At 40.7% G+C, this 288,358-nt stretch overlaps 3 protein-coding genes and 2 pseudogenes across 5 annotated transcripts; 1 reads left to right on the top strand and 4 right to left on the bottom strand.

Moving 5' to 3' along the window:
- Positions 1-50,918: 50,918 nt before the first annotated feature.
- Positions 50,919-123,816, top strand: Cnot6 (CCR4-NOT transcription complex subunit 6). Of its 2 annotated transcripts, none has more exons than XM_047556899.1 (12): positions 50,919-51,176; positions 74,515-74,628; positions 105,232-105,418; positions 107,648-107,733; positions 113,364-113,453; positions 113,552-113,620; positions 114,837-114,994; positions 115,559-115,713; positions 116,293-116,447; positions 117,327-117,557; positions 119,525-119,727; positions 121,782-123,816. In XM_047556899.1, exons 2-12 carry the CDS (start codon positions 74,517-74,519, stop codon positions 121,992-121,994), a joined length of 1,659 nt encoding a protein of 552 aa, XP_047412855.1. In that variant the 5' UTR covers positions 50,919-51,176; positions 74,515-74,516; the 3' UTR covers positions 121,995-123,816. The 2 variants fall into 2 exon arrangements, with proteins under 2 accessions (XP_047412855.1, XP_047412854.1); XM_047556898.1 differs by having other exon boundaries at positions 113,364-113,468.
- A 6,259-nt stretch (positions 123,817-130,075) lies between these two features.
- LOC124986422 (guanine nucleotide-binding protein G(I)/G(S)/G(O) subunit gamma-5-like) lies at positions 130,076-130,316 on the bottom strand (annotated as a pseudogene).
- Positions 130,317-132,600: 2,284 nt separating this feature from the next.
- On the bottom strand, positions 132,601-134,076 carry Scgb3a1 (secretoglobin family 3A member 1). Its single transcript, XM_047554924.1, has 3 exons — positions 134,022-134,076; positions 133,135-133,370; positions 132,601-132,742 (listed from the first exon to the last, which is right to left on the bottom strand). The coding sequence occupies exons 1-3, from the start codon at positions 134,074-134,076 to the stop codon at positions 132,719-132,721; spliced, it is 315 nt and encodes a 104-aa protein (XP_047410880.1). The 3' UTR covers positions 132,601-132,718.
- Positions 134,077-146,739: 12,663 nt separating this feature from the next.
- Positions 146,740-193,388, bottom strand: Flt4 (fms related receptor tyrosine kinase 4). Of its 2 annotated transcripts, XR_007109164.1 has the most exons (31): positions 193,282-193,388; positions 177,671-177,767; positions 176,873-177,117; positions 176,505-176,617; positions 176,215-176,377; positions 175,886-176,025; positions 175,430-175,598; positions 175,018-175,135; positions 171,464-171,618; positions 171,212-171,374; positions 169,157-169,283; positions 167,944-168,052; positions 166,595-166,957; positions 166,109-166,255; positions 165,880-166,011; positions 165,633-165,739; positions 165,205-165,340; positions 164,636-164,740; positions 164,206-164,319; positions 163,868-163,956; positions 163,584-163,734; positions 162,994-163,088; positions 162,483-162,605; positions 161,294-161,405; positions 160,086-160,185; positions 158,936-159,041; positions 157,938-158,086; positions 156,305-156,425; positions 154,567-154,652; positions 147,604-149,846; positions 146,740-147,514 (listed from the first exon to the last, which is right to left on the bottom strand). XR_007109164.1 is itself a non-coding variant. In XM_047556505.1 (30 exons), exons 1-30 carry the CDS (start codon positions 193,337-193,339, stop codon positions 149,648-149,650), a joined length of 4,092 nt encoding a protein of 1,363 aa, XP_047412461.1. In that variant the 5' UTR covers positions 193,340-193,388; the 3' UTR covers positions 146,740-149,647. The 2 variants fall into 2 exon arrangements, 1 of the variants encoding a protein (XP_047412461.1); XM_047556505.1 differs by having other exon boundaries at positions 146,740-149,846.
- A 37,618-nt stretch (positions 193,389-231,006) lies between these two features.
- Positions 231,007-232,650, bottom strand: LOC124986421 (RNA polymerase II elongation factor ELL2-like; annotated as a pseudogene).
- Between the last annotated feature and the right edge of the window lie 55,708 nt (positions 232,651-288,358).

Below are 288,358 nucleotides of genomic sequence, written 5' to 3'. Positions count from 1 at the left end.
GAACCCTGCCAGTTGTGGGGCTCCAGACATAAGCAAGTGAAGAGGCAGGGCACAAACCCCAAGTCAGAAGCATGAAAGCTGTGACTCCACTTTCTGTGCCTTGTGTTGATCTCTGACCTAAGATCGGAATCCTTGTCAAAGCACTCTCAGAGAATTCTACTTATTTCTATGATTTCTCAATCGCTTTCTGGTTGAAAATCAGTTAATTCAAAGGTCTCCCTGCTCTTCTCCCAAGGTGACATCTAAGTTCTAGAGCAGAGGTAAAGGGGAGGGACTTGTTTGGAAGATATCTCCTGCAGTGGGTGGCTCCCCAGAGTTGCTGCCTCCTACAGATGCTGGGATGCCCACACTCTCACCTGACCCAGTCATGTCCCATTGTTCACCTCCACTGTAGGGTGACTAAGGTTTGCTTGTTTCTCTTATTACTACTAGCACCCAAAAACTCTGGATGACCATCCTCCTGGTCAAGCCCATAGTCCAACTGCACTCTGGTCTGTGGTGTTAGGACTGACTTTTCTAGTGGCCTCCTGGCTCCCTAGGTCACCTGGGAATCAAAGCTGAGTATTCTCTCTTCCAGGTTCCTTCTCTAGGTTCCGGCCCTGCTTTGCCCTCTGAGAGTTGAGAGAAGCTGAAAGCAGGGCCTCTCCTCAAAGACTCAAATAAGATGATTTCAATGATGTTTGTCCCCATCCTAAGAAGACTTTGCACCTGGTGAAACTGGCTCTCATCATATACCAACCAAGTATATTAGTATATTTTGTATTGTGATAACAAAAATCTGAGGCTGAGTGTATTGGTCGACTTTCTGTTACTATAACAAAATACCTGACACAGAGTACTAATAATGAAAAACGTTTATTTAGCTCATGGTTCTGGAATTTCCAGTTCAAAATTGGGCAACCTCCTTGCTTTAAACCTCTGGTGAAGGACCAGATGGTTAAGGTGAAGAGCAAATGCATCAGGAACCAAGAAGCAAAGACAGACAATGAAAGACTATAGTCCCACATTCCCTTTTGAGGACATATTCTCAGTGAGATAAGGACCTCCCAAAGTTCTATCACCTCCCAACAGTGCTACACTGGGGGCCAAGCCTTTAACACATAGACTTTTGGGGAATACTATCTCTATTCAAACCATAGCACTGGTTGACTTAAAAAGGTTTACTTGGCTCACGATTCTAGTAGCTGGAGGGTACAAACAGCATGGCACCAGTATCCTGATGAGACCCCCCTGACTGCATTATAACATGGCAGAGAAGTAGAAAGGGAAACATGATTGATATAAGGAAGCAAGGGAGGAACATGATTGATATAAGGAAGCAAGGGAGTGGGAGGGCACCAGGCTTACTCTTTTTTACCTGCTCTCTTGGGAACTAATCCACTCCTATAAGACCTGTCTCACTCTGGTGAGTGAGTATTAATCCATTCATAAGGGTAGAGCACATTAGGACTCTTAAAGTTTCTATCACCTCCACACTCCAAGTTTCTAGTAAATGAATTTCTGGGGGACAAGCCACCTCCAAATCATAGCAGGCTCACATTCTCTACTTTGGAAGTCCATATTCCCCATTTTTTGTACCTAAAAGTCTTTCCTCTAAGATCTATAGACTATGAGTTTCCAAAGTCTCCTAGCAAGCATCTGATTGAGCCCTGTGACTTTTCTAGGTATTTCTCCAGGAATCAGCCTCTTAAAGGCCACAAGGATAGAAAGTTTCCTGAATAGGGAATTGGCAGGGAGCAGGAAATACAGAGAAGGAACTCCCAATTCTTCTTCCCAAATGACTTCGAAGACATTTGGAAATGGGTTTAAATAATATCCTATCTATTTCCTAACCTTATGATCTGGGCAACTTCCTAATCCTCAGCCATTGTTCCCTTAGTCATAAACTGGGAATACAGGCAGAGCTGACTCCAGGGACTGCTGTGAGGAGCCAGAGTCAATGCAATGTGTCAATTGGTGACACACTTAGCACAGGAGTGGCATGAATAGGGCATGTCATGATGGCAGTTTCAAGTGGTAAGGGTTCCAATAGGAGACATACTATAGGGGTCTTAAATGGTTATCAAGTAGTGGGACCCATCATCAGTTCCCCCCAAGCAGTAAGCCTAAGCCTGAGCCTGAGCCTGTCTTCACCTCACACCTTGCAAAATTCACAGCCTAAGAGGACTTGCCTGACCCTTGCTTCTTCCCACCTAGGCAAGCCTGGATCCCAGGATCAAAGGTGCCATGAGGATGGACAATGGAGCATGGTGATTCCCCCAAATAAAATGGAATGTCAAGACCAAAAGCAGGATGAATTAATACTGGGACACCAGTACTTGTGATTATTCCCCCTTTACAGATGCAGTCCAGTAGGCAAGTCTTTGTTGAGCTCCATAGAAACAGACTCTGAGAGAAAGATGTGTGTGAAAGTAGTTAACTAAGTACCAAAAGTAGACTATTTGGGTTCAAGTTCCCAGAAAGCACTCTGAGGCAAGGTTGAAGTCAAATGGAGAAGGAAGGGAAATCAATAAGAGTGTGTAAATGAGAAGGTTACTTTTGGGGCAATGGGTTTAATTCCTTGGGGCCTTTTCAGAGTATTGAAGGTACATGCTTTGGGGCCGCCAAGGGTCAAAACAGCTGTGATACTTATCCACTGCTATGGTTTGAGTGTGGATTTTCCCTGCCAAAACTCAAGCTGAGGTTTAATGCCCCAATGCAACTATATTGAAGTGGTGGAGAATTTAAGGGAGATAATTAGCATCACTCTCACGAGGGATATCTCCAGGAGGTCAGTTAGGTCTTGTGGGACTGGATTGATTACCAAAAGAGTGGGTTGTTATAAAAGAGGAAGCCTGGTCTTCTTTGCTGCTTCTCTCACCTGTGATCTCTTCTACATGTACTGCTCATTGTTCTGCCAAGTTGTTCTGCCTTCATAGTCAGAAGGTCCTCAACAGAGGTTGAACAGGTGGAGCCATCTGAACTTGCACTTTTAGCTTATAAAATCTCTTTTTTTTTTACAAAGTTTTCAGTCTCAGTTATTTTGTTATAGCTCCACAGAATGTAATAAGACACTCATCCATTTGTTCCTGGGGCATCAATTTCCTAGCACTTTGGGCCTGCACTTGAGCAGAGAGATGTATGAGTGTTGTGTGACCTTAGGGTAACATAGGGTAGACCTCTGAATGTGCATGCACCACAGTATCTATACAGTTCCACAACTTGAAGAGGTAGCCTGGGACCAATGCCAGTTTTTTATTTACTTTTTTGTTTGTCAAAAAAAGTCAGTGGACCTGTATTTTATTTGTTTGTTTATATGTGGTACTGAGTATTGAACACAGTGCCTCACACATGCCAGGCAAGCGCTCTACCACTGAGTTACAACCCTAGCACCCCCATGCCAATTTTTGACTTCTTTCCTTTTATGATATCCTCCTCACCTTATGTCAAGTATTTTAGACAGAGCCGTTCCTCAGGGGAGGTTGTGAGGATTCATACATGCCCATGAATCGCTGGCAGGATTTAAGCTTGCTCTCTGCAGGGCAGTTTGACAATGGGCTCCTTTGGCTGTGAGGAACAGGATGCCTACCATTCATGACTCAAACAATAGCAGTGAGTGGAATTAGAATCTCAGTATCAGAGCTGAGGGCCCAGGCTCTCTTTTCTGTTTTTTTTTTTTTTTTTTTTTTTTTTTTTTTTTTTTTTTTTTTTTTTTTTGCGGTGCTGGGGATTGAACCCAGGGCCTTGTGCTTGCAAGGCAAGCACTCTACTGACTGAGCTGTCTCCCCAGCCCTCTTTTCTGTTTTAATTTCCTCTTTGAATCTGCTATCTTGGCCCCAAGATAGCATTCCAGAGACCCCAACCAAAGTCCAGTGTTTCCAGAGCATGATGTAGGAAGAAGAGGCCTCACAGGAACATCTCCTTTATTTTAGGCAGGGAAATCTCTGCTCAGATCTGTCCCCTATGAGTGTCTCTTCCATCCCCTGACCAGATCCAGGTCTGTTTTGACTAACATGATGGTATAAGATTAGATAGCACTTCTCCATCCCCCCACCTCAACCTTGAGGGGGTCTGGAGCTTGGGAAGTGACTATAGACCAGGCCAAGAGGATCATAGACTGCCAGTGGCAACCAATGCCCCACACCACCAGCCCACCAGGGTCACTCTCAGGTTCAAGACAATCTACTTTCTGTCGCTATTAACTGATGCTGGGTACTTTATACAAAAAAAGATATTTATTTAACTCATAGTTTTGGAGTTGCAGAGAGTATGGCACTGTTATCTACTTGGCTCTCCTGAGGGACTTCTCGCTATTCTACAACTGGTGGATGGCATACAAAAGGGAGCTCTTGGTGGGAGTGCATACAAAAGGGAGCTATCTCCACATGGCAAGACAGGAAACCTGAAAGAAAGAGGTGACAATCAAACTCTCTATATAATATAACCCATTCTTGAGAGAACTAAGCCACTCCATGGGCCCAGCCTCAATCCCTTCTGACAGTAGAGTCTCCATGATCCAGTTACCTCACACTAGGTCCTACTTCTCAAGGGTTCCCTCATCTCAACACTGCTACTCTGGGAACCAAGCTTCCAGTACATAAACCTTTGGGGAATCCACACAAACTGCATCCAAACAATAACCATTACTTAGGGTTGGATCTTGAGCACATACTTAGAGTTCAGTTCCTGAGTTTCAGTTTGACACCACCTTGACCAGAGAGAGTGTGTGGCCCCAGCTACTGCACCTGAGGGTCTGTGGCAGGCTTGATCCAGTGCTGGGGTTCATACATTTGTCCTCTCCTGTATTATTCCGTGCCTGCAATAGCTGCAGGCTGAGTCCCAGGCATCTATCCATCCCAGCTTCCCTCTGTGCCCAGAGTGTCCCTGAGTCTTGGCAGCCTCCAGATTGAGATAATGGCAGCTGGCATATCATCTCTGAGCAGTTTTCCATTTATAGCCTTCTCTTGGTAACCATGGGGGAGTGGTTCCAGGACCCCCTAGAGATGCTCAGATCCCTCTTATAAAATGATACAGCCCTCTTATAAAATTATTTTATTTGCATAAACAGTTATGCATATACATTCTCCCATATACATTATCTCTAGATTCATCCTGATAACTAATACAATGTAAATGCTGTATAGTTGTTACATTGTATAGTTTTTTATTTGCACTATTTTTATTGATGTTATTATTCTTTATTGTTTAACCCACATATTTTTAATCTACAGTTGGTTAAGCCTGCTGCTTTAGAACCCACAAATATGAAGGGATGACTGTGTATTGTTAAATTAATTTTAAGTACTTAAGTAATACATAAACATATTTTTCTTATACAAATGAAATTATTTCAATAATGCTAAGAATTCTTTGACTGCTTCCCCCTTCCTAAGTTTCAGAGTCCAAGTAACAATTGTTTGAGTTTGTGGTCTCTCCTTGAAGAACTTTCCTATGCATTTACACCGACTGTAGCATGTATGAAGCATTTCCATGTGTGCATCATAAATAGCATAATCTATCCATATTGTTTTGCAGTTTGATTTTTCTCACCAGACACCTGTCTCATTGCACGAAGTGTATGTCAGCGTGTGGCCCTCTGCCATTCTTTTACTGGCTGTTGTGTTTCCCAGTATGAACAGACAAGCTGGTGTGGTATCTCTCCTATTGGTGAATATTTGGGTTCTGGATGCAATTCTGCTGTAGAGTGAATGTTTGTGTCCCCTCCATATGTTGAAATGGAATTCCCAATGGGATGGTGTTAGGAGGTGGGGCCTTTGCGAAGTGATTAAGGCATGAAGGTGGAACCTTCATGAACAGGATTAGTGCCCTCATAAGAGAAACACCAGAGCACTCCCATTCCCCTTCTGCCATGTGAGGATATAATAAGAAGTCTGCTGTGTGTGAACCAGGAAGAAGACCTCACTAGACACCAGGTCAGCTGGTACTTTGAATTTGACCTTTGCAGTTACCAGAACTGTCAGAAATAAATTTCTGTAGTTTAAAAGCTACTCAGTTTATGGTATTCTGTTTTGGCAACCTGAATGAACTTAGATATCTTCCTTAAGTTAGACGATTTCTCCTCCTTTATTATGGGCAGTCTCAAGAACCCACTGACCCCTCACTCTCTGTAAAGCATGGCTGTTTCTTCCACTTCCTTGCCTCAACTCTTATCTCTATGCCAGTGATTCCACTCCTTCTTCAGTATGACCTTCACCTGGCCACCTCTATTGGATGGCCCTAAAAATGGGCCTTTTTGTTTTACTAGAACAGGGATTGTTGCCAGTATCCATTTGCTGAGTCAAAGACCTTATTAAACATGTTTCTTTCTAGAAGTTTCTTTCTAGAAGGAACTCCACTCCTAAGGGCAGGCCTTAGGTGAGCATGTATATGAACTGGCCCTGTTTCTCTGTTACTATTGTCTACAAAGCAGCCAACACAGGGCTGGTTGTGATCCATCACAACCTCAGCTGAGAGAAGGAAAATGCCAGTGCATTAGTAGGTGCTCAATAAATGCTGCCTTCCTTTCTTTCCATATTTGTCTTCAGCTGGAAAGAATTAATGAATGAGTAAACGACTGAATCACTCTTCCCCGGTAGCACTGAGCTGATGAGTGGATCCTTACTGTCTACCGTCTACAGGAACCAAGCATTTACTGTCAGTTACCACTGACTGAGAAGCATCCGAATGGGATATGATAGGAAGTTCCCTACCCTGCCTGAAAAGGTTTATGCCAAAAATGTTGCTCCTGAATCCACTGAATTGCTTTAGAACTGACTTCCAGTTTTGAAGAGGAAGAGGAGATGAAGAACCTGGTTAAAGGCCACCTCAAGGCAGCCCAGACAAACTGGGACATTTTATAGGACTACTGACTTGGCTCCTGAAACAAGTCTGAGGCAGGAAGGGAAGAGGCAGGGTGTGTGTATGTGTGTGGGGCTGTCGCTCTAGATTAAAAGAGAATTAAAAAAGGAAATACCTAAATATCATGTATGGCTTTTTGGATCCTATCTGAGCAGAATATAACAAAAGATTTTATTTTTTAGATAATGGTAAACTGCGACTATAGATTGGACCATGAGATGAAACCAAAGATTTCTTGGTCATTTAGTGTCATAATGATGATGTGGGAAAATGTCCTTAGGAATTATGTAGGGGTAAAATAGGATTTGCTTTTTGGAGAATGCTATGATGGCAGACTGAAAATTTAGTTATTTCGTGTAAAGTATCTGCTTATCAGTGACCTGTTTATAGTATAAGAATATTTTGACAAGCAATTTTTTTAATTTCTAAAAACAAAAGAGTAAAACTATTTGCAAAAATTTCTGAAAGTTAAGGATAAAAATCAATGCCAGTAACACTGTAGTGAAACCAATATATTCACTTATTGATAGCCAAAGTATATAAGCACATGGGAAAATGATTTGGCAATAAGCATCGCAAACCATAAAAATATTCATATTCTCTAGCTCAAGAATCTGACTGCTGGGAATTTGCTCAGATGCAATAATTTGAAAGAAGGGGAAAACCTCTCACTGCAAGGGTGTGGCTCTGTAAGTTACGTGTTTTGGCTCAATGGTATGAGAAACCAAAGTTCTGAGGACTATGTTGCAACTTGGAAGCCTGAGCGAGAAGCTGGGATGTGGGCTGTGATTACAGCCATGTGAAGGCATGTGTGCCTGGGGCCCTTGCCAGCCAAATCTAGAGATGTGAGGGTAGGTCTTCCAGGAAGCGGGGTTTAGGACGGGGAGAGGGGTAGGTATAGGGGTGTGCTTTCATGCTTTTTGCAAAATTTCAAGCTAGTACCATGCTGCTATGGTCACATGTGCAAACCGAGTGGAAGGGAAGTGAAAACCTGGAAACCCAGCCAGTCTCACACTGGAACAAAATTCAACTTTTAGGGGTCTGGGGAGGTCTTGTCACCCCATTTTTCTTTGCCAATCTTGGGGCCCTGTGCTCACAAGTGGAATCCAGAACATTGAGTATGGAATGACTGCATCGAATTTTGCACATTTTTTTTTTTTTTGGTGTAATACATGTAACATACAGGCTTCTTCCAAGGATGGGATTGTCAGACCCTTTCCTGAAATCTCAGGTGGGGAACAGATGTGGTCATCATGGAAGGGAGGGAGGGAAGGGCTGTGGAAGAGAGAGGGAACAAAATTGAGAAGATTTAGGAGATTTATTTGTACTGGGTCCTTTGCTCACATTATCTTGCTGCCTCAAATGTGGAATGAGGCACAATATAAACTCTTCACTGTTTCTTTTCCATAGTCTATGGTGGATATATTATTATTCCCATTTTACAATTGAGGAAGCTGCAGTTCCAAGGGATTGGAAATTTCATGAAGGTTTGCTTGGCTTTTAAATGTAAAACTGACACTAATCTGGATCAAGTCTCCGGACCAGACTTTTGGGAGCAGGTATGAAGAAAAACAGGAACACAAAGAACCAGTCCTTCACCAGGTTTTCTCTGTTTTCCTTTCTTCCTGATGTCTCTGGACACTTATTGTACAGGATACTGAGGCTGAACACTTACAGGGTTGCACAGGTGACTGAGCTGCCAGCCCCAGGATCTGATTTCAAACCCACCCTCAGAATGCTGGTTTCTTATGTTCCATTGAATTACTTCCCTAAAGGCTGATGGAGCTTTCTCTTTCCAAGCAGGTACCTAGTGCACTCCACCAAATCCCTCAGAGAGAATGCTCAGAAAAAGAGAATAAGAGACAGGCTATGCCCAGGTTTTCCACCAAGAAGTGTAGGAACTACAAGTGGAATCCAGTGCATGGAATATGGAATCATATTCCTGTATCTTATGGTATGATGCTTCCTTTTTTCTTTTTTCTTTTCTTTTGGCTGTGGTGAAATACACATAACAAAGTTTGCCACTTAAAGCATATATTTGAGTGGCACTTAGTACATTCACAGTGTTGTTCAACCATCAACCATTATCTACTTTCAGAACTTTTTCATCATTTTAAATGAAAACCTCATACCTTTTTAGCAGTTCATCCCCATCTTTCTCTCTCCACAACCCCAGGCAACTGCTAATCTGCTTTCCTTCTCTATGCATTTGTCTGTTCTAGATATTTCATATAAATGGAATCATAAAATACAATGCTCTTTGTGTCTGGCTTCTTCTACTTAGAATAGTGTTTTCCAGATTTACCCAAGTGGTAGTATGTGTTAGCATGTTCTTTTTATGGCCAAATCATATTCTACTCTATTTATATACTACCTTTTGTTTATCTACCCATTAATAAACATTTGGATTGTTTGGGCTATTCTGAATAATGCTGTTATGAACATTTGTGTAAAAGTATTTGTTTGCCTATTTTCAATTCTTTTGGGTATACATACCTAGGAGTAAAATTGCTGGGTCATATGATAATTCTATGTTTAACTTATCAAGGAACTGCCAACCTATTTCTCACAGTGGCCTCACCATTTTGCATTCCCACCAGCAATGTGCAAAGGTTCTGATTTCTCCATATCATTATCAACATTTGTTATTTTCCACGACTGCTGCTGCTATTGTTAGTATTGCCACCCTGGTGGGTGTGAAGTAGTATCTCATTGTGGTTTTGATTTGCATTTCCCAAATGATTAAAGACATTTTTTCATGTGTTTGTTGGCCCTTTGTATATCTTCTTTGGAGAAATATATATTCAAGTTCTTTGCTTTTTTTAATTGGGTTGCCTTGTCGTTGGCTTATAATTCTTTTGTTTAGTCCAAATACTAGATCCTTCTCAGTTATATGACTTGCAAATATTTTCTCCCATTCAGCGAATTGTATTTTACTCTTTTGATAATGTCCTTTGATGCAACAAGGGTTTATTTAATCTTGATTAAGTACAATTTATTTTTTCTTTTGTTGCAAATGCTTTTGGTGTCATATCTAAGAATACATTCATAATGTCATAAAGATTTGTCCCAATGTTTTCTTCTAAGAGTTTTATAGTTTTAGCTGTTACATTTAGGTTTGATTAATTTTGAGTTAAATTTTGTATATGGTGTGAGGTAAAGCTCTGAATTCATTCTTTTACACATGAACATCAGTTGTTCTAGCACCATTTGTTAAAAAGTGTTCTCCCATTGAATGATCTTGGTGTCCTTGTTGAAAATCATTGACCAATTGATGTATTGGTTTATTTTAGACCTTCAGTTCTATTCCATTGATCTATATATCCATCTGTATCAGTACCATATTCCCTTGCTCACTGTAGTTTTACAGTAAGTTTTGATATCAAGAAGTGCAAGTAAGTCCTCTGATTTTGTTATACTTTTTCAAGATTGTTTTGGCTTTTTATGGTACCTTGAAATTTCCTATGAACTTTAAGTTGGGTTTCCTTTTATGTGAAAAAAAATTGGGATTTTGATAGGGTTTGCAATAAATCCATAGATCACTTTCAAAAGTATTGCTATCTGAGCAATATTTAGTTTTCCAACCCATGAACATGGATGTCCCTCTGTTTATGTCTCCTTTAATTTCTCTCAGCAATGTTTTATAGTTTTCACTGTACAAGTATTGAACCTCCTTGGTTAAATTTATCCCTAGGTACTTTGTTCTTTTTAATGCTACTGTAAATAAAATTATTTTCTTCATTTTCTTTTCAGATTTTTTATTATTATATAGAAATACAATGAACTTCTGTGTGTTGATCTTTTTTTCTCATACTTTTCTGACTTCTTCCCCCACCCCAACCTTTGAGACAGAGTTCAACTATGTTGCCGAGACTGATCTCAAACTATTGGGCTCAAGGGATCCTCCTATCTCAGTCTGCCAAGTAGCTGGGGCTATAGTCATATACACCATTGTGCCTGGCTTCTGAATTGTTTTTGAGGTCTATGCATTTTTTTTAATGCTTTATGACTTCCTACACTTTTAAAATTGTTTATTCTATTTGGTTCTACGTGACAGCAGAATGCATTTTGATTCACTGTACACAAATGGAGCACAACTTTTCATTTCTCTGATTGTACACAATGCATAGTCACACCATTCATGTAATCATACATGAACATGGATAGGGTAATGATGTCTGTCTTATTCCACCATCTTTCCTACCCCTTGCCCGCTCCCCTCCCCTCATTTCCCTTTTCACAATTCAAAATTCCTCCATTTTTCCCTTACCACCCCCGCACTCCCCATTATGTATCAGCATTCACTTACCAGAGAAAACATTTGACCTTTGGTTTTTTGGGATTGGCTTGTCTCACTTAGCATGATATTCTCCAACTCCATCCATTCACCTGCAAATGCCATAATTTTATTCTTCTTTATAGCTGAGTAATATTCCATTGTGTGTATATACCACAATTTCTTCATCAATTCATCTATTGAATGGCATCTAGGTTGGTTCCACAATCTAGCTATTGTGAATTGAGCTACTATAAACATTGATGTGGCTGCATCACACTGTAGTATGCTAATTTTAAGTCCACTGGGTATAGGCCAAGGAGTAGGATAGCTGGGTCAAAAGGTGGTTCCATTCCAAGTTTTCTAAGTAATCTCCATTCTGCTTTCCAGAGTGGCTGCCCCAATTTGCAATCCCACCAGCAATGTATGAGTATACCCCAACACTATTGTTGCTTGTATTCTTGATAATAACCATTCTAATTGGGGTGAGATGAAATCCTAGGGTAGTTTTGATTTGCATTTCTCTAATTAATAGATACGTTGACCTTGCAAGCACAAGGCCCTGGGTTCAATCCCCAGCACCGCAAAAAAAAAAAAAAAAAAAAAAAAAAAAAAAAAAAAAAAAGATACGTTGAACATTTTTTTCATATATTTGTTGATCAATTGTTTATCTTTTTCTGTGAAGTGTCTGCTAAGTTCCTTGCCCATTTATTGATTGGGTTACTTGTATTTTTAGTGTTAAGTTTTTTGAGTTCTTTATAAATTTTGGAGATTAGTGCTCTATCTGAAGTGTGTGTGGTAAAGATTTTCTCCCACTCTGTGTGCTCCCTCTTCATGTTATTGATTGTTTCCTTTGCTGAGAAAAAGCTTTTTAGTTTGAATCTATCCCATTTATTGATTTTTACTTTTATTTCTTGCACTTTGGGAGTCTTGTTATGGAAGTCTGGTTCTAAGCTGACATAATGAAAATTTGGGTCTACCTTTTCTTCTGTTTGGTGCAGGGTCTCTAGTCTAATTCCTAGGTCCTTGATCCATTTTGAGTTGAGTTTTGTGCAGGGTGAGAGATAGGAGTTTAATTTCATTTCACTACACATTGATTTCCAGTTTTCCCAGCACCATTTGTTGAAGTGGCTATCTTTTCTCCATTTTATGTTTTTGGCACCTTTGAGATGACTATATTTATGTGGGTTTGTTTCTGTGTCTTCTATTCTGTACCATTGATCTACCTGCCTATTTCAGGGCCATTACCACGCCATTTTTTTTACTATTGCTCTGTAGTATAGTTTAAGGTCTAGTATTGTGATTCTTCCTGTTTCACTCTTCCTGATAAGGATTGCTTTGGCTATTCTGGGTCTCTTATTTTTCCAAATGAATTTCATGATTGCTTTCTCTATTTCTATGATTTTAATTGGAATTGCATTGAATCTGTATAGCACTTTTGGTAGTATGGTCATTTTGACAATGTTAATTCTGCCTACCCAAGAACATGGGAGATCTTTCCATCTTCTAAGGTTTTCTTTAATTTCTTTCTTTAGTGTCCTTCAGTTTTCATTGTAGAGGTCTTTCATCTCTTTTGTTAGGTTGATTCCCAAGTTTTTTTTTTTTTTTTTTTTTTTGAGGCTATTGTGAATGGTGTAGTTTTCCTAATTTCTCTCTCAGAGGATTCATCACTTATGAAGAGAAATGCATTAGATTTATGACTATTGATTTTTATATCCTGCTTCTTTGCTGAATTCATAGTTCTAGAAGTTTTCTGATGAAATTTTTTGGGTCCTCTAAATATAGAATCATTTCATCAACAAATAGTGATAGTTTCAGTTCTTCTTTTCCTATTTGTATCCCTTTAATTTGTTTTATTTGTCTAATTGCTCTGGCAGACTATATTGAATAGAAGTGGTGAAAGAGGGCATCCCTGTCTTGTTCCAGGTTTTAGAGGGAATGCTTCAGTTTTGCTCCATTTAGAATGATGTTGGCCTTGGGCTTAGCATAGACAGCCTTTACAATGTTGAGGTATATTCCTACTATTGCTATATTTTCTAGTGTTTTAAGCATGAAGGGGTGCTATATTTTATCAAATGCTTTTTCTGCATCTGTTGAAATGATCACATGATTCTTAACTTTAAGTCTATTGATGTGATGAATTACATTTATTGATTTCCAGATTTGAACCAACCTTGCATCCCTGGGATGAACCCCACTTGATAATGGTGGACTGTCTTTTTAATATGCTTTTGCATGTGATTTGCCAAATTTTTGTTAAGAATTTTTGCATCTATGTTCATCAAGAAGTTTTCTTTCCTTAATGTGTCTTTGTCTGGTTTTGGTATCAGGGTGATACTAGCTTCCTAGAATGAATTGAGAAGGGCTCCCTCCTTTTCTATTTCATGGAATACTTTGAGGAGTATTGGTACTAGTTCTTCTTTGAAGGTCTTATAGAACTTGGCTGAGAATCCATCTGGTCCTGGGTTTTTTGTAGACTTTTGATGACATCTTCTATTTCATTGTTTGAAATTGATATGTTTAAATTGTATATATTCTACTGATTCAGTTTATGTGGATCATATATTTTTAGAAATTTGTTGACATCTTTGAGATTTTCCATTTTGTTGGAGTACAATTTTCAAAATAACGTCTAATTATGTTTTGAATTTTGATAGTGTCCATCATGATATTTCCTTTTTTATCATGAATTTAGTAATTTGAGCTTTTTCTCTCTTTTTCATTAGTGTGGCTAAGGGTTTATCAATTTTGTTATTGTTTCAAAGAACTAACTTTTTGTTTTGTCAATTTTTTCAATTGTTTCTTTTGTTTCAGTTTCATTCATTTCAGCTCTGATTTTAATTATTTTCTGTCTTCTCCTACTTTTGGTGTTGACATGTTCTTTTTCTAGGGCTTTAAGATGTAATGTTAGGTAATTTATTTGTAGACTTTTTATTCTTTTATTGAATGAACTCAATTCAATGAACTTTCCTCTTAGTACTTTCATAGTGTCCCAGAGATTTTGATATATCATATCAGTATTTTGTTTACCTCTAAGAATTTTTTTTATCTCCTCCCTGATGTCTTCTGCTATTCATGCACCATTCAATAGTGTATTATTTAGTCTCTAGGTGTTGGAGTAGTTTCTGGTTTTTATTATATCTTTGATTTCTAATTTCATTCTATTATGATCAGATAGAATGCAAATGGTATCTCTGTGTTTTTGTATTTGCTAAGAGCTGCTTTGTGGCATAACATATGCTCTATTTTAGAGAAGAATCCATGTGCTGCTGAGAAAAAAGTGTATTTGCTCATTGGTGGATGGAATATTCCATATATGTCTGTTAAGTCTAAATTATTGATTGTATTATTGAGTTCTATGGTTTCTTTTTCAGTTTTTGTTTGGAAGATCCATCTAGTGGTAGGAGACGTGTGTTAAAGTCAGCCAGTATTATTGTGTTGTGGTCTATTTGATTCCTGAAATTGAGAAGGGTTTGTTTGATGTACATAGATGCTCCATTGTTTGGGGCATAAATATTTACCATTGTTGTGTCTTGTTGATTTATGGTTCCCTTAAGCAGTATGAAATGTCTTTCTTTATCCCTTCTGACTAACTTTGGCTTGAAGTCCACTTTATCTGATATGAGGATTGAAACCCCTGCTTTTTTATGGAGTCAATGTGCATGGTATGTTTTTTTCCCCATATTTCACCTTCAGTCTATGGATGTCTTTTAATTGAAATGAGTCTCTTGAAGGCAGTATATCGTTGGGTCTTTTTTTTTCCTTCATCCAATCTGCCAGTCTATGTCTTTGATTAATGAGTTTAGGTCATTAACATTCAGAGTTATTATTGAGATATGATTTGTATTTGTGGTCATTTTGGTTTAAATTTTTGGATTTTAACTTGATTTGGTTTCTCCTTTGATTGGCTTTTCCTTTAGTGTAGTTCCTTCCTTCACTGACTTCCACTGTTGTTTTTCATTTCCTCCAGTATATATTGTTCCAGGACCTCCTAGCTTTTAGGGTCTGGATTGAGAAATCTGCTGATATACAAATTGGTTTTCCCCTATATGTAATCTGATACTTTTCTCTTGTGGCCTTTAAAATTCTATCTTCATTTTGTATGCTGGTCATTCTCATTACAATGTGCCTTGATGTGGATCTGTTGTAACTTTGTACATTTTTCATGTTGTTCATGTATCTTCCCCTCTAGCAGTGTGAATCCAAGATATTACAGTTTCTACCCTATAGATTTATAGTGTCCCTGCAGGTTTCTAATACCTCATCTTTAAGGGGAAGATCAGTATTAACAGGACCCAATGCAAACAATATGCAGCCTTAAATCAAATAGCCCCTACTAAGATGTTAACATAATAATAAACAGAGACAATGTGTTTGATTATTATCTATGGCATAAACAATAGGTTTGCAATAAAGTCTACAATTTCCAATGGTGGATAAAGAGAGGATGGGCGAGGGGTGTAGGATGTGATGTTAATGAGGTTAGAAGTGAAAGTGTAGAGGTACTAGATCATAGGAAGAGTGAAAGAGGAATCAAAAGAAGTTGGTTGTTAGCAAGAGAAAAGGGAGAAAGAGACTATGAGGAAACAGATAAATAAGAGGAAAATAAAGACAGTGAGTAAAAGAAAAAGAATCTACAACAAAACTGTAATATACTATTCAAACCTCCCAGTTTTCAGTAGCCTGATGCATGAAAAGTACTTAATTTCAAAGATGATGGGGATGTGAGGGCAGGAAATAAAAAAAGAAAAAAAAAAAGGGAGAAAAAGAGGCTTGAAGGAAAATTGAACAGTTTTTTCTGTTGGATTTCAATATCTTCTCTTCTTCCCTTCTCTTCTGATAGGCGGGGTTGTCTGGAGTTTGCTGGTAACTCCACCCTCAGGATGATGAAAGTTACTAAAGTGGGAGGATTAGACTTGGAGGCGGGACTCCTGGAGGCGGGACTCCTGGAGGCAAGGTATAGCAATTGCCAGTCCCACTGGAAGACTGCACCCCAGGACTCTCCTTTGGGGTCCACTTGTGTGAAGCAGAAGCCTGGCCTTAGCCCCTTCTCTCGCTTGTGAACCCCATAATTCCTGGTCTATAATTTAGTCTCTAAATTGTATCTCTCCTGCACTTGCCCTTTCAAATTCCCAATCAGGGACCTCTGTTCCTGGAGGTCCTAAGGGTGAGCATTGGGACCTGTGCGCCTATCTCAGAAAGCTGTTCTGTATTGGGCAAATCAGGACCAGGCATTGAAAGCTGTGGGTCAGCCATGTAGCTGCAGGTACTGGGCCAGGTTGGTGGCTAAAGGGTGGTTGGGAGACTGGGGGTTGAGAAACCGGAGGGCTCTGTTGATTGCCAACCCAGCAGGACCAGCTGATTGGTAGAGTCATGGACCAGGCTGATGCTGGGTCCCAGCAAGTGCTGTCTGAGTTGTCTCTGGGATCCAGGTGGGTGCCAGGCTGGTTGACTGGATGAGCGGGGATCAAGATGCCCTCTCACCCTTTTACCACCTCCCGACCCTTTGCAAGGCTCTCCTGCCTCTGCATCAAGATGATGGCTGTTAGCACACCTAGCAGGGATACCTCAGATGCAACCAAGCTTGCAGGGCTCTTGGTGATGATCTTTCAGGACCTGGCTATTATCCTGGATGTAAGTGGCCATGTCCCAAGTTGGTAGAGGCCGCAATGACTAACCTGTAGGTACCTTGATAATGAGCTTCTAGTTTCCTGCAGGATTCTCAAGACAGAAGCTGCCCCAACAAAAGATGGTAGCAACAGTGACAGAGATAATCCAAGATGGCAGCTGAGGCGTCCCAGTGCATTGGTAGATGGGGAGCCACAGGCGGCGCTCAAATCGGGCAGGGCAGGCTCTGACTTTCTACACTTAGGATCATGTTATCTGTGAATAGAGATGATTTATCTTATTTTCCTCCTGATGTCTTTCAGGTCTTTTTCTTGCATCATTTCTCTGACCACAACTTCCAGTATAATGTTGACTAGAAGGTACACAAACAAACACTTTATCTTATTTTTTGTTCTTAGGGGAAACACATTTGTTCTTTCACCCATGAGTATGTGGTTAATTTCCATTTGTGATTTTTCATTATATCGAGAAAGTTCCAATCTATTTCTACTATTTTCCCATGGTGTGGTCAGTATTTTTATCATAAAACTGTTACATTTTATTTTTTTCTTTATTTTTATTTTTATTTATTTAAAAATTTTTTTATATATATATTTTTTCATATATGTATATTTTTTTTCAATGTTTGTCTCAATCTACCATCCTTCCCATTCCCACCTGCTCCACTCCTCCCTTCCCCTCATTCCCTTCTGTACAATCCAAAGTTCCTTCATTCTTCCGTACCTATCCCCAACCTTGGATCAGCATCTACTTATTAGAGAAAACATTCAGCCTTTGGTTATATGGGATTGGTGTATTTCACTCAGTATGATCTTCTCCAGTTCCATCCATTTACCTGCAAATGCCATAATTTCATTCTTCTTTAAGGCTAAGTAATATTCCATCATGTGTAAGTACCACATTTTCTTTATCCATTCATCTGTTGAAGGGCATCTAGGTGGTTCCATAGTTTTGCTATTATGAATTGAGCTGCTATAAACATTGATGTGGTGCATCACTGTCATATGCTGATTTTAAGTCTTTTGGGTATAAACCGAGGAGTGAGATAGCTGGGTCAAATGGTGATTCCATTCCAAGTTTTCTTAGGAATCTCCATATTTCTTTCCAAAGTGATTGCACCAATCTGCAGTCCCATCAACAATGAAGTGTACCTTTTCCCCCCATATCCTTGCTAACACTTATTATTGCTTGTATTTTTGATAATTGCCATTCTGACTAAAGTGAGATGAATTCTCAGAGCAGTATTGATTTGCATTTCTTTAATTGTAAGAGATGATAAACATTTTTTCATAAGTTTGTTGATCAATTGCATTTCTTCTTCTGAATTAGTAATTAACAAAACCTCCCAATAATGGAAAGTCCAGGACTAGGGACTTCACTGGTCCTACCAATCATTTAAGGAAGAATTAACATCAATCCCTCTCAAACTTTTTCAAAAACTGTAAGAGGAGATAACACTTCACAACTCATTATATGAGGCTGTCATTACCCTGATACCAAAGTTAGATGAAGACATCACAAGAAAAAAAGTTGTAGACCAACATCTCTTATGAATGTAAAATGCTCAACAAAATACTATCAAACCAAATTAAACAGAATGTTAAAAGGATTATATGTCATAACCTAGAGAATTCTTCAGTGTATGTTCAGTTCCTTAGCTCGTTTATTGATAGGGTTATTTGTTTTTGTGTGTTACATTTTATCAAAACTTTTTCTTCATCAACAGAGATTATCATTTTGTCTTCTATTAATGTGGTATATTACATTGTTTAATTTTTTAATGTTGATCTGTTCATTCATTTCTAGGATAAATTCCACTAGGTTTTGTTAATTACTAATTCAATGTCTTAACGTGTTATAGGTCTATTCAGATTTTTTTATTTCTTAAGACAGTTTTTTGTTTTCTAGGAATTTGTTTTTGGTTTTCTAGGAATTTGTCCAATTTATTGGTATACATACTATTCACTTAGAATCTTTTCAATTTCTGTAATCTCAGTAGTAATATCCTTACTTTCATTTATAATTTTAATTATCTGAATCTTATATTGTTCTTAATCAATTTAGCTAAAGTTTTATCAATTTTGTAAATTTTTTCAAAGAATCAACTGTTGCTTTCATTTTTTAATTTTTTTTTTTCATTCTCTGCTTCATTTATCTTCACTATAATCTGTCTGGACACTCCTTCAGTGCTTAGCTAAGCCATTTACAACTCTGCCTTAGCCTTCACTTTCTGCTTGTATGATGACTAAATGTCAGAAATGGCAAAAGTTCAGGGATTTTTGTGTGTTTGTGCATGTGTGTGTGTGTGTGTGTGTGAGAGAGAGAGAGAGAGAGAGAGAGAGAGAGACAGAGAATTCTTCCCTCAGCATGCATATTTGAGATTATTTTTTATGCCTGGGAGATTTTTAAGTCCTTATTCCCCAAACCATTCCTCCCAAATTATTATCATGGCTATTGTTTGCATCAAATATTATCCTCCTCCTTTCTTCCTCCCTGGTGGCAGCAGTTTGTTCAATTGCCTTCCATCATATTTTAGAAATATTCTCTATTTAGTTGCCTCATGCTGAGAGTACCAAAGGCAAGCCCCTTGCATTGGTTCCTTGCATCCCTTCAGGAAACCCTCAAATGGGTCAAAGCAAACACAAATCCTTGGGAAGAATGTCCAGTTTGGTCCATCCTGAGAATATTGACTGTCGCTTTTGAAACTGCTGCTGGAGTTAACTGACACAAGGCTCTCCTATCATGCTTCAGCAGCCTTTCTTCTGGGTAAACATTTATTAGTTGCTGTAAGTCTTTGACTATCTTCTAGAGTTCTTATAAAGTTGCTTCTGACCATTTATGACAAATTTTTTAAATGTTTATGAGAGAAAAAAGGCCCCTAGAGTTCCCTACTCCACTATTTTCAGTGATACAACATATATTTTACTTTTTTGGAAACTAACAAATTGTTTTTCAAAATTGTACCACTTCACATTTTCTACTGGCAGTGTTGAGTTTCAGTGTCTCCCCATCTTTGTCGAGACTTGGTATGGTTGGTCTTTTTTAAGTTTAGTTATTTGTCATGATTGCCCCCATTCACCCAGTTAGTGAGAATGAGATTCCTAAATAGTGTAAGATGACTGAAAACTCAATATTGGACACTGAGTAGACAAGATTAATAGCAGTTTATTAGCCACAGATACAACCCAGGCGAAGGGTTCACTCTGTGTCCTGTAGGACCACATAAGAGTTGCACTCAAGGAGAAGAATGAAGCAACAGGGTCTATGAGAGGCAAGCTTTACAGCGACAAGAGGGTGAAGTGAACCTTAATTCTGTAGGAGGAAGCTATTGACTTATTTGAATAATTTTGGGAGCTGATAGGGAAATGAAAACCATTAGGACCAGGTGGGATGTAACTGTTCCCCTGATAGAAGAACCATCTTGGTGGGGATCCTACCATTCTGGATAGAGGCATAACTGGCAGGAGAACTCATGGTCTTTGGGGCCCTGTGAGGCTCAAAGATGTCAAGGAACTATATGGAATTCTAGGCCTTACAATACACCATGCCAACAGGTGAGTAGTGGCATCTCATAATGTTCTTTATTTACATTTTCCTTATGACTAATGGTACTGAGCATCTGTTCCTTTGTTTTTTTGCCATCTGTATATTTTAGTGTGATGTCTGTTTAAATGAATCAATGATGCCATCCAGCGGAGTCAATTTGGCGCAGGGGACAAAAGAGTAGCGAGGCTCTTGAATTCAGAACGGTTTATTGATGAATCAGGAAACCCGGGAACTGGAACCTCGAACCTGGAACCTCCAACCTCGAACCTCTAAAAAAAACCTCTGGTGCTTGAGGAGAGCCGGCTTATATCCCCTCCAGGAGGCGAAGGGTAGGGCTGACACCAATTATGCAAAGATTAGGCGAGAGCTAGCTGCCCAATCATGGTAAAGGTCAAAAAAAAAAATGAGCAGGCACAAGCAGGAGCACCTGTGCACACGTTGTGTGCGTGGATTTAATTGGATACGGCCAATGACAAATCACCTGGGTGTGCTTATGCTAATCAACCTCCTCACCGCCTATGTGATCAAAGCAACCTCTGGCTGGCTGCCAAGGGCCATCCCGGCACTGTCCCCACGGCATAGCCCCCAACAGATCAACTTGGGGGAAACTGACATCTTCACATTACTGAATCTTCCTATCCATGAAGAAGGTATATCTTTCCATTTATTAAAATGTCTCTCAGCAATGTATTGTTGTTTACAATGTATAGGTGCTGTGCCTTCCCCTGTGCATCTTATAAGAATTACTGCTTGATCACTTGGTTAGGGTGGTGTCTGCCTCGCTTCTCCATTAGAAAGTTACTACTTTCTCCTTTTTAATTAATAGGAATCTTATGGAGGAATACTTTGAGATTTTAAATTTTTAGTATTCATTAATGGCTCTTACCTGCAACACTTGTTACAGTGGTACTTTCCAAGTAGTGATTTTTTTATTTCCAACATTCTTCCTACAATATGGGCCCAGGGATACTTATTTTATCATATGGTATAGAATCCATTATTTATTTTGTTACTCAAATGTCCCCACATTTGGTCATTCTAGTTGACTCCCTGTCCAAAGACCATCTTTTGATTTATTGTTTTTCTCTACTATTTACGTACTTTGCCATTTTATTGGTTTTTTCCACCAACAATGACTTCATTTCCTTCTGATTTTACTTGTTCTTTCTTCTAATTTTTGTATATAATCCTTAAATTCTTGAATTTCTTGTGGTAGCTGTCTAAGAACCAATTCCAGCATCTTTGTCATTTTTGGGTTGGTTTTTATTTGTTTTCCACTTTATGGACTTTTTCATTATTTTGTATGTCTAATAATGATATGCTAGACATTGTTATGCAACATTATTGTGGGACTAGATTATGTGGTTTCATTTAAAAGTGCTGTGTTTTGTTTTCTTTTATGGTATCTTACCTGAATACTTGGCATTCAGTAATTTTCTAGTTTGTTTGTTTGGAACTGCAGTTTCTTCTGAAACTTTGTGACCTCAGGAATTTCAATTCAGCTCAGTCTCCCAGTAGCTGTTGTCTGATTTGCTTCGTAGAATCTTATCTAAGCATTCCAACCTAACACTTGGCCAAAGACTCAAGGGAACCACTATGCAGATTTCTGTTTCTTCTTTACACTACTCCCTCCTTTATGCTACTGTTCCTCACAAATCCTACCTGTTGCAGCACTCTAAATTGTAATCCCCATTTCTTCCACCCAATAAGACCAATGCATGATATTTCAAACATTTTGTTGTTTGAGAAGTGCTCCCAGGCAGAGAGCTGGAGTAAATGTAGAATTCACCACATGTGTTTCTCTTCTCTGAAAATCATTTCTTTGTAATATTACTGAATATATTTTTCACAGTGTTATTGTTGCCTAAGACAAAAGGGTAAATCCAATAGTTACTTCTCTGTCATGGAAGGATCTAAAAATCCTCATTCTTCTTTTCCCTATTAAATATAAATGAGTAGTCAAGGATTATCATTTATTTGAGGAAAGCTTTTTATATTAAGTCCAGAGACCAAAACTTACAAGCAAGCAAGCCAGCAAGCAAACAAATAACTTAAAGGAGGCAGAAAGCATGCATGGAAAGACAAACTTAAAAAAGAAACCTAGTCCTAATATCCCCAGAGAGAAATCGAATCCTTGATCCAAGAACAGAACTTTATGTTTTAAAAGAATGTGAAACCATTCAGAGAAAAATGACTTTTAGACAATGAAAATATGATTTCAGAAATACAAAGTTTAATAAAGAGATGGAAAATATGAGGGAAACAAAGATTTTTAAATTTATGACCCTGCCCAAGAAGTCTAACATGAAGAGTAGGATTTCAGAGAGAATGGAGAAAACAAAGGAGACAGATATAATAATAACAATGACAACAATAATTCTATAAGTATCCCATAAAAACAAACCTCCATAATGGAAACAATACCCCCTCATGATGAATGGGCTACACAATAGATGAAAATACACTAGCACCAAAGTGCATCAATATAAAACTTCAGCACACCAAATAAAAAGCATGTATTTTATAAGCTCCCAGACAGAAAGAAAACAAACAAAAAAAAAAAAAAAAAAAAAAAGAAAACAAAAACAAGCTCCCTTAAAAATCATCAATGAAAATGCTTCAATACGTCTCAATAGCACCTCTGGAAGGAAACAGACATCTTTAGAATAAGGGGGAAATACACTTCCCATTTAGATATCTATATCCAAGAAAGCCACCAGCCACATATAAAGATAGATTAAAGACATTTTAAGACATACAAGTTCTCAAAATAATTATCTCTCATGTGTCTGATTTCTAGAAACTATTTCAGAATGTGCTTGTAATATAAGGAAGAGAGTCAGGAAAGAGAAATGCTTAGGGTTCAGGAAAAAGAGGGAGAGAACAGCCCCAGGATGATGGTGAAGAGAGGTCCTTAGGTGAAAGCCTTGTATCACAAGGGCCACCCTTCCAGACTGGAATAGATCAGGAAGCTCTGGGAGACAGTTCATGGAGAATTTTAAGCCACAAAGACATCTAATGTGTTCTTACACAATCAAAAGTACATTTATCTAATGGGGAAGGTTTGAGGATAAAATTAGTGATAAGTACATACAGGAATAGATGATAGTCATTACCTCTAGTGCTAACAAAAAGCTGTTCTAGGAGAAGAAAAGTAATTATGATACCACGTGGTTCAGCTGTGAATAGCAGTGACATAGTCCCACTGATATTATTCCTGAATAGCAATGTAACTAAAATGACAATAAAAGTGGAAAAATAAGGGATAAAAAGTGGTTATGGGGGTTGAGGATGGAAGGGGAAGTAAAAAGCTGTATTTTCATCTTGCATTGTGGAAACACAATAAATGAATCTTAAAAGGAAACAATCAAGAAGTAGCAATATAAGCATGCTGTTTAGAGATATGAAAGTTCATGCCAAAAGAATCAACTAGAAGCATTGAACAGGAAATGGAGGGACTGCTGTTCTTGGTATAATTCTTGTAGTTTCTTAAGTCTCTTCATTGTATGCATGCATAGCTTGATGAGTAGTACTAAATTTAAAACCAGTAATACTGGGCAGAGCACTTCTAGGCAGAAAATTTGGGGTTTCTTTACTTTTATTAATTTTATTTTTGGTACTGGGGATTGAACCCAGGGCCTCATGGATTCTAGGCAAGTGCTCTACCACTGAGTTACATTCTCAGCCCTTTAAGAAAAATGGCATTTGCATGAAGAGTAGATTCAAGGAAGTGAGAGCATTGGGCCAATGGTATACCCTTTTTAAAGTTTTTGCCACATTTCAATATGCTTTTCTCTAGAGGGTTGCATCAGTTCCATTCTGTGAGCAATCCTCTCTGATTTGGATCTCCAAAGCACTTCTTGAGTGTTGCACTGTGCTCTAGGGGACACTCAGCATTGAGCACCTCTGCCCCAAAGGCCCTGGGATGATTAAGGCAGAGGAATATTGCTGCCTGAGGTGCACAGGCAGGATAGAGGAGGCAGGGCTCTGATTGGTTAGTGCGCATATCAAAAACATGCTCCTGGCTAAGCCTTTTCTATCTCTTAAGAATGGGCTGGAACCAAGAAAGTCTCTTCCCAACTTCCCCACCCCCTGCCAAAATAAAAATTAAGATGGCAAAACAGTATTAACATATAAAAGATAAAAATGTAAGCAATTCGAAAGCCAATTTGATTTAACTGCAGGACACATGTGAAGGGCAGGGAAGAGACAGCCTTAAGGACAACTGGAATCAGTGACAGGAAGGCCAGCACTCCTCCCTTCACTCTCCATTGCTTTCCAAATATGTGTTGGCTTCATTCACTCAGACACAAGCTACTCCCTTGGGTGGAAAAATGACAGCCTCAGCTCTAGGACCAGAGAGCAAGTGGCTTCTCTCCACAACAACCGAAAAGAGCATCCAGTGCCCTGCTTGAGTGGAATGTCCTTCCACCCCAACAAACCAATCCCCATGACCAGGGGTGTACACTAATTGAGCCAGCAGGTATCAAGGACCTATTTCTCTGCCTGGTGAGTGTTGGCTCATAAGGGAATAGCTGAGCATAGTCCCATTTCAAGGGCCTCTGAATTTGCACTTGGTCTTCCTTCTGCCCTGGAAGGTTCCTCCCCCAGATAGCAGCCTGGTTCCCTTTCTTTCCCCACGTATCTGTTCAAATAGCCCCTTCCTGATGCCTTCTCTGGCCTCCTTATAAAGTTAGACCCTTCACTATTCACTGAGTTATCAGCCTTTTGTTTCTCCCTGGCTGTAACTACCATCTGGCTGCCATATTTTTTCATGTGTTATAAAGACAAGCTTTGGCACATCAAAACTGTAATGAGTTTATCTGAGTGTTTAGCAATTCATGAATTAAGCAGCACCAGACCATAATGGTTCAGCACTGAGGTGGTTTGAGGGGAAAGCTTTGGAAGGGGTTGGCAGAAAAAAGACAGAGAAATTGTTTGATTTGTTAAAAGTAGAAAATCCCTAGATAGAGGTTAGCTTGTGATTTCTAACTGGTAAAGTCTGTAGTTAGGAGTTGTTCAACAGTATCTGATTGGAAGAGTCCCTAGTTAGAGATTAGTTAGGAGTTTCCTGATTAGTCAAAGTTAAGCTTTTGTCTTTTTTCCTTTTTTTTTTTTTTTTTTAGTACCAAGGATGGAACCCAGGGGCACTCAACCACTGAGCCACATCCCTAGGCCTTTTGGTATTTTATTTAGAGACAGGGTCTTGCTGAGTTGTTTAAGGGCCTCACCAAGTTGCTGAGGCTGGCCTCGAACTATCAATCCTCCTGCCCGAGCCTCCCCAGTCTCTGGGATTACAAGTGTGCTCCACCACACCCAGCAAGGTTAAGTTTTATTTTCGTAGGCTATCATTGTTCACTCTGAGTAGATTTATTATTTGATTACATGGGAGGTCAAGGTGCTAGAGCTTCTCAGCTTAAATAACCTCCCAATTAATAAAACATTAACATTTATGTGCTTGTTGATGTATAAGTACAAGTCCTACTCCAGAATATAAGTGCCATGGGGGCAGAGCACTTGTCTGGGTTGGTTACTACTGTATCCTGAGTGTGCCTATATGGATGCCTCGTGCATTGTGTGTGGTTGGTAAACATTCAGATCATGTGAATGAGTAGGAGTGTGGATGAGGCAGTGATTAGGGATGTAGAAGTCATGTTCTTCAAAGTTCTCAAGTGGAGGCAGGCCACTTGTCTGGAATCCTCACAGTTCAGGCTTAGCCATAGCTGGAACATCTGGGCAGAGCCTAGACCAACTATGGCTATTGTCCACAAAGTTCTTTGGTTCCTCAGGCTTCCGGGTTTCCTGGTGTGGAGGCCCTGGTCACTGTCACTGGAGGACTGCAGATCCCAAGAGCTCCTTTTCCCAGGAGGCCAATAATGAATAACAGTTTTGCTGAGGGGTTTTCAAGCTTGAGACCCAGGAAAGGAATGTGGTTGTTCATTAGTATGATCCCCAGATTTACTGAGGGCCTGATCCCTGAACCTGAATAAATGTAAATGCTGCCTTTGTGGCATAAAGGTACTTTGCAGACAAGATTAAACTAAGGATCTTGAGATAGGGAGATTATCCTGGATCATCCAAGTAAACCCTAAATGCAATCACAAGTAACCTTATAAGAAGGGGGACAGAGGAGATTATACATAAGAGAAGGAGGTGATGTGACCACAGAGGTAAAAATTGCAATGATGTGGCCATAATCCAGGGAATACCAACAGGCACAGGTACTTGAAGAGGCCAGGAATTGCTTCTCCCCTCGAGTCTCCAGAAGGGATCAGCCCTGCTGACACCTTAATTTTAGCCTTTTGAAACTAATTTTGGACTTCAACCTCCATAACTGTAAAAGAATAAATGCATGTTGTTTTAAGTCACCAAATTTGTGGTCATTTGTCCCATCACTCTGGGGCATTTCCTCCTGGAAGCTATGACCTAATGTCCTGGCTACTCCATTAGCTGGTTGCAGGGTCAATGAGGTGCCTAAGGAGGAGTTATCTGGGAATTGAACCTGGTGCTAGTAGCTTCACAAACCATCCTTCTCTCCTCCAGTTTGAAGAGATGTCTTTTAAGCATTGTTGTCAGTTTTCTGATAAGCTGGGGCCACTCAAATAAGCTCCAAAGCAGGTGCCTGCATATTGGTAGAGCTGGTTTCCAAGGGCATCTGCAGCCAAATTCCCTTGAGGTCCCCCTTTGTATTCTATCCTGGCTTGAGGAATTACTGATAATCCTAGGCAAGCTTTAGAAGTGAGATAGGGCAACACAAGCCTGCGCTAAGCATTCTGTCCAACTCAAGATGCCTCTGTTGGTATCCCCACAACCAGGCCCATCCTGACATTTTACACTTCAAGGTCTCCAAACCTGTTCCTAGACTGGGTCTCCTTGAGCCAGAGACTCAGTCCTTTCTGTAGGAGAAGAAGTGGAAATCGACTGTCATCATTACCAGCTTCTGCACAGGTTTGATGTATTAGTTCATTTTGTGTTTTTGTGACAAAATACCTGAGGCTTGGTACTTAATAAAGAAAAGAGGCTTATTTAGCTCAGAGTTTGGGAGGTTAGAAAAAAATTCAAGATCAGATGGCCCTATCCATTTGGATTTTGGTGAGGGGTCCTGGCTATGTCACAATATAGCAGAGAAGCAGAAAGGGAAATGGCTGCATGAAGAAGGGACCAATCATGTGGGATGGCCTCACTTTATAACTACATACTCTCTTGAGAACTAACTGACTCTGAGAGCCCAGCATTAATCCCTTCCATGGCAGTGCCCCCATGACCTAATTACCTTCCACTCGCTCCATCTCTTAAAGATTTCATCACCTCTCAACACTGCCACAGTAGGAGCCAAGCTTCCAGCACATGAACCTTTGGGGCACACACTCAAATCATATCCAAATTATAGCTTCTGGGCCTTGGACAGGGCCTTGGAGGCTGTGGGCAAGAACACTTGATGGCTGGTGGGAAGATAAGGGTAAGGGCAGAGCTGGGTCTGATTCAGCTCCTGTACTCTCTATCTCCCAGATGTGGGGGTGAGTATGCATGTTTGTTGTATGGACAATTCCAGAAGTTCCCCCCAAAACTGGTTCACTCAGAAGTACATCAGTGCCATATTCCCAGTCTCTTTGTCCATCCTGACCCCCACTCCATTGCAGCCTTCTCTCCTTCCCACTACCAGCAACAAATCTGGGCATTAGGGGAGAGGTGGAAGCCTGGCTGTCTTGATTCTGTGAAGAATCCCTGGACCTCCTCTACATCCTCTCCTTAGAGCCTCCTAAGTCCCATGGACTAAGTCTCCTTGGTCCCATGAACATCTTCCTTTATATTTTTGACTTGGTTTCCTGAATCTCCCTGCTCTTTTGTCCCATACACACGTATCTCCAAGGCTGTACTTCTGTGCACTTGGCCTCTCTGCATTTATCCTACTCTTTGGATTTGCATGACTGTGCGACATCAGGACATAATGGTCTGACCTCAAACCACTGGGCTCTGAGCCCCAATGGACTCCTCTTGGCAGTGGTAGAAACCCAGTGAAAACTAGATCTAAGAGGAAGGACCTGCATTTCTTGGGTTGGCTAAAACTAGTGAGTGTAGACTCCAGGGGTTGCCAGTCAGGACCCTGTCCTTGTCCCCAGGTCTTTGTATCTCTCTGTTACTCTATTTGTCCCTGGGTTCTGCCATACTCTATGCTTGCTTCACTCTTGGGCAAGTCCCAGCGCTTTGGATTCCCTTGTGCCTGGCTTAATTAACCCACAGAAAATATTCCCTACATAAGTAGCTGAATGGTGTCTTCTCATGCTGGGTTGAACCCCTGCCCACCTCAGAAGCAATAACTCTGGCAGGGAATGGAGTTCTTTGAAGCCTTGGCCTGGTGCCTGGTGTAGGTAATGGGAGGTGTGATCTTTCAGTGGAACTTATCTACTGAGTAGGGCAGGAAAGATCCCTCAGGGAAACCAACCTTAAGAGAGAGTGGATGCTTGGTGGGAGGGTGGTTGGTGGGCAGAAAGAGCAAATGCTTCATCAAAAGATGCCCAAGTCTGCTGAATCTCCTGTGGGTGCCCCAGGCATATCCATATTTCCACTGTCAACAACAGGATGTCCAGACCTGGTTGCAGTGCTGTACCTGGCCACTGAGCATGCTATTTGGACCGCAGGGCCTCCCTGCTCTATTTACCCAGCTTGTCAGTGCCTTGATTCTGTTCTGAGCTGATGTAGGGACCAAACTGAGCCAGCTGGGTCCTGCCATGGAGCCCTCCTCACCTTCCCCAGTGAGAAGGGAAAATGAGAGAGCAGCAGAGTGGGACATGACTGCCATTCAACACCCTGGAGAATTAAGTACAGATGATCCTCAGCTTACACTAAGTTTATAAACCCATCATAAGTTGAGCATGCTTTCAATGCACCTAACTTATACAACGTCATAGCTTAGCAACACTGTGTATGGTAGAGTATCAGTTGTTTCCCCTCATGATCAAGGGGTTGACAGGAGCTGTGGCTTGCAGCTGCTGCCCAGTATCATGAGAGAATTATACTGCATATGGTTAGTCTGGGAAAAGATCCAAATTCAAAACTTCAAGTACGCTTTCTACTGAATGTGCATTGCTTTCATCTCATTGTAAAGTCAAAAAATTCTAAGTGAACCATTGTGAGTCAAGGACCCTCCACAGCAAACTCTCTGACCTCAGTTTTATCATCTGCAAAATGGAGGAGGTAATTACTACTCTTACCTGCTGGGCCAGGGTGATGATAGCTGTTGGAAGATGCTTTGCATGCTAACAGGCACTATTCAAATATGAGCTGGTCCATGGCTCTCCTAGGCAATTCCCTGTAAGTGGCACTGAACTTGGAAGACATGTATTGGACCAAGGTCCTCTGATGTGCAGCTACAGACTGATTCCTTCATGCAGACCAGATGTCCAGATGTTCAGATTTTCAAGAGGCTATACCCTGGTACATGAAAGGCCTCCAGCAGAGAGCACCCTGGAACCAGATGCTGAGGGGAGGAGAGAGAAAATGGCTCCCAGCTTAGGAACAATAGACACCTGCTGAGCACATCAATGCCTCACAGGCTTGTCAAATCCTCCCCCTGGACAACACTTAAGAACCCTAAGTTTGAGTACAAGCCTGGTCAAGGACCCCATTTTTAGAGTCTTCTCAGGAGGGGACAGCATTTTGTAGCAACTATTGTAGTAGATCAACACCCCACTCGGAGCTTTTAGATTCTAAATTTCAGGTCTAATTGACTCCCCAGCGAGCAATACTGGTTCCCAAACCCTTTCCTTAGTCGTACACAAACCAGTATGGTTGCTCTCACCTGTGCTTCATCTCATCCAGAAAACATGAGATCTCTGGGAGGTTGCTCAGAGCTCAATGGGGTTCACCTTCTGTGTGTATAGGGTGCAGGAGAGGTGATCACAGCAACCCCCAAGCACTGGACACTTGGCCAGACAAAAAGGGGAGATCCTACTCCCACAAAGCTTTGGATTCATGAATTAAGTTTGCCTAAGGCTCAATGTTATTCATTCCTGGGGGATAGGATCATTGGGGAGGATCCCCAGAGGAGGAGGCTGGGCCTGGGACTGAGAGGCTGAAGAGCTTCAGAAGGTGTTTGTGGGTGAGGCTCTGGTGGTGCTGGGGAGGCAGGATGAGGCAACTTGGTCTGGAGCCAGTGATGAGTTTGGAATTCCCAAGGGCTTTCCAGAAGCCAGAGGGCCAGGGTGGAGAGGGTTGTCCCTCCTGGCTTGTCCTCTAGTCCCCGTCACAGCTGGGAAGCCCTCGGCAGATGCTCATTGGACAGCTGGTACACTCTGCTTTGCAGAGAACTGAGGTGGGCTGGGAGAACTAATAGGAGGGAGGAAGGTATCCTAGGCCTCAGGGTGAGGCCTTGCACTCGAGATAAGAATTGAGAGAGCTAAGGGGAGAGGGTGACTAAGGGATCCGCCCTGTCCAGCTGTGGTGCAAGGAGAAAGGCATGTCTCGGGTCAAGTTCAGGGTTGGAGGAGACTTTTTTGGTCATGGATCCTCCCTTAGCAGGTCCTCCCTTCCCTACTGGCCTAGAAGGTCTGAAGAGGAGATGGTAGGGAAAGTATTTCCTATGGAAAGAGAGGGAAGGTCCTCACCCCAGTTTAAAGACAAGGAAATTGGGGTTCAGAGAATGACTATAGCATCAGAAGGTCCAAACAGATGGGAGCAGACTGGAGTGGCCAGGATTGCTGACCACAGACTCTGGGCTTGATAAAGAAAGAGACTGATGCGTCCATGTTGGGATGGGCTCAGTTATAATTACTGACTCTGGGAGCAGGAGGTTTGAGAGTCAGGAAGATCATGGGAGTTGAAGCAGTGAAGCTGCTATGGTTTGTGTTGCCCAAAGTTCATGTGTTAGACACTTAATCCCCAAGGCAACAGTGTTGAAAAGTGGAATCTGTAATAGGTGATTAGGTCACAAGAGCGCTGCCCTCCTTAACGGATAATGTCATTATCATGGGAGTAGATTCATGATTTTGAGAGTACTCTTGTTATGAAAGTGAGTTTGGAATCTGTGTGGTGGTGCTGTAATCCCAGTGACTTGGGAGGCTGGGGCAGGAGGATCACAAGTTCAAGGCCACCCTGGGCACAACTTAGTGAGACCTTGTTTCAAAATAAAGTATCAAAAGGACTGGGAATGTAGCTTCATGGTGGAGCAACCCTGAGTTTAATCCCTAGTACAAAAAAAAAAAAAAAAAAAAGACTGTTTTGCTCTCTTTCTCTCTCTTTCTCTCTCTTCTTCTCTCTTCTCTCTCTTCCCTCCCCCCTCCTCTCTCTCTCTCTCTCTCTCTGTCATACAGGCATAGGATCTCTTGCTCTTCTTTCAATTTGCTTTTCTGACTGGTATAACACAGCAAGATGCAAAAAGGCCCCCTACCATCTTGGACTTCCCAGCCTACAGAACTGTGAGTCAAATAAATTTCTGTTCATTACAAATTATTCAGTCTGTGTGTTCTGTTATAGCACCACAAAATGAGACAAAGACAGAAACTGAGTTGAGCTCAGACTAGGGTGGGACACAATATGAGCCACACTGAGGACTGAACCAGAGTGCTAGCATCTGGAACAAGGCATCAGGGCCAGGGTCAGGGTGTCCAAGACTCTGCTTAGAGAACTCTGGGGTTTCTTAGTGCCAGCATCTTTCCTAAGGTGTTTAAGGCTTTTTGTGTTCACATCCGTAGCCCTCTGAAGTCACTCCCATGACCCTCTTTAACCAGGTCAGTCTCTTCCATCTCCTATGAGCACACTTCGGTCTCATCTTTCACACTCAGCCCTGCCTAAAATAGTCTAGACTTACACAAAGCCTGATCCTCCTTCCAGCTTTATCTCAGGAAGTCCTTCAGTAAGCTCTTCCTGACCACTCAATCACACGGACCTGGAATGTCTCTGGATCCTGGAACATGTTGACCAGTCACTCAACACCGACATGAATACAAGTTATGGCACCAGTCATCCTGGATACATTATTATTTACTGTCTTCATTGCATAAAATTGACAGTGATGGGGGAGAGACAGACAATAACCAGGGAGATGAGCAAGAACAGCATTGAGAAGTTTCCTTCCCTTATGAAGGAAATGTGGTCCTTATGATGTTCCTGGGAGATTGGTTCTAGGACCCACCATGGATCCCAAAATCCAAGAATACTCAAGTCCCTTCGACAAAATGGTATATTATTTGTATATAACCTACACACAAATCCCTACATACCTCAAATTATCTCTAGATGACTTATAATACTTGACACAATGTAAATGCTGTGTAAATAGTTGTTATACTGTATTATTAGGGAATAATGACAAGAAAAAAAATCTGTACATGTTCAGTACAGCCACAAATTTTTTAAAAATATTTTTGATCTGGGGTTGGTTGAATCTTGATGCAGAACCTGCAGGTATGGAGGGCCCACTGTACTTAGTGTGCTGAGAAAAAGCAATTCTGGGATTGGGGGCTGGGAAGGAGCCTACCATGGAGGTATGAGGACACACAGAAAATCCCAAGAATGAAAAGAGCTGACTTGGCTGGAATGCAGAAGGAAGGCTGGGGAGGCTGCTGCCAGGAACAGGGGAGTGACCCAGGAGGAGTGGGAGAAGTTGCTGGCCACACATCTCTTATGATGAAGACATGGTGACAGATTTGGGCTTTATTCTAAGAGCAATGGGAAGCTACCACTAGAGTCTTGTACTAGAAGCACGTAGTTACATATTTATATCAGGGGATGTTTCTTCTGACTGCTGTGGTGGACTGAATTAGAGAGGTTAATACTGGATCATGGGACACCACTCTGCAGCCATGACAGTTGTTCAATTCAAGATAATGTCCATGGACAGGAGTAGTGGAAGTGAAATGAGAGTAGACATATCTGGAGAGCGGAATCAACAAGACTTGGGGGATAAAGAAGGGGAATGCCCAGGATTCTGACAGAAGCAACCAGGTACCATATGTAGTCAACTGAGGGGAAAATTTAGCCGCAGACTCAGGGACAATGAGGAGAAGACCATGAGTTCATTTGGGGACTGTCAGCATAAGAGCCAGTGAAGGGCTAGGCAGAGATGTCATAGGGTCCAGCAACTCTAATGAAGAACTGGACAGATGATATAAACCTGAGAGTCCATAGCATGAGGATACTTGTCTGAACCACAGAATAAGTTCTGGCTCTCACCATGGAATCAGAAGATCTAAGTTCAAATCCACTCCACCCATATCATTGGCTCACCTGGGCACCTTCAATGCTAACCACTCCCCCAAAGGGATTTTTATCAAAGGTTTGCTCCCTTCTTGCTATAGTTTGGATGTGCAGTGTCCCCCAAAGGCACATGTGTTAAAGACATGGTCCCAGTCTGTGGCACTAGTGAGAGGTGGTAGAACCTTTAGGAGGTAGGGTCTAGTGAAATAAGTCATTAAGGGGTATTGGGACGCCAATTTTTTCCTTTCTCTCTTTGCTTTCTAGTCACAAGGTAAATAGTCCTCCTCTGCCATGCACTTCCACCATGATGCACTGTGTAACCAGAGGCCCAAAGCAACAGGGCCAAGTGGTCATGAACTGAAACCATAGCCAAAATAATCCTTTTCTCCTTACAAATTGATTCTTTTCAGGTATTTTGTGACAGTGATGGAACGCTAACATACTATTCCCACACCTGCGCCTCCCACCAGATCCCTGCCTATCTCTGAACTTTAGGCCTAACTTCTCCAGACAACACACCTGGGTCTCCTCAGGCACACCAACATTCCAAAGGCCCAAATGGAACTCACATATTCTACCCATCTCCCACCTGCTCTGCTCCTCCTTCTCTATCCTCTAACATGAGTAAGGTCATTGTTATCCACTTTCAATGGTCACAATCCTCGATGGTCACTATAGACCATGACTTTTCAAACTTTAATTTATGCATGGGTTACCTAGAGGTCTTTCTAAAATGCAAATTCTGAATTAGCAGATCCAGGAGGTCCAGGATTCTGCATTTAAAAAAAATATTTAATTGATACATAGTAATTGTATATATTAATGGGGGATATAGTGTGATATTTTGATACCTGTATACCATGTACAATGATCAAATCAGGATAATTAACATATCCATCACTCAAATATTTATCATTTCTTCATGTTGGTAACATTCAAAACCCTCTTTTCTAGCTATTTTGAAATATCTAACAAATTTGTTAACTGTAGTCACCCTACTATTCTATAAAATACCAAAATTTTATTTCTTTTACCTAACTGTAGCATTGTACTTTTAACTAACCACTCTCCATTCTTTCCCTACCATCCCTAGTTTTAGGTAACTTTCATTCTACTCTGTATTTCCATGGTATCAACATTTTTAGCTCCTACATATGAATGATGCTCTGGTTTGAGTGTTTAGCATCCCCCAAAGGTCCATACACAAAGACTTAGTTCCAGGGCAGGAGTATTAGAAAGTGTTGTGGACCTTTAAAAGGTGGAGCCAGTGGGAGGTCTTTAGGTTATTGGGGTTGTGCTCTTGGATGGAGTTGTCCAAGAGTCTGGTCTCACTCTCTTTCTGCTCTTGGTCATTTGCTCCTGATACACACTCCCATGATTACCATCTGCCATGAACAAAGAGGTGATGCAGTCAAGGGTTGACCCTCACTGAGTCTGCACTAAGTCATTTGGACTTCAAACCTCCAAAATTGTGAGAGAGATAAACCTCTCTTAGTTTCATAAATTTCCTATTTCTGGTATTATTGTTATAGTGACAGAAAGTTTACTAATGCACATGAGAACATATGATGTTGTCTTTCTGTGCCTTATTTCTCTTGACATAATGTGTTCCAGGTCCATCCATATTGAGGCAAATGATAGGATTTCCAACATTTCTTTTTTAAAAATATATTTTGCTTTAGTTGCAGGTGGACACAATACCTTTATTTTATTTTTATGTGGTGCTGAGGAATAGAACCCAGGACCTCACGTATGCTAGGTGAGTGCTCTACCACTGAGCCACAACCCCAGCCCAATTTCAGGCATTTCTAATCAATTTCTAGGTGCTGTTGCTTTTACCTTTAGTTCTTAAAGCCCAGTTGAAGTATGATACTTTTCTAGAACCCTCTCTCTGTTACCTCCTCCTCCATAATCCTGAATCTATCCTCTCCTTCCCTCCCACTATACCTGAGTTCAGGTCTCATCATCTCTAACCTGGATTATTTCAATCATATCCTTGACACAACTTCCTTCGGTTAATATTGCTGACAGGTGCTCTCAAGAGAATCAAATGTTCTGTGATGGGTATTACTTATCCAGTTGCCTTTCAACATGGGGAGGGTGACTCTAGACCTTCACCTTATTGCCAAAGGCAGATACTACTAAGGTCAAATTGCTCCTCACCCACAGATGTTGTACATAGGACTGAAGGATGCATTCAGAGGTGGTGCTCTGGAAAGACGGCCAAGATCAAGGCCAGGAGATGTACTCTAACAGAGGTCAACAATGGGCCTGAAGGCCCTGGGCCAAATTGAGGAAAAGGCTAATTGCAAGGCCCTGCACTCCCAAGAAGGAAGAGGGAGGGAGGCCTATAATCCTTTACTTGGTGCTCTTAAATGGTTCTCAGATTTTTATAGAGTAGACTAAAATCACTTGTTAAAGCACACATGCTCTATTGTACAAAATGGTAACTATAATGAACAATAATGCATTTTATATTTCAAAATAGTTAATGGAGTAGATTTTAAATGTTTTCAGCACAAAAGTGATAATTATGTGAGGTGATAGATTTGTTAGTCTGATTTAATCGTTTGGCATTATAAGCGTTACAATGTACTCCATAAATATATGCGATTATAACTCGACGATTTAAAAATGCACATGCTCTAGGCAACACCAAGAATTCTGATTCTGTCTCCTTGGGGAAGCCATAATTCAAAAATTAAACAAAAAATAAAACAACCAAAAAAAAAAAAAAAAAAACGATGAAGGAGCTGCAGATGCCCACATGTTTGAGTGCTGCTGCTCTTCCTCACTGGTGCCAATGCCTCCACCTAGTGGCCTTTTGTGGGAGTTACACCACCTTTTTTTTTAATGTCTTTTTAAAAAAATTGTTTTAATTAGTTATACTTGACAGTAGAATGTGCTTTGATACATCACATATAATGGAGCAAAATTTCTCATTCTTCTGATTATACATGATGTAGAATCCACAAGTGATATAGTTATATATGTACATAGGGTAATAATGTCTGATTCATTCTACTATCCTTCCTATTCCATCCCTCCTCCCCTCCCTTCATTCACCTCTACCTAATCTAAAGTAACTCTATTCTTCACTAGCACCACCCCCATTGTGAATTAGCATTCGCAAATCAGAAAAAACATTCAGCTTTTGGTTTTTTGGAATTGGCTTATTTCACTTAGCATGATAGTCTCTAGCTCCATCCATTTATGGGTAAATGTCAAAATTTCATCATTCTTCTTTAAGACTGAGTAATATATCACATTTTTAAATCCATTCATCTATTGAAGTGTACCTAGTTTGGTTCTATAGTTTATTGTGAGTTGAGCTGCTATAAACATTGATGTGGCAGTGTCACTGTAGTATGCTGATTTTAAGTCCGTGGGTGTAAGCTGAGAAGTGAGATAGCTAGGTCAAATGACGGTTCCATTCCAAGTTTTCTGAGGAATCTCCATACTGCTTTCCATAATAGTTGCAGTCCCACAAGCAGCCTATGAGTGTACCTTTTTCCCCACATCCTCAACAACATTTATTGTTGTTTGTATTCTTAATAATTGCCATTCTGACTAGGGTGAGATGAAATCTTAGAGTAGTTTTTATTTACATTTCTCTAATTGCTAAAGATGTTGAACATTTTTTCATATATTTGCTAATTGGTTGTATTTTTTCTTCTGTGAAGTGTCTGTTCAGTTCCTTAGCCAATTTATTGATTGGGTTATTTGTATTTTTGGTGTTAAGTGTTTTGAGTTCTTTATATATCCTGGAGATTAATGCTCCATCTGAGGTGCATGTAGTAAAGGTTTTCTCTCATTCTGTAGGCTCTCTCTTCATGTTATTGTTTCCTTTGCTGGGAAAAAGCTTTTTAGTTTAAATCCATCCCATTTATTGATTCTTGATTTTACTTCTTGCACTTCAGGAGTCTTGTTAAGGAAGTCATATCCTAAGCCAACATGGCTACTTTTTCTTCTATTAGGTGTAGGGTCTTTGGTCTACTGCCTATATCTTTGATCCTCTTTGATTTGAGTTTTGTGCAGGGTGAGAGATAGGGGTTTACTTTCATTTTGTTACATATGAATTTCCAATTTTCCCAGCACCATTTATTGAATTGGCTATCTTTTCTCCAATGAATGTTTTTGGCACCTTTGTCTAGTATGAGATAACTGTATCTATGTGGGTTTATCTCTGTGTTTTCTATTTTGTACCATTGGTCTCTGCATCTGTTTTGAGTTACACCACCTTTCTAAAGGGAAAGACTAGACCCTTTCCTGAACTGGTGATAATGGTCACTTGCACATAGAATTTCTTCTAATTTTCCCAACAGCTCTGCAGAAGAGAAGCTCATTCCTGTTTCACTGATAGGGAAAATGAGACTGAAAGAGTGGGAGTGACCTTTCTAAAATCACACTGGAGAAGTAGCGGAGAATCTCAACTCCATCCATGTTTTCTGTGTCAGTGGCTTGAAAATCTGACTGGTAGTCAAAATCATCCAGGAAGCCTTCCTGAACTGGAGATGAGACCTCCAAAATCACTTATATGTATTTGGTTCCTTGCCCTCCTAACCAAGGGTGCATTCAAATGCAGGAAGACACTTGTCACCCAGGACAGGGACTGGCCCTACAACTGGAGTGAGCTCTGGAGGTCCTTCCCTACTGGGTTGTTTAAAGTGGGGGATAGGAGGGTTTCAGGGAAGGAACTGGAGCCATGGGGACCCTTGGGGCTCAGGTAAGCTTCTATTTACCAACAACATTCTTGAGCATTTAACAATTAGGATGTGTGCTTACATGGGAGATATGTGTATATATATATACCCAGATTAACACACACACACACACACACACACACACACACACACACACACAGTTTTTTATACAGATGACTCTACATATTTGTAGGTTTTACATCCATGAATTGAATCAACTGTATATTGAAAATATTAGATAAAAAATAGCCCAAACATGTATAGACATTTTCTTGTCATTACTCCCTAAACCATATGTAGGAAAACTGTTTACATGGCATTTACATCATATTAGGAATTATAAGTAATCCAGAGATGATTTAAAGCATATAGGAGGATGTGTATAGGATATGGGAATACCATGCTATTTAGAAAAGGACCTGAGGATCCTTGGGTTTTTGTATCCAAATAGGATCTCCCTCATGAATACAGAAGGACAAAAGTACACACACACACACACACACACACACACACACACACACACCAGCATGGAGAAGAGAGAAGCGGGAACACCAGCAATTCAACTTTTGCAGCTGGAAAACAGAAGACACTTGAGTGGTAACAGACAGCTATATGCACTGGCTGACTAGTTGAGTGATGTTTTCCCAAGACCTTGTGAAGATGAAAGTAAAGGCATGATGGTCCTCTGATTAAAAAGGGGGACATCAGAGCCTGGGGTTGTGGCTCAGTGGTAGAGCACTTGCCTAGCATGTGTGAGGCATGGGGTTCAATCCATAGCACCACATAAAAATTAATTAATTAACTCATTAATAAAGGTATTGTGTTCATCTACAATTAAAAAATATATTTAAAAATAAAAATAAAAAGGGGGACATCAGCAGTTAAAAGTTTCCACAAAGGAATGGGGAGCAGATGAACTGGGTTGTGGCAGTGCCCTCAGACGTCCTCAAGACCCCAGTGAAGGAGTTTGGGCAGCCTTCCTAGCTACTCAGCAAGGCCTAACAGTTTCAAGCTAGGAAAAGGGTGTCTGCAATCTGCAATCTTGGACCCCAGAGACAAAGTCAGCCCCATGATAATGACAGTCAGTCAGGAAGTCCTACCCTCAATATTATGACTGTTTCTTCCACATAAATGTGAATAGAAGGATAAGAGCCGACTGACACTTGAGGAAAAACAGCTTCCTGAAAGTGAAAGACCAAGAAAAAGACACCTAAACTATGACTCCCATGGTCATAGGTCAATTGTGGAAATGGAAAAGAAATCGCAAAGGAACACTGTAGTTAGAATCTTCAGGGAAATTACAGGTGATGTTGCATATTTTATTTTCATCTAAAAGATGTCTGCAACTTGCTATTTTCTCCCAATATTGTTTTTGAGCTTTAGTCATCATAAATAAATCAAGCAGTTAATTTGTTCCACTTTCTCTGTGTGCATGTTCTACAATGTATTGAATGACAGTTGATTCTGGGTTCTCGTTTTTGTTTTATTTATAATTACAAATGATGCTCAACAGCCCTGTGACCTTGGGAAATTACTTTTCACTTCACTGGGCTTCTATGTATAGACACCTATTCTGTTTATAGAAACTTATGTGTAAGATGAGGGTGACAGTAGGAGAGCTTACCACACAGGTTTGTAATGAGGAATAAATGAGTCATAAATGTAAACCCTTAGACTAGTGTGACGGTTCTCAATTGGGGATAATTTTTGTACTCTGAGAACAATTGGAAATGTCTGGAGACTTTTTGGGTGAAAAATTGGTGGGGATACTACTGACATCTGGTAAGTAGTGGTCAGAGTTATTGCTAAATATTCCATAATGCACAGGACATCCTTCACAACAGACTTACCCAGTCCAAAACAGCAACAGTGCCAAGGGGGTAGTGCCTGGTGCAAGATAATAGTCAATAAATATAAGTCCTTTATTTCCAGAACTGCAATGAAATTTATTGTCTACCTACAATCTGAGAGTCTTTCACAGAAATTATCATTCCTTTCAAATAAAAACTCATGAAGCATTTACCAAAATTGTTTTACTCAGCCATAAAGAAATCCAAGTAAGTTCTAAAATGTAGGAATTATACCAAGTTGGTTTTTTGTTGTTTGTTTGTTGGTTGGTTGGTTGGTTGGTTGGTTTGTCTGTCTTTTGGTACTGGGAATTGAACCCAGGGGTGCTTTACTAGTGAGCTATATCCCCAGTCCTTTTTATTCAAGTCTGACCTTGAATTTGTGATCCTCCTGCCTCAGTCCCCCAAGTTGCTGGGATTACAGGCATGTGCCACAATGCTCAGCTCTCTGAGTATTGTCTTATCATGAAATAATAACTGAGAAATTAACTACAAAAAGGAACTGCATCCTGCTTCACCCTTACCCTCCTGCCACTTACCAACAATTCTAAGACCATTTGGAATTTTTTAATTTCGCCAAATAACTATTTGATAAAGAAGAAACAAAACACGAAATATTAATTCATGTAATATTGATGAGAATATTATTCCTTAAAAATTATTAAATACAAAATACAGATAAAAGAAAATGCAGGAAAAGGAGTCTCATGAAATTTTATAAAATAAAGGAAATTGAAAGCAAAGGAACTAAGCATCACTTCTACAAATAAAATGAACCAGACAGTAAATATTCAGAGAGTAAGAGGAGAAAATTAACAAAGATAAAAAATAAATCAATGAAATACTAACCAACTGCAACCTCACCAAATGACCACTTTCTAAAATGCCAATAAAAATAAATAATAAAATGGATAAAACTCCGATTCAAAGTCTGACTTTAAGGGGAGGGAAAACGTAGAAACAGAAATTAGCAATATTAGGAATGATAAAAAGATATATAGGACATTAAAAATTGTAAGAAAGGTCTGGGGGTATGGCTTAATGGTAGAGCATGTGCTTAGCACATGCATGGTCCTGAGTTCAATCTCCAGTACCAAAGAAAAAAATTAGAAGAAAAAACTGCGTAAGATGGAGAGTTAACTATACCCATCTAATTTCAATAATTCCCTGAAACCTATGAATACTATGATAAAAGAATGAAGAAAGGCAAAGAAACCCACAAAATGAAAATGAGGAGAAAAGAGAGCAGGAAACAAAAAAAATAAAATTTTGGAAGCTGAAAAACAGATCCTTGAGTCAGAGCTGACTTAGATTCCCAATATTTAAACTAATCCAGGAGGGAGGAAAGCTGAGAAACAGGATTAAAGCATCAAAATGTGGGCCCTGCCCCACAAACGAGGCTGTATGATCCACCAGCATCGACACAGCTGGGTCACCTCAGCTTCTACTTCACAACCAGGGTCCCAACTCTGGTACTATCCACTCTCAGCAGCAGCAAAGTCTTGGAGTATCCCAAGGATACTGGTGGGCCTGCATTGGCAGCATCAACAGAGCCCTGTGTATCTCTGCCCTCAACACAGTGACATAAGGAGACTCCAGATTCTGTCCCTTCTTCTCCAAAAGGACAACCAGCAACACCAAGCAAACTCAGGAGTGAGGTCCGCTACCACAGAAGATACCAGCAGAAACAGAGTGAAAACCCCAATGGTGCCAGAAGAACAAAGCAGACCAGAATAGGACTGCAAGACCAAGCTACCATCAGAACTAAAGCTCACAAATGTAGACAGAACCTATGTGCTAACCAGGACAATTGCTTGCTGAAATAGAAGGTTTAAGTAGGATTAAGGATCCCCTTGCATAATAACCAAAATATGAAGTGTGCAATGGAAAAATCACTCATCATTTCCAGAACCAGGAAAACCATATTTTGAATGAAGGAAAACAATCAAATGACATCAGTACTAAGATGAATCAAATGTTGAAAAAAGGATTTGAAAGCAGCCATCATAAAAAATGCTTTAATGACCAATTATTCTCCAAATAAGTGAAAAACTAAAAATCTCAGCAAATAAAAAAGAACCAAATGAAAACTATAGGACTGAAAAACATAAGAACCACAATTTAAAAGCTCACTGGACAGACTCAGGAAAGGAGGGCCATGACACAGGATAGAATTGGTGAACTTGAAGAAGGTAGATTGACATAATTTACTCAATCCAAACAACAGAGAAAAAATAGACTGAAAAAAAAAAAAAAGTGAACAAAGACTTAAGGACTGGGGGTAATACATTAGTTGTCCCTTGTCTGCAGTTTCACTTTCCACAGTCTCAGTTAACCAGTCAACTGAAGTCTGAAAATATTAAATGGAAAATTCTAGAAATAAACAATTCATAGATTTTAAATTGCATACTGTTCTAAGTAGCATGATGAAGTCTCATGTCATCCTGTTCTGTTGCAGCCAGGACATGAAACATTCCTTTGTCGTGTATCCATGCTGTATATACTACCTGCCTGTTAGTCACTCAGTAGCCATCTAAATTATCAGATCAACTGTAGTGGTAATTGCAGTGTTTCTGCTTAAGTTACTCTTATTTTTCTTAATAACAACCCAAAATGCAAACATTTATTATAGCGTATTATTATTATAATTGTCCTATAATATTAGTTATTATTTTATTTATCTCTTACTGTGCCTAGTTTATAAATTAAACTTTACCATGCTATGTATGTATAGGAAAAAAATACTATGTATAAAGTTTGGTGCTATCTGCAGTTTTAGCATTTACTGCGAGTCTCAGATTGTTATTTCCTGAGGATGAGGGGGAACTACTGGATAGAAAAGAATAACTATCATTAGAGTTCCTGAAGGAGAGGATAAGAATGTTAATCCAAAAATGTATTCAGAGAAGTAATGGCTGAAAACTCCCCAAACTTGGCAAAGGACATAAACCTAGAGATTCAATAATTAGAGAGCTTCAAGTTCTTGAGAAAGTCCAAAGAAGTTCATACTAAGACACAGAATAGTTAAACTTCTTAAAAACAATTAGATAATCCTTTAAAAAAAACTGAGGAGAAAGGATGCATTACCTATAAAGCAATAACAAATAGATAACAGCAAAATTTTCTCATCTGAAACCTTGGGGCCGGAAGAAGTGATACAATATATTTCAAGTTGCTGAAAGATCTTTCAACTCTAAGGCTCTATAGTCTAGTAAAATTGTCCTTGGGAATGAAGGGGAAAAGAAGAACATCCTCAGGTGAAGGAAAATTACGTGAATTTGTTGCAGCAGACCTACCTTTAAAGAATGGACAAGGGTAACTCTCCAGAAACAAAGAAAATGATAACTGAAGAAAGCTGGGACCTTTCTCTGAAAGGAAAGAACAAGGGATGGGTGAAGATAATTAAATGCAATAGACTACCCTTCACCTCATGAGTTTCATTAATGACATTTTATGGTTGAAGGAAAAGTAGCACTGCCTCACGTGATGCTCAATGTATGTAGAACAATGACTTAAGAAAACTACAATTTTAAAGTGGGTAGGGGCTCTGGGTGTAGCTCAGTGGCAGAGCATTTACTTAGCATATGCCAGGCTCTGAGTTCTATCCCCAATGTTGCAAATAAAAATAAATAAAGTGGGGTAGGTGAAAAGACCAAAATGGTAAAATGATACTAGTAGGTTGCAATGTTACTTATGTATGTGGTAATACCTAGAAAAACGTCTCAGAAAAAAAAAAAAATGATACACTAAAGCAACTCTTTAAATGTACCAAGTGGAGCTGAAAAATATCCCAACAACCAGCAGGAAGGCAAAGAAAAAAAGAAAGAAAGAAAAAAAGAAAAAGGAAGAGAGAAAGAAAGGAAGGAAGGAAGAAAGGGACAAAGGAAGAAAGGAAGAGAGGCACAATAAACAGAGGGAACAAGAAGAAAACAAAACGTAAAGTGGCATTCTTGCCCTAACATATCAACACTTGATTTAAATGTAAATAGTCTGAATACACCAATCAAAAAAGACTACAGCAGTGAATAAGAAATCATGGACCCAATTATGTTTTCTATAAGGAACTGATATCAAACATAATGACGTAGATAACAGAAAGTAAAAGGAAGGAAAAAGATAAAGGATCTACAGACTAAGATAGTTTCATGGAAGTGTATCACCAAATATAAAATCTGTTTCTCAAAATTGAAGAGGGACACTTCCCAAGTCATTTTATGGGCTTGTTTTATTCTGATACCAAAACCAAAGAGAATAAAAATGAAAACTACAACAGACATCCTTCTTAAGTGCAAACATACTCTAGAAAATGTTAGAAAATCGAATCCAAAATGTTCAAAAAAATACACCAAGTGGGATTTATCCCATGAGTGTAAGGCAAATAACAAAAAGAAAAGTCAAAACCCAGGTGTGGTGGTGCACACCAATTATTCTAGTGGCTTGGGAGGCTGAGGCAGGAGGATTACAAGTTTGAGGCCAACCTCAGCAACTTAGTGGGATTCTGATTCCAAATTTTAAAAACTTTTTTAAAAAGGCTCTGAATGTAGCTCAGTAGTAAAGCACCCCTGAGTTCAATCCTAATTTCCCCCCACCATGGCCAAAAAAAAAAAAAAAAAAAAAAAAAAAAATTTTATAAAAGAAGAAAAGTCATACGATTGAATCAATTTAGGCAGGAAAAAAATTTACTAAATGCAACAACCATTTATGATAAAGCATTCATGATAAAATTCTCAGCACAACTGGAAAAAAAGGGGAACTTCCCCAACCTTATAAAGAGCATACAAAAACCTTTAGCTAACAACGTACTTGGTGATGAAGACCAAATGTTTTCCCTCTGAGATTGGTGACAATCTACTCTTCCCACTTTCATTCAACACAGTACTGGAAGTTCTAACAACTGAAAGAAAGCAAGAAAAATCAAAAGAAAGTAGAGATCCCAAAGGAAACTATAAACTTTAAAATACCTTGTGAACTTCACCTCAATAAAAAAAAAAAAAAAAAAGAATAAAAGAAAAAATAACTGGAGAGGAAAAAAAAAGTTCTTCCCAACAATTGTGACAGGATATGAAAATATCCGGTTATGGTTTCCACTGGTGATAGTTAGAGGTACTGCTCATCCTATTGGAATCTGTTGCCTGCCAGTCCCTTTTCTGTTGTTGATAACACAGTACCACAGACTGATTAAGTCACAAAGGAAAGAGGTTTATTTCAGTCTATGATTCTGGTCCAAGTTTGAAGGGTTGCATATAGTAATGGTTATCTTGCTGGCAGAGTACCAACATGGTGTTATAGTTTGGATCTGAAATGTCCCCCAAAGGTTCGTGTATTGAAGGTTTGGTTCCCTATCTATGGAGCTATTGGGAGGTAGTGGATTCTTAGGAAGTGGGACTTAGTGAGAGGAAGTTAGGTCATTAGTGGCATGCCTTTGAAGCAGGTATTGGGACTCCAGCACCTTCTATCTGTTTCTCTGCTTCCCGGCCACCATGAGCTGAACAACTTCATTTACCATATATTCCCACTGATGTACTGCCTTACTGCAAGCACAAAGACAAATGACCAAGTGACCATGAACTGAAACCTTTGAAACTCTCACCTCAAATAAACTTTTTCTCCTTATAATCTGATTATCTCAGCTATTTTGTTATAGTAATGGAAAGCTGACTTACACACAGAGCAAATGATGGGGGTTTATGGGTATGCAAGAGACCTGGCCAAACTGGCTGTTATAGCAGACCTATGCATTTAATCCATTAATCATATGAATGGATTTATTCATCTATGAAGGCAGAGTCCTAATTGCCTCTTAAAGGTTCCATGTGTTCCCACCTCTTTTAACAGGGATTAAATTTCAGTAAGAGTTTCAGAAGGATCAAACTATATTGAAACCATAGCATCATCTATTACTAAAAGTGGCAGGAAATGCTAAATTTCTTCCCATTCTGGTTCACAGAACCATTCCCTGAATTCCTTAGATCTCCTGGTAACACGAACTACAGAATAAGAAGTCCCACCATAGGAGATAACAGGACCATAAATTGGAAGGGACCTAGATCCTTGGATTTTAATTACCTGCTGATTAGGAACACTTCAATGGAGTGTTATCAAGAAATAGTCAGTGTTTTAAGTCACAGAATTTTCACAGGCATTGCTCTGATATCTCATTTAATCTTCAGATGACCGACGACCCTCCTATAGTGATCTCCAGTTTACAAAGGAGGAAACCAAGGCACCATGAAGTTCAGTAGCTTGAGGGGATGTGGATGTTGGGAGTGGAACCAGGATTTGAATCTGTTTATCTGTTCACTGAAGTACCTAGCTTTACTTTGAGCAAATAAATTCCCATTTCTGCTTAAATTACTTTCAGTTAGGTTTCTATTCTAGAAACTGAATGAGTCCTAATAAAATTCAGAGTGTGGTTCATCAGTAAGGTAATTCACGAGGAAACCTCGAATGTCTGTCACCTGGACCTCTGGATAGATGAAGTCCTATGGCACCCACCATCTCTAGTAGGACTACATTCTCTATATTTCTTCATATTTTTGTTTTTAGCTTCTCTTAGGTCCCCTGTGGAAACCCCTCAGAAATTCTGAACCAAACCACTGCCCAAGGAGGCAGGGAATCAGCCCATAGGGCCATCAGTTCACTGTGCAGGAATGCTGCACGGGATCTTTGAAATGAACATCATTTCTCAGCTGCCCTACTATGGCTTCCCAGGGGGCCTGGAAGGTCAGGCTGACAAAGGCCAGCTTTTACAAGCTTAACAGGCTTCATGTTACCTGCCATGAACACAGTCACCTTTTGCTAAACTCTTTTAGGCCAATATCTGTGACAAACATCTTTCAAAATCCCTTCCTAGTTCAGCCTCCTGCTATCACTCCAACACCTCAACACCCCATAGGTGGTAAGGAAACCAAAATGTTTTCCATTCAGGGGAGTATCAGTGATTAATCAGCCCGTAGGCATTGGCATCTTGCAATGTCTGAGTGGGAGGAACTGCCAGGCTTTCACTGGAACTCTGCAATGCCAAAACAGAGTTCCACCCATTGCCTTGAACGTCAGAGCTGACGCCAGCTGCTCAGACTGAATGCCTGAGGGACAAGCTTTACTCTTCTTTGTCTCTCACTCCACACATCCAAACCATCAGAAAACCATGAAAGGGGTAAAATAAATATAAATCAGTATCCAAAACTGTCTGGAGTTTTGTTCTTTCATGTTTTCTCCCCGGATTGGACAATTGGACCCACTGGTTTAAATTTAGAGGTTCATTGATCTGAAATGGTGTTAGTTGAAGAAAAACACATTGTGCATATTATTTGAAATGTTACTGACATACTGTTTAAAAATAAAGTTGTCCTGTTTCTAGATGTTTCAGGTATGTATATTAAGCCTTAGATCAAGCAACATGTAGGGGATTGGCCACTCTCTATTTGGACTTCTAGTCCTGGGAGTAAGTATACTTCCTAGTATTGAGTGATTGAGGTTCATCTTGTTTTGTTTCATTATTTGAGGCCAAAGCATTGTGATCAGTTCAAATGGGGTGTGTGGCTGGTGTGGGGACAGGAATAAAACATTTTCTTCATGCCTTTTTGCTTTTTAAGTTTTATTTTTTAAAACCATTTGTTTTAAATTTGTTTTTGTAACAATGTAAAAGGGAGTTCAATCTCTTAAAAAGCGACATAGACTTAGAAACAGACTGGCAGCCTCTTCCCCTTCAAATCAGTCCTCTCAGGGAGTACAACTGAGTTCTGAATGTAAGTCCTCTCTGTCTCCCACATTCTAGGGCGTCAAGGCATCTTCTCCTGACTCCACATACTGGGAGTAAAACCAGGACAAGCTAGTTACCTGGAAAAGCAGTTGGCAGGGAGTCTGTTCATGTGCAGATGGAGGCTTGAAAGAGTGAACCTCAGACCTGTGCCTTTTTCTGCCTTTCTGTTCCAGTTTCTTCCAACAACGTCCCCAACTTTTCTCTTCCCCTCCCCAACCCTTTGCATATATGCTTCAGGTAAGGTTGAAGACTACTGAGCTCAGGAAGTGGGCATGCAACTTCTTCTTGGTCAGGGTATGACATTCTTCTGAACATGTGTTTGGTTCAGAGTTGGAAATGAAGGTCAGGCCCAGAATGTTTCTTCAGTTGTTGAGGGAAGCCCTGGGCTTGAACCTAGTAGGAGCTGGCATCCATTTTGATTCAATCTGGCACCTGATATTAAAGTCAACATGGAAGTAGGAAGATCTGAGTGGCTTTAGCCCTTAATCAAGCTACAGCTGAAACTGGTATGCTTTTTCTGATCTTTTAAAGCTATTTGAGTCAACTAATTCCTTTTCCTTTTTCTTAAAGTTGTTTGTGTCAGATTTTCAGTCATCTTAAAACTAATACAATAGATCCAAAGAATAGTATGAGAAAGAAAAGGTTAGGAACTGAAAATTTGTCAATTATACTAGGCCTTGTTTGAGGAAAACTGCAGCCTGGAGGCCTTCAGCCCCCAAAAGGGGGAGTAGATAGCCAGAATGTGTCATGCCCTTAGCACTGCATAGGGGTGAGGGATTTTGGTTGTCAGTGCTCGATTTTGGTTATCAGTGCTCGACCTTAGACACTAATCTTCTAGTTCTAAAGAGGTGTCAGACTATCAAAACTGAATACCTCTAAAGAGGTGTCAGACTATTAAAACTAAGTAGCATATTTGAGGCTCATCAGGAAATCTCTGTTTTGGTTTGGTCTTCCGTGTGCTCTTCTACTAGAAAAAGATTCATGAATCTTCAACCACAAGCATTCTGGTCTCATAGAAGTTCAGTTTGTCTAGCAAATCAACCTGGAAACTGCTTCATTTGGCAGTCTCCTGCAAATTTTCATTGTTATAGTCAGTCTGCTCTACAATGCCTGTTTTAGTAAACCCTGGCATTATGTGGAGGCGGTCTACTTAGTGGCTTCAATAAGTCCACCATTTCCTGTATATACATGCAGCTCCTCCCTGACTTATATCCTCTCCTCTTGAATTTAGTCTTGTGATTGCTTTGATGGACAGAATACAGAGGAAGTGACATTCTTCGGAAGGCCTGGAAACTTCCACTTCCTTCCTCTGGGAACCCTGGGTTGCCATGTGAGAAAGGATAGCCAGAAAAGCAAGAGACTGTGGCACTACACAGAAAGAGATGCCTCTTTGGGGGACACTGAGGTGCCAGAAATCCAACATTGAGCCCATTTGAGGCAAAGGCATGAGAGATCACAACTGAGATGAATACAAATGTCCAGCTGAGCATGTGAATCATGAAATATAAAATTGTTGCTTTATGCTGCCAAGATTTTGTTATGCAACTAGGCTTCCCCTCCTCCATTCACATATACCAATCACAAAAAAGGTAGCTCCTTCTGGGCAAACGAATTACAAAAAGGCCCCTCTTTCTCCATGCTGGAGTACAGGTTACCAGGACACAGAACCACAGCTGGATGTCTGTTCCATTGGCCCCTCAGCTATACCTTCTGTATAGCTACACAGCTCCAGTAAGCTGGGGTTAGAAGTTGTGTAGAAGGATGTCTAGGTAGTTAGCCTGCAATTGTTTTTATTAATCCCTTACGTGTGCTGAGCTTTTGCATTGCTTTGCCTTTGATCAGTGTCTTGTGGAACTAGAGGCTTAGGCTGTTACTCCTGTCTTGGCAAATAGCAGGAAATGACCAGCTCAAGCCAATGCTGAGGAGAGACAAGTACAGGACTCTTGCACTAAACAGAACATTTGGATTTTTGAAAAGTTTTTGTCCCTCAATCCTTTTCTCACCCTGCCAACACTCCTCTGTCCCAGGTAATGGCCACTCATTTTGCACATCCTTAAGCTCAAGATAAGACATTTGTGAGGGGTACGTGTGTTCCTATCCTTAGTTCTTGCAACCCAATTTCACTCTCATTTCTTCAGGGTTGATGATGTTCTAGGAAGGAGCCAGTAGTCTATGCTAGATTGCCATGCAAGTGGGTGGCAGTTATATCCTTCAACATAGGTCTCTAATGCATTTTAACAGTCTGCTGGGTGTTACTCTTTTCCCTAGACTTACTCAGAACAGGGTGGGGTCTGATTCATCTCTGTGCCCAGACTACCAATCGAGTAATGTTCACGAATCAGCCTACTCTTCTGCTCACCTTCAAACGCTACAGTTTGTCCTGAACAGAACAGCTTGATCTTTTGAACACGGCTGTGGTCAATTACTCAAGCTAGCGTCACAAAACTGTCCATTAATTTATCGGACTGAACTACCATTAGTGAACCGAAATGGGCCATTAATTTGTTTTCTGCATAATTGAAGCAGGAAGAGTGATTCGACTTGTTAAAGACTGAGTGTTTGGTCTTTAGGCAGATTAAGACACTGGCTAATGTTAAAAGTCTGCAAACTGATCTGTGTGTTCCCATGTGATTGACAGGCGAAGGCCTATGGAATAGGAGAAACCGCGAGAAGCAAGATAAAGGAAAAAAGAGTGAAGAGTTAAAAGTGAACCACCAGAGACAAAAAAAGGAGATGAAACAAGAAGGAGCATTAGGAAGAAGAGAAAAATATAAGCAACGGGGCAGGAAAAGAGCAAGGAGAGCGGGAATAGAGGATCGGAGGGCGGGGCGCGCAAGGCGCCGGGCCGGCTCACTACTCCCCAGCACGGGGAAGAAGGGGCGGGGCTTAGAGCGTTCGGAGAACGACCCCCCGAACCGAACGCGGGATGGTCGCGTCCGTCCTCAGAGACCAATGGGCGGCCGGGATGTTGGAGCGGCGGCGGCGGTCGGGGCGCTAGCTGGCTGGGGGACGGCGGCCGCCGCCATGATGCTTGTTTGCTTTCAATGAAAAAGAGGGGGGTGCGAAGGAGGAGGCGTCGGCGTCGGTGGCGGCGGCGTCGGCGGCGCGGAGGCGAAGGCGGCGGTGGGCGCAGCGAGGAGGGCGAAGCAGGGGGCCGAGAGGGCGGGAGGGCGTAGAGGCGGCCCGTCGGGGCGGCTGAGGCGGGCAGCTGAAGCGGTGGCTCTCGGAGGGGAAACAAAGACCGGCGGCTGAGGCGGCTGAAGAGCGGCGGCGGCGCTGCAGCAGCGGGTGGGACTGGTATGGTGGTTCCACAGGTCAGACCCCGCTGCACTCACAGGGAGGAGGCGGTGGCAGCGGCGGAGGAAGGCGGCGCACCTCGAGAGGTGAGCGAGACGGGCCCGACGCCGACCGGGGCACTGCTCCCCGACTGGCCACGCACGAACCTTTAGTTCGATCGTGCCCCTGGCATCCGGAGCACGCCGGCATCGGTTGCAGGCAACTTTAGTTTTGTGGGTGGCAGTAGCGCTGCTCTGCCAAGCTGGCGACTGTTGCGGGCGCCCCCTGGACGCGACCTCCTCTCCCCGACCGCGCCTCCGTGCCGAGTCCGGGGGGTGCTGATTGACGGCGGTGGAGGCGGCGCGCTTAGGAGCTGGGGCAGGCGTCCTAACTCTGGGACCCGGGCTCCGGTCACTCGCAGCAGACGAGTCGGAGTCCCTGATTCGTGGCCAGGACCGCTGGCAACTTTGGAGAAGTGACTGTGGGAGTGCACGCTGTGGAGTGTGGAACTTCGCACTCCGTAGCCGCAGTTATAGCCAAGCGGGAAACCAACCGCTTCCCCCTCCCCCCGAATGTTTTAAAATTCAGTTTAATTCAGACATTTTTTTGGGGGGAAGAGGTAAATTACATGCTTAAAGAAGCATTTAGCACCAGATGAAGAGATTTATAGTATGTTTTTGCTGAGGCCCCGGAGATAGTACCTGAAGCAATTTTCTTCAGTAACTTAGATTAAATCTTATGTTTTCATTTTTCAGCACCATATTTTCTGGGAACTTTTGTTTTCCTTTGACTCTTACACTGCGCGTTCCCCGAGAGCTTGCTAATAGACACCTGTAACCTTTTTTCTTTAACTGTTAAGCAAAGGATAACATTGTGAATGGTCATCTTGCTCGACCTTGGATTTGCTGTTACTGTGTTAAGCTGACGTTGTTGAAATAATCTGCTTAAATTTGAGTTCTTATATTTACCTGTTTTACAGGTGAATTGTCTCATCATTACTAGTACTGAATATTGCGTACTTGCGCCTGGGAATTTAACTTTGGAGAGGAAGAGAGTGAATATGAATAAAACAAAAGTAAAATGGTGTGTAATAGCACTTTGTATTTTTCACAATATCCTAGAATTTGCCACCACTTCAGAACAGTTTTGAAGACTTTAAGAGCTGATGTGGCCACTGATCAAAAGGTTTTTAAGACTTTTTTTTGGGAATTGTTTTACTTAATGTCTTTAGATCAGGTATCTAGTCCAGTCATCTAGCTGTAAACAAAATATGTGAATGGCTGCGCATGAGAAAACTGAGACCTGGAAAGGTTAAATGGATTTGTCCAAGATATTAACAGTTATATGGAGTGCATGAGAGAGTGATGAGAGAGTGCAATTGCTGAAGATTTGTTCTCTGGGGAGTAGAGGGGGTGTTTTAATGGATAGAAGTTATTTAAGGTAGTTGTGACTGGCTGATTCTCAGTGAACAGGATGCTTACTGAAATGGTCAAAAGAGAGTATTGAAAAGATACTTTTTTTTTTTTGTGAGACTAAAGATTCTCTCTGACAGTCAATCCTTGCATAATTTCAGATGATAAGTGGTGACATAGCTAAAGAAGCCTTCTTTTGAATACCTGTTCAATCTGTAGGCATTTTCATGTTTCATAAATCTTGTTGGCAAAGTTAAACTGCAGTCGTTGGGAAATTTCAGACTTCTTCATTTGAACAGACATGAACTGGGTCCTGACTACAAATAAAGACATTGTAGGAATTTGTAAGTATGTATTTTGATTAATGCTTAGATATTCCACTATATCCCTATTAGTTCTCGTATATTCTTTAATACATACACCTTTTTCCTATGTAATGCAACCGAAAAGGATAATGTATGTAAGGCATATTGGAATAAATGGTTAAGGCATCTCACAGGTGAGGGGTCAGTATCTTCAGCATGTTTATAATACATTCATATGCACGTTCCACTGGTTGGGAAGCTCTGGTTTAAAGCATTTTTCACTTTGAAAAAATCCAGATAGGTTCAGGTAAAAATGTGTGTTTTACTGGAGAAGATACTTTTGTTTGTGGGTATGCTGTTTTCTACAGGTTTGTTGTGTAACTGGAACTTAATATATTATTTAGAAAAGAAAGTTCCTTTAATTTTCGTATCTCCTAGCTTGTACTCAGGATCCTGAGTAAACTAAATTTTAATTATATTATACACTTATGTGCATTAGGGTACAATGGAATGTGCCAGATTTTGGTATTTAAACAAGTAGTTAATGAGGAACAGAAGAATTATTTGAATCCAGGACTAGGGTGGTTTTGGCTGCCTTAACTTTACTGTCTGTGGGCTCTATCTCTCCCTCATCTGTTTATATTTTCTTCATAACTTAAGTAACATGTTAGGGAATAGCATATGCTAGCCACAGTGTTGGACACTGAGAATTGAAAAATGAATATACTCAGTTTTTGCTATTTGTGTAGGCTAAATAGATGTACAGAGTACTGTGGAAGAACAGAAGAATGATTAAACTTATGGAAGGTCTGGAACCAGTTTGAATAGGAGCTTGCCAAACTTGGGAGGGGTCCTTTCAAGCAGTAGGTTTGTACTGAAGCATCAGTGGTAAGGTGTTATTGAAACAATGGGAGTGACTTGAGAGGAACTTGGAAAGGTGGCCTGGATTTTGAAGGACCATGCTTGGTCAAGATAGAAGTGAAGTTTATTCCTTTCTCCTACAGCAAAAGAAGGAGTCAAATATTTTTAGCAGGAGAGCAAAGTGATTTAGAGATCAATTTGGCATCTGTGTGGAGAGTAGAGTGGAGTCAACATAGGTTAAAATCAAGTCACATTTGAGATATGGCTTTATTGACAGTCTCTTTTTCACTTGGATATGTGTCTCTTTTGTCTATGGTCCCTTTTGTAGTGGGCCTGAGGGCTCTGCTCAATTAGTCTATAAGAGAGGGTCATTTAAAATAAAAATGTCAGTATTTTGGAGAGAGGTTAAAAGCAGCCAAAACAATGCCCTAAAATGATACACATGAAAGTTCACGTTTGAGAACTTATTTTCTGATTTAGTCTTAGGCAGACTAGAGAACTTAGCAGGAAAAATTAACCCTGTGCTCTCTGGACTTCAAGGCCACCAAGTTAAGGTTATGAATATCCTGATGATTTGTTAGGCTATGGTCTATAAACATTTTGTGAAAATTTGGGGAAAAGGCAGAGTTTTTGCTTTGTTAAATTAATGAAATTGGAATATTGAAACTGTATAAAGCCAAAGAACTCAAAAAGCTGTTAATATATATAGTCAGTTCTGCTGTAAAGCAATGTATAGATTCCTAAGAGTCACTGTGCTATGCAGAATTGTACAGGTAAAGCCACAGGTCCTATGGGGAAAAAATGAAATTGGGGTATAGCACTCAAAAACTTTGTCAGTGACATATTTAAAAAAAAAAAAAACTAAAAAATTGGTAGCAGCTTTTTATACATGTTAAATAATTAAGAAATAGATACATAACAAATGTGGTAATTTAAGGTGAAAAAGACCTGGTTTGCTTGTGCAAATCAACCTCAGAAGGGTTGTTGCTTATGAATTCTTGGGAATTGGAAGGACAGTTGCTGGAGTCAGATGAAAATTTGTTAACACCATAAAAGAATGGGTGTCACTCAACACCCATTAACTAGTGGGTGTTTAAATGTGTTTTGTGTATTTCTGTTCACCTTTATTCAGTTGAGTGCAGTTTTCTGCTTTCATCTAGTGTTTTTTGCAGACAAAATAGCATATAAGCAAATGGAAATTTGCATTATATTCAAATTGTTCCCTATTATATCAATCATGGTGAAACAAATTCACACTTTCAAACCAAGTGTTACGTAGCTTAACTGATTACACTTGAATATAGCACTTAAAATTAGTACTATAAGCCAGGTGTGGTGATGCAGCCTATAATCCCAACAACTGGGGAGGCAAAGGCAGAAGGATTATAAGTTTGGGATCAGCCTTGGCAACTTAGACCCTGTCTCCAAAAAATATAAAAAAGGGCTCGAGTTGTACCTTAAGGTAAAGCCCCCCCGCTTCAATCCCTAGTACAAGACAAAAAGCAAAACAAACCAATAATAATAGTACTATAACTCAGTTCCAGAAATATGTAATGAGCAACCCATGTGTTGCAGGTACTGTCCTAAGTGGGTTTATAGTGGTGTAAGCAGACAAATGAAAAAACACTTAGATTATATAGTAATTAGGAATACATAAAGTGTTTTGGGCATGCTTAGAAAGGAAAAAATTTTAATTCTTGGGAAACTTGAGGGAGTTATCTCAGATGTCTTTGAGCTGAATCTTGAGGGATGAATAGGGATTTGTCAGGCTGAGTAGGATATTTTAGGGGAAAGGAACAGCATACCCAAAGTCAAATATACAGCTTGGGATATGAAGCATAGGATGCAAAGATGGGGGACAGGAAGTGGTCAGAAACTGCTTATAAGTAGTGTTAGGCTGTTTCTTAAAGCATTGGAACTTCAACCTGTATAGGATGGAAATCCATTGAGAGTTTAGGTAGATTGGATGGGGAAATGGAGTGTGTGACATACATCTTCATGAGGCACATGGTAAAAATGTACAAGTTGGGTTAATGGGATTAAGATACTGGGATTAGAGAGTCATGTAAATGCTGCATGTTAACATTCACATGTAGAGTGATAGTTCATTTAGATCTTTGTAAGAAATCAGAGCCATTAGTATAAGGGTAGAAAAGCATAGAATAACTTTGATACTAGAATTAGAGATAGATAAGCAGTGAGCTATAGAAATAGGCAAAAGGTGAGTATGATTCAGAAATTCTTTATCTTGGGAAACTGTGGTAGGATTTAACTTGGGAAATAGAGGAAGAAGAGCAGATTTGGGCAAGAAAAGTGGTAGAATTTGAACTTTGAGTCTGTAGTTTTTCTTCCCTCTTGGTTATTTAGGTGGGTATGTCTAATAAGTATCCAAACTATGATGGTGGGAGATTTGATAGATTTGGTCTTTATGTCTTTGGCAATGGAAGTTAGGCTTTTGTGGGTGAAAATCCTCAGTTGAGAATCAGTTGGGAATTATGGACACTGCTGGAAGAGTAAGTATGCACATAAACAGCTCTGAAACTTGGTGGTGAACCCCAGGTTAATATAGAACAGGTAGAGGTGAGGGCAGGGGGAACTCTAAGGAGCAGCTAGCATTTAGTTTTGGACAGCATTGAAATGAAGTGCTTAAGGAGGTAGACAGAATAGGAAGTAGCAACATTACAGAGGCCAACATTGGTACAAGTGCTGAGAAAGAGACAATTTTCAGTGGTGTAAATGGTCCCCTGGTTTAGGGTAGGATGAAGTCTGAAAATGGGTGGATAGGATTTGCCAGGTAGGTGAACATAAGCAGAGAAAAATTTTATGAGACCTAGAAAGTGAAAGACAGATTGTGTTGGGCACTGGGAGGTTAAGATGAAGAACGTGATAGACTCCTGTTTGAAAAAAAGAAGAAAAGAGTAAATTCAAAGAGGAGACCAAAGTGGAGAGAAGGTAGACATCTGTGTAAGTTGCCAATTTTTTGTTTCCTTAAGGTCAAAACTTAGGGAATAAATTTCTAATGTATATTATCTATTTTTCAAAGTTTTCCTTGATATATTGACTGGAATAATTGCATTTTATTTGGTTACACACAAAAATCTTTTTTTTTTTTGTGGAATTGATTTTAAAAAGTTCTTCCTCATTGGAGGTGGAGTTTGGTGTAAAATCACAATATTAGAACTTTCATTCTTCAGTTACTAGAAAATTTAAAATTTACTTTTTGTTCCCTTTGATAGGTTTGTAGTGGAGTTCCATAGCCCAAAGTTCATTTGATTTTTTTTTTTTTTTTTTTTTTTTTTTTTTGCGGTACTGGGGATTGAACCCAGGGCTTTGTGCTTGTGAGGCAAGCACTCTACTACCAACTGAGCTACATCCCCAGTCCTCATTTGAATTTTTGATGCAGGTTTTTTTTTTTGCTGGGGGTTGGTTGTGGTTACTGGGGATTGAACCCAAGGGTGCTTTACCACTGAACTACATCTCCAGCCCTTTTTATTGTTTATTTTGAGGTGTGTCTTACACAGTTGCTTAAGGCTTTGCTAAATTGCTGAGGCTGTCCTTGAACCTGTGGTCCTCCTGCCTCAATCTCCCAGGTTACTGGGATTACAGGTGTGTGCCACTAGTTTTACATATAGAATGAGAGCAAATGGTGACTCATTAGATGAATTTTTTTCCCCTAAAGTTACCTGTTACAAACATGGAGGCCTAATAAATTATGCAGTGGCCCTGGTTCAATCTAGGTAAAATCATTGGTTATGTATATTTTTACTAGGTAGATTTTGAGTATGGAGCAATAGCTATATTAGGATGTCCTGCTCTTTAAAGACCAAACAGAAATGAAGATATGACATACTAAAATTAAATTAAAAATGTACTTGTGTTCAGCTTATTGGGAGGTGAAATGTTTTCTTCTGAAGATTGTATATAGTTATAAGTAAATACCACAGTGTCATAAAGCAGTATCTGATGAAGCTAACTGCAGTGTTTCAGACTGATAGTTTCCTTTATTATAATATAAAATTTTTGGAAATGAAAACTCTATTTGGGACATCTAAAGAATTGTCATTTTTTCCCTAGTTTTAGGGAAACTATAGAAACTCCAAAGATTTAGGAGTGTAGTTATAGAAAGAATAAAGGTTTTTGTTGAATGCTAATGATGTGATAGGCACTGTGCAAAAAGTATTATTTAACCCTCTTGCCAAAATTGTGAGATAGATAGCACCATTTTTTAAATGAGGAAATTTAAGCCTTAAATATGAAGGTAAACACATTGCAGAATTAGGGCTGTCAAATAGATCTGTCTGAGGTCATTTGTATTTTTATTGACATTGTGTCGTACCCCTCCCATTTCCTGCTTAACACACTGTCATGATGTGATTTGGAGTAGACCTTTGTTGTAGATTTGATTGTTTAGGGAGACCCACTTGCCCAAATTTATGACTACTTACACTGGTGGCTAGTCATGTTGACATACAGTTAATTGGCAGAATCTTAATACTTTTTGGTTATGGATCAAAAACCTCACTAGAGTCCACATAAGAATACTTGTCTTGTTGGTAAAATATATATACCATATATCTTGTCTGAAAACATTCTGGAAGTGTTTTGCTATTTTGGAAATGTCAGTTCAAAAGCAGTGTGTAGCAGATCTTCACTAAATGCAGGTGTTCTAGGTATTTTTCAAAGTTTTTGAAACCTTGTCAGTGGCCTCTTAAGATTCCAGTGTTATTGATGCTTTGTAAGGTTCATGAAAACTGTTATTTCTTAGTTTTAGGGGGAAAAAAATGACTGGGGAGCAATAGTGATTGCTAGTACATTAAGAACTTCCCAAATGATTATATACTTAAATTAGCAGCTAGAATAAATGTTGAATGCTGGCAGAGGCCAAGATTACTGGTAACTGGAATATTATAATTCATTGTATTAAGAGGGTACCAAGTCTTAGAACCAGTCATCCTGGGACCAGTCACAGTTACCATGTGGTGACTTTTGTATTAGATGCCAGGCCAGATTCCAAGGGTACTAAGATGAATAAGGTGTAGTTTTTGGACCAAGAATGTTAACTAGGATAGATTAGGATAGAGGAGAGTAGAAAAAAGAAGATCTGAAACTATTGATGGAATGGCTCAGATAAGTGCTGTAGGAATTCAGGCAGAATCAGTGAGAGATTTAGGAGTTGAAATGGGATAGAATTGGAGAGACAGTCATCTTCATTTTTGGCTTGGAAAACTGGGCGAGGCATAAGAAGAAGGGCAGGTTTGAAGACCAATGTGATAATTTCATTTTTTGGTACAATCTTTTTAGATACCTTGTTTTTTTCCCCACTATCTTCTTTTTCTGTTCCTCCTAAGGCTCTTTAGATACTTTTGTTTCTGGGACATTATCATGGGTTGTAAGATACCTGCCATGATACCATCAGCTATTTAAAATAGTAATTTCAAAATCCAATTAGGACTTAAGCTTTGCTTTTTACACAACAACTCATCTTTAAGTTGTTATTTTGTAGTTTTGTTTCTGTTTTCCACCAGGGCATTAATGGTACTTATTTTGCCACTAAGGACACTTGGTTAATAAGGTCTGTTATTGTGAAACCTAGCTAGAAGGAGAAAGGAGTATGATGCTTTGAGAGGCAGGATTATCTGGGTTTAAAGTGAGAATAAAAGTACCTTAGCTGAATTGAGGTTATAAAAAAAAAAATGATTGGTACTGTAGTCCAGGGGAGCCAACTGGCTTTATACTAGACTCAAACTCTTATGGTTTAGGTATGTGTTATCCCCCAAAAGCTCATATGTAAGACACTGCAAGAAGATTTAGAGGTGAAATGATTGGGTTATTAGAGCCTTAACCCAATCAGTGAATTAATCCCCGATAGGGATTAACCAAGTGGTAACTGAAAGCAAGAACGGTGTGGCTGGAAGAGATACGTTACTGGGGGCATACTATTGGAGTTTATATTTTATCTGTAAGAACTCTCCCTCTTTCTGCTTTGTGATGTGATGTTCTGAGCCCCTTTCCTCTGCCACAGTCTTCTGCCATGATATTCTGTTTCATCTCAAGCCCTAAGGAATAGAGTCAGCTTTCTGTGGACTGAGACCTCTGAAACTGTGAGCCCCCCAAAAACTTTTCCTTTCTAATGGTTCTTGTGAGGTCTTTTGGTCACAGCAGCAAAAAGCTGACTAAAACACAGACCATATTTTTAATTAAGAATTCATGTTACATACTTGTTAAAACAGAAGGTGAATGTTTTAAAGAATATGGTAGTACTCCGTGCAGTAGTACACCACTGTAATCCCAGGGAGTTGGGAAGCTAAGGCAGAGGATTGCAAGTTGAAGGCCAGCCTCAGCAACTAAGTGAGACCCTGTCTTAAAAAATGAAAAGATCTGGGGGTATAAATCAGTAGTAAAGTACCAATGGATTCAGTCCCTTGTGTCACCCAAAATAAAAGAGGGAAAAGAAAAACGAGTTGTGGGTCTGCCATCTCAGCCATAAATAATATTTATCAGTTTATTGGTTTACATGACATTCCAAATGTCTTACATATCCTGGTGGAAACAGAATACTTACTATATTCTCCTAATGTTTATTATATTCTGTTAGTGTTTGTTGTACCTAAAATATTTGTGTTGTTTTTTAAAAGGGAGTAAATTGGGGATGGTTTTAAAGTAGTGACCTGATGACTTTTTTATTTTTTGGTAATAATGAAAAGTAGGAAGTTGTTTTTATGTTCAACTTCCTTTCTTTAACTATTTCCTTTTCCATATTAATTATATCACTATTTCCCTACTTTTATTTCCATTGAAAGCACAATTTGGAACTCATTTCTGTTCCTGTTTTGAAATTTGTAGACTTTTCATTGAGTTCTCTTCTCACTGTCAGGTATGGAAATAACGGACTGTAATAAATTTGGCGTGGGATTGCTATAGACATGGGTTTTGTATTTTAGTCTACTTTTGAAAGCTAGAATGGTTTTTGAAGGACATTCAACAAAACTGTTACTGTTTTGTCTAATCTTGCTTTGTGGACAGCATTTGAGGTTGCTTTGTTAGGGAAAAACAGCTTGTAAGCCATTTGTGTTCATTTGTAATTGACTATGGGGGCAGTGGTAAAGAGGAGGATATAATATGTGGCTTAATCTTGAAGTACAAATAGAATTTTAATATGCAAATGGTGTATAACTGATGGCTTGAAGATAGGGAAATGTGTAGCATTACTGAAAGATGGCAGTTGGCCTTCTGGTTGCATCAGAAGGTACAGAAGCATATTGGGACAAAGGTCTGGAAAGGTAGGGCATTTTGAATTCAAAACGGTAGTTTGAATTTGTTTTCTCTTAAAGCAGTAGAGATCTTAAAAGGGAGTGGAAGAGATAACAGAATCATAGTTTCAAAGCTTTTATGGGACCAGAAGTCAGTTCAGTTAAACCTTCTATCCTTTGTGGCTCTTTTTACTGAAATTTGCAGTGTAATTAGCCTTAGGAAGAATAATTTGAGAGTGGTATATAGGTTAGCTGTAATTTTAAAAGCATGAGTGACAATTATAAAAGCTTGATTACATTGTTGTAAGATTTTGTTTGTCCCCCAAAGATTAAACCTTATATTCATTCTTTATTTCTAGCTCCTAGCACAGTGCTTAGTAAATAATTTGATGAATGAATAATTTTGTAAGAAAAGCTTCCTTAAGAAAGCATGATTCTGCTACATTGCATTACTTTTGGATTTTCTTCTATGAAAACCTGATTCTGGGTCATGACGGAAAGACTCAATCAGTTCATTGGTGTAATAGGCTAGGCATTACACAAGAAACTGGGAAGTACAAACTTAGGGGGAATAGATGCTATAATAAATGTATGGCATGCACAAAAGGGCATACTGAACTTGTGTCTTTGAGAAGGGCTAGGAAATGTGATAGGAGTTCTTTGAAATATGAGTAGGAGTTGAGGGTGAAGGTTGTCTTTGGTAAAGGAATTAGCGTATGGAAGTTACTGAAGGGTGAGAGGATAGCTAAGTTCAGTGCAAAAGACTTGAAAGATCCAGGTGCAGTGATGCCCACCTATAATCCCAGCTGCTCAGGCAAATTTCAGGCCATTTTGGGTAACTTAGGGAGACCCTGTCTCAAAAATGAAAAAGCTGGGAGGTGTAACTCAGTGGTAGCCTGCTTATCTTGCTAGCTAGTGTGTATGAGGCCCTGGGTTAATGCCAAGTACTGCAAAAAGAGGCAAAAAAACCAAAAACACCAAAAACGAAGAACAAAAAAGACCCTAAAACAAACACAAAAACAACTTTGAAGTTTGTACTTTACTTAGGTAGGCAGGAAGAGCCATTTTAGGTTTTTAATAAGAAGAGTGAGTGCCATGAGCAGGCATGTATCAGGAAGATGTTTTAGTACTCTTAAGAGGGGATTTTTTTAGTAGTTGTGAAGTTGAAAAATAAGATATGTATTAACTTCAATGTGGTGAAAATGGAGAGTACAGATTAAGAGCTCATCTGTAAGTAAAAGTCATTAGGATTTAGGAGAAAACTGGTTAAGACATTGTGAAAAAATAGATTAGAAGAAGTAAATTGGCACTGAGATTAGTGTCATTACCTTTTCAGGTACCATTTCAGCTCTAACTTTTGGTAGCCCTTACAGGAGCCCAAGAGTCAAACAGGGTTTTTCTGAACGTGAGTGTCTTTCTCTTTCTCTCCCCTCCTTTCCCTCCTCTTTTTTCCTCCATGGTTGGAAAAGAAATAAAGAATGGGGAAGGAGAAAATGTAAAAAACATCTAAAAGAAAAGAGAGATTGCAAATTCAGTATTTCTTTATCATATCAATTGAGACAGGCTGTAACTCAGCCTCATTTTCAGCCTCATTTCCTTTGAAGAAAATCTGACCAATTACATTATTTAACATCAGAAAAGCCTTTAACAAAAACACATTTTTGTACCTGGCTAATATAACACATTTATCACATGCTTTCCTAATATTACAAAAGTTAACTAATTAAAAATATTTTTTCTTTGTTCTTTTTAGTTACACGTGACAGTAGAATGTATTTTGACTTACCATACACACATGAAGTATAACTTGCCATTTTTGTGGTTGTACGCAATGTGGAATTACACTGGTTGTGTATTCATATGTAAACAGGAAAGTCATGTTCCATTCATTCTGTCTTTCCTATTCCCGTTCTCCCCCTTTCCTTCATTCCACTTTGTCTAATGCAGAGAACTTCTGTACATTGCCCTGTCCCCTTATTGTGAGTTAGCATCTGCATATCGGAGAGAATATTCTGCCTTTAGTTTTTTGGGATTGGCCTATTTCACTTAGTATGATAGTCTCCAGTTCCATCCGTTTACCAGCAAAGGCCATAATTTCTTTCTTCTTTATGACTGAGTGATATTCCATTGTGTATATATTATCTCATTTTCTTTATCCATTGATCTGTTGCAGGTCACCTAGGTTGGTTCCATAGTTTAGCCATTGTGAATTGAGCTGCTATAACATTGATGTAGCCCCATCATTATACTATGCTGATTTTAAGTCCTTTGGGTATGTGCTGGAAGTGGGAGAACTGGGCCAAATGGTGGTCCATTCCAAGTTTTCTGAGGAATCACTATAATGCTTTCCACACTGGTTGCACCAACACTTATTGTTATTTGTATTCCTGATAATTGCCATTCTGACTGGAGTGAGATGAAATCTCAGTGTAGTTTTAATTTGCATTCAATTTTTAGGGATGTTGAACATTTTTTCATATATCTGTTGACCATTCATTTTTCTTCTTCTGTGAAGTGTCTGTTTCAGTTCCTTTGCCTATTTATTGATTGGGTTATTTGTTTTTTGGTGAGTTCTTTATATATCCTGGAGATTAATGCTTTATCTGAAGTGCATGTGGCAAAGATTTTCTCCCATTCTGTAGGCTCTCTCATCACATTTTTGATTGTTTCCTTTGCTATGAAGAAGTTTTGTAGTTGATACTATCCCATGTATTGATTCTTGATTTTACTCCTTACGCTTTAGGAATCTTGTTGAGGAAGTTGGTTCCTAAGCTGACATGATGGAGAGTTGGGCCGACATTTTCTCCTGGTAGGTGCAGGGTCTGTGGTCTAATGTCTAAGACCTTGATCCACTTTGAGTTACGTTTTGTGCAGGTTGAGAGATAGGGGTCTTAATTTCATTGCGCTACATATGGATTCCCAGTTTTCCCCTTACCAGTTGTTGAAGAGTCTGTCTTTTCTCCAATATATGTTTTTGGCACCTTTGTCTAGTATGAGATAGCTGTACTTATGTGGGTTTGTGTCTGTGTCTTCTATTCTGTACCATTGCTCTACATGTCTGTTTTGGGGCTAATACCATGCTGTTCTTGTTACTAGAACTCTGTGGTATAATTTAAGGTCTGGTATTGTGTAGCCTCTTTACTTTTCTCACTAAGGATTGTGTTGACTATTCTGGGTCTCTATTTTTCCAAATGAATTTCATGATAGCTTTTGCTATTTCTGTGAAGAATGTCAACAGAATTTTAATAGAAATTGCATTAAATCTGTATAGTGCTTTTGGTAATATGGCCATTTTGACAATATTAATTCTGCCTATCCAAGAACATGAGAGATGTTTCCATCTTCTAAGGTCTTCTTTAATTTTTCTTTAGTGTTCTATAGTTTTCATTGTAGAGGTCTTTCACCTGCATTTTAGATTGATTTCCAAATATTTTATTTTCCTTGAGGCTGTTGTGAATGGGATAGTTTTCCTAATTTCTCTTTGGGTTGATACATCACTAATGTATAGGAACACAATTGAAAAATTTTATATCCTGTGACTTTATTGATTTCATTTATGATTCTAGAAGTTTTTGGGTGGAATGTTTTTTGGATCTTAAAAATATAGAATCGTGTCATTGGCAAATAGGGATAGTTTGAGTTCTTTTTTTCCTATTCATTTCCCTTTAATTTTTTCCTTTGTGTGATTGCTCTGGCTAGAGTGTCCAGGCATATGTTGAAGAGAAATGTGAAAGAGGGCATCCTTGTCTTGTTCCAGAGTTTAAAGGGAATGCTTTCAATTTTTCTCCATTTAGAATGCAGCTGGCCTTGGGTTTAGCATATATAGCTTTTACAGTGTTGAGGTATGTTTCTACTATGTCTAATTTTTCTAGTGTTTTGAACATGAATGGATACTGTATTTTATCAAATACTTTTTCTGCATCTATTGAGATAATTATTTGCTTCTTGTCTTTAAGTCTTGATGTAATGAATTACGTTGATTGATTTGCATATTTTGAACCAATCTTGCTTCCCTGGGATGAACCCCACTTGATCATGGTGCACTCTCTTTTTATGTTTTTATATACAGTTTGCCAGAATTTTCTTAAGAATTTTTGCATCTATGTTCGTCAAGAAGTTTTCTTTCCTTAATGTGTCTTTGTCTGGTTTTGGAGTCAGGGTGATACTAACTTCATAGAATGAGTTTGGAAGGGTTCCCTCCTTTTCTGTCTCATGGAATAATTTGAGGAGGATTGGTATTAGTTCTTTGAAGGTCTGGTAGAAATTGACTGAAAATCCATCTGGTACTGGGCTTTTCATTTTGGTAGGTAGGATTTTGATGGTGTCTTCAATTTCATTGCTTGAAATTGATCTCTTTAAATTGTGTATGTCCTTGTGATTCAATTTGAGTAGGTCTAGAAATGTGTCATTGTCTTTAGGGCTTTCCATTAGAGTATAAATTTCCAAAATCGTTTCTAATTATTATCTGTATTTCAGGAGTGTCTTTTCTGCTATTTCCTTTTTCATCACAAATTTTAGTAATTTCAGTTCTCTCTCTTCTCTTCGTTAACTTAGCTAAGGGTTTACCAATTTTATTGATTTTGTTTTCCCCCCAAGAACCAATTTTTTGTTTTGTCAATTTTTTATTTTTGTTTCAATTTCACTGATTTCAGTTCTGCTTTTAATTATTTCTGGTCTTCTGCTGTTGGTGTTAATTTGTTGTTCTTTTCTTGGGCTTTGAGATGTAATGTTAGGGTATTTATTAAGTGACTTTCTAACTTTCTATTCTTTTAATGAATGAGCTCCTTGCAATGAACCTTCCTCTTTGAACTGCCTTCATATTATCCCAGAGATTTTTTTATGTTGTATTGTCTCATTTACCTCTAAATATTTTTTTAATTTCCATCCCCTATTCTGCTATCCAATTATTTAGTCTCCAGGTGTTAGACTAACTTGTATTTTTTATTTTATCCTTGATTTCTAATTTCATTCCATTATGATCCGATAGAATTCAAGGTTATTATCTCTGTTTTTCTGTATTTGCTAAGAGTTGCTTTGTGTTATAGGCTATGGTCAATTTGAGAGAAGGTCTGTGTGCTGCTGAGAAGAAAGTATATTCAGTCATTGAGGGATGAAATAGTCTTTATATGTCTGTTAAGTCTAAATTATTAATTGTATTTTTTAGTTCTGTAGCTTCTTTATGTATTTTTTGTTTGGAGTATCTATCCAGTGGCGAGAGAGGTGTGTTAAAGTCACCCAGTATTATTGTGTTGTGATCTGTTTGATTCTTTAAGTTGAGAAGGGTTTATTTGACATTCATAGATACTCCATTGTTTGGGACATAAATTAAGATTGTTAATAACTTAAGATGTTATGTTGATATATAATTCTCTTAAGCAGTTTGAAATGTCCTCCATCTCTTCTGATTAACTTTGGCTTGAAGTCTACTTTATCTGATATGAGGATAGAAACTCTTGGGTCTTTGTGAGATCCATGTGAATGATGTTTTTTCACATCTTTTTACTTTCAGTGTGTGGGATGTCTTTGCCCATGAGGTGAGTCTCTTGGAAACAGATATTACTGGATTTTGTATTTCAATCCAATCTTCCAGTCTGTGTCTTTGGATTGATGAGTTCAGGCCATTTACCTTCATTGTTACTATTGAAAAATGATTTTTATTCCCTGTCATTTTGATTTATTTCTGTTTTTTAATTGAATTAGTTTCTCCTTTGAGTGACTATTTTTCTAATGTAGTTTCTCCCTTTTCTGGTTTTCATTTTTATATCTTCTTCATGAAATATCTTATTGGGTATGTTTTGTAGTACAATCTTTCTAGTTGTGAATACTTTTAAATTTTGTTTATCATGAAAAGTTTTTATTTCATTGTCAATTCTGAAACTTAATTTTACTGGGTATAGTATTCTTGCCTGGCACCCATTTTCTTTCAGATCTTGTTATATATTATTCCAAGACCACCTTGCTTTGAGGGTCTGGGTTGAGAAATCAGCTGAGATCTGGATTGGTTTCCATCTAAATGTTACCTGTCAATTTTCTCTGGCAGCATTTTAAAATTCTGTCCTTATTCTGAATGTTAGGCATTTTTTTATAATGTGCCTTGGTGTGGCTCTATTATAATTTTGTATATTGGGGATCCTGTAAGCCTCCTGTATTTGAGTTTCCATTTCATTCATTGGGCTTGGGAAATTTCTAATATTATTTCATTGAAAAGATTGTGCATTCCTTTCATTTGTATCTCTAGCCTTCATCTGTCCTGATAAGTCTTAAATTTGGTCTTTCAGGTTATCCCATATTTCTTGGAAGTTCTGTTCATGATCTCTTCACTTCACTTCTCCACAGTCAACTTTATTTTTAAGATTATATATTTTGTCTTCATTGCCAGAATCTGTGTTCCAAGTGATCTAGTTTTTTTATGGTGCTTTCCATTGACTCTTTAATTTGATTTATTAATTCCTTTATTTTGAGAATTTTTTTTTTTTTTTTCAGGATCTCTCTCTTTATTGGAGTGATCTTTTACTTCTGTATTTTCTCTCTGATTTCACTCTTTATTTCATCCTTTGCCTTGCAAATCAGTTTAACTATGTGCATTCCAAACTTGTTCTCTGACATTTCCTCCACTGTGTTGTCAGTGAATTCTGGTTTATTTGGGGTGATCTGTTCCCTTATTTTTTCATGTTGTTTGTGTGTCTATCCATGTAACAGTCTGGGTCTGAGGCAGTAGTTTCTACCCTGTAGACTCAGTGTCTCTAAGGTTTCCAGTACCTCACTATTGAGGGGGAGACAGTTAACAACAACCAATGCGAACATACACAGCATTAAACCAAATAGTTCCTGCTATGATGTCTTACAATGTTAATTGTCACAACAAACAGATACTATAAGTTTTTGCCTGCAATAAAAACAGTAAGCTTGTAAAAGGTGTTATAATTTCAAATGGTGGATAGGGTGAAAACAGAAATGATATAGGATGTGATGATTTTGAGGGAGGAGGAGAGAAGATAGAAGTAAAAGTTAAAGGAAGAGTCAAAGAGAATAATAGAAGTTGACTAAGCAGAAGATGAGAGAAAGAATCAAGGGAAACAGTTGAGAAAAATATATGTAAAGTAAAATTTTTAAATTTAAAAATAAGAATATAAAGCAAAGCAGAAATATACTAATCAGACTTTCTAGTCCTCAAAAAAACTGATTCATGAAAAATAACTGCCTTCAAAAATGCTGGGATTGGGGACTGGGGTTGTAGCTTAGTGGTAAGAGCTCTTGCCTAGCATGTGTGAGGCATTGGGTTTGATTGTCAGCACCGCATATAAATAAAAAACTGTAAAGCTCCATTAACAACTAAAAGAAATTTTAAATAAATGCTAGAAATGAGAAAAAATAAAAATATGAGCATATATAAATGTCCATGAACCATTAATTGGATTAAACAGAAAGGGAAAAAAAAAAAAAAGAGAGAGAGAAACATCTCCATGAAGAGAATTGTTTCTGTTGGAGTTCAAAAGACTCTCATCTTTGTAGATGGGGATGTCTTGAGAATGATGTCCTACTCTCTGGGTGGATTGCTGGAGTGTGAGAGGTAATCTAGTAGGTGGAACTCCTGGAGATGGAGTTTAGGCTTAAGTAGGCTCCAAGCTCTTTGATGAATATCATTTGGTCTGGAGATTTTACATCAGTGCACCTCCAGGGCCCAGCAGTTGCAGGCCCTTTCAAATTCCTTGCCTGGCCTGTCTCCCATCTGGTCCTGCAAGCAACCAGATTGGAGGGGAAGAGCTGGGTGGATTTTCCTGGCCAATATTCCCCTGTATAAAACCTCTCTCCATTTTTATTTTCTCCTGGTCACTTAGGCACATTCTGTGTTGTGCAATGTGGGATTATCAGTCCTATATTATCAGACCAAACTCTGGTTTATCAGGAATTGGCTCCCCCAGCTGCTGACCCCTGCGCCATGGCTGCAAAATGATTTCTTCCTCTGTCTTCTGCATGCAGCCAGGAAATATGGGGCTGCTTTTTTGCACAAGGATATTGTGCAGCATACCTTTTAGTTTAGTGGATTGGTATCTTTGATCTCTAAACTCTTTGTAACCAGACATGCCTCAGGCCTCCTAAAGTACAGGTTTCTTTAATTCCTTTATCCCTCCATTTTGCTTGCAGAAGGACCTTTGACTGGCTCCTCTGGCCACAGTATTGGCTGTAGCACTGGGAATTTCTTCCTTATTTATTATATCTAACCTCCTAGTCCTCGATCTGCTTTCAGTGTCCAGTATTAAAGTCCAGTAAAGTCTTCTTTTTTTGTTTTTGCTGACCCACCTTACTGAGAAGCTGCCTAACTGCTTTCTTGGTTTCATGCCAAGGAGCAGAGCCAGGAAGGCAACCTTCTCAATACTGCCATCTTGAAACCTCAGCTTAACTACTTATTAAATTTTTCTCTGTTTACAAAATATTCTTTAGTTTTGATTTATGAATCCAGTATAGGAACCATGCATTGATCCCTGAATTTTCTTCAAATCTAGAATATTCTTAACACCAACTTGTTGAAGGCAGCATACAGGTTCTGCAAAAAGTCCCACATCCTCATTGTCTTATTGTTCTTTTGGTGTCAGCTGACCAAGTTCCTCTAGTTTTTTAATCAAGGCATAAGCATTGATGACTCAGCATCTGGTTTTCTTACCAGTAGTATTGGTAAGATTAACAAAGTGGGTAATAGTTTATTCCTCCATTGAACATTGTCTACTTTATGATCAGAAAGTAGCCTGTGTAGTGATGTTACTTCAGTCTTATGTCAGTACCAATGATTTATCTAATGTTGAATCCAGTTTGTATTCCTTTCCTGAGTAATGTTCATTAGGAATTACAAATGATTGTACATCATAATGTTGCTTTTTTAAAAATTCTTTCATACTTTCATTTATGAGGTATCTTTCTTTTGTAAAGTTAGACTCCTTCTACTTGGGACTGTTTTGCTTACTCAGAATACAGTTCCCTTCTGAAAAGATAACCACTTAAATCTTTCTCTTTTTGCTAATTTTTAGTTTATTCCCTATTTCATATGGTGGCTAGTTTGCATGCTGTGTGTGCACTTTCTTGCCCTCTTCATCTTGCCTTTATTATTGTAGTAGTTTTTTCTGCTTCTAATTCATCATTTATATCACTTCCAGTTCCTTTTCTACAGCACAGGTAGGATCACGTTATCCCTCCGTTGTTTTAACTTTCTTTTGAGGTACTCATATATTTTCATTAAGTGTGTTTCAGTTCATTATAATTGAGATTCTTTTTGCTCAAATTGTTATAACCTTGAACAGTGAGGAGGACCCCTCCTAGCAGTTGCCATGTTATGTTGACATGATGACCCTATTTTAAGCTTTTGTTTTTGACACTGAGAGATGCCCCAGAGTCATTTCATACATTTCCTGTCCCACACTTATAATTGTCTATTTTACATAGAACTTTGCTTTCTTGGCACAGAAGCTCCCCCCGCACCCCTATCTCACAGTTTCTCTTTCTGAGGCTTCTTTTATCCATGGTCCAAAAATAATAAATGGAAAATTCCATTAAAAAAATAAAGTTTTTAATTTTACTCTGTCCTGAGTAATGCATGATGAAATCTCATGCATCCTGTGCTCAGAATATGAATCATGTTTTTATCCAGTGTATCCACTCTATGTATGCTACCCACCCTTGAGTCAACTTGCCAACTGGAATATCAGATTGCCATAGTACCACAAAGCTAGTGCTCCATTAACTCTTATTTTACTTAATAATGTTCCTGGAGTGTAAGAGTAGTTATGCTGGCAATTTGGAAATGCTAAAGAGGTTGTAAAGTGCTTCCTTTAAGTGAAAGAGAAAAACCAAAATCGAATGCTGAGGCTACTAAGATATAAGGTAAGGGTGAATCTTCTGTACTTGAAATTGTGAAGGAAAAAGAAATTTTTACTATTAAATCTTTAGCTGCGAAAGTTACAGCCACATGTATGATAAGTGCTCACTTAAAATGGAAACAGCATTAAATTATGTTTGGTATTGTCCATGGTTTCAGAAATCTACTGAGGGCCTTTGGAATATATCCCCCACAGATAAGAGGGGTACTACTGTATTAGAGATACCTCTTCACCTGGCTGTTCATCTGTATCTTTACAAAATCCTTTGTAATAAACCAATGTTTATTAAACCAATAAATGTTTTCCTGATTCTGTGAACAATCCTAGCAAATTAATTGAACCCAAAGAGGGAATAGTTCATAGCTGGTTGTTGGTCAGAAGTATGGGTGACAATCTGTTATTTGATTTTGGCATCTGAAGTCGGGGTATTATGGGAATGAGCCCTTAAACTGAGGGGTCTTAACTTTAACTTCAGGTAATGCCAGGATTGGGTTGAATTATAGGACACTAGTGTCCACTGAAGAATTGTTTTGGTATGTGGGGAAAACCTTCATACTCTCAAGTCACAAAAGTGTTGTGTGTGAAGTATAAGAGTAGAGAGAAAAAATGGTTTGTCCTTTCTTTTATGGTGGATTCTTAGGCACCATTTTACCTTAGAGATTCATTTTGAAGGTTGGGCTTTTCTTTTGCTTATAGAGAGAGGGAGAGGCAGGGCTGTGGCACACCTTTTGACTAGGGTCAATTGTGATTGGTGGGTTTCAGCTCTTGTTTTTGTATATGGGGGAAACTCCAATATTTGATTGTACACAATTTTGGTTGAGCATGAGTTTGATTCCTGGTTTAAAAACAAAAACAAAAAAAAACCTAAGACTGTTACTCTTCTTTCTGATATCCCTATATTCAGCAGATATTTCTTTTCAGTTGCCTCCTAACTGGAGGAAATTAAAATACGCAGCACTTAATTTCAGTGCTTTAACGGGGGAACCGTTAATTGATAGGGATCTGTAGGGGGCTGAACTAACAGGGGTGGAACTTTTTACACTTGGCTTTTGTGTCTTCATTCCACTGTTTCTTCCATCCCCACCCCCCCTTTTTTTTTTTGCTTTTAGTCAACTTTTTCTCTGCTGTGACAAAAAGACCTGATAAGAACAATTATAGAGAAGGAAAAGTTTATTTGGGAGCTCACCATTTCAGAGGTCTCAGTCCATAGGCAGCCAGCTCCATTCCTTAAGGCTTACCATCAGGGTGGAAGAGTGTGGTGGAAGGAAGCAGCTCACATGATGATCAGGAAGCAGAGAGAGAGAGAGAGAGAGAGAGAGAGAGAGAGATTCCACTTGCCAGATACAAAATACAAACCCCAAAACCCACATCCCCAATGACCTACCTCCTCCATCCACACCTTACCTGCTTACAGTCACCACTCAGTAAATCCTATCAGGAGGATTAATTTACTGATTGGGTTAAGACCCTCATAACCCAATCATTTCTCCTCTAAACCTCCTTGCATTGTCTCACACACGAGCTTTGGGTGGACACTCACATCCAAACCATAAGGAGAGCCATTCTTAATTTAAATGCCACAGAATAGTCTTTTTAAATCTGTTGTGGTAGGTTTTTAACTGTACTGTGTACCACAGGTTTTTCCCAGAATGGTTTTAGATGCATCTTTAATCTTTCATAAATATTTAGTTATGACAGCTTATCTTTCTAGTAAACATGATATTTAATATCCTTTGTTTCTTTACATGAAATAATTATTCCAAGATTAAAAATATGATACTCTGATGTAACATCCCTAGATCAGGGATGGATTTTATGCTGCCAGGATCCAGTAGTGTTGTCTAGCAATGGATTGGTAGAGTAGGAGATTAAGTAGTAAGGTGCTATGTATCTGCTGACTCTGGCCTACCTATTTTTTGGGGGGGAGTGGGGTAACTGGGGATTTAACTCGGGCACACCACTGAACCACATCCCCAGCCCACTTTTGTATTTTATTTAGAGATAGGATCTCAATGAGTTGCTTAGCGCCTCATTGTTGCTGAGGCTAATTTTGAACTCAAAATCCTCCTGTCTCAGCCTCCCAGGCTACTGGGATTACACGTGTGTGCCACCATGCCCATTCCTGTCTGTTTTTAAAAATATTCTTTGGTAATTCTTCTTGACAGTTTTCAAGTCTTTTTTGAAGTTGGGGGCTTATTATTTTTAGTTTGTAATCTTCAATGACATATTGTGCTTTTTAGAGGGCAAGTTTGTGGATTTCAAAGCCTTGAGGAACAACTTAAATTGTATGTATCCCTTTATTGTTTACCTAGTCTTAATTCTGTACCTTCTTGAACTCCCAGAAAAATGAATAACCTTGTTCAATGGGCACATGTGCTCTTGTTCCTCCTTGCAGGAGCTTAATTGTTCAATGTGCTATAACTTTTTTTATTCTGTTGTGTTTTTTTTTTTTTTTTTTTTAACTCCTTAACCCTCAATTTCAGGGGTTTGAGATATAGAGATGTCCTCGCTGCTTTGGAGTTTAGACTAATGCGTGTGTCAGATTTTCAGATAAACAGTCTTACATTATGAAAAACCAAAAAGGGAATGACTAGCTGCTGTGGCAGGAATTATGACTGATGGAGTGGCCACAGGTCCAGGCCCTGGTTTTCAGATCTTTTTAGTTCAGTAACACTTCTCTGAGGTGTAATCAGATTCTGGGCATTGATTCACACTATACTCATGTAAGATTGGTAATCAGACTTCTGAACTTTCACCGAGAAGTCCTGTGCATAATAGGGCCAAAATATTCAACTGGTTAGAATAAATTTTTACCATTTCTAGATTCTCTTTGGAAAAGCTAATGAGGATCATATGGTTGTTTTGTAAATAGAATCTGATCAGAATAGTGGCTTTTGGTTGTAAACTTAAGGAATGTTGTCCTCAAGCTCTGGTGGCTCTTATGTAGCATTTTATATTTTCTAGGTTATTAGTGGTATATTGATGTCATTCACAAAGGGCCCTTTACCAGATTATTATTAGACGGAATTGTATAGCTTTCTGTGTTGGATTTTTAAGATCAATCTAAAAACTTATTTTATTTCTATACAGAAGAAATTTACATGTAAGAGAACAGTTTTGCTTTATTAGTATATAGCAAAACCATGTATTATTTCTCTGCAGTCTCACCATTTATATTTTTAGTCATTTCAGGCAGTGTTTTGTTTAAAAAATTCTTTTTGTAGTTGTAGATGGACAGAATGCTTTTATTTTGCTTATTTTTATGTGGCACTAAGGATCCAACCCAATGCCTCACATGTGCTAAGGCAAGCACTCTGCCACTGAGCTATAGCCCCAGCCCCTCAGATAGCTTTTTAAAAAGGATTATTTACCTTTCTGTACATTGACTAAACAAAATTCATTGTTGTGCTTGAAATAAATAGTTCTACTTCCTATCAGCAGAGAGACAACATAACATAATTTAAACTTTTAATCAGACACGTTCAAAGCCTGGCTCTGTAACAGTGCAAAAATTGCTTAAACCTTTTTGGACTTCTGTTTTCTGTTGGTAAAATGGAGATAATTACAACTCTGCAGGGAGATCTAGCAACATGCTAAGTCTAGAGAGATGGGAGGGGAAACTAAGAGAAAAGATAACCTCAGAGCCAAATTAAATATTTCTAGGAAGGAGTGATTATGTCAGACACTGATCATAAAACAAGTAAAAACACTGATAAATGACCATTGGTTTCTTTTTATCATTTAATAGGCATGCCCAAAGAAAAATACGACTCTCCTGACCCTCGGAGGATGTACACAATCATGTCCTCTGAGGAAGCAGCAAATGGAAAGAAATCACATTGGGCAGAGCTTGAAATAAGTGGTAAGACATGGAAGCTTGAATTTCTGGTATGGAAATTAAGATATGATAGAATATTGTTTTCTAATGCTAGTATACAAAAGAAGCAATAATTATTATTATTTACATCTACTAATTTCTTTTAGAAACAGGAAAGTTCAGTGGAATGACCGTGGTTTGAGTCAGAGTTCAAACCCCATCTGTTGTTTACTCTCTCACTATCCCCATTTTATAAAATGGGGATAATAATATCAAAGATGAAATGATGATAACCTGTGGAATGTTTAATGCTATTCTGTATAGGTTTGGGGATAGATTTATTTCTCCTTATTCATTTGCATTTCAATCCGAGTCTCTTTGGACACCTTTATTCAAAAACAAATTCTTAATTTGCAGCAGATCTCAAAAGTTTTCATTCAAATCTTTAGTGCAACTTGGATATAGTCAAAGAAATATATGTGTCTATGGACCCACTGAGAATATTCTTTCCCTAGTGTCCCTACTCTTGGGCAAACAGCCTCTTTAAATATTTCAAGGTAGTAAAGGGACATTGTTTCTTCTCAGGGCAAACGCGCTAAAGAAGTTCTGTGTTAATGTTGGCCTAATATGCTTCCCTATATTTTCCTTCCAGTGTGTCCTAATTTTTATTTGCTAAAAAGTACAGAATATTCTCTTCTCTGAACTGACTGCTCTTGTTCATTTTAATTTAATGCAGCAAATATACTGAGCAGATATTGTATAAAAACATTTTATCTGGTACTATGCAGATAAAAAAAAATCCCTGTCCTTGAGAGCTTATGACATATTAAGAAGTGAGAGGAAGGGAGAATATAGACAAAATATAATTACCAAATCTAGATATACTAGTAAGAAAAAGAAAGTAATGATGATAATAATCCTTTGTGAGCTCAGAATTTCTGATGTACCTATTGGGTCAACTTAAATACCCTCATCTGCCATTTTGGAGGTTGATACCCACCAGTGTCTCCTGTTCTCCCTCTTTTGATATCAAAAATGTTGTACCTAATTAACCAAGTTCAGTTTGGTAAAATTGGTGTGATAATGGAGAATTAAATTCCTCTCTTCTTACCTGTCTCCTGTCACATTTGGCTTTCTCTGCCAGGAGAGCCCAGATAAAAGTACGTTCTTATTTAGTAGTTACTCTCAAAGCGTGGGCAGTCACTGTTCCCACCATTCCTATTTAACTTTTACAGGATTGGTATTTAACTGTATTTTTCTCTCCATTTTTTCAGCTTGTATTAGCAGTTTTTAGATTACAAGTCCTTTGCTTGTAGAGAAGTTTCCTTCCTTTTACAACATTAGGATAAGCTAGAAATTGCTCACTCAGGTCACTGAGATTATTATCGTTGTGACTAAGAGGACGCTCCACTCTTCCTACCTCTACCTTATTCTGGGACTTGAAGGCAATTTTAAATGACTGTTATCTGCTTATTCTGGACTTGGGGGAGAAGTTCTGTTTACAAGGTAGTAAGGAAGAGGATCACTCCTCTAAAGTAACATTCTTAGCAGTTATATTTTTACCAACTATTCTCATGGACGATAAGCTATTGGTTGCATAGGTTTAGAGAATGAGACTTTGTAATTAATAAACTAATAGGAAGATCACTTTATTGTCTTAATTTTAACACATAAGTTTCTGTGTATAAAAATGGTCTAGACTCAATTTATTTCATGCTAAGATAATTATTTCATGTAGAAGATTTACCTTCAGTTCTTAAGATCCTATACTAATAGTTCTAGGGATCTGAGGTTATAGAATCCTGGACTGGTGGTTAGCTCCTGTGCTCTTACACTTCTAGAGGGATGCGTGGTGAGTTCTTTTTGCTATTTACAGGTGACCAGATCAGTCAGATAGCTCTTTATGAGACACTTATATTTTTAAAGAAAGCATGTTGTTCAAATGAAACACAAGAAAACTATAGTGTATTAAAGGATTCTTTTTTGAGGGCGGGTGGGTACCGGGAATTGAACATAGGTCTTGCTAATTTGCTTAGGGCCTCTCTTCAATTCCTGAGGCTGCATTAAACTTCGTTCCTCCTACATCAGCCTTCCAATCTTCTAGGATTACAGGTGTTTGCCACAACACTTGGCCAGATGAATTCTTAGGAGACCAAAAAGCCTGTGACCACTACCAAAGTCAAGAATTAGAACTTTCTCACTTTGCACAGAACTCTCACCACATGCCATAGCCAATCACAACCCCCAGGTTGCTCTCTAAAGTAACCATTATCCTGACTTTTTTAGTAATTATTTTCTCCTTTTTTTTCTTGTAGTTTTAATCTCAAATTGTTTACCTAAGCATTATAATTTAAGCCCCCCCAACCTTCTTTTATATGTCTCAATTTATAGGGCCCTCCCACCATCTTTTTCTTTTCTTCACGTTTCCCATGATCTGTGTTTTGCAGATTGCATAATTATAATGTATTTCAGCATGTTCTTCATCTTCAGCATTTGCTACAGATTGGCAGCTAGAATAAGAGACTTGATACGATTCACATTTCAGCTCTTTGATAGGATTTCAGGTGCTCTTTTACAGATGGGGGCCTGTAGGTGGGATTGCTTTTTTCTTTATCACACATGGGATCTAAATGCCTTCTTTTCTATTGCTGTTCTTTGCCCAAAGCTATTAATCCTTTGAGGGTTGCAAATAGTGATATTCTAATTCTAGCATTACTTTAGCTGAGATATTTTATAAAGAGAGACTTAACCCTCATTTACTATTTGATATGCAATTTTTATAGGAAAGAATACTTGGTTTTTTTTTCCCCCTTTTATTTACTAGTCTTCAAGATAAACTGTCATCCTTTGTGTTAGGTTTTTTTTAAGTATTATTATTAACTAGTATATTAAAGCATTGGGTTTCAAACTTATTTAGTTATAACTAAATTGATACCTAAATTGTCCTGTTTTTGGCTAAGGGAGAACCTTTTTAACTGACTTCTGAGTTCATGACACAAGCATAAGTTCTTTGGTAGGTTCCTTTCTGTCTGGTTTGAAGAGATTTTCTTGGGTCATCTTGTGTATTTTTTATCTCAAACCATAAGTCTTTTTTCCAGGACTTTTTATTTTTTTTAAGTTGGAAATGTTATTTCAAGATCATAAGCTAGGATAGGATTCCCTCACCCCCTCTTTTATATATTTACACACACACACACACACAGAGACACATATGTTTGTATACATTTATGAATAAATATGTGATATGTAAGTAACATACATGTTTATATATATGACAAAACATTTTGAGCTAAAGTTATTTTGATATTTAAAGTTAAAATATGAAAGCATACTGATACTTTGGATTCAAATTTAAGATAATAAGGTTTAAAAACTTTTTCTGCAACTATTATTTGTATCTTCTTTCATACCAAGGGTCCTGGTTCTCAGGTATAAGTGATGATAGAATTTGAATATCCCATGTTTACTGACTTTCATTATCTTGTATTACACACACGTCTCAGAATAATGGTTAATAATACCATTACCACACAATAGTCTCAAAAAAAATTTAGGTATTTGGGAATTAATGTAACAAAAGAGGTGAAAGACAGAATTTTTTTTTTTTATTGTAAACAAATGGGATACATGTTTCTTTGTACATGGAGTCAAGGCATACCATTTGTGTAATCATAAATTTACATAGGGTAATGTTGTTTGATTCATTCTGTTATTTTTTCCCCCCTACCCCTCCCACCCCTCTTTTCCCTCTATACAGTCCTTCCTTCCTCCATTCTTGCCCCCCTCCCTGACCCTAACCCTAATCCTAACCCCTCCCACCCCCCCATTATGTGTCATCATCTGTTTATCAGCGAGATCATTTGTCCTTTGGTTTTTTGAGATTGGCTTATCTCACTTAGCATGATATTCTCCAGTTTCATCCATTTGCCTGCAAATGTCATAATTTTATCATTCTTTATGGCTGAGTAATATTCCATTGTATATATATACCACAGTTTCTTTATCCATTCATCAATTGAAGGACATCTAGGTTGGTTCCACAATCTGGCTATTGTGAATTGAGCAGCTATGAACATTGATGTGGCTGTGTCTCTGTAGTATGCTGATTTTAAGTCCTTTGGGTATAGGCCAAGGAGTGGGATAGCTGGGTCAAATAGTGGTTCCATTCCAAGCTTTCTGTGGAATCTCCATACTGCTTTCCAGAGTGGCTGCACTAATTTGCAACCCCACCAGCAATGTATGAGTGTACCTTTTTCCCCACATCCTCTCCAACACCTATTGTTGCTTGTGTTCTTGATAATCGGATAGGCAGAATTAATATTGTCAAAATGGCCATATTACCAAAAGTGTTAAACAGATTTAATGCAATTCCTACTAATATCCCAATGATATTCTTCATAGAAATAGAAAAAACAGTCATGAAGTTCATTTGGAAAAATAAAAGAAACCCAGAGTAGCCAAAGCTGTCTGTAGCAAGGAAAGTGGCCTGGTGTGGTGGCACATGCCTGTAATCCCAGCTGCTAGGGAGGCTGAGGCAGGAGGATCTCAAGTTCAAAGCCAACCTCGACAACTTAGGTGCTAAGCAACTCAGTGAGACCTGTCTCTAAACAAAATGCAAAATAGAACTAGGGATGTGGCTCAGTGGTTGAATGCCCCTAAGTTTAATCCCTGGTACCAAAAGAAAAGAGAGTCATTACAATACCAAACCTTGAGTTATACTACGTATACTACACAGCCATAGTAACAAAATGACATGGTATTGGCCCCAAAACAGATATGTAGACCAGACTAGAAGACACAGAGGCAAACCCACATAAATACAGTTATCTCATACTAGACAAAGGTGCCAGAAAGACTTAGGCACTAGAACAGAGACCCTGTGCCTAATAAAAGAAAAAGTAGGCCCAAAGCTACATCATGTTGGCTTAGGAACTGACTTCCTTAACTGGACTCCTAAAGCACAAGAAGTAAAATAAAATATTAATACATGGGATGGAATCAAGCTAAGAAGCTTCTTCACAGCAAAGGAAACAATTAAGAACATGACGTGAGAGCCTACATAATGGTAGAAAATCTTTATCACATGCACCTCAGATAGAGCATTATTCTCCAGGATACTCAAAATACTCCAATACCAAAAAACCCCAAATAACCCAATCAATAAATGGGCTAAGGAACTGAACAGGCACTTCACAGAAGAAATCCAATTGATCAACAAATAAATGAAACAGTGTTCAACATCTCTAGCAATTAGAGAAATGCAGATTAAAACTACACTGAGATTTCATCTCTCTTCAGTCAGAATGGCAATTATCAAGGATGCAAGCAATAATAAATGTTGGTGAGGCTGTGGGGGGAAAGGTATAGACATACATTTCTGGTGGGACTGCAAATTGGTGCAACCAGTATGGAAAGCATTATGGTGATTCCTCAGAAAACTTGGAATGGAACCACCATTTGGCCCAGTTTTCCCACTTCTCAGTATGTATCCAAAGGACTTTAAATCAGCATAGTATAGTGCTATAGCGACATTAACGTTTATAGAAGCTCAATTCACAATAACTAAGCTATGAAACCAACCTAGGTGCCCCTCAACAGATGAATGGATTAAGAAAAAGTGGTATATATACCCAATGGAATATTTCTCAGCCTTAAAGAAGAATGAAATTATAGCATTTGCTGGTAAATGGGTGGAACTGGAAAATTATGCTAAGTGAAATAAGACAGTCCCATAAAACCAAAGGCCAAATGTTTTCTCTTGATATACGGATGCTAATTCATAGTAAGTGGGAGGGAGAATAGAGGCACTTTGGATTAGACAGAAGGGAGTGAAGGGAGGGGAAGCAGGTATGGAGATAAGAATGAGAGCAGAATGAGTCGGATGTTATTACCTATGTGCATATATAATTACATGATCTGTGTAACTCTACATCATGTACAACCAGAATGGAGTTATACTCCATTTATGTATGATGTGTCAAAATGTATTCTACTGTCACATTTAACTAATTAGAAGAAATTTTTAAAAAGTAAAAAAAAAAAAAAAAAAAAAATACCATCACCAGAATTGCTTACTCAGAGCAGAAAAATCTTTACCTTTTATTCTATTTTTTTAAATAGTTGTGTGGTTTCTGTGTTATCAAAGTCCTCATTCTGTTAGCATTCCCAAATATTTAACCTGCATAACTTCTATTTAGTCTTAGTTTTATATCATACACTACTAAGTGGCCCTAGCAAATCATATGTCTAATCGTTTTGAATGTCAGCTTGTTCTCTAGATTTTTTAGAAAGAGTTCATGGGAGGGCTAGGAATATAGTTCAGTTGGTAAAACATTTGTCTAGCATGTGTGAAGCCCTGGGTTCAATCCCCAGCACCACAAGGAAAAAAAAAAAGGAAGAAAAAGAAAGTGTTCATGGGAATAGTGTTCCTAAATTTCTTACATTAAAGTTTGTGCTCTTTATATTTAAATATCAGTTTTGCTGAATATAAAATCCTTGGCTTATTCATTTCTCCTTAAGTATCTTAAATATGTTTTACTCTTTCTTTTCCTATGGCACAAAGCTTTACTGTAGATTTGCTGGCAGTCTAATTTTCTTTCTCTTGTTGGTTATTGCCTAGAACCCAGAGGATTTTTTTAATCATAAAATCAGTAATTTTACTATATCTTGATGTTGTTGTTTTTATATTGTATTGTCAGGTATATTGTTTGCTTTCAATGTGTAGTTGATTTTTTCTTTAATCAGGAAATTTCCTTGAATTATAATTTTTGGTAGTTGTTCTAATCCCTTGCTTTGGTTTTTGTCAAAGTTCTGTTCCTAATGTATGTTTCTTAAAAAGTCTTTAAATTTTTTTTCTCAATAAAGTATAAATTACATATAATAGAACTCATTGTTATACAGATCTTTTTCAAACATGTATTTAACCACCAGCCACCACCACAGTTATAATATGGAGCAGTGTCATCACTCCCCAAAATTTTCCTGTGTCCCTTTGTTGTCAGACATTTCCTCCCACCCACTCAACTCTGGCAATCACTGTTTTTTTGGGTTTTGTTTTGTTTTGTTTTGTTTTTTGTTTTTTGGTACTGGGGATTGAACTCAGGGGCACTTGACAGTTGAGCCACAACCCCTGCCCTGTTTTCATATTTTATTTAGAGACAGTGTCTCAGAGTTGCTTACCGCCTTGCTTTTGCTGAGGCTGACTTTGAACTTGTGATCCTCCTGCTTTAGCCTCCCAGGCTGCTGGGATTACAGGCGGGCACTACCATACCTGCCCAACCACTGATTTTAATTTTGTGTTTTGTAACGGTTTTACTTTTATAGTAAAATTGAGTGGAAAGTACAGAGTTCCCATAAACTCCTTACCTCTTCACAGTTCTCTCCCACTGTATCTGTACCAGTGATACATTGATTACAACTAATGAACTACACTGACACACCGACATTCAAAAGCCATACTTTTTGTTAGGGTTCACTTTGTGTTCTGCATTTTGTGAGTTCTAATAACTCTATAACAGCATGGATCCACCGTTATGTAGTACACAGTAATTTCTCTGCCCTAAAAATTCTTGTTCCCACTATTCATTTCTCCTGTTCCCCAGCCCCTGGCAAACACTGATGCTTTTACTAATTCCCTGGTTTTTTTCTATTCCAAAATGTGATATAGTTGAAATCATATAGTATGTTACCTTTTCAGATTGGCTTGTTTCAGTTAATTATATGCATTTAAGGTTCCCTTGTGTTTTTCTTTGTCCACTTGCTCATTTCTTTTTAGCACTGAATATTACCCCAATATCTGGGTATACCAGTTTATTGCCTATTTACTTACTGAAAAACCTCATGTTATTTGCAAGTTTTGACAAGTTTTGAGTAAAGCTGCTATCAACATCCATGTGGATGCTTTTGTGTACATAAAAGTTTTTGTAACTCCTTTAGGTAAATACTAAGCAGGCATGATCTTATACTGAGTTTATGTTTAATTTTACCGGAAACTGTTGAGCTTTCTTCTGAAGTGGATATACCATTTTGCATTCCCAACAGTAAAGAATGAGAGTTCTCTTGCTTCACAGTCCCCTGAGGATTTGGTAGTATCAGTGCTTGTTTTTTTTTGCCATCCTGATAGGTGTATAGGATAGCAGGGAGCTGAAACTCCAAACCTTGGTTCTTATGTTACAACAAAGGAAAATTTAAAGTCAGACACCAAAAGTCATGTAAGAGAACTTTATTATAAAAAACAAAGTGAGGCTTAAGTGTAGAGCACTCTTGAGAGAGAGTGGACTGTTCCCGAGCGAAGGATGACAAAGGAGACAACGCTGTCTCCAAGTTAGTTTATTACTGTTTGATGTTTACCAGAACTTGGGGCCACCTTCTGTACTCTTTGTCAATCAGATGTCCAGTTCCTCCTTCATGTTGGGCAGTGGAGTTTTTTACCTTAGTTGGTCCTCTCTGGAACTGTCATGGTGGCCATTCTTTTTAGGGGGTCTTCATCTACAAGTCAATCCCATGTTAATGTGGGCACTGGAATCCATAGCTGGTCAGAAGTTACTTTACCTTACCTGCACTACTAAAGGAATCCTCCTTCCCAGGCAAGTGGGGACACTTAATAGCTATAATTCCTAACTTAACATTCACCATTGTGGACCCTGTCAAGAATTAGTCCCATTAATCCTTTTCTCTTGATATGATTTTCAACTAGCTCCCTTGCCTCTGTTTAGTTTCTTTTTAAAAAACTAATTTATTTATTTTTATTTTTTAAAAATTTTATTTTAGTTGTAGTTGGACACAATACATTTATTTATTTATTTTTATGTGGTGCTAAGGATTGAACCCAGTGCTTCACACGTGGTAGGCAAGTGCTTTACCTCTGAGCCACAGCCCTAGCCCCTTCTGTTTATTTTCTACAAATTAAACTACTACCCTTTGCTTTCTTGTCTACTTTAGAAGTAATTTAAAGAACACGTGTGACCTTGCTTGCATTTTTACTGCTCAATGCTGGCTGGCTACTACATCACAGTGTGGTATTTCATTGTTGTTTTAATTTGTAGTTTACTAATGACATAGGTTGAACATCTTTGCATATGCTAATTTACTATTGATATATCTTCTTTCATGTGGTATCTTTTCAGATCTTTGCCATTTTCATTTTTTATTTGTTGAGTTTTAAGAAATCTCTGTACATTTTGGCTAACAGTGACTGAAATGATCTGACAAGAACAGCTTCAGAGGAGGAAAAGTTTATTTAAGGGCTCACAGTTTCAGAGGTCTCAGTCCACAGAAGGTCAGCTCCATTCCTCAGGGCTCCAGGTGAGGTAGGAACAACCTGGTAGAAGAGTGTGGCAGAGGGAAGCTGCTCACATGGTGATTAGGAAGGAAAGAGTGGTCTCTACTTGCCAGATACAAATGTATACCCAAAGCCACACCCCTAATTCTCACCTTCTCCAACCACACCCTACCACTTCAGTTACCACTCAGATAATTCTATCAGGGGATTAATTCACAGGGCTAAGACTCTCACAACCTAATCATTTCTCCTCTGAACCTTCTTGCATTGTCTCACACATGAGCCTAACATCCAACAGTCCTTTTTCAGATATATCTTTTTATTTTTATTTTTTCCTTTGGTGCTAGGGATTGAACTCTGTAAAGCACTCCCCAGTCCTGATGTTTCCTTTTTGCAAATATTTTCTTCTAGTCTTTGACTGGTCTTCTCATTCTTTTGACAGTGCAGGGGGCAAATTTTTAATTTAAATGGGATTTTGATTAGGAGTTCATTGAATCTATTAAATGTTGGGAAGAACTGACATCTTGACAATATATTTAGTCTTCTTGCACACAAACATGGGCTATCTCTCCATTTAATTCTTTATTTCATCAGATACTAGGACTAGTGTCCTCATTATATATCTTGTAGCTATAGAGTGACAGTTTTTAATCTTTGAGTATTTTAAAGATATTCCTTATGCCTATAATCTCAGCAGCTGGGGAGGCTGAGGCAGGAGGATCGCGAGTTCAAAGCCAGCCTCAGCAAAAGCAAGGTGCTAAGCAACTCAGTGAGATCCTGTCTCTAAATAAAAAAATACAAAATAGGGTTGGGGGTGTGGCTCAGTGGTCCTGTGCCCCTGAATTCAATCCCTGGTACCCACCCCCGTCATATAAAAAGATATTCCTTTGTGCTGTCTTTTTTTTTTTTTTTTTACACTTTTTCTTTATTTTAGATGAGTCATCTTATTGGTATTCAGATGCTAACTCATGAATTGAGAAATAATGATTTTTTAAAAAAATCTTTAAAACTATGCTCTCTTGTGAAATCTATTTTTAATTTTTTTATTTTATGATTCAGTTTTTGATTATACCCCATTTGTGTACAACTTTCATTTCTCTGGTACATGAAGTAGAGTCACACTGTTTGTGTAATCATACATGTATACATGGTAATGATGTTTTCTCATTTCATTATCTTACCTTCCCCCGCCTTCTCCCCACCCCTCATTTCCCTCTACACAATCCATCCTTCCTCCATTCTTCCCTTACCCCTCCCCTCCCCCATTATGTATCATCCACTTATCAGAGAAAAACATTGACTTTTGGTTTTTTGGGATTGGCTTATCTTACTTAGCATGATATTCTCCAACTCCATCCATTTACCTGCAAATGCCATAATTTTATTCCTCTTTATGACTGAATAATATTCCATTGTGTATATATACACCACAGTTTCTTTATCCATTCATCTGTTAAAGGGCATCTAGGTTGGTTCCATAATCTAGCTATTGTGAATTGAGCTGCTATAAACATTGATGTGGTTGTGTCACTGTAGTATGCTGATTTTAAGTCCTTTGGGTATAGGCCAAGGAGTGGGGAGTGGGATAGCTGGGTCAAATGGTGGTTCCATTCCAAGTTTTCTAAGGATTCTCCATACTGCTTTCCAGAGAGGCTGCACCAATTTACAATCCCACCAGCAAAGTATGAATATACCTTTTTCTCCACATCCTCGCCAACACCTGTTATTGCTTATATTCTTCATAATAACCATTCTAATTGGAGTGAGATGAAAATCTTAGGGTACTTTTGATTTGACATTTCTCTTATTACTAGAGATGTTGAACATTTTTTCATGTATCTGTTGATTGCTTGTAGATCTTTTGTGATGTGTCTACTCATTTCCTTAGCCCGTTTATTGATTGGGTTATTTGTATTCTTGGTATAAAGTTTTTTGAATTCTTTATAAATTCTGGAGATTAGTGCTCTATCTGAAGTGTGTGTGGCAAAGATTTTCTCCTACTCTGTAGGCTCTCTTTTCACATTGTTATTTCCTTTGCTGAGAAAAAGTATTTTAGTTTGAATCTACCCCATTTATTGATTCCTGCTTTTATTCCATGTGCTTTTTGGGAATCTTGCTAAGGAAATTTGGTCCTAAATATAGTTATCTCACACTAAGCAAAGGCACCATAAACATACATTGGAGAAAAGATAGTCTCTTCGATAAATGGTGCTAGGAAAACTGGAAATTCATATGCAGCAAAATGAAATTAAACCCCTATCTCTCACTCTGCACAAAATTCAACTCAAAATGGATCAAGAATCTAGGAATTAGACCAGAGACCCTGCACCAAATAGAAGAAAAAGTAGGCCCAAATCTTTGCTCTCTTCTTGTTTACATTGTTTCTGATATGTCAGTAGTCATTCCTATTCTTGTTTCTTTTTATGATTTTCTGATGTTGATCAGTATAATATGCCTTTGGTGTAGGGTTTATTTTTCCTTACTACTTTTTTGGTCCTTGGATCTTGTTGAACTTCTTGGTTTTGTGGATTTATGGTTTAGGCCACTAGTTTTTCAAATAATTCTTTCTGCCTCTTCCCCCCTAGCCCTCTTTTTAGGCTACTTGATTGATTCTCTTATAGCTTACTATGTTTAATTGTTGTCTTTACTTTGTTTTCATTTTGTACTAGTCTCTGTTACTATACCTTCAGTTTCACTAATATTTTTCTTTGTAATGACTAACATGCTGCACTTAGTGCTAGAAGTTAAATGTAGATTTTTTTGAATGTCTTCCATACCTTTACATAACATTTTCCCTGTGTCTTTTTGAGCATATATAATTTAGGCATAGTGACTTTTAATGTCCTTATTTATAATTCTATCATATTTTTCATTTTTGGGTTGGTGTTATATTTATTTCTCTCTTTCTCATTGCATACCTGGTAATTTTTGTTTGGGTATAGTACATTATGAATCTTACCTTCATCAGCACTAATATTTGTATTCCTAGAAATACTCCTGAACTTTGTTCTCAGATACAGTTAAATTATTTGGAAACAGTTTGATTCACTTGAAGCTTACTAGTATCTTCCTGTATACTATGTGAGTCAAAAGGTTTTCCACTCTGGTGGAAATGCAGACTCTTTCTTGTGATCCCCAAGGATTGTTTCCTCTATTCTTTTCAGTTTGTCTCTGCTTCCCTGTCCCTAGCCTCAGGTTATTCCTCCCATGCATTTGCTGATCCTGAGTCTCAGTCAAAGCCTAGGGAAGGAGAAGGGAGGAGTCTTTTTCAGATCTTTCTTTGTCTTTCCTATTCTGCACTCTGTGTTGTAAACTCCAACTACCTTGACCTCTCAAGACTCTCAGTTTCATTCCCTGAATTTATGTGGACCGACCACCAGAGCCTGCATGGGTTCTGTACCTCAGCATACTGTCATGAAACTCTGGACAGTCAACTGAAACAGTGATAAGGGCTTATTTTTTTCCCCATCAGTAACTGATGTTTTGTGCTGCCTAGTGTCTAATGTCTGAAAATGATTTTTTAAATACATTTTGTCCTAATTTTTTAAAGTTGTTTAGGTGGGAGAGTAAATCTGATCCTTTTTCTCTTGGCTGAAAATAAGTTTTATCATAGTTTTTTAGAAGACTGATAACTTCAAAATCCGAGTCTCCTGGAGGTCTTTTTCTGTTGTTTCTCTTTTTCTTCTGGCTTTTAGTCCTTTGGTTTGGTCACTTTATTGAATGCTGGATATGGTAAAATAATTTGATGGCATTCTTTTCCTTAGGAGTAAATTTACTTATGTGTTTTCCAGGTAGTTGTGGTAGGGATGGATGACCTTAGTCTAATCAGGATTTATCTGATTTTTTTGCGGGGGTGGGTGGGCGGGGGGTGTGTGCAGATACCGGGTATTGAACTCAGGGGCACTTGATCACTAAGCCACATCCCCAGCCCTGTTTTGTATTTTATTTAGAGACAGGGTCTCACTGAGTTGCTTAGTGCCTCACTTTTGCGATGTTGGCTTTGAACTCTGTATCCTTCTGCCTCAGCCTCCTCAGCCTCTGGGATTACAGGTGTGTGCCACTGTGCCCAGCAGATTTATCTGATTTGCACCAGGGTGTTCAGTGGTTGTGAGCACTGGCTTATTGATGGACCATCCCTGTATTATAGCTGCCAACTGAAATCTTGGTGTTTAACAGTGTCTCCTTCCCCATCCTGTCTTTCCAGGTTATGTATGACAGCTTAAAGTTCTGTTCTCTTAGCCCCTACTTTCAACTCATTTCCTTACTTTTAGCTGCTGCTTAATGATTCTACATCTTTTAGAAGTAAAGTGCTGGGGAGTATCCTTACTTAATACCACCTCTGTATTTCCCTTCTCTACAGGTTCTTCATTTATCATGTCTTTATTGTCTTCGTAATTCTTCAGTGCTTTCAAACTTGTGTTTTTGTGGTTTTTTAATATAGTTTTTCTTTCTCCCAGTGAGATGGTTGGTCAGCAACAAACAATTCTTGTTTTGGGAATCTGAAACAGATGTGTACACTTTAAAATTCTGCCTGAAGATCTGAAGATACCAAATAACTCTTATGTTCTCTTTCTTTTGTTTAATTGTGTGGGGGCCGCACTGTGGTTGCCCTCAAGGGCTGTACTTGTTCCAGGCCTTTTCAGTGGCAGCATATTGCAGGGAAAAATGTACTAACACAGGAAGCTTCAAGAAACTGGGTCTAAACATCTTGGTAGTCACAAAAAGATATTTGGGGTTTTGTGTTTGTTTTCTTTTCCTTTTTTTTTTTTTTTTTTTTTTTTTTGTTCTTTGCAGTACAGGAGATTGAACTCTGGGGGTGCTCTACTGCTAAGCTATGCCTATAAGATTTTTGAACCAGATGCCTATGCTGTATGCCATACATTATCCTTTGTACTTCATGACCTGCTCCGGCAGTTTGAAGACTTGAATTTACTGAGAAAGTTAGTTCTCTTTAGACTTATTTTTCTCTGGAGATTGGTAGACCATGTCTCTCAAATTCTGGATCAAAGTTTTTCTGATTTTTTTTTTTTCTTTTAATCATTCTTTTAGTTGTCAGGGAACCTTTATTTTACTTATTTACATGTGATGCTGAGACTTGAGCCCAGTGCCTCACACATGCTAGGCAAGCACTCTACCACTGAGCTACAACCCCCGCCCATAATTTTTTTTTTTTAAAGAAAATATTAGCCAGGCATGGTGGTACACACTTGTAATTCCAGTAAATCAGCAGGATCACAAGTGTGAGACCAGTCTGGACAACTTGGCAAGACTATCTCAAAATAAAATTAAGAAGGTTTAGGGATATAGCTCAGTGGCAAATCACTCCTGGATTCAACCCTAGTACTGCTAAAAAAAAAAAAAAAAAAAAAGATAGATTGATTATATGGCCAGGCATGGTAGCACACACCTGTAAATCCTAGTGACTTAGGACTGAAGCAGGAGGATCTCAAGTTCAAGTCCAGAGTTCGCAACTTAGCAAGACTCTCGCTCAGATTTTAAAAGAGCAGGGGCTGTAACTCAGTGGTAAAGTGCTCCTGAGTTCATTCCCTTGTATCATAAATTAAAAAGAAAATACTGTGTGTAGCTCTTTTTGATAATTAAGATAAGTGTAACTTAAAAATCAGGTAGCTTTCATGATGTTACCAGCTTGTGCAGCTGCCTTTCTGTACTCTGCATAATATCTGATTTATGGAAATTCAAATTGGGAATAGGTCATTGGGAAAGGAAGTAAACCCACGTACGGGCAGCAGATGCTGAATGAGAGTTCGGAAGCCTTCAGTTACTCATTCATTTGTTTATTCTGAAATTGCTGATGCAGTAAGTGATAAAACAGATTTCAAGAATCTCACAGGTTATAGGAGGAGACTCCCATGCAGAGGTATTTATAAAACTATGACAAATACAGAGCAGGAATGTTTGAACTATTACCTTTTTCTTAGGAGTGTCTTAACCAGCATGGTAGGATCAGGGAAAGTACCCTAGAATAGCTCACTACTGAGATAAGTAGCCAAGTGAAACTTGGGTTAAGGGCATTTCAGGATAGGGATACATGAAAATATAAAAAGAACATACCTCTCAGCATACATGTTCATGTGTATATGCACACATGTAATTTTTAAGTTTTTTTGCATCCCTTCAGAGTCCCTGTGTGCAAGCACGAATGCAAATGTAGATTCCACACCTCTCATTTTTAGTATTAAAATAGTGTATTTTTATATTTGTATACTGAATTTTTTCACTTAGCATGTATTTTAGATTAATTTCATTGATTTTTGATTGTCAGCTGACAATCTGTTCTGCAGTAGATTATCTGTATCTTTCCTTTTGGTCAAAGGAGGTATAATTTTGGCATGTTATATACTTGGCTGGTTTTTATTTATAGTGAAATTCAGAATTTCTTAACATTATGGTCATGTTAGTTTATAAACTAAGATGATTCTTTTGTCTCTTTTTTTCTTTTTTAGAAAGCCCTCAATCTGTTTATTACATTTAATTATATTTATCCCTAGCAATTTTACCTTTGTGTTGTTCATATTTTAAATAGGGTCTTAACTTTTTTTTTCCCCCCTCTTTTTTCCTTTTAGTACTGGGTGTTAAGCCTATTTTCTTAACACATGGTAGGCAGACACTCTGTTACTTAACTATATCCCCAGCCTTCTTATTTTTTTTTTTTGTTTTGGTACAGGGCCTCCTAAGTTGTTCATGCTGGCCTCGAACTTGGGATCCTCTTGCCTTTTCCTCCCTAAAAGCTAGGACTACATTCAGGAACCACCACATCTTACTGTTTGTTCATTTACTTTGAACTTAATATTTTCTTTCCTTTCCCTTTGTCTTTTTCCTAATACTTTTAGTCTGTTTTGTGTTGCTGTAACAAAACAAAACACCTGAGAACTGTGTAATTTATAAAGAAAAGAAGTTTATTTGGCTTATGGTTCTGTAGGTTGGGTAGTCCAAGAGTGTGGTGTCAGCATCTGCTTGGCTTCTGGTCAGGGCCTATTTGCTGTATCATATCATGACATAAGCCATCATATGGGGAAACATATGAAGCCCAGTCCTATCATGGTGGCCCCACCCTAATGACTATAATTGTAATTACTTCCCAAAGACCCCACCTCCAAATAACATCAATGTATGAGTTTGAGGTTTAAGTTTCCACATGTGAAATTTGGGGACACAGAAAACATAGCACTTTAATGTTTCCATTCTCATGTTCTAAGCTTATTTTTAGTTCTAAACTTTCCTTACTTAAATCAGATGAGTTCATTTTGGAAAATCTGTACCTTTCCATTGATGTTAGAATAGTTCCTTCTCACCTTAATTTAGTGATGTTGCCTTTACAATGTGTTTGCCTTTAGGGATTGAAACTTCCATTTATTAACTCATATGCTTTGGTGCATTCATTAAGTATATTTCCTTCTTCATTGACTTTACTATTTTTAAGTTAAGCATTATTGTGGTATGTAGTCTGTCAATGCCCTGTGTGCAATTTAATCTGGTCTTTTTTATTCCTCTTGATCCAGTTTGCAACTCTCATGAGAGTCTTCCTTTCATGAGGTTGCAGTTTCCCTAAGTCACTCCTTGTGACTTAGGAGAAGTTCAAATTACCATCTTTCCCAGTTATGGTCTATTCATATAGACCATATTTTTTTGCAAGTAGTTATGTTACATAAAGTTACTGTGAATACTTACTTAGTGAAAAATGAACCATTACTCCCAGTGAAAATACAGGGTTTAAGTTCCTGTGAGTCACTGGTCATATTCTCATTGACTGATCAATACTATTCTTGTTTTTATTTATTTCTGTTTATAGGCCCCTTTTTTTATAACTATTAATAGATTCATTAGTGGCCGACAGCAGTATAATTCATGTCTGAATAAAGTTTATTTAACACTTGTGTTTCCTCAGTAAGGTACCTCACAACCCTCTCAATGCTTTTGAAACTTAGCAGTTCACCACTGTACTTGGGGGTATTTTAAGTAGCAAAATTACCAACAAAAAATGCAAAATGCAAAAAAAAAAAGTACAGTATAGGACTTGAAATGAGGAACTGTCAACTGGTTAAACCTCATCTGGGAATATGTACATTGGACAACTCTTTTTTTTTTTTTTTTTTTTTGCCACTTTTCATATATCTCAGAATGACTGATTTTGGAGTTATAAATAAATTTGAAGTAGTAGTATGGTTTTCAAGTACAGAATTGGCACATAATGAAGATAAGCTGTGATTCTTCTGTTTCTCCCAAAATGTCAGTGCTTTAGATGTGTAGATATTTTTTCATTCTTATTTTTTCCTAAATCTGTAAATGTATATGTAGTTTACTGTGATTTCTTGTTAGGCACATTAATTAAACCTAGTCTTTTTGCGCTTGCTAGTCACCTTCTGGTTTCAGGAAACACTAATTAAATTCTTCCTGTTTCTTGGTGTTTTAACAGTAAAGGATTCTGGGAACTTTAGAATGAAATCACTTATTAAATAGGGCTCTTAACATGGGCCAGGATAATCCTAGTCTTTCTCAAATCTCTAAGCTGCTTAAAAGTGAATGCAAATTTTTGGGTGCTTAGGAATACAGTTAAACACTCATTAAGGACATTTTGGTCAACAGTGGACTGCAAGTATGATAGAGGCTCCATAAGACTGTATTGCCTAGTGACATTGTAGCCCTCTTAGTTTGTGTACAATCTGTGATGTTTGCACAAAGACAAAACCACATAACCATAAATTTCTCAATATTTCCCATAGTTAAACAATGCATGACTGTACGTTCACTTTTATGGGGAAGACATAAATGGATAGCATCAGATTATAAAAAGACTTCTCATCCTTTCCCAGGAAATTAAGAAACTTAATTTCTTGGTTCTGTCAGTAGAGATTTAGCTTTATCTAATGTTACATTCTTTGTCTTTTCTAACTTGATCTTTTAAATTATGGTATCTTTCTGCTAGAGAGTACTGTTTTAAAATTTGCTTTTGATTTTATTGTGAACCTCTTTTCACATTGATGTACCATAACTATGTCATTCTAAAAGATAATGACCACAGAATATCATATAAATGAATCAAAAATAGGTCTTATTAATGATCATTTATATAATTTCTAATTTTCCCCTCTGCCAGCAGCATATATTTTAACATACTTGAGTAAGTATTTTTTAATAAATCACTGATTGTGATGGGACAGAAGATACTTAGGTTTAAGATTTTAGTGGATATTACCAGATTGGCTTCAGAATATGTAGTTACATTTTTTCCATTATGAATGTGTCTGTTTCTTTCTTAGCCTTTTCATTATTATACATGTCTTTTTATCTTGCTGTTTGCATAAGTAGAAATGAATACAGTCAGACTTCTATGTCCTGGGGTTCAGCATCGTAGATTGAACCAACAGAAGATCATAAATTTGGGGGGGAGGGTCATGCAGAATTGCACCTACTCAACATGTACAGACTTTTTTCTTTGTAATTTTCCCTTAAACATACAATGTAACAGTCATTTACATTTTATTATGTATTATAAGTAATCTAGAGATAATTTAAATCAGAGGGGAGGATGTTCCTTGGTTATATGAAAATACTGTGCTATTTTATATAAGGAACTTACGTATCAAAGGATTTCTGTACCTGCAGGAGTGTCTGGAAACAGTCTTCCAAGGACACTGAGGGATGGCTTTTACTGTTTGAATTCATGTTTTTTTCATTTCCAAAAATGCATATTTTTTTCATATGCCTAGCCCTGTGTTTGCCTTCTTGCCTTCCCATAATGAATGTGTCTGTTTCTTCCTTAGTCTTTTGTCATTTTTACTTACGGGTCTTTTTATTTTTCTATTTGCATCTGTAGAAATGAATACAGTCAGCCCTCTACATCCTGAGTATTTTTGTTGTTGTTGTTGTTGTGGTGGTTTTTCTGTTACTGAATTTAGAATGCCTTCTTTTATCTTATGCTAGGGATTGAACTCATGGTCTCACACCTGCAGGGCAGATAGTCTGTCACTGAGCTACATCTCTCCAACCCACCCTTTCTTTTTACTTAAGTTGCTTACCTGCTATTATCTGTTGTTCCTCTTCCAACTGTTGCCTTTTTTAATTTTCTCTTATCCTTCATGATAGAACTCACATAAAAAATCATGAGGGCAGGGATATTGTTACCATTCTGTCCCAACACCAGTATGGTAAATACTGAAAGTTGATTGAATTAATGAATGCTATCTTTTTGTCTCCCGTAAATGTTGGTGTGTCTCTCATATAGAAATTTTAAATTTTAATAAATTCAAACTGACAATTATTTTCATGTTGGATCTTGAGATTTGAGTTACACTTAGAAATATTCTCCTCCACTACTTGATCTGGTTTTGGTGTTTAGAACCTTATTACAGATTTTTCCCCCAGAGTATGTTAGGGATCTGAGTCCTCCCTTGCTTCTTTCTTCTAACTCATGTATAATATATTTAGTTACACATATGAAACCTTACACTTTTGTTTGTCGTATTCCGCCCCCCCCCCCCCCCCATCTTTGTAGTACCTTACTGGTTACCTTCTTCCTTTTTTGTGGAGGTGTCATTTTGTCCTTCTAGCAGATAGAATTGTTCTGTGTAGGAAAACAGTATACAAATTTGTATGTTTTAAAAATGAGCCTCCATAAGTCCGTACAAGTTGTGTTTCCATGTAGAGCCTCTGTTTTACTTCTGAAGTTATATTCTTGACCTCTCTTAAGTGTAAAGGACTAAAACACACACAAAACATGGAAGGTACTTAATAAATCATTTGTTAAAATATTAAATGCTTTCTTCATGTAAAATATTAATTTACCTCCAGTTATATGAACTGAAAATTAAGTGAATAAATTTGTTTTATAAATGCTACTATGCTGTAGATTACACTCTATTACACTCTATTAGGTATTGGGAGAAGATATATTTTTGCGCCAAGACTGATTTTACTATACAGTTTCATTGAGACAGAGCTGACATGCAAAAATCAGGATATATGTAAATGAATAATGTGATATATTTTGATCTGTGAAACCATCATCACAATCAAGAGTAAACATATTTGTCATTCCTGAAAGTTTGTGGTGCTTCTCTCATTTCTCCCATTTGTCCAATCTCCTTCCCCATTCCTAGACAACCATTGTTTTGCTTTATATAGCAGATTTGTTTGCACTTTGTAGAATTTTAACATAAATGACATTATACAATGAGGACTGACTTGGTATTTAGTGTGCTTTTATTCTCTATACTTACTTTGAAGTCATCTATGTTATTGGTTTTCAGTAGTTCATTCTTTTTATTACTGAGTAATGTTGCACTGTATGGATATGCCAACATTTGTTTATCCATTCACCGGTTAAATGCATTTGGGTTACTCACTGTATTTGATTATAAATAAATAAAACTACTCTGAAGGTTCTTTGTATGAGTACATCTTTTATTTCTTGGGTAAATATCTAAGAATGGAGTTGGCCATATGATAAGTATATGTTTAACTTTTTAAAAAGCACTGTGAGTGTGGAGATTCCTTAGAAAACTTGGAATGGAACCACCATTTGACCCAGCTGTCCCACTCCTTGGCCTATACCCAAAGGACTTAAAATCAGCATATTACAGAGATACAGTCACATCAATGTTCATAGCTGCTCAGTTCACAATAGCCAGATTGTGGAACCAACCTAGATGTCCTTCAATTGATGAATGGATAAAGAAACTGTGGTATATATACAATGGAATATTACTCAGCCATAAAGAATGATAAAATTATGGCATTTGCAGGCAAATGGATGAAATTGGAGAATATCATGCTAAGTGAGATAAGCCAATCTCAAAAAACCAAAGGACAAATGATACCGCTAATAAGCGGATGATGGTACAGAATGGGGTGTGGGAGGAGTTAGTGTTAGGGTTAGAGTTAGGGTTAGGGAGGGGGGCAAGAATGGAGGAAGGAAGGACTGTATAGAGGGAAAAGAGGGGTGGGAGGGGTGGGGGGGAAGGGAAAAAAATAACAGAATGAATCAAACAGCATTACCCTATGTAAATTTATGATTACACAAATGGTATGCCTTTACGCCATGGACAAACAGAGAAACAACATGTATCCCATTTGTTTACAATAAAAAAAAAAAAAAAGCACTGTGAAACTTTTGCAAAGAGTTCTGTTTTACATTCCTGCTAGATATCTTTGTGCTATATCCTCACCAACTCCTGGCATGGTGAATCTTTTCAATTTGACCACTCTACTGGGTATAATGCTATCTTACTGTGATTTTAATATGAATCTCCATAATGACCTAGAATGTTGACCATCTTTTCATGTGATTATTTGCCATTCATATGTCTTCTTTGAAGTGTCTGTTCAAATTTATCTATTTTGGAAGTTGGGGTTTTTCTGTTAGTAAATTTTGAGAGTTATTTTTTTAGTTCTTTTTATGTTGCTTTAACAGAATAACACAGAATGGATAATTAAAAAAAAAAATTATTTGGCTCATGGTTCTGGAGACTGGTAAGTCCAAAATTGAGGAACTTATACCTGGTCTGAGGACCTTCTTCTGTACTTAACATGGTGAAACACATCACATAGCAAGAGGGAATGTGCTCTTGAGAGAGGACAAGAGGGGACCAAACTCCCTTTTGTAAATCCACTCCCACATTCACAACATAAATTCACTCTGACCTAACATTTTCCATTAGGCCCCTCATCTCAACACTATTGCCTTGGAGACTAAATTTAAAAACATATGAACTCTGGGGGACACATCCAAACCATAGTGTTTATAATAGTAAATCCTGAAACCATGTAGTATTAGCCCTCTAGTTTTCTTCTTTTTTAAAGTTGTTTGGTGTTTCTAAGTCTTTTCATTTTCATATGATTGTGTGGGTGTGTTTGTGTTCCTGGGTTTGAACTCAGGGCTTCCCTCATGAGTAATGTGCATTTTACCACTGAACTGTATCCCTAGCCATTCCATATGAATTTTATAATCAGCTTATCAATTTCAAAACTGCTAGCAGTTTGATTGTGATTGTGTTGACATTGTAAATCATTTGTGGAAATGTAACATCTTAGCAATATTGAGTTTTCTAATCTGTGATTACTACACAGTGCTTTACTTAATATAGGACTTGAATTTTTGTCAGCATTGTTTTATAGTTTTCAGTGTGCAGGCCAGATTTATCCCTGTCTCATACTTTTGATGATCTCATAGATGATATCATTTGAAATTTCAATTTCTTGATCATTGCTAATATTCAGAAATACAACACATTTTTTTCATATTGATCTTGCATTCTACATGAAATCTTGCAAAATTCACTTATTGGTGGCATTTTTATATATACCATAGAATTTTTACACAAATAATTACAGGATTGGCAGTTTTACTTCCAAGTCATTTATTTTTCTTGCCTTATTTAACTGACTAGAACCTCCAAAATAATGTTGGATGGGAGTGGAGAGAGTGAACATTCTTGCTTTGCTCTTGAGCTTAGGGGAAACCATTAATTCCTTTACCACTGAACATTTTGTAAATGTTCTTTATCAAGGTAAGGAAGTTTTTGTTCTTTTTTTTAAAATTTATTTTTATTGTAAACAAATGGGATATATCTTGTTTCTCTGTACATGAAGTAGAGGGCGTACCATTTGTGTAATCATACATTTACCTAGGGTAATAATTTTTGATTCAGTTATTCCACCCCCCTTTTCCCTCTATACAGTCCCTCCTTCCTCCATTCTTGCCCCCTCCCACCCCCCATTATGTGTCATCATCCGCTTATCAGTGAGATCATTCGTCCTTTGGTTTTTTGAGATTGGCTTATCTCACTTAGCATGATATTCTCCAATTTCATCCGTTTGCCTGCAAATGCCATAATTTTATTATTCTTTATGGCTGAGTAATATTCCATTGTATATATATACCACAGTTTCTTTATCCATTCATCAATTGAAGGGCATCTAGGTTGGTTCCACAATCTGGCTATTGTAAATTGAGCAGCTATGAACATTGATGTGTCTGGGAAGTTTTGTTCTTAATTTAGTGAGTTTTTTTTTGTTGTTGTTGTTTTGTTTTGTTTTTTTTAATGAAGAGTGGATGTCGCAGTTTGTAAAATGCTTTTTAAATTGCAGCTATCAAATGATCATAAGATTTTCTTTTTTAGCCTTGTAAAAATTATGAATTTACATTGATTTTGGAATATTCAACAAATCTGGAATTTCTAGCATAAACCTTACTTGTTCATTATTTTTTTTAATTGTTGGATTTGATTTGCTAAAATTTTGTTAAGGATTTTTGCATTTATGTTCATGAGCAATTTTTTTTATAGTTTTCTTGTACTATTTTTGTCAGGGTGTTTGTTGGCCTCAGAATGGTTTGGATAGTATCCTCTTGTTTTCAGTTTTCTGGATTAATTTAAGTAGAACTGGCATTATTTCATCCTTAAATGTTTGGTAGTATTCACCAGTGAATCCATCTGGTTTCTAAAATTTTCTTTGTGTTAAGCATAAGTGTAAATTCAATTTCTGTAATATGTATTAGTCTATTAAAGCCATTGTTTTCTGAATGTGCTTTGGTACTGTGTGTCTTTATGCTAAATTGTCTGTTTCATCTAGTTTGTCTAATTGATTGGCATAACATTGGTCAGCATATTCCTTTTCTTTTTATATTTTATTAAGTTATAAGTTACCTACAGTAAATTTCACCTTTTGTATTAAGTGTGTAGTTATATGTGTTTTGACAAATGTACACTGTAGCTATCACTAAATTCAGGATACAGGATAGTTTTGTTATCCACCCAAAATCCCAGTGTCTAGTCAACCCTCCACTTATTGTCTCTGGTAGCCACTGATAATTTTTTCTGTTTTTGCAAGTATATCAAATACTCTCATCCTTCAATATGGCAGTAGTTCTTCCTAGGGATACCAAAACCTGCAGATGCTCAAGTTTCATGTATAAAAAGGCATAATATTTGCATATATAACTTACAGACAAAACTTTCTGTGTACTTTAAGCCATCTCTAATTACTTTTAATACCTGATATTATGTAAATGTTAGGTAATAACTGTTATACTCTTGTTTTAGAATAATGACAAGAAAAAGGTTATACATGTTCTGTACACATGTAATTTTTTCCCAAATATTTTCAATCTGCTGTTGGTTGAATTTATGAATTCCAAACCCACAGCTGCAGAGGACCAATTGTGTGTAGAATAATAAAGTATGTAGCTTTTTGTGTTTCATACAGGTTGTGTGAATGAGATTTCACTATGCAGTAGAATTCCAGTATCTGTGCATGTGTATTTTCCTAGTTGAAGAACATTTGTGTTGTTTTTCTATTTGGGGAAATTTTTGAATAAAGCCACTGTAAACATGAAGAGATAGTTTATGATCCATATCTTTTTAATACTTATAGAATATATAGTAATTTTTACATTTAATTCCAGATAGTAGTAATTTGTGTCTTTTTCTCTTTTTCCTATCAGTCTGGCTAGAGGTTTATGTGTTTTTCTGTTTCTCAAAGAACCAGCTTTTGGTTCATTGCTTTAGTCTGTTTTTCCCTGTTAACATTTCCTTAACTTTTGCTCTTATGTTTGTTTCCTTTTTTCTGCTTTTTTTGGATTTTTTGTTTCTTAGTTACTACAGTAAAGGCCAAATACACTTATTGATTTGAAACTTTATTTCCTTTCTTATATGTGGGATAGTACTAGAAACTTTTTTCTATGCACTGCTTTAGCTACATCCCACAAAGGTTGATATGTTAGGTTTTCATTTTCATTCAGTATAAGATGACCTCTTGATTGCTTCTGACCAGTGAATTAGCATTCAGTATTTGGGGATTTTTTCAAATAACTTTATTGATTTCTAACTTAATTCCAACATAATTTTGTCAAAAAGCATACTTTTATTTTAATCCTTTTTAATTTATTGAGGTTTGTTTTATGTCCTAGCACAGAATTTGTCTTGGTAAGTATTCCTTTTGCTCTTGAATGTGAATTCTGCTGTTACTGAGTAGAATATTCTATAAATACTAATTAGGTCAAGTTTGTTGATAGTATTGTTCACATCATTTATATTCTCTCACATTTCTTGTTAATTTAGAGAAAGTTTCTGAAATCTTTTATGGATTTGTCTCCTCTACTATTCTGTCAAGCTTTGCTCAAGAATTTTGTTATTTGATGCTTTGGTATTTGTTGCATAAACATCTATCAAAATCTACCTTGTCTAATATTGACATAACCACACCAGCTTTGTTTTTATTAATATTACCGTTAATATTTGTATTATACTATACTTTTTCCTTATCTTTATTCCATCTGCTTTTATATTTAAAATGTATTTCTTATATGCAGCATATGTAAGTTGGGCTTCCTTTTTTAAAATGCAAATCAACTATTCTTTTCAGGACATTTAAGACATTTAAGTTTAATATGACTCATCTTGGGGCTAGATTTTAAATGTCTTGATAACTTTTTTTGATTCATCCCATTTGTTCTGGGTATTCTTCCCCCCCCCCCCCCCCGCTTTCTTTTGAAATAATTAGGTTTTTAAAAGTATCTAACATCAGTTTACCTTTTAATAATACTATACCACTGAATTGCAGCAATATACTTTTATTTCCCCTCCCATTTTTTGTGCTTTGTTGTTAATTCTGCTTTAAGTAATCAATTATCTTTTAAAGATATTTAAAATATTTTAAAAATGTTATATTTATCTGCATATTCATTGCAGGTTGAGCATCCATAATCTGAAAATCTGAAAACCAGAATTCTCTGAATTCCAAAACTTGCTGAGTGCTCACATTGAAAAAGTTTCTGATCGTCAGATTATGGATGCTTAGCTGGTAAAGTCTATTTACAAATATTCAAAAATCAAAAACCTCTGAAATCTGAAACGCTTCTGGTTCCAAGTATTTGGGATAAGGAATACTCAACCTTTATTTCTCTGTGCTCCCCATTCCTGTGTGTTAATGCAGACTTTGATTTGATATTGTATTTCTGCTGCCTAGAGAATTTTCTTTTTTTTTCTATTGTGTGTGACACCAGCAGTTAACTCTTTTAGCTTTTCTATATCAGAGAAAGTAGTAAACTTTTAAAAGATACTTGAACTGGGTTGGTGGAATTTTTTTTCTTTCAGTACATTAAAGATTTTGCTCCACTATTATTATGGTTTGGATATGAGGTGACCCCCAAAACTTGTGTTAATGCAGGAATATTCAGAGGTGAAATGATTCGATCTCGAGAACTGTAACCTAGTCAGCCCATCCTAGTTGGAATGGACTGACTGGATTGTAACTGTAGGCAGCGGGGGATCTTGGCTGGAGTGGGTAAGTCATTGGAAGTGCCCTGGCCAGCTGCCTCTGCCCTGCACCCCACTCCACCTTTCTGACTTTTCCATGAGCTGAGCAGCTTTTCTCCTCTGGACCCTTCCTCCATGATGTGCTGTTTTCACCCTGGTCTTAGAGCAGTGGAGTCAGTCTTTGACCCTATGAAACTGTGAGCCCTAAATAAACTTTTTCTCTTCTAAGTTGTTCTTGTCAGGTGTTTTGGTCACAGCAGTACAAAAGCTGACTAAAATAACTACCTTCTCTCTTGTTTGATTTATAGCTAGAATTCTTGTTAGCACAAAAAGACCAGGCAGGATGCAAACCTCATGCGTCATCTCATCTCTTTATTCAGGGGAATGAAATGGTGCCCATGGACCCACTCTCCTGGTTGAAAATGAGCCACTGAACAAAGAAAAGCACTGGGTTTATATAGATTATTTTGAGGGGTGATCTAGTGAACATATGTCAGTTTTGCTTAGTCAGGAATGTGAGCCTTTCGGTCAAGGTCTGTGGACAGTGCCTAAAAAGGATTTTGCTTAGGAGGAGATAACAGCCTCCTAGAGACTGTTTTCTTTTGAGGATGATAAAACATCCTCTCTGCTTGCAACCAACATCTGGAAAACATTCATCTTGGGAGATGAAAGCTGTCAGTGCATGACCTTCATTTTTACTCCTTTTTCTTTTTCTCAGGCCTCATTATTTTGAGAATTTCTTTCTCTATATCCATTAATTGTCCTGACATTTTATCTTGATTCCTCTGTATAAAATATACTTTTATTTTTTCCTTTCTGGGTACTTTTAGATTTTCTCTTTATTGTTATTTTTTTAAGCCATCCGATAAGATGCACTTTCATGTTGTTGTCTTTGTGAAATTTTCAGTCTTATTTTTTTCCCAGTGATGGGAATTGACCCTAGGGCTTCACACATGCAGGGCAAGTGCTTCACCACTTAGTTAGACCTTAGCCCCCTTTTTATGGAATTTTCATAAGCATCTTGTAACAACTTGAAATACAGTTCACCCATTTAAAGTGCACTTTCAGTGAATTTATTTTTATAGAGTTGTATAACATTTACTGCAATTAATTGAGAACACTTTCATCATCCCCCAAAGGAGCCTGTGCTGTTAGCAGACATTCATTCCCCTCAATATCCTAGAACTCAACAACTACTAATCTCCTGTCTTGGTGGTTTTTGAATATCCCAGACATTTTGTAGTAAATGGTATCATATAATACCTGGTCTTTTATGACTACCTTCTTTCATTTATGAATGTTTTTGAGGTGTATCCATGTTGTAGCATGCATTAGTACTTCATGAATATTGTTATGTGGAAATACCATATTTGTTTACCCATTCATCGACTGATGGACATGTGGATTGTTTTCCAGTTTGGGCTCGTCAAACAATGTTTCTATGAACTTTTATGTGGACGTGTGTTTTCATTTCTCTTGGGTATATACATAGGAGTGAACTGCTAATCCATATGGTAACTCTGTATTTTACTTTTTAAGGAACTGCCATACTATTTTCCAAAGTGTCAGCATCACTTTTTATTTCCACTAGCAGCTTTACAAGGGTTCTAGTTTCTCTGCTCATTGCCAATACTTATGTGTCTTTTTGTTATGTACATTCAAACTCGAAGTAATATATCATTGTGGTTTGGGTTGTATTTCCGTTGTGCCTAATTGAGCATCTTTTCATGTATTTCTTAGCCATTTGTGTATATTCTTTGGAGAAATTCAGATTTTTTTGACCATTTTAAATTGAATTTTCTTTTTTTTTTCTGAATAATAAGAATTTTATTTTTAGTATACTAGATGGAAGTGTTTTGTTGGATTTATGACTTGCAAATATTGTTTCTCATTCTGTGAGTTCTCTTTTCTCTTGATATTCTATGAAGCACCAAAGATTTTAAATTTTGAATGTAGTTTATCTAATTTTTCTATTATTGCTTGTGCTGTTAGTGTCACATCTAATCATTGTCTATTCCAAGGACACAAAGAGTTACGCATATTTTCTTCCAAGAGGTTTTGAGTTTTGTATATGTTGTGAGGTAAGGTCCATCTTCATTGTTTTGTATTTGAATATTTTCTTGTCTTTATATCTTAGGTTTCTCTTGCTATGTCTTTTAACTAATTTTCTGCAGTGTCTAATCTGTTAATCCCATCCTGTCTGTTTTCATTTTATATCTTGGATGCAACTTTAAAAGTTCATTTTGGGTGTCTTGTCGACCTGTCATTTCTATCTCTACTTAACATAGGTGTCTAACTTTTTGACCATATGGAATATAACTGTTTAATATAACTGTTTTATTATATTTTGACTGGTTTTGATTGATTGATTTTTTTTTTTCTTCATTTTGGATTTTATTTTCCTGTTTGTTTACCTGCTTAGTGGTTTTTTTAAATTAAGTACTAGATATTGTGAACAAAAGTTGGATGATACATATTTTTGTATTCCTATTACTAATCTTGGGCATCATTATAGGGTGCAGCCAAGTTACTTAAAAACAGTTTGATTTTTCAGTCTTCATCCTAAACTTTCCTAAGTGAGACCAGAGCAGCCATTAGTCTAATGCTAATTTTGTACCACTAATAAGGCCCAGTGCTTTGTGAGTTAAGAGATTTCTCCCTCTAACCTTTGGGAACACAGTCTAGTTTTGGTTCTGTGTGAACCTGATTGTTGCCACACAATCCTTTTAAGTGCTGTTTTCTTTTCTGGCTCTGGCAGTTTCTCTCATTCATGTGATAATCAGTGCCTGAAGGGAGCCTTCTTGAAAACTTGTGGGAGGAGGCTTCTTCAGACCAACAGGCTTGTTCATTTCTCTTTAGTACACTCCCTTCTTGAATTCTATTCACCTTGGTTTCCCTGGACCTTTTCTCCAGAACTGGGGAAATCACTGCTCCATTTGGAATCCCCCTCCCTGCTGTGCTTTTTCCTGTTACAACAAAAAGTTAACTGAGACTGCTATAGGGCCTACCTCGTTTGTTTCCTGCCTTGGAGGGATAAAACTGTTGCACCAGTAGGTGTCTAATGTAGAGTTTGCAGGTGGGATGGTATATGTAGTCCCTGTTATTCTACCTTGATTAGAAGTAAAAGTCTCAGAGTTGCTTTTTAAGCCATCAGAGGATTAATCAGTTCTCAAAAGCTCTATTTCTATTACATCTGTTTGTTTCATTCTGTCTTACATTAGATTTTGAACCATTAAGGAGATTATAAAGTTAGACAAGTCACACAAACTATTGACTTCTTAATCAAGAAATGCCAAAATTCAGATTAATATTGTGTCAAAAAATGCTGTCATTCTGTTCTTAGCTACTGACTCCTGTGTCTCCTAGATTCTGAGGTTATAACTTAGTATCTGAAGTATTTCTGGACAAGTATTTTTATTTGTACTTACACAGTACAAATTTTATTTACTTACAGGATTCTTGAAATAATTATTGCTTGGGTACTCTGATTTTAAACTCAACTAGACAGAATATCTTTTCCTTTTTGTTTTGAGGCAAATTATTTTCTGAAGGACAGATAAGAACAGCTTCTGAGATACTAGAATTTGTTTTTTTCATAAATCTAAGTCAATCATGATCAAATGTTGGATTTATCATATTTGTATATTTCACTCATCTGAGATCATTTTAAAGGCAAATTCTTTCCCATTGTATTTTTTAAATATACAGTTTAGCTGGGTGGCACAAGCCTGTAATCCCAGCAGTTTGTGAGGCTGAGGCAAGGGGGAATGCAAATTCAAAGCCAACCTCAACAATTTAGCGAGACCCTAAGCAACTTAGGGAGACCTTGTCTCCAAAAAAAAAAAAAAAATTCAATCCCTGGTACCAAAAAATATAATATAAAATAAAATAAATAAATATATGTGTATACACATACAGTCTACGTATTGATACTCAGCTAAATAGAGTTTATAACTTGATAGCAGTGAATTGTTCTAGAATATATAAGATTTCCTTTTAACCCCTTCCCACAATTTGATCAAAACATGTATTTAATATACCGATCAAACTATAGAGACCACTGAATAATCTTTGACATTTTTTTCTCTCTTACAGGAAAAGTAAGAAGCTTAAGCTCATCTTTGTGGTCACTAACTCACTTGACAGCTTTGCATCTAAGTGACAATTCCCTGTTCCGCATTCCTTCAGACATTGCCAAGCTTCACAATCTGGTATATCTGGACCTGTCCTCTAATAAAATCCGTAGTTTACCTGCAGAACTCGGAAACATGGTATCACTCAGGTATGCAGACCAAACTTGGTACATATTAACTATATACCTCCTAAAACAAATATAACAATTATTTTCTTAGGAAATAAGACTGTCCGTTTGATGGCATTGGAATAAAAGTAAACACAACTTTATCCTTTATTAAAAGTTTTTTGGGAAAATTAAATGTTGACTATAATTCAGTAGATCCATTGCTTGAAATTTTTTATTTGAGTTAATGTGCTTCATTTTGTAACCAAAACTTTTTTTGACAAAGTGAAGTTAGTAGCCATAAGGCACTGGTATTATCTCATATTTTCACCTGTGACAGACACCATATATACTTAATGGGTCCAGGAAACATTGCCAAGTAGACCTTTTTTGCCACTCCAGGGCTTTTATGTAAAGTCTAGACATAAAAGAAGCTAGAATTAGTTACTAAGTTTGGAGTCCTGTAGTATGGTGGATAGGATTTGGAGTCAGAATTCAGGTTGGAATTTTGACTTTGCCATTTACAAGCAAGCTTCTTAAACTGAGAAGAGGGTTATCTGAGATAAAGAGTTAAAAAGCTCCTAGCACCCTGACTGGCACATAGTTTAACACATGGTAATTGCTGTTTTTCATTACCTTTTTTTATAAGGTACATCAGACCTACCCAAGTTAAACATACAACCACATTCCAACTATTATGATAATCCCTATTTACCTGCCCTTTTACCCTGGCTTTTCTGCTGCTTTCTAGTAAAGAGGAATGAGGACTTTGTGGAAGTTTCTTTGCCTCTAAATTGCTCCTAGTCCAGAGTGTTGACATTTTTCTCAGCTTAATTATTGAATTATATGCTGTAACAAATTAACTTACAGGAACTCTTTTCCCATGTAATGTATTTGGAAATAGACAGAAATCAATTACTCAGAACTAGTTTTTCTTGTTGAATTTATGGCTTCACAGACCTCTGGTTTGCTAGTATGTAACCAAGGTTCATTTAAATTTCAGCAAGGATTATAGAAGTAGTTTTCTTCACACAAGGGAGGGGAAGGGGTATGGGTATAGGAATGAAAGTAGAGTGAAACAGACTTTATTACCTCATGTACCTATATAACTGTAAGACCGATGTAATCCTGCAGTATGTATAATCAGAGACATGAGTGATTATACTCTATGTATGATCTATCAAAATGTATGTACAACTAATTAGAACAAATAAAATAAATTTTCAAAAATGTGACAAAACTAAATATAGGGGACTGGGGTTGTGGCTCAGTAGTACAACACTTGCCTCACATGTGTGAGGCACTGGGTTGCTTCTCAGCACTACATATAAATAAATGAATAAAATAAAGGCACATCAACAACTAAAAAAAAATAAAAATAAAAAAAAACTCCATATAGGAAAACATCAGTATCTCAGCATTGGGTCTCATTGTTTTCTTCCCTTTTAAAGATTTCTCTGATATTTATATTGTGGTTTTCTATGTAAAAACCAATCATTAAAATAGTCACTAGTGGTTAACACAGCTACACTTATTTTTAAAGTGAAACTTTAGTAAATTAAAAAAAATAAGCCAGGTGCAGCAGCACATATCTTGTAATCCCAGCTTCTCAGGAAGCTGAGACAGGAGAATGGTGAGTTCAAAGCCGGCCTTAGCAATGGCAAGGTGCAAAGCCAATTCAGTGAGACTCTGTCTCTAAATAAAATACAAAATAGAGCTGGGGATGTGGCTCAGTGGTTGAGTACCACTGAGTTCAATTCCTGGTACCCTTCCCCTCAAGAAAAGAAAAGAAAAAAAAAATAGTAGGCATAAACTTAATTACTAGTCTCATTTGAATTGGCATTCCATGACTGTTTTAATTCTCTTTTAACGGTACACATGTTAGGCTTAATTATTTCCACTGTCTTAAACATCCATAGTAGTAGACCACATATTCACTGTAGTCTGTAGACTTGGGAGTGTCTGTAAGCTGTGTTTCCAGTCTGCAGTGAGAGAAATACTGTGATTGAAAGGAATTTTTTGTATGTCTGCCCTTTTTTCTTAATTTTTCTAGTAATTCATTGTTTCCTGTATTTTACAAAAATTTGTTTGTATTAGTTTTTTGCTTTTAACCTCATACAGCTCGAGAAGCCCAATGCTAGATACTTGGAATGTAATATAAAACTTTTGTCCTTCTTAAGTACTTAGATTCCTAGAAATTACATTGTTAATCTTGACTGTTGGTTAAAGGTTAATATGTTTTCTAACTTCCTGGAATTTTTTCATCAACAGGGAGCTCCATTTAAATAACAACCTGTTACGAGTTCTACCTTTTGAGCTGGGAAAACTGTTTCAGTTGCAGACGTTAGGCCTCAAAGGTATGACTTCCATATTTGTACTTCTTATAGTTTTATGTGTGTCTTTGAATCTAGAGAAGCCATAAGAGAATCCTTTTACCAGGGGATTTTTTTTTTTTTCCAGGCATACTTTTTCTCAAATATCATAAGTTTCTTAGATGCATCCCAGTGACTTTCTCACTTGCTGTAGATTGTCTACTAGTTTTTGTCTTCATTTTTGCTCCTAGCCCAAACTAGTTTGCTCTTCTAGCCTGTTTTAATCAACTTTGTCCTGGTGATACATTTTGAGTTCATATTTTTTTTCATTCCATCATGTCATAAACAACTTTTTAAAGTTGTATTCAAATCTCAAAAACTGGAGACTCTGATAAAGCACTACAGAAAACAATAAGTAGAAAATTTTGACCCATTGGGACCTGCTAATGAAGATGAGAATATGAGGAATTTTTTTGAACTTCATTTATAAGGACTTGATTAATACATTAGAAACTGGGGACATAATTGATCCAATAAGAACTATTATGAAGTTTTTTCTTTAAGCCACCAAGATTAAAAGTCAAATTTTAATAATATGTCAAGAACTTAAAAATTTTTTTTTGTAACCACATTGTGATTTTTTTTTACCACTCTTGGGTAAGTGTGGCAAACCTACTGTATACAATTGCTTGCTAAAACAAAAGTCACTAGATAAAGTATTAAGTGAAAAAAAATACAAATATATATTTGCAGTATATATGAAATCATATTCATTTAACATCAACTTTGTAAATGGTTCTTTGGGAAATTTTGTGTGTGGGGGGGAGGCTGGATTGGCTAAGGCTTCTTAAAATTAAAAAAAGTGAAATATAAGCTGAAGGTTACTTTTTCTGTTCTATTTTCCAGCCTAACTTTTTCTTCACATTCTGTTTTTAAATTTGTAGAGCAGAAAAGTGTAGTATAGTGTATCAGCATACCGACCCAATATGAACCATTAATATATTCTCACTTTTGTGCTGATAATTACTTTTGTTTTTGGTATTAGGAATTGAGCCCAGTAGGGTCTAACTACTGAGTCTGATTTTGAGACAGGTTCTTGTGTAATTGCTTACAGCCTCACTAAGTTGCTAGGTCTGGCCTCAAACTTAGAATCCTTCTGCCTCAGCCTCCCAAGTCACTGGGATTATAAGCATGTGCCACCGTACCCAGTTTGTGCTAATTTTTTAATGTTAAAAAAAAAAAAAAAAAAAAGGAACATTAGAGAATGTTGAAGCCTTCTCTGTTCCTCTTCAACTTTTTTGTATGTCCTTCTAGTTTAGGAGTTTATTACCTCACAGTATCTGGTTTAAAAACTGTACTACACATTTATTAAGAATTTCCAAACTTTATTTAAAGGTCTGGTTATCAGTCACCAATTAATGTGTATAAAAACTCCTGAAAGTAAACTCTGGGAAGGACAATGCACTCTTTTATGCAGCTTTGTTTTTGATGATCTCTTGCTCTTCCATTCCAAAAAGATCTTTTACTGATTTGGTTTTGCATCCTTGCTTTGGTTTCTTCCTTGGAGATAACAGTGTTAAGTGGCCTTTTATTTTTAATTTCAGATATTCTTTTGGGTTGTGCTACATGTCTGTCTGAGTTTCAGTCATCTTTCCACATATTTCTCCTTTTTTGCACAATTCCTGTTATTTTTCTGAGCTTTTCCAGTTTACCCTTTAATTCTGACATTGTGCCAGCTACATCTTAAAGTAGTTATGTCATCCTTATTTCTCTGAAACTTCTATCATTGATTCACAGGTCTCCTGTAATTTGGAAGAGATTAAATGTTGTATCCTAGCTCAGAGTCATGTCTATTTCCTCTATAATACGTATCATTCTTCCAAAGCCAAAGTATTTCTGCTTCATGAATCAGTTTGTACCATTGTCTTTAAATTTGATCAGGTAGCATGCTTTACTTTTTTAAACTCCCTCACATTTTTCCATGTTCTTCAAAACTGTACAACAATAAAAGAGGACTGTGACCTTAGGTGCCCATTCACCTTTTTTTAAAATTTAAACTTTTTATTTTGAGATATTTGTAGATTTGCATGCACTTGTAAGAAGTAATGCAGAATAATCTTTGTACCCTTTACATGTTTCCTCCTAATAGTAGCATATTTTTAAACTATCGTGCAGAATCACAAGCAGAAGAGAAAATTTCATGAAATAAGAGAGGCACAAAGGACCAAATAATTTACATATGAATCTAAAAATTGTTGAACTCATAGAAACAGCAGAATGGTGGTTACCAGAGGCTGGGCAACTGAGGAGGGTTGTGTTCAGATACACAGGAAGAGAAGGTTCTGGTGATATACCGAACAGTATGGTAACTGTAGTTGTTAATGTATTTCAAAATAGCTAAAAGAATGCATTTTTTATTTTCTCACCACATAGAAATAATTGTTTGAGGGGGTAGATATGTTAATCAGCCTGATTTGATCATCCCACAATATATACTTGTATTGAAACATCACATTGTATCCCATAATTATATAATTAAAATATAGAACCTTTCCATCAAGAGAGTCCTCGTGTTTCTCTTTTATAGCCATGCTCACTTTCTTTTCACCCCAACTCCTTTACTTCTAACAACCAGTAACATGATCTCCATTTCAGAAATTTTGCTTCAAGAATGTTATAAATGAAATCCTACTGCATGTAATCTTTTGAGGTTGACTTGTTTTTACTCAGGTTATTTCTTTAGGTACTCATCAGGTTTTCATCCATATAATAGTTTGTTCTTTTATATTGGTCAGTAGTATTTCATGGTATGAATGTCTCATGGTTTAACCACTGACGCATTGAAATTGTTCATTTACATTTTCTACCAGCAGCATATAGGTAATCCAGGTTCTCAGCATCCTCATCAGCATTTGATATTTTTTTATTATTATTTTAGTCATTCTGATTGTTTATGTCATCGTATCTTGTGGGTTTAATTTGCATTTCCATGGTGGCTAAAGATATTGAACATCATCTGGGCACACTGGTACACATCTGTTATCCCAGCAGCTCATGAGTCTGAAACAGGAAGATCACAAATTCGAGACCAGCCTATGCAATTTAGTGAAATCCTGTCTCAATAAAATGTAAAAAAGGACCCAGTGGTAGAGCACCAGTACTTCCCACTCCTCTGCACATAGACATAGATATTAAACATCTTTGCCTGTTCTTGTCATCTGTAGTTTTTCCTCTGAAATATCTCTTCATGTGCTCATGTTCTAATTGGATTGGGTTTTTTTTTTTTTTTTTTTTCTATTTCCTAGATAAGTGTCCTTTGTTGAATATGTGGTTTGTACATATTTTTTCTCATGCAGCTTGTCATTTGGTATTAGGATAATATTAGTTTCATGTAATGAATTAGAAAGTGTTCCGTTATCCTCTGTTTTCTGGAAGAGATTCTGTGAAATCAATGTTAATTCTTATGTTTTATAAAATATCTCTGTGAAAACATCTGGGACTGAAGAACTCTTCTTTAATAGTTTTTAAATACAAATACATTTTCTTAGTAACTGTAAATCTATTCATATTGTTTTTTTCATGATGGTTGAGTTTTGACAGTTTGTGTTTTTCAAGGAAGTGGTCCATTTCACCTGTGTTGTTAAATTTATGTGCGTAGAGTTGTTTGTAGAATTCTCTTATCCTTTTGATGTGTCTCCAGGGTCTGTAGTGATATTCCATTTCATTTGTGATATTGGTAATTTCCATCTTTTTCCTTGCCAGTCTTGCTAGTAGTTTGTCAGTTTTATTGATCTTTTCAAATTAATAGCTCTTTAAAAGGCTCCTTCCTTCATTGAGTTGATTTTGCTCTTTGTCTCTAGGGTTTTTTTTGGGGGGGGGCATATATTGTTGAAATGAGTTTTTGTCTACTTATATCAATTGTTGAGAGAGGGACGTTCAAGTCTCCTACTATAATTGTAGATTTATTCATTTTTCTTTCAGTTTCTGTCATTGTGTCATTCTTTAGGTCCCGAGATGTATAGTCATTCTATCTTCTCTCCAAGTTTCAGAGTCTTATATTTGTTCCACATATAATGTGTATTGTTTTTAGTTGTACTTTGCAGGAGGAATAGGGGGAAAAATATGTATTCCATTCACCCTGAAGCAACTTCTCTCATTTATGTTTATTCCTTATTTCTGAGGAGGCAGTATCATGTGTTAATTGCAGAACTTTGGTGGTGCTGTTATCTTTACCATGTGAATATTATTTTCTTATCCCAACCAGTAAAGAGCAAATTAATGTCAAATTTAAAGGAATTTTAAAATGAGGCAGGTACAGTGATACACACCTGTAATCCAAGTGTCTCAGGAGATCGAGGCAGAAGAATTGCAAGTTCAGTGCTAGTTTACAATTTAGCAAGACCCTCTCTCAAAATAAAATTTTTTAAAAAGACTGGAGATACAGCTTGGTGTGTGAATACCTGAGTTCAGTCCCCACTACTGCAAAAAGGAATCCCGAAAAGCACATACACTGGTGGGAAAGATACCACTGGGTTTCACTTGTATTTATTAGAATCATATATAGATGTTTGTGTTAGTCACAAAAGAGTAGGGGAAAAGCCACTTTTTCCTGTGGGCTGTGATAATTCTGATATAACTGTCCTTTCATATTTCTTTGATTGATGTAGTTAAGATCTTTCATAATTTTTTCTGCTGTGTTCAGTTTAGACTTTTTCTAGTCTGTGTTAAGTGAGCTATGGCTTCAAGAATAACACATACCGCTTATATAGCCTGAACAGGAACTTGGCTGGTTCAAACACTGCACTGTGCTGTATTTCTCATTTGTACATAAGAAGTTACTCTGAGAGGATTTGAGACTCTTGAAGTTGTTTTTAAGTCTTTTTGTTTGTTTGGTTTTGATTTTGGCATTTGCATAACAGTTGTTGAATTTACAAATGGCTCATGGCCCCAGATATTTTCCCATTCCTTAGTAAGTTAACTTTTAAAGCAAGTGTACCCTATCTTGTTACTTAATTCAGTAGAATTTAAAAAAAATCTTTGTACAGTACTTGTATTTGTCATTAAGATGTTTTTTGAAACCAACAATTTATGGCATTCTTGAGTTTTGTATCCTTTGATTTGTGATAGAGGTTGTCATCTTTCCCTTCTCTGATTCCTCTTCCCAACCTATACCATTCACTTTAAGTCATTGTAACAATCTCTGGTACTGAAAGTGTTGGTGAGGTAGGGTCAGGTACAGAGCATTATTAAAACAATTCTATTTATTTTTATTTTTAAAGTTTTGGTAATAGGGATTGAACTCAGGGGTGCTTTACTACTAAACTACACCCTCAGCCTCTTTTTATTTTTTGAAAGGGGGTCTCACTAAGTCATTGAGACTGGCCTCAAACTTAGGATTCTCCTTCTTTAGCCTCCTGAGGGATTACAGGTGTAGGCCACTGGGCCCATCTTTGAGCAATTTTAGATTAACATCAAATCATTAATAATCATTTTTTTAGTACCTGTGCAGAACATAGTATAAATTTTTATTTTCCCATCAGAATCTGAAAAAATAATGTTTCCTATAGTTTGGTAAGTTATTAGAATAATATCAGATAATTTTGATATATTTTTCAATTTTGAAATATTTTTATACTTATCTTGGTTTCATTTACATATTTTAAAAATATTTTCAGGAAATCCACTTACCCAAGATATATTGAACCTCTATCAGGAACCAGATGGAACAAGAAGGCTACTGAATTATTTGCTTGATAATTTGTCAGGTACTGCAAAAAGAAGTAAGTGGTCACTTGTTTAAACCTTTTTATTAGGAAGACATGTAAGAATATTCCTTCATTTTATATTTTTTATATTCAACTAGTTTCAGCAGAACAACCACCTCCAAGATCTTGGATTATGTTGCAAGAACCAGATAGAACAAGGCCAACTGGTTGGTATCCTTATTTTTTTAACTCTCCTTTTTATTTGTCTCTATAAGCCTAACAATATTTGGGGCATGCTTTAGATTATGGACAGCATTAAATCAGAACTTCTTTTGATTTAGTTTGGGGGGGATAATAATAAAGACTAAACATCCAAGATAATAGCCAAGATAAACACTTAATTCTTATTTACCTGGCTTCTGTGTATGCCAGGGCATAGAAAGTAGTGGTGCACAGTCCAGTCCCTCACAACACAGACTATTCACCCATGATTTTGTAGTACTACTGTTAAGATATAAGGTATCAATTCAATTAATTATAATAACTACACAAAAACATTTCTATATTAGAAGTTTCCAAATCCTAATATGTTCCAAATATATGTGACATTATAATACTGTAAGATAAGAAAATCCTTAAAGAGTTGAGTAGCTCCCATGGCATGTCTAATAGCATTTGGTTTATGATACTCTTTCTGTTTTACATAAACTAATAGTGGCATATCTCATTTCATTGCACTTTGTTTTATTGTGCCTCACAGATAACACGTCATTTTTTTTTTTTTTAACAAATTAAAGGTTGTGGCAACCCCTTGTCAAGTCTATCATTGCCATTTTTCCAGTAACTTAGATATTTATCAGCATTTTTTAGCAGTAAAATATTTCTTTATTATGTACAATGTTATTTTTACACATAATGCTATTGCAATCTTAATAGGCTATAGAGTAAACATAACTTTTATGTGCACTGGTAAGCCAGTGACTCACTTTATTATAATACTCATTTTAGTGGTCTGAAGTCAAACTTGAAATTTCTCTGAGGTGGGCTACAGTTCGTGTTGGGAAGAAAATTAGACATTTCTGTTAAAGAAACTGCTTGCCAAGTTTTTACTTCGTACATTAAAATTAATTGGTGGTGTGGAAGGAGTATAAAATTAAGGAATCTTAGTTTAGAGGTGTAAGGGCTCAAGATCTTAGTCTTTTAGTTTCCAAACTTGCTGTGTATACCTCTGTAGAAAATAATACACATTGTATTCAAAATTGTTTGCATATCCTTTCATTGTCCATACTTCTTTATACCACCCATATCATTACAGTTTTTTAGTGAATATAGATTGAATAAAATCAAACTTAACATTTAAGTGTAAACTATTACTGAAATTAATTCTGTTTTTTTTTTTTTTTCTGCCACGTGTGTAAATAAGTAAAGTTATCTTTCCTACAGCCTTGTTTTCTGTCATGTGCTATAATGTTCTTTGTGATAAATATGCGACCCGGCAGTTATACGGCTACTGTCCATCTTGGGCACTAAATTGGGACTACAGGAAAAAGGCCATTATTCAAGAAATCTTGAGCTGCAATGCTGATATTATAAGTCTTCAGGTAAGTCATACAGAAGAGTGTTTAAATCTCATGACTCCTCCTGCATTGACAACCCAAGAAGCAATTGCAGTTGAATAAATTACATTGACACATTTGAAATTCTAGCCTTAGTGGTTTTAAAAAAAACACTGCCTTTTATCTCCTGTATTAGTAGAGTAATTCTGGCCTAATGGGAAAAGGATTGGTTCTTACGTATGCTTAACTTTGACTTCTTAATCCAGCCCTTATAGTAATACAATCTTGGCAAGTTACTTGAGTCTTATGAGTCTGAAATTAGGATCTGTGAAGTTCCTCCTATTTCTCTGATTCTTGTTCATATGCATAGGAGTATGCATCTTCCTATTCATTACTCCTAAACAACAAAGAATTGACCTTGGCAGTTGGTACCTATAAAATGTGTTCTGGTTGATTTCAGGTAAATTACATTGGAAAGATGTTTTATTCTTGAATCTGCATCTCAGTCCTTTGAAAAAATTACTTCAGGCTTTCAAACTGTACATGCAGAGCTAATATGTAGAACTAATTTTGTCTTATGAAGTAACTTTGCTATTTACACTTTTTTAGGAGGTTGAAACAGAACAGTATTACAGTTTTTTTCTGGTAGAACTGAAAGAACGTGGTTATAATGGATTCTTTAGTCCTAAGTCTCGAGCTAGGACAATGTCAGAACAAGAAAGAAAACATGTTGATGGCTGTGCAATATTCTTCAAGACTGAAAAGTAAGTCCATTTTTTTTTTTTTTTAAGGGAAATACTTGGAGGGTGGAAACTAACGGTGTGGAAATTAATTGACAAATGAAAGATTGAGACACACTATTATTACTCAGAGAACAATATTGACTTGGGGGTTTTGTTTTTAATCAGAATTAATCTTGTTTTGGAAACATGTTTAAAATGCTGTTGTTTCTTCAGGTGTTTATTAGAGCTTTAACTCCAATTGTTAATTGAAGCACCATATAGTTAACATTCCCACTAGGATATGAGAGGGATTATTAAACCCATACTTTGCAAAACAATTATAAAAATTAAAAACTAGAATATTCCAACCTGAAACTTAAACAAAAGTTGACTACATGTGGTTGAAGGTATCTCAAGGTATTTTATGTATGAGTAGCAGACTGAAAAACAACTTTAAATGGATGTGGGAATCTTGGTGCTAAATGTGGAGGATTTTCCATCATGTGATTTAAATGCTTTCATTTCTCTTGAGGAAGTTTGGGATAACTACATTTCCCACAAAGCTAATATCTTGATATTCCCAATTCTATGTTTGTGTGTGTGTTTTTGTTTTTGTTTTAGATTTACTTTGGTTCAGAAACACACTGTTGAATTTAATCAGCTAGCAATGGCAAATTCAGAAGGGTCTGAAGCTATGCTGAACAGAGTCATGACAAAAGATAACATTGGAGTTGCAGTACTGCTAGAACTTCGAAAGGAATTGATTGAAATGTCATGTGAGTGACCTTTTCACTTCCTGTAAAATTGACCTCCAAAATTTAATAGATCTGATTAAACATCTTCAAAAGAAATTATAGCAGAAAACTCATTATGTATTAATGGTCTTGTCTAACACCTGAAGAAACTCAGTGAGAATTTGTCTTTTCTAAATACTTTATATCTTTGCCACAAAGATGAGGATGAAAAATCATTGCCCAGAAAAGTATTACAAACCTTGGAAAAGACATATATTTTTTGTTCTCAAGAATTTTTCATATAAAATAAATAACTGCTCAGGGATAAGAACTTCATAGACTCAACAAGGAAGTTCTGTCTCTTCCTGACCTAATAATAATTATGTTAAAGGTCTTGAGTTCTGGGAAATGGACCACTTACTTCAAATTAAATGAATATTTAGAGTAACTGTCATGCTGAAAACTAAAACTTCTGTCACTTGAACAGTTATCACTTGAACAGTAAGAACTGGGAACATTTAATGGGAAGGATAACAAATATGAAAGAATTTAATGACTGTCTTAAACATACCCAAGAAAGAGCATTTACATTTAATTTTGAGAGACTTGATTTAGGACATCCTAAAACCAAAAATTTCAAGGAGAAAAACTATTTAAAAATCAAGCTATTCCTAGCTTATCTGCATACAGATAATGAATGCCCTCTGTGTTGGAAGCATCAACCTGAGGATTAGATAATTTATTTTTCAGGTTTGTTGAACAGCACAGTCACTGATCAGGTGGGAAATTATTAGGCGTATTTGAGGGTCCTTTTCTATTCAGAGACTCTGAGATATATCACTTGCTTTCATACTCTATAAGAATCTATGGGCTGATGGGAGGGTTTTGTCTGTTTCTTTGTTTTCTTTTTATCTAATATAGCTGGAAAGCCACATCTTGGAACAGAAAAACAACTTATTCTTGTGGCTAATGCTCATATGCATTGGGACCCTGAATACTCTGATGTAAAGTTGGTACAAACTATGATGTTCCTCTCAGAAGTGAAGAACATTATTGATAAAGCCTCTCGAAGCCTCAAATCCACTGCATTGGGAGAATTTGGAACTATTCCACTTGTGTTATGTGCAGATCTTAATTCTTTGCCCGACTCTGGTAAGAATGTTACTTTATGTAGAATGAATGTTTTTTGACTTAAAATGTTTTTGTAATGTATAGTTTCTAATAATTCCAAGTTAAGTCCAAATGATATTTCAGTTTGTGGTGGCATCCATGAGTAGGTTTTAAATTTTATGTGTGTGTGTGTGTGCGAAGTGGGAAAATCATTTTGGGGGAGGGGGAGGTAGTATTTTGGGAATCTAAAGAGGGAGGACATTAATTATCTTTGATGAACAAGTGATACAGTTTGAGCATCCCTCATCCAAAAGTATGAAATGCCACAAAATCCAAAAGTTTTGAGTTCTGACATGATGCCACAAGGGGAAAATTCCACACCATGAAACCTTGTTTCAGGCACAAAATTGTTTATAATATTACACAGTGACCTTCAGGCTGTGTGTATGAGGTGTATATGAAATAGAAGTGAATTCTATTTTAGATTTGGGTCCTATCCTCAGGATCATTATGTATATTGCAAATATTCCAAAATCTTAAATTCAAAACACTTCTAGTTCCAAGCATTTTGGGTTATTTTGAAATAACACTAACTCAGGTGTAAATTGAAATCCTTTATTTACAGTCAAGTAATCTTAATTAAAAAGAGCAACAATCTTTATCCTAAAGTAGAGAGTACAGAAAGCCTGATTTTGAGTAAATAGATTATCTGTAGATAGTACACAGATAAACCAAAGCCCTTGGAATAGCAAACTACATTGTTCTTCCTCTTTGCACTTTGTATTTCAGCTCCTTGTTCATACTGTCATACAATATACATGTTTACATAGGTAAGTTTGTTAGCACATTATTGCCATCACAAAAGATAAGAGCCATGAAGAAGAAACTATTTTAAAATTTGTTGTTTAAGATCTGTAATTCTTTAGTCCATCTCATCAGACTCTCTTGGGATACTGCTACTGAAGCAGTTCGGGATTGTTTTCTGGCAGTTTCTCTTCCTTTTTCTACCTTCTGTATAGCTACACAATATCTGAGGAGCAAGGAAAGAAAAGTACAGTGTTTTAATAGCAAAGATGTGGGAAAATTCCAGTCTTGCTAACTAATTTAATGAAAATTAAAATGTATTTGCTAAGTGCACTTTATTGGGAAAATAGTATCCAGGAATGGTGCTCAGCCTAACTGATGGCATTCTTTTTCATAGTTGGCAGTCTTATAAAATGACAAAAAATTCCAAGATTAGAATTGAATATCTTGGAAGTAGTTTAACATAAGCAAAACCTATGCAATAATATGTTAATCTTGGTGTTATCTTTAATTTTAAAATAGTGGCAATAACCTGGATTTTGAAAAATAAGGAACTAGTTTACACTCCAGACCAATTGTTTTATACAGCCTTTAAGGTAATTAGGAGGCACATCTGTTTGTGAGATAGTTTTAAATGAATAAAACAAAGTGTAAAATATTGGTACTATGATTACAACTACATAAAAATGGATTAGGACAAGTTATGGCAAATTTTTAAAATGAAACATTTTAGAAAGTAGGAATGTGAGTGGTTTTTTAAAATTATTTACTATTGCATTTTTTTATTCATTATAGTTATACATAATATCGGGGTTCATTTTGACATAATTATATAAGCATGGAATATAATTTGCTTCAGTTCTGCCCCAGTACTTCCACTTTCCCTCTCCACATTCTTCCCTCTGTTCCCTTTCCTCTACTCTAGATCTTTTTTTTTATTTATAGTTTTTTTTTAAATTGGTGCATTATGGACATATATAAAGTTGTGAAATTCATTGTGGCATATTCATATATGTACATAGGAAAGTTTGATGAAATTCATTCATTTCACCATTCTTCCCTTTTCCCATCCCTCCTCTCTTCCCCTCAATTCCTTTACTCTGCTGCACTCATCTCTCTTCTATTTTCTGCATGATCTTTTAAAATTATATTTGTCCACTCTATGTTATACTTGATAATAATGAAACTGTTTCTCTTCATTTTAGGTGTTGTAGAATATTTGAGCACTGGTGGAGTAGAAACAAATCATAAAGACTTTAAGGAACTGAGATATAATGAAAGTCTTACAAACTTCAGCTGCAATGGGAAGAATGGAATGACCAATGGAAGGATCACTCATGGTTTCAAGTTAAAGAGTGCCTATGAGAGTGGCCTGATGCCTTACACAAATTACACATTTGATTTCAAGGTGTGTCTTAACATTCATGTTTTTAAAACCCTCACTTTTACCGGCAAGTTTTATAATTTCAGTAAGTCTTTAAAATGTGGGTATATGTTCAGACTGGAATTAAGCAACCTCAAGTTCTTTGAAAGCAATATACTTTTAATTGCTTTTCTATAGAATTCCGTGTGATTAATGTCATATCTTTACTTTCTCAATAATCTGTTAGAATATTTCCCAGCACGAGAAGTCACATGAAATAATGATAGTAAATCAATTCCTGGGTTATCTTTTACCTTTTGGGGGCAGAATGTCTCTTACATGTTCATTACTAATAGCCGATATGCAGTGCTGTAATACTAATTGCATATCAGGTGAGATGAGGCAACCTTTTACAGTCTATTTTAAATGAAACTGTAATTCATTGAGTGCTAGAATATGATTTACATTAGCTATTTTTAAGTGTTTATGAAATATATTTGTGTGTCTTCTTACACAATTAACAGCTTTTAGTGTGGTGTGTCTCTTATTTTGAGATCAGTGGTTGTTTAGAACTATGTGACTTTGTTCAGTTGCTCTTTTTAGTTATTTTCTGCATTTCTGTTTTCCTACACCCCAGTTTCTATTTTTGTCTGTTAGAATATAAACGAGTTTAGTTAGAGTCTCAGGAGCTCTTGTACCTTAAAACGTAGAAATTATGACCTCTGTTTGTCCTTAAGAGCTCCTTCCTTTTAGATTCATAGCAGACTGAAGAGAGGCAAGAGTAATAATCAAAGGGTGGGAGAAATTACAGGTTGGTTGGTTGGTTTCCCCCCCTCCTTCCCTCCCTTCCTCTCATTTCTGTTCCTGATACAGAGAGAGGAAGAAGGAATTTGTGTGCTTCAGTGCCTTTGGCCAAGAGCAGGTAGAGGAGGAGTTGAAGTTACAGGAGGAGAGGGGCAAAACCAGCAGACCCATAACTATGTGCTAGAAGCTATAGAGACAGGTAACTTCCTGTTACTATAAGAAAATACCTGAGATAATTAACTTATAAAGTTTTATTTTGGGTCACAGTTTTGGAGGATCTAGTACATGATTGAGTAGCCCCATGACTTTCAGATCTCTGGCAAGGCAGCATATCATGGTGGGAGGACATGGTAGAGCAAACTGCTCACCTAATTAACCAAGAAGCAAAGTCAGAAAAAAAGAAAATGGAGGGGCAGTGATCACATAATTCCTTTAAGACATGCCTTCAGTGACCTATGGACCTCTCATAAAACCCTACCTTTTACAGGTCTATAGGATCACCCCCAATAGAATGCCACTCTAGGGACCACGCCTTTAAATACATGGACCTTTGGAGAACAGTCAGCATCAAATCTGTAGTAGATTTCATTTGTTTGTTATTTCCAGAAGCCCAGAGTGCTGGGGACTCGAACCCGGGCCTCCAGCATGAGAGGCTGGCACTCTAGGAGCTGTGCTATACGGCCTACCCTTGTAGTAGATTTCAATCACACATAAGAAAATGTAATTACTCCTTGGGGTGGACATTAGCAAGAGAAGAAAATCGGGGGTTAGAAGTATTAAATGGGTGGGAGCAGGATTTAGGAAGATCTGTGGAAAATGAACCTGACATTTGAAGGATAAGAATAACTGGTTGACAAATAAATAGAAGGAAGTATTTTGGGCAGAAGAGACAGCATGTGTGTAAACCCTGGGGCAGGAAAAAGCTTAGCATCTACAAAATGCCTTCTTCCCCCACCCACCCAAAAGGCTTCTATGGTAGTAGAGTAGTGAGCAAGAAGTTAAGAAAGAGAAGCAGAGGAAGTATCATGAAGGGTCTTTTAGGTTTCTTAGCATTATTTGGTAAAGATCCAGATAGGAAGAATACTTCCTTGGGCTAAGTTTGACATTCGTGTGACCATTTGGTTTCTATAGTACTACACCTCTTCCTATAAGCTAGTAAATTTCTTTTGTTTTGTTTACCAAACATGAATGTAAGAGTATGTCCCAAACATTCAGTATTTCAGTGTTATCTTATGTGGGGCCTTGTCTTTTTTCTTTTTCTTTTTTTTTTTTTTTCCTTTTTTCTTGTTTTTCAGGGTATAATTGACTACATCTTCTATTCTAAACCTCAGCTGAACACTTTAGGCATCCTGGGACCTCTGGACCACCATTGGCTAGTTGAGAATAATATCAGTGGCTGCCCACACCCACTTATCCCCTCCGACCACTTCTCACTTTTTGCACAACTGGAGCTCTTACTGCCTTTCCTGCCCCAAGTTAATGGCATTCACCTTCCTGGCAGGAGGTAGTCAAGTACCTACAGAGGATAACCTCAGTTTTATTTGTAAACTTGTGAAAATCTGAATATAGCGGAGTGAGGTTTGCCACTAGGGATTTTTCTTAATGATGATTTGAATTTTCAATCTGATTATTTGAAACAAGGATAAAGTATGAAAGCCAGGTGCTAGCAACTACAAATTCTGAGCCCAATATGCTTTATATACTGCTAGACAGGGATTGGTGTGTTTGCACCTATCTTTAATTTGTTACAAGTAATTTTCCTGTTTCTTCTATCCAATATAATATTTTCATGCCTTGAAATAGGAAAATGTTTGAACAGCATATTCTCTTTGCACAGAAATCTGTAGCACTACTTTTTTGAGGCCAGTAGTAACATCCAGAGACCATTCTTCCAGACTTTACTTCCTCCTTTTTCAGACTTGTTTGTAAAATATAGAATTTGAATTTAGCCTTGATGATTGTATATGATCCACAGAAGACCTGATTATGACATTTTGTACTTAAAAAAATCAGATTTGAAAATGATTGTATTGTAAACTAAGGCTAAATTTTTTTTTTAACCTGTTTCCTGTGTTCTGAAGGCCAGCTTGTAAAAGAGTTGCAACAGACTTTCTCTGCAATGATTTGCACTGTTAGGGTTTTGTTAGCCCTTTTGTACTACTTTATTTTTAAATTGAGAACATTTGTTCTTTAAATCTAAGTCTGCTTAAACCTTAGGATGTGTTCTTGGACCAGAAGCAACTTATTCATGAATTTCTGAATTTTTACAAAAACTCTCTCTCTACCAGGACAGATAAGCTGAACAATGATCTGTAGGCATTTATGGACTGAACGTGATAGGTAATTATATGTACATTCTGATATTTTTAAACTTTTGACTGTTTTTAAGTTTAAAACTTATAGCTGCTTAGGTACAGCTTCTTAACTCCTCTTTGAGACATTTCCTGTCCTATTTCCACTGTGCCTGCCTAAATTTGTTCTCACCAAGCACTGCCTGTGCATGCAGAGAAAATCTGTGCATCCTCTTTTATATTTTTTAAATACTGTTTAACATTTGTGAGAATTTTATGAAAATGCTTTTGTATGAGCTGTGGCTTTTTTCTCATTGTGAAGCATTGAATATCATATTTTGGAACATGTTCATAGGGTGGGTCCCTGGGTCTTTGTATACCAGACCCAAGCACTGCTTCTAGGTGTCATTGCACAGTGCTATTTGTCACCCAGAATACTACTATCATGTGAATTCTTTTTGGTTATGTGTTTTTTTAATCATTCCTTTTTTAAGAAAAAGTAATTTTCCGTTTATGAAGCAGTATGAATTAGATGTATTTTCAAAACAGGTCCCTAAGGCATTCTTCAGATCATTTTTAAAGTGACTAAGTCATTTTAATGTCAACCAAGATAAAAGTTATGTGTATCCTGTGTTTTGCCCATAGTGCCATTAGTAGATTTGAGATTAAAGCCAGCTTTAACTGTGCAAAGTTAAATTGTATATGTTCTGTTCTTGTTCATTCTTCTCTCAAAAATCAAATGAATTTAGAGGGAGCTAACTGCTTTTGTTTCAACTGCAGGCAGGGGAGCAAAAGGACACCATGTGAGCATTAAGAAAAAAAATTGTTGAGTGTTAGTAACAATTTTTATACAGAGAATGAGTCATTTTGGATAATGACTTAAAATTTTATGAAAAAGATTCAGCACTTAAATGTGCTTATTCTGTTTTTAAGAGAAAATAAAATTATATACTGTTTAAATAATGATTTTTTTCTTTTTCTTTTTTCTTTTTTTTCCCTGAAGAAATTCTTCAAAAGGTTTTGATCTTGAATCTTTGTCTTGGACCTGGTTTTTCTTTTAAGATTTTGTTTTGTTTTAATTTTTAAAAAAATTTTTTAAAGATTTTGTTGTTGTGATGATTTTTCTTTTATTTTTTTTTATTTTCTTTTTAAGTCATGATGACACCAAACATATCCAGTTTATAATCAGTTTATTGGAAAACTGGTATTGATGTAGAACCAGTACATAACTTTTTATGGTATGTTAGTTTTGGTTTGGTTTGGTTTCTTTTCTTCTTCTTCTTCTTTTTTTTTTTTTTTTCCTTTTCTTTTCTTTCTTTCTTTTTTTTTTTTAAGTGTGAATAAAGGTGTGTTTACTTGTTTTTCCTAAACACTGTGTCGGTAATGTGCATCATGAGAATTTCCAGTGATGTTGAGCTGGAGCTGGTTGGACTGATGAGACCAAGGAAGCCACTTTTTCTATGACCTGCATTGTGTAATCATGGGTCCGGAGAGCTTTGTGGAAAGGAAGTGGAGGAGCACTTAACTCATTTTGTATGTGTTAATGGAAGATGTATTCTTTTCATAGATGCTGGAGCTAGAGTGCACTTGTTAGATGCTAAAGGTTTGAGCTTTACACATGATGTTTTCATCTGTATTTGTTATTGTCTACAATAATAGAATTTAAAATTTTGAATTTGGAGGCAGCATATTAAGATATAATGGCCTGTTATGTCTTGAAAATACTTGGTTTTGCCTCTTTCAGGCATACCACATTCTGTGGGTCAGCTTGAACAGCCTCTCCATCTTATGTAGATAGTGATAATTGAACCAAGAGTGTAGATTTACAACTGTAACCTTCAAAAGAGAAAGAAAATATTTTGAGTCTATAGAGAATAAACAGTCACACCAAAATAGATTATACTTTGTTAAGAAAGGTCTTATGTTTTAAGTATTTTCTTGGTGTCCTGAATAATTTCCAGTAATCTATATTCACTGAAATGCAATAAAACTAGTCCATTTCACAGTGTAGATTATTTTTCAGAAATTCTGTGATGAACATATTTAATGTTTTGCCATAATGTAATTTCAGTGTTCTTGCAGGAGAAATCCAAATTAGGAAAGTTTTACAGAAAATTTGGGGTGTGTTTTCTGTTTTAAAGATGATAAATCTGGAGGCACACAATTGCTTGTTGTAAATCTCTTGAAGTACAGTTTACCATATTAGTGGTAACTTATTTATGCCTTGAGAATTAAAAATAATGTTCATCAAGATTAATTTATGGTATAATTTACTAAAGTTGTAGAAATAAATTGTTGATTGCAACTTTAATAGTCCCAGAAGTTAAGCAAAGAACATCTCCAAGAAATGTGTTTTTGTTTGTATTTTTATTTGATTAGTAACAACCAGTAAAACATTTTTAGGGTTAGCACTTTTGAAACCTAAGGACATCATTAAATTTGGTAGTGTGCACTTCTGAATATTGAAATTGTAATTTCAAAGCTCTTCTAAGATTCAGTTTTTCAAAAATAACATTCAGTTTTTAGAGTTTCACTTTTTTACTATTTAAACTTATGGAATTAGTTTCCATCATGATTTCAGGGTTGGGGGCCATGTCATATAAGGACAAAAGCCAACCTACGCAAAACAATCATAGCACTTTGGTCTTTTAATGAATCATCCAGAATATTCAGTATATATATTGCAGATCACTCATAGAACACCTTAAGCAAGTATTTCTCCCCCACTCAAAAGCAGTATTTTAAGATGTTTGTTTTTCTTTTCTTTTTGGTTACATACATTTTAAAAACTGGCATGTTGATGTGGTGTCTAAAATAGAGTATCTAGTCTTTTTATTCACAGTACATTATATTGTGTAATGCACTGGACTGTCTCTTGTTTACCATTCATATAACAAAACCCAGCACATTATCTGCACTAAGCTCTAAGAATGTCACATTTGCCTAGGCAGCTCTTTGATAAGGGTAATGGGAAACTGAATTTATACCATATGGACTGGTGGTAACAAGGGCTTATACTGTTCTTTTCAGTGGAACCTTCTTGGTCAAATTGTAACTAGCTAGTATTATATTTATATACAGGGTCTCTTTTCTTTACCGATGTATTTTCCTACTCATAGCCAACCAATAAATTCAATATCTGTTTCAAATATTTTTAAAGTGTAATTTGTATAGTTATAGTACTTAGGTTTGAGGAAAATAAATGTTAATCAGCAGACCACATATTTAAAATTCTGAGTCATCTGGGACAGGGTTATAACTCACCCTTTCAAAGGGAAGAGTGAATGGGGACAGGGCCACAATATGGGGAAATGGTGTAAAAATATGTATTTCCTTATTGGCTGTCTTATTCTGTATAACACTCATATCTTTGCCAAAGTTCAATTTTATATTTAGGCACCTAATGATTTATTTGCATTTCGGATTTTTGTTGTTGCCATATACCTCAAAATATAAGAAATGGGCTGATGTGTCTTACGTCTTTTGGAAGGAGGTGGACATATTTTAAATAAATGCTTTTAAATACAGTAGCAAACATTGTGTTGGAATTATACTAATTTATTGTATGTTTTACATGTTACATGTTTATTTTGTTGTATATGTAATCTTTAAAACTGTGTGACTTTCCAAGTCTTCAGATGTGGGCATAATTATAGTTGAGAGAAAAACATTGATTTGCTTTTTAGAAACTAGTTCTATAACAATAAATGTAAATTTCATGTAGGTGCTGGATAAATAATCGTTTAAAATCAGAAGACAATTTAGAGAAATGTTTGCTGAGGTGTCCCGTTCTTATAATAATCTTGCTCCTCCTCGTAATCCAAAAATAAGTATATAAAAGGTAATGAAAGTATGGGTGCCATGTTATTTCATAAATTCTAACCAGTGTTTCTTTTAGAGGAATAAGTACCTAAAGAAACATGAGTTGATATATATTTAGAATAACATCAGGTTTTAAGTAACAGTGTTACTTTATGTTAAAAGGGTTCCTTTTCGGCTAATATTTACATATTCAAATTTAGGTCAGTTTTAAAATAAGTTTTCACAAATACTACAAAGACAGTTTTAACAGGATATATATTGAAAGAATCTTGCAAAAGATGGCTTTTAGGAGAATCCTAGGATGACATGAGAAATATTTTATAAGTAAATTTGTCCTTATTAATACCCGGAAGTCAGAATATTAAGTTCTTTAAGTGAGTCTATCAGTCTATAGCTAGGAATTAGAAAAGTGCTGGATTTTTCAGGGTAGATTAAAAACCAGTTTCAATGATTTCCTTAGCACATGTAACGTTTCCACATAAATATTATTTTGATTTGTTTTAGCTGCAAACTTCAAATCTCTTTACTCTGTCCAAATGCTATTAAATTATTTTGAATCTAAAGAAACTTTTGCTTACTCTATGAATGTGACCTGATATGGGCTTCAGGAACTCCTGTTGCCTGATACTTTCCAACTTAATTAGCAAAGTAAATCTAAGCCACTGGGCACAGATTCAGTGGGTGAAAGGACTACATATCATCAGTCCAACGGTGAAACATGATGTGTTATGTCAAAACACTTTTCTTGGTCATATACTGATCAGTATTCATTTATAATTGAGACATTTAGAATTGTAGATGTTCTGCTTAGTTTGAAAGTAGATATTTACAGGTACAATCCTTGTGCTTCGTTGATCATTATAATCAAATGCAATAAGTGCTAAAGATATACCATGCATGCAGGCAGCAACTGTCTTCAAGGGTCTGTAAAATCTCAGAGATAACCTCTGAGCAGTGTTCTGAGGGACTAAGAAATTCTTTCCAGGGTAAGTAATAGGAACTCTAATAAAGGCCTTTGTGGAATATCTTTAACTATAAATGGAATGGATTTTGAACATAACATGTGCCCTGGGTGTAGAGTGCACCTGTGAAGTGACTGAACTGGAACATGATGAGCAAAGTCAGTGCCTTTAGAACCTGACCCACATGCCAAAAGTTTGAACTTCATTCAGTAGGTGATGTAAAGAGCCACACAAGATTTTACATGGGAGTAGCATTACTAGATTTTTGTTCTAGAAAGATATCACCCAGCAGTATATGTTGAATGAATGAAAAAAATAAGACTAATTGGTGTCAGACTAAACTGACTTCTGGTGTAGTTCAGTTGACATAGGTTAAACTGAGGAGAGCTTGCAGAGAAGAAAAAGAAGGGAAATTTGAAAAGTTTGGGAAATAGAATAAATGAGAACCTCAATTTCTGCTTCACTGGGTGAAGAGACAGGTGAATGAGTTTTGTCTAGACTCATTGGTTTCCTTAGAGTAAACCCTGATTTGACCTGTGCTATGTCTTGGCCCTCCACTTTTCTTTATTGATTTGACAAAGGTATTTAATCAAAGAATTTTCTCATTTGTTATACCATTTCCTATTACCTTTAATTCAGATTTTAGACTGAATTAAATTCAGATTTTGCCTTTACTAAACAACTAATTAAAGAAAATAGTTTTTAAAGCTTGTTTTTTAAGGCTTTTTATATTACTGAAAATGGTTTTAAGTGAACAAGACTGCCTTCCAGATAGATTACTGGTAAGGCTAAGCATTAGAACATACATAAATAAAATAAATAGAACAATACTTAACAGATCAAAGGGATCCAAGAATTCCCGTTTTCTCTTGTGCAAAGGTTTAGCTCTGTTCATTAGCAGCCTTTAACTACGAGTGATTTTTGAGCACTTGAACTGTGACTATTATCTGAATATTTTATGCAGACAGCAGGAGTTGCTATACCTATGTATATCATAATTCATACCTAAATTGAGGGTTGAAATCATGCAAAGTATATTCTCTAGTCATTGAAGTAAAGTTAGATATGAAGTTGGGAAGTTCAGAATTATGTGGAATAACAGGTTAAAGAAAAAGGCAATTGGAAAATTCTCTGAAATAAGTGAAAAGATAACATACTAAAAACATGGTATGCATCAAAAATGATGCTTAAAGGGAAAATTATAGTTGTAAAGAATATGTTAAAGACAAAAAGACCTCAAATGAATAACCTTTCATCATAGAACTGTAGAAAACAAACAGCCAACCAAACCTAAAACGAGTGTTAAGGAAATAATAAGGATTAGAGCCGAGATTCATGGGATAAAAAAGAATAACATGGAAAATCAAAACCTGAAAGTTAGTTTTTTGGAAGAATCAGCGAAATTTGTAAGTCTTTAAACTGAAAAGGAAAAAATCCCCACAACTGTGCACAATAAAATCAGGCATGAAGGTTACTATTACCCTTACAGAGTAAGGATTATTATGGAATACTACAGTCAATTGTATGCCACTGGATTAGGTAAAGAAGATAAAATGAAAAAATTCTTGGAAAGATACTACCAAAATTGACTCAAGAAGAAACAACATCTGAATAGCTCTATGTTTCTTATTACTTTTCTGGTTTAAGAAAAGTATTGACAAAATTTAAATCAGTTCTGACACAAAAGATTGAATTAGTTATGGAACAACAAAAATCTTAGGGAAAGAAAAGCCCATCCAGATGACTTCTCTGGTAAATTCTACCAAATATAAAAAGAATTGATAAAAGTTTTGTTTCTTATGTTTAATTTTATAGACATCAATTTAAAATTCTTAAAAAAATAGAAGGAAAACTTAACCCCTCCTTAATCCACTATTATTACCCCGATATCACCTGATGTCAAAACTGGACAACTCTTAAGACTAACTGCTTCAAAGGTGTTATATACTTTCATTAGGTGTATGTCGTCTAATTGTCTTTTTGTGGTATTAGCAATCTTGATCAACATTAACTTTATAGAATTTGCAAAATGATAACCTGTATTATTCCTTTGCTTACATTTTGTAAAACAAAAAAATCATCAAATGTTGGTGACCCGTGGCACAGATTTTATCAAAGGCAGAGTACATTCCTGATTAATCCAACAATTTCTGGTTCCTAAAGTGGGAAGTAATATCTAGAGACCAAAATCTAGATGCAAGAATTCTGTCTTACTGCTGTTGGATGAGACAATTTCTAGGTTGTTTTAGGGAACAGAGATGAGAACCCCACCACCACCACCAAAGATAAAATGGGTCGAGCACTTACACATCAATTCTGATCTTGAACCCTACTTTTAAAATATGAAGTACTTGTTTGTGCTGCCAGTGTATATAAAATAATTATCCTGTGAAGTAGAAATTAATGAAATTCAGGTAGATGTTAAGGCTGACAAAAGTAGAAGTTTATATTATGGTACATGTATTATAGTGAAACTTTTGTACAGGCTTCTGATTTAGCTCTCTTGAATATTGACTAACTGATAAGCAGTGATTTGGGAAACCTCTGAAAGATTGATTTGATTGAACAGACTTTCTGGGGATCTGAAGGGGATTGTCCTTGAAGATACTTTAGTCTACAGGGGATCATGCTGAGCATTCTGCAGATGGCATTGTTGCAAGTCTGCAGCTTCCTGGGAAACTGTGCTTGTTGAGCATGGCCTCCAGCCAGAGATGCTGAACCACTTTATATCTGTAACACTGGAGGAGCCAGACATGGAGCACTCGTCTCTAGGGTTTTTACTTAACCTTAATGATATTAAATCAGTATCCTCTTTTAACTTTGCCAGAAATCTTAGGTTTTAGTGGCATTCGCATAGTCCATTTGATTCATCACAGAAAATGCAGAGAATGGCCTTACGATAGAACCACCAAGAAAAGTTAGATTATTTTGGCAGTTCTTATCCTTGGGGTTTAACTCCTCCCACCCCCAGGATGTAAAGTACTATATTTTCACATTACTTGAAATAGTTGCTCTATAGTGATTCTGACATTAAAAGAAACTTAAGTTTTATTTCAACTTTAGATATTGCCTTTAAAAGCATTTTGGGGAAAAAAAAACATTTTGGTCTTTTGTAGCAATGTAGAATATTTACATGGTTATAATGTCAAAGTGGCAAAATATTTTTAAAAAATCTACTCCACTGAATTCCCTCTCTCAACATGTAACCATTTTTAAACATTTTATCCTGTCATTGTGTATGTAACTGGAGATTACACTTGGGAGCACTCCACTGCTTAGCTACATTGCTAGTCCTTTTTATTCTGAGGCAGGGTCTCTTGCTAAGTTGCTCAACCTAACCTGAACACTTGTTCCTCCTGCATCAACTTCCTGAGCAGCTGGACTTATGGGCATGCACCTGATTTTGGAATAGCCTTTTGAAGATGTAAGTTAGGTGTCAACTTGGAGACTGTACCCTGTAAACTATGGAACAGGTCAGTGTACACTGTAGTCTTAAATGGTAAAGTGGAGTTGATACTGGGCAAAGGGGAAGTTGAATAGTAACAGACATAAAGGCCTCGTAAGATTCCATGAGGTACCAAGGTGCGGTGAGGACCCTTCATATTTATCCCAGCTTACATTAACCAATTGTTGAATGCAGACTGCCTCAGGTGTAGGGGAATAACCTTTGAAGAGATGAATTTCTTTGAGGGCAGTGCCCAGAAAGCAACTCAACTGGTTGCTATCAGTTACCAGAGCCCCAAGAGCAATGGAAATGAACAGAAAATCTGGGCAGCATGCTACAGCATTTACTACAGTTCAAGTTTAAATGCACTGTTCATTTATACTTTTTTTTTTTTTTTCCTTCATTTAAGAGGTTTGGGGACCAGCTTCAGGATTATGTTGGTCTCTTTCCTCTGAGCACTTTTATTTTCTCTCCATTATTTTCCTGGGTAGATTCCACAGGTGGAGGGAGGATACTAGGGTCTTCTTAGGTACGGGTTCTTTGTCTAATACCACCTACCATCAGTTCCAATAGGTGGCATACAATGTCCCCCTGTTGGTTTACTTGAACATTTAATCCTGTTCATTAATTAAGGAATTGTTACTAGGCAACCTACAAAGAGATTGGATTCATAATATTCAGAGGTTGACATGAAGTCATGTCAAGGTTTGTCCCAACCACCTTCCTCACCAGAGATGCATAACAGTTCTTCTCATTAGGGTTTATAATCAGCCAGACCAACCTTCCACAAAGATCCTTGACAATCTGTGGATTAAAGGGTTGATAATGATCTAAATTTCATGTGCATCCAGGTGGCCTCTTTCCTGTTTGTTTGTGAACTCATCAAAAGACCCCCCAAAAAGAGAAAAATTTAAATCTCTGGATATTCTTGTCAAAATAGGAATGGAAAAAGGTCAGTACTGTTTTAATATAACAGATGAAAATGGATTTGGTTTTTTACAATGAATGGATGGTCAAAGATGGAAACCCTTCACAGAAAGCACAATGCAGAATTAATTATGCCTTTAACAAAGTTTACTGGGTCGCTTTCCCTGAAATGGACATCAGGGTCCCAGTTCTGTGGGCAGCTGTCCACCAACATTAGGCTTCAGTCCAGAAATGTTGGTTCCTCTATTAGAACAGGAGGAATCAAAGCCACTGTGTTATTTGAATGAAATCACATGGAAAGCAAGCAGATTTCCTGTATCCCTCAGTGTTACTCCATTCCAAGGAAGAAATGTATAAGTCAAGAGGATTCAAAACCTTTAAGTATTAGCAACAAATGGGTTTATTTGGTGTGGTCTCACCAATCTTCAAGGATTAGATAATTTTCATGCTTCATAAACACTTTTACAGAACGTAAATCTAATTGAATCCCAGTCACCTTTAATTTCTGACTGGTTCTCTTCCCCTTTCTCTTCCCCTCTTCCCAGGGTTTTATTTGCTCCCTCCTTACCTCCCTCTCACACCTTATCTAATCTGGAGTATGACATTCTTGGTCCCCTATGGAGATTTTTTCAGGGAATAAAAAAATCCAAGTGCAAAATTACTCTTAGCCAAGTTTATTAAGAAAGGTAGAGGAAGGATGTGACCATTCAGGACCAGCAGCAGGATTTCTTGCCCTTCTAGGTGGACAGCTTCTTGTCCTCAGGCAGGGTTACTCCTGCCTTGGCTCAACCAAAGAAAGTCAGGGCCCCCTGGAAAAGAGAAATCAAGTTTGAGTGTGCCCCTTCACTGCCACCAGAGAACTGACAAGAGGCCCTGGGCACCTGCGACCACTCAAGTCGGGAAGGCAAGCACATCTGATGGCCCTAGCTAGGGTTCTCAGGTGGCAAATGGGAAGTGAGCACCAGGACAAAGTATCACAGGCCACTGGCAGCCTCCCTGTGACAAATGCATCCTGTACCGTGCCCCACTTGGACCCCCATGGTTCACACCCAAGATCAGAGCTTCTCCCAGGGGTATGGCTTGCTGGAGCAGGACAAGAAGCAGGATCTCCCTGACAGTGGGCTGGATGCCTCATACGATTTTGAGGATAGCCAGGAAGGGACAACAACACAGGAAGGGGCTCCCAAGATGCCTTTGTTACCAGCAGTGTCTTCACAGCCCCCACGGCCTCGGGGCCCAGCTCAGTGACACACTTCCTGGAACCTTCAATGAGGTGCTCCACTGGGATGCCCAGGCTGGCCAGCATGATCTTCAGGGGGTTGAAGTAGGTGAGAGGGGGTTTGGGCACAGCCCCAGCCACAGCTTCCACAGCAGGGGCTAAGGCAGCTACAGGTTGGGCTATAGGCTTGACCACCGAGTCCACAAAGAAGGTGTCACCTGCCAACACATAGGAAGAATCTCACACCTGCACCCAGTGGGTTCTGAGGAGCCTAGCTGAGGATTCGTCTGAGAGGACACCCAAAACCTATCCAGACCATCCCCCTACTCCCAGACCAAGCCCAGAGATAAGGAAAAGTGACCATGTAAATAGGAGATGGCTGCAGAGAGAGCTATGGGAAATGACCTGGAGGTGGAGGAAGAAGAGGTGATCTCAGCGCAGGCTGGAGGGCAGGCTTCCCAAAGGAGGGCACATTCATGCTGTGCCTTAAGGAATGAGGAGACATTCACCAGACAGAGAACAGGTGGGTGTTCCTAAATCAGTGCTGATGCTTGCACTAGTCCAAGACTGGAGAGGGCCTGATGTAGGTGGGTGAGGAGGCATAACCTAGGCAGGCAGTATGGTGAGAGGAAGAATGACTGACCCTGGAAGGTTTCTAAGGCCAGAGGAAGGAAAAAGGGAACCCTGGAAGAGTAAGCAGAGGGGCAGAACTATCCTTCTGGAGCACCAGAGGCAAAGCTGGACAAACCAACATGAGTAGCCTGTTGCACTACAAAGGCAGCAGTGTCAGGACTGTCTGGAGTGGGGGCCAGGGGAGAGCAGATGTCTGTGGCAGGTCTTTCCTATGCCAAGGTTCCAAGGCCACTCACCATAGTTGCTGAGCAGGGACAGGTAGAGCACCAGGAAGGTGATGATGAGCTTCATGGCAGAGTAGGACTTTGTGGATACCCCTGGGAACATAAACAAGAGCCTGGCCCTGAGGGCTTCATATACCCAGAGCTGGGGCCTCACCCCCTCTTCCTGAGAGATGCATTGTTTGCTCAGCTAATAGGCAGAGTTGCAGCCAACTTCCTGCTCTGGCTGGTGGGTCCTGAGAAGCTCATGCCCCCTCCACCCCTGACTCCCTCTCATTTGGGTCTTAGGGATTTCCTCTTGGCATGATCTCCTAGGTCACAGTACTGGGCTCTCCTGAGAAGAACTGAGGCTGTGGGTTTTGTCTCCACAAGGCCTACTCAGACTGGCACTCTTACTTTGTGGTCTGACCCCACCTTGCCTTCACCACAGTATAGACACTGGGGCACAGGCCCAGGTGCAGAACAGGCTTCTCACACAAGCAAGAGGCTGGGAGATGTGCATAGGTCCCAGGGCTGGGAGCTTGCAGAGCACACTGAATCACCAAATCTTCCCTCAGTTAAGGCAGGGTCCCTGATCCTATACCATGGGTATGTTACGTGCTGGGGCTCCTCATGACTCCTTCCAGTCCTGGGGAAGCCAGGATGGTTGAGGAAACTTCAGGTAGCCTCCCCAGATGATCAAGCCTCACTCCTGGCCTCTTCTTTGGTTGGGTACAGGCACTGATGCAAAGGACCTAGGACAGTTTTCTTTGAAATCAGCTTTGAAGCCTGTAGATTTCTCTGAAATATTCCTTAATCATCTGTCACCTGCAGAAATGACAAATGGAGGGAAAACACTGATACCCCTGAAACAATCAATGGGAGGAGCTAACTTTTTAGGGAGTATCTTGGAATGCCCCTACCATGGCATAGAAGCATGCCTTGGCTTTTGTGACTGGCATGGGTCTCCAGCCACCCTTGTGCTGCCATGACCATAAGTCCCACACTCGCACCTGCAGATAGCTTGTGGCTTCTTAATAACTGACCAGTGTGTGCATATATACACACTGTTTCTGCTTGTTTCTAACATTTCATTGACACTTTTGTCTGGGAAATTTTTGCATTATTAGCTAGGATGTGTATGTTTTGTTGGTCATTGGGAAAATAATTTCAATGGAAAATACATTTTTGAAGGTGGTGATGATTCATTACCTTCCAAGAGGTTTTCTGGAAGGAATACAGCTCATGAGACAGGAGCAAAACCACCTTTGTAACTAGGAACATAGTGGTCTCCACACTCAGAGTGCCCTGAGCCTTGTTCTCTGAAGGGGGCATTTGCCAAATGACCTCTCTCTACTCATGGGCCACCCGCCCTCCTGAAAAGCCAGGACTTAGTCCCACCTTATCCATGACTTCGCTCTCTGTGGTCAACTTTGGTTTAAAAATATTAAATGGAAAATATCAGAAATAGATCATAATTTTAAATTGCATGCCAATCTCAGTAGTGTGATAAAATCTGGTGCTTTCCCACTCCATCCCTCCCAGGTTGTAAATCACCCATTTGTTTAGTACATCCACAATGTATGAGCTACCCACCTGTCAGTAATTTAGCTGTCTGTGTGATTGACGTGCAATATTGCAGTGCTTGTATTCAAATAATATAATTCAAATAATACTTGTTTTACTTAATAATGGTCCCAAACTACAAGACTAGTAATGAAAAGGAGGCACTAGGACCTCAAATATGGAAGATAACTCTGGCACTCTGTGGCAACAATGTAGGGCATATTGAGGGAAACATAATACACAGAGAGTTTGGTATTATTTAAGGTTTCATGCATCCACGGGAAGTCTTGGAGCCTATCCCCCTCAGATAAGGGGAGACTGTTATACCACCTGCCACTGGTCAGGGTAAGTGCCTTGCCCACAAGCAGAGGGCTCTAGAAAGAGCAATGCCAGGGGATGCTTCTCCATGACCATGTGGAAGCCTGTGGGCCTTCCAGAGTGGAGGCTGGTTTCCTTGTGAATCAGACAGCAACAAAAGATGGAGAAGAAAAACATGGACATACTTGAGAGATTTCTTCCAGTTTGAAACCAACGAGATGTATTGAAAGAAATACAGTAAGCCATCTACATTTGTAGGTTCTGTATCCATAGATTCAACCAACTACAAATCAAAAATATTTGGGAGAAAACACTGCATCTGCAGCAAACATGTACAGATATTTTCTTCTTATCATTATATTAAGCGATATAACAATATAACAACTACTTCCATAGCATTTGCTTTGCATTAGAGATCATGTCACCTAGAGTTGATTTAAAGTATATGGGAGGAAGTGTGTATGTTATATGCAAATACTACAGTGTTTTATGGAAGGGACTGAACATCCACAGATTTTGATATCTGAAGAAGGTCCCCCATGCATACTGAAGGATGACTATTCTATATGAGCTCATTTATATGTAGAATCTAAAAAAAGGTGAACTCATAGAAAAGGAGAGTAGAATGGTGGTTACCAGAGGCTGGGGGCAGGAGGTATAATCTTTCAATTACATTGGAAGAATGTAGTTTGTTTTGTACTTGAGATTGAACCCAGGGTTGCTTAACCACTGAGCCACATTCCCAGCCCTTTTAATATTTTATTTTGGGACAAGGTCTCTAAGTTGCTTATGGCCTTGCTAAGTACTGAGGCTGGCTTTGAACTCACAATCCTCCTGCCTCAGTCTCCCAAGCTGCTGGGATTACAGGCTTGCACCGCTGCACCCAGTTTATTTTCATTTTTAAAGTTTATTTATTTATTTGGTACTGGGGATTGAACTCAGGGGCTTTTAACCACAGAACTACATCCCCAGCCCTTTTTATTTCTCACTAAGTTGCTTAGGGCCTCACTAAGTCATTGAGACTGGTTTTGAATTTGCAATCCTCCTGCCTCATTCTCTCAAACCGTTGGAATTATAGGTGTGTGCCACTGTGTCTGGCTTAAAGTTTATTTTTTTAATCAACAAAGAATATATATATTTATGGTTACAGCATGATGTTTTGAAATTGTGTACTAGCCAAATTCAACCAATTAACATATTCAATCCGCCATTTACTTATCTTGTGCTTTGTGTGTGTGTGTATTGAGAACACTTAAAATCTGCTCTTCATTATTTTTAAGCATAAAATACATGGTTTAACTGTAGCCATCACATTGAACAGTAGATCTCCTGAACTTATTTCTCTTGTCTAACTGAAACTGTGTCTGCTGATCACCATTTCTCCAATCATTTTTTTGAGATCTATTGTATAACTACAGTTAATAATTACATATTGAATATAGTATTTCAAAATTGCTCATTACAAAAAATAGGTGATGGTTAATTAGCCTGATTTGAGCATTCTAAAATATATATCAAAATATGTTATAGTCCATAACTATATGCAAGGTAGATTCTTTCCGCTTGTGTACTCTGCTCCCCCATGTTTGCAAGGGTCTGAAATTTCTTTGAAAGAGCATTTATTTATTTATTTATTGTAAAGCTGGGGATTGAACCCAGAGCCTCACACATACTAAGTAGGCACTACTACCAACTGAGCTACATCCTAGTTAGATTTGAAGTTTCTTCAGGTGGATATTGCCTGCACTGTTCCCTTCCGGGAGCATCACCTATGCTTGAGATGATGGCAGGTGCTTTGATGAAAAACTGCTGTGCAACTGAGAATAGTCTAGGAAAATTTTCTGTTTTCTCTTTCTCCGCGTGTGTGTGTGTGTTTGTGTGTGTGTGTTGGTGCTGGAATGGTCTTACATGTCCTTCTGTTTCTTTGTTGTTAAAGACAAGTGTTGCTATAGTTTGGGTCTTGCATGTCCTCAAAGTCCCATGTGTTAAAGGCTTGGTCCCCAGCCAGGGTGTTATTTGGAGGTTGTAGAACATTTAGGAGGTGTGGCCCAGTAGGAAAAATTAGGTCATTGGGGGTGTGCCCTTGAAGGGGATATTAAAACCTCAGAGAGCACTCGCTCCCTCCTAGCTCACCTCTTCTTCCTAGCCACCCTGAGGTAAATAGGCCTCCTCCACCATGTACTCCATTTGTGCCATACCGTGTCATCATAGGTCCAAGGCAACAGAACCAAGTGACCATGAACTGAAAATTCTGAAACTATGAGTCAAAATTAAACTTTCCTTCTTATAAGTTGACTATGTCAGGGTATTTTTCTACAGTGATGAAAAGCTGACTAATGTAGATCTCATAAGAGCGGGGCTTAGTTCATTCAAGTTTTGAGGTGGGGAGAAGTTAGCCAATATCAGGGTCAGCAGCTCAGATCTAGTGACTGTTGAAGGACCACAACAACTCAATGCTTAGGAGTACTGGGTAGGGGGCGGATTCTCTTTCTTTAGATGAGGTGGAGCCAAGTAAGACAGAGGAGGATTGAAGATTTAGATTACAATTCTTTGTGGGAACTTATTTTATTATTTTAAAAATTGTAGAGATTTTTGATGAGACTGCATTCTTCACCCTATATTTTTATTGCTCAAATATAGTGTGTTGGATTCATCCAGACTCCATTATCATCTTGTGGTCAAAGAGCAGTCCTATATGCAGAGTGTGGACAACATGACTAAGTTAGAACTGGAACAAAGCAAGATTCTTGATGAGTGTTTCCTGAGAGTCCACTTTATTACTGACCCATTTCATGGTTCTTAGAAGCATTCCTCAGGGACTGTCTCTGGATATGAAAGAACATAGCCATGTCATGACAGCAGAGGTCAGGAGCAGTGACATGGCCTGTGCCTAGTTTACTACACCCTTAACTGTTAGACAGAGTGGGATTATAGAAGGAAGAAAAAGATGGAAGCAAGTTACCCTAAAGGAAAGAAATTTCAGGTCTCTGCTTCCTTTCCACCAATCCACTGCCTCCCCCAGCTGGATAACTCTTGCCCACTAGCCTTGGGCTATTAATGGGTGGGTCTTGCTCACTGACAGGTCCACCTGCTCTTCCCCTTTTGTCCAAGTAATGGTTATGACTTGTTCAACTCGACCCAGTACTGGCCTCTGTCCCCTTGACTTTATTTTTGTCATTTTTTGTACTGAGAATTGAACCCAGGGGTGTTCTGCTAACCGGGTTACTTCCCCATCCCTTTTAATTTTTTATTTCGAGACAGGATTCACTAAGTTGTCCAGGCTGGCCTTGGACTTGTGATTCTCCTGCCTCAGCTTCCCAAGTTGCTGGATTGACGTGTACCACTGCCTCTAGCACCTTGACTCTTTTTTTCTCTCCCTCAAGTACTGGGTCAGAGAAGTAGCTCCTCAGGGTAATAAGGCTCTGAGCTCATGTGCAATGTATTAACCCTCAGTGGGTTCAGGGCACAAAATATAAGTTTGCTTTTTGTGCCATTGCTCCTTTGAGGGTCCCAAAGGGATGACTGAATTTAAGCAGGATTCCTTGGGTACCTCTGGGTTCTTGGCCAAAATCTAATGACAGGCATCTGAATCTCAATATCAACTTTAATGTGTAAAGATGCTTTTCTTAGTGCTTTATCTGATTTTCTTAGGACTTTTTTATACATAAAATAAAGGCCAGAGACCAACCAGAGGAGATGGTCAAAAGAGTTGATCTGGAATTTGAGAGCCAAGCAGAGCACATAGAGATCTGACTTCTTCACCAAAACAGCCAAGCTACCATCACTGTGTTCCCAGTTGACTCTTGCCTTGCCTCTGATGCTCAGGCCCAGCACCACTATACATATTGGGTCCATTTGAGAAAAAAAGGGGGACTATAAGAAATACATAATGAGGTTAAAATTATTTTCTTGTTTGTAAACCAATATTTTTTCCAATGCTAAACACAAGTGCTTTGTACTTACCTTTGCTAAGCCGTATCTGCTGCTCTTTGCTGATTTTTCCTAAACTAGACCAGAATGCTTCCCTAGGGTCCTATACCAATTGTAGAATTTTAAGGAGACACCCCTATCAAGTCCCTGGTGAGAGGATCCTAGGGCCTTCCCTCAGCTAGGAATTCCATTTGCTTCCTTCCAAGTTGTGTTTGTCCCCATTTTCTCAGAGTACCAGACTCCAGTCAGCATGGGGGAAGGTGAACATTTGGCTGTATAGGATGAGGAGGGGACCTGGGCCTTCAACTACCCCCCTGTAGAATCGAAAATGGGTCAGGTGTTTTCCAGCTCTCACCTTGCAAAGGGTCTGCAATATATTTTTTGGTTTTGCCTGTCAGCATAATTAGTCCTCCTAGTCTTTCTCCCACACCCCAAAATGATTGGACTTTCTTGGTTGTTGCTATTTGTTTATATAATGAAGTTTTAAAATTTATTGTTGATGCCAGGCACAGTGGTACACAGCTGTAATCTCAGCTACTTGGGAGTCCTAAGCAGGAGGATGGCAAGTTTGTGGCTCAGGAATAAAATGTCTTTAGTTCAACCCTAAGTACTGCCAAAAAAAAAAAAAAAAATATATATATATATATATATATACATATTTTATATATCCATTTATACATTTATGCATGTTTTATATAAAGTACATATTATATAAAATATTTCATATACATTTTATATAGATTTTTATTTGAAATTAATCCAACATAAAATTAGCCATTTCAAAGCAAACAATTCCATGGCCTTTAGTAGATTGGCAGTGTTGTACAACCACCATCTCTAGTTCTAAAACATTTTCATCACCCCAAAAGGAAACCTCATATACATCAGTCTGTACCTCCCAATTCCTGCCTCCCCGTGAAGATCCTGGCAACCATCAATCTGCGTTCTGTCTCTTACATATTTGGCTATTCTGAATATGTCATATAAATGGGATTATATATGTTACCTTCTGGGCCTGGCTTTTTTCACTTTATGTAATGTTTTCATGTTGTAGCCAGCATCAATATTTTCTTCTTATAGTTGAGTAATATTCTGTTGCAAATGCATGCCACATCTTATTATATAAGTATATACCACAATTTGTTTATATGTTTATCCACTGATGGGCATTTACTCACTTCATCTTTTGGCTGTAGTAACATGTGAGTGCTTGTATGTGAGCACCTGTTTTCCCCTCCTTTGAGTATAAAACCTGGAGTGAAAATACTAGGTCATATGAGAATTCTGTGTTTTACTTATTGAGGAACCACAAAACTGTTTTTCACCGTGTCTGTGCCATTTTGACATTCACACTAGCAATGTTCCAGCCAGGCAAGGTGGCACATGCTTGTGATCCCAGTAGTTCCAGAGGCTGAAGGAGGAGGATCACAAGTTCAAAGCCAGACTCAGCAACTTAGCAAGGCAATTTAGTGAGACCCTTTTTAAATTCTCTAAATTTAAAAAATAATTAAAAGGACTGGGAATGTAGCTCAGTGGTGAAGTGCCACTGGGTTTAATCCCCGGTACCAAAAAAAAAAGAAAAAGAAAAAAAGTTCTAATCAACTTTTTCAGCTCTTGTTATTTTGTTTTATTATTTTTCTTATTACTGCCATCCTGGAAGGTATGAAGTGGTACCTTATTGTGGTTTTTATTTGCACTTACCTAATGACTAATGATATTCATCATCTTTTCATATGCTTTTTGTTTTTATTCTTTGGAGAAATATTTGTGCAGTCCTTTACCATTTTTTAATTGGGTTGTTAGTCTTTTTTATTCTGTGTTGTAAGAGTTCTAGATATGTTTTGGATACAACACATATTTAGATACTACACATATTCTCTGTTGTAAGAGTTCTAGATATGTTTTGGATACTACTTTGGATACATACTTATAAAATATGCATCTCCTTCCTGGCATTCTTTGTCTAAAACAACCTTCCTCGGGCTCAGGGTATATAGCTCAGTGGTGGAGCATTTGCCTTGCATGAGTGAGGAGTCTCTATGTTTGATCCTCAGCACTGCAACAAACAAACCTCAACTGCCTCCACACTTCTGGTTCATAGTGGTTTCGAGTGGATCTGTTCCTTGATTCCCATGAGCCTACGGTATGACCACAGACCTCTTTTTCATGCATCCAAAATTTCCGATTCCTCCAGTCACCCTGCAAAGTATGCCATCTTGTCACTGTTTCACCACTGAGGAAGCTGCCCCCATCTCCCAAGTTGTAAAGGTCAAGACCAGGACTTGTCCCAAGCTGGTACAACCCTTTACCCCACACTGGGTCCCTTAGGAAACCATCCATGGCAGTGGACAGTGGGGACCACTGAGTTCTGTCTCTGTGGTGGGGCCAGGGGAGAACTCCAAATTAGTTGCCTAATTAACTGCTATAACCAATCACTGCATACCTATTGGCTAAAGAACACACATTTATTTGCTCACATTTCTGGCGACTAGAAGTCCCATCTCACTGGGGCGCAAGCAAGGTGTTGACAGGACTATGTTCCCTCCAGAAGTCTATGGGCAAATGCATTCCTGGCCTATTCCAGCTTCTGGTGGTTGCCAGCATTCCTTGATTCATGGTTGCATCACCGCCTCCTCGTGTATGTGTGAAATCTCTCTGCTTCCCTCTTATAGGGTTACATGTGATTGCATTTGGCTTTCTGGAATAATCCAGAAGAATCGCCTCATCTCAAAATAATCACACTGCCATATAAAGTAATATCAAAAGGCTCTGGGAATTAGGCCTGGGTACATTTTCAGGCATGCCCCACCCTCTAATTTCCACATTGTTTCCTTGCAGGCCAGGCCAGTTGAGGGTCTCCAGCATGGCTGCCAGAGTCCACCTGGGAGGATGAGGAGAGAGAGGGTACAGGGTTGGGCTATGGTTGTCAGCATCCAGGCTGGGTCTTCCCCACTGCTTCTGAATGCCTGTCTCCTGCTGGCAGAGGGCTGGCTGGGACACAAAAAATACTTGGCACCTTTTGCTGATGACATGGTCAGCCTGTCCCAGGCAATGTTTGCAGGACATCCTTTGGGCCAAAATAAACATTTGCACCTCGTCTTATCCTCTGGGAATCAGGAAGTGCTGGAGGTAAATGACTTCAGCAGCCCTGGATATGGGCCAAACATCAAATTTGGGACTATGGAAGGACCATGAGGGCCTCAAAGCCTGGTGCTCAACCAATGGGATACTCTAGCCCAGGGAACCACAAGTGCTACAACTCAGGCAGCAAAGCAAGCAAGTGCTCAGGACACAGCCTCAGCCAACCATAGTGGACTTGTCTATTCCTTTGAGAACCACCAAACAGCCTCCCTATTTGCAAAGACACCTCCATCCTTGTCTGACCATGCACCCCATGCTTGGATTCCTATTCCAGGGTCCAGCTCCCAGCCTGGTTGAGGGCCAGCGTGGCCTAGCCCAAGGTCCCTCCACCCATGTATAACCACCCTGGACCTAAAATGTGGCTGCCATGGGTGTGTGGAGATGGAGCTCAGATATGCAGAGTGGGCCACCCTGCCAAAGCTCCCTAACACCATAAGGGTCTCTGAAGGCTCCAGGCCCCTTACTCTTCTCTTTCCCTTTTTGTCAAACCAGTATCTCAGTTTCTGAGATTTGTCACCTGGGAGCCTTCTGTGATACCCAAGCTACATAAATGGTTAAGCAAACTGGAGCAGATTGTGGACCCCAGTTCCATCTCTCAGGCGTGCAGTAGCTCTGGGCAGCCTCCTGGACCTTGAAACCAAGCATCTTGGTTACTATGCATGGGAGTTGTCTGGAGGCATTCCTCCATGCCAGTCTTCTGCTTCTTTTATCATAAGTCACTGTCCTGTAGTCTTGCTGTGGCCAGTTAGCTTGGGTAATAGTTAAGTCAGTCCTTCGTGGTTCAATAATTTTGTACTGTAGGATGTGTCTGTGATGCTGTTTGTGTATAAAATGTGTCTTTCTCTAAATCCAATGCATGCACAAGAACGAAAGGGGCCTTCCTTGTTCTTCTCAGCTCCTTTCTCACTGGGATGTTGAATGAATGGACAGCCCTGGGGGAATTCTGCGGGTACCCGGCTCCCTCCCAAGATCCCTTAGGGGCCCACGGAGGCTCATGGCTATAGCCTGCTCTTGGAAACCCCTGGCCAATACTGCCACCCTGTTCCTTCCTAGGGAAATCCTCCAGAGCCAGGACCACAGCACTGACCAATGGACGGACCCCTCCCTCTTTTCTGCCCTCAGTAGTCACCCCAAAGACAGGTGGGCACATATGGAACTCTGCTGGAAGCTGAGATGAGGCTATCCTCTCGGGCACTCAGTGGCTTGAAGAAGACAAGCCAGGTTTCACCAGACCATGGGCAGGGCCAGAGCAGAGAGGGCTGCTTGCTCTCCCAGACTCCCTAAGTGACCTGCTAGGCCCACAGATGCATGGTGTTCTGCTCAAGGGTCACCATGAATCTCTACAAGCTAGTGTTCCCTCCTTAGCCTCCTTCCTCCTTCCTCATAGCTTAGCCATCTGGGCTGTGGGACTCTGGCAAGTGTCACCAGTACATACTGTTCCTACTTCTGTGGATGCCTTCATCTTTGTCAATATTGATCTGGTTCTCTCAAGCACTTCCTTTTGCCCCTTCCTTTTCCAGAGCCCTCCTCCCTGCGGGACCCTGTAGTAGAAAGGGTGAAAAGACAAGATCAGCATGGTTCTTGCTGTGAAGGTTCAGCATCAGTGAAAGGGGCAGAAAAGCTGGTGTGTCTTAAGAAAGACTGAAATTCCAAGGATGTTCTCTCTTCAGGCAAAATTTGATTCAGGCTCAAAATGATGTCACCAGGACCTTGCTTTTCTGTGCTACCTCCCGGCTCACATTTTTTAGATAGTTGTCCTCTCTGGGGTGAAAAGTTGGCAGCCAACAGTTCCAAACTTTAGATGCTGATTCAGGTACAGGGAAATGAGCCCTGCTGCTGTCCCAGGGTCCTCCCATAAGGTTTCAGTGAGTCCCCACTGCTCTAAGAGTCTGTGCTGACCACAGCAATGGTGGTGTCCAAAGAAACATGGTATATAATTAGGTTCAGCTTACCTGCTTCTGCCTGGGTTAGGGTGGAGCCCTATCGAACTTTATGACCAAAGGGACCCAATAGTATTTCCCTGAATGGAATGGTACTGGGAGTGGGGAGGGGTGGGTCATATTAATTCATAACTCATCTCAGAGAACAAACATGACTTGCCTGAGGCCTCCTGAACAGGTCCTGAATAGTGCTCAGCTCATTCCAGGCCCACTGCCCCCATGGGACTGGCAGCTCCCCCAATGACCAGTGCCCTGTGATACCTCCATGCATCAGGACTGGGAGCAACTGCTTGCCAGGTGAGAGATGTGACTCAGTGGATCAGACCTCTGGGAAGTCCCAGCCCAGACCCCAGACCAGGGTCCCACTCATACCAGAGGCACTTGCTGCTATCCCGAAGCACCTGTTCATTCTGCTGGGGATAACTGGAAGAGAGGAGGCTGATTTATTTGGGTTTGCTATTAACAAATGACTCTAGACTTGGCTTAAACGACACATATATTTTTCACAGTCTGGAAGCTGAGAAATCCAAGATCAAGACCACAGTAGATCCAGTGTCTGATGTGGGCTCATTTCCTGGTTTGTGGACAGCTGACTTGTCATTCTTTTTAAGGTGGAACAGGGTGAAGGGGTTTGCTGGCTGCTTCTTATAAGAGCATTAATTGCATTCATGAGGGCTCCACCACTATGGCTTTATTACCTCGCCAAAGCCCCACCTCCTAATACATCGTCTGGCATTAGGGGCTCAACAAATGAATGTTGGAGGTACACAGACATTCAGCTCTTTGCAGATGATATCTGGGGGAAAGGTAGGAGCATGGTTAATTAGGACATGATGATATAATGGCAGGGGGAGGTCAAATGTCACTGGACATGACTTGGTGGGGGCAGGAGCTTCCTTCATGGTGTAGACACTTCCAGTACCCCTGAGAGCTTTAAAACTGTTATCACCAAAGCTTTGCTAGGTGACACATCCTAGAGGAGAAACAGGTTCTGAGGGACAGGGTCATGTCCAGGGTCACTGGCCTCAGGGCACCATATCTGATCACCCATTCTCTACTCTCAGTCCTGAGCAGTTCTCTGTCCAATGGCTGAGGAGACCCAGGACCCCTCTCAGTGAAGCTGTGATCTGTTCTTCTTGTTCTTTGAATCTGTATATGAAGATTTGTAGGGGTGGCCCCAGTGACATGGGTATAGGTCATCACTTGGGACACTTTGTGTTCAATTATCTGGGCTGAATGTCCAGCTTTACAAGTGATCTGGGGATGTTGGGGAGTGACCTGCAAGTGTGGGCACCAGAGGGAAGAGGATGAAACCAGGTTTGTGCCAGAATCTGCCTCCTGGGTTTGCCTCCTTCTACATATTGTGAGCATTGAGGACTGGAAACCTGTCCCAGGGTGCTAAAGACCCTTATTTCTTACTTTCTGCTTCTTGGGTGGAGGGCGTCCCTCACAGGCTGGAGTCTGAGAGGAGATGAGAGGGGTCAAGAGAGCTTTGAGGTAGGAGCACACTGCTGTGTAATGTGACTTCCATCATTTCATTCACATCACACCTTGCTGGTCAAGTTCCCATGCATGAAGCTTGGAGTCTGCGGTACTCCAGGGAGTGAAAGCAGGGGTGGGACTGGGGGGACACCAGAGTTCAGCACTGAAAGCCCAGCCCAGACAGGACCACAGGAGTCCAGAAATACAGCCTGGGAAGGCTGTACAGTGGAGGATGCCACTTCCTACCATATGTGGGGGGTCCTTGGGCTTCGTGACCTGGGTACCTGGGGACAAACGGTTGTCTCAACTTAGCCAAATTCTATCAATTACAGTACAAAATTAAAACGTCCAAACACACACAAATGTTCAGTGTGGAACATTCTACTTTTAGATTTATTCTACAGAAGCAAAAACAATGAACAAAGACAACAAAACAAAACAACCCACCACTAACAGTTGCTTCTTCCCACCAGAGCTGAAAAGGCTGGGGACATCAGGTATCACTGCTACAGACAGGAAGCAGGCAACAGAGAAGGGGGAGAGACCAGGATTCCTACCCTTTGCTGGGTCCTTTCTGCTTTCTTAAGTGAGGAGCCCCATTGGACCATGCAGATAGCTGTGCCCGACTCTTATCTGCCTGGGTCCAGCTCACAGGGCTGCTGCCTCCCGGTGGACATCACTGGCTTTCCCGCCAGAGTCTCTGGGCCAGCTGCCTGGCCAACCTCTTTTAGAAAACTTGCTGAGGTTGCGTCCAGATGACTAGTGCCATGCCCCAATCTGCTGCTACTTCCTATGATGGCCACTCACTGCTGACAGTCCCACAGACATTGCACACATGTTCCTGGAGGCCCAAGCCGCACTGAAGCCTAAGCGCTCTGCACTCTCCTGATTGGGACTCATCTACCTGGGTCAGTGGTGAGCCCGGGGTCCAGCTCAGACTTCCCTACCTCAGAGTCCAGGCAAGCATTAAACAAAGAAGTGATCTCAGGCGCGTACTGCACCCCTCTGGAAATGTTTCCTTGGGTGTGTTGGGGGCGGTCCCTTGCGCAGTGGCGGCCATTCCGAAGGGGATGCCAATGGCTGACACAGGATTCATCCTAGACTGAGCTCCCCAGGTCCATGGACCACCGATGCTCAGGGGGCAGCATGTGGCTGTAGTAGGAGGCGACAAGCTGCTGTGTTACTTTGTAAATAAAGTAGGCTTTGGAGCAGCGCATTTGTAGTGCAGGCTGGGCGCTCACCTCTCATCTCTGCGGCTGGGAACCAGCATCCTTCTGCCTCCCTGCGCCATCTGCTGGCAGACTTAGGGAATGGGAGCCGACTTGGGGAGAGATGAGGACTGAACTCAGCCGCTCACTCCAGGGAAACCACGCCTCCTTGCTGCGTTTCCTTTAAGTAGCCTGTTCAGAGGCTTTTTTGGGCTGGATGGAAAGTTAAGATCAAAATTTCACAGACAGCTGGAGTTTCACTTAGAATCCATTCATTGTAACTTAAAGACTGGCATCAAATTTATTATTATCATTTGTTAAATATTTTAGATCTTTTCAGAGAATCTACAAGGGCATGGTAGGTTTTCTTCCCCAGTGCATTTTGTGTGGGCAGTTATATGACAGGAGGGGAGGTGACACAAACAGGTGGTACACACATGGGGAGGGTTGCACCTGCATTGCAGGCTTTGGATCCCTGAGAAAGAACAGTATCTGAACTTCCACTGGGTAAGCCAGAGGAACCCAAGACCCACAGTCAGGTAACATGCAGAGGAAGAAGGAAGGAGATCCATGGGGACAATGAGGACTACAATCATACATGCATTCAACAAACCTATCATAAAGTAAAAATACACTCTGTAGGGAGGGTCTGCCGAGCAAGCCCCTGCTTGCTGCATGGCCGCCTGTCCTGCAAGCGTCTTGTTGGGATGGTGCTGGGGGAAGTAGTTGGGAGGGTTGATTTCCACAGCACTAACCAAGATGAGGGTCTTTTTCCTGGTAGGGGTGGAGTGGGCCTGGGCCTTGTAAGCTGGAACAGGGGTCTGGGCAGGATGGCTCCAGCCTTCTGGGGGGTCTCTCGGCTGCTCCCCTATAAGGGCAAAGGTTTGACCTGCCAAGGTGTCAGGCAAAGGGAAGGTAGATGGCAGGGTCCTCCCAGGACCACAAGAACATCCACTGATTGTTGTGTGGCCCAGGACAATGCTGTTCTGTGTGCCAGCCCCAAAGCTTTCCTTGGTGGAACCCATGGTGCTCGTCTCTCATGAGGACGTTCACATCTTGGGAAACACCTGGGATAGGAATATCCAGGACACAGAGGGAAGAACCAAACAAAGCAGCTCTGGAACAGCAGTTAGTTTTTCAGATTCGGAGCTCGGTGGTAGGGGGCTGGGACCTTCTTGAGAGAGACAGGTGGTGACTGCAGCATCTGCTATGATAGCCCCTGACTTGGTTGGGGTTCCAGGCCAGAATTATCTAGATTCAGTAAGACCATCCCTGGGCTCCCTCTGACTGAGGTTTTGCAAAGCAAATTCTTCACAGCAGTTATAATAGTCTCTGAAGTTCTAATGAAAAAAATATGTTTGGTTGAATGGTTCTTCTCAACACTTGGGGTTGGGCATCCTGCTTCACTCTTTGTAATTGGGTCATCATGTAGAGATGGATGTCCCATAACTAGTTAGCTGTTGGTAGGGCTCAGGATAGAACACCCCATCCCCCCACCCCACAACTTTTCTCCTTTGTCACTTTGCAATGAAAACATGGTACTCTCTCTTCAATCTTTGAGAGACAGGTGAAGAAAGTTCTTCTTGATGGGAATAGAAGGCTACACATGGATGTGACAGTGTTTTAAGTGGGGACTTGGAGATGCTGGCTTAAGGCTAGCTCTACCTCAATCTCTGTGTGACCCTCAGATATATCTGTTCTTTATCAGAAAATGGTGATACACACCCACTTTACGAAAGGAGGTAATCAAGAGCCAGTCTCCATGGGAGTGCCTAGCTTAAGCATCAGCACCGGTGGACATTGAGCTAAATTGTATTTGAATCTGAGGGAGACAAGGGTGCCTGATAGGTGACCTGGGACAGGCAGTGGTGACAGAGTTCAGAGGAGACTTTGAGCCTGGAATCTTGCTCTTCTGAGCTAGGTAGGCTGTAGAGAAGGAAGAGGAAACTCCTTCAGGGCTGGAACTAGAGAAGACGAATCCTCAGTCTGGGCTTCCAGCTCTCTGCTTGCCCAGCCAGGGATGCTCTCTGCCCCAGTTGTTGAAGCCTAGGGTCAGAGAGCTTTGCCAGGTGTGGCCTTAGTAGCTGTCATCTGTGAAGAAGGGCCCACTGGCAGACGGGGAGCAGTCACCCTCCTTGCATGGCTGCGAAAGCTCCCCATACTCGCTGTTGTAAAACACCCGACCTCCTTGTGTCCCCCGGTTGGGCCGGCGCCGCCTCCCCTGGGGGTCAGAGTGTGCTCTGGACATGTCCACATCCTGGCTGGGTCCTTTACAGCTGCCAAGACAGGGAGGATGTCGTTAGTAAAAAGAGAGGAGATTGGATGCTGGTCAGGTTCTGATTGGAATCGTCAAAGATGCAGTCTTTGAAGCACGTTCAGAGACTTTGGGAAACACCTGTCTTTGACTTAAACAGCAAACAGGACTAATCTGATTTGACAAACACTCCTGAGAACTTTCTCTGTCCCAAACTTGGACACAGGTCCACCGAGAATGTGATTGCATGTCCCCAAACCTGCTTCTCTGTGATACACCTGCCTAGTGCAGATGCCTCTGATGCATCTGTTCATGGTTCATCAGATGTGTTTCCAGCCATGCAAGGAACAACACCCTCTGTTACCACTTATAGTGAGCTGCAGTTGTCTCTAATGAACAAATCCCTCGTGTACCTGTCTTCTTCTGAATTCTGGATTCCATCCTGCTTCATTAGGACCCTATTTTCTAGAACGTTCTTTTCCCCTTACCACCAACCATTTGAGGTGCAGTATGTCCCTCCTGCTCACTGCCCATTTGGAAATAGTGTCCTTCCAAGATGGTTGCCCCTGTCCTGCCCATGTCAGTAAATGGCAACAAGATTCACTCAACCCCTCAGCCACGTATCTGGCTCTGGTCCTTGCTTTCCTTCATCTCTCACATCAAATGCATCCAGATGTCCTGTCCAGTCTACCTCCATAATACCTCTATGCACATCTCTCCAACCCTACATCCCTACTCATGAGTGAGTTTGCAGGCTCTGTAATACTCTCCTGGCAGATCTCTGTTTTCACTCCTGCCTCCCTGTACTCCCGCCTCCCTGTACTCCCATCATCAGAGAGATCCTTAAAGTTAGCGATGACATCAGGACACACCCTCCAATGGCTTATCATTGCTCTTGGAATGAAATTCAAGTTTCTCATCATGGCCTGGGAGGCCCCCTGCAGGTTCCAGCCCACGAAGGCTTCTCTGACCACTCTACCATGCTTCCTTCTTAGCTATCATTTCCTTTGAGTTTTTGGAAAATGCTGGTTTATTATTATTTTGCTCTGCACGTGCTATTGAGAAAATCCTGATATATCAATTGTTTCCTTTATAAGTAACTAGGGATATTTTTTTTGCCTGAATTCCCAAAATGTTTATCTTTGAAGTCAAATAATTCTACTAGAATTTACTATTGTGGGCCAGTTTTCCCAGGTACCCTTCTAATATTCATGCCTTCATTTGTTTATTTAAGAATGTTATCTTTAATTATAAGTTTAAAATATTAGTTTTATCCTCTGCATTTTCTTCCTCAAGGACTTCAATTTTACATATAGTGTGTGTCTTCTACTCATCTTCTATTCTGTCTTTCTGATCCTTTTACCTCAGTTTTATTTTCTTGACTCTTTTCACGTCTATTCTCTATAATCTCCACTATAAGTCTGGTCATATATATTGTCCCTCTGGCTTATCTCAAATTTATTTCAATTTCCTTCTTAAAGTTCATCATTTTATATCTTCATATTGTTTGTGAAATAAGTTACCATTTAATATCTCCATCCTGTCCATTTATATTCTGAATTTTTAAATGTCTGATTTACAGTGTAGCTTCAAGTTTCATTATATATTTAATTCATGTTGTGTTAGAGTTTTCCTCTATTTAAGAAAACTCTACTGTGAATTTTAATTCTAATTTCCTGTTTTAGTCTTACAGTAACTGTGGATGAATACAGTTTAATTTTTTGCTCATGATTATTCATGTTGGAATTTCCTACACCAAAAATAATAGATTATTTTGTGGAAGGGGCTGAGGATATACATGGTGCTATGGTCTGAATGCATCCTCCAAAGTTCAGCTGTTAGAAGCTCAGTCCCCAGTGCAAGTGTTGAGAGGTGGGACCTTTAAGAGTTGTGTATATCACCTAGTGGATTAATGTTGTTATCATAGGTGTGGGTTCGTTATAAAGGCAGTTGGGTCCTTTCTTAATCTTTTTCTCACTTTCTGCCTCGGGATGAAGTGACAAGAAGAACCTTGCCAGATGGTGGTGCCAAACTCTTGGATATCCCAAGTTTGAGACCCAAAGCCAAATCAATTTCTGCTCTATAATGTTACCCATTCTCAGGTATTCTGTTATAGAAGTGTAAGATGAACTAAGATAGGGGGATTCTTGGGTTTCCTCATTTGAAACTGCTGTATCAGACCCACATCTTTGGTATCACCTCAAATTCCTTTGACTACTTCCTTCTTGCCCAAGGCTCCACTCATGTCCTGTGTCATACTTCCACCAAGGGTTAACCAGTTCTCAGTAGTAGTGTGATGGGCAGTGTTAGACCCTCTCACTGGCTGCTGCCATGCAGTCCTGCTGACCAACCACAGCCCAGATTTTCTAGATCTTTCCCTACAGACTTGGATGAAACATTACACTGCAGGGCAAGGGATCTGGCATCCATAATGGCCACTGAAAAGATGATGCGACCTGGGAGCGAGGAAGAGTTGACTCCCCAGGGATTAACAGAAGACAGGAAGGAACTGGGCAGGTAAACTGCCTCCATCTTCTCCCCACAGATACCTCCAAGACACATTCTATCTTTGCACCTGTTTGAAGAATGTTCTTTATGCCAAGTGAATGCACCTGTCCAATGATATGCTGCACCTTTCCGTGGTTCATCAGGATGTTTCCAAGGGAACCTGTGCAAAGAATAATGCCCTCTTTCCCCGCCATAGTGAGGTGCAGTTTCTGTAATGAACAAATACCTTGTGTGAGTCTTCTTCTGAATTTTGGATACTATCTTGCTTCTGTAGGACCATTCTCTTCTGGAACTTTCTTTTTTCATCATCACCAAGCACTCCCTTCTAGCTTACTACGCTTTCAGTGCTCTCCAAGACCACTGACCCTGGGGCCTCAAACTTGGATTTTGCTTTCTTCTCTGAGGCTCAGCCTCTTCCATTCTCTCCCCAGTGGGATTGGTCACTGTTCCAAGGACATTTTTTTTGTGTGTGTGTATGCTGGGGATTGAATCCAGAGGCACTCTACCACTTAGCTACATCTCTAGCACTTTTTGTATTTTATTTTGAGATACAGTCTCCCTAAGTTACGAAGGCTGGATTCAAAATTTGTGACCTTCCCAGCCTCAGCCTCCTGAATCCCTGGGATTAGAGGTGCGTGCCAGTGCACCAGGCTTGTCCCGAGGACTTTGCCACATGCTTCTATCATGGGATAGTCTTCATGTGACTCTTCTTCTGCTATTCTGCCATGGCTTTGGCTTGGCTCTACTGGTCTTAGGTGTGGGCGCACGTGCACACACACACACACACACACACACACACACACACAGTCTCCTGGGTATGTCGTAGACATAGGCTGAGTGAACTTATTTCATCTTCTTGAAAAGCTGTGATGTTTTTAGCAAGATGTTTGGAGACTTGAATTTAAATAGCAATTGTCCTCTGGTTTACCTTCTCTTTCTTTCTCTTTCTCTCTTTCTCTCTCTCTCTTTCTCTCTCTCTTTCTCTCTCTCTCTCTCCTTTCTTTTAGTGGGACTCAAACCCAAGGCTTCACAAATGCTAGGCAAACACTACCACTGAGCTATATTATATCCCCAGCCCTACCCTTTTACTTAATTATTTTTTAAGTGATAAGATGCCAAAAACTACTTCAGGAAATATCACTACCAATAATTTCCCAAAACCAGGTTACTAATAGAAGTTGCTTGAACCATCAAGGTGTCATTATTTTTAAAGGCCCACAATCTTTCCGTGTTAACAGTGTTGCAAAACGTCTTTTGTAGGTTGGTAGGGGAAATACCCAGGTACTGGTTAAGTATTCCTAATCTGAAAATTTGAAATTTAGTATTTTAATAATGAACATGTGGCAAAATATCCAGTTTCCTGACTAATTACATGAAAAGTTAAATATACCTGCCAAGTCCCTCTTAGGCTTGTGAAATCCAAATTCCTCTGAAAACTAAAATTTTGAGACATTTTCAAATTTCGGATTTGTGAATTAGAAATACTCAACTGGTAAAGTCTATGCAAAATATTCTAAAATCCAAAACACTATGGAATCTGAAACACCTCTGGTCCCAAGTATCGTGGATAAGGGACACTCAACCTGCAACTGGCAAGCTGTAAATCATTAAGATATCTGCAACAAAGGTGAAAAATGACATCAACTATTTTGTTGTTATAAAATAAATAGGTGTGATTTAGAGTAAAATATTCAATGATAACATCATATATTGACTCCAGAGCAGCACAGGCAGAAGCCAAGGATTTGTTTTGGAAAGCTATGACAGATGACCCAAAAAGGGACTCTTGACAAAAACAGTGAGGTCAAGGGGGTGGTCTGGATAAGTGACCATGGGCTATTTGGGGTTTGGGAACAAAAGTGGTCTCCCCTTGGCTGGTGTGTGTGTGTGTGCGTGTGCGTGTGTGCGCGCACATGCACGTGTCCTGGGCATGGTGGATCACACAGGGTTTCATAAAATGTAACATCTGGACATCCATCAAATGATAAGAAGGTGTTGGGACCAGCACCCAGGTGCTATAGAAAGGGGGACTCCTTTGGTGATGGGGACAAAAGTCCTTGAGACTCAGAGCAGCTTGCCTTGAACGTACAAAAAGGCAACAGGCAGCCACTGAAGGTTCTAGGTAAGAGTGGCAGTGCACACCAAGCCCCAGCCTCCCTCACCAGGCCTCTGCTCAGGGCCCTCCTAGGGAGGGCAACGCCCACCTTTGCAGCCGAGGCCTCCCAAGCCCTTACCTGAATCCACTGTCTTGTCTATGCCTGCTCTCTATCCGCTCAAACTCCTCTGAGGCCAGCACCATCCCACTGTCTGTCTGGTTATCCTGTGTGGAGAGAACCAGCGAGGCTGTGGGCCAGGCGTGAGCTCCAGCCAAGAAGGGACTTCTGTGCACCTTCATTTTGCTGACCTAACACCTGTCCCTGTGGGAACTGTCGGGCTGGGGGTGGCCATTCTGTCACCTCCAGAGCATGCAGGTAAGGATCACATGTCCCCCCCCCCCCCCCCCATAGAGGGAGAAACGGGTCTGGCAGGAGCCATGCCTGGTTTATGGAACACACCATGCTGGAGGGCCTACAAGGTAACCAAGCATGTGCTCAGAGCACAGGTAGAACAGGAGCAATAGGAGAAATAGGGGGAGCATGTGAAAGAATTTTCTGGCAGCTCATAGTTCTTTTCTTTTATTTTTAAAAGATCCTCCTGGAGACACACATCTCGGTTTAGTGGGTCTTTGTTCCCTCTCAATTGTGACTTGGCGTGGTTTTCACTTTGAATTCCACTGGAGGGGAACTGCAATCTTCTCAGAGCTTGGGACCCTCCAAGGTCTTCGTTTGGCCCTGGAAACGCGAACCTGAGTCTGTGTGGTTTGGTGGAGGGCTCCCACTGTTGACCTGGCCGTCCAAGTGCCTTGGGCCAGTGCTCACTGACCAGGCCCAGAACCCACAGCCCCATCTGGATGGGAACTGGCACTGGAGTCCCGGCATGGCTCCTGACTGTGCACCACTGCAGCTTAGGTCTGAGGGCTCAGTGTCCTCGTCTACAAATGCACATACGGTCCAGCCTCACAGAGCTGTCTAAGCTTGACTATGCTTGACTTGCATCTGCGGACACAGGTGTCACTATCTGAGTGGGCATGGCGAGTTCTCCTGTTTCCTATATCCATTTTCCTCTTGTAGTGATACTGTCCTCTACTCTCCTGGTGGCACTAATTGCCGACCAGCACAGTCGGGGGTGAGGTTGTGACTTAGGCTGATGCAACAAGAACTATCTGAGGGGAAGATGTTTTTCTCCCGGGGGAAGAAGAGAGCATGGGGCTGCCAGGGAGGACAGCCTTGTGTGGGAGTGACGAGAACACAGGGGAAAGCAACTGAGAGGTGGTGGCTTTGTATGAGACCTGAAAGTACCTAAGATGCTCTATGGACTTGACATTTCAAGTGATTTTGCCAAGGATATACCTGCACCCCCATGTTACTGTGGCACTAGTGATAATAGGTAAGATGTGGAATTAGTCCAGGAGCTAATAGATGGATAAATGGATAAAGAAAATGTGATAAATGGAGTATTATTCAGCCCTAAAGAAGAATGAAATCTTGTCAATGCAGCAAAATGGAAGACATGATGTCAAGTGAAACTACCCAGACAGAAAGACAAATACAACATATTCTCTCTCATAGGTGGAAACTAAAAATAAAAAAATTACCTGAAAGTAGAATAGTGATTAATAGAGGCTGGGAAAGTGGGAAAGGGTGGATAAAGGAGGCTGGATTTGATTAGTGCATGCTATGTGCATGTATTAAAATATCACACTGAACCCCATTTATATGTACAATTTATACATGTTAATCAATAATAAAATAACATTTTAAAAAGTAGTTGACTTCTGTCACTTGCTTCAGGAATCTCTAATGCTTACCTCCCCTTGAGGTACCCTGGCCCTGATCTGAGGTGCACAGATCCCTCCCCGCACCCTTCCCTTACCACAGAGGCTTTGTACGTTGTTGGGGTCATAGGGAATTCTTCAAATGTCTTCATCTTGGAGGCACCCTGGATCTGAGTCCCTTGGGTCAGGTACCCGGGAAAGGACACACAATTATAATACCTGTGGGGAGAACACAGAAGGTGCTGGAGCGGCACAAGCCAGCTACCCTCCTAAAAGTTCCCTCTCACCTCTCTGTCTGCCTTCCTCTCCCTCGGGAGTCTGAGGCCTGGACACATCCCTGGTCCTACCTTAGATGTCCATCATTCAGCCCCATCCGAGGGACTCTGGGCACATCCCTCCCCTTCCCTGAGCTGCATTTCCTCACCTGCACAAGAGGGATAAAATATCCAAAGTCCACTAGTGGGGTGCACAGTAGCAGGAAAGTGGGGCCCACCAAGCCTGGGTGCAGCATGCAGCTGATGAGTGGTGAGTGTGGCTGGGCTGGGACATTGGGGCAAGGCTGCTGGTCCTGCTGCTAGGCCTGCCTGTGCACGCATGCATGTGTATGTAAGTGTGTGCACGTATGAGCACGCGCATGTGTGTTTTGGGCGGGTGTTGATGTGAAAGAGCTGGCAAGAACGAGCTTGCTGTTCTTGTCCCCTCAGCCTGGCCCTGCTCTAGGCTGGAGCAGACCTGGCAAGATTCTCAGTCCCATGTCTCAGCCAGGCTGGTGGGAATGTGGGTGGCGCAACCTCCTAAGGCTAAAATCCTAGGAACTTAGGCTAAGTCCTCACTTCTGAGTACTGGCTAGTGAGTGGCTGACTCTGCTTCCATGGTCTCTGCCAGTGAGTGATCACATCCTGGGAGGAGTCTGGGCCCCAAATCCGGCCCACTGGACATGGTCTTCCTGCAAGAAAATGTGACTGGAATGGGTGCTGCCTTAATCTGTGGTTTAGGGTGAGGTCGCCTTTTAGGGGAGGGGATTGGAAGTACAGAGAATTGAAGGTCAGTTGCCTTATTGTTTGGATAAGGGCTTGAGTGTGTCCCCAGAGGTACATGTGATGGAAGCTTGGTCCCCTGTGTGGCAGTGTTGAGGTGGTGGAAACTTTAAGAGGTTGGGCCTAGTACAAGGTCATTAAGTTATGGGGGCACTACCCTTGGAAGGTATTAATGTAGTTCTCTCCAGACCCTGGTTAGTTCCTAAGAAAATGAGTTGTTAAAACAAAGAGCCATCTTGGCCCCAGAATCCCTCTGGCCTCCTGTGCTACCATATACTCTCTTCTGTACATGCTCCTGCTATCATGATGGCCTCTGCCATGTGACTCCCCAGGGCTAAGAAGATACCAGCATCATGCTCTTGAACCTCCAGAGCTGTATGCTAAACAAACATCTTTTCAGTATAAAGTACCCAGTACTCAGTATTTTGTTATAACAATGGAAATGGACTAAGACACTGATGGGCAAACAGCAGGACTGAGGAGGCTCAGAGGAAAGCACAGCTGTAAGGCCACATGGCTCTGGAGGGCATTCATGACCCTACTTGTTGTTATTTAAATCATTCTGACATCCAAGTCATCTCTCAAGTCACTGTAAATTGCTTTCTTTGATGACGTGTGAGGATAAAATATACTGTCTCCAAACTGCTCCTCCCACTTCCCCAGCATCATTCCCAGACCCAGGGAAGGGACAGACCTTGCAGCCAGGCTGTGGCGGTGCATGCTGGGAGGGCTGTCCTCTGTGTCCTCAGCAGCCACATGCAGGGCTGTGGTGGATGCCTGCAGGAAGCTGCCATCTTCTGAACTCTGAGAGCTGCATGGGGCCATGCAGTCCTCCTCTTCCTCCTGGCAGGAATGTGGGAGGTGACCAGGGTCAGAGACTGTACCTCAGTCCCTACCCTGCACTCAGGACTGCTGGAGTCCTGATCTCTCCAATGGGATCAAGAGGGGCTGTGTGTGTAAGCCTGTGCTCTGAGGATTAAATAAGCTCTTGCCAGAACCCCAGCACACTTCAGCAGTGTTCAAGGCAGCACAGGGCAAGGTTGCTGAAGGTTTGCTGGGCCAACCTCGTTCAGCTCTCCCAACAGTCCTCTCAGGTCCCCCTTTGCAGACAAAGCAGGTAGGGTGGACTGGGCCTCAGCAGAGCATCCTCACTTCAGTCTTCGGGCAACCAGCGTAAGCATTTTACCTTTTCTTTGGGGCAGAACCAGACCCAAACTACCCTTTTCCAATCCCTGAGGCTCAGCTTGCTACCTGGTCACTCCTCCAGGTCCCAGAGCATGAGTACCACCAGGGAGGGAGGGATGCAGGATACACAAGTCCAGGACCTGGGTACTTGGTGGGTACAAGGAGGTGAAGGAATGCATCACCATTATGCCAAGAAGACAGGGGCTACCTTCAGGCTTGGGAAGGGCCAGCCTGGAGCTCCTCATGGGCAAGAAGGATCTCTGACCATCTGCATGGCACCAGGGGTTGTGCACACAAGAGAAAGATGCTCGGGTCTTCCCTTTGAGTGACTGGGTGTGAGAGATATGGGCTGTGGGGACTAAAAGGACAAGTTCAGGGTCCTGGGACCTGGATATGCATGACCTTTGCCTGGTAGCTGAGAGGTGGGCAGGGCTTAGAGGGGTAACCAGAGCAAGACTAAGGTCAGGGTCAGAGGTTGTAGTGGGACAAGGCAGAGATGGGGCTCACCTGCTGGCCCCCACTCTGAAGCAGGTCCCCCAGGATTTCCACCAGCTCTGAGAAAGCAGGCCTTGCTTTGGGGTCTCCTGACCAACAGCTCAGCATGATGCGGCGTCTGCAGGGGAAAGCTGGCTGCTGGCCTGTGATCTGAGCATGCCCTGACCCTTCCACCTGCCCACCCTAGCCCTCCTTTTCCTGCTGGATCCCTAAAATAGTTTTGGATGTGGTTTGAATGTGTTCCCCAAAGGTTCATGTACTGGTCCCCAGTGTGGTGGTGTTGAGGTGGTGGAACCTTTAAGAGGCAGGGCCTAGTGGAAGGTGATTACATCATGGGGGGGGGTCCACCCTCATGAATGGATTAAAGTTGGTCTTGTGGAGTGGGTTGGATCTCACAAGAATAAGTCCTTCTCAAGAGAGGAGTTTGTTATAAAAGGAGCCTAACCCCTCCCCAGTCTCTTGCTTCCTGTCTTGCCAGGCAATCTCTCTCTTTCTCTCTCTCTCTCTCTCTCACTTCCTCCCACCATATAATGATACAGCCAGAAAGTCCTCTACCAGAACCAAACAGATGCTGGTGCCCTGTTCTTGAACTTCCAAAACCATGAGCTAAATACACATTTTTTCTGGATAAAAATACACAGTATTTTTTGGTTTTGTTTTGCTATAGGAATAAAAAACAGACAAAGCTTGCCTCTTGCACTTCCTCTGCCTCCCTACTCCTGTCCATCACAGTTATGGTTACTTGACTGCCTGTGTGTCTGCCAGGGCCAGGGCCAGTCCAGCTCTATTGGTTCTAGCCTTCTTGGAAATGGCACAGATCAGGAGGGGAGTTGTCAATTGGTCAGTGGTGGAGTGAGGACCTGTCTGTACAGACCCCAGAACCATCCTGGCCTGCCCGTTTCCTGCTGCTGCCAGCATGTTCTACTTCCTGTGTCTGAATGCCATCCCTTGCCCCCATGTTTACAAGCCCCCCTCAGCACCCCCATAGCTGTGTGTCCTCTCTCTCTGCCTGTCCCCAGACCCTCCTCCATTTGTGCACACCCTCTTCCTGCCTACATGCCTCCACTGCCATCCCCCCTCCCCACCTGCTGCATCTGTACTCTTCTCCCCTGTGTCCATGCCCCCTGCCCCCCAGCACCTGCACATCCAGCCAGAGACTCACATGGCAGGAGTGGCCAGCTCTGGAGCCCTCATCCGGGTGCCATCTTTCAGTCGCTGGCAGAACTCCTCGTTGATCTGCACCCCAGGGTATGGGGAGGCCCCTGAGGGCAGGAAGGGACTAAAGTGGGTGGGGAGCAGGCTGCCCACTGCTCAGCCCAGCCTCCCAACTGCCCCTGTTCTATTCCATCCTCCCTTTCTCTTCCTCCTAGTAGCAGGGTGAAGATGGGGTTCACTCTGCTGTACCCACCCTGGGGCCCAGACAAGCTGTTGCCCTATCCTGCTCCACTCTGGTTGTTTATCTGGCTAAAGAAGGATGAGGCCACCCATTTGTTAAGGGACCATGATGTCCACATATTCAACATGGATTACTGAATTCACAGTTACCAGGATCCTTACAGGGGGTGGAACTTCACAGAACCAGTTTTGACAAAGCTACTCCTCCCTCTTGCTGCATCACCCAATGGCCTGCTGTGCCCACATCCTGGGATCTCCAACACATGGGAACCAAGCACCATGGGCCAGGCTGTGCTCGATTGCTGAATTGCTGTCCTCTCAGGCCTATCTACCCCACCTCCTTTGTTTATTATTATTATTATCATTATTACTTTGCAGAGGTGGGGCTTGAACTCAGGGCCCAGTGTGTGCTAAACATACCCTCTGCTACTGACCTACATCCCTAGCCTCTACTTCCTTTCATATACCCTGGACCCTTCCCAGCACCTCTTGTTCACACAACAGTTCCCAAGCTCCTAGATTCTTCCTGTTCTTTTATTTTCAGTAACAGCATTTATCATTGTTGCCATTGGTGATACTTTCTTGTTCGTTGCCTCCCTCCACCCTAGAATGGGGACTTTATCGTGTTCCTATGAGGGACTTGTGTAAGTAAGTGTGTTCACTGAATGAGCACCAAGCTCCCTCAGGGACCCAGGGAGAGGTAGAGGCTGTCATGTGGAACAAGGCTTTGCCCTACAACAGGATCCAGGTGATGCTAGGATGGAGGCGAAGTTCTCTAGGAGCTGGGCCAAGATGGGGAGAGGCAGGGGGCTTTTGGTGGCACATGAAAAACACCTGCCTCAGAATGATCCAATAGCTTGCTCCAGGTGCACACTTCCAGATGCCCAGCCCTTGGCACCAGAAGGGCTGATGATACAACCTGGAGCTGGTGATCCCTCTCCCTACCCCAAGTTGAACACCTCATCCTGCACTCACCCAGGGAGAAGATCTCCCACAGCAGCACCCCGAAGGACCAGACATCGCTCTGTGTGGTGTACACCTTGTCAAAGATGCTCTCAGGGGCCATCCACTTCAGGGGCAGCCGGGCCTGGGGGCGATGGAGGGAGGTGTGTTCCATGGGAGGTAGGGAACAGAAGACTGAGGTCAGACACTGGAACAATCTTTCCTTAGTTCCTTCTGCTCGGATCGAAGCCTTGCTCTTGCAACTATTTATCTCTGTCCAGGTCTCCTTCATTCTGAGCTTTCTTGTGGGGGGTCTTGTATCCCTTCTCCAGTTCCAGATTCTCACTCTTTCCCCCAACACATATGATCCATCCACTCACTTTGTCACCACACTAGAGGCAGAGTGGCAGTTCCTGACCCCTCCTCCTGGGCTCCTGATATCTCTTCCTCACTATCTGTCTCTTCCTCTCATGACTTCTACCTTGGAGCCCGTGAGGGCTTCTGCTTCCAGCCCAGCACCCCCACCCCCTCTCTTCACAGTTTACAGAGAATGCCTTCTGTAAATGTACACCTGACCACTTCCTTCACCTGCTGTCACACACCTGTGAATTAGAATGAAGGACAAAAGCCTTCTGTAAGGGACCATGCTGGGCAGGGTAGCTTTCACCACACATTCTGAACTCATTCTGCTCATTTCCTTCCTCCAGTCTTCTTCCCACCTCTCCCTGGAGCAAACCCCTAATCAGCTGTGGCTGTTCATTTAGACACCTGCCTCTGAGCTTCACCAACAGGACACATGCTGCCACCTGAGCATGGATGAACTTTTCTGTGATGGCCCTTGCACCAGGCCTGCCCATCTCCAGACAGACCACCTGGGCTCCTCTACACACCCAGGGCAGGCATGGAGTTGGTGTCCACCAAACAGACCAAGGCACTGGGCAAAACAAGTTCTGATTGGGGCATTGTAGTCCCTGCTTGTCACTTCCTGTTTTTACTTTCCTACCCCAGGTTGCCTTCGTGGGCAGGGTCACTAGGGTCCTCTGTAGGTTCAGTGGGGGCACCGGGAGCAGTGAGTCCCCCAGCATCTGGGCAGGTGGCCTGGCAGACCAAGGAGTCCATGTCACCCTAAAACAGCACTACCCCTCCTGCTCCTGGACAGGAGGTTTGTGGTCTCATTCTCCCCATCTTCCCAGATCCCCATCGTCCCTCCTCCTGCACTCACGCTGCCCTTGCGGACGTAGTCGGGGTCTTTGTAGATGTCCCGGGCAAGGCCAAAGTCGCAGATCTTCACTATGTCGCTTTCTGACAGCAAGATGTTTCGAGCAGCCAGGTCTCTGTGGATGCACTAGGGTGCAGGGAGGTGGGAGTCACTCAGCTCAGACCCTGGGTGACAGCCATGCCTGGAGCTCCAGAATGCCCCAGGGGGTGCCCTTTTAGATTCCTGCTCCTTTGAGGAAAGATTTCTGTGCAGCCCCAGGACTCATGGAATTGTAGGGACAGCAGAGAAAGTCAGGGAGACTGATTTCATATCCAGCTCTGCCACTGACTAACCAGGGGACTTGGAAAGTGAATTCTCACTTTGCTCTCAGTTTCTTCTTCTGTAAAATGGGAGAGACAGTAACTAATTCTAGGGCCATTTTGGGGTGAAGTGAGGACCAAGCACACATATGCATCCTATTGGTTTTGCACTTGTCTCCCCTCCACAGGGCCTGATGGGGGTTTGGGACATTCACCTTGCGGGAGGCCAGGAATTCCATTCCCCGGGCCACCTGGAAGCTGTAGCAGACAAGGTCTTCCATGGTCAGTGGGCTCAGCCACAGGTCTTCCACTGCTCAAAGGAGGGAGGTGGGCTCAGGGTAGTCTCCTCCATAACTTCCATCTTCCACCCAGCCCAAAGAGAACATTTATTCACCTACCCTGACTACATACCTCCTGGTCAGGTCCCTGAGGCCTCAGGTACTAGCTAACAACCATATAAACCCATCTTCTGACCTTCACCTCCGCTCTTTCTAGGATACACACTACTCCCAGAGCAGTAAATACTGTTGTACCACTGGGCCTCTGTACCTGCTACATGACCCTCAACTGCTACCCCACCTTGTTTTCAATGCAAACTCCTATTCATCCTGTGATGCCCAAATCAAATATCAAAAAGCTCTGTGAAAATAACCGCTGAAGTGTCTTCCCTTCCTAAGGCAGAGTCCATTACATGCTTTATTATAGAAGCACTGCCACCAGGTCCCCAGGATGTTATTCTAGTCTGCCTGATCATGAGGTATTACTGTGCCAACCAGATTTTGGGCAAGGGGAAGCTGGCGCTTACCTTCTTGTACAGGAGGAGCCCGCCCCGCCCCTCCCTTGCCCATCAGGAACCGTGTGAACAGGGCTCTGTCGCTGCTCCCCGACCTTCTCCGATCGGCCTTAGCGCCCTCAACCATCGCGTGGAAGCGCCTTCGCTGCTCGGGAGACTTCTCCTGCAGATGCATAAAGTTGGTCTGAGGGGGCCCACCTACCCCCTATGGAGGTGCATCCCATTTCCACCCTCAGCCCTTGGCGCCCACCAGCTCTCCAGCGAAACTCCGGCTGCTGGTTGGGGTGGTTGCTTACCGCGTAGGGGTTGAAGGCCTCTCGCTTGGCGCGCAAGAAGTTGGAGAGGTTGCCGTACTTGCAGAACTCCACAATCACCATGAGGGGCCCTGGGGTAGGGTGAAGCAGAGTAAGGCACTTGGTGACTGAGGGCAAGCTAGAGGGACAGAAGCGTAGCAAAGTCCAGCCCTGACACTTCCACTGCCCACTATCCCTCCTGCACCCCACCCCACTCCAATCTTGCCAATCCCAAGCCCAATGGGCTCCTTCCATCCATAGCGCTAATGAGCCCACTCGTATGGTGAACATCCCCTTCCCCCAATTGCCCGATCCTTCCCCCAAAGAACCCCGTTCAGTACCGTTGGGTTTGGTACACGCCCCCAGAAGGTTGACCACGTTGAGGTGGTTACCGATGTGGATTAGGATCTTGAGCTCCGACATCAGGGCACGATGTTCACTAGCCGTGGCGCCCTCTGGAGGGGATACAGGGGCCTAGCATGGCGTGGGACCTGCCCTGGCCTCTTTCCCAGTCGCTGGCCATCTCCTCCCACGCCACTAAGGCACGGTCAGTGCTAGGGGGCAATGGGGATGGGGTGGCGGCTCCAGGTACCTAGCACATCCTCCTGGTCACATTGAGGCCTTGCTCTGATTCCCACTGCCTCCCTGCAGATTCTTGGGTGATATTCTGTCTCTCAACATCAGTTTCCCTTCCTGCATCCAGTGCCTCTAAAGAGCTGCTGCTCTTCCTCACCCAGTTGGGCAGCCCCTTCTACCCACTTGACCCCACACCTTTCAGCATTTTCACAGCCACAGTGTCACAGCTGCTGCCTTTGTTGATGCCAAAAGCTGAGGCTTCCACCACCTTCCCAAAAGCTCCATGGCCCAGGACTCTCCCTGTGGAGGCAAGGAGCAGGTTGCAGGTGAGCTGTACAGGGCTGAGAGAGGAGAAAGGTGGGTAGCAGGGGTGACCTGTCCTAGGGCCAGACACAGGCAGGACATGGGGTGCCTCTTTTGACAAACAGGAAGAGTGTATGGAGAGGGAGCCTTGGAGAGAGGGAGAGGAGAGGCAGACAGGAAGGACTCGGTATCCTCTCCAGGCAGGTGTGATACATCCATCCTGCTCAGAGCAAGGAAATGACCTAGGGGCCTGGGAACTGGGGGTGCTGGCCAGGGGTTCTGGAGGATGAAGGCCCAGATGGAACAGGTCAGGCCAGGTGGGGATCAGGCAGTCCTTCCTGGCAGGAGTTCTGAGAAGGGAGGGATTTCTGGCACTCTAATGGGGCCCATCCTGGAGCAGCTGATGCTGCCTCTGCCAGGCAGGGCATGGTAGCTTGGGGTAGGCTGGATGGTGGCCTCACCAAGGTGCAGACGTTCCCGGGGAAACTCCCACTGGCTGGCATCATAGGACAGGTATTCACATTGTTCCTCCAGAGGCACCTCCCCTGGGTCCATGATGATGGACAGGTAGCCAGTCTTGATGTCTGCATGTGCAGGCTGAGGGTGGGAACAGCTCATTGATTTGGTCAAAACCACTGTGGCTTGGGCAAAACTTTGCCTGCTATAGATAACACTGTTTGGGGCTCAATGAAGGAGGGTCTGACCAACAGATAATCTTTGCTCTTGCTGGGTGGGGAGGTTTCCAGGGAGAGAGACTGCCAGACAAACCCAGATGAGGAACTTACTTTTATACTTAAGGGCTAGCCAGGGTGGGAACAGGGTGGGGATACATGCAAGAAAGACCTCATTAGTCGCTGGGAAGAGGCTCAGCAGGGGGAAACACCCTCACCCTTCGCATGTTACAGAAGATGAGGAGGAGGAGGATCCAGAAAAAGACGGCAATGACCCCAGTGCCAACGAGGATCACGATTTCCATGCTGCCTTTGTCCTCGGAGCCTGAATGGGAAAAAATATATGTGAGGGAGGAAAGGCTATACCTTACCTCTTCTGATAGGCATGACTTGCATGGGATGGGACAAAAGAAGGCTCCAGTTAGGGGCCTGGGGTGACTCTAGGGAGCAAAGCATAGGCCGGACCTTCCACTGCCACGCTGGCGGAAGAGTTCACGCAGCCCTTGGCATTGCACACGCTGCACAAGTAGCGACCAGCGTCCTCTTCGCGCACGCGCTGGATGCTCAGTTTCTGGTTCGAGTCAGCCAGGTCGATTCCTGGCGGGTGGGATGGAGATTCCAGCTCAGGTGGATCTAGGGGCATCGGCTTTAAAGACCTCCCGACTCCATTGTCTCCAGGGGTCACTCTCCTTACCAGACTCTTTCTCCAGCACCCTTTCATCTTTGTACCACACAATACTGGGCATGTGCGCCCCGGCCACTGGGCACCTCATCTCCAGGGAATCACTCACGTTCACCAGGAGATCTGTCAAGTTCTGCGTGAGCCGAGGAGCTTCCAGGGCTGGGCGTGGGGGTGGAGAGAGAGTTAAGTGAAGGCACAGAAAGCAAAGGTCACCTTGGACCCCAGCACTCCAGGCAGGACTGGGAGCAGGGGTGTGGGAGATGGAGGTGCAAGGGTGAGATGGGTTGCACAACACTGAAGGAAGGGTCAGGGATTGTGCATGCAAGCGAGGGTTGCGCACCTCAACGGCGGGACGGGGCTGGGCAGGGGGCTGCTCCTGCAGTCCCAGGCTTGCACATGGACTACCCAGTTGCATGCTGGGCTGGGTGCAAAGGCAGAACAGCGGGAGCTAGATAAGAAGCGTGGCCCTCCCTTGAGCACCAGCTGGGCCCACCTCACCCTGCACTGACAGGTACTTCTTGTGGCAGTGTTTGTCGTGGCTGCGACGATCCTGCACCTCGCACACGTAGTCGCCCTCGTGCTCGGGTGTTACTTGAGGGATGCTCAGGCTGAGAGTGGCATGGCGCTCTCCCGGTGCCGCTTCCTCCAGATTGGCCTCCAGTGGTGTGGCGAATAGATGCACGTTCTTGCAGTCAAGCAGTAGTGGGTTCCCTTGTGCATCGTGCAGCGTGGACAGGTTGAGGCGGTACCAACGTAGATGCTCATAAGTGTAGTTGTCGGCCCGGCAGCTGAGGCGCACAGACTGGCCTTCTAAAGGCTCCTCAGAAGGCTCAGATTCTATACTAAAGCCGTCGGGGATGGCTGGGAAGTGGGAAGGAACCCCTGTGACACTGCCCAGATATTTGCTCACCTATCCACCTGCCCATTGTGCCCTCTTCCCTTTCCCAGTTGACCTTCAAATTCACTTAGTTTCCAATGAAGGGGGTGCAGCATGTGCATCTGGGTGATCATACCACCCTAGAGTCCACTTCTTTCTTTTTTCTTCCCCTCATTAACCAATGGAGCCAGCTCTCTGAAGTTAGCCCCACCCACTGGGTCTCCTTCTGACTTCCTGCCTCTCTTTGTTCTGAACAAGCTCCTACCAGGTTGCTGCTCTCACCTGTCCTAGGAGGCCAAGTCATCAAGTTCCTTGAGTCCCCTAGACTCAGCGGGCCCTGATTCTTCATTCTCTCTTGCTACAGACTATACCCCACTATTCTCCTCTCCATGAAACAATTTCTTCATTAACTTTTGCCAGTACCACACTCTTGGTTTCCGTCTCTTGGTTCTGGTCATTTCTTGTCAGGCTTTTATGGGCTTCTCCCTGCCCCCAACTGTTCTCTCTGGTTCCATCTCTCTGGGGGTGCCCTCATTGACATCCCTGGGTCTAGTGACTGTCCACTCCTAGGCTTCTTAGCTCTCCTGATGTCACTATTTGAAAATCTGAATAAACTATAGGCCTTCTGTCCAGGGAAAAATGTGCACACAAACCACAGGGCTCTAGGATTTTAGAAGGGTGGTAGGAGGAAGTGGAGCTGCAGGGAGCCAGAGGATCCCCCCACTTGAGGGAGATGCCTCAGGGCTGAGGGCCGAGGGTACTATCCCAGTGCACCAACACTCAGTCCATGTGCTAATAATCTCTAAATTTATCCTTCTCATTCAGTTCCAGGGCCCTATGGGTATTATATATCTCTCCTGGGTGCCCCATGGTCACCAGAAATATAATAAGTCCAAACCTGGCTCTTGACCTTGCATCCAGGCCTGACCAGGGGAAGAGACCCTCTCTGGAAGGCAGTCTGGTTACTCACTGGTTACATAGAAGTAGATGAGTCGCTCGTCCTGGCCCACCTTGTTGAAGACCACACACTTGTACATGGCAGACACGTTGGCATCCTGGATCACCAGCTTGCTCACCGTCTGGGCACAAGGATTCATTTCCAGTCTGAGTTCCCCAACCTAGACCCTCCCCTGCTGCAAGGAGGCCACTGTGCCTACCAGGAATGGGGAAACCAAAGCATTGGGCTGTTGATGAACGAAGCCCAGAGACAGAACCAGGAATGGTGAGGCAGGCAAGAGAAGGCAAGGCCCTCACACAGCAGAATTAGGAGGCTCCCTAGAAGAGTCGAGGAACAGTGTATGGACAGTTGTTTTTCCCGTGGCTGAGGTCAGAGGGCAGTGTTTGGCAGGAGCAGAGAGACTTCAGTCTGTGACTGGGCTTATCCTATGGTCATGTTGGAGGGTCAGAAGTCAGTGTGGCAACTGGGTCAGTACATACCAGGCTTAAAATTCAGATGGTGGTCACATCAAGGCACCAGTTACTCCTGAACTGGGGTAAGATTTGGCCCAAGGTCAATAGTTGGTCATTGTGTGAGGTCACATTGATTCCAGGGCACTTCTTTCTAGTGTCCAGGATAGTCTCAGGAGGTAGGAAGGGGGTGTCCCAGGCTCCCAGAAAAATATCTGGCCTCAGGGAGTAGGAAGCTTGAGAAGTAGGGGAGGAGAGAGGTCCATAGGCCCTGCCTACCATCCAAAGACCCCCACCCCCACTCCAAGCCGGGCACTTCCTGGCCAGCCTTGGAACAGGAAGAGGCTCTGGAGGTGTGTAGGAAAACAGGAAGTGACTGTAGGAAGTGGGTGCCTTTGTTCATTCCCCCTCCCCCTCCTGGTCTCTTCTTAGCATTGCCCCCAGGCTGGTCCAGCATCTCAGCAGCCTACTGTGGAGACCTGGTCAGCCTCCAGCCCCATCTTCTCCAAGCCTAGGTGTTTGTGGGCACAGGGGCCTATGGCCTGGCCAGGAGATTTTGGATCTCCTCTTCCTTTTCTGGGACAAAGCAGAAACCCTGACTCCCATCTGCGTGTAGGAAGGGAAGCTAAGACCCAGAAATTAAGGAAGGTCACCTGGCTCCCAGTGACCTTTCCGAAGCTCTTCAGGTCAGGTGGAAATGGAGAGAAGGAAGAAGAGAGCCCTCCCAACCACCTTTCTTCCCCTTCTCTCCTGGCCTCTTGGTGGCTGGACTGCACCTTATTCTTCCCCTCCACAAACTCGGTCCAGGTGTCCAGGCTCTCAATGGGGTTCACTGGGTCCTGTGTGGTCACCTCCCTCCAGTCACGGCACTGAGGCATACGATCCCGCTGCTGCCGACGTCGGCTATCACAAACCAGAAGGCAGATCAGAGACACAACCAGGGACAGCCCATAGGGGTCTGTCATCTTCAAAGTCATCTTCTTACATCTTAATGGGTAAGGTCAGCTATTAGGTCAAGCAAGAGGGCTGGGGAGTTTTGTTCTGCAGTGTTGCTCAGGGCCTTGCAATCCATCCTGTACCTGGGCACCACTATATCCCACTTCCGCCATGCTGCTTCCTGTAGAATTCACCTTGGTTCTGCTCACCTAGCTTGCCCCAGGGCAGCATGTCATCACTGCCTCAGGAGGTCCACTCCACTAATTTCTCCCTTTCTCCCCCTAGGTCAGGTGTGCATACCCAGCATATTTGGCATCTGGTTGGAGGTAGGGGGCAAGAGAGGCTCTTGTTTGTCCTTAGTGGAGGAGCAGGATGGGGCCCCTGGCTCTTTCAGGTGGCATGAAGCATAATGGTGGATTATCAGAGGAAGCAAATTTGGAGGTACCAGATGTAGGCCCTGTGGTCTAGAAGAATCCCTTATAAACCTTGGATATTTCAGGCTGCTTCAGATCCATACCACTTCTACTGAGCCTCCCCCACCGACTATGCTGGAGCCATAGCCTTTTGGCTGCTGGTGGGGCTTCCTTTACCTCTTGCCTAGGTTTCTGGCTTCCATCCCTCCCCAGCTTGTGACACAGGCTCTCTTGCTCAGTGGCAAATCTGATCTGTAACTCCCATGCTCAATGCTCTTTACTGGCTCCCTAGTGCCTTCAAGACCACTGTCCACCTCAGCATCCTCCACTCCTCTCCCCTGCATTGTCTAAGTTGTCTCTGCCATAAATATTCTCCCTGGTCCATCTGTCCTATTGATGTCCAGCTTAGTTTTAAGGGGGCATTGCTCAGCAGTGGGATAGGCTCTGTTGCTTAACTGTGACTTTGAGAAAGTTGCCCTTCTTCTTTAATCCTATTGTAGCTTTATCTATATGGGTGTGATTGTGAGCTACATAGATGAGCTAAGGTGTGCAAACATGCTTGGTGTGTTCTGGGGCCCAGGACAAGTTTTATAACACTATACCAAGTCTTCCCACTTCATGGGAGGGCCATCCTTTGTGCCCAGATGTACCTCCTTTGGTCCTCCCTAAATGATGCAATTATGTATCTGGGAGGCTTGCTCTTGAGACAGCTGGTTGGGGGTTAGCCCCATCTCCAGAGTCCAGCTTGACCTGCTGGCATAGGACTGAATCAGGAATTTAATATTGTTAAAATGCTTATACTGTCCAACATGATCTACAGATTCAATGCATTTCCTATCAAATTGCCAATGACATTAATCACAGAAATAGAAAAATAATTTTAAAATTCAGATAGAACCACAAAGACTCTTGACAGCAAAAGCAACCTTGAATGAAAAGAACAAAACTGGAGGCTTCACACTACCAGACTTCAAAATATACTACAAAGATACAGTAGCATGGTACTGACGTAAAAACAGGGACTTAGTCCAATGGAACAGATTAGAGAGCCCAGAAATAAACACATATATTTATAGCTGATTTACACTAAAGGTGCCCAGAACACACGTTGGGGAAACAAAAGTCACTTTAATATATAGTGGTAAGAAAACTATCTATTCACATGCAGAAGAATGAAACTAGACTCTTATATCTCACAAGTTATAAAATCAGTTTGAAATTGATTAAAAAATATAAAACTTAAAGATATAACATTACTAGAAGAAAAATAGAGAAAATGCTTCATGACATTGGTTTGGGAAAGGGTTTTTATGACCAGCATAGGCAACAAAAGCAAAGATAGGGTTTGAGTTCAGAATAGGGATTCTGGGAAGGGTACAGGTAAGGCTTGGGTGGCAAGAGGAGCTGAAAACTGGGTTCACCATGGTTGAGGTTGGGGACAGGGAGGTTAAATAAAGGAGAATGGGGTTGGAGCATACTTACAGGCTGCGCTGGGCAAATGTCTTGCAGGGTGTCCAGGGCCGCCAGTGCCACTGGATGCTGAGAGGTGGGGGCACCCCATAGGCTGTGCAGGTGAGGGCCTGGCGACTGTGGCGGGAGTAGATGCTAGGGGAGGAGGCTTCCTTCTCGTGGATGTGGGGGGGTACTAGAGGAACAGACATCAGTTGGTCAGGTGGCCCCCATCACCACATCTACCCAACCACCTGTCCCCTCTCCCATCCTCCCTGCCTGTACCATTCACCACCAGCTCCAGGCTGATGTTGCACCTCAGGCCAGCTGCAGAGTTCCATAGGGCGAGTGTGTAGATGCCTGCACTTGCTTCAGTCACCTCTTTGAGCACCAGGGCATGTGGACTGTGGCGTCCAGTCACTGCCTTTCTGTCCTTGTACCTGTCCCAGGAAGGGAGTTCAGGGGCTGTGTGGACCCTGCCTCATGCTGACACTTCCACCCCATCCAGCCAGAAGGGTTCCAGGACCCCCATTGGATATGAAAATTCCTGAATGCTCTAATCTCTTCTATAAAATGGTATAGTATTTGCATATAACCCATGCACATCCCTCCATCTCTAGATTATTTACAATGCTTAATAAAATATAAATACTTTGTAAATGCAATGTAAATGCTGCATTATACCAGAGTATTTAGGGAATGATGACAGGAACAAAGCCTGTACATGTTTTTTTTTTTTTTTCAAATATTTTCATCCACAGTTGTAAAAATCCACATGCAGAACACACAGATACAGAGGGCCCATGTATACTGCTGGAAATGGGAAAAAAAGACCAAGCGGCTTTTCTGATGGGTCAGGTCAGAGCAAGTAGCCCCTCCTGGATCAGGCCAGAAAGGGCCAGCAGCAGTGTGGGTGGGTTGGGCAGCAATCTCTGGTCTGGGGAACAGATGATCAAAGGCTCTGGGCTTTATCAGTCAGGTCTCACTACTCCATCAGGTGGCCAGCTCAGGAACATCCCCAAGAGCTTGCAGCAGCAACTCTGGCCTTTGTTCCTAAAGCCTCTGAGATCTTTCCCCAAGTAATGAAGAGACTGTTTCTGCTCAGTGCAGCCACCTTCACTCTGCCTTGCCTGTGGCCTTGGTTTGCCTTCAGCAACCAGGTTTACCAAGTTCAGTCCAGGAAGTTTCTGCCCATCTCCCCAGTTTTCCCTGGTTGGCTCTTCCATACCAGTTGGACTGTGGCACCAGGGACCAATTACAGGGCTCTCAGTGGGCTCTGTCTTCTTTTTCACAGTCCAAATCCAGGAGTGAAGGTGCAGTCCCCAAGGAGCACAGTTGGACTTCTTACCATGCAGGGTGATCCCTGACTGGCTTTCTGATCCCCAATTCTACCCTTTCATAAGTTCTGCAGACACATGGCCTCCTCAGGACCTTGGCATTTATTGCTGCTCTTGCTTGGATGCTCTTTCCTGTAGGTGACAGTCTGTGGGGTTCTTTTCTTTCTTCTTCGGGGTTGGGGTATTCATTAGAGAATACCAGCTGATCAGAGAAGCCTTCCTCTTCTGTCTCATTAAGTGAGTGGTACTTGTACTTGGCTCTATGAATCCTGTCCCTATCTTACTGATCATCAGCCCATTGGTTTTCTTTCTTTGTGTTTTGTTTTGGTGCTGCGGATTGAACCCAGGGCCTCACACTTGGTCCTTGCTCTACCACAAGCTACATCTCCAGCCAGCCTACTGATTTTCGGATATGTGTCTGTTGATTGTCCATACCCCCACTGAGCTGTGAACTCCGTGAGGACAGGAACTGTCTCTTCCCTGTTGTACACCCTACATGTAGAGTTGTGCCAGACACATGTAGGTGCTCCATAGACACTTGCTGCACACGAGAGGAAACAGATGCCTCCCACCCCAGATTGGCTCCTCCCTAGTCATGAACTGGAATTTCTGTAGGCAGTTTTGCCTCTGCCATCTGAGTTCTGGACTCTGTTTGGAGATAGTCCTTCCTCTTCAGGGGCTTCCCCTCTGGGTACCAAGTGTGCTAAGCCAGAGAGATGCTATAGTGTAGCCTGGGAGAGGCACATCTCTTGGGCAGAGAACTATGGTGATGGGGACACGGAGGTCTCTCAACTCTGACAGCAGTCATGACTCAGAGAGAGTGATCCGACTTGCCCAGGGTCACAGGCAGGACAGGACAGGGCAGGGGCAAAATCAAGCCTGTGCTATCTGCCTGGCTTTGGTGCAGAGGGCTATTAGAATCCCGAGTCTGCCACTTGCTGGGACTGTTACCCTAGACAGATTCCCTCTCTGCCACACGTCTCAGATTCCTCATCTGAAAACGGGGGAAATGTACCTTGCAGCAGGTGTGAGGGCAAAGACATTGTCAGCACCTTGCTGGGCACACTGGGAACCTTGGGAGCCTAGTTCCAGCTTCTCTGTTTATGTTCACTAGACCTTCCATCAGTCACTGACTCAGAGTTTTCCCATGATAATACCACCTGAATAGTGGGCTCTGGTGACTAAAGTGCCCTGAGTCAGCTGAGAACTTCTTGGAGGCAGATGTTAGCCAAGCAGCAGAAGGTCCTGATGTGGCACTAATGTTTCAGTGCAAAAACCGCTGCCTGGGGATCATGTTGGACCCTGGTTGCAGCAGAGTTGGTCACCTACCTTGGGCAGGCTCAGTCCTTCTGGCCTTGAAGGGCAGGGGATAGGCCCTGGGTGTCTCTAGGAACTGCTCTTTTGTAAGTGAGGCTTCTGGCTACATTAGTGCTCTCAAGACTCTGCCTCAAAGGCTCTGATACTATGCCAGGTGGACCCCTAAGCCTGTGCCAGGAGGACTCCCAAGCCGATGGCCTTACTAGGCTCAGGGCCAGGGCATTATAGGCCCTCCCAAGAGAAGCCTTCTTTCAGTCTATGGTAGTGCAAGGGGCTCCTGGCTGAGGATGCCTGGAACATCTGCTTGCCCAGCATCAGAAAAATTGCCAGGTGCACGAGGAGCTCAGGCTGAGGAGGGCAAGACTTCTCTAGCTAGATAGGAAAGGACAGAGCACGGCCCATTCCCACGCTCAAGTGGGAATCCCTCCCATCTTCTGACATGTTTCCTCACCTGTATAATGGCAGCTCAGGTCAGCATGATCTATCGTGGATGAGCCGTGCGGATGCTCAGAGGGCTGAGGAAGTATTGGGAGAGGTGCCGTGCCCCCTTGAGCTCCGTTGGAAGCATTCAGCAAGGGCAGAGCCACTACTGAGGGGTCCTCTCACTGCCCTGGACACACCCCACAGGGAAGCCTCAATCTCTCAGCTCACAGACTGGAGCCTGGGCTCTAGCATCCTGCAGACCTCCTGGAAGCTATCTAGCTCATTGCCCAGGGCCAGGTTCCATAACATTTGGTTCAAACCCTATTGTATCTCCAAATTTCTGGAAAGGAGGGTCCTGGTTCTTGAAAGGCAACCTAGTTGAAAGGCCTAAGGAACTGAGGTTGTTGATGTGTGACTGGCCTTATGTTTACTCAGCATGTAAATGAGTCCAGCTTGCAGGCCTTTAGAGATGCTGAGGGGTTGCAGGAAATAGTTAGATAAAGTACCCCCTCTGTGCAACCACACCACACATAGAAGCAGGCTAGTATTTAAACCTTTCATGGTTTCACAGCATCCTGGGCCAACCTTCCTTCTAGTTGTATTATATGTGTTTGCTTTGTAGGGGGTATACTCATGGAAGGTCCCCACCTGGGTCTCAGGGTACAGGCCCTGATGGGGAAGGACACTGCCCTTCTCGTCCCTCAGTCCATTCTTGTGCGGGGCCTGGCAGGGTAGCAAAGGGAAGGGACCCAGGGCTGTTACCATTGGAATTCCGGCGGGGGATACGCTGCCAGCTTCACAGGCAGCTTCACCAGCTCGTCACCTGCTGTGGCCTCCAGGACAGGTCCTTTGAGCCACTCGACACTGATGAAGGGCTTTTCTGCCAGACAGGAGGCATCAGTGTAAATCTGGGGCTGACCCATCAAGGACCAGGGATTTCCAGCCTCTGCCCCTTCAGCCCCAGTCGCCAGCCACCTGAAGATGAGCTTCTTGTGCCACCTAGCACGTGGGAGCCAGGCAGGTTTTCTGCTCATAGCCCTCCCCTTCCTCTGGCTGGTGCACCGTGACCTCTGACCCCCAAGTACACTGCACAAAGACCCTTGTTCCTCAGGCTTCATGATACTGGACCCACCCCAGGCCATGCTGGGCATGATGATCCAACTCTAGGCCATACCGTGCACAATGACTTCGGTGCTCTCCCGGAATTTCTGGATGCCATTGTTGACCTCGCAAACATATGGGCCCAGGTCATGCTGGCTGACGTTGTAGATAGTCAGGATGCTGGAGAGTTCTGTGTGAGTCTGCTGGGAGCGCCGCTCAGGTACCCACTTACCCCGCTCTGCCTGCCCACACCCAGGGGAAGCCCAGAGTCAGCAGGTGGGCTCTGGCAGAGTGGACCTACCAAAGGCACATACCCCTGCCCAGCCAGTGCTGGCTCTGGAAGCCTTGACCCAGTTTTCTGTGGGGTGGAAAACTTTCCCATCAGACTGGGTTTCATGGGGTTGGTTAGGCCTGTGCCTCCTCCACACAGAGGCCCAGTGTGTGCCAGGTACAGGTGGGCATGGGCAGTGATGGGAACAGGACAGCTGTGGGCAGGAGGAAGGCACCCTGGCAGGGCTGCCAACCTCACCTGCTTCCCTGGATAGTCCCAGTCAAAGGTGACGCCTGAGTTGAACTCAGCCCACACTGTGCAGTTCAGGACCAGCTTCTCCCCGACCAGCAGCTCCAGTGACTTCTTGGGAAAGAGCTGGATGTCATAAAGTTGATTGCCTGGTGAAACATGCACAGTGACTCCTGTGACCCCCACAGGATATACACATAGGGACACCCATCACTGGATGCTCATCAACATCAACTGTGTCACTAACAGCCCTATTGCTGGGAATGGGGGTTCCTGCCATATTCCTCTTGGGGACATAGGGAATGGTAACTCAGTGAGGCACCAGGAGCAGACCTTACCTGTGATGTGCACAATGAAGGGATTGGAAAGGAAGTCCCGGCCCTCCCAGGTGGTCTCGCACTGAAGGTACAGAGCATCCCGCAGCAGTGACGTGGGCACCCGCATGCCCCGGCGGTCATCCCACACCACTTCCTGCCCGTCGGGCTGCAGCACCGAGCTTTGCTGGAGGGATACACTGACTGTCAGTGCCTAGCTACCCCTTTCCTTCAGACCAGACCAGCAGCCACCTTTCCCAGGGATGGGGTAGTAGGGCTGGATCCTGGGGTGGGGATGGGGATAGGGATTGTACCGATCGCAATGTGACGTTGAGGCCAGGGATGGACACCAAGCAGGGCACCCACATGGAGTCCTTCCTGTTGACCAGGAGTGTGTCGGGTTGGTTGATGAATGGCTGCTCAAAGTCTAAGGAGAGGGAGTAGGAGTTGAGGAAGGATGGAGCTCGGGCAGTCTCTGGCCAGGGCTGGGCAGTGGTGGCAGGGCAGCCCAGGGGAGCTGGGTGGTGCTGATTCAGCTGCCCACTGCCATCCGGTGCAGGGCAAGAGCTCCCTGTCCCCTCCTGCCACCCTAGGGTCAGCATGCTGGAGGTGGGGATGTGCCAACCAGTCCCTCCAGGACCCTGCCCACACCTGACCTGCTCACTTGTCTTGGTGACCTCACCTCTTACGAACACGTAGGTGCTGGCAGCTGTGGTGCCCTCAATGCGGGCCTTGATGTACTTGTAGTAGCAGAGGTAGCTGCCTGTGTTGTTGGCATGGGCCTCGCCCAGCAGCAGCACCTTGCAGTAGGGCTTGGCGTCTGTGCCCTCACAGTCTCGCACAACCCCTGTGTCCTCACTGTCCTTCTCCCCTGTGGTTGGTGTCTCCTGAGCTCCTGGCCAGGCCCACTCAAGGGGGTGTTGTCCCCTGGAAGAGGATGGGAGAGGTCAGGAGGCCCCCTGACCTCAGCTGCAGCTCAGGAGGACAATTCCTGAGGAGCCTCCCTCAAGGGCCAAGAGCCTCACCCACAGCTTGTCTCAGAGATGGGACAGTTCAGGGTTTGGGCATGTACCATAAACACTGCCTGGGCCAGGGAACTCTCTAAGACTCCAGGCCTTCTGCCTGGCTCCAGAGCTGTGAGTGGCAGGCTGGCCTGCAGAGAAGCCCAGGCCTTGTATCACAGCTGGGGCTACAGGGAGGTCTTGGGAGCAGAGTAGGAGGGCTTGGGGCCAGTGAAGGGAGGCTGGGGGTCCATGCAGGTTATCTAGGGCCCATGCAGGGTATTGGGAGGGTGGGTATGGGTAAGGTTGATGAGTTCAGGGTGCTTGTGTCTGCAGAGCCTCCAAATATCCTGGGAGCCCCACTCAGTCTCAAGGCCTCTCTGGCCTGGGGAGGAGCTGCCTTCTGGGTCCTCAGCCATCACCTCCCACGTTGGCCTTCTACAGCCTCCTTGGACTGCCAGGTGGGAAGGGCTCAGTACCTGCAGGAGATGGATAGGCTCTCACTGGTGTCAATGATGTGTGCCTCCTCCGTGATGTTCAGGGTTGGGGGGGTCATGGAGTAACCACTTGTCAGGCCTGGCATGGAAGATAGGGTTAATGTGGTGCTGGGTCATGAGTCATGTGACAACTTTGATCAAGGTACTGTTGGGCCTTCCAGGACCCCTCTCCAGGACAGCCTGGTTGGCACAGTCTGGTCTCTCCCTGTGCACTCTGAGTAGCATCAAACCCAAGACCCCAAGACAACCAATAACCTCCACCAAAGCTGACTGCTGCCGTGGCTCATGGCCATCTCTCCTGGTAGATCTCTGCCCCTGCCTGCAGGCCCAGCTCAGTCCTAAGTGACCCCTGACTGCCCTGGATCCCAGCCTCTGGTCACAAAGAGCTGAGTGTCCAGTATGAGGAAGAAGGAGGCGACTGCAGGGCTCATTCTGCACTGAAGGAGGCTTGGAGCATGTGATCCCCACAGCTCCATCTGAAGCCCACACCTACACCCACTGCTTATGAGGGGGTTCTGCACATTCCAGACCTTCCCCAAACATACCCAGGCCTCGGCCTACCCACCCAGTCTGTGCCCATGTCCTTGTCCTCTCCAGGGTCCCAGGGAATCCATCTCATGACTGTTCTTTGGCTTAACCAGCTTTTTTCAACCTGCACAGGCCCTCTCTGCCCAGCCTCTGGGGGCTCTCCCTGCCCAGGCCTCCACCTAACATCCTCAGGTCTTTCCACAGGATGGTTCCTTAGATACACAAATAAACCTGCTTTACCTGGTAGAATACCCTTCCTCAGACCTCAATGACTGCAGGCCCTTCTGTCCCCTGGAATTCCAGCCCTCCTCCCCTCCAGTTCCACATAGACCATTCTCCTCCCGGTGGGGTGGTGGGTTGTTGTTGTTGTTGTTGTTGTGTGTGTGTGTTTTGCATGCATGTGTTACCAGCTGTGGGTCTTCTCCATGTCACATGCCTGGGCATATGAATCTGTCTTTGGGTGGTATATGTGACTTTGTGTGTGTGCGCAAATGTGTATCTTTGTGTATCTTCAGTATGTTTTGAAATGAGATTTTGGTGTGTGGAGTGTGCTGTCCTGATATCACTTGGTTGTGTGGCTTGGGGTCAGGGTGTGTGAAACTGTCTGTGGTTCATGTTCTTGCATACACGCATATGTGTGTGTGGGAGAGTGGGATGGTGGGGGTGGGAGCAGGCCCTGGGGGAGGTCTGGGCCTGGAACTCTGGCAGATGCATCCTGCTGGGACCATCCTGAGACAACAGGAAGGGAGGACTGTATGGCTAGAGGCCCAGGGCTGTGTCCTGTCCCTCCCCCAAGTCCCTGTCCTCCTGTGGGGAGCACAGCCCATTCTCCTGTCCCCAAGCCCTTCTAGTCCCACAGATGCCCCAAGATTGCAGCCAAAGTCCAAATCCTTTGCTCTCCAGCCAACTACTGAGGCCCTAGGATCCTGCTGTACTAATGGGGTGGGGTGGAACCTGGGAGGCCCCAACGTAGACGGTTTTACATGCCCTGACCCCAAACCATACAACCAAGTGGTACCAGGACATCACACTCCACACACCAAGATCTCATTTCAGCATCATGCAGACAACAGCCACCAGCCAGCACTCGCTGGTCTCTCCCTTCTTTCACCCCTCCCCACCCCCACTCCTGGTCAAGCCCTTCTAGGCACCACTGCACCACGAGTCAGAATAGAAAAGCCCTTATCAAGCATCTAGTTTCACTGTACAGTCTGTGAATCTGAGACTCTCCAGCTGGACTGAGCTGCCCTTCAAAAAGTCACCCCTTGCCTGACCAGCTGCTGGGACTATGCTTCCTTCTCATGCTCAGGTCAACAGCCCTGGAACTGGCCCCCCCCATGACCTGGGGTTCTGAGGGGAGAGATGGTCCTGGGTCCTCCAGTCTCCTTCCCATGCAGGGTCCTTTGAGGCATGTGAGCAGGGCCTGGGCACTCAGCAGCCCCTTACTTGTACTCCCTGGGGCTCCTGGGGAGAGAGCTGTCACCAGGGGAGGGGGGACCCCCAGACAGAAGTAACCCTCTCAGGGAAGTGAGGAGCCAGGAAGGACTCCCCAGGGGAGCACCTTGGACTGGGCTTCCAAGGCAAAGTAGAATTTCCCAGTCAATGAAAAGTAAACAAAGCTATGCCAGGCAGGCAGGAAGGCAAATATGTGGGCAACCAAGTGAAAGGTGGTCTGCCCTCTGAGCTACATAAGAGGGGAGCGATGATGGGCATGGGTTTGGATCTGTAGGGGTGAAAGAACTGTTGCCCTCCCAGTTAGACCTAGTTGGAGGTCAGGCCTGAGGCCGGCACGTGAGCACAAGAGGAGTGCTGCCTCAGCCAGCAGCCACCTTCCCAGCTCCATGTGTGTCCTCCCTGCAGGCGAGAGGACACCCTCACAGTGAGGTCTGGGGCACCGTACTGGGGCCCTGGGGAGGCCATGGCTCCCCTTCCCTGAAGTGCACATCAATGCAAGGCCCTGGTAATCTCCAGCTGTAGGTCTGTGGAAATTGTCAACCAGGTTTTCTTTGGTGGCTCCCCTTAGCTTCTAAGACAAAGCAGATGAGGAGTGATGTTCTGACCTCTCCCTTTCTCTCCAGCTTCAACTCCTGAGAGGTTCAGGACTTCTCACTACACTTTCAAAATACCAGGTTTTTCATATCTTGAAGCCTTTGCTTTACTCATTCATTTTTTTGCTTGGGACATTCCTGCTTCTTTTCCTCCTGTGGATCTCCCTCCTTAGGGTTCACGTCACACGTCCCTTTCCTAAGAGAGCAGTCATCATCATTTGGGCAGCTTCTGCCTCATCCTTCTTGGGGCTCCCAAACACTGATCAGACTGAATTATGGTTTTCATCTTCATAAGTCCAAAACAGGAGATGTGCAACAGAGACCCAGGGGATGGATGCAAGGGTGATTTGATGGATGATGGACGTGAAAGGGATAGATGAATGATGGATCATCAGATGAATAAATGGATGGGTGGGTGGGTGGAGAAATGGATGGGAGTGAGTGTTGGCTGGATGGGAGAGGGTGAGGGAATTGATGAGGGGAAGAAAGCTTGTAGAAACGTCCTCCCACCAGCACCATACCAGCAAGGAAGCAACAGCATCTCTGTGCTAAATGGGATGATCTGTACTGTTCCCTCCTGTCTTACTGTGAAACCTGGTTTCCTGAGAACACCATTGCCATGGGGAGACTCCTGTCCTGCATGCCACATGCTTCATAGAGAATTCCTTGTGGCCAGCTTTCCTCCCACAGCAACTGCTTTGAGGCTTATGCTTTTGATGGCACCACCCTCTACCCACTAAAGCTGTCATCAGCTTCTCTCCTGGTCACTTCCCCTCATTCTCTGCTGACTGTAGCTCCTGGCTCACCAACCCCCTTCCCACCCCAATTCCCACCATTCTCCATTACTTCAACATCCACGTGGTGACTCACCAGCATCCTTGCCTTTTGAGTCCTCCCGTTCTCTCCCCTTCGGCCACTGGCTTTCAGGGGCACGCCCTGGACGTGGCCATCACCAGAAATTGTGCCATCATTGAATGCCTGACTTCCTCTGTTTCCTTCTCTTCTCCTTCCTCCTCTTCTTTTTGCTCAGGTGTCCTGTTCTACTGCTGCTGAACCCTTTATATGTAGCAAAGGCCCCCCTGCTTCCTCCTTACTCATGAACATCCCCCTGGTATGACCTCTGTCCTGGTGCAGAGGCCCTCCATGGCCCATCACTCTGATTGTCCTATCATCCTCTCTTTCAACCCTGTGACACTACCATGTTCCCAAGTGGCTCAATACTGGAGCACAAAGCTCTCATGCTGGCTGCTTCCCCTTGATTTTCCTGTTTTCATACTTCAAACAGGCCCTCATTAATGGAGTTCAGGGTGTTCCCTCTGCCACTCTCCATCATGTTCAGAATTCCAACAAATAATTCCTTTCTCTTCTGATCACCATTGTTTCTCTACAGAGTCATCTCCCATCTTCAAAACAAAACAAAGCAAAACAATACAATTTCTTGGTCTCGGACTCCCTTCTAACTATTGCCCTTTTCTTATTTCCCATCATAGCCAAAGCTCTGTTATTCTCCTCCTCCCCACATTCATTTGTGCATTCACGTGGTACATACCCCATCTTCAGGGACTTGCTGGTCAAAGCCTCAAGTGACCTCCATGTCACAGATCCAGGGAGCACTCCAGGGCAGGGAGCAGAGCTGTCTCCTGTGACCTCATCTCCTCTCAACTTTCTCTTTCCCTCTGCCCAACACTAATTCCTGTTGCTTCTCATTTTCTCTTCCCAACTACCCTCTCCCAAGGGTCCAGATACCTTCAAATCTTCTAGCTCCAACCCAGACCACTGATCTCAACTCTGTATTCAGTTGCCCTGTTGACTTGGATATTCAACAGATACCCTGACTTCCATGAATCTGATCCTAAACTTCAGACTTAGACTTGCTCCACCTTGCCAAAAGTTCTTCCTTGATAGCTCCCATCTCTCCAAATGGAAATCACTATGGGTCACTGCTTCTCCCTCCCCAGCCTATCCATTCAGCATGAAGCCTGGGAGGCCAGATGCATTCCAGAGCTGGCTCCTGCTCTCCCACTGGATGCCTGCACAGCTGCGTTAGCCCTAAAGTCACCTCCTGGTTCTGTGAATGCCCTCCTACAGTTCTTAACCATGCAGTCATTGGTGATATTTAAGAGAAAAAACAAAGGGGCCATATCACACTCATGCTTAATCCTGTATATGACTTCCCACTGCATTTCCAGGAAAATCTAAACTCCTAACCAAGTCCTGGCCTCTGTCCAGCTCCTCACATCCTTGTGGTCCTTTATCACTTCATGTTCACATCCTCCAGCCACCTTGGTCTCCACAATATTCTGGAACATCCCCTGTTCCTTCATACTCCAGGGGTTTTGCACACACTGATCCTCTTGATATGCTTCCTTGCCTATGCCCTGCACAGCTGGACTCTTCTCACTTTCAGGCTTCCTCGCCCTTACAAAAATGTTAAGTTCCCTCTTTAGACTTCATTTCAGCCTCCTGGCTTCTTGTTCTATTCTTCTGGTCACAATTTGTAATATCTTATTTTGTTATTTGTTTAAGTTATGTTTGTCTATGTCTCCCATTAAGTTTTGGTGGGGTAAGGACCAAGGTAGTTCTATTTTCTACCCAACCTGATGCCTAGTCTAGCACCTGGCACAGGATAAAGGTTCCATAAATACTCACTGAATGACTAAATGGATGAATGGTTGGGAGGAAGGATCAATGGGCAGAAAGATGGATGGATGAATGGATTAGTAGATGGATGGAAGGACAGATAAATGGATGGGTGGGTGGGTGGGTAGATAGATGAATGAATGAAGATATAGGTAGATGAAAGAATGGATAAATGAAAAGACTGGTGGATGGAGGAAGGATAGATGGTTGAGTGGGTGGATGGATACAGAGTTGGATGAATGGGTGTAAAGATGGAAAGATGGATGGGTGGGGATCGACAGATGGATTAATGGACAGATGGACAGATTGATGAATGGATTGCTAAACAGACTTCTGAGATCTTTCTTCCCATTGAAACTGTATCAGACTCTGTTATTCCTTTGAAAAAGATGCTTGCAGTTTTAAAGAACAGATTTCTGATGACAATGTGAACCCCAAGCAGCTCAGCAGCCAGGACAGATACAGACCAGAGGCCCACCATATCCAGAGGCTCCATGCCTTCCCAGCCCCCACCTGCAGCCCTAAAGAAGGCGCATCCTTCCTGCCTGGCTGTTGTCTGTCTCCACTGTCCTTCCCTTCCCGCAGCAGGAAGTGCTGTCATCCTGGCCTCTGCTGCACTCCCCCTGCCTTCCTGTTTCTGGCCCAGGAACTGACTTCTTCCTTCCCCTGGCCAGCAGAGCCTTGGCCCCCAAGCCTGCAGTAGAGCAGTCAGGGCAGGCGCCAGGCTGAGGTCAGTGAGGCCAGAGTGCACACCTCCTTTTCTCTGTGCTGTCAGCAGCTCTGGAAGCCCTCTGCCCTTGGGCCACAGGGTCCCAGGCGTCAGTCCCAGGCACAAAAGACTGTGTAAGCAGCATGCAGGGGTCCTGCAACCTCTCCTGGGGCACACCAGTATCCCTTGATGAGTGGCAGGCAGGGTGTGAAGGGAAATCCCATGGTGGGTTAGGTGCTGGACATGAGCCAGGCAGTGGGCAGCTAGCCTGGCCACCACTGTCTCTTTTGGTCCTCATGACAGCTTGGGAGAGAGGAAGGGATCATAAACCCAGTCAATGAACGAGGAAATTGAGACTTCAGGCCTTACAGCCATCGGTTCTAGCAGCTGTAGAGTAGCCCAGGTCCACCTGAGTCCAGGGCCATCTCTGCTCCAGGGCAATGCTGCTTTCCAAAGGCAAAGAGCAGAGAAGTCCTTCAAATGAAAGCCTCAGAGACCCCACCATATCCAATAAGCAGGAAAGTCCACACAGGAAGCCAAACAGGTGCCTGGGCCTCTGAGCCCACAGTTGCCCCCATCACACTCCCATTATGGGTTCTGATCCTCTATGTAGATCCATGACCTGGCTGGCTGTAAGTAGTCCTTTAAACAATCAATACTATATTTCAAAGGAGCTTTCCTGAGGAATTGAGGAAAAAAACACAACCAAATGCATGAATACTGCTAAGAGAGGGCAAGACTTTACTTTCATCCCACAGATGTCCCAGTATGGCCCTGGGGCACATTCATAAAGGACGTTCCGATCCCCTCCCTCAGTACCAAACTTGTTAGTCCCATGTCCCTTGCTTGTATAGAATTCACATTTCCCTAGCAAATCCTTTCTGTGCCCACCTGGACAGACTTTGGAGACATGCTCCAATGTAACAGAGTCTTGGTCCTGTTTCCAGTGCAAGAGGATAGGGCCTGGGCTTGAGTGGTTTCTAGGGAGCTCCCCTGATCACAAAGTCAACAGGGAAAGGCCAGGTCCAGGTTCCATAGCAGTGGGGGAAAGGGAGCTGGTAGGGCAAAGGGTCAACAGGTACATCTTTGCAGCTCCTCCCTGCCCTGACCCTAACATCCCTCTGTCCCCTTCTGTCCTGCTGTTAGGTTGGGCATTGACTTCCCTGCCTCCCTACCCCCAGAAACCTCCTTCCTGGCTTCCAACCCACCCCTCAGGCAGCATGGCTTCAGGGCCCCTTCCCTGGTTCCTCCTGGCCATTTGGAGTTGTGCATACATTCAGCCTGGACTCCAGGAGGTTAAGGGTCCCAAGAATCTCCCACATTCCTGGCTGGTTTCATCTCTCAATGCTTCTGCCACACCTAGAATCTACCTGCTGAGCCTACCAGACCTTGCCCACTTTTCATTTCAGGGCTCAGGCTGTGTCCTCTGTCCTCCCTTGCTGTCTGTGCTGGATGAACTGTTGCTACTGCCCCCAGACCCATGCACACTGCCCTGACACCTGAAGCTGAGAGCACTGACCGACCCCATACTGGCTCTGACTTGCAGCACAGGGAGGATTTGTGTCATCTAGTAACTCCTTGGGGCTGTGATGTCATCAGCACATGGTTTATTCCCCAGGCCCATCATGGGTGGTATGAGGATGACATCAGGTCCATTTGGGAACTGGAGGGTCTCTTCCACTTCCAGCAGGGAGCAAGACCCTGTTGTGGCTGCCCTGGGCCTGGCTCCTCTTCAACTTCTCTCTGAATGACTTGAAAGACAGGGGGCCTATGCCAGTCCTGCCAGTATGATACACACTCTCCTAGCTCTGCCTAGGAAGATGAAGGCAGCCAGGGGCCAGGCAGCAGCTGCAGACTAGAGGTAAGTTATGATGGGGGTGATGGGGGACAGCTGGCTGGGTGGAGGTCAGGGTCACTGTGCATTGGTCTTGGGACTGGGCAGAATGGAAGAGACCTGAGCCATAGTCCTTTTACTTCACTCCTGGGGCCAGGCCTGTGCAGATAGCTGGCAAGGAGGAAGTGTTTTGTCCTAAAGTCCTCCAGACCTGGTTGTCAGCTCTGTGCCTCTAGAGCTCAAATGTGAGAGTCAAGGGTCCATCAGTTCCTCACCTCCCAATCTGTAGGACGGAGTCAGCAGGGATAGGAGGGACTATTCCCAGTGTGTGCTCAGAGCTCTGTGAACCCAGCTGGGCACCCTACAATGCCACTCTCTAGTTATATGGCCTTAAACAATTCATTTCCTCTCTCCAATTTTCCCCACTTGTGAAATGTAGATCATTCCTAGGATTACTGGGAGCCACAAAGATCACAAATAGCATAATAGCACATTAAGAACTACTGTAAGAGCCAGGTGCAGTCGCTCATGCCAGTAATCCCAGTGACTTGGGGGGGCTGAGGCAGGAGGATCACAAATTCAAGGCCAGCCTGGGCAACTTAGTGAGACCTTGTCTCAAAATAAAAACTAAAAAGGAAGGACTGGGGATGCAGCTCAGTGGTAAAATGTCCCTAGGTTCAAGCCCCATTACTGCAAAACAACAAAACAACAACACACCACAAGAGTAAACTGTCTTTGGCTGACATACACTGAATATTTACTATCACCTGCCTGCTTAATTCTTAGATTATCATAGCTGCCACATCTCACTGTGACCCTGTGCTGTGGTCAGAGAATGTAGATAGGGCATCAGGGAAAACCTTGCTGGTTGTGGGGCAGGGAGCATATTCATGTGAGCTGATCTGGGCTTCACATACCAAATACAGGCTTGCTGGCCCAGGAGGGGAGTACATAGATTAGAGGGATGTGTACAAAGGCCAGAGTGTGGGTGAATTTGATAATCAGGTAGTTGGAACAGATGGAACATGAGTGTGGGGTGATGAGGCCACATAAAAAAGCCCAGGATCACAGGCTTAGCTTAGGGACCCCATCCTGTTCACTAGACTCATTCTCTCCTCTTTACAAGGGCTCGTCCTTGGAATTCAACTTCACACTGTGCTCTCCACAGCCTCCCTGACAGCTCTCCTGCATTCCATTCTTGGTGGACCCTTAGGGATCCCAGACTTCAAATCCAGATCACTGGGAGGACAGCTGGACCCATGGAGCACACAACTGTTCACTCACCAGATGAGCTAGTATTTAAAAAAACAATACTTCCCAGTGTTGGCAAGGATGTGGAGAAACAGGCACTCACATGGTAAAATGTTCATACACTTTGACCCCAAAATTCTGCTTAGACCGATACATCCTGTATAACAGTAAGAACAACTGCAAATTTAGCACTTTCTATTTGCCAGAACAGTCCTACACACTTGTACATCCTACACTGCTTTAATACCCATCCTGAGGTGGGTGCTATTATTGCCATTGTACAAATGAGAAAACTAAGTCATTCAGAAGTCAACTTACCCCAAAGTACATTATGTCATAGATTATCTTTGGGGGACAGGATTACAGAAAGCTATTATTTACTTTTATGAATGTTGGCATAATTTGCATTTCTGTAGTTTATGAGATGAAAAGGCCTTTAGCAGATCAAAACATCTTTCTTCCATAAACCCTGGAAATACTGCTCTCCATTCCCCTTGGAAGGTCATCTGAGCGAAGGTCATCCCACCAGGCATTCCTAACCCTACTCCTCCCCGAGAACCAACTGGTCACATATCACATCCATTCTCAGAGCTGAAATGGGTTTTACAGACTGAGTACAAGGTTGCTGGCTCAGGAAGAGGGTACCAAGGGCAGGGTGGCTAGGAGTGCCAAGATGCTGCTCCTTTCCTCTCTATGCCAAGCTGGCAGAGCACTTTGCACTCATAGTGTTCAGAGACCTTGCAATGGACACCTTCTGGACAGACAGCTCCACTAGACATTCTGGGGCTGACCCCTTTCCATTCTCCCTCCTTTCCACCCTGCTGTCTGGCCAGCTTCAGTGTATCTCTCCTGGATTATCATACTGATGTCTCTGCACTGGTCTAGTCTTAACCAGGAGATGAAATGATATTTCTATGACACAAGTTCCTCTCCTGCCTAAAACCATTCCCTGCTTCCCTGTTGCTTGAGTGAAATTTGAGTGCTCTGTTGGCTTCCCTATCACCCACCCAGTGCTCTCTTCAGCCTCAGAGACTTTGCCTTCCATGTGCCATCTATTTGGGACAGTCCCTTCCTCCACTCTGATATTTCAGCCCCAATGCCACCTCCCCAGGATCATACATTGAGGTCCCTCCACAGGATCCTGAACTTTTCTGTAGGTCCTTGTAGAGGTTGGTTTATTACATTTGACAACTCCTTCATTCAAGGTCAGGACTTTTGTTTGTCTTTTCGTTGAGGCATTCCCAGCATGGACTTGGCTGGTGATTGACCTGTGACTGGCTCTGGGAATCCAAGAAACAAAAAGGACTATAGATAAAGTGGGGTAGGTGTGGAGGTGAGGGAAGAAGCACTCAGAAAGGTGGGGATGCCATGCACTGAGATAATCATACCAGGTGAGAAGTAGACCTGGGGGAAGATGTAATTGTTTGGGGCATGCCAGGGACATCCAGGTAACGATGTCTGAGAAGTGTTCACAAATTTAGGATCCCACCTGCCCACCTCTCTAGGGTCTTCCTTGGGGCATGTGGACAACTACCTGCTGTTTGCCCGTTGGTCCCCATACCATCTGGGACCAGACATCCATCACCTCCTTTAAATAAGCCAATTCACCAGTATCACCTAGCGTCAAGTGAGCCATTTCACCCCTCTGCCCTTAATTTTCTAATCTTCAAAATGGGCACAATGGGAGATCAGGATGAAGCTCAGCTCTATGGCACTTGACTATCAGGAGGTCTTGGGTTTGATTCCTCGGGACTGCAAAACGACTGGCAGCAACAAAAAGGGGGAATGCATAATGAAGCTTTTGTCACAAGGCTAAAACCTGCACACACCTTAGTGTGAAGCAATTTGATGAACCATTAGTGAGATGTGGCTCACTCACACTCCAAGTTTGTGAGTGTGTGTGTGTCTCACACTGATTCACCCCTCCTCCCTGGGAGTGTGGGCTGCCTGAGTACCTGGTGGAGAGGTTTAAGGAATAGAGGCAACCCTAGCAGATGCTAGCAGCTGGCGCAGGGCTGCCGTGGTGCAGCCAGCTGTGCCAGGCCATTGCCCTGGCCTCTCTGGGGTCAGGGCTTCGTTCACTCGCCGACAGGACGAGCTGTGTTATCAGACAGCCCAGCTGGTTTAGAGGTGGCCCCGCAGTGCTGCTAAATCGGGGCCACCAGCTCCTGCTGCAGGAAGAGGGAAACGCAGGCAGGATGTCCTCTTCAGTGACCGACAAGTCCTTTCCCATGAACCCCTGCTGACCTTGCCGGCCACGTGGCGGGGGGCTCCCCCACTTGCCACCCGAACCTGCCCCTGCCTAGGCCCAGCAGTGTTCGGAGGTGGCGTGGGCAGAGGAGAAGCTGCGTGGGTGGGGGGCGTGCCTGCTGTGTGCTCCGCCCCGCAGGGGCAGGGCAGGCGACCTGATCCTCCTCCAGCACGGAATGCCCGTACCTTCCTGCTCCCAGACTTGTCCCCTCCGCGTAACCGGAAAACCCAGATCCCAGAGGAAGCCAGTGTCTGAAAAGGAACGAAAGTCAGGAATCCCTGGCTCCAGCTGGGATATGTCGCTGCTTCTCTAAACGCTGGTCGGTCTAGAGTGTGAGAGGTTCTTTGAATGCCTCTTCTGGCCCACACTCCCCGCGGGTCCAGTCCCTACTCAGCCTCATCGCCACTTCTAACATCTTTCTGAAATTTGCCTTCCTGCTTGCTCCCAAGAGACTGCTCTAAAACACAGATCTAAACCCCCATCAGTCTCCCCAGATAAGCACCAAGTTTTTGGATAGTGGAGCAAGCCTTCCTTCTGGAGTCCAAGGTTGGCCCCATTCGTACCAGGTGCATCTCAGAGGGCTGATTAGCACAGGGTAAGCCCTTGTGGAGAGACACCTGTCCTGTGGAGGAAAACACCCAAAGGACAGCAGGAAAGATGTGAGATAGACACAGAGAGGAAGTTCTCTGTCGTGCTAAAACTTCACTTAATTTCCTTGAGCCCTCTCATTCCCTTCTGCCCCATGACACCCAAGTGCTCCCAAATTTCCTCCTTCCTTATCTGGCCTAGTTGTGGACAACTGGGGTCTCCTGGGAAGTCCCCAGTGGATGCCTCCCCACGAAGGTCACGCTTCTTCACATATGCTCCTCTTTCCAGGATCCCCATCTGATAGTCTTGGGATCCACCCTATTTGCTTAAGCCAGGGATCTGTTACTGTTTCTGTTGTTTCCGCTATCCTGTTACTAACAATATTTCCTGGATTTATCCACTTGCAGTTCCCTGCCTCTGCCTCACCTAGTTTCCATCACCCTGTCCTGCCTGGTCCCCCAGCCTTCTGCCCCATCCCAGGCTCTAGCCTCATTTGACCACTCACTTGTCCCCATGAACAGTCTGCACTTTCCTGTCTTTGAGGGATTCTTTGCCCTGCTTGGAATTCCCTTTCCTGGAGTTCTGCAGACCCCTTCAGGAAGTCCCTAACTGGAAGTGACACTGCCTTCCTGTGCAATCCACAACCACCAGCTGGGTCTCACTGGGTTCTGAGCACTTTCATCCCTGGATTACAGACATATGATACCATATCTGTGTCCTGGCCAGTCTGGCACATAGGTGACCCCTAAAAGTCAGTGCTATGTCCAAACCCTTCCAGGACTACTCTGAGCAGGCACATAGCTTGTGTCTGGTATAGAACTGCAGCCTCCTTCCCTGGCAACTGGGGAGTTCACCAGACAGTGCACTTGTCTGGGGCCTGTTGGACACTGCTCTGGAGAGGGAGCAGGGCCTCTTTAGCCAAATTGACTTGGTTGCCTCAGGCATGGTAGGCAAATAGGTAGCACCTGCATTTGAGTCCCCAGAGCACTGAACTAGGGCCAGAAGATTTGCAGGCACTAAGTAAAGTGGGCCCAGACCCCGAATCCTGCTTGCACTGACTTGCATCCCTGCCCCACTCCCATACCCTGGGTCTGGATTAGGACCAAAGAACACGTATAACTAAGAGTGGGATGGCCATGTGTGACTCAGACCATGGCAAGGAGGTAGTATTCTCAGACCAGACCCATCTAGCTGCTCAACAGTCTCCTGATTCCCCTGCATGTCCCAGAGCTGGCTGCCCACTGTTCAGAGGTATAAACAACTTTTCTTCTAGACTAAGCTGAGGAAGACAAAGCATCTTGGGGCTGCTGTCTGCCATCTGCCCTCCCCCATACAGACATTGCTGGGGCCAGACTGTGGAACTGGACCAGGATCCTAAGCCTTACAATCCAGCCTAAGCACATATAGCCCCTCAATGTTTGCCAGCCGGCCCACGGCTGTGCATGAGGAAACTCAGATACAGGGTGGGAAAAGGAGGGGCTCAGGCCACACAGTAAGAACTTAGGGATAGAGTCAGGATAAAAGTCTGGTTCAGCCACCTTTGGGGGAATCAAAAAACGTCTCCCAACTGCCTCCCAATCTGGCTTCCCTGATTCTTTACTCTAAGTGATTTTTCTGCTGTCTGGGGGTAATGAGGATTGAACCCAGGACCTCCTGCATGCTAGGCAAGCACTCTACCATTGAGCTCCATCCCAAGCCCATGCACTTGGGAGTTCATGTTCCTGCTGTAGCACCCCAGCAGCCTGAGGTCCTCCTCAGCCCACGGAGAAAGTTGGAGCAAGATGCAGGGCTCCGGAGGAATGGTCTTTGTCTCTGTTGGTGTCTCCCCACCAGTCACACCCAGTTCTAGCCTGGGATATCCCCCTTCAGCTAATACCCTCTCTTCCCCTTCACAGCATGATTTGTTGAGAGTCATTTATCACTTACTGTAGGGAATGGCATCATTTCCCTCTGCTCTTCTACCTCCCACTCATGCTGGCCTCTCCTGGTTCTCCTATACTTGCAGAATATTCCCATCTCTCTGGAAGACCCCCTCCTTCCAGGTTTCCTTCCTCGGAGTTCCCTACTGGACTCTTTACCCTGTTTTCACTTCAGCTACCAGCCCATTCTCCCTTCTGAGCTTCTGGTATAGTTGATTGCTGCCTGAGGGATACCTCTTCAAGATATGTGTGTGTGTGTGTGTGTGTGTGTGTGTGCGGTCTCCCATTCCTCATCCTGCCCTCCAACAGGGACCCCATTCAATCCTAGACCCCACAGTCACTCAGTCACTCAACAAACACACACTGAGCATCTGTGAGGTCCTGGCCCTGGGCTGGATACAGGGTACCAAGAAATGGCCCAGGGTCAGCCTCCTGACGAGGCCGACAAAGGCTCAAACAGAAGTCTTCCTCCCTTTCCCCCCAAATTTAGCCATACCATCCTCACCTCTGCTGTTCTTAGTCCCTCAGCCTATGAAGATAGAGATGGTGAGCAGAGAACAGAGTTCTGGTATCCCAAAAACCCAGATGAACTACTTCTCTTCCTACAGATCTTCTGAGGACATTGAGAATTTACATTATGTCCTTGGCTTAAGTTTTTCCACGTATAAATGGGTCTGATACTGACTGTGATAATTAAGAGACAAAGTATATAAAGCCAATATTAAATTTCTGTTGCTTGCAAACATATTGACGTTTCCATATCGCCCTTCAGGCCACCTAGCACTTCTCCCTCAAACAAAAGGGGATCCAAGACACTCCCTCCATCCTTCGCTTTCTAGAGACACCAGATCTTGTGTGGACTCCCAGCTCATTCTCTCCTTACCCCTCATGCTTTCCTCCAGGCATCTCCATCCAGTCCCTCTGCTCCCTTCCTTGTCCCTCACACTTCCTTCTCTCCACCCCACAGTCTTGGGTCTGGTCTCTCCGCATATACTCAACACAAACCTAAACCCTCCGGTCCTTTCCTTAAGACCCTTTGGTGGCGACCTCCGCCTTAACATTCAGTCTCCCTAGTTGGTCTTCAAGACTGCCTTCTTCTCAAATCCAAGGAATCCCGGTCTCGCACCATTTCTGTGAGCTGATTGCTTACAGACTCCAGATTAGTCTTAATTTTGCACCCGCATCCTCACCCCAGGCGGTGCTCGCCTCGGGTGCCTGTTGGTTCCCGTGCACTTGCCCCTGCCGCTGCAGTCCCAGCCCTGGAGAAGGTGGACGCCCGTCCGGTGCGCCCTCTGCGGGACCTCCCGGGATGGACTTCCAGCGTTGACCCGACGCGTCGGGAAGTGCGCACCCAAGTCTGGGGTCGGGCGGGGATTCCAGCCTCGACTGGCGCCCAGGGAATAATCCCCGGTGCATGAGAACCGATTGTTAACGTGCGGCGCTGCACCAGGGCTCCGCAGGGAGAGCGAGTAAGGAAATGAAGGATCCAGGTTAAGGATGCAGCCCAAAAGGGCCAGCCTACAGGGAAGCTAAGCCACCAAGGGTACAGCGAAGTCTGGGATCCGAAGGATTATCCCAGCGCCTACGCACAGACTGGTCGCTCTGTCCCTGACCCGGCTGCAGTCCCGGCCCGCTCTTTCCTCCTCCCGGCGGGCCCTAGCCCCAACTCGCCGTGCTCCATCCGGTGTCCGCACCCCCAGGCTCCTGGGCTGTCCTGTCCCCAGTCCGGACCCCACCAGTGCGATCTAACTACTTGCCCCCGGCGCGCAGCTCCCTTTAGCCATCAGCCCAACCCTGGCGCAAGCAGCTGGCTCGCGGCGCTCACCGTCGAGGAGTCCGAGGCAGAGCCACAGGCGCAGGCACAGCGCGGCGCCCGGCTGCATCTCCGGCCGCTGCGGCGCGGGTAGGACCTGCGCGGCCACCGCAGCTCTGGGCTGGGAGTGTGAGCGCGCCGCGCGAGCGCGGGCGGGGCCCCCACAGGCCGCGGGCCGGGGGCGGGGTCGGGGCGGGGCTCTCGGGGAGGGCGGGTCACCGTGGCCTTGGACCATCCTTCGCACCTAAGTCCTTCCCAGACCAGCAAGAGTGCATCCAGCCTAGATGGGAAGAGATCCTGCTTTGCACAGTCCAGGTCGAGGGTAACGGCTCTTTCAAGTCAACTACCGCCCTTCGGCCTCTTCAGGGCCACTCCGGGCGACGCTGTCCGTACTGCAAAGGTCGGTGGTGCGCTGAAGGCACCCGAGAGCGCCAGACAAGGACTAACAGAATATGTCATTGCGTGTTTTTCTGTAATCTCCTTCTATCATAAACACTACGTTTAGAGTAAGAAAGAAAAAAAAAAAAGCAATAAATTCGACTTGAAAAGAGTAGTTAGTTAAATCTTTGAAAACATTCAGCAGATTTCGCCTTACTACCTCCATGGTGTCAATAGAAGTCGTACCCTTGAGCCCAGCACCAATATAATTGACCACTCCTCCTCACCCTGAAGGTCTGGCTTCAACTTTAGATCTCTCCGAAATATTTTTGCTCTGAGCTCATTCATAAGTCCTTTTATCAGGTGACACTTTACTTTCTGACTTGGCAAACCCTACCACAGACTTCTTTTCTCTTTTTGGTTCTGTTGCTAGAATTTTCTTGTTTTGGATGACTATTTCAACCTCTCTCTTGCTTTTATTTACTCCTTTCACTCTTTTTCCATGCTCTCCCCCTAGTCCTTTGATCCTTGCCAGAAACCAAGACCAAATTGGTTGATAATAACTGTTACCAATTCTCTCAAGTACAGCTAAGAATTGAATATAATATTAAGTTGGCATCACAAAGTAGTGAGGAGAATTTAAATAATCTAATAAACATTGTTGGGGGAAATTAGGTAACTGAATAACAAATGAAGTCAGATTCCTCTTTTCAAACTTGAATAATATCAACAAAGTTATTGTAAGATGTGGTATACTTATGGAAAGAGTTTAAGATACCAGTGTATTGTAAGTATGATATAAATGTTTCCAACAAGGGATTTAGAATGGCACTAACAATCCAGAAACTTCTTACATTTCCCATCACAAACCTCTTACCATACTAAGCCCCCAAGTTTCTAGTATCCTGACTTTATCTTCCCTTTCTTTTCTTTAATTTTGTCACCAAAATATATGCTTTGCTAGTGTTTTAATCTTATTTAAATGAATTCATACCACATATATTCTTTTACTCATAATCAGTGATGAGATTTATCTATATATTGCTATATTAAACTATATCTTGCTTATTTTCATAGCTGCATAGTATTCCACTGTTTGATACATCATAATTTGTCCTTCTACTCTTGATTCAAGTTTGAGTTGATACTGGTTTCCAAGTTCTGCTGCTGTGAACACCCTTGTATATATCTTCTGGTGAACATATGCCTTACTTTTTCCCTCTCATTTGCTAGGTATGTGGGTTTTCAACTTTAATAGACAGCGCCAACTATTTTTTTCAAGTTATTTGTACCATTTAGCATTCCTATGGAAGGGTAAGTGGTCTGCAGGGCTCCACATCTTCACTCACATAATATCGTTAGTTTTGATTTTTAAGATTTATCCGTTTTAGTTGTTCTGTAGTGGCATCTCATTATGGTTTTATTTAGCTTTTCCCTAATTACCACTGAGGTTGAGCACATTTTTATAATTGGTCATGTAGATTTCAAGTCTTTTGCTCTCTTATTTCTGCTCATTACCAGTCTTTTTCTTTTGATTTGTAGGAGTTCTTAATATATTCTAGACATAATTCCTATGTCAGTTCTGGTTGTTATTGTTATATGACAGATTACTCCAAAATGTTGTGGTGAAAAGCAAAGACTATATTATTTTGCTCATGTTTTTTAGGGTCAGAATTTTAGAAGGACTTGACTGTGTGATTCTTGGTTGGGATCTTGCATGTTTGGTTGCTGTCAGCTATCTGAAGTCTTGCCTGGGTTGGATGTCATCTGGGTGCTCACCTGGGGTTGTGGCCTGGTGTACCCTTTCATGGCCTTTCCAGTACAACAATCTCAAAGTAGTTGGACTTTGTGTGCAGGACATGGCTTCTCCAGATGAGTAACCCAAGAAAACCGGGTGGATGCTATATGCTCTCAAAGTAGTCAGAACCTACCCAGAGGCCATACTTGCTAACTCTTGATGGAAAGGAAGGGTATGCTGAAGAAAAGGGGAGATGCTATCAAGGGCATCTTTGAAAACATGCTTGACCGCAATGTGCTACAAATTCCCCTCTCACTCACTGTCTTAATTTTCATTCTTTTAATGGAATATGTATTTTGGGAGGTGGTGAAAGGGACAGAAGATCTTATTTCCATTTATTTTCCTTCTGGTTGGTGGCATTTGTATTCCTTTTTTTTATTTTAAGATGTTATGGACCTTTATTTTATTCATTTATTTTATGTGGTGCTGAGACTCGAACCCAGTGCCTCACATATACTAGGCAAGTGCTCTACCACTGAGCCACAACCCCAGCCCCGGCATTTGTATTCTTTTAAAGGAATCTTTTATTTCGTCTAAGGTCATGAAGATATTTACCATTTTTAAAATCACTTACAAATTTTAATTTTTTCTTTTAGAGCTATGGGCACCTCTAATGGCTTTTTCTGTAGTGTGAAGTGGAGGAGAGTCAGGTTTATTTCTTTTTTTTCCCCCCATAAGGATCTAATTGTTCCATGATTGGTTATGAGATCGTCCTTTTTATACTGTTCTCTAGTTTTACCCTGGTTCTAAGTGAAGAGTCTCCTTCAAGTGGGTCATTTTCTAGGTGTTGTCTTGACACCACCATGTCTTTACCTTAGCTTTAGAAAAGCCTTCATATCTGGTACTGTAAGTCTTTACACCTTGTTTTGCAAAAGTGACAGATTACTCCACATAATCTGTGGAGTAATCTGTCACATAACAATAACAACCAGAACTGACAAAGGAATTATGTCTAGAATATATTAAGAACTCCTACAAATCAAAAGAAAAAGACTGGTAATGGGCAGAAATAAGAGAGCAAAAGACTTGAAATCCACATGACCAATTATAAAAATGTGCTCAACCTCAGTGGTAATTAGGGAAAAGCTAAATAAAACCATAATGAGATGCCACTACAGAACAACTAAAATGGATAAATCTTAAAAATGAAAACTAACAATATTATGTGTTAATATTAAAACTAACAATATTATGTGTTAATAGTTAAGAAGTTTACAGTCTAATTTAAATTTTAGAATCATTTTGTCAGATTCTAGACACATGTCATATGTTGGGACTTTGATTATAATTACTGTGACTAGTTTGGGGAACACTGGCTTTCTTACAATCCATAAGCACAGATTATCTTTCCATTTTTAGATATTATTTTATTCTACAGAAAGTTATCCTTTTTGTGCAGAGCTCTTGAGCATTATTGTTAGATTTATGCCTACAAATTTTAATATTCTTATGGTGTTGTACAGAAAATCATGTTGGTGTTTCACTTTCTAATGATTCTTTTAATAAAAATGCAATGGAGTTTTAAAAATCAGGCAATTCCTTTTCTTATTAGTGATTTTTTAAGGACTCTTTATATATATTCTAAACACAAGTCCTTTATCAGTCCTTTATCATAATTTGCAAATATTTTCTCTTCATCTGTGGCTTATCTTTCCATTCTCTTAATACCTTTTGAATAGCAGAAGTTTTAATTATGATGAAGTCCAATTTATTAATTTTTTTCTGTTGTGGATTATACTTTGTCTGACATAACAGTACAGCATGGCATATCTTTTTATAACTTTAACTTTTAGCCAGTTTGTGCTTTTATATTTCAAATGTGTAAATTCTTATAGTCTACATGTGGTTGAATCTTGTTTTTTATTCTGCGTTTTTAATTGGGTGATTAGACCTTTTGGATTTAAAGTTGTTATTTCAACATACTTAGTTTTAAATTTGTCATCATGATAACTGTTTCCTATTTGTCTCATCTGTTCTTTGTTCCCTCTTTCCTCTTTCTCTTCCTTTGTTTTTGGATCATTTTCTATGATTCCATTTTATTTTCTTTGATGGCTTATTAACTATTCTCTGTTTTCTAATGGAAAAAGTTGCTTTAATGTTTACAGTGTACACCTTAAACTCATCATAGTCTACCTTCAAGTGGTAACAAATTCAGGTGTAATTTGAGAACCTTATAAGAGTTTACCTCCGTTTTTCTCCTCCCAGCTCTTATGCTATTATCCTTAATTTTACTCATGCATATCACAATCCCTGCAATGCATTGCTATTATTTTTGTTTAAATAGTAACATCTTTTATGGACATTTGAATTTAAAATCTTATTTATTCATCATTTATTATACTATATTTTCATCAGGTATCATTTTCCTTCTGCCTGAAGAACTTCAACATTTCTAGTATGCTAATGGTGAATTTTTTTCAACTTTTGTATGCATATCTGGAAAAGTCTTTATTCTTCTTTCTTCTGGCACTCCTGTGAAAAGTATGCTGGTCGACTCCATATTGCCTTATAGTTTCCCGAGACTTCCTTCATTATTATTATTTTTTGGGGGAGGGTACAGGGATTGAACTGAGGGGCACTCAACCACTGAGCCACATCCCCACCCCCCTTTTTGTATTTTATTTAGAGACAGGGTCTCACTGAGTTGCTTGGCCCCTTGCTTTTGCTGAGGCTGGCTTTGAACTTTCCATCCTCCTGCCTCAACCTCCCGAGCCACAGGGATTACAGGTGTGTGCCATTGCGCCCGATTCTTCATTATTCAACATAAAACTTACCTCTTAATCATTTTTTTAAGTGAACAGTTCAGTGGCATTGAGTACTTGCTGTGCTACCTACCATCACCACCACTGAGCTCCAGAAATCTTTTCGTTTTGCAAAATTGAAACTCTGTAACCACTAAACAATATCTTCTCATTGCACCCTGCCTTTAGCTCCTAGTAACCAACATTTTACCTTCTGTCTCTGAATTTGATTACTCTAAGTAACTCATATATGTGGAATCATAGTATTTGTGCTTTTTTGATTTATTTTAATGCTTCTTGCATTTAACATATTGATCTCAGAGTTTATCTCTGATACAGCATGTGTCAGAATTTTTGAATAATATTCCATTCTCTCTCTCTCTCTCTCTCTCTCTCTCTCTCTCTCTCACACACACACACACACACACACACACACACACCAATGCTTTTTCATCTGTCAATGGCACTTGTATTGCTTCTACTTTTTGACTATTGCAAATAATGCTACTATAAACATGGGTGAACAAATATTTCTAAGTCTTTGATGTCACTTCTTTTGAATTTGTGCCCAGAAGTGGATTTGTGGCTCTTATAGTAATTCTATTTTTATTTTTTCAAGGAACTGCCATATTGTTTTCCATAGTGGTGACACCATTTTATATCCTCACTAACAATGTACAAGTTTCTAATTTCTCCACATCTTAAGCAACACTTATTATTTTTGGTTGTTTTGATAGTGGCCATCCTAATAGATGTGAGATGTGACATGGTATCTCGTGGTTTTGGTCTTAATATTCCTTATGATTAGTGATACTGAACATTTTTTCATGTGGCTCTCTGGGGAAGTATTAAAGTTTTTACTCACTTTAAGTTTTTTGTCTGTATTTTTTCCTAGTGGTTTCCATGGATAGTTTTTATTGTTATGTCTTCAAATTCCCTGGTTCTTTTCTTTTACAGTGTCTAATCTGTTAAGCCCTTCACTGAAATTTTAATTTCAGATATTATTATTATTTTAGCTATAGGATTTTATTTGACTCTTTTATACATCTTCCATTTCTAGATTTATTATGTTTATTTGTTTTCCTTTTAAGTTCTTCAACATATTCATAATCTTTTAAAAGCTATCATCTTCTAATCCATCATCTCTCTCATGGATGGGATTTATTTCTCTTGGCTATTTGTTATTGTGTTTTGAGGTCCCTTTCTCTTTGACTGTCTAGTAATTTTTGTTTGAATGCTAGATATTTTGAATATTATAATGTTGAATGTCTGGATTTGTTATGTTTTGTAAAAGGGTAATATGATTTATTATGAAAGATATATTACATGTAAATCAGCTTGATTCTTTTGACAGTTATTTTTCAACTTTGCTGTTAAAGTGTGATATCCTCCTACTAAGGCTTTATGCTCTTGGGTTTCTACTGAGTTTCTTAAATGTTCAACAAAATCCTTTCATAATGGCTGTTGTTTCTGGTCTTTTCTGAGTTATGGAAATTGCACAGCCTGTAATCCTCTGCCCAGTCTCTTGGAGTTTGTCTTGTGCAAAGGCAAATGAAACTTACCAGTCAGCAAAAGACTTAAGGTGAGCTATTTTGCAGATTTCTGGAGCAATATTTTTACCTAATTTGCTTCTGCCCTGTATCCTGTAACATAAATTCCAGTTGCTTCCTCTTCCCTAATTCTAAGTTCTGTTTACTCAGTTGAGCAGGTCTGTCATACTTTTAATTTGGGTTTCTTCCCAATACCATGATCCGGAAAGGATCACTAGCCAGAAAGTTGAGATATTTGCAGGATTTGCCTGATTTATTATCCAATGTATGAAAGAATCATTTCATATATTTTGCCTAGTTTTTGAGTTGTTTATGGTAGAAGGGAAATATATCATGATGAAAGTGGTAAATCTTCTCATTTTGGTTTAATTTACATTTAATGTATTGTGGTTATTTGGATATACTCTGTTTTGAAGTACCTTTTCAATTATTTTGTCTATTTTCTATTGTATTATCTTTTCATTATTAATCTGTGAATTTTTTTAATCCATTCATGTGTCACTTTAACAATGGGGACACATTCTGAGAAATGCACGGTTAGGTGAGTTCTTCTTGTGTTACCACCATAGAGTGTATGTACACAAACCTAGATGGTATAGCTTACTACACACTTAAGTTTCATGGTATAGATACAACAGCCCTTTGCTCCGGAGGTTGTGGTGAACAAAACAACACAAGATTAAATCAACCACAAGAAAATTATGCAATCAAGAGTTGCAGTGCATACAAGATGGATGAGGAGTTGCTGGTGTAATATGGCACACTGTTTTGCAGTAAACTTTGTTTCATAGGTAGGAGTATACTCCAAAATAATAATAAAAGTATAGTACAGTAAGTAAATACATTAGCATCACAGTTCTTTATTATCACTATCAGGTACTAGATATTGTATATAATTGCATATGGTATGCTTTTATGTAACTGAGAGCCCAGTAGGTTTGTTTTCTCTAGGCATTCCTGGTGACTTTCTAATTTTCCCTATATATGCAATTGCTTTTGAATGTCCTGGTTCCCAAATTGAAAAAAATAGAAAAAATGAAGGGAGTTAAAAAGGCACTGGCTTTTAAATTCCCTAGAACCTAGAAACAACTTCAGCCGGAGGGGAAGGTGCTTCAAACAATGGGAGGAGGTGCAATGATGACTGCCACCTCTGCCTGCGCCTCTCTGATGGAAAGTGGCAAACAGCAGTCAGAGCACAGATCCCCAATACTTAGAGCACAAGGTCCTTCACGCCCACCCTGGCTCTTGCACACTGTTTGCAGGCTACCTCAGGAACTTGTACACAGCTGCTTCCAGTGGCTGAGAGATGGGGGACCGGTTACAGCTACTGTGCTAAGAACTGAAGTTGACCCAAATTTATCATCCTGGCCTTTCCTGGAAGTTGCAATAGACTTCAGAGTTCTAAAATAGTTAAATCAGACAGATTCTATAGTGCAGTTGTCTAGGTGGGGAGACAGATTCCTGGGGCTTCTGGCTCCTACATCTTCCTAGAATCTTCTCAATCAATTTATGTTTTGACAAGTCTCCTGGGGAAGAAATAGCCTTTTCAGCAAATGGAACTGGTACCAGTGGATAACTACATGTGATTAAATAAGACTTTTATTTCACACAATATAAAAATTAACTCAACCGGGCTGGGGAGTTAGCTCAGCTGGTAGAGTGCTTGCCTTGCAAGCACAAGGCCCTGAGTTCGATCCCCAGTACCGCAAAAAAAAAAAAAAAAAAAAAAAAAAAAAAAAAAAATTAACTCAAAACGAATTAAGGCCTAAGTATAAAAGCAAAACTATAAATCTCTTTGGAGAAAACAAACTGTGTTAATCTTCATGATCTTGTGTTTCCCCATGAATTCTTAGATATGATATTAAAAGCACAAACAAGAAGAAAGAAAACAGATAAAATGGACATCAGTAAAATTAAGACATTTTTGTGCATCGGAGAACGCTATATATGAAAAATCAACCTATGGAATAGGAGAGATATTTTCAAATCATATGACTGATGAGGGGCTTTATCTAGAATCTATCCAGAACTTATAATTTAATAATAAAGTGAAAAATGTACAAATAGCCAATAAGCACATGAAAAGATGCTCACTCAATATCATAATCCAGTAGTGATATGCAAGTCTAAACCATAATCAAATACCACTTCACTCCTACTAAGATCCATAATGAAAATGATGGAAAAGAAAAATTGTTGGATGTGGAGAAATGAGAATCCTCCTACTGTTGGTGGGAATGTTAAAGGGCACAGCCACTTTGGAAACATTCTAGCAGTTCCTCAGAAAGCTAAACCAAGAGCTATTTTATGATCTGGCAATTGCACTTCTACAGACATATCCATGAAAAGTGAAAAATGTATGGTCAAATGTATATACAAATGTTATTGGTAGAATTGTTCAGAATAGTCCCAAGATCGAAACACCTCAAATGACCATCAACTAATGAATGGGTAAATAAAACATGATATGTCTACACAATGGGATATTATTATGGCAGAAAAAGAAATGAAATATAACATAAATGAACCTTGAAAACATAAAAAGCGAAAGAGGGTCAGTCACAAAAATACGTAAGATTCATTTATGTGCAAAATACACAGAAGGAAAATAAGTGAAAACAGAGTAGAATAGTGATTGCATAGGGCAGGGAATGGGGAATGAGAGCATAAGGAGTGATTCCTAAGTTCTTTTTAAAGTGGTAGAAATGTTCTAAAATTGTGGTGATGGTTGTAAAACCCTGAATATATTCAATGCCCCTTTAAATGGGTGAATTATTTAGTATATGAATTATATCTCATTAAAACTTTTACCAAAAAGTTGGTAGCACAATTTTATGCAGATTAAATAGTTAAGAAGTTCAGGGCTGGGGATATAGCTCAGTTGGTAGAGTGCTTGCCTTGCAAGCACAAGGCCCTGGGTTCAATCCCCAGCACTGCAAAAAAAAAAAGAAAAAAAAAAGTTCATAACCACTGAAATAAATATGGTGTTTTACCTTCAACAAAATTTCAAGATTTTTTGTTGAAGCGGTTGATGGAGGGATTATAGCTTATGAGTCATTGTGAAGTGGTGGAAGGGAGGTTATATGAAATTAGATGGAATGGAAAGCCATCACACCAAATGTGGATGGATGTGGCTCATAACACACACTGTGAAGTCAAGGGGTGGTAGGTGTTGGCAGTGTGTGCACCTGTGCTCTCTGGGCCCTTCTATATGGTACAAAGCAGCCATTAGACTGGGTGCTATTTTGTGCATTTTCACTTTGTGTTTCTTTCAAATGAAATCAGGTATGAACATGAGCACATTAGGCTCAAATTTTTTATATAAATTGCAATGGATAAAATTCAAATATTCAAAACAAACATTATAGTAGAATGGACTATAGCTCTATCCTATGTGTCTCTCGTAAACAGCCGATAGTTAGTTGGCTTAAAAAGCCGACCAACAATCTTTGACGTTATACCATGGGAAAGCATGCTAGTTAGGGCCTCTCTTTTTTCTTTGTAAAAAGTCACCAATGTCATCATGGGGCCCCCACCTTTGTGACCTTATTTAATTCTAACTACCTCCCTAAGGCCCCTTTTCCAAATTCTATCAACATATGGCAACATATGAATTTGGGGAGAAGTTCCCAATACATCAACTTTGGGGGCCACATTCAAATCATAGCAGGGTTGGGGGGGGATGGGGAAGGGGAGATGGGCAGGTGGGCAGGAATCTAGACACCTGCCAGTTGTTCTGTCTGCTTCCTGGTCAGGGTGGCTGCTGCCCCAGGTCTCAGGGAACACATTAGGTGGAGCCCCCTCAGTCGCAGCAACCCTAACCCACCTTCACCAGGCCACTTTGCCAGCTCACCGTATTCTCTCCTCACAGCACAGGACATACCTGTGATTTCATTTGCCCTGAAAACTGACCAACATGGGGACTGTCCCACATTCTCGAATATCTAATGGTCTGTTGGGGAGCAGGATTTTATTCCTTTCTCCTGCTCTAAGAGACAGATTTGTCAGTAATGCCTCAACTTTTCAAAGTGGTTCCATTTTATTGCAAATAATGTGCTTTTGAAGATCATATATAATCAAAATACATCTGCCAAGACTAATTTTCCCTCTAGATGTGTGTGTTTGTGTTTGTGTGTGTGTTTTTCTTGGTGCCCATTTATTTACAGTCTTTGTTGCATATTTCTGCCTTAATAGTGTCTCACATCTCCATGACCTTTTTGTCTTCTCTCACAGACTCAAACACTGATTCTTGTTGATGCTTCTCAGCTCTGGCACTAACACGACACCTAGTGGATACTTATCTTACATCATGATAAGAATTTTTAAACAGCACATTCCTGGAAACCAACTGCAGAGGTTGAGATGCTGGGATCTAGCTGCCTGGGTCTCAAGACTGAGGAATGATGGTGATAATTTGGTGACTACCTAAATGGCACCACCATGTGGCCATATTGTGTTTTGTGGCCACATGCCCAAGAGGGATCATTTTAAAAATCACTCCTACAATTCACTTCTGAAAAAATTTGGAGCGAGGAGTTAGGGGTGTAGTTCAATGACAAAATGCTTGACTAGCATGCATGAAGCCCTGGGTTCTATGTGCCCCACAAGTATGTGTGTGCGCATGCACACACACATACACACAATCCTGAAATTGGAGCGATTCAAATTATCTTCAAAAATTATGTACCAAGTAATACTTTACGAATGGTTTTCAGCATGTGATTTCAGATTCACATAATTTGGGCCTATATAAAATAAGAGTGCACCAGGAGAGAATAGAGCTAATTACTTAGAGGAAAAAACTGTGCAGACCTCTGGTAGACTAGAGAATGAGACTAGCTTTTCCACCTGTGCTGAGATGCTTGTACCCAGAGAAGAAAACTCCTGTTTAGAACAGTTACCAGGCCCAGTAATGGTGATTACATTTATCAGATGCTTCCAGAGTACCAGCCTCTGGGCTAACACTCTATGCATATACTTGAATTATACATTAAACTACTATTTAAATTAATATAGTAAATTACTAAACTGCTAATATGTAGTAGGCACTACTTCAGTTCTACTTTGGATGTCTTTTCTTTTTCTGGAATAATTGCTCTGGCTAGACTTCTAGTACTATGTAAAAATCTCCAACTATTATTTTAGAACTGTCTATTTCTCCCTTTAATTCTATTAGTTTTGCTTCAAGAATTTTTGGGTTCTGTTTGTAGGGGCATATTTTTGTAATTGTTATATCTTATTGATTACTCTTTTATCAACATCCTTTTTTGACTCTTGTGACAATGTTTATTTTGTCTGACATAACTATACCAGCTTTCTTTTCTGAATATTGTTTGCATAGAATATCCTTTTCCAAACATATACTTTCAAAACATTTGTGTCTTTGGATTTAAGGTTAATTTGTTTAAGATAGCACGTATCTATATCATTTTTCCTTTTAAATGCCTGATGACAATCTCTGGATTTTAACTGGAGAGTTTAATCAATTGTAATTTAAAGTAGTTTTCCAAAAGGAAGGGTTTACTTCTGTTATTTATGTGATTTTTTCCATACATCTTACATATTTTTGTTCTTTAATTCTTCCCTTATTTCCTTTTGTGATTAATTTTTTTTTTCTTGTGTACCATTGATTCCCTTGTCATTTCCTTTTCTGCCTACTGGTTACAATGGGGATTAGCATCAACATTCAATTTATAACAACCTAGTTTGAATTAATGCCAACTTATTTTTAACAGTGTACAAAAACTTTGTTTCTACACGTCATTCCTTTTTTGTTATTGTCGCAAATTATATCTGTATACATTCTATGTTATTAACATAGATTTATAATTATTGTTCTATAAATCATATAGAAAAATAATTACAAACTAAAATATAGTAATAATGACTTTTTATATTTACTTATGCCATTATATTTACTGATGGTCTTTATTTCTTCATATAGATTTGATTTACTGTCTAGAGTCTTTTCATTTCCTCCTGAAGGGCTCCTTTTAATATTTCTTTTAGGGAGACTCTAATAGCAACAAAACTCCCTCAGCTTTTATCTGAGAATGTCTTAATTTCTACTTCATTTTTGAAGGACAGTTTTAATGGACATACGTTTGTTTGTTGACAGTTTGATTTTTTCAACAGTTTAAGTCACTTTCATGATTTCTGATGAGGAACAGCTTCTAATCTTATTGAGGATCTTTTGTTTGCACTGGGTCATTTCTCTCTTTGCTGTCTTTTGCTTTCAGCAATCTGATTATCTATCTCAGTGTGAATCTCTGATTTTACCATAATTGAGGTTTATTGAAATTTTTGAAAGTGTAGATTCATGTCCTTCATGAAATTTGGGAAGTTTTGGGTGTTATTTCTTCAGATAGTCTAACTCTTTCTTTGTCTTCTTCCCCTTCTGGGATTCCTGTGGGGCATATATTGGTATGCTGTTGGTGTCCCACAGTTTCTAATAATCTGTTCATTTTTCCTTGTTCTTTTTTTCTTTCTGTTTCTTAGACTGGATAATCTCAGGTGATCTGCAGTTCTTTCCTTTGTTCATTATATTTTACTGTTGGGAGTGGTAGTAAATTTTTCATTTAAGTTTTGTACTTTTTAGACACATCATTTCTATTGATTTCTTTTTTATAATCTGTTTATTCATTGATATCATCTACTTGTTCAGATATCATTATATTTCTTTTTTTGTCAATTCTAATAGTCCTTTTCAAACCTATAGGACTACAACTCATTTTTGTTCATTGATTTTGTATGGTGAAACCTTGCTAAACTCAGTTATGCTAGTAGTTATTTTATATTCCATTGAAATTTCTATATAGAAGATCATATAGCTTGTGAATCTAAAATGGATACTTTCGATTTATTTTCTTGACTTGTCACACAGGCCAGAATGTCTAGTACCATGCTGAATATAAATTTTATGAGCAGACATTTTTGCTTTGTTCCTGATCCCAGGGTGTTTCATGTTGCCATTCATTTTAATAATAATAATAATAATAATAATAATAATAACTTTTTTTGCAGTATTGGGGTTGAACTTAGGGACAATTTACTACTGAGCTTTATCCCTACCCATTTTTTATTTTGATATAGGGTCTCACTAGGCTGAAGCTGGCCTTGAACTTTTGATCTTCCTGCCTCAGCCTCCCAAATTGCTGGGATTACAGGCTGTGCCGCTGTGCCTGGCTTCTTTCATTATTAAGTGTGTTGAAAGGTGATGTCAGAGGCTACACATTATAGTGGAAACAAACTTTATAAGCCATCACAAAACAAATAACAAAGGGCAAAACAACAAGCCCTGGGGAATCAAAACTTGGACTTGCTAAAATATATTATCTAAAAATGGCCATTATTCAGTCAAAAACTATGAGAAATGCAGAGAGATAGGAATGTGTGACTTACACATTGAAAAAAAAAAAAAAAAAAAAAAGAGAGGCAGTCAAATAGAAACTGCCTTTAGAAGGCCCAGAAGTTGGATTTAGTAGACTTCAAAGCAGGCAGTGTAATTATGTTCAAAGAAGTAAAGAATCATATTTAAACAATTAAAGAAAATTAGGATGACAAAGACTCATTAAAGAGACAGTATCAATAAAGAAGTGGAAATTATGTTTTAAAAAGGCACCAAATGGAAATTCTGAAGTTGACTAAAATAACAAATATGAAAATTTATAGAGAAGATCAGCATTACAGATGAACAGGCAGAAAAAAGAATTGCACTTCAAGATAGATCAATGAAGACTATCCAATCTGAAAACAGAAAAGGAAAACGCTGAAGAAAAACGAATAGGGTCTCTGAGTCTTGTGGGACACAATTAAGCATACCAACACATTAGAAGAAAAATAAGGGGCAGAAAATTTTTTGAAGGGATATTGGTTAAAAACTTCCTGAATATGATATAAAACATTAATCTACATATCCAGGAAGGTCAATAAACTTTAAGATATGTTCCATCATCCATACACCCATCACAGTAAAACCATTCAAGGTCAAAGACTCATCAGAATGTTTTGAAATCAGTGAGATAAAATCAACTGATCATTTACAGGGTAACAACAATATGAATAACAGTTACTTCTTATCAGAAGCATTGAAGGATACATATGTGCAATAACTTACTCTGTGAGCTGAAAGAAAAAGCAATAAAATCTCTCATCCTAGAGTTTTATATTCAACAAAACTTACAAAAATGAAAGTAAAATGAAGGCATTTCTAGATAAATAAAGGCTGACATAATTTACTGGAAGCAATCTTGCATCATAAGAAATACTAAAGCAAGTATTTTTTTCAGTCTTCAAAGGGGTGACATTTCATTTGGGTCAGAGAAAGAACAATGATAAGTGCAATTATATAGGTAATTAAAATATAATTCCAGTTTTATTTGTTCTCTTACCTTATTTAAAAACAATTGCATAAGAAGATTTTTAGTTTGATTCCATCCCATTTATTGATTCTTGAGTTTACTTTTTGTACTTTAGGAGTCTGGTTAAGGAAGTCAGTTCCTAAGTTGGCATGATGTAGATTTGGGCCTACTTTTTGTTCTATTAGGTGCAGGGTCTCTGTGCTAATGCCTAAGTCCTTGATACACTTTGAGTTGATTGTTGGGCAGGGTGAGAGATAGGGGTTTAATTTCATTTTGCTACATATGGATTTCCAGTTTCCCAGCACCATTTGTTGAAGAGGCTATCTTTTCTCCAATGTATGTTTATGGCGCCTTTGTCCAGTATGAAATAACTGTATTTATGTGGGTTTGTCTCTGTGTCTGCTATTCTGTATCATTGGTCTACGTGTCTGCTTTGGTGCCAATACCTTGCCCTTTCTGTTACTATAGCTCTGTAGTATAATTTCAGTTTTGGTATTGTGATGCCTACTACTTCACTTTTCTTACTAAGGATTTCTTTGGTTATTCTAGGTTTCATTTCTCCAAATGAATTTAATGACTGCTTTTTCTATTTCTAAGAAGAATGTCATTGGGATTTCAATAGGAATTGCATTAAATCTGTATAGTGCTTTTGGTAGTATGACCATTTTGACAATGTTAATTCTGCCTATCCAAGAACATGGGAGATCTTTCCATCTTCTATGGTCTTCTGCAATTTCTTTCTTTAGTGTTCTCTAGTTTTCATTGTAGAGGTCTTTCACCTCTTTTGTTAGATTGATTCCCAAGTATTTTATTTTTTTTGAGGCTATTGTGAATGGGATAGTTTTCCTAAATTCTCTTTCAGTAGATTTATCAATGATGTATAGGAATGCAATTGATTTATGGATGTTAATGTTATATTACACTACTTTGCTGAATTCACATTAAGAGAGAGCCTACAGAATGGGAGAAAATCTTCGCCACCTGCATGTCAGATAAAGCATTCATCTCTAGGATACACAAAGAACTCAAAAAACTTAACACCAAAAAAACAAATAACCCAGTCAATAAATGGGCTAAAGAACTGAACAGACACTTCACAAAAGAAATATGATGTCAACAAATATATATATTTTATATATATTTATATATAAATATAATTTTGTATATTTATTTATATTTTACTTTAATGTGTCCTTAAGAAAGATTTAAGTTTAGTTGACTATTATTTGCTCAATTAATAAATTTAACATTTTAATTAACATTTAGAAATTTTAATGAAATTTCATGTAACAATTTTTTTTGAATTTTCTTTAAATACCTAGGATAATTCGATTTCATATTATGGTGACATATCCACTTATATAGTACATCCATTTTTTTAAAAAAATTTCATTTTAGAACGGACTTTGAAGCTGATAAAAATTTGGGAGATCTAGAAGTCACTATTATTAAAATCGTTTAAAGTTAAACTCCTGAATTGTATGAACGTTTTGAATATTTCCAGAATGTATAAACCTTTAGATGTTGGTTACATGAAGTCCCTGGGAAGGGTTGAAGATTGGGGGCAACCCCCTCAAACTTCTTACAGTCCTCCTATTCTGCCTAGATGATCCAAAGCTGCCGAGGGGGCGCCCCCACTCGCCCGGGGCTCTATCGTCTGGGCAGGTCTGCGAGGCAAAGATGAGATGAGGTTTTTGAGCCGCTCTTCCCTCTAGCATTCCAGGGAAAGGACAGTCAGATGGAAAGGCGCAGACCCCGAGCGGGCGCTGCTGAGCCTGGAGCCTGGCACCCCTGCGGTTCCCCGTTCTCTGGCACGGGAACCACAGTCCCGCACCGACCCCAGTACGGAACCGGGGCCTGACAGCGGGAAGGATGGCTACGCCTCCCAAGGAGCTGGTTTCCTGGACGCCACCCTCTTTGACCAGCAGCAGGGGGTCCCGAAGCTCCCTGCGTGCGCGCACTCTTCCCTTGCGCCCGCTTCGCACGCGCCCTTTCTTCGCTCACGCGTTCCAACGCGGCGTCACAGGCGACACACCCCACAGTGCGCGCTTTGCTTTGGGCTCCTTCGGCAGCTAACGGAAACTTCTCTGAGCCATTGACTACATTTGAAGTACCCGACCTTGCAGAAGTGCCCCTCATGGGCAGTTACCTGAGCCGGGCTAACCCTGGCCTGCCGTCCCCCACTCTGAGCGACTGGGACCTTCCTTCAAGACCCGGTCGCCTCGGGCCCTCGCTGTTCCCCCGCCGTGTTCCCTTAGCTTTCCGGGTGCACTCAGTGGCTCCGTCCCTGAACGTGACTCGCAGGCTATCCTATGAGGATCTTGTGGCTTCACCTCGTCGTCAGCACCGTCGGCAGCTTGTGGTCCACCATAGACAGCGATACCCAAGCCAGCAGGCTCGGTGTTTATTTTTGAGGATTTTCCCCTCTGCATCTTCTGAAGAGAATAAACCATTGCTGTCTGTTTCCAGCTCCAGAATGTCCTGCCCCTCAGGGATAATGAAATTGGCGTCTGCTAAGGGTAAACTCACCCTCCGTTTGGCTTTGCAGCAGTCAGTCTTGACTATATGGTCCTCACTGGTTGGCCACTTCTCAATCCCCTATGCAAAGAAGTCCTCCATGAGACCTCTAGAAGAAAGCAGTCAAGTAAAAGCCAAGGAAGAGAAAGACCTGACCACCCTGGGAGGGGAAAGAATTGGAAAGGAGGAGGACCACCACACAGTCCCGGAAAGGCAGGATGTTCAGAAAAAGGGCTCTGAAACCAGTGAGGCTGTACAGTCAGCATTTAGGTGTCTGCTGGTCAACGGAGCGTTCTCTTCCTTTGTGCCCAGGCCTGGGCCTCTGAAGAGAGATTTTTGTTACAAGAGCTCAGCAAACAGCCTGATTAGAAAATCCAAGACCTCCATAATGTCATGCAACAAACGCAATGCTATCACCAGTTCCTACAGTTCCACCCAGGGTTTCCAATTGCCGCGGGAGAGAAATGGTGCAAGCACAGCTGGATTCCCCCGTTCAGCCTCATCCCATTTCCAAGCACCTGCAAATAAAGCCAGTGAGGAAGGCCATCAGGTTAGTCCTTTAGCCTCAGTGGTACCACAAAAGCAAATCAAGCATGAAAAGTCTGTAGAGGTTCCTTTGGACAAGCAGCAAAATCTGAGGATTCGCTCACCCTCATGTGATCTTTCTGGGCCCAAGAAACGCAAAATCCCTCTTCTGCTGCCTTATAGGAAAAATGAACCACTGATCCTGCCCCCGCCCCTGGAGCTAGGTTATCCAGTTACCGCTGAAGTCCTTGACTTAGAAAAGAGAGCTGCGATCCAGTGGATCAACAAGGTCTTGAAGGGTAAGTGGAGGCCATTTAGGTTGCAGTGCTGTTCAGCTTTCCTGTTCTTCCACTCCTCCTGCTGCAAGAACTTTCTCCACTAATTCTCTCTCCATTCCCCAGCACTCATTTACAGTGGAAAAGTTTCTGGAAGACACAGAACCCCAGGCCTGCTGCCTTCTCATAATCTGCTGGAGTAGTGCTTCTGTGGGATGTTTGCTTTGGTTCTCCTTAAATTTTGCCTTGCTTGGTCTGGTTGTGAAGAAATCAGTTCCATTTCCCTGGCACACCAAGGGTCTGTTGCTGCATGACCCTTGTTGGTTACTTGGAGGGACGATGTAGAAGGCAATTATGAGTCCTTGCTCTTGAGGAAACCCAGGGGACTCACTTATCCCAGGAGAGCTCCTCTGGACTCACCATGATGTCAACTCTCCCCAGAGAGATAATATTCTCATACACCTTTCTGCTAAAAGTGTCCCAGAAAGTTGGGTAATTGGAGGTTGTCAGGCTGGATGACCCTAGTAGTCAGGATCCTTGCAACAAGTAGAGGGAGACCTTGGACCAGATTTCCCTCTAGGTGGGAACTGGCACCTAGTAGTGCAGTGCTACTGTAGTCGCCTCTTCCTGCCTCTCACATTTGTTTGATTGGGCCCTTGTCCATCTTTCTTAGACAAATGAAAACACACACACAGAATCATATGTTGAGCAATGACAAAGACATGTTTCTGAGAATGCATCGCCTGGTGATTTCATTGTCATCACAGTGCACTTACACAAATGTAGATGCTCTAGGTCAGTCACTCCATGTGGCCTCTTGATGCAATCAAGAGGCTCAGTAGACACCAGATAAATGTTACGCTACCAGCATAACAGCATATTGTTTTACAAGAATCTTTTTTCATATGTAGAACTACACTCTAAAATAATGATTAATAATATAGTATAATAAACACATAAACCAAGAACAGTTGCTTATTATCATTATCAAGAATATGCACAGTATATAATTGTATGTGTGCTAAGTTGTCACTGGGTGAAAGGAATTTTTCAGCTCCATTATTATCTTATGGGGCCATCATCATATGTGCGTCTGCTGTTGACCAAAATGTCATTATGTGGGGGCATAATTCTATGACTTTTTATTTACAAAATGTTAGTCTGACTTTGATTTTTGAATCAACAGTGGAGAAGGAATTGACTTGCATGGGTGGTAATACATTGAGTTGGTCTGAACTGTGTCAGGTTTTCTGTAGCCCAGCTAATGGGAAAGTAGTACCTCTTTATGGCTTTCAGTGCTGACTACTGATTTTTGTGTTTTGAGTGGATGGGATGCAACTCGTTTACTGATTGGTTTCTTTCTTCTGCTTCTCACTGCCCACCTGACCCTAGTATGGACTGGAAAATGCCTATTGTGTATTAGGAAAAATGGGTCAACTCTAAAGTTTTTTAAAAAAATATTTAAATTTTTGATGTAATTTTAGACTCATGGAAGAGTTGTAAAGATAGTGTGGAGAATTTCTGTGTAGTTTTTACTAAGTTTCTCCTTTTGTTATCTTATGGAACAATCATTGAAACCAAGAAATTAACATCAATATAATGCTATTCACTAAACTTCAGGCTTTAATCAGATTACTCCAGTTTTTCCAGTGAAGTTTTCTTTCTGTTTCAGCATTAATTCAAAATCCTGCATTGCTTTTAGTTGTTTTGTCTCCTTAGTATCTTCCAATCTGTGGCAGTTTCTCCATCTTAATATCTCATGTGTTTGTCTGTAGTTTCAGGAGGCTGTGGCAGGAGATTCACTTGGGCCCAGGAGTTTGAGTCCATTTGCATTTATAACCCTCTTTATTCCTTTTTACAAATCATATTATTATTGTCTTTTACAGATGATGAAGCTAAGACCCAGAGCAATTAAATGACTTGAGGTCGGCCGCATGACTCACCTGCATAGGAGCTGACCTGTGAACCTGAGTACCCATCCTGAACATGTAGTGCAATATCACTTTCAATGTAGGGTCATTTTGATACTTAAATAAACACAAACATCTAAAGTAATATCTGTAGTGTCTGATTAATGTTTGTGTGTTCAGTATTATTTCTTCTTATATATCTATATCCTCCCTCTGTTGGACCCAGCTGTAGCCTACTTAGCCTTCTAGAGGATCTTCCAGCCTCCCTTGCCCAGCAAGAGAACATCCATGTGTTACTGGGGTTGCTGACTCAGGATGCTCCTCGATCATTAATTCTTCAGAACAGCACACTAACACCTATTTGCATTTAGAGCTAGGGGAAGCTGCCTCCCTGCCCCCAGAACTGCTCTTTGTGTCATGCTACTGTTTTTATAGCTGCTCAATTTACAATAGCTAAGCTATGGAACCAGGCCCCCTTCAACAGTTGAATGGATAAAGAAACTGTGATACACACACACATACACAAACACACAATGGAATATTACACAATCTTAAAGAAGAATAAAATTATGGCATTTTGCAGGTAAATGGATAGAATGGAGAATATCATGCTAAGTGATAAGCCAATCCCCAAAAACCAAAGGCCAAATGTTTTCTCTGATAAGTGGGTGTTGATTCATAATGGGGGAGGCAAGGGAAGATTGGAGGAACTTTGGATTGAGCAGAGGGGAGTGAGGGGAGGGGAGGGGTATGCGGGTGGGAAAGATTTTGAAATGATATATATGTATATACATGTATGATTGCATGAATAGTGTGACTCTACGTCACGTACAACCAGAGAAATGAAAAGTTGTGCTCCATTTATGTACAATGAATCGAAATGAATTCTGCTGTCATGTATAACTAAATAGAACAAATATAAAATTATTTTAAAAAGGTATGTTAGCACTTTGCCACAGCTTTAGCGACTTCTGTTTAGTCTCAGATATGCACATTATTTAAAGGAGAAGTTGAAATGAGATTTTTTTTTGGTAGTGTAGTTTTACTTTTTATCACAATGAAGTTAGTTTTTTGATTGTTTATTTGGTTGTAAAATTAATATATGCTTCTTTGAAAAATGTGAACACTGAATATATATATATATGTAAAGGAGATATATTAATATATATATTAGGAGATATATTAATATATTATTATATATAATATATAATATATATATTATATATTATATTATATATATTGGAGAAATCCAAGCTCTTTAGAAGTGACCTCACAGACTTTTTTTTTTTGTAAACAAATGGGATACATGTTGTTTCTCTATTTGTATATGGAGTCAAGGCATACCATTTGTGTAATCATAAATTTACATAGGGTAATGTTGTTTGATTCATTCTGTTATTTTTTCCCTTCCCCCCACCCCTCCCACCCCTCTTTTCCTTCTATACAGTCCTTCTTTCCTCCATTCTTACCCACCCTCCTTATCCCTAACCCTAAACCAAACCCTAACCCTAACGCTAACCCCTCCCACCCCCCATTATATGTCCTCATCCACTTATCAGCGAGATCATTCGTCCTTTAGTTTTTTGAGATTGGCTTATCTCACTTAGCATGATATTCTCCAATTTCATCCATTTGCCTGCAAATGCCATAATTTTATCATTCTTCATGGCGGAGTAATATTCCATTGTATATATATGCCACAGTTTCTTTAACCATTCATCAACTGAAGGGCATCTAGTTTGGTTTCACAATCTGGCTATGGTGAATTGAGCAGCAAGGAACATTGATGTGGCTGTATCTCTGTAGTATGCTGATTTTAAGTCCTTTGGGTATAGGCCAAGGAGTGGGATAGCTGGATCAAATGGTGGTTCCATTCCAAGCTTTCTGAGGAATCTCCATACTGCTTTCCAGAGTGGCTGCACTAATTTGCGGCCCCACCAGCAATGTATGAGTGTACCTTTTTCCCCACATCCTCGCCAACACCTATTATTGCTTGTGTTCTTGATAATCACCATTCTAATTGGGATGAGATGGAATCTTAGGGTAGTTTTGATTTGCATTTCTCTTATTACTAGAGATGTTGAACATTTTTTCATATATCTGTTGATTGCTTATACATCTTCTTCTGTGAAGTGTCTGTTCATATCCTTAGCCCAATTGTTGAATGGATTATTTGTATTCTTGGTGTAGAGTTTTTTGAGTTCTTTATAGATTCTGGAAATTAGCGCTGTATCTGAAGTATGAGTGGCAAAGATATTCTCCCACTCTGTAGGCTCTCTCTTTACATTGTTGATAGTTTCCTTTGCTGAGAGAAAGCTTTTTAGTTTGAATCTATCCCAGTTGTTGATTCTTGCTTTTATTTCTTGTGCTATGGGAGTCCTGTTAAGGAAGTCTGATCCTAAGCCAACAAGTTGAAGATTTGGACCTACTTTTTCTTCTATGAGATGCAGGGTCTCTGGTCTGATTCTGAGGTCCTTGATCCATTTTGAGTTGAGTTTTGTGCAGGGTGAGAGATAGGGGTTTAATTTCACTCTGTTGCATATGGTTTTCCAGTTTTCCCAGCACCACTTGTTGAAGAGGCTATCTTTTCTTCATTGCATATTTTTGGCCCCTTTGTTTATCCCAGGCATGCAAAGTTGGTTGAACATCCGGAAATGGTTAGTTCAACATCCGGAAATCAATAAATGTCATTCACCATATCAACAGACTTAAAGTTAAGAATCACATGATTATTTTGATAGATGCAGAAAAAGCATTCAATAAAATACAGCATCCCTTCATGCTCAAAACACTATAAAAAATTGGGGTAGTGGGAACATTCCTTAACATTGTAAAGGCCATCTACGCTAAGCCCATGGCCAATATCATTCTAAATGGTGAAAAACTGAAAGCATTCCCCTAAAAACTGGAACAAGGCAGGGATGCCCTCTTTCACCACTTCTATTCAACATCGTCCTTGAAACTCTAGCCAGAGCAATTAGACAAACCAAAGAAATTAAAGATATGAATTGGAAAAGAAGAACTCAAACTATCCCTGTTTGCTGATGACATGATTATATATTTAGAGGAACCTGGAAATTCCACCAGAAAACTTTTAGAACTCATAAGTGAATTCAGTAAAGTAGCAGGTTACAAGATCAATGCTCGTAAATCCAATGCATTTTTATACATAAGTGATGAATCTTCAGAAAGAGAAATTAGGAAAACTACCCCATTCACAATAGCATCGAAAAAAATAAAATACTTGTGAATCAACCTCACAAAAGAGGTGAAAGACCTCTACAATGAGAACGACAGAACACTAAAGAAAGAAATTAAAGAAAACCTTAGAAGATGGAAAGATCTCCCATGTTCTTGGATAGGCAGAATTAATATTGTCAAAATGGCCATACTACCAAAAGTGCTATACAGATTCAATGCAATTCCAATTAAAATTCCAATGATGTACCTTACAGAAATAGAGCAAGCAATTATGAAATTCATCTGGAAGAATAAAAATCCCAGAATAGCTAAAGCAATCCTTAGCAGGAAGAGTGAAGCAGGGGGGTATCACAATACCAAATCTTCAACTCTACTACAAAGCAATAGTAACAAAACGGCATGGTATTGGTACCAAAATAGACAGGTAGATCAATGGTACAGAATAGAGGACACAGACACAAACCCAAATAAATACAATTTTCTCATACTAGACAAAGGGGTCAAAAATATGCAATGGAGAAAAGATAGCCTCTTCAACAAATGGTGCTGGGAAAACTGGAAAACCATATGCAACAGAGTGAAATTAAACCCCTATCTCTCACCCCGCACAAAACTCAACTCACAGACATTTTGATGACCTCTGCACACAGGAACACACACCCATGTTGGCACACATGCACATATGACATATTTTGACACGCATGGAGCTTGAGTATTCAGGTCGGATCCTTCTGTAGTTCCTTTGTTCGTTTGTTCCTTCTTTCCTCCCCTTTCTTCCTTTCTCTCTTTTTCCTTCTCTATTAATGATCTCCCCGTATTTTGGTGAAACACTTATTTGCTCTCTTTTCCTCCTCTTCCACTCAGCGTTTGTATGTATCTAAACATTGTGTGCAACGTTAGATGTATAAGTATTGTTCATGTTTTTAAAAAGGTGTTTAGATTTTTTTTCTATATCTCCTTTCTCTTACTCAACAGCATGGAATCTTTCCTATCTGCTGCCAGAATGGTAATATATTCTTTTGTTTACTTTGAAATATTATTTCTAATTGGCAAGTCATAGTTGTATTACATTTATGGAATACCATGTGATGTTTTCATATGTATATGAAGTGGAGTGATTAAATCAAGTCATTTAACATACCCATCACCTCACCTTTTTGGTGGTGATACTTTTGAAATTTACAGTTATTTTGAAATTTATAATACATCTTTATTGATTACTGCTGCTTTCCTTTTCGATTCCATATTATTCCACTGTGTAAATAAGCAAGTCATTTGACCATTTCCTACTCATGAGGACTCTCAGGTTTGTTGGCCATTCTTTTGTCTATCAGTGGTAAAATATTGAAGAAATGGTTTTGAACATATATCCTTATTTATAACTGCTGTGGATTGGATTCCTGGAGTGAGATGCCAGAGTCCATGTTTATCTACGTTTTAAATGTTAATTGTTATGTCCAGTTTGCTTTTTCTCTAAAGATATAATACTTTGCATTTGTACCTTCATTGCAGAAGGAACAATTTCCTCGGTATCATCACTGAGCTATGGGCTTAATTTTTTCATTTTATATCAGTTTGATAGGTCAAGTAGGGTGATGTCTCTTCATTTTATCATAATTTCAACTTGTATTTCCCAAATGTTAGGAAAGTCCTTTTCAAGTGTGTTTGCTGTTTGGTTTAGTTCTTTGAATTTGCGAACTAAACGAGTATTAATATACTCATATGTGTTGTCCATTTAAAAAAAATCACTTTAAACCTAGGAAATTACTATTGATTACTATTGATCCCTATGTCGCATACTATTGATCTTACCCATTTATCTGACATATCAATTTTTCACAGTCTATCTTCCATTTCTATATTGTTTATCTTATCTTTTGCATTTTATGTTTTTCATGTGTTTAAAATTTAAATGATTTTATAGTTAACAAATGGTTTTTCAAGTTTTGGTTTAGAATTCTCAATTCTTAGGTGTCAACGTAAATAATGAACAGATTATTTTTGAAGTTTAATAAGCTAATTTGGGAATAAACATTGCAATGGGAATGTGTGTGCATAATAAATGATATGCATATTCAAGGGGATTGAGGCAAGGGGAAGTTTCTAAAGGCAGAATGAGGAGGATTACATAATTTGTATTGAAATGATAATCCTTGACTACAAGAGTAGTATCAGTCCAGGGTTGCCCAGGCCATTGTTTGACAGACATCCTTGCAGAAGTATTTTCTGTAGAATTTTGCAATGGTCTTTGTGCAATTTGGCAGAGTCTTTTGTGATAGTTCTTGTTACCAGGCATATATACATGAGATCCCTTACTTCATAACCTTCCAATTTTAATTAATTAAATTGGACCTGACATAATCGACTCCATTTTGATTTTGAGAACTTCCACATAGGTTATTCATGTAGCCTTGGCAGTAAGCAGAATAATGACCCCCTAAATATGTCAGGTTCTGTTTCCCAGAGTTTGATATGTTACGTGGTGAGAGGGAACTGAAATTGCTTATTGGCTGACCTTGAGATTGGACAATGATTCCAGATTATCTAGGTGGGCTCAATGTAATCACAAGAGTCCTGTTTAGTGAATGAGGGAAGCAGGAGGGTCAACATAAAAGTCAGAGATGGAGCTATGACAATGGAAGCAGATGGATGGGATGCAATTTCTGACTTTGAAGATGCAAAGAGCCATGAGTTGATTAATGCAGGAAGTCTCTAGACATTGGAAGAAGCAAAAGAGTGAATTCCCCTCTGGAGCCTCCAGAAGGGGCACAACCTTCCTCATTCTTGGTTTTAGTTCAATGAGACCCATGGTAGAATTCTGACCTACAGAACTCTATGATAATAAATTCATAAAGTTACTAAGTTTGTGATAACTTGTTACAGCAGCAATAGAAAACTAATGTGGCACCCCAAACATTCTGCCAAGGATTTGTTTGTTCTTTCCATGTTTTCTATCCACCAAGGTTATAAATTCAGCAGTATTTTCCTTCAGACAGGTACTACAGCATCTTTAGTAGTTGATCTAGTCTTCTGTCACTGAAATAAAAAGTGTTTATAAAATTATTTATAAATAGTACATACTTGAATCTTGCTTCTGGCTCTGTATTGTATTATTTCCATTTGTTTATCCTATCTCTTATTAATGTCAAACTGTTTATTATAGTAGCTTTGTAGTGTTTTCTAATAACCAATACTAATAATGAAAATTGTCATCATTGATTTTCTTATTTTAAAATTTATCTACAATTACCAGTCATATGATCTCTCACATAAATATTGAAGGTGATTTTATTCTATCTTCATAGAAGCCCTAGTGGGATTTTGATTGGAATTCTATCATCTAGAGGCCAGAACTGAGTCTCTGTAAGACTATCAGGCAATGTAGTCTTGAGGTAATGGGCCAGTTGGAATGTTGGCTTGGAGGAGGTTAAAACAGAAAAGACTTCCTCATGGTTGACATTTCATATTAAACAATACTTCAAACAATTGACATGAAGATCTCTCTCCCCAAATTTGTGGGGGATAAAAGAGAGTCTATGAGTCTATTGGGATAAGGAGTTGGATTTAAGTAGCTTTTCACTAGGTTTCTTTTCTTTTTTTCTTGTTCTTTTCTTTCTTTCTTTCTTTCTTTCTTTCTTTTTTTTTTTTTTTGGTACCTGGGATTGAACCTAGGGATGCTTTACCACTGAGCTACATCCCCAGCCCTTTTTATGTTTTTATTTTGAGACAGAGTATTATTAAGTTACTTAGGGCCTTGCTGAGTTGCTGAGGCTGTCCTCAAGCTTGCAATCCTCCTGTCTCAGTCTCTTGAGTCACTGGGATTACAGACTTGTGACACTGTGCCTGGCATCCTTTTTATCCTTTTTACTTTTGACAGTTGTCTTATGAGGGTCCCTGTTTTAGTGTTCTTCCAGATTTTTTCATGGGCATAGATAGGTGATGCTTTTTTCTAAAAATGTATCAAAGTGTGATTATATTAGTACATGTCCTGTTTTTATAACAACATACTCGAGTCTGGGAAAACAAAGATAAGAGGTCTGTTTAACTCACAGGCTTAGAGCTGAAAGTGCAAACAGCATGGTACCAGCTCTGGTGGGGACCCCTTGGCTGTGTCACATCATGAAGGATGGTATCATGGTGGAAGCACCTTTTAATATCACCACATTGAGGACTAAGAACCCTTGGGGGCTACACTCAAATCCTATCCAAACTGTAACAGTAATGCATGTAGAGATGCATGGCCTAGATTCCCCCAACCTTTTTTATTTTTATTTTTTGGTACCAGGGATTGAACCCAGGCACACTTAACCACTGAGCCACATCCCCAGCCCTTTTTATTTTTTAAATTGAGACAGGGTCTTCTTAAGTTGTTTAGGACCTTGATAAGTTGCTGGGGCTGGCTTTGAACTCCTGATTCTCCTGCCCCAGCCTCCCAAGCCGCTGGGATTATAGTGTGTGCCACCACACCTGGCCCAAGATCCCTCTTCAAAAGAGAAATTGTCATTCAGCTATAGGGAATTTGCTCAGCAGAAAGCTTTTGACTGTCAGTTTCAGGGTCTGCCTCAGCTCTAGAGAGATGTCTCTCAATGTTAGATCCTTCCCTAGGCAGCCCCTTGAAGTGTCTGAGAGATGTGGGATTAAAGGTCTTGAGCCAGTCAGCTCTGGTAGGTGATGCTTGTTCTGGAGTCCTGTCAATTTGACTGAGGTTTTGTTGAGCCTGCTTCACAGCTTGACTTCTTCTTCTGCCCAATCTTATTTCAGCTTTCTTATTTCATAGACATACTGCATGCTTTTACTTTTTTCTAGTTATTTAAAAATACATCTTAAATTATTGTAGACTATAGTTACTCTACTATGTTATTGTGAACAATAGAATTAATAGAATTAATTCTTCCTATTTTGGTGCCTGTTATCTAATCTCTGTATTTCCCTTTCCCCTCTCTTCTAGTCACTATCATTTTACTCTCTTCATCTCTGAAATAACTTTTTTAGCTTCCACAAATGAATGAGAACATTCAGTATTAGTTTTTTTGTACTTGACTTATTTCAGTAAACATGGTATCTTCCTCTTCCATCCACATTGCTGCAAATGACAGGATTTTACTCTTTTTATGGCTGAATAATATTCCATTGTGTACACAGATCACATTTTCTTTATCCATTCATCTGTTAATGGACACCCTGGTTGATTACATATCTTGGCTATTGTGAATAGTGGAAATGCAGGTATTTCTTTGATATAATGACTTCATTTGCTTTGCATATATACCCAGAAGTGGGATTTCTGGATAATATGGTAGTTCTATGTTTAGTTTTTTTCCTAGGAAACTCCATACCCTTTCATAATGGCTGTACTATTATTAGTGGGCTGTTATATTCCCACTAATAGGATATGAGATTTCCCCCTTCTCCACAGCCTTGCCAGTTTTTCTTATTTTTTTGTGTTTTTCATAATAAGTAATCTAACTAGAGTGAGATGATATCTCATTGTGGTTTTGATTTGAATTTCCTGATGATTAGTGATATTGAGCCTTTTCATATACTTGTTGGCCATTTGTATGACTTTTTTTCAGAAATACCTATTAAGATCATTTGCCCATTAACAAAACTGGATTACTGCTATCTTTTTTTGCTCTTGAGTTCCTTATATATTTTCATTGGATGAATACTTTCCACATATTTTTCCAATTCCACAGATTGTCTGTCCTTCACTGTGTCCATTGTTTCCTTTGTTTCTTAGTTTCATATGATCCCACCTGTCCATTTTTTCGTGGAGTGCCTGTGCTTTGGGGGTCTTAATCAAACATTTTGCCTACACCAATGTCTTGTAGTGTTTCTGCTGTGTTTGTGATATTGTACCCACAGTACCATTTACTAGTCCTTTATTTGGAGAGTGAATCATTTTTCTATTCCCGTTTCTCAGGCTATGAAAGTGCTGGTTTCTGTGCAACACTAGGTGTTTTTTGTTTCTATAGCATTTCCCAGAACAATATTCTATTGCTCTGATTTTCCTGTAAGCTCTCCACACCCCAGCAAGCCCACTGGTCTTTATCCCTCAGTCACCAGCCTGTTTTTCCGCCATTGGAGCTACCAACATTGACCACAAGGGAGCGCTGTTCCCCTGTCAATATCTCGAGGTCTCGCGCTCTCCAGGACAGTCCACTGCTTTTGACTCCAGTCTGCAAGGGTCCACACAGGTTTTTACAGAGATTCAGTGAAGGGTCCTCCTGGAGCGGGAATTCAGGTTTCTAAGTCCTTTTTCATGCCTCCACCTGTTTTTCAACTAGCGTCATTAGAGCGCGGGAGGGGACCCACAGGCGGCAGAGGTGGCTACTTGTCGCCTCTTACCTGAGGAGGTTGGGGGTTCGGCCTCTCGGAGCGTCTCAGAGGAGTCTTGCGGAAAGATCTCAGCCTCGCCTGCCTGATCTAGGGGAGACCCATGAATTCGAGACAGGACAGCACTCCAGGAGCCTCTGTGTGGTCTCTGCTCGGGATGGAAAGGGGTCGTCCCACCCAGGAGATCACCGTCATTCCTTCCCTTCCTCCCCGGGGCTGCTCCACCCGGCTCCGCTGCCTGGGGCCCTGCGCCCGGCGCTCCGATGACCCCAGCCCTTCTGCCGGGAGGAGCACAGTAGCCAGGCGCCCGGGCCCGCGTGGGTGCGAGCCCGGAAAGGTCTCCTCTGGAGTCCGCCTGTGACAGGAGCCCCAGGTTGCAAGCAGCTTTAGCCGAGCTGGGGCGCCCCAGAGGGTCTGCGGAGGAGATGGGTGGGGTGGTCCTGAGAACCCGGGGTTCCACCAGGTGGACCCCGCGTTGGTAGCTAGCAGGCTGGTGCAGCTTAGGGTCTGACCCGGCCTGGTCTTGTTTCCCCCCGGTCTTCATTCTTCCCACAGTGCCCAGGCTTTCTGCATCCACACTTTTCCTCGCCACGCCTTCTGTGGTGTTGGTCCAGGAGTCCCAAGTTCACCCCACACTCTCTCCTTCCTAGCCCCGTGATTCCAATCCTGCACAGAACTGTCAAGAGGAAGGGGAACCCAGCCGGGACCAGGTGCTATCCTGACCCACCATCTCCTGCTCTTCACATACTACCGATGAGAAAACTGAGGTTCTGGGATTAATTAACTTCCTTGGGTTGATAAAGATTCCCCCGTTGATCAAACTCTGAATCCTATTCTCACCTCAACTTTGACCTATAGCACTAACAACATTAATAGTTTTCAAAGGCTGAGGCCCCATGATCTTAGCCCCCTTTAAAATACCTGAGAAAATGCTAGGTTGCTGGAAGAAGTGACCATTGTGGCCAGTACTTGAAGATAGGGCCTCTGTCTCTCAGTCTCTGTGGGAGCATGGAGTCTTGTTTCTTCAATTGCCAGCTAGCTGGCCTAATGGCATTTATACCAACCTTTGTAAGTTTTCACTTCTTTTAGCATCTTTCAACCCCTTCCCTCTTCCTTCATTCTCCATTCTGAACTGGAAGTCTCTTCAGTACAAATCAGAGATCAGTTTAGTTCACTCTGGACTCTTAATTTAACTAGAGTTGGACTTTGTTTTTCTATGACTGCGTTCACATAGTAAATGCAAAGTCAGGATTCAAGCCTACTTCTGTCTGACCAACTCCCCTTTCTCTTTTTTCAGACCATCATTCAGCTCCTTTAGATAAGCCTTCATGGCCAACTGGTATTTCTGTTTTATTTGATTAAGATAGCAACAGTTTATTTGGGAAAATTTTTTCTTTCTTTTTTTTTTTTTCTTGGTATCAGGGATTGAACTCTGGCGTGCTGTATCACTGAGTCTCATCCCCAGTCCTTTTTATTTTGAGACAGTCAAGGTCTTGCTACATTCCTGAGGCTGGCCTAGAACTTGTGATTCTCCTGCCTACGCTGCCTGAGTAGCTGGGATTATGGGCATTTGGCACCATGCCTGGGTCCTGCTATGTTTTGACAAGGCTGTTTGCTTATCCTCTGATCCTCTGTTGAAACACACACACACACACACACACACACACACACACACACACACATGAGTTTACTAATGCATATTATTTTTTGAGCAGTTTTAGGTTTGTGGAAAAACTGAGCAGAAGGGATAGGGTTTCCACATATCATTCCTCCTCTCACAGTTTCTCTTATTATTAACATCTTGCATGAATATGGGACATATTATAATTAGTGAGTCAATAGTGAGGCATTATTTACATTAAGGTTCACCTTTTGAGTTGTATCTTTTATGAATTCTGACAAAAGCATAATGACATTTATCCAACAGTACAGAGTCCTACAGAATATTTCACTGCCCTCGAACATTCCTTGTGCTACAAGTATTCATTCATTTCTCTAGTTTCCCCATACTCCAACTCTGGCTGCCCATGAACTTTTTATTAGAATGTCATATATTTGGAATCATACCATATGTAGACATTTAAATTAACTTCTTTCCCTTAATAAGGTGCAATTAAGTTTCCTGTATGTCTTTTAATTTTTTTTTATTTGTTCTTTTTAGTTGTATATGACAGTAGAATGTATTTTGAAATACATGCATGGAGTGTAACTTCCCTTTCTTGGAGTTGTACATGATGTGGAATTTCACTGGTCATGTATTCATTATGCGAACATAGGAAAGTTATGTCCAATTCATTCTACTGTCTTTCCCATTCCTATTTCCCTTCCCTTCCCTTCATTCCCCCTTGTCTAATCCAGTGAACTTCTATTCTTCTCTCCCCTCTTCCTTTATGGTGTGTTACCATCTGCATATCAGAGAGAACAGTTGACTTTTGGTTTTTTGGGATTAACTTATTTCACTTAGCATGATAATCTCTAGCTCCATCCATTTACCTGCAAATGCCATAATTTCATTCTTCTTTATGACTAATATTCCATTGTGTATATATACCACATTTTCTTTATCTGTTCATCTGTTGAAGGGCACCCAGGTTGGTTCTATAGCTTAGATATTATGAATTGAGCTGCTATAAACATTGATGTGACTGATTTTAAGTCCTTTGGGTATAAACTGAGGAGTGGAATATCTGGGTCAAATGGTGGTTCCATTCCAAGATTTCTAAGGAATCTCCATACTGCTCTTCATAGTGGTTGCACCAATTAGCAGTTCTACCACCAACGTATGAGTGTACCTTTTTCCCCCACATTGTCGCCAACACTTATTGTTGCTTATATTCTTGATAATTGCCATTCTGACTAAGATGAAAACTCAGTGTAGTTTCTTTGAAAAAAATTTTTTTAGTTGTAGATGGACACAATACCTTCATTTTATTTATTTATTTTTTTATGTGGTGCTGAGGATCAGACCTAGTGCCTCACATGTGCTAGGTAAGTGCTCTACCACTGAGCTACACTCCCAGCTCCCCTCAATGTAGTGTTAATTTGCATTTCTCTTAATTTCTAGAGATGTTGAACTTTTAAAATATATTTGTTGATGGATCATATTTCTTCTGTGAAGTGCCTATTTATTTCCTTTGCCCTTTTATTGATTGGGGTTTTTTTTTTATATTAAATTTTTTTGAGTTCTTTATCTATCCTGGAGATTAATACTCTGTCTGCGGTGCAGATGGCAAAGATTTTCTCTCATTCTGTAGACTCTCTATCATGTTTTTATTTGTTTCCTTTACTGTGAAGAAGCTTTTTAGTTTGATACCATCCCATTTATTCTCCATGTTACTTCTTGCACTTTTGGAGTCTTATCGAGGACTTCAGTTCCTAAGCTGACATGATGGAGAGTCGGGCCTACTTTTGGTTCTAGTAGGTGCAGGGTCTAATGATTCACTTTGAGTAGATTTTTGTGCAGGGTGAGAGATAGGGGTCTAATTTCATTTTCCTACATATGAATTTCCAGTTTTCCCAGCACCATTTCTCCAACATATGTTTATGGCGCCTTTGTCTAGTATGAGATAAGTGTATTTATGTGGGTTTGTCTCTGTGTCTTCTCTTCTGTATCATTGGTCTACGTGTCTGCTTTGGTGCCAATACCATGCCCTTTCTGTTACTATAGTTCTGTAGTATAGCTTAAGGTCTAGTATTGTGATGCCTCCTGCTTCACTTTTCTTGCTGAGGATTCCTTTGGTTTTCTGGGTCTCATATTTTTCCAAATGAATTTAATGACTGCTTTTTCTATTTCTATGAAGAATGTCATTGGAATTTTAAAAGGAATTGCATTAAATCTGTATAGTGTTTTTGGTAGTATGGCCATTTTGACAATGTTAATTCTGCCTATCCAAGAACGTGGGAGATCTTTCCATTGTCTATAGTCTTCTGCAATTTCTTTCTTTAGTGTTCTGTAGTTTTCATTGTAGAGGTCTTTCACCTTTTTTGTTAGATTGATTCCCAAGTATTTTATTTTATTTTTTGAGGCTATTGTGAATGGGATAGTTTTCCTAATTTCTCTTTCAGTTGGCTCATCACTGATGTATAGAAATGCAATTGATTTGTGTGTGTTAATTTTATATCCTGCTACTTTGCTGAATTCATTTTTGAGTTCTACAAGTCTTCTGGTGGAGTTTTTTGAGTCTTTTAAATACAGAACCATGTTGTTGGTAAATGGGACTAGTTGGAGTTCTTCTTTCCTATTTTTATCCCTTTAATTTCTTTCTTCTAATTGTTCTGGTTAGAGTTTTAAGGGAAGTGTTGAATAGAAGTGTTGAAAAAGGGCACCTTGTCTTGTTCTAGTTTTCAGAGGGAACACTTTCAATTTTTCTCCATTTAGAATGATGTTGACCTTGAGTTTAGCATATATAGCTTTTACGAATGTTGAGGTATATTCCTGCTATCCCTAGTTTTTCCAATGTTTTGAGCATGAATGGATGCTGGATTTTGTCAAATGTTTTTTTCTGCGTCTATTGAGATTATCGTGTGATTCTTGTCTTTAAGTCTATTGATGTGAGGAATTATGTTTATTGATTTCTGTATGTTGAACCAAACTTGCATCCCTGGGATGAACCCCATTTGATTATGGTGTATTATCTTCTTAATGTGTTTTTGTATGTGATTTGTTAGTATTTTATTAAGAATTTTTGTGTCTATTTTTCATTAGGGATATTGGTCTGAAGTTTTCTTTACTTTTGTGTTTGTCTGGTTTTGGTATCAGGGTGATACTAGCATCATAGATTGAGTTTGGAAGGATTCCCTCCTTTTCTATTTCATGGAATAACTTGAGGAGTATTCTTTTTATTTTTTGTATTTTAACAATGGAATATTACCCAGTCATAAAGAAGAATGAAATTATGGCATTTGCCAGTAAGTTCTTTGAAGCTCTGGTGGAACTTGACTGAGAATCCATCTTGTCCTGGGCTTTTCTTTGTTGGTAGGCATTTGATGACATCTTCAATCTCATTGCTTGAAATTGATCTGTTTAAATTTTCTATGTCCTCCTAATTCAATTTTGGTAGGTCACACGTCTCTAGAAATTCATTGATGTCTTCAAGATTTTCTATTTTATTCAAGTATCAATTTTCAAAATAGTTTCTGATTATCATAAGTATTTCAGTAGTTTCTATCATGATGTTTCCTTTTTCATCACAAATTTTAGTAATTTGAGTTTTCTCTCTCTCTTCATTAGCTTGGCTAAGGGTTTATCAATAAAGAACCAACTTTTTGTTTTGTTGATTTTTTTGGATTTTTTTGGCTTTCATTTCACTGATTTCAACTTTGATTTTAATTATTTCCTGTCTTCTAATGCTTTTGGTGTTGATTTGTTCATCTTTTTCTAGGGCTTTGAGATGTAGTTAGGTATTTATTTGGTCACTTTCTGTTCTTTTAATGAATGAGTTCAATGCAATGAACTTTCCTCTTAGAACCATCTTCATAGTGTCTCAGAGATTTTGATATGTTTTATCATTGTTCTTATTTACATTCCAGTATTTTTTAAATTTCATCCCTGATTTCTTCTGTTATCCATTGTTCATTCAATAGCATATTATTTAGTCTGAAGCATACTATTTGTTCTCTATTTTTATTTTATCATTGATTTCTATTTTATCATGGATTTCATTCCATTATGATCTGATAGAATACAAAGTATTATCTGTATTTTTTTTGTATTTGCTAAGAGTTGCTTTGTGGCATAACATATGGTCTATTTTAGAGAAGGAAGCTTGTGCTCCTGAGAAGAAGGTATATTAAATCACTGATGGATGAAATATTCTATATATGTCTGTTAAGTCTAGATTATAATTTTTTAGATGTTTACAGACCTTTATTTTATTCATTTATTTATATATGGTGCTGAGAATCAAACCCAGTGCCTCACACATGCTAGGCAAGCGCTCTACCACTGAGCGTCAACCCAAACCCCAAGTCTAAATTATTAATTGTACTTTTTAGTTCTCTAGCTTCTTTGTTTAGTTTATGATTTGAAGACCTATTTAGTGGTGAGAGAGGTGTGTTTAAGTCACCGAGTATTATTGTGGTCTATGTGATTCTTCTTGTGATTGAGAAGGGTTTGTTTAATGTATGTAGTTGCTCCATTGTTTGTGGCATAAATATTTAAGACTGTTATATCTTATCAATATATAATTCCCTAAAGCAGTATTAAATGTCCTTCTTTGTCCTTCTAATTAACTTTGACTTGAAGTCTACTTTATTTGATATAAGGATAGAAACCCCTGCTTGTTCACAAGATCCATGTGAATGATACATTTTTTCCCATCCCTTTACCTTCATTCTGTGGATGTCTTTGCCTATGAGGTGAATCTGTTGGAGATGGCATATTGTTGGATCTTGTTTTTAAATACTATCTGCCAATCTATGTCTTTTGATTGATGAGTTCAGACCATTTACATTCAATGTCATTATTGAGAAATGATTTTTATTCCCTTCCATTTTGATTTATTTCTGGTTTTTTACTTTGAATTAGTTTCTGCTTTAATGGATTATTCTAGTGTTGTTCCTCCCTCTGCTGATTTTCATTTTTATTTTTCATTTCTTCTTCATGAACTATCTTAGTGAGTATGTTTTGTAGTGCAGGCTTACTATTTGTGAATTCTTTTAATTTTTGTTTATCATGGAAGATTTTTATTTCATCTTTTTTTTTTTTTTTTGCTGGAGACAAACATCTTTATTAAAGATACTATCAAAAATTTTGGCAAACATTTCAAAACAGATTTGTAAACTTAATACTTAAACTGGCAGCACTTTGAAAAGATAATACGATAAGACAACACAACCTGAATCAACATAAGTTCAAAATTCTTATATTTTTGACCACATAACTTACGGTTCCCACATGATAAAACAAGTGATAGTTTAAATCAAAGTTAATAGATAAACTCGATGAAATGAAAGTTTGTGCTGTTTGATGAATCACAGTATGTTATGGTTAAATATATCTGTTTTTTTTTTTATATTCCTGGCATCCAGGATGAAAAAATCTTTAAATATACATCTCATGTAGGTAATAGCTTCTTTGCATATCTCTCTTCAAAAAATACTTTATAGCAGTATATAGTTTACCTACACATTTAATTTTATCATTTTGCCCCAAAACTATAGATCTGTTTCATTTTTATAACATATCAATTTTTGCCCAACATTAATAAAGCTGACAAACTGTTGAAATGGAAATGCTTTTGTCTTCAACAATAGAAGTAGCAATTTGACAGGAGAAAACAAAAAAACAAAAAAACAAAAAACCCTACAGTAACCCTCATCAGTTGTTTAACCTGAGCATTTGGCCTACTGAGAGTAGGAGCTTTTTTCCTTCATGCACGCTCACATCCACATCACCTCTGCACACATACAGGTTGGGCACATGCTTCCAAACGCTGGTAGGCCACAGTGTGCTTACCATTGCTCTAATCAGTGGGAAGCAGTGTAGCTAATGATTAACCACACTAGGTACACAACTAGCAAACACCTTAAGGAAACTATTGTAATGGGGGGTTAACTAACAGGGTGGATTTAATATTTCAGATCAAGTCAGCCTGTATACCTGTGTATAAAATTATGCACATAAACATATTCATACAACTTTGTTTTTAACCCTCCAAAACAATGTTTTCATTTTTTTTGTATTTTGCGCAAATTTCTAAATATTCTACCATTTAAGGCAAAGAGTTTGCATTAAGAAAGATCAGAAAATAGTCTTATGTTTATCCAAAAGCATTTCACCTTGCACATTACTGTTGTTTTGTCTTTTAAACACACACACAACTTTTTAGGTGTGGACATTGGAGCCACAATATCTACTAAAAATCATTTCTAATGACAAACACAAGTTTTCAAGGAAAAAAACTGATTTGAAGTATAGACACTGGATCCCCAAAATCTAAAAAATTATTTCTATTAACAAACACAAGTCTTGAAATGGGGGAAAAAAGGACCAGAAAAAGCAGCTTCAAAATGCAGGGAAGCAAAGTAAAATGGGGAAAAAAAAAAAAAAAGTAATTCAAGTTTACTGAAACTTTCAACAGGCAAACTTTCATCTTTTCAGAATCTAGAGCAACTCATTTGGAATTTTAAATAAATAAGTTTAAGTTTATTCACATCTTCCGGTCCAAGCAGAGTTATAGTGCCATGACTCTGCTTGCTGTTGGTCAAATTCACCTATTATCTTTTGATGTGAGCCAGCTTGTTATGAAGATACTCGCATTTGTATTTTTCTTCATGGTAATTGGGACTTCTGATATTCTTGTAAGACTTCTTCATGAACATTCTGATATTTTTTTGAGCCTGGAGAAAGGCGTTTTCGTTGCGCATCCAGTTTGATAAATCTTCTAGCTACTGTCTCCATCCTGGCATGCAAAGTCCTGTATTCATCGTACTCAGCATTGAAGTCATCCTTGTAATTCTGGCGTTGCTCATAGGAGACAATAGCAATATATTTTCTGGTTCTTTGTACTCTGTACTCCTGTCATGAAATGCAAAATTCCCTTGACAATTGGACAAAAAAATTGAGGTTTTCAGGCAGGTGGTAGGAGCTTTGGGTTGCACCCTGGGGGTTCACATTTATTTTTCACTGTGTAATATCTTGGAGTTCAATTCTCTCCACATGGTTTTATATAACCTTAGTAATTTTATTTAAATTGCTCTATCACAGATGCCTAGATCAAATAATCTGGGAGTTCAATTGTTGAAGAAGGCTCCATGGAGGCAGTGCAACCCGCTCTAACTCCTTCATTGGAATTTGAACTGGAGTTACTCAGCTTGACAGTTTTTTCTCTTTGAACATCTTCCTCCTTTTCCTCAATAGTTTCAATGTTGTGCTTTTTTATTTGGTCCTTTTCCTTGTGTTTCTTAGACTTCTTTTTGGACTTTTTGTGAGACATCGAATGGTTTTCTTCCATAGGCTTTGGACACTTTAGTAGAACTGAACCAGGGGGTAAGGTTTCCAGAGAAGTCCTAGAGGTATATTTGTCTTGCTGGTCCTCATAGATACTACCATTTTGACTAAAACTGTGAACAGGTAGGTCTTGAGTCCCCTGGCCTTCTGGAGTGCTAGGGGAATTGGAGTTGGAATTTACAGCCCGAGGAGGATTTGAGACAGGCAGGTGAGTTGAAGGCAGCGGTGGAGGGGTGGGGATGGCAGCAGCTGCAGGGGGTGGCAGGAGGCCTGCAGCAGATTTGTCACCAGTGGGATTCAAATGACCACTTAATGTTGGCTGTACTCTATTTGTCAGGTGAGATATTTGAGCTTTTTTATTCACTAAAGGATTGATCGGCATCCAAAGGCCGTTTCTGAGGAGAGGATGCAACATCTCTGCTAGAACATATAGGAGATTCTGAATGACTGGGGCCAGCAGAATTCTGAGATGGATTTAGTTTTCTAGAGAGCACCAACTCCAATAACCATCTGTCTGTTTCATTGTATCCTGGTCAGTCTTTGCTGCAGCTCCTTAAACTCATAATCCTTTAAAGTGTAGGAGAGGTCTTTTGGATTCAGATTGGTTACCTGTTGCAGAATTGCTCCCAGGGAGTTCTTGTCCTTTTGATTGACTCCATCTTTCTGTAGTCGAGCCAGGAACTCAGCTTTCTTGTAGGTCTTTAGTGCCAGTAAGTGAATCACCCTGTCTCTTTATGGCCACTGAGAAACACTGCTGCCGCCATGAGTCTTTCGAATTGTATTTGCCTCATCATTATTTTTGAAGCTCAGTTTTGCTGGGCATAGTTTTCTTGCTGGCATCCATTTTCTTTCAGAGCTTGGTATATATTATTCCAAGATCTACTAGATTTGAGGGTTTGGGTTGAGAAATCAAATGTGCCTTGGTGTGGGTCTATTGTAATTTATCTTTGAGTCTTCATCTATCCTGATAATGGTCTTTTCAGGTTATCCCATAGTTCTTGGAAGTTCTGTTCATGGTTTCTTAACATATTTTTCCATGGTCAATATTATTTTCAAGATCGTATATTTTAATTGTCTGACACTCTGCCTTCCAAGTGGTGCAGTCTCTTGTTGATTGAACTTTTAATTTGGTTTATCCATTCCTTCATTTTGAGAATTTCTGCTTGACGTTTTTTCAGAATCTCTATCTCTTTATTGAAATGATCTTTCACTTTTTGTATTTTCTCCCTGATTTCATTTCTTTTATCATCTTTTACCTCATTGATCAGTTTATGTACATTCTAAACTCCTCCTTTGACACTTCCTCCCCTCTGTTGCCAGTGGGTTCTGTTATTGAAGTATCTTGGTTTGTTTGAGGTGATTTGTTACCTTGATTTTTCATGTTGTTTGTGTGTCTGTCCATCTGAATCTATGGATTTGAGGCAGTAGGGATTCTACCCTAGACTTATAGTGTCCTTGAAGGTTTCCACTACTTCATCATTTAGAGGGAGACAAATAATAACAACCAATGCAACAACATACAATATTAAACCAAATCGTTTCTGCTATGACCTCTACAATGTTGTCATAATAAACAAAAATGATATCATCAGTTTTTGCCTACAATGAAAACAGCAAGTTTGCAAAAGGGCTTATAATTTCAAATGGTGGACACAGAGAGAACAGAAGTGATATGGAATGTGATGATTATCCACATATGGAATTCCTGTCCAGTCCTGTCTAGCCAGTCCTGTAAGATTGGAGGGGTTTGGGGAAAGCTGAGTGTGTTTCCACAATCAGTTGTCCCCTGTGTAAACCTCTCTCCACTTTTGACTTTCTCCTGGTCACTTAGGCACATTGTATGTCATGCAGTGTGAGTTTGTCAGGCCTGTATTTCGGGCCACAATTTGGGTTGCCAGGGAGAAAGAGAGAAGATAGAAGTAAAAAATTAAAGGAAGAGTGAAAGAGAGAACAAGAGAGATTGACTGTTGGTGTAAAAAAAGAGAATCAAGAGAAACAGTTAAGAGAAAAGAATATATATGAAGTAAAAATTAAAAAATAAAAGAATTCAAAACAAAAATGAATATACTAACCAAACATCTTAGTCCTCAAAAAACTGATCTGTGAAAAATAACTGGCTTTAAAAATGCTAGAAATGAGGAAAAAAATACCAATATGTATAAATGCCCATGAACCATTTAGGTCACATTTAAACCTAGAAAACAGAAACAGAAAAAGAAGTAGAGCTCAATGAAATTTTAAAGAATCATTTTCACTGGTGTTCAGAAGATTCTCAGTTTCCTTTGTCAGCAGTGTTAGTTGGGGACGTCTGGAGTGTGTTGCTTGCTGCATCCTCAGGATTGTGTTGCTATAGCGAGAGAAGTAATCCCATAGGCGGAACTTCTGGAGGTGCGATTTAGGCATAGGTAGGTTTCAAGGCTCTTTGCTGAATGCCAATTGGTCTGGAGGTTCTAAATCAGTGCACCTCCAAGGCCCAGCAATTGCCAGTCCACACTAAAAGACTCACCCTGGGTTCCATTCAGTGGTGGAGATCCACTATGTCACCTGTGGATCCCACATTTCCTGAACTTGGGTTCTTTCTCCAAACTCAGTCTCTCCCACTCCTGCTCTTTTGAATTCCTGTCCACAGTCCTGTCTAGCCAGTCGTGTAAGGTTGGAGGGGGTCGGGGAAAGCTGAGTGTGTTTTCACAACCAGTTGTCCCCTGTGTAAACCTCTCTCCACTTTTGACTTTCTCCTGGTCACTTAGGCACATTGTATGTCATGCAGTGTGGGTTTGTCAGGCCTGTATTTCGGGTCACAATTTGGGTTGCCAGGAATTGGTTCCCTCAGCTGCTGGCTCTCACCCAACACAGCTGCAAAATGTTTCCTTCCTTTGTCCTCCACATGCTGCTGGGAGAGATGGGACATTTTTCCCCACACTTTTGCAGTGTGCCTTTCAGTTTAGTTGGTCAATATCTTTGACCTCTGCACTCTCCATACCCAGAAATGCCACAGGAGTCCTAAACATGCGGGTTCCTTTAATTACCTTATCCCTCAGCTTTACTTGGGGAGGGATTTTTCTTTGGCTGGTGCCTCTGGCCAAAGCAGCGGCTGTGGCACTAGGGATTTCTTCTGAATTATAGCCAATCTCCTGAGTCTCTGGTCTGCTTTGAATGTCCAGTGTTAAATTCCAGTAAAGCCCCCCTGCCCCTTTTTATTGCTCACTCACCTTGCTGAGAAGCTATCTTCTTTCTTGGTTTCACACCACAGAGCAGACAGGAAAGTGACCTGTACTCTTCTGCCATCTTGAAAACTCCTCCTGTATTCTTTATATGACTTGATAGTCTATTTTTGGTGCTTAATAATATTTCATTCCACCATCGTGCACAACCATAGAAACGAAAAGTTGTACCCCATTTGTGTACAATGAATCAAAATGCAGTCTGTAAAAATAAAAAATATTAAATAAATAAAGGAAAGGAACTAAGGGTGGGAGGTGAGGAGGGAGGAGAGAAGTGCTAGGGAGTGATATTGGCCAAATACTGTTATATTGTGTGCATGTATGAATATATAACAACAAATCCCACCATTATGTATGATTCTAATGCACCAATAAAAAATGTGGAAAAAAAATTTCACTGTCTGCATGTAGTACTACTTATTTTTATGCTCACCCAAGGATATATTTTTTCTTCCAATTATGAATTATGAAAAAACTGCTATAAACATGTGCATGCAGGTTTTTGTGTAAATATGTTTTCAATTCATTTGGTTAAATACCAAGCAGTATGGTTGTGGATTGTATTGTTAGAGTACATTTAGTATTGTCAGAAACTCTCAGTTGTTTTCCAAAGTGACTGATCATTTCGAATTACCACCAGCAATGAATTTTAGACATTCCAATAAATGTATAATTGTATCTCATTATTGCTTTAATTTGTAATTCTCTAATGAACAGCATGTTGAACATGTTTTCATATGCTTACATGCCATCTATTTATCTTTGGTTAGGTCTCTGTTCAGATTGTTTATTTATTTTTAAATTGGATTATTTTTCCTCATCTTTGAATTTTAAGAATTCTTAGTGTATATTGGGTACAAGTCATTTATTAGATATATGTTTTATAATTTTTTCCCCATTTCCTGTTTTGTCTTTTTATTTCCTTAACAGTGTCCTTCATAGAGTGGAAGTTTTGCTTCCAAGAAACCCAACTTACCAATTTTTTTTCAAGAGACTTTACTTTTGAAAAAGTTATTGCTAACCCCCAGATTTCTCCCTTGTTATCTCTAGAAGTTTTGTATTTTACATTTAGGTCTATGCTCCATCTCGAGTTAATTTTTTGAAGGATATAATATCGGTGTTTAGATTTCCTTTTTTTGCATGTGATATCCCATTGTTCTGGCAGCATTGGTTAAAAAATCTACCTTTTTTCTTTTGTATTGCCTTTGCTCCTTTGTAAAACGTTACTTGACTGCATTTGTGTTGGTTTATTTCTGGTCTCTCTATTCTGTTCCCTTGGCCTATTTGTTTATTCTTTCACTAAACCCACATAGTCTTAATTACTCTAGCTTTATAGAAAGTCAGGTAGCATCAGCTTTGTTCTTCTCCTTCAATATTGAGTTGACTTTTCTGGGTCTTACTTCTCTATATAAATCTTAGAATTAGGTTGTCAACTTCCACAAAATAACATACTGAGATTTAGATTTGGATTGTGTTGAATCTTTAGATCAAATTGAGAATAACTGATATATTGATGATATTGAAGTTTCCAGTTCATGAACATGGAATATCCATCTTTTAGGTTTGTTTTTGGTATATTTCATCAGAGTTTTATGGTTTTCTGCATAAAATCTTTTACATATTTTTTGTATTTATACTTAAGTGTTTCAATTAGGTATAAATGGTAATGCATTTTTAATTTCAAATTCCACTTGTTCATCGCTGGTATTCATGAAAGCATTTTTTTGTATATTGATCTTGTATTTTGCAACATTGTTTTAATTGCTTATTAGTTACAGGATTTTTTTTTCATTGATTTTGGGTTTCTACATTGATGATAATATTATCTGAAAATAAAGACTTTTATTTCCTCTTTGCCAATTTGCATATCTTTTATTTCCTTTTCTTGTCTTATTGCATTAGCTAGGACTTTCAGTATCATGATGAACAGCAATGGCCTTATTCCTTGAGGCCTTGGTCACTCTTTAATTACTCTGTGTGTGTGTTTGTGTGTGCATGCACACACATGCTCAACTTGTAACTTTAAAGATAGAGTTACTACTGCTAAGAAGTAACAATTAGTTAATTAAAAGATAGAGTTACTACTGCTAAGAAGTAACATTTAGTTAGTTAAAATATGGTATTTTTCCATATATCTCTTCTTAAAGAGTTTGCTATTTGGAAAATTCCTAGGTATAAATTGACTAGACATGAATTTTTAAAAAACATTATCTGTAAAGATTTTTAAAAAGAATATTAGTGTGCCAGGCACAGTGGCACACATCTGTAATCCCAGTTTTTCAGGAGACTAATGCAAGAGATCATGTTTGAGGCCAGCCTAGGCATCTTAGTTCAAAATAAAAAAATAAAAAGGGCTGGGGAGATAGCTCAGTGGTAAAGAGTCCCTGGATTCAATCCCCAGTACTGGAGAAAAAAAGAGTATTTGTTGCTAAGTGAGCACAGTATCAAGTAATACTATTAGTGCGAAGAAGTCTAATCCCCTTAGTAAATAAGATACTGTCATCATTACAGATTAAAATTCTTTTAGATTCAAAAAGTGCATTGTCATTTTTTAGTCATCTTTCAGCTGCTGTGACAAAACCTGAGAATAACAACTTAAGAGGAGGAAAGATTTATTGTGGCTCACAGTTTCAGAAGTTTGTCTATGATCAGGGGCTCCATTGCTTTTTGGCTGATGGAGAGACAGAAACATCATTGGGAGAGGGTATGGTGGAGGGAAAGTGCACAACTTATGGAAGCCAGGAAGCACAGAAAGAGAGAGGAATGGTTTGGAGACAAGATACAACCCCCAAGGGTACCTTCTGGACCCACTTTCTCCAAATAGGTCCCACCTCCTACAGTTTTTACCACCTTCTAATAATACCATCAAATTATTAATCCATAAATGGTTTAATCTGTTAATAAGGTTACAACCCTCAGGACACAATCACTTCCTCAAAGACCCATGTCTGAACATTGCTGCCTGGGGACCAAGGCCCTCAAAACACGAGTTTTGGGGGACATTCCAGATCCAAACTATAACATCATTCCAAATTAATCAGAAACCGACACTAACTAATCCCAAATCAGTGACTATGTAAAGGAAATAATCATATTTGGATTTTTTTTTTTTTTTTTTTGGCGGAGACTGAACCCAGGGGCACTCAACACTGAGCCACATTCCCCAACCCCTTTTTGTATTTTATTTAGAGACAGGGTCTTGCTGAGTTGCTTAGGGCCTTGCTAAATTGCTGAGGCTGGTTTTGAGCCACTGGGATTATAGGCTGCCTATGTCTGGCACCTTATTTGGAATTTTATGCTACTAAGATTTTTTCTTTTTATTTTTTGGCGTGGTGCTGGGGATGAACCCAGAACCTCCTCACTCATGCTAGGCAAGTGCTGTGCCACTGAACTACATCTCCAGCTCTCCGAAGACTTTTTTAAAGAAACAACTTCCTGTACAATTTGGAAAAAATAAACTTACTAAAATACAAAGACTATTACTATAAAGACCAATGAGAATTTCTAAAAACTAAGCAAATGTTTTTTATTTTACTTTAAGAAAATTTTATTTTATAATAATTATGGACTCCAAAGAAATTGCAAAAATAGTACAGAAGGGTCCTCTGCGTTCTTCCCCTGCTTTCCAGTGGTGATATCTTCCATAACTGAAATATCAAAACAATATTAAAAGCAGGAAATTGACATTGATACATTACCATTACTGAACTACAGATTTTATTAAATTTCCATCTCATTCTATTTAGATCTTGCTAAATTGGCCAAGCTGGCTTTGAATTAACAATCCCCTTGCCTCAGTCTCCCAAGTAGCTGGTATTATAGTCACATGTCACTGTGCTGAGCTAAATTTTCACCATTTAAAAAATCTGCACTCATCTCTCTCTGTGGGTATAATTCTAAATATGCATAGATTTCCAATCATGGTATAGAACTAGTTCATCATTGCCAAAGAACACCTGGTTCTACCTCTTTGCATTTATAAACTCCCCTCTTCCCTGACATCTGTCTTACCTCCCATCCCCCAGCCCCTGGAAACTACTAATCTTTTTTTCTCTTTTAAGTATTGGGGTTTGGACCTGGGGTGTTCAACCACTGAGTCACATCCCCAGCCTTTTTATATATTTTATTTAGAGACAGGGTCTTGCTAAGTTACTTAGGGCCTCTTTAAGTTGCTGAGGCTTGTTTTGAACTTAATTCCCTCTGTCTCAAGCTGCTGGGATTATAGTCATGTGCCACTCTGGCCTGGAGGGAAAACATTCTAATTTATTATCTCTATAGTTCTGTCATTTTGCAAGGGCTATATAAATATAATCATACAGTATATAATCTTTTCACTTTTTTTTTCTTTTTTTTTTATTGTAAACAAATGGGATACATGTTTTTTCTCTGTCTGTACATGGCATAAAGGCATACCATTTGTGTAATCATAAATTTACATAGGGTAATGTTGTTTGATTCATTCTGCCATTTTTTCCCTTCCCCCCCTCCCCTCCCACCCTTCCCCTCTATCTATACAGTCCTTCCTTCCTCCATTCCTGCCCCCCTGCCTAAACCCAACTCCAACCCCAACACTAACCCTTCCCACCCCCCATTATGTGTCATCATCCACTTATTAGCGATATCATTCTTCCTTTGGTTTTTTGAGATTGGCTTATCTCACTTAGCATGATATTCTCCAGTTTCCTCCATTTGCCTGCAAATGCCATAATTTTATCGTTCTTTATGGCTGAGTAATATTCCATTGTATATATATACCACATTTTCTTTATCCATTCATCAATTGAAGGACATCTAGGTTGGTTCCACAATCTGGCTATTGTGAACTGAGCAGCTATGAACATTGATGTGGCTGTATCTCTGTAATATGCTGATTTTAAGTCCTTTGGGTATAGGCCAAGGAGTGGGATAGCTGGGTCAAATGGTGGTTCCATTCCAAGGTTTCTAAGGAATCTCCACACTGCTTTCCAGAGTGGCTGCACTAATTTGCAGCCCCACCAGCAATGTAAGAGTGTACCTTTCTCCCCACATCCTCGCCAACACCTGTTGTTGCTTGTATTCTTGATAATTGCCATTCTAATTGGGGTGAGATGGAATCTTAGGGTGGTTTTGATTTGCATTTCTCTTATTACTAGAGATGTTGAACATTTTTCCATATGTTTGTTGATTGCTTGTATATCTTCTTCTGTGAAGTGTCTATTCATTTCCTTAGCCCATTTGTCAGTTGGATTACTTGCATTCTTGGTGTAGAGTTTTTTGAGTTCTTTATAGATTCTGGAGATTAGCGCTCTATCTGAACTATGATTGGCAAAGATTTTCTCCCACTCTGTAGGCTCTTTCTTTGCATTGCTGATAGTTTCCTTTGCTGAGAGAAAGCTTTTTAGTTTGAATCTATCCCAGTTATTAATTCTTGCTTTTATTTCTTGTGCTATGGGAGTCCTGTTGAGGAAGTCTGGTCCTAAGCCGACATGTTGAAGCTCTGGACCTACTTTTTCTTCTATAAGATGCAAGGTCTCTGGTCTGATTCCGAGATCCTTAATCCATTTTGAGTTTAGTTTCGTGCATGGTGAGAGGTATGGGTTTAGTTTCATTCTGTTGCATATGGATTTCCAATTCTCCCAGCACCATTTGTTGAAGAGGCTATCTTTTCTCCATTGCATATTTTTGGCCCCTTTGTCTAATATGAGAAAACTGTATTTATTTGGATTTGTGTCCGTGTCCTCTATTCTTTACCATTGATCCACCTTTCTATTTTGGTACCAATACCATGCCGTTTTTGTTACTATTGCTTTGTAGTAGAGTTGAAGATCTGGTATTGCGATACCCCCTGCTTCACTCTTTCTGCCAAGGATTGCTTTAGCTATTCTGGGTTTTTTATTCTTCCAGATGAATTTCATAATTTCTTGCTCTATTTCTGTAAGGTACATCATTGGGATTTTAATTGGAATTGCATTGAATCTGTATAGCACTTTTGGTAGTATGGCCATTTTGACAATATTAATTCTGCCTATCCAAGAACATGGGAGATCTTTCCATCTTCTAAGGTTTTCTTGAATTTCTTTCTTTAGTGTTCTGTAGTTCTCATTGTAGAGGTCTTTCACCTCTTTTGTGAGATTGATTCCCAAATACTTTATTTTTTTCGAAGCTATTGTGAATGGGGTAGTTTTCCTAATTTCTCTTTCTGAAGATTCATCGCTTATATATAAAAATGCCTTAGATTTATGTGCATTGATCTTATATCCCGCTACTTTACTGAATTCACTTATGAGATCTAAAAGTTTTCTGGTGGAATTTCCTGGTTCCTCTAAGTATACCATCATATCATCAGCAAATAGGGATAGTTTGAGTTCTTCTTTTCCTATTCGTATCCCTTTAATTTCTTTGGTCTGTCTAATTGCTCTGGCTAGAGTTTCAAGGACAATATTGAATAGAAATGGTGAAAGAGGGCATCCCTGCCTTGTTCCAGTTTTTAGAGGGAATGCTTTCAGTTTTTCACCATTTAGAATGATATTAGCCATGGGTTTAGCGTAGATGGCCTTTACAATGTTAAGGAATGTTCCCACTATCCCTATTTTTTCTAGTGTTTTGAGCATGAAGGGGTGCTGTATTTTATCAAATGCTTTTTCTGCATCTATCGAAATAATCATGTGATTCTTGACTTTAAGTCTATTGATATGGTGAATGACATTTATTGATTTCCTGATGTTGAACCAACCTTGCATCCCTGGGATGAAACCCACTTGATCATGGTGCACAATCTTTTTAATATGTTTTTGTATGTGATTTGCTAAAATTTTGTTTAGAATTTTTGTGTCGATGTTCATTAAGGATATTGGTCTGAAATTTTCTTTCCTCGATGTGTCTCTGTCTGGTTTAGGAATCAGGGTAATATTGGCTTCATAGAATGAGTTTGGGAGAGTTCCCTCCTCTTCTATTTTCTGGAATACTTTGAGAAGTATTGGAATGAGTTCTTCTTTAAAAGTTTTGTAGAACTCGGCTGAGAACCCATGTGGTCCTGGACTTTTCTTTGTTGGAAGGCTTTTGATGACTTCTTCTATTTCATTACTTGAAATTGGTCTATTTAAATTGTGTATGTCCTCCTCGTTCAGTTTAGGCAATTCATATGTCTCTAGAAACCTGCTGATGTCTTCGAAATTTTCTATTTTGTTGGAGTATAGATTTTCAAAATAGCTTCTAATTATGTTTTGTATTTCAGTCGTGTCTGTTGTGATATTTCCTTGTTCATTCCGAATTTTAGTGATTTGGGTTTTCTCTCGTCTTCTCTTTGTTAGTGTGGCTAAAGGTTTATCAATTTTGTTTACTTTTTCGAAGAACCAACTATTTATTTTGTCAATTTTTTGTATTGTTTCTTTCGTTTCAATTTCGTTGATTTCAGCTCTCAGTTTAACTATTTCCTGTCTTCTACTACTTTTGGTGTTGGTCTGTTCTTCTTTTTCTAGGGCTTTGAGCTGTAGTGTTAGGTCATTTATTTTTTGAGTTTTACTTCTTTTATTAAATGCGCTCCATGAAATAAATCTTCCTCTAAGTACCGCTTTCATAGTGTCCCAGAGATTTTGATATGATGTTTCTTTGTTCTCGTTTACCTCTAAGAATTTTTTAATTTCCTTCCTAATGTCTTCTGTTATCCATTCATCATATAGTAGCATATTGTTTAATCTCCAGGTGTTGGAGTAGTTTCTGTTTTTTACTCTTTCATTAATTTGTAACTTCAATTCATTATGATCTGATAGAATACAAGGTAGTGTCTCTATCTTCTTGTATTTGCTGACATTAGCTTTGTGGCATAATATATGGTCTATTTTAGAGAAGGATCCATGTGCTGCTGAGAAGAAAGTGTATTCGCTCTTGGTTGGATGGTATATTCTATAAATGTCTGTTAAGTCTAAATTATTGATTGTGTTATTGAGATCTATGGTTTCTTTGTTCAATTTTTGTTTGGAAGATCTGTCCAGTGGTGAGAGAGGCGTGTTAAAATCACCTAGTATTATTGTGTTATGGTCTATTTGGTTTCTAAAATTGAGAAGGATTTGTTTCACATACATGGATGAGCCACTGTTTGGGGCATAGATGTTTATGATTGTTATATCTTGCTGATTTATGCTTCCCTTAAGCAGTATGAAATGTCCTTCTTTATCCCTTCTAACTAACATTGGCTTGAAGTCCACATTATCTGAAATGAGGATGGATACTCCAGCCTTTTTGCTGAGCCCATGTGCATGGTATGTTTTTCCCCATCCTTTCACCTTTAGTCTATGGGTATCTCTTTCTATGAGGTGAGTCTCTTGCAGGCAACATATTGTTGGATCTTTCTTTTTAATCCATTCTGCCAGTCTATGTCTTTTGATTGATGAATTCAGGCCATTAACATTCAGGGTTATTATTGAGATATGATTTGTATTCCCAGTCATTTGGTTCATAATTAAAATTTTTGACACATCTTGGTTCCTCCTTTATTTGACAGTTCCTTTAGGATAATTCCTCCCTTTGCTGATTTGCTTCTTTGTTTTTTATCTCTTCCTCATGAAATATTTTGCTGAGAATGTTCTGTAATGCTGGCTTTCTTTTTGTAAATTCTTTTAGCTTTTGTTTATCATGGAATGATCTTATTTCATCGTCAAATTTGAAGGTAAGTTTTGCTGGGTATAAGATTCTTGGTTGGCATCCATTTTCTTTCAGAGCTTGAAAAATGTTGTTCCAGGCCCTTCTAGCTTTTAGGGTCTGGATTGAAAAATCTGCTGATATCCGTATTGGCTTCCCCCTGAATGTAATTTGGTTCTTTTCTCTCACAGCCTTTAAAATTCTGTCTTTATTTTGTATGTTAGGTATTTTCATTATAATGTGCCTTGGTGTGGGTCTGTTGTAATTTTGTGTATTTGGAGTCCTATAAGCCTCTTGGACTTGATTTTCCATTTCATTCTTCAGATTTGGGAAATTTTCTGATATTATTTCATTGAATAGATTCTTCATTCCTTTGGTTTGTTTCTCTAAGCCTTCCTCAATCCCAATAATTCTCAAATTTGGCCTTTTCATGATATCCCATATTTCTTGGAGATTCTGTTCATGATTTCTCACCATCTTCTCTGTTTGTTCAACTTTGTTTTCGAGGTTAAATATTTTGTCTTCAATATCTGAAGTTCTGTCTTCCAGCTGTTCTATCCTATTGGTTATGCTTTCTATGGAGTTTTTAATTTGGTTTATTGTTTCCTTCATTTCAAGGATTTCTGTTTGGTTTTTTTTCAATATCTCTAACTCTTTATTGAAATGATCTTTTGCTTCCTGAATTTGCTCTGTTAACTGTCGATTGGTGCGATCATTCAATGCCTGCATTTGCTCTTTCATCTCATCGTTTGCTTCCCTAATCATTTTAATTATGTACATTCTGAACTCCCTTTCTGTCATTTCTTCTGCCATGCTGTCGTTGGATTTTATTGATGTAACATCTAGATTTGTTTGGGGCATTTTCTTCCCTTGTTTTCTCATATTGTTCAGGGATCAGTGGGTCATTAAGATGTTGCAGATTTCCTCTATCAACTTACAATGTCCCTGAAGATTGCTAGTATATCCCCTTATCCTTCAGTAGCCTGAAGTCTTGGAGGAGGTTGATAATGCAGAGCTCCACGAAGAAGCTGCCTCTCTAGGTGTGGTAACCCTCAGGTAGCGTATATTCCCTGCTAGTGGGCAGAGGTGCCTCCACTTGTTGACCAATGGTCATCCAATGGGGAACTAGACTATGGGCTGAGGCAAGGCCTGTTTGTGTCTATGTCTCTGGCTTTACCGTCCCTGTGGGAAAACCTCCCCCGGCCGGGAAGAGTCACTCGGTGGGGACGTCTCGCTGGTCAGTTGCCCTCCTAGAGGTTCCCCTCAATCTACAACTACCACCTGGGCTGGGCTGTCTTCCTCTGCAACGATCCCAGGGGCCCGGACCTACGTCCTGGGCCTGGGAGCCTCACCCTTCACAGGCGAGTCTCCTTAGGCTGCCTCTCCCAGAGAATCTGCCCGCCGCCCTGGAAACTTCGCTCCGCCCCTAGGCGTGTCTCTGTGAGGCTCTTCCAGCAAGAAGCCACCTAGCTCCTGGGACCCTGCTCTGCACCAATCGCCTGGCTATGCAGCCCCTCCCCTGAGCCACCACCTGGAGCCCCGTACAATAGCTCCGAGTCCCAGAGACCCGCCACACACCTCCTCCTCCGGACAGCCGCCCGGTTTCCGACGCAGTCACTAGGAGTCCAAACAACTCACTTCAGGTCTCCTCCTCCCGCCAGCCACCCGTAGCCCTAGGCAGTCACTCCAAGTCCAAGTGACCCGCCCTGTTCCTCCTCCTCCTCCTTGGGGTAGCCCCCCGGGTGTTCAGGATCGGTGGCTCCGATACCAGGTGACTCACCACGCTCCTCCTCCAGGCAGGCCACCGGTGTTCAGGAGCGGTCGCTTTTAGTCCAATCAACTCACCACTCGCCTCCTCCTCTGGCAACCGCCTGTGGTTCTGATGCAGTCACTCCCAGACTAAGCGTCCCACCGCTCTCCTCCTCCAGGCAGGCCACCAGTGTTCTGGAGCAGCTGCTCCAAGTTCAAACAGCTCGTCACGCAGCTCCTCCTCCGGCAACCGCCCGCGGCTCTGATGCAGTCACTCCCAGGTCAAGCTACACGCCGCACTCCTCCTCCTCCTCCGGGCAACCTCCCGGCACTCAGGAGCGCTGGCTCTGAGTTCAAACAGTTCACCACGCAGCTCCTCCTCTGGCAACCACCTGTGGTTCTGATGCAGTCACTCCCAGACCAAGCGTCCCGCCGCGTTCCTCCTCTTCCTCCGGGCAGTCCCCCGGCGCTCAGGAGCGCCCACTCTGAGTTCAAACAGCTCACCATGCAGCTCCTCCTCTGGCAACCGCCCGTGGCTCTGATGCAGTCACTCCTAGACCAAGCGTCCCGCTGCGCTCCTCCTTTTCCTCCGGACAACCCCCCGGTGTTCAGAAGCAGTTGTTCTGGGTCCAAACAGCTCGCCAAGCAGCTCCTCCCCAGGCAGCCGCCCGGAGCCCCAGCAGCTGCTCGAGTCCAAGCGCTATGCTGAGCCGCCTCCTCTACGATGATCCCAGTTGTCCGTGTTTACCGCTCCAGTGGGGGGAGGGGCGTCTCGCCGAGCAACTCCACTTCACAAATTCCCTGCATTCCGGGGCTACCGCCCCATCCGGGACGCCTCCCCAACAGGAGAGACTCACCCGGCAGTTTTGAGTTTGTCCCAAGTCTCTCACTATCTCCTCTTTTGAATCTTGCGTCCTGGAGCAGCGTGAAATGCAGCCGCCCTCTAGTCCGCCATCTTGGCCCGCCCCTAATCTTTTCACTTTGACTTCTTTTACTAAACATACTGCCTGAGGTCTATTCAGATTGTTGTATGTGTGAAAGACAAAATGTAATGGACAATTAGAGACATTATTTTATTCAAGCTATTGAAATAGGGATATGATTCATTATTAAGGAATATTTCAAGGAAAAGGATGATGGCTAGGGGCTGAGTTTTATAGAAACAGGTAAATAAAGGTGTCATTTGTGAGTTTTGTGGGATTTAATGAGGAAGGATAAAAAACAGGTCTAATTCGAGAATATGCAAAAGTTGGGTGATATTTTAAGGGTCGAGGGGTTTTCAAACTCAGGAAAAGTTCAACACCATCAAACTTCATTTCATTTTAATAGTGATGTTATCTACCATGAGGCCTTTACCAGATGTCAATTCTGTGGCAATGCTCTTGGCTCTACAGAACTGTGAGTCAAATAAGCCTCTTTTAAATTTATAAAGTATCCAGCATCAGGCATTTTGTAATAGCAACACAAAATGGACTGAGACATTTGCCAATAGTTTTTTTTTTTTTTTTTTCTTTCAGAATGTCCTATAAATGGATTCATGTAGTTTGTGGCCTTTTGAGTCTGTCTTCTTTCACTTGACTTAATGATATTTTTGAAATGCATCTATTTTGTTGAATGGTTCAGTAATTCTGTCCTTCTAGTTGTAGAGTAGTATTTTACTATAAGAATGTATCACAATTTTTTACCCTTCCACAACTTATTCACCAGCAGATGACCATTTGGATTGTTTTCACTTTTTGGCACTTATGAATAAGCACTCACAAAAGGATTTTTCTATACCTGTGTTTTCATTTTTCTTGGGTAAATACCTAGGGGTGGCTATACTGGTCCATACAGCAAGTGTATATAAAACTTTGTAAGTGTGCAAATAAATGAAGACCACCCAAGTGAGGATAATCAAAGGCTATGTAGTCAGATGTTAGAATAGCCAAAAATTAGCCACTGACACTTGCACTGAGCAGAAACCCAAAGGTAGTCACAAGAGTGGGAAAACTTTATATGGGGAAAAATGGGAAGGCTTCAGGTGTGCCCTAATCTGAAGCTCTTGACAAAAGGAAGTTGGAGGCAAGTGAACTAAAACATTCTGCATGATTATTTTGGGAAGAATATTTTGCTTTCTCTTGTTAATTCTATTTTGAAAGGGGTGGGGGTGGGGGCAATAACTAGTGAATATTTGTTTTAGATGAAATCTGTTTTGGATTGCTTGCTTCAGAGATTATGGTTTACAGTTTCCTGTACTGGTTCTTGCAGATCTAGGGTCAGAGTTTTATTTTTATACATGATTTGGATATTTGTGTACTGTCTTTCAAAAGGAACCACCAGTTTTCCAAAGCAATCATACCAGTTTATATTCCTACCAGCAATGTATGAAAGTTCCAGTTGCTTTGCATCATCACATTAAAAAAAAATTAGTGTAAGGGTCGTAAGAGGTACAATTCCTGAGAAGGCTCTCAGAGAAGGTAAAAATGTATGGATTCTGAATGACTGGTTTGAGTCTGATAAAAACGTATCAGGGTAGGAGAAGGAATTCACAGGAAACACTTTTCAATGGCCATGCAATGGTTTTCTTTAACGTGAGTCTAATTATTCAAATAAATTAGTTTTTATTATTAGAAATAAGAAATATTTGGATAAGCCATATTTAAAATCCTGACTCTGGCTGGATATGGTGTTATATGCCTATAATCCTAGCCGCTTGGGAGGCTGAGGTGGGAAGAGGATTGCTAGTTCCATACCAAATTGGGCAACAGAGTGAGACCCCTTCAAAAGATAAAAATTAAATTCAAAATAAAACCCAGGCTCTGTAAAAATAAAATAACTGTCACAAAAGTATACACTATTTATTTGTCTTTAAGGAAATTTGGAATAGGCAAAAATGATTACTGGGTTTTCCAATGGAAAAACTTCATTGTGTAGCTGGTAGATTTTTTTTTGTCAGTAAATATAGTTTTAGTGGAACATGGCTATACCCATTTGTTTACATCCTATCTCTGTCTGCTTCCCTAAAACTGCAGAACTGAGTAGTTGCAAGGCAGATAGTGCCCACAAAATCTAAAATATTTACTATATGATCCTTTAAGAAAACATTAACATTGGTCTTTCTAGCACCTTTCCAGGTGATCTGCTTCTAGCCTTTCATTACTTTTGAGTTACTTTATAACTTTGTAAATTGTAGCTGATAGTAATGCAAAATAATTCTTGTTTGTAGACATGTAAATAAATTCTACTCTGGTGTAGGGACTACTCTCTCCTGCAGTTTTGTGTTCCTTCCCAACTTAAACATTTCTGGATCGATTACTCTGCCCTTTGGATTCTCCTTTGAACTTTAACAACTTGCTTTTCCTCATTAATTCTGTGTCAAATACGATTTTTTTTAACACAAGTTCATATTATATATTCTTTAATATAGTTTACTTGGAATTTGTTTTATTTTGCTGTACTGGGGATTGAACCCATAGCCTAACACATGCTAGGCAAGTACTCTGCCTCTTGGCTACACTCTTAGCCCTTTATAAAATTTTATTTTGAGATGGAGTCTCTCTAAGTTTCCCAGACTGGCCTTGAATTTGCCATCCTCTTGCCTCAGCCTCCCACATAGCTGGGATTACAGGCTTACATCACCATGCCCAGTTATTTGGAATTTATTTATGTTTACAAACAATTCTAACAAGCTTGGTTTCTTGTGATTTAAGTCCCAGCACAGATTTTGTACAGACATGAGAAATTTAACTACGCTAAGTGTTAAGAGAAGGTATTTTGAGAACAGTAAAAATATCAAGAATGTCTGTAAATAAGATAAATGATAAAATATGCAAAACTTAAGGATATCAGCAAAATTATACTAACCTGACTTCAGGGAGGGGGAAGGTTCAGAATAACTGGGCTTCACTTAGGACTCCCTGTAACAAGGGTCCATTTCATGCTTTAAATATAACCCTTGTTGCTCTTATCTGCAGCTTATTTTTAAAATGACAATCCCCCCACATGTTTCTTCTTCTCCTTCTTCCCTCCCTAATCCCTCCTAGGCCAATTTTTCTATCTTTTGGTCACAGACCCCAGGAGTGAAGGACTCAAGGACAACAATGAAAGAATCCAGATTTTGGCTCTAGTACCTATGAATCTAAGAAACTGACTATCTCCACTCACTTTCTGTCTCAAGGACACAAATGAATTAGGACTCCCCATGTGGCCTCTGTATTCCCTCTTTAAATACCCACGGTTCCCTTGGCAGTTAGAAGCACAGCCTCTGAGACAAGGGTTCACCGTGTTTCTCCTTGATTAGCAAAGCAATAAAACTCCCCTCCCCACCCCTTTTTCTCAAAACCTTGTCCTCTTTTGGGTGGGCATCAGGGACGAGGACAGAGCTTTCAGTATCACTCCTACCCATCCTGGCCTGTCTACCCTTGCACATGTTTGTAGTGGAGACCACCAACTCTGGCAAATCAGCAGTTGCTGTTCATGCTACTTGGTCTTGCATTTTGATGAGGCGCCCACCGCCCCGTAGTGAAACTGCAGGTAGTGATGCACTTCCAGGCCCTGGAAGGATTCTGGGAACTGTAGTCCTGGTGCCCCTACATGCATATCCAAGGCTGCAGGCTGCTCCCACCCACCTTCCTTCAACAGTGCTCAGTAAGTAAGGTTTGTGAATAAGAGAGTCCAGCGAAGCTGGGTTAAGGGGTGGCTGTCAGGGCTTAGGGTAGCCATTCCAAATTGTTCTCTTTTTGGCTGGGCTCTGTGTGTGTGTGTGTGTGTGCGCGTAGGAATGAATTACTGGTGTGAGGGGTTCAGCAGCAAATTACGAGATGGAGCAAGACTTGATTTTTGGAATTGCAGAAGACTCCTTGGCTTTGCCTTCTAGGCTGGGTAAGGCAGGAACCTCAGGACTGGTCTGAGTCTGTTTTTTTTTTTTTTTTTTTTAAGAGGTGGCACTGGACTGTTTTGGATCACCGTGATGCAAGTTGTTGCGTGCCCTCAGTTTTCTGTACCTGTAGTGTGTGTAGCTTAATTGAAAAGAAGTTCATGTTAGAAGGAAGCCCTTAGTTTTTTTAAGGTGGTTGTTGCGGTTTCTGTTTAGGGACAAATGCCTCTGATGGTGGCAAGAGGCGTTGTTTGACCTCAAATCTTTAGTGATTTTATGAGAGGAAGGAGTGAGAGGCCTGGACTGAAGGGTGATGTACCAGTTCTGATCTGACCTTGGGCAGCGGAGGCTCCCTGGGCTTGGGACCAACAACCCTTAATGGTGGGGAAGAGATGCCACTTGGGCCTTGTGTCCTCGAATTTTGGAGGCCGGGACAGAGTTTGGCTTGGAGAAAACAGCTAAACATCCCCAGGTTGGAAGGTAGGTTTGGCAAGCGGGCAGGGCGTGGGGTGGGGTGGTGGTTCCATAAGTTCCTAGGGCTTTAGTTAAGAAGGTCATATGTTTTCAGATCTTGCTGTCATATTGTTTGTTTCAGGTGGGGTGTCTTGGGTTGGTTCAGATATCTTTGAGTTTGGGAACTTCTGTAGGTATTTGGACTTGTGTGGTTTTCCTTCAGGTGGTGGACCCTAGCTGGCTGGTTGGGTGGAGATATAAGATGGGAGCCACTAGAACCTGTGACTTTGTCCACCTCTGGTGGCTGTGAGCTGATTCACAATTTAGACATTGCTGGTAATACCCAGGCTGTGGGATTTCTATTTTTAACTTTTTATTGTTGAGAAAATTTTACACATTCCTTGTGGTACAGAAACAAGTTCAAGGTACCTTCATGAACCCATCTAGTAGGTCCCCACACTTATTAACTCATAGTCTGTCTTGTGGCATCCAAACCTTCAAATGCACTTGAGGATACCCTATGAGAATCAATGCACCCTTCCAGTCAGACTGGCTAAATACATGGCCTTTCACAACCAGAATTCACAACTAGCCTAAGGAACTTTGTTGCTGAGCTAACTTGGGCAAGATGCCTAAGCCTATGATGCCTTGACTTCTTTATCTTTAAAAAATGGATGATAAACAGGGACATTAGGAGGCCCAAATGAGGTGACACTCATACAGTAACTGAAAAGTCTTTGGAGTACACCAAGTGCTCAGTGAATACGAACTTTCTTTATTAATCATAAAGCTTGAGGTCCTGGAAGCCACAAAGAGAATGGATTTCATGCTTTGTAGCTTATCAGGGAAGGCTTTATTCTGTGCCCAGTCCAAACTCTTTCTCCTAGAAGCTTCAAAGGGCTCTTACCTTCTGTTATTGGTTTTCAGGCACCCCCACCAAACTGAGGCTGGTAGCTTTCCAACCTGGACCACCAATCCAGGGACTACCTTTTTCTTTCTGAGATCAGCCTTTTCAGTCACCTGCCTTTCTGCAGAGAGCTGCTGACTGGGAGGAAGTATCCCCTAGCCAGCTCTCAGGTAGGTCACTTGTCTTTTGAGTTCCTGCTGTGTCTTTCCCACTCCAAATGGCAGGTGGATCCGCTTTTATACCCTGCAATGCTCCACCAGGGCTTAGAGCCCTAGTTGATCCCTAGGAAAAAAGACCAGTTCCAGGGCCGAGGCCTTCACAGGAAATGATCCCCCAAACCTCATGTCCCTGCTCAGGGTCCTCCATTACTCTAGCTGCTGCATTCCCAGGCCCAGGAGCACTATGCGAAAACCAAGATCTAAGTTAGGCGCTGAACTTGTAGTCACCATTGTCTCTCAATGAATTCTTAAGACCTGAATCAAAATCTCCTTTTTTTATGAGGAGGAAATGGCTTATTTATGAGCAAGTTAAGAAACTTTCCTTGTATTATATCGTATGTAACAGCCTGGTTCAGGTAGAACTAAGATTTGGAGCTAGCTGCCTTTTTATCCCCAAAGTGTTAATGTAATTTGAAAAATGTTGCCATGTACATTTAACACCAATGAAAATAAACCATTTTATTTTTCTGGTCAGATTCCTGTGACATTAACTCCTATAGACAATCAGTAGGTGGGAACCAGACCACCCACTGTTTTAAGTTTTTCCTTTGAAAATGTAGAGATGAGACTAAAAAAACTTTTCCTCTTTGAGGGTAGGGACGGTTATTTGATCACTTAAAATGATTTATTATGGAAAATATTCAAGTTACCCTGAAAGTGGAAAAGATAGTATAATAAAGCCTATAAGCCTTATAATCAACTTCAACACTTACCAAGGTGCTATTCTTTTTTATTTGTTCTATTTGTTCTTCTGTGTTTAATTTTTTTTTTGGTGCATTATAGTTATACATAGTAGTGGGGTTCATTCTGACACACTCATAAATGCATATAACATAGTTTTGTCTATTTCTATTATTAACTGAGATTCTTCCCAGGCATTTTTGTTGGTTCTTTTTAGTTATGCATAAAATTAGGATTTGTTTTGACATAATTATAAAAGCAGGGAATACAGTTTACTCTAATTCAGTCCCTAGTACTTCCCCTTTCCCTTCCTGCCTTCCTCTGTATGTTTCCTTCCCCCTACTCTACTGATCTTTCTGCTATTTACTTGTAATTTTTTTACAATTAGTGTCTTAAAGATATATATATAATAGTGAGATTCACTGTGCTACGATTCTTATACGTACATAGGAAAGTTAGGTCAGATTCATTACACTGTTCTTTCTTTATCCTGCCCCTCCTCGCTCCCCCTCATTCCCTTGCCCTTTAGTCCACCAGTTGTTCTTCTATTTTGATGGGACTCTGCCCGCCACCACCTTTTAAACTCATGCCTTATTTTGGACTAGCTTCTGCATATCAGAAAAAAAAAATCAAACTTGAATCTGCTTCTTTCACTTAGCATGATAGTCTCCAGTTCCATCCATCCATTTATCATAATTTCATTCTTCTTTATGGCTGAATTATACTCCATTATATATATAAAACTTTTTTATTCATTCCTCTGTTGAAGAGCACCTAGGTTGATTCCATTAGTTGGCTATTGTGAATTGTGCTGCTGTAATTGATATGGCTGTGTCATTGTAGTATGCTGATTTTAGATCTTTTGTATACACACTGAGGAGTGGGAGAGCTGGATCATGTGATGGTTCCATTCCTATTTTTTTTGAGGAATCTTCATACTGCTTTCCAGAGTAGTTGCACTAATGTGCAGTCCCACCAACAGAATAAGAGTGTACCTTTTTCCCGATGGACTTGCCAACACTTACTTGTTGCCACTCTGACTGAAGTGAGATGAAATCTCTGTGTAGTTTTTTTTTTTTTTTCTTTTCTTTTCTTTTTTTTTTTTATTATAAAATTGTAAACAAATGGGATACATGTTGTTTCTCTGTCTGTACATGGCGTAAAGGCATACCATTTGTGTAATCATAAATCTACATAGGGTAATGTTGTTTGATTCATTCTGCCATTTTTTCCCTTCCCCCCCTCCCCTCCCACCCTTCCCCTCCATCTATACAGTCCTTCCTTCCTCCATTCCTGCCCCCCTCCCTAAACCCAAGTCCAACCCCAACACTAACCCTTCCCACCCCCCATTATGTGTCATCATCCACTTATTAGCGATATCATTCTTCCTTTGGTTTTTTGAGATTGGCTTATCTCACTTAGCATGATATTCTCCAGTTTCATCCATTTGCCTGCAAATGCCATAATTTTATCGTTCTTTATGGCTGAGTAATATTCCATTGTATATATATACCACATTTCCTTTATCCATTCATCAATTGAAGGACATCTAGGTTGGTTCCACAATCTGGCTATTGTGAACTGAGCAGCTATGAACATTGATGTGGCTGTATCTCTGTAATATGCTGATTTTAAGTCCTTTGGGTATAGGCCAAGGAGTGGGATAGCTGGGTCAAATGGTGGTTCCATTCCAAGGTTTCTAAGGAATCTCCACACTGCTTTCCAGAGTGGCTGCACTAATTTGCAGCCCCACCAGCAATGTAAGAGTGTACCTTTCTCCCCACATCCTCGCCAACACCTGTTGTTGCTTGTATTCTTGATAATTGCCATTCTAATTGGGGTGAGATGGAATCTTAGGGTGGTTTTGATTTGCATTTCTCTTATTACTAGAGATGTTGAACATTTTTCCATATGTTTGTTGATTGCTTGTATATCTTCTTCTGTGAAGTGTCTATTCATTTCCTTAGCCCATTTGTCAGTTGGATTACTTGCATTCTTGGTGTAGAGTTTTTTGAGTTCTTTATAGATTCTGGAGATTAGCGCTCTATCTGAACTATGATTGGCAAAGATTTTCTCCCACTCTGTAGGCTCTTTCTTTGCATTGCTGATAGTTTCCTTTGCTGAGAGAAAGCTTTTTAGTTTGAATCTATCCCAGTTATTAATTCTTGCTTTTATTTCTTGTGCTATGGGAGTCCTGTTGAGGAAGTCTGGTCCTAAGCCGACATGTTGAAGCTCTGGACCTACTTTTTCTTCTATAAGATGCAAGGTCTCTGGTCTGATTCCGAGATCCTTAATCCATTTTGAGTTTAGTTTCGTGCATGGTGAGAGGTATGGGTTTAGTTTCATTCTGTTGCATATGGATTTCCAATTCTCCCAGCACCATTTGTTGAAGAGGCTATCTTTTCTCCATTGCATATTTTTGGCCCCTTTGTCTAGTATGAGAAAATTGTATTTATTTGGGTTTGTGTCCGTGTCCTCTATTCTGTACCATTGATCCACCTTTCTATTTTGGTACCAATACCATGCCGTTTTTGTTACTATTGCTTTGTAGTAGAGTTGAAGATCTGGTATTGCGATACCCCCTGCTTCACTCTTTCTGCCAAGGATTGCTTTAGCAATTCTAGGTTTTTTATTCTTCCAGATGAATTTCATAATTGCTTGCTCTATTTCTGTAAGGTACATCATTGGGATTTTAATTGGAATTGCATTGAATCTGTATAGCACTTTTGGTAGTATGGCCATTTTGACAATATTAATTCTGCCTATCCAAGAACATGGGAGATCTTTCCATCTTCTAAGGTTTTCTTGAATTTCTTTCTTTAGTGTTCTGTAGTTCTCATTGTAGAGGTCTTTCACCTCTTTTGTGAGATTGATTCCCAAATACTTTATTTTTTTCGAAGCTATTGTGAATGGGGTAGTTTTCCTAATTTCTCTTTCTGAAGATTCATCGCTTATATATAACAATGCCTTAGATTTATGTGCATTGATCTTATATCCCGCTAATTTACTGAATTCACTTATGAGATCTAAAAGTTTTCTGGTGGAATTTCCTGGTTCCTCTAAGTATACCATCATATCATCAGCAAATAGGGATAGTTTGAGTTCTTCTTTTCCTATTCGTATCCCTTTAATTTCTTTGGTCTGTCTAATTGCTCTGGCTAGAGTTTCAAGGACGATATTGAATAGAAGTGGTGAGAGAGGGCATCCCTGCCTTGTTCCAGTTTTTAGAGGGAATGCTTTCCGTTTTTTCACCATTTAGAATGATATTAGCCATGGGTTTAGCGTAGATGGCCTTTACAATGTTAAGGAATGTTCCCACTATCCCTATTTTTTCTAGTGTTTTGAGCATGAAGGGGTGCTGTATTTTATCAAATGCTTTTTCTGCATCTATCAAAATAATCATGTGATTCTTGACTTTAAGTCTATTGATATGGTGAATGACATTTATTGATTTCCTGATGTTGAACCAACCTTGCATCCCTGGGATGAAACCCACTTGATCATGGTGCACGATCTTTTTAATATGTTTTTGTATGCGATTTGCTAAAATTTTGTTGAGAATTTTTGCGTCGATGTTCATTAAGGATATTGGTCTGAAATTTTCTTTCCTCGATGTGTCTCTGTCTGGTTTAGGAATCAGGGTAATATTGGCTTCATAGAATGAGTTTGGGAGAGTTCCCTCCTCTTCTATTTTCTGGAATACTTTGAGAAGTATTGGAATGAGTTCTTCTTTAAAAGTTTTGTAGAACTCGGCTGAGAACCCATGTGGTCCTAGACTTTTCTTTGTTGGAAGGCTTTTGATGACTTCTTCTATTTCATTACTTGAAATTGGTCTATTTAAATTGTGTATGTCCTCCTCGTTCAGTTTAGGCAATTCATATGTCTCTAGAAACCTGTTGATGTCTTCGAAATTTTCTATTTTGTTGGAGTATAGATTTTCAAAATAGCTTCTAATTATGTTTTGTATTTCGGTCGTGTCTGTTGTGATATTTCCTTGTTCATTCCGAATTTTAGCGATTTGGGTTTTCTCTCGTCTTCTCTTTGTTAGTGTGGCTAAAGGTTTATCAATTTTGTTTATTTTTTCGAAGAACCAACTATTTACTTTGTCAATTTTTTGTATTGTTTCTTTCGTTTCAATTTCGTTGATTTCAGCTCTCAGTTTAACTATTTCCTGTCTTCTACTACTTTTGGTGTTGGTCTGTTCTTCTTTTTCTAGGGCTTTGAGCTCTAGTGTTAGGTCGTTTATTTTTTGAGTTTTACTTCTTTTATTAAATGCGCTCCATGAAATAAATCTTCCTCTAAGTACCGCTTTCATAGTGTCCCAGAGATTTTGATATGTTGTTTCTTTGTTCTCGTTTACCTCTAAGAATTTTTTAATTTCCTTCCTAATGTCTTCTGTTATCCATTCATCATATAGTAGCATATTGTTTAATCTCCAGGTGTTGGAGTAGTTTCTGTTTTTTACTCTTTCATTTATTTCTAATTTCAATCCATTATGATCTGATAGAATACAAGGTAGTGTCTCTATCTTCTTGTATTTGCTGACATTAGCTTTGTGGCATAATATATGGTCTATTTTAGAGAAGGATCCATGTGCTGCTGAGAAGAAAGTGTATTCGCTCTTGGTTGGATGGTATATTCTATAAATGCCTGTTAAGTCTAAATTATTGATTGTGTTATTGAGATCTATGGTTTCTTTGTTCAATTTTTGTTTGGAAGATCTGTCCAGTGGTGAGAGAGGCGTGTTAAAATCACCTAGTATTATTGTGTTATGGTCTATTTGGTTTCTAAAATTGAGAAGGATTTGTTTCACATACATGGATGAGCCACTGTTTGGGGCATAGATGTTTATGATTGTTATATCTTGCTGATTTATGCTTCCCTTAAGCAGTATGAAATGTCCTTCTTTATCCCTTCTAACTAACATTGGCTTGAAGTCCACATTATCTGAAATGAGGATGGATACTCCAGCCTTTTTGCTGAGCCCATGTGCATGGTATGTTTTTCCCCATCCTTTCACCTTTAGTCTATGGGTATCTCTTTCTATGAGGTGAGTCTCTTGCAGGCAACATATTGTTGGATCTTTCTTTTTAATCCATTCTGCCAGTCTATGTCTTTTGATTGATGAATTCAGGCCATTAACATTCAGGGTTATTATTGAGATATGATTTGTATTCCCAGTCATTTGGTTCATAATTAAAATTTTTGACACATCTTGGTTCCTCCTTTATTTGACAGTTCCTTTAGGATAATTCCTCCCTTTGCTGATTTGCTTCTTTGTTTTTTATCTCTTCCTCATGAAATATTTTGCTGAGAATGTTCTGTAATGCTGGCTTTCTTTTTGTAAATTCTTTTAGCTTTTGTTTATCATGGAATGATCTTATTTCATCGTCAAATTTGAAGGTAAGTTTTGCTGGGTATAAGATTCTTGGTTGGCATCCATTTTCTTTCAGAGCTTGAAAAATGTTGTTCCAGGCCCTTCTAGCTTTTAGGGTCTGGATTGAAAAATCTGCTGATATCCGTATTGGCTTCCCCCTGAATGTAATTTGGTTCTTTTCTCTCACAGCCTTTAAAATTCTGTCTTTATTTTGTATGTTAGGTATTTTCATTATAATGTGCCTTGGTGTGGGTCTGTTGTAATTTTGTGTATTTGGAGTCCTATAAGCCTCTTGGACTTGATTTTCCATTTCATTCTTCAGATTTGGGAAATTTTCTGATATTATTTCATTGAATAGATTCTTCATTCCTTTGGTTTGTTTCTCTAAGCCTTCCTCAATCCCAATAATTCTCAAATTTGGCCTTTTCATGATATCCCATATTTCTTGGAGATTCTGTTCATGATTTCTCACCATCTTCTCTGTTTGTTCAACTTTGTTTTCAAGGTTAAATATTTTGTCTTCAATATCTGAAGTTCTGTCTTCCAGCTGTTCTATCCTATTGGTTATGCTTTCTATGGAGTTCTTAATTTGGTTTATTGTTTCCTTCATTTCAAGGATTTCTGTTTGGTTTTTTTTCAATATCTCTAACTCTTTATTGAAATGATCTTTTGCTTCCTGAATTTGCTCTGTTAACTGTCGATTGGTGCGATCGTTCAATGCCTGCATTTGCTCTTTCATCTCATCGTTTGCTTCCCTAATCATTTTAATTATGTACATTCTGAACTCCCTTTCTGTCATTTCTTCTGCCATGCTGTCGTTGGATTTTATTGATGTAACATCTAGATTTGTTTGGGGCATTTTCTTCCCTTGTTTTCTCATATTGTTCAGGGATCAGTGGGTCATTAAGATGTTGCAGATTTCCTCTATCAACTTATAATGTCCCTGAAGATTGCTAGTATATCCCCTCTTATCCTTCAGTAGCCTGAAGTCTTGGAGGAGGTTGATAATGCAGAGCTCCACGAAGAAGCTGCCTCTCTAGGTGTGGTAACCCTCAGGTGGCGTATATTCCCTGCTAGTGGGCGGAGGTGCCTCCACTTGTTGACCAATGGTCATCCAATGGGGAAGTAGACTGTGGGCTGAGGCAAGGCCTGTTTGTGCCTATGTCTCTGGCTTTACCGTCCCTGTGGGAAAACCTCCCCCGGCCGGGAAGAGTCACTCGGTGGGGACGTCTCGCTGGTCAGTTGCCCTCCTAGAGGTTCCCCTCAATCTACAACTACCACCTGGGCTGGGCTGTCTTCTTCTGCAACGATCCCAGGGGCCCGGACCTACGTCCTGGGCCTGGGAGCCTCACCCTTCACAGGCGAGTCTCCTTAGGCTGCCTCTCCCAGAGAATCTGCCCGCCGCCCTGGAAACTTCGCTCCGCCCCTAGGTGTGTCTCTGTGCGGCTCTTCCAGCAAGAAGCCACCTAGCTCCTGGGACCCTGCTCTGCACCAATCGCCTGGCTATGCAGCCCCTCCCCTGAGCCACCACCTGGAGCCCCGTACAATAGCTCCGAGTCCCAGAGACCCGCCACACACCTCCTCCTCCGGACAGCCGCCCGGTTTCCGACGCAGTCACTAGGAATCCAAACAACTCACTTCGGGTCTCCTCCTCCCGCCAACCACCCGTAGCCCTAGGCAGTCACTCCAAGTCCAAGTGACCCGCCCTGTTCCTCCTCCTCCTCCTTGGGGTAGCCCCCCAGGTGTTCAGGAACGGTGGCTCCGAGACCAGGTGACTCACCACGCTCCTCCTCCAGGCAGGCCACCGGTGTTCAGGATCGGTTGCTTTTAGTCCAATCAACTCACCACTCGCCTCCTCCTCTGGCAACCGCCTGTGGTTCTGATGCAGTCACTCCCAGACTAAGCGTCCCACCGCTCTCCTCCTCCAGGCAGGCCACCAGTGTTCTGGAGCAGCTGCTCCGAGTTCAAACAGCTCGTCACGCAGCTCCTCCTTTGGCAACCGCCCGCAGCTCTGATGCAGTCACTCCCAGGTCAAGCAACACGCCGCACTCCTCCTCCTCCTCCGGGCAACCTCCCGGCACTCAGGAGCGCTCGCTCTGAGTTCAAACAGCTCACCACGCAGCTCCTCCTCTGGCAACCGCCCGTGGCTCTGATGCAGTCACTCCTAGACCCAAGCGACCCGCCGGGCCTCTCCTCCTCCTCCGGGCAACCCCCCGGTGTTCGGAAGCCGTCACTCTGGGTCTAAACAGCTCGCCACGCAGCTCCTCCCCAGGCAGCCACCCGGAGCCCCAGTGGCTGCTCGAGTCCAAGCGCTATGCTGAGCTGCCTCCTCTACGATGATCCCAGTTGTCCGTGTTTACCGCTCCAGCGGGGGGAGGGGCGTCTCGCCGAGCAACTCCACTTCACAAATTCCCTGCGTTCCGGGGCTACCGCCCCATCCGGGACGCCTCCCCAACAGGAGAGACTCACCCGGCGGCTCTCTGTGTAGTTTTGATTTGCATTTTCCTAATTGCTAAAGATGTTGAACATTTTTTTCAAATATTTCTTGACCATTTGTATTTCTTCTTTTGAGAAGAGTCTGTTTAGATCTTTTGCCCATTTATTTATTGGGTTATTTGGTTTTTTGGTGTTAAGTTGTTTGGGTTCTTTATATACTCTAGATAATAATGCCCTATCTGAGGTGGCAAAGGTCTTTTCACATTCTGTAGACTCTCTCTTTATGCTCTTAATTGTTTCCTTTGCTGTGCAGAAACTTTTTAGTTTATGATATCACACTTATTGATTTTCAGTTTTATTTCTTGTGCTCTAGGAGCCTTGTTAAAGAAGTTGATTCCTATACCAACATATTTGAGTCTTGGGCATGCATTTTCTTCTCCAAGCTGCTCTTCTTCTTCTATCCAGTCCTCTTATTCCCCCCACCTCCCGGAACACTTTGGACAAATCCAGGCATTGTGTCATTTCATTTGTACATGGGTATGCACTTCTAATAAGTAGACACTTAAAACATTTAAAAAATTTTAAATATAACTACAATACCATGATCACATCTATCAAAATTAGCAATAATTCCTTAATATCATCTATTACCCAGTCTGTGTTTCTTCTCCCTCAAAAAAATGTCCTTTTTCAGTTTAGACTATATGCTTTTAACTGAGAAAATATCTGGAGTGCAGCCTGCAGAATTTTCCTTTTCCTCCATTTCTCTCCTGCTGTTTTCTTGGGTTTGTTGATCTTGTTCAGTGACTGGAAAATCTGAACTTGATTCAGACTGGAACTTTTGAGAGCCCCTGACTTCCTGGCTCTTGTTAATTTTCCCAACTGAATGACTGAGTCCAGTTAATTCTACCTTTGTTATACCTCTGTTTTTCCCCCTACTCTAACATTTCTTTCCACATTCTCTTTCATTCTCTCCTGCCTGTTGCATTATGCTTCTGAGCAGCAAATAATAATCATGGCACTTACCTGTTATGAAGGGAACCTTCATTATTGCCTCCCTGATTGTGTTCACATTCTATAATGGAAAGATAGACTGCCTGGGATTAATCTCAGCTTCACTGTAGGCTGACTGTGTGATCTTGAGTGTGTTTCTTTATACAACTCTAAATTTACTTTCTAGTGGACAACTCAGCAGTTCCCTTTGGATGCAGAGTTTGGTAACTCAAACCAAACTTCTCTTCTTGCCCCCAATTTGCTCTATATCTTACATCTCTCATTCCAGCAAATGGCCACTGCATCCTTTCAGTTGCTCAGGACCAAACCTTGCCTTTGTCTTTGACTCCTCCCTAGCTCTCACATGCTACTTCCAATAAGCTCATGCAGAATCTGGCCACCTGTACTGTTCCCAACTTGGTCCAAGTCACCATCATCTCTCAATTGGATTATTGCTGTATCCTACCCTATTCCCCAAATTAGTCATTAGTGCATACACAAACAGGTAAAATAAATTACAAAACAATACAATTTATGGGAATGAAAGTCACCTATGTATATTGAAATACAAATCTGAAAATGAACATGGATAGACAAAGACCTTAATTTGAGTAAACTCATTGAAAGACACTATCAGATATTCAAGAATGGAGTAAGATGAGGGCAGGGTTCCAAAGAACTCAACTTTAATCTCTGAATTTTCATGATGCTTTCCAACATTAAGGTAGTTATTATGTTATTGAAATAAAGAAATCTAATAATCTAAATAAATTTCTTTAAAAATGTCCTTTCACCCAAAAAAGAGTTAACAAAGAGTTAACAAAGCAGACCCAATTGCTATTTTTTGAAAGCCCTGCTTACACAGATGGCCCTTGACTGATATGTGGGAATGTGGATTTGGTGAGGAATCCCACTATTTCCTGATAATAATGAACTTGGTCACTGTGCCTTGTTTGTACAAATAGTGTGATTTATGTTGAATACCTGTCTTCCTTCTGTTGGTTTGGAATTTTGGTACGGACATGTACCTGTGTGCTTTCAGGGTCAGGCCCCAGTAATACCCTGGGCATTGAGTTTTAAATGAGCTTCTTTGGTTGACAGTTTATCACATGCATTTTCATAGCTCATTGCTGGGGAGATTAAGTGCATCCTGTGACTTCACAGACAAGAGACTCTTGGAAGGTCTCTGGTTTCCCCTGGGCTTTTTCCTTTGTTGATGTTGCTTTGTGTCATTTTGCTGAAATAAATCATGACTGTGAGTACCACTATATGCTGAGTCCTAGCATATCATGGAAACTGATCTCTGACTTGTTATTATGGAACATTGGCAGTTTTATTCTTTTTTTTTTGACTACTTCTTCACTTCACAGTTACCTTAGAATAACCTGGTAGTTCAGAATAAATAATACTTCTGGCTAGTTTTTCTTCTAATTTAATGATCATAGCAATTGGTAATTTTCATACTTACTTTAGATTTCATTGGTTGTTGTTCTCACTGTTGTTTTCTCTATTCTTGTTAGCCCATTAAAAATTTGTATCTTTATGAAGATATTTCAAATAGAAAAGTAGAAAGAATAGTAGGAATACTCCTTATTACTCTTCCCTTGATTCATTATCATTTTGCTTTATTTTCTTTAAGTTTTGCTGTTGCAGAGAGTGTAGAATAATGAACCCTATGTTCACATTAACCAGCTTAAAAAGTATCAATTTCTTACCAGAATTGTTTCATTTTATCCAGATCTATTTTTTTTTCTCCTGTAGGATGTTTTGGAGCAAATCTTGATTATCATTTTGTAAAGTTTAGGAGTCCCTAAGATGGTTGTCAGGGTCAGTAAATCATTAGAACAACTCAGAGTGCAAATTTACATGCACAGCTGGTTTATTTCAGCAAAAGGATACAGATAAAAAGGGAAGAGACTTGTAGTGCAGGGACCAGGAGACATTAGGTATAGTGCCTCCAACTGTCTCCTCCTGGTGGAATTGTAAGGGTGGTGCCTATTTCTGCCAGCAGTGATCTGTGACAACATGTAGGCAGTATTGCCAACCACCAAAACCTATTCCAATTCCAGCTTTGGTTTCCAGAGTTTCTTTTTTTTGAGTGGTACTGGGGGGGGGTTGTACCCAGAACTTTGCCCATGTAGACAAAGCACTGAGCTATATTCTCAGTCCTTTAAAAAAATTATTTTGAGACTTGCTGAGTTGGTAATATCAGCCTCAACCCCTCAAGTAGCTGGGATTGTAGGTGTGTGCCACCATACCCAGCAGTATCTATCAGTTTTCATTGGTGATTGTTTCTGTAGGTATGACTGACTGTCCAGGTGGCTGACCTTCACTGAAAATCACATAATTAGCAGAGAGTCTTTGATGTGTCCCAAGGCCTGCAGGTAAACAAAGACACTCTTATCAGGCAGGTCATTCCAGGGGTTACCTCCCAGGAGCCAGGGGCAAAGGGTTAAACCATTCTTTGGGTAAGGTTAATCCTTTACTGCACACATTTTCATCTGCACAGATAAGAACTCTTAATAAAAGGAAAAACCTAGCCGCACTACTAGTTTTAATCTCACAAGAATAATAATGATTCTTTAAAATCTAATATCCAATCACTGTTCACATTTCCTTAAATGCCCTGAAATGCCTTTCTATATTTGATTTTTGATAAACAGGATCCACACAGGGAGCACACGTTTCATTTGGTTGATAAGCCACTTAAAGTTCTTGATTTCATAACAGTTTTGCTTCAAGTATTGTGAAATAAGTTGTAGACATATTAGTTAGCCCTAAATGTTTCAGTGTACTTAAATAATGACAATTTTTGCTAAAATATCATGTTCATGTTTAACATACTCAACACTAAATTAATCATACTCAATACTAAATTAATCATCTGACACCCTGCCCACACTGAGATATTTCTGATTGTTTCAAAATATCTTTTGTTGCTGTTTTTTCTTTCTTTCTTTTTTTCTTTTTTCTTTTTTCTTTTTTTTCAAACTAGGACCCACTCATGGTGTTTGGGGGTATCTCTTTAAGGCTTTTGATTTAGAACAATAAGTATCCCTTTACCTTCTCATAAATTTCTTCATGAAATTAAAGAGCTAAATGTCTGGACCCATTATTAACTGCTATATCCTAAGTTCCAAGAGAGCTTGAAGTTTTGGATCTATAAGGGGCAAGACACCTGGGGCCTTTCTGAAGAGAGGGGTCCTTACATAAATGTTCCTGTCTGCCTCCCTCTTATTGTACCTCTCCACTTCACACACCACATTGCCTGTGATAGGTTCCAACTCTTGGCACATGGACCTACCTTGTAGAAAGACTTCTGGTAGAGGTGTTGAGCCCACATGTTAATGCTGGCTGGAGGACATGGCTTCCAAACTGGGTGTTCCCCAGGTCCCTCCAGGCTTCAGCCTCAGACTCAGTTACATACACTCTTTACTCTGTCAGTACTGTATCAAGCATGACTTTGGTCAGTTGAACTGTCTCTCTGGTCAATTCCATGGTACATACAGAGGAACAACCTGGGAGAAATAAAGCAGCTACTACAAGGTCTCAAAAAGTAGACCAGGTAGTCTAAGGCTACCTCTGATTTGGGCCTCTTCTGAGACATCCTGAGGCATTTTCCCTCAGAGTATTCAGAGTTAATGACAAATTCACACAGTTCTTTGCAGATGATGATCTTACTCCCTGGCCAGAACCTTGGTAGAACTCATGAATGTCCTAGTTTTTTGAACCTTTTTCATAGGGCCCTGGGAGAGACTGTCTTTGTGACCTTCCTACTCTCAACTGTGGGTTAAAGTTGGTCCTGCTTCAGTTAACAGGGAGAGGATTTCTACCCACTCATCTCTTGTTTTTCTTTTTTTTGTTCCCAGATCTGCCTTCAGTGACTTTATCCTTCTCCAAGGAGAGCAACCACAAGATAAAAAGATGGCCACTGGGCCTCTGAGTTTTAGAGGTAGAGTGAGTATTTCCTGAAATTTTATTCCATCTCTTGCTTGAAGGCTGCCTTGTTCGTACTGGGAAGTCTTTGAGGAGTGACTTGTTTAACTATACAGGGGTCATCTTAGGATGGTGCAGAACACTGAACTGCATTCCTAGTATGTATGTAGCACATTTGTCTTTTGGTGGACATTGGGTTGTTTCCATATTTTGGCTATTGTGAATAATCTTGTTATGAGTGTGGGATTACAAATACCGGTTTGAGTCCCAACTTTCTTTGGGGTACATACCAAGAAATGGAATTGCTGTGTCATATGATAATTCTGTGTTTAAGTTTCAAGGAGCCATATACTATTTTCCACAGTGTTTTAAGGAGGTCTTTGCTTTCCCAGTGATCAGATTTGGCATGTTACTTGGCACTCTGAGTTCTAGAAGTTGTTTGATTGACAGCTAGCTCATAATTATTACTTGACTGATTTCATGGAGAATCTTTCCACTGAATGCATTCAGTGTTCTCCCTCATCCTAAGATGACCCCTGTATTGATTTCTGGAGTTCTCTTTCTTCCTGTAGCCTTCTCCTTTTTAGTACTTTATCTGTGAGATCTGTTTTTCCTGTGATATGTGGCCACTGTTATGTCCCCTTAATTATTTTCCTTATTCTTGTTTTTACTTTAAAGCCTGGTTTTCTTGAGATCACCACCATGTCTGTATCACTTAACGATTAGCTGAAGACTGGTGAGAAGTTGTGCTAAAGTACCATGATCCACTAAGTGTACCAGTCTCAGTGATGTGTTAAAAATTCATGTAGCTGTTAAATATGCCTTGGTATTTGCTTTCTGCTGTTTTCTTGCTTATTTTCTGTATGTGCATGTTAGTTCATGTTCAGCCAGGAATATGTGGATGGCATGGAAACTCTGGTTTCTCTTCATGGATGTGTAGAAAGCTTATCAAGGCCCATTAGGGCTCTCTCATTTCCTAACTCTCTCTTTGAGGTTTTTGTTTAGTCTGCAATTTATTACTTTCCTCAACCAAGATTACAACATCTATGTACATGTTGGCCTTTCCTGTTTATTTTCCACTGACATCCGTTACTAAAGAAGCTGCTGTTACTGAAGAGACTGCTGTTGTGGATTGTTTCATGCTTCATATAAAATTAGCCCCCTCTACATTGTTGATTTTCACAACATTCTACATTGTAACAGAATAAATCTGCTGCCCATGCTGGGAAGTTTAGCAGTCCTTGGCAAAATTTTCCATTGTTGTTGCCCACAGTTTAGGACCTTTCTTCTGAATGACCACTTTTCTGTTTGCTATGTGGCTTTAGATCATCTCCAGAGCTCGTAGTGATTGATCGTTTTTGAGAAGGATAAATGACTATTGTGGCCTTTCAGGCTGAAGATTTTTGATCTCCTTACCCTGCTGTGGTGGAGGTCCAGATGCCATGAAAGTATTTTTGATCTTTTGGTTCCTCTGAGAGAGATTTGGGGCTAATCTGTGGACAATACTTTATGAACTTCATTCATCTTTTTCAAAATCATTTTGAGTATTCTGGATTCTTTTTATTTTTCTGTCACATAAAGAAAAATTTGAATATCCACAAAAGAGCCCATAGGGGTTTTGATTGGATTGTACTGAATCTATAAATTCATTTAGAAAGAATACAATAATGAGTCTTCCAAATCCATAAACATTGGTCTTACTTAGGTCTTTAACAGAATTTGGTGGGTCCAACAGGACCTGTACACTAAAAATTCTCCATAAAATCCTGTTGGAAGAAATTAAAGACTTACGATAGCCATATATATATATATATATATATATATATATATATATATATGGCTTTAAATATATATATATATTTAAAGCTGTTAGAACTGGTAGGTGAACATAGCCAGTTTATAGGACACAAGGTCAATACCCAGAAGTTGATTCCACTCAATATACTAGCAATGAACAATTAAACATTAAAACTAAAAACATTTATAATGTCATCAAAAGATAAAATATATAGAATATGTGTGTGTGTGTGGAGGGGAGGCTGGGAAACTGAACCCAGAGCCTCAAGCAAGTAAGAAATCTACCACAGGGCTACATCTGTAGCTCTAAGGTGCATAAAAATATTTGATGATGTTTATTCAATGAATTCTACCTAAAATTACAGGCAACATGGTGTTTGTGAAATTTACAGTGTAATAATATCATTTCTACGATAGCTAACTTTGTTTAAATTACAAGTAACATCCAGCAGATTTATATATTTGTTGTGCTGTCAAAATGTACAATAAGCAGGATCCCTTAGTACTAGAATTTCTGGGTTATTTTAAATTTTAGGTAGATTTTGTTGAACAGTTGTCCAAAGTGGTTCTATCAGTTTACATTCCCATCTGAGATTTCCTGTTTTGCCACATTCTTGCTAATGCTTGGTGTTGTCTGTGTTTTACATTTAGCTATTCTGGTGGGTGTGCAATGATTTCTCATTGTGGCTTTAGTTAACATTTTCCTGATGACTGTTGAGGCTGAGTAGTTTTTCATGTGTCTATTGACCAACTGGAAATCCTTTGTGATGTGCCTATTGTCCTATTAGATTTTTTCTTAGCACTTTGAGGAGTTCTTGATATATTTTGTATTTGAGCCTTTTTCTTATTTAAAATCAAAAGTATAGCAGAGCAGAATAATAACTGCGGGTGGGGAGGAAACTTTAAAATGTTTGGGTGATCACCCTTCTGAACATTTACCATGAGTAATAGATAGGTAATAGTCTAAATTATCTCATTTAATTCTCAATACAGCCACATGAGGTAAGTATTGCCATTGATACTGCCCTTTACCAGTGATGAGTTCTGCTTCCTCTAATGTTGAAGTTTGAACACTGAGAAACACGCCAAGGCAAGCATATTAAGCAGGTTTTATTTAAAAGCATAATAATACAGGTTTCTCCTGGGAGGGAGAAGGGGGCCATGGTTGATGTTCTAGAATCCCAAGAAGTGAGTGCACACTACATCTTTTATAGGTTCAGGTCTCTTTTGTTCTCCAGTTCTCTCCCCCCTTATCTCTCAGTTCTACCTATGTGACTACGCCAGGTTTTGCAGGTGAGATGCATAAAGTGAGAGACCAATGGGCAGGGGGAGGGCCAAAGTGATTCAGCAGGGCAAGGGCCCAGGGGGCATTAATTAGCAGCTCCTTGCCTTCAGTCCTGGATAAGGGCAGGTAAATTTGGTAATCAATGGACTCTGGAGATCCTTGACATTCCATTCTCCCAGGGGCAGTCTCCAACTTCCAGAGGCAGATGACTTTCACAGCCTCCATTTCCTTGATTTGACCGAACCCCTATTTCTACACTAACTGCCTGTCCCCAATTCTGGCTTCACCATTATTCCCATTTCACAGAAGAAAATCTGAAACACTGAGAGATTAAGCACCTCTCAGCACTTGTCTTACAAAACAGTGGTTGGAGGTAGAGGTGGCCTTGAAACCTGCATCTTAGTCTATTTTTTGTTACTATAAAAATATCTGAGACAAGATAATTTATAATGAGTAGGGGTTTATTTAGTTCATGGTTCTGGAGACTGGAAAATGCAAGAGCATGGTGCTGGCATCTGCTCAGTTTCTGATAAGGCCTCACATAGTGAAAAAAGCTCAAGGGCAAATGAACATGTGCAAGAGAGACAAAACTTGAGGGGTGACCTCATTTTATAATAATCCACTCTAAGGATAACTAACCCATCCTTAAAGAAAGCCATGGACCCTCTTTACCACCTGATCACCTTTTAAAGGACCCACTTCCCAATACCATCACAATGGAAATCAAATTCCATTTTGGAGGGGACAAACCATTTCAAACCATAGCACTCTGGCTCTGTAGTTCAAGTCCATGTTCTTTCATCACCCTCATTTTTGCCTGTGAGGTCTGAGGGAGAGGGATCGGAGGACTGGTGATGGACTGAAGGACTTTGTTATTACTGAGAGATATAAAACGGAGCATGCCATTTAACCCACTTGGACAGGGCTCAGACTGAGTAACTACAACACGAAGGATTAGATTTAGTAATCTTTGAAAGTCTTCAAACTTAGGAAGTCTCACTGTTTTCTCTTTTTATGGCTTTATTGACATTTTCCTCTTCTTTCTGAGCTGACTTACAGTTGCTCACAGTTAGGGTCTTTGCCTATAAATCCTATCTTAGCCAGCCTAAGATAGGACTGTGGTTGAAGCACAAATGTTCCTGGCTGGGTAGAAGTAGCAGGTTAATGATCTTGGAATACATGTCACTACAGTCACTGTAAAAGCTGAGTCTAGAAATTGTAACCCCTACTCCCCAACAACCCTTTTTAATCTTCTTCCCAGGTTATGGGCAGGATTGGTTCCTAGCTGAGCAGAGGTATGTTTTATGTTCCAAGCATTCAGGTACATGGCCGTGTATTTCACACTGAATGAACAGCAGCTGTTGAGTCCTGCTCGGAGGACCTTATAGCACCCTGGCAGGAGTGGCTCTTCTAGGACATTAACTCTGTTTCGGGGCATCGTAGGCTGTTCTAGATCACCTGCCTTGCTAAGCTGACTTTTAGCTCAGGATACAGGGTGCAAAAACAATGACATCTGGATTTTGTAGAGTTGGAGAAATGTAGATATTTGTGTTGTTCCTATTACTTTGAATTTCCTGTCTTATGTTCCCCGGTTGGCTCTTTCTTTGTTCTCATGGGTGACGGCAATACTAGCTTTCTAAATCTCCAACCATCTTTCTTTATTTAGCTTGTAAAAAACTGGGAGAAGAGTCTTAGATTTGCAGTGATCATTGGGAACTAGAACCCTTTACATAAACAGTCTCTGTACCATGTCTGCCCGGTCCATTGCTATTTTCACATGTCCCCAGTAGTCATATCATAGTATCTGTGAATGGGGAAACTTCAATTCAGATTTAGTTCACACCTCTCTTGAATGACTTTCCTTTACTTCCTGCTACACCTGGGGGGCTCCAGACCAAGGGACTTTTATGTAAGTTACTCTTTTAATAGGAAAGTTTACTGTGGGTATTTCTACTTAGTTCACAGATTGTTAGCTGTTAGTAAGATGAAGAAATTGTGTTGAGATATTTGTATCAGAAGTGAAGCATGTGATTTAGTATTACTGAGGTAAACTCCTTCACCTAATTGAGAAATCTGCCTAGAATAATACATTTTATTGTAGTAAAAATAAAAACTTGGAAACAACAACAAAAAGAAGATAAGTGAAGCAGGGCAAGGACTATAATTGCAGCCATCTGTAGAACTGTAACTGCCTCTGCTACTTGCCCATAAGATTTCTAGTCTGGATGTTATGGGGAAATTTCACTAATGTGGATTTTCCAGTTTGGTTTTGATAATGACTAAACAAGGAATTAAAAATAGTTCCTGTAAAGGATGTATAGATGGGAGATGGAGCTTTTGTTGGAAAACTTTCATGTGTCTTTTAGAAAAGTTTTATCCTCAGAGAAGAAGAGTGGCTCAGGATACCTCATCTTGACCACTCTGATGAAAACTTCTTTCTCTTAAGCAAAATCAAAGCCAAAAGTCTGTCTGTGTTGACTGTCCTTTGGCTTTCTCTAGTCAACTCTTCCTCACTCAACATGTTCTCTGCAGCCATCCCCTTAGGATCATCTCCATCTCAGGTGCCAAAAATCACCTCCCCACCCAGGGACCTCTGCAGAGAAGTTCAGAAGCCACAAAAGCAACAGCTTTGAGTGACAAAGCAGAAGGGCCAAAGAGAGAAGCCTCCAAGTCCTTTTTGTGGAGGACAAGTTAAAGGAGGATCTTGGGAACATTTTCCAGTTTACCCCTTGGACATCCTCTGGAATCTGAGGAAGGAAATAGGGTAGCAGAAATGGAGACCAGCATGGTCAAGAGGTCTGTTATGGTTTAGACATAAGGTGTTCCCAAAAAATTCACATGTGAGATAATTCAAGAAGGTTCAGAGGAGAAATGATTTGGTTTGAGAGTCTTAACCTAATCAGTGAATTAATCCCTGATGGGGTTCACTAAGTGATAACTGGAGGCAGGTGGGGTATGACTGGAGGAAGTGGCTAATTGGGAGCACAGCTATGGGGTATGTATTTTGTATCTGGAGCGTGGAGTCTCTCTCTGTTTTCTCATCACCATGATGTGAGCTGCTTCCCTCTGACACCCTCTCCCACCATGATGTTCAGCCTCACATGGAGTCCCTAGGAATGGAACCAGCCTTCTATGGACTAAGACCTCAGAAACTGTGAGCCCTCAAATAAATTTTTCCTCCTCTACAGTTGTGTTGGTTGGGTCATTTAGTCACAGTAGTGAAAAACTGACTAAAACAAGGTCAAACCCCAAGGAAGCAGACAAAGTATTGAAGGGAGTAGTCTTTTCAGGCTCTGAAATGTGTTGGGCAGAGTGTAAAAGAAGTCAAATCTTCTCATGGGGAGAAATCTTCTGTGTGGGGGGAATATGGGCAGGATGTTGACACTAGGTCATTCATCTTCAGTTCTCAGAGGATGCACTCTGTGGGAGAGCCCTCTGTGTACTGGGAGTGTGGGTGAGACTTCAGGTGGAAATCAAATCCCCACAGACACCAGAGGTCACTCTCAAGGAAGAAGCATGTTCTGTGCCATGAATGTGGACACCCTTTCACTGAGGAGTTTATTCTTGCTAGGAGAGGTGGGGCTTGCCTGTAAATCCTGGTGACGTAGCAGGATTGCAAGTTAGAGGCCAGCTTCAGCAATTTGGCAAGACCCTCAGCAACTTAGACTCTGCCTTAAAATAAAACACAAAAGAGACTGGGGATGTAGCTTAGTGGTAAATTGTCCCTAGGTTCAATCCTCAGTACTGAAGAAACAAAGTTGACCTTATTGCTTACCAAAGGATACATTTGGGAAAAAGCCTTTCATGTATGGAGAGTGTGTGCCAGACTTTTCAAGAAAGTCAGTCCTTGTCTTGCACCAGAGGATGCACTTGGGTGAGAAGCTGTATGTGTGCAGGGACTGTGGTGAGGCGCCAACTGTAAGTCAGCCTTCATTAAACAGCAGAGGACACACTCTGATGAGAAGCCCTTTGTGTGCATGGAGTGTGGTTGAGTCTTTAGCTTGAAGTCCAATCTTGTCACCAATCGGAAGATTCAGTCAGGGAGAAAACTTAATGTGTGGAGAAAAAAGTGTGAAAACGAATTTTGTCACATGTCACATGTAGACACCCACCCTTGGGGAATCAGGAGAATCAGTCCTAAGGGAATCCATACTATCTGTTGTGCCATGAGTAATAAAGTGCTTTTTGTCTGTGACCCAGGGGACTTGTGTCTTCTGCTAGAATGCATGAATCTGAAATGCTAGAGTAGGGTATAACCTCAAACTTTTGAGTGTTTTTGGTTTATTTATTTATGTAAACTGACAGGTGAAATCACATGTATTCATCATGTACAATAGCATGTTTTAAAGCATATTTACATTACGGAATGGCTAAATCTAGTTGATATATGTTACCTCACATAGTGATCATTTTGTTTTTTGTGGTGAGGGCATTTAACATGCATTTTCAGTATTTTTCAAGAATGCAATATATTTCTTTAATATAGTCCTGTGTTGTACAACAGATCTCTTGAACTTATTCCTTATATCTAACTGTAATGTTGTATTCTTTGACTAACATCTAACCACTCCTCCAATAGTCTATCTTATGGTAACTACTCACAATTTTTTACTATGATTTTTAAAAGACTTTACTATAAAAGTCAACCATTAAAGTATAAAATTGACTTTTGGCATAGTTACAGAGTCATTCATCCATCACTACAATCAATTTTACATTTTCATTATCCCAAAATGAAAACCTGTGCCCTTTAACCATCATTCCCAAATCTCCACAATCCCCCTCTGCTCCCTGCTCTAGTAAATCACTAATCTTCTTTCTGCGTCTATAGATTTATTGATTTTGGGAATTTCATAGTTCATATAACATGTGGTCCTCTGTGATCAGCTCCTTTCACTTAGCATAATGTTGTCAAAATCATCCATATAGAATAATATTCCATTTTATAGCTAAATTACATTTTATCTGTCAGCTGCTGGACATTTGGGTCTTCACTTTTTGACTGTTATAAATAATGCTACTATAAACATTCATGTATACATTTTTGTATGGACGTGTTTTCATTTCTCATTGTTACCTGCCTAGGAGTGGAATTTCTGGATTATTTGGTCAAATTTAAAAATAAACATAAAAATCAATGCAATAGAAAACAGTGAAACATTAGAGCAAATCAATGAAACCAAAAGCTGATTCTTGAGAAAATCAATAGCACTGTTAATCCTCTACCTAGAGTGTGCACAACTATGAGAGGTAGAGAGTCCATGTGCATGCAAGCTTGAGAGTTAGAGCAGGTGCAAACAAATTATCAGCATCATGAATGAGAAGGTAATATCACTATGTATTATGCAGCTACTATGCGGATAAGAAAGCAGCATTATGAATTATTTTAGCGAATAAATCAACTGCATTGATGAAATAAATAATTCCTTAAAAACAACACTAACCCCCTGCAAAAGATACCATGAATAGCCCTATGTTATTAATTGAAATCTCAGAACATAAACTCCAGGCTTTGAGGCTTCATTAGCAAATTTTGTCAACCATCTGAGGAAGAAATAACACCATTAATATACAAATTTTTCCTAAAAAACTGAAGAGGTAATAGTTTGCAACTAATTCTGTGTGGCTAGCATTATCCTGATATCAATATCAAAGACACTTAAGAAAGCCCACCAAGATATATTATAATTGAACCACCCAAAGTCAAAGACAAAGAGAGAATCTTGAAAGTAACAAGGGAAAAAAAACTTTGTTGTACACAATTGAAATTCTATAGGATTGCATTGAGTTTCTCAGGAGAAATCTTACAGGCCAGAAGACAGTGGAATTAATATTCAAAGTGCTTAAAGAATAACTCAACTAAGAATTCTATACTCAGCAAAGCTGATCTTCGAAGATGTAGGGGAAATTAGTGCTTTCCCAGATAAACAAAAGCTGATGGAATTAATTGCTGCCAGACAAGCGCTACACGAAAACTGATGGGATTCTTTCAAGTTGAAACTAAAAGATGGCTAGAAAGTGTTAAAGCTGAAAAATTACAATTACAACCACAGGGGGGAAAAATGTTTCCAGATTTAAAGAATTTATTCAGAAATGAGCAAAAGATTTATCATCCAGTATGCGTACTATGGCAAGCCACTTGTGTATGTAAAGAAGAAAGGGTGTAACAGTGATCCACTTCACCTTTTGAATATAGCTTTGAGGCTTATTTTTAAAGGGGACAGGTTTTCCTTTTCCTCTCCCTCTCCCCCTCCCTAACCTGGGGGCAGGAAACAAGATTACCTTGAGTTTTCTGTGCTCCACAGGAAGGAGATGTCTGCCAGAGGATGTAGGAAGTGAATATCTCCCAAATAACAAGTGAATGCTAACCCACTGGGACCCCCAGTCAGGAGGGCACACCTGGAATGTAGTCTTTGAAGAGTTCCTTTAAAAACCCCCAGTTCCTTCTGATAGGGAGAATCACAGTCTCTGGGACCGGAGTCCCCTGTGTTTCTCTTTTGCCAGCAAAGCAATAAAACTTTTTTTCCTTTTTCTTAAAACCATGTCCTTGTTATTGAGTTGGCACTGGGGACAAGGACTGAGCTTTTGGTTATAAATTTTGACACCCCAGATGGAACCTGAGAGCAGCCCCCACTCAAGCTTTTTTGGACAAACCTTGTGCTCCAAGCAACTGCACTTCCAGGCTGAGGACGTAAAGTGAATGTTTTGAAAGCTGACTACAGGAAAGTTAGGTGAATGTGCTTCGGGTAGAACCAGAGGAGCTATTCCTGAAGTAAAGGGAAGGACTGAGGGACTCCCAGCAACTGCTGAAGTCCCCTTTGCTTCAGGAACTCCCGCCTTCCTTCCCTACACTGTAAGGACTGCTCCATCTTAGTCTATTTTGAGATAAAGGAAACTGAACCCATTAAAGTTGTGACACCTTGGCCACAACTCCCCCAGTGTGCACACTGAGATCTTGATTCTATATATCTGGTTCCCCTTTGTGGGAATATCTGGTCCGTTTTCTTGGGGCCATCTGTGGCACCATTGGTATAGAAGTCACCATTAAGTGGGAGTTGAGAATGTAATCTCAGGGGCATGACTAGTGGCCAAATAAAATTGGACAGAAAGCGGCCAAAGCAAGCTTTATTGGAATTTGGCTCTCTGGTGAAATTCCCAGCAGGGTGGGGAGCTGGAGAAAATCACCTATGGCTCTGGCTGCCCAGGGTCTTTATAGGCCAGAATGGGCAGGGGTCCTGCTGAGTGACAGGTGGAGGTAAGGGTCAGTGGAGTTTTCCTGCATGTTTGATTGGTCGCTGTGTGGTGCGCTGCCCTTTGCCTCAGTTGCTCCACTCTCCATCATATAGTTGTCGAAATTCTGACCTAACATCCCGACCTTTTTGGTGATATAGGGCGCCGGAGTCCATCTGGCTACTTCCTGCATGTTGGGGTGTGTCGTGGGGAAAGAAAGGTTCGGGTTCTAGGTCAGTGGGGACGTGGTTATAAGAGTGTAGGAGCATCTGGTTGTATGTCACCCTGGCAACCTCACTCATGTGGTTCTGGGCAAACCTGAGAAGACAGGGAACAATCATTTGCAGAAATCCTATCACAAATAGGGGAGTAAGGGTAGGGGTCAGCCAGGTACAAGAGTGGAGTTCAGCCATCTTGGCCAGGGGTCATTTGGTTCTTCTTGCTTCAGCCTTTCATTTAGATGTCTGCGAGTTTCAACGTTTTTTTCCATTAGACCAGTTTCATTGATGCAGCAACAACATTCTTCTCTTAGAAAGAGGCATGTTCCCCCTTTGTCAGATCTAGTGCTCGATGGTTCTGCAAGAAAACTTGAGCAATAAGTGTTATTCATCTTTGCAGGGATGTCAGGAGGGCAGCAGATGCCTCTACTGCCTTCTGGAGTTGCTGTTCTAGATTTTGGGTGCGAGGGACTGCATAACCAAGTCCGCTTGTTGGTATAGCCTGTGTTTAGTAGAGATTTCTCTATTTCTGTGACTTAGGGCGAGATAAACATATTAGCAAGCATAGATCAAGCCTACCTATGTAGCTTAGGAGGATCTGTAGGCCTTAAACTGACTAAAAACTCCTGATTATGGCAATTTCTCTTGATAGTTAGTAGGTACATCTGCCTAAGAATCTCTCTCTTGTAGCTTTCAGTCTTTATTTATTCTAGGGGGGGTTAACACAAGTGTACATCTTAGGTTGCATTTAACAATTGTTTCTTTTAAATGCCCAAGAATGACTATATTTCAGTTTTAACTGTTTTTCTAGGTGTTTAAGACCAACCTGGTCAAATTGACCTGTTCCTTCTGTCTGTTAAGAGTTGGCTGAGTTCCCACAAGGATCACTCGTAGAGAACTTAAGAGCAGTTTCTTAGCTCCATTAGTGCCATCCATTAGGCAGGGTCTCCTTGGTGAAATGGCTTCCCTTGGAAGCATCAGGGATGTCTCCCTTTTCCAATGACCCTCCTCTGCAGCAGGTGCTTTGATTGGCTTTTCATCCTCCAGTGGTCTTATCAATCTCCCTGATTGGGTGGTTGTGTGGCCCAGAGTTGCAAAGCTCCTTAGAGAAGTTCTCTTGTTCCCTGGGTTCAGGCTGACACTGAGGGCAAGATCCAAATACTGGTTTTTCTTGGCCTCTGTATTTAATCTCAATCTCTAAATTTGATCTTAACCATCAAGCAAGCCAGTATCACCGATCATAAAATAAGAGTACTAGGCTTTAATTTCAATGTCTATGACTTTACAGGTATTCACCCCCTTTTATCTAATTGGGGTCTACATTATCTGTCCTATAGGTGATGGCTTACTATTTCAAGTTATTTTATGGTGTTTGCTCTTGAAGCAGTACTTCTGCAAAAAATTAATCAGGCAACAGTTATAGATGCAAAATGGAATCACCAATAGTGAAACATTCAGTTTGTGCAATAGCTCTCTTGAATTTTGGCTGAGTTATTCATTATATCCCCTGTTTGATATCATAGTAATCTTTACAATGAATATCAAGCTTTTGAACACAACTTTAAATGAGTTTCAGTCTGGCTTATTTTGGAGCCATTCTAACATGCAGTAGGGTGGGAGGCAGAGCTTTATCCCAGGTAAGGTGGGGCTCTTCACAAATCTTAGGTAAAGTGTTCTAATTGTGAAGCTAATTTTTGTCTTTTGCTATGACCAGCACGACCAAATTCTCAAGTTCAGTGAAGAGCAAAGGAGGATTAGAAAATAAAGATTTATAAACATAAGATTTTGAAGATTAAGTTGAGATCATATGGAGCTCTGTTCTCTGATGGAAATGCAGATCTAAAGAGTTATGTCAGCAATCTTTATTTATATAAGTCTTATTATCAGGTTAAAGACTATGTAAGTATTATTCTTTGTTTTCAGGAAAGTCACAGAGACTAGGACATCTACATAACTTTTTCACAGCTGCAAAGTGCAATGTTAGGAGCTCTGTGTAGCTCTCAAGAAAGTCCACTGTCCAAAGTTTCTGTAAGGTGGGCAGGAACCACAGAAGGGACCTGAGGAAACGCTGGTTATCTAGCAAAAGAATTCCTTTCTGCCCAGGAGCTGTGTGCCTGAGATCAATGTCAGAGCTGATAGGACTCCTGCACAGAGCCTCCCCAGGGAGGGTACTGACACAGCAGTTAGGCATCTTGTGCTCCCACACAGGAACACTCCCATGCACCAGGCATGCCACAGCCATGAGTTCATCAGAGACCCCAATCTCAATCACTGTTGTCCCATTTTTTGCTATTGCATGTCACACTTTCTTAAATGTCATTTTAAGAAGTTTATAAAGAATAAAACTTAACAGACACAATGTCAAGAGTAAATTAGTGTTTTAAAAGGAATCCTTGTCATTTAAACATATAGATTAAACTTTGATTTATATCAGTACATTAGTATTTGACTTTAGGAAAACCTTAAGTAGCTTTAACTGATTGTTTCATGTACATAAAACCAATTTAGTTACATGCAAACTTGTTGAAATTTGCCCTTTACTTACACACAACTTTCTTACCCAGAAACATTTTCTTTTACCTTCTACTGAATATATTCCCATACTTAGAACCTTCTCTTTTTCTTTCTTATCTGGTGACCCCTTTGTGGTGAGAAATCCACACTCCTTCCAAATAGCTGAATGTGAGTGAGCAATCTAGAAGGCATATTTGGAATCTGTGTAAATATTAACTTGTTTACCTTTGGATAGAATTAGAGCCCTGATCAGAGTAAAGAGTTCGGCCTTTTGGGAAGTGGTCCCTTCTGGAAGGCAACTGGCTTCCAGAACTGAGGCAGTGGTGACCACTGCATAAGTGGTTCTACAGGATCCATCAGGACCCAGCACAGAACTGCCATCTACAAAAATGGTTAGGTCAGGTGAGGGAAGTGGGTAACTGAAGAGGTCTTCACTAGGTGAACATAGGGCCTCCAGCACCCGTGGGAGTGGAAGAGATTTATGGCTTAAGAGGTCCTGTAGTCAATGGGTGGAAAACAATTATTGGTTGGAGTAGGGTGAGTTTTAGAGCTTCCTTAGTTAATTAAGCTGCTGCAGTCAGTGCTTAGAGACATGGTAGCCACTCAAAAATGGCAGAATCAAGCTGCTTGGAGAGATATGCCACCAGTCTATAGGAAGGTCTGGTTGGTTACTCAAGGAGGCCAGTGGCAACACCCTGTAAATTAATTAGATGTTTCCATGAAACACATTTGAGTAACCCCACACGTCAAATCCTTATTTTACTGTAAAAACCAAGATATCATATAGGTATATTGAACAGTATTTGTGGTCTCTTTTCTGTTGGAGACAAGTTCTAGAAACAAATGATTAATATCAATTAACATTTTTAAACTTGACCACCTGGATATGTGAGAGGTAAGTCGTGATATATACATGATTTTTGGACACAAAATAGACAACACAATATACACATGACAAAAAAACAAACGCCTTGTAGTTTTTAAAGGTGAGATTTCCATTGCAATGTAACAGATACACAAAAACTTAAGTTCAATAAAAATAGGACTGATCAAAACATCAATGTTATGAGCTCAAAAAATATAGAATTTAAGAAAAAAACAAGAGTCCTGGAAAAAGACACGACTGTTAATTATCCCTTTGTTTGTTTTTGTTTTTTTTTGTTTTTTTGCGGTGCTGGGGATCAAACCCAGGGCCTTGTGCTTGCGAGGCAAGCACTCTACCAACTGAGCTATCTCCCCAGCCCAATTATCCCTTTGTTGAAGTTCTGGTAAAAGACTTTTTTTTTGCACCTGTGGGGAGAGTCATGTACATTAGGTGGACTTGGTTGGCAAGATCTTGTGGTGCCTGTTTGAGGCAGGGTGGTTAGACTGGGGTTGAGAATGGAAGAAAGATATGCTAAGTGAGATCATAAGTCTGGGAAAGATATCTAAATTCCTTAATATAAATAGAGGAGTCAGCAGAGAAAGATCCTAAACGTTTCTCAATCTGGTAAAGATCCTGGAGTGAGAATGGAACTTGGATTCACACAATGCCCTCTGCACCAGCCACCTCAGGAGGAGAAAAAGAAGCTCTGGGTTAGGTGGTGGGAAGGTCTGATGAGAACCTGTTCAAGTGCTAATACTGGAGGAGGGAACAGAGTGGGTGGAGGGACGTTCTGGAGGAGAAGCAGGAGGGGAAGTGGGAGGGCTGAGGAGGAAGAGGAGGAGGAGCTGCATCTGCAGGAGGAGGGGCGGGTTTGCTGGAGGAGGACAGGAAGAGGAGGTGGAATTCTGGCCAGAGCATGGCGGGGTGGGGTTTGGGACTGCCCCAGAGAGGAGAAATTGGGTGGTGGAACAGGTAGAAGAAAGGGCAGCAATCCCCAGCACCACAAAAAAAAAAAAAAAAAAGAAAAAAGAAAAAAAGAAAGGGTGGGGCTAGCGCCAAATTCCAAAATGAAAAGCTTGCAAATGGTCATGAGTGCCCTTTGGTGGCCATCTTGAGATCTAAAACATACTGAGGTCAGGCCATGGTTAAGTAAAAAAACTAGCCATTTACGCCATAAGTCTTGGGGGAGTCCCAATTTAGTAAAATTATGGTAGAAGCAGCCCAAAGGAGTTTTGGGGTCCAATGAGATACTGGTATTTCCCATTAGCCATCCAACTTTATCCAGATAGATGTTCAGAAGCAAAAAAAGGTATCCCAATTTTAGCTTGTGTACAGCGGAAAAACGGCAGATGGGCCAAAAGCCAAAACGTCTTTCAACTTTCGGGGGTCTGGAACGGAAACGGGGAGGGGGGCACTAACTGGAGGCTAGGTCATCTCCACAGTGACCAGAGCCCAAACAGAACGGATGGGGTATCTGTGGTGCACACAACGGACAGACCCTGTGCGGATTGGATGGTAAAGATTGGGAAGGCAAATGGGAAAAACGCCAGGGAACTTACCTCATCTGATGCTGGATAAAGGAAAATGGGATGGAGCGGAACAGAGCAGAGTTGAGTGGAATGGAACGGAATCTCCTGGTTCTTCTGAGGGAGGGTGTGGACCTCAACCCCAATGGGGGAAGCCCAAAAAACCTTCCTGGGTTTCGGCACCAAATGTAAGCTTGGGGGCATGGCTAGTGGCCAAATAAAATCAGACAGAAAACAGCCAAAGCAAGCTTTATTGGAATTTGACTCTCCGGTGAAATTCCCAGCAGGGTGGGGAGCTGGAGAAAATCTTGTATGTCTTCAGCTGCCCAGGGTCTTTATAGGCCGGAATGGGCGGGGGTCCTGCTGAGTGGCAGGTGAAGGTAAGGGTCAGTAGAGTTTTCCTGCATGTTTGATTGGTTGCCGTGTGGTGCGCTGCCCTTTGACTCAGTTGCTCCTCTCTCCATCATATAGTCACCCAAATTCTGACCTAACAGGGAACTTGGGGGATTTCCCCCGTATGGTCTGTCTTAAAGATTCCCATCTGTTGGCCATGATTTGGGGATCTTCTCTGTTTGTAGGTCTCTATGTTTTCTGTTTGCCTTTGTTTCTGGTCCCTTAAGACATGGGCAATACTGTGTTAATTCTATAGATTGTTTCTTGGGAAAGATCTTGGCTGAATGGGCCACCTATAGATGTAAATGTGTCTAAGAAAAAGATGTTGTTTTACTGTAACAATCTGGTCTTTGAATGGTTTTCTGAATTACTGTATGATCTTGCAGTTGGGAGTTGGTCTGTCAGCTAAAATAGTGAAAGATTCTATATGTACAGTGTCCCGACCCGCGGGACATCAACACGGGACCGCAAACCTGAGAGAGAAGGAATGAAGGGACAAGAGACGCAGGGAGAGGCAGCAAGACAGGAATTCTGATCAAGCTGCAAATTTTTATTGTTCACACAGGGGTATTTATACTGAGGGAAGGAGGGGTGTGACAAGGTGCAGGCTGGTTGGCTGTGTTCTTCTGCTGGGTTCCTGATAGGGTGCAAATTCGCGCCGGCCGGGAGGTGAGGTTCGCGCCGGCGGGAAGGTGAAGTTTGCGCCGGCGGGAAGGGAGGGGCGCTGCTGCTTATTGTAAAGATCAGAATGTTCTCAGAATAAGAACTTCTTGGTCCCTGACATTTCCCCCTTTCTTATATAAAATTATTGACCATTTTTCGATAGCCATATTTTAAGGGGGTGATAGAGGCTATGCGCTGAGGCGGGGGCGCGGCTTGCCCGAACAGGTACAGAGCTGGAGTGACAATCCCTCGGGAACTGCGCCTGTCTTAGGTTGTCCATGGCAGAGCAACATCCTTACCCGTCATTGGATAATGAGGCTCTAGCCCTCATTTCCTGTCTTAGGTTGGTATGAGCTCTCACGAATCTTACCCGTCATTGGCTGTCCAGTTCAGCTCACAGGGGTGATGGTCTTTTAAGATCATCATCACGATCCATCATCTCCAGTCGATGGTAATGAACCTGAATAGGTTTCGCCTGTATAGCCTCAATTTGAGCTTTAAGAAAAGCCATGATCTTGTTGAATATCAAAGGACCTATAGATACAATAAGCAGCAAGCAAAGGAGGGGACCTAAGAAGGGAAGAAGATAGGGAAGGAGTCCACTGAATCCAGTCCATAGTGGATTATCAGCCAGTGCTTGTCGGCGTTTTTCTGAGTCTTCCTGCAGCTGTTTGATCTTGTCCTTAACAATTCCTGACTTGTTGGCATAGAAACAGCATTTTTCCTGCAAAGACAGACAAATGCCTCCCTGTTCGGCAGTTAGAAGGTCTAAACCTCTCCTATTTTGTAGGACCACTTCTGCTAAGGAATCCACCTGATCTTGAAGATCTTGTATGGTGCTTGAGAGTATCTGTACATCAGAAATCAATTGTCTGGATAATTTTGTATATTGAGTAAGAGAGACCCCCAAACCAGCAGTACCTGAGGCCACTGCTGTAGAGGTTGTGCAAGAACAGGGTCTGTCATTCAGGGGATTTTTCGCATAGATTGTTAGCTGCATCTATAAGAGAGGAAGATTCATCCTCAGGGGGAAGGTTTCCGTCCCTGGGTTGTGGTAAATCATTGACCTGTTTGACCAGGCGTTCTGGTAACCATCTTGGGGCTGCTTGTTCTTGATCTAAAATACAAGCTGAGCCTCGTCCCCAAATGAGGACGGGATCTGGGCCTTTCCATTTATTTGTTAAAGGATCGCGCCACATAACAGATGGGCGAGCAGAATTAGAAGAGGGATGCCAATGTCTGTCTGCGGTCGAATGTCCTTCATTGTCTAGGGTAAGAAAGTTAAGAGCAAATAATGCATGATTAAGGCGATCCCTGGGAGTGGTAAATGCAAGGGAAGAGGCCTTAAGGCGGGTAAGCCAGGTTTTTAAGGTGAGGTGTGCACGTTCCACAATGCCTTGACCTTGAGGGTTATATGGAATTCCAGTAGTATGAGAGATTTGAAGAGTGGCACAAAACTGTTTGAACTTGGTACTGGTATATGCAGGGCCATTATCTGTCTTAATATGTGCTGGCTTTCCCATTATGGAAAAGGCTGAGACAAGATGAGAAATGACATCCTTGGTAGCTTCTCCGCAATGCGGTGATGCAAAAATAAAGCCACTAAAGGTATCTATGGAAACATGTATGTACTTTGTTTTCCCAAATTCAGGAAAGTGAGTAACATCCATCTGCCAAATCTGATTGGGCAGTAATCCTCGAGGGTTAACACCCAGATGTTGAATAGGAAGGGAGACAACGCAAGCAGGACACGCTTTTACAATTTCCCTTGCTTGTTGCCTGGTAATTTTACAAAGTAGCCGAAGGCTCTGAGAATTTAAGTGGTGAAGTTTGTGTAAATCTGTGGCCTCTCGGATGGATCCAATAAGAACTGGGAAAAGGGACCGAGTGGCTGCATCAGCCTGAGCATTACCCCGTGATAGGGGACCGGGAAGATCAGAATGTGCTCTAATGTGTCCTAAGAAAAATGGATGTTTTCTAGCCTGAATTAGTCATTGAAGCTGGTTAAACAAAAAGGCTGCGTTGGAGGAAGCCTTAATGGCGGGTGAAATCTCCAATAGGGGCACAGAATGGGCAATGTAAGCACTGTCTGTATAAATATTAATAGGTTTATCAAAAATGTCATAAAGACTTGTGTTATAGCAAACAATTCTACAAGCTGTGCTGATGGATAGGCAGTGTCAAAGGTGGTGGGCTGATTAGCAACAACAAAGGCTGCACGGCCATTGCTGGAGCCATCTGTAAAAACAGTAAGGGCTTGTGGAATAGGAGCCTTCCGAGTAACCCGAGGAAAAATAAATGGATGTAACTGAGCAAAATGCAAAAGGGGGTCATTGGGAAGGTGGTTATCGATTATTCCCAAAAAGCCTGATAGAGCAATACCCCATTCATCCCTCGTCTGTAGCAAAAATTGGGTTTGATCCTTAGTGTATGGAATCAGAATGCTATCAGGGTCTTTGCCAAAATGTTGTCGAGAAAGCAAGCGACCTTTAATAATGATAGAAGCTACCTGAGCAGGATAGACAGCAATAACTTTAGAGGATGTGGCGGGCAAATGAACCCAAAGCAAGGGGCAACCTTTATTTTTAAAATGTGGATCCCGCTGCCAGAATAGTCCCGTGGGTGTATGAGGGGTGTGTAATATAACCAAAACCAAAGGAAGGTTATAAGATATTTGTGTAACAAATTGTTGAGCAATGGCTTCTGTGACTTGAATTAATGCTTGCTGTGCCTCAGGAGTAAGCTCTCGAGGAGAAGAAGGGTCAGAATCTCCCCTTAAAATATCATTAAGAGGCAAAAGCACATAGGTGGGCAGTTTTAAATATGGTCTTAGCCATTGGATATCCCCTAGTAGTTTTTGGAAATCGTTAAGAGTGTGGAGATGGTCCACACGCAATTGTATATTAGGGATTTGAATTTGATTAGTTTGAAGTTTGAGGCCCAAGTAGGTGTAGGGGTCCTGTGTCTGAACCTTATCAGGGGCTATCTGAAGCCCCAAGGCAGTAAGGGCTTTATAGAGATCCAAATAACAATTATTAAGATCATAGGTATTAGGTGCAGCAATTAACAAATCATCCATATAATGTAATATATAAACTTGTGGCCACCGCTCTCTTACAGGGTCTACTGCTTGAGCAACATATTTTTGGCAAAGACTAGGGCTGTTAGCCATACCCTGGGGAAGGACCTTCCATTGAAATCTTTGCATAGGGCCCTGAAAATTGATGCGGGGGAGGCTGAAAGCAAAATAGGGTCTGTCATCAGGATGTAAAGGAATAGTAAAAAAGCAATCTTTTAAGTCGATGACCATTTTATAATAGTCCCTAGGAATAGCTACCGGTGTAGGGATGCCTGGCTGTAATGCCCCCATCGGGCGCATAACCTTATTGATAGCGCGCAAATCCTGTAAAAGGCGCCATTTGCCTGATTTCTTCTTAATAACAAAAATAGGAGTATTCCAGGGTGAGGTTGAGGGTTCCACATGGCCGGCTGTCAACTGTTCCTGTACTAACATAGAGGCAGCCTCTAATTTTTCTTGGGTAAGGGGCCACTGATCCACCCACACAGGAGTTTGAGTTTCCCAAATAATTTTGTCTGCATGGGGTACAGCAGGGTCAGGGACCGACACTAAAAATCCACATACCCAAGTCCAAATTTGTCTGTTTTTTGTATGGGCTGTACAGGCTCAACCTGTCCTTGTCCTAGCCTCCCAAGGCCTGTACCAGGGATAAAGCCCATACGAAGCATTTGATGAGTGACTAAAGAGTCGGGACTAGCAAGAATAACTTTCATTTGGCTTAGAATGTCTCGTCCCCAAAGGTTGACAGGGAGATCAGGAACAACAAAGGGGGTAACGGTTCCTTTATTCCCTGTGTTATCTTTTGTGTCAGTCCAATTAAGCACCCTGGAGCTAACTAAGGGGTTTCTTGATTGCCCTATTCCTTTAAGGTCAGTTAGTGATGAGGTGAGGGGCCATTCTGATGGCCAATATTTTTGAGAAATAACTGTGGCATCCGCACCAGTATCTAGGATCCCTCGGAATTTCTTTCCTTCAATAAATAAGGTAAGAGTGGGTCTTTTGTGGGAGATAGGTTGGACCCAATACACATCAGAGGAACCTAAAGAGGCTGTGTTTCCTGGTGAATTTCCTGAATTGAGGGGAAGGAGTATTAATTGTGCAATTTTTGTTCCTGCAGGGATGGCAGCTACTCCGTTAACAGCTGTGGCCAGTATTTTAATTTCTCCAGTGTAATCATCATCAATGATGCCAGGGAAGACCTGAACACCTTGTAAGGTGGTAGGAGCTCTCCCAAGAATAAGAGCACACATATGAGGTGGAGGGGGGCCTACAACCCCAGTGGGTATTATTTGAGGTCCTTGCATAGAGTCTAATATTGTATCGGTGGAGGCACAGAGGTCCAATCCTGCGCTGCCTGGGGTAGCACGTTGGAGGGAGGTGATTGTGGAGAAGGACAGGGAGCCTGGATTGGGTTGGGAGTCTGAGAGGGAACAAACCTTATTGCCCCTGGGTTTGTTCTGGGGGTGGTCGGGGCCAGGGGCTGGCCCCGAGAGGAGTTTCCCGAGAAGTTAGAGGGAATAGGCTGTCCAAGGGCATTGGTCTTGGATCTACACTCCTTGGCCCAGTGGCGACCTTTACCACATTTAGGGCAAAGGGTGAGCGGAGGTGGTTTAGCCCCTGTTTGAGGAAATATGGGTCCTTGACCCAGTTTCCCTGTTGGGCAGTCTCGCGCAAAATGGCCAGGTTGTTTGCAAGTAAAGCAAGTACGTGGGCCAGGGTGGTGAAGGGCCTTGGTGAAGGCGGCACCAATGGCGAGACCCATGGCATGGGCTGTTCCTACCCCGGCACACAGCCTAATGAAGTCAGAAAGGTCCCCTTTATCTTTGTGGGGCCGAAGAACATCTTGACATATTGGGTTGGCATTTTCAAAGGCAAGATATTTTACAAAGGAGCTCTCGTTTTCACTTGGTCCAAGTAGGCGCTCCGCAGTTAGATTAAGCCGGGCAACAAAGTCACTATAAGGCTCGTCTGGACCCTGATGAATTTTTGCTAGGGAGGTGGTGGCCGAGCCCTTTTGAGGGAGCCGTCTCCAAGCATGCAAACCAGCAGTTTGAACCTGCGCTAGGAGCCCAGTAGGAAAGCGCGCCTGTTTAGGGTTGGTATCAAATGGCGCATTACCCACTAATTTAACATAGGTCCAGGATTTAGAGGAAGCCTTGGTTGAATTTTTTTGGGCAGTTTCCCGACAGTATTCCCTAAAGTCTGCGTTCCACAACAGGAAGTCACCTGCACTGAGGGTGGCTCGGGTCAAAAATTTCCAATCATTAGGGGTGAGCCACTGTGTACTATGGTTCTCTAGCAAGGCCAGTGTATAAGGTGCAGTGGGGCCATACTGTGTACAAGCCTTTTTAAGTCTTTCAAGAAAGCGGAGGCTCAGCCTTTTATAAGAACCAAGGGCTCCACTCTGTCCAGAGGTGGGCTCCTCCTCATCCCCTGATTCCTGGTCCTCCTCTTGTTCCCTCTCTGGTTCTACCTCTTGTTCCTCCCCTGGTTCCTCTTCCTGACTTCCTTCTAAATTCTCTGCTTCAGTTTGGGGGGGCTGATCTGCTTGACTGCGAGTGACTGGAAAGGCAAGAACAGGCTGACCACGTGGCTTCACCTTACGAGTATTAAGGGGTTTTGGGCCAGTTTGTGTTAACTCCGTGCCCAAGGCCAGTGAGCGAAGCTCGGCATCAAGGGCTTTTAGTTCTTTTAAAAGTTGGATTTGTTCCCGCCTATGTTGGAGAGACTCGCGTAAAGGGGTTAGATTAGGCAAGGGAAGCGGGGGAAAAAATGTCTGGGGGGGCAGTAGGTCCCTGAGGGACCGGAGCACGAAAGGCAGGGGGTGTATAAGTGGGAAGTGGATTTGTAAGAGGTGGCAGGTCTGGAAAATGGTGTTGAGCCACTGCCTCCTCCAGGGTGGCCTCATCCTCTGGGGTCAACTCATCATGGGGATTTAAAACCGGATAAATCTTAGGGGGATTTTTAGGGGACTCCTTTGGTAAGGTGGGGTCTGGGAGGTTCCCAGGGTCTGGGAGGGTCCCAGGGTCCTGAGAAGGCTGAGTAGGGGGCATTTGAAAACTAACCGAAGGGCATGCCGATGGGGGGCGAGAGGTGGATTGCATTGCCTGCTCCCCAATCTTTACAAGTTTTAAAGTACCACTGTCAAAGGGTGAACTTTTAAGAATCTCATTAATTAAATTCCAATAAGAAAAGACAGTGACGGGCACCTTTTGAGGACCAAAAGTCTCATAATAATCTTTGAGGCAGTCTCCTACTCTGAGCCACCTTTTACCATCAATCGATCCCTCGAGGGGAAACCAAGGACACAAATCCTCTATGTATGAAAAGAATAATCTTAAATCCTTTTTCTTAACACGCGCTCCCCGAGTCTTGAGGGCCTCCTCGAGACCCGTCAGAAACAAATCATGTGACGAGACTGCTTGTCCCATGGTACGTCACTTACCTTGCGCTGACCTCACTCTCCTCCTGGATCTGACTCCCGGTTGCGTCTACCAGGGCGATCCCGAATCCTGCTTGGCCAAGTCTTCCCC

The sequence above is a fragment of the Sciurus carolinensis genome, chromosome 6 (assembly GCF_902686445.1).
Source record: "Sciurus carolinensis chromosome 6, mSciCar1.2, whole genome shotgun sequence".
NCBI classification, from domain to species: Eukaryota; Metazoa; Chordata; class Mammalia; order Rodentia; family Sciuridae; genus Sciurus; species Sciurus carolinensis.
The sequence above is the reverse complement of the archived record's forward strand: the minus strand, read 5'-3'. Positions and strand labels throughout refer to the sequence as shown.

Bases quoted from the DNA above. Each gene is read 5' to 3' on its own strand.
- Cnot6 (XM_047556898.1), top strand. From the start codon at position 74,517: ATGCCCAAAGAAAAATACGACTCTCCTGACCCTCGGAGGATGTACACA. The intron at 115,714-116,292 runs GTAAGTCCATTT...TTTTTGTTTTAG, and splicing joins ATATTCTTCAAGACTGAAAA to ATTTACTTTGGTTCAGAAAC. The intron at 119,728-121,781 runs GTGTGTCTTAAC...CTTGTTTTTCAG, and splicing joins ATTACACATTTGATTTCAAG to GGTATAATTGACTACATCTT.
- Scgb3a1 (XM_047554924.1), bottom strand. From the start codon at position 134,076: ATGAAGCTCATCATCACCTTCCTGGTGCTCTACCTGTCCCTGCTCAGC. The intron at 133,371-134,021 runs GTGAGTGGCCTT...ATGTGTTGGCAG, and splicing joins GTCCCTGCTCAGCAACTATG to GTGACACCTTCTTTGTGGAC. The intron at 132,743-133,134 runs GTAACAAAGGCA...TCTCTTTTCCAG, and splicing joins GGGCTGTGAAGACACTGCTG to GGGGCCCTGACTTTCTTTGG.
- Flt4 (XM_047556505.1), bottom strand. From the start codon at position 193,339: ATGCAGCCGGGCGCCGCGCTGTGCCTGCGCCTGTGGCTCTGCCTCGGA. The intron at 163,735-163,867 runs GTAAGCAACCAC...ATGCATCTGCAG, and splicing joins AGGCCTTCAACCCCTACGCG to GAGAAGTCTCCCGAGCAGCG. The intron at 158,087-158,935 runs GTGAGCCCCATC...CATTCCTGCCAG, and splicing joins TTCAGAGTGGGGGCCAGCAG to GAGGAAGAGGAGGACTGCAT.